General features: G+C 45.3%; 4 protein-coding genes, 1 non-coding gene and 2 pseudogenes across 17 annotated transcripts in view; 2 read left to right on the top strand and 5 right to left on the bottom strand.

The window, feature by feature from the left end:
* The first annotated feature begins 3,172 nt into the window (after nucleotides 1-3,172).
* CUNH17orf58 (chromosome unknown C17orf58 homolog) lies at nucleotides 3,173-11,287 on the top strand. 5 transcript variants are annotated; one of them, XM_085829463.1, is made up of 7 exons: nucleotides 3,173-3,380; nucleotides 3,858-4,178; nucleotides 6,100-6,247; nucleotides 6,370-6,468; nucleotides 8,624-9,082; nucleotides 9,180-9,371; nucleotides 10,407-11,287. In XM_085829463.1, exons 2-6 carry the CDS (start codon nucleotides 4,121-4,123, stop codon nucleotides 9,346-9,348), a joined length of 933 nt encoding a protein of 310 aa, XP_085685589.1. In that variant the 5' UTR covers nucleotides 3,173-3,380; nucleotides 3,858-4,120; the 3' UTR covers nucleotides 9,349-9,371; nucleotides 10,407-11,287. The 5 variants fall into 5 exon arrangements, with proteins under 5 accessions (XP_085685589.1, XP_085685588.1, XP_085685590.1 ...); XM_085829462.1 differs by having other exon boundaries at nucleotides 9,177-9,371; XM_029483859.2 differs by lacking the exon at nucleotides 3,858-4,178 and having other exon boundaries at nucleotides 3,256-3,380; nucleotides 9,177-9,371.
* Nucleotides 11,288-15,854: 4,567 nt separating this feature from the next.
* Nucleotides 15,855-120,229, bottom strand: Bptf (bromodomain PHD finger transcription factor). 8 transcript variants are annotated; one of them, XM_029483120.2, is made up of 32 exons: nucleotides 119,575-120,229; nucleotides 92,124-92,946; nucleotides 79,433-79,656; nucleotides 75,807-76,016; nucleotides 75,097-75,285; nucleotides 68,003-68,188; nucleotides 63,792-63,979; nucleotides 62,314-62,669; nucleotides 61,836-61,967; nucleotides 59,623-59,752; nucleotides 58,786-58,924; nucleotides 57,172-57,351; nucleotides 53,387-55,691; nucleotides 48,952-49,076; nucleotides 47,807-47,935; nucleotides 46,621-46,771; nucleotides 46,328-46,370; nucleotides 43,224-43,470; nucleotides 42,740-42,901; nucleotides 42,373-42,524; nucleotides 41,378-41,486; nucleotides 39,771-39,988; nucleotides 34,402-34,639; nucleotides 32,980-33,857; nucleotides 31,700-31,782; nucleotides 31,266-31,491; nucleotides 28,149-28,492; nucleotides 25,583-25,756; nucleotides 24,741-24,933; nucleotides 23,795-23,879; nucleotides 21,158-21,344; nucleotides 15,855-16,760 (listed from the first exon to the last, which is right to left on the bottom strand). In XM_029483120.2, exons 1-32 carry the CDS (start codon nucleotides 120,227-120,229, stop codon nucleotides 16,724-16,726), a joined length of 9,498 nt encoding a protein of 3,165 aa, XP_029338980.2. In that variant the 3' UTR covers nucleotides 15,855-16,723. The 8 variants fall into 8 exon arrangements, with proteins under 8 accessions (XP_029338980.2, XP_085685582.1, XP_029338978.2 ...); XM_085829456.1 differs by lacking the exon at nucleotides 42,740-42,901 and having other exon boundaries at nucleotides 15,855-17,511; XM_029483118.2 differs by lacking the exon at nucleotides 42,740-42,901.
* A 27,746-nt stretch (nucleotides 120,230-147,975) lies between these two features.
* LOC147001382 (small nucleolar RNA SNORD27) lies at nucleotides 147,976-148,047 on the bottom strand. The gene has a single exon (XR_015045086.1). It is a non-coding gene; the product is annotated as a small nucleolar RNA SNORD27 (small nucleolar RNA).
* A 7,117-nt stretch (nucleotides 148,048-155,164) lies between these two features.
* Nucleotides 155,165-177,249, bottom strand: Nol11 (nucleolar protein 11). Of its 2 annotated transcripts, none has more exons than XM_085829455.1 (18): nucleotides 177,081-177,249; nucleotides 174,749-174,862; nucleotides 174,575-174,631; nucleotides 172,551-172,699; nucleotides 171,417-171,474; nucleotides 169,413-169,557; nucleotides 168,497-168,685; nucleotides 167,615-167,691; nucleotides 166,511-166,634; nucleotides 166,118-166,203; nucleotides 164,156-164,230; nucleotides 162,830-163,011; nucleotides 160,429-160,554; nucleotides 160,037-160,288; nucleotides 158,327-158,408; nucleotides 157,808-157,900; nucleotides 156,300-156,407; nucleotides 155,165-155,653 (listed from the first exon to the last, which is right to left on the bottom strand). In XM_085829455.1, exons 1-18 carry the CDS (start codon nucleotides 177,219-177,221, stop codon nucleotides 155,537-155,539), a joined length of 2,175 nt encoding a protein of 724 aa, XP_085685581.1. In that variant the 5' UTR covers nucleotides 177,222-177,249; the 3' UTR covers nucleotides 155,165-155,536. The 2 variants fall into 2 exon arrangements, with proteins under 2 accessions (XP_085685581.1, XP_021032283.1); XM_021176624.2 differs by having other exon boundaries at nucleotides 158,327-158,405.
* LOC147001381 (small ribosomal subunit protein eS12 pseudogene) lies at nucleotides 158,543-159,579 on the bottom strand (annotated as a pseudogene).
* On the top strand, nucleotides 177,246-179,638 carry LOC147001380 (actin, cytoplasmic 2 pseudogene; annotated as a pseudogene).
* Nucleotides 179,639-197,530: 17,892 nt separating this feature from the next.
* The window catches only part of Pitpnc1 (phosphatidylinositol transfer protein cytoplasmic 1), a 265,819-nt gene continuing 217,654 nt past the window's right edge, over nucleotides 197,531-245,695 (bottom strand). The window contains exons 6-9 of the mRNA XM_029483564.2: nucleotides 238,260-238,355; nucleotides 219,883-220,038; nucleotides 214,530-214,593; nucleotides 197,531-200,794 (exon numbers count right to left, since the gene is read on the bottom strand). Of these exons, the coding sequence (XP_029339424.1) occupies nucleotides 200,478-200,794; nucleotides 214,530-214,593; nucleotides 219,883-220,038; nucleotides 238,260-238,355 (633 nt within the window). The 3' untranslated portion in view covers nucleotides 197,531-200,477. The remainder of the gene's footprint in view (nucleotides 200,795-214,529; nucleotides 214,594-219,882; nucleotides 220,039-238,259; nucleotides 238,356-245,695) is intronic.

Here is a 245,695-nt window from a genome sequence, read left to right as displayed (position 1 = left end):
GAGCCACCTTGCCAGCCCCATCTTTGTTTTGATATGGGGTCTTCCTTATGAACCGAGTTGACCTTGAATTTGTGTTTTTTTTTGTTTTTTTTTTTTTGGTTTTTTTGAGACAGGGTTTCTCTGTATAGCCCTGGCTGTCCTGGCACTCACTTTGTAGACCAGGCTGGCCTCGAACTCAGAAATCCGCCTGCCTCTGCCTCCCGAGTGCTGGGATTAAAGGCATGCGCCACCATGCCCGGCTGGAATTTGTTTTATTCACATTTATCTTTTTATTTTGGGGGTATACACACACTATGACACCCATGTGTTTGCTAGAGCATTATTTCTACTGTCCTTCCACCATGTGGGGCCTGGTGTTTGAACTCAGGTCTTCAGGCAAGTGCACTAATCAGCAGCCCTGGAAAGGGGCCTGAAGGAAATACAGAATTCGCTCCTTTGTACTTCCTTTCAGTTAATGAACAACAGCCCACTCGCTTGTAGCCTCTACAGGCCAAACTAAGAAACAGCAGGGCAATGTCTGAAAGTCTGAGGACCTTGGCGACACTGTGGTCCTACGAAGACAAGGCTAGAAGAGAACCAGAAAGTGTTAATGACTTACTGAATGGAACCAATGTTACTGTAAAATATTATGGAATTGAAAAGGTTTCTGGGAGACGGCAGCACATGCCTTTAACCCCAGCACTCAGGAGGCAGAGACAGGTGAATCTCAAGTTCAAGGCCAGCCTCATCTACCAGTTCCAGGACAGCCAGGGCTACACAGAGAAACCCTGTCTCCAACAAAAAAACATCAAAAAAAAAAAAAAAAAGAAAGAAAGAAAAGAAAAGGAGAGAGAGAGAGAGAGAGAAAGGAGGAGGAAGAGGAAGAGAAGAACGAGAAGGAAGGGAGGGAGGGAGGAAGGAAAGAAGGAAAAATTATGCTTAGTCAGATGGGTACAGAGAATTTTCTGGAAGGATTGTCAAGACGGCTGCTCAGGTCTTGTTCAAGCTAGTCCTGGTGGGTGATGGTCCAATAGAGATGTCCATAAAGTGGTGCCTTGACAGGTAAGTTTGAAAAGTATGATGCTGGGCAGTGGTGGCACACGCCTGTAATCCCAGCACTTGGGAGGCAGAGGCAGGCGGATTTCTGAGTTCGAGGCCAGCCTGGTCTACAGAGTGAGTTCCAGGACAGCCAGGGCTACAAAGAGAAACCCTGTCTCAAAAAACCAAAAAAAAAAAAAAAAAAAAAAAAAAAGAAGAAGAAAGAAAGAAAGAAAGAAAGAAAGAAAGAAAGAAAGAAAGAGAGAGAGAAAAGAGAAGAGAAAAATATGTAGCTGGGCATGGAGGGGCACCCACTCATATTCCACACCAACAAAGGACCTATCAGGTTCAAGATGTGGGACACAGCTGTCCTGGAGAAGTTTGGCATCCTGCATGATAGCTACCACATTCAAGCCAGTGTGCTTTTACATTTTAGGTAACATTAAGAGTTACTTACACTGGGCAGTAATGGTGCACACCTATAATCCCAACACTTGGAGGAGGAGGCAGTGGCAGGCAGAACTCTGAGTTTGAAGCCATCCTGGTCTACAGAGTGAGTTCCAGGTCAGCTGGAGCTACACAGAGAAACCACCCTGTCTACAACACAACACAAAACAAAACCAAAAAAAAAAACAACAACAAAAAAACCCAACCAAACAGCAACAACAAAAAGAACAGACATGGGCTGGCAAGATGGCTCAGCGGGTAAGAGCACTGACTGCTCTTCTGAGGGTCCTGAGTTCAAATCCCAGCAATCACATGGTGACTCACAACCACCCATGATGAGATCTGACGCCCTTTTCTGGTGCATCTGAAGATAGCTACAGTGTACTAACATATAATAAATAAATAAATAAATAAATCTTTAAAAAATAAATATAAAAGTTGTATTGTGGGAACAAAATGGTCAAATGTGGGGTAGAAACCTTGGATTAACCCAGAGACAGGGTTTCTCTGTATAGCCCTGGCTGTCCTGGAACTCACTTTGTAGACCAGGCTGGCCTCGAACTCAGAAATCCACCCTTCATTCCTTGTCCTCATCCCTGTCTCCTTACTCCCTTCCCAGACTTCTTCAAACATCTCCCAGAGCCCAGTTGGCCTCAGACTCAAGGTATAGCCCAAGCCATGCTGGTATGACAGCCAGCTCTTACCCTCTCCCCCGCCCCCCCCCCCCCCAGCTCTCAGGCCTGAGCTATCTTCTGAGTGTGTGTGTGTGGGAGATCAGGGACACGGTCCATCACTCCATGTTGTGTCAATTGCTGAGGACTGAACCCAGGACTTTGGGTATGCTAGGCAAACACTCTCTCAGCTCTGACAAGCTTATTTTATTCTGTTACCTCTAAGGGCTGAGTAGGAAATCAGTGATTTTAGCAAAAGGGATTTTTTTTTTCAAGAGAGTGGTTCACTCTGTAGACTAGGCTAGCCTCAAACTCACAGATATCCACCTGCCTCTGTCTCCCAGGTGCTGGGACTACAGGTGTATATCACTACACCTGAATAGTAGAGTTGATTTCTGGGTACCAATTACACAGTGAGCTTCCCATTGGAGGAACTTCACTGGGTTTCTACAGTCTAGAGATTTCATTGTGGTTCCATTCGGAAGGTGTGACTAATGAAATCATTGGCCCTGTGACCGAGTTTAATCTCCAGCTCACTCCCCCTTCCCCCCGTGGAGACTCAACCTCATCCAGGAACTTTAGGGGTAGGTGAGGTCCCTCCCAGGGCTGCCTCATGACCGTATGCGCAGGTGTGATCCAGAAAGTTCAGAAACCCACCACGCTCCTATCTGTTGGCAAATTCCAGCCTATAATCCACGTTCGACAAATATTTGCTAAGCAGAAGGTCCACACACATACCAGAAATTGTCAAGGGGAAGGAAAACAGGCCTCGGGGTTCTTCCGGCTAAAGGGACTGCGGAGTATTATCACGCAGGTGAACCCAGGAAGCTTCGAGAAACCAACACTACCCTGCATTCCAAGCACGGGAGTGACTCTGCGCCAGGGTCCATTACGAAACGCCCTGCCATTAGACAATGGGAAGGAAAGCTATTTTCTTTTCTTATGAAACAGAGTCTCATTACACATTCCAACCCTCATTCACATCCCTTGAACTTATTATGTAGCCCTGGCTGGCTGTGAACACCGGCCATTCCTTCCTCAGCCTCCTGAGCTCTGGAGTTACGTGCTTGCCCCACACCCCAGCGTGCCTTATTTATAGACAGGGAATCTGCCCAAGTCAACTTCTCACTGGACACGAAGAAGCTGATATGTAGGGGTTGGCGAGATGGCTCAGCAGTGGAGCACCTGCTACTCTTCCAGAGGAGGAAAGGACAGATTTCAGCACCTACAGGGCACCTCAGAACGGTAACTAGAGTTCTAAGGGGCTCCAATACCTTTTTCTGTACTCTACAGGCACTAGGCATGTGTATGATGCACACACAATCTCGTGCTCTCTATAGTTTGTTCAGTCTGCTTTCTTTTTTCTTTTTTCTTTTTTTTTAAGATTTATTTATTTATTATATGTAAGTACACTGTAGCTGTCTTCAGACACTCCAGAAGAGGGTGTCAGATCTCATTTCAGGTGGTTGTGAGCCACCATGTGGTTGCTGGGATTTGAACTCTGGACCTTCGGAAGAGCAGTCGGGAGCTCTTACCCACTGAGCCATCTCACCAGCCCCAGTCTGCTTTCTTATATAACTGAGGACCAGCTGCCCAGGGGCGGCGCCACCTTCAGTAGGCTGGGCCCTCCATTATCAGTCATTATTCAAGAAACTGAGCCACAGATGCCCACAGGTCAATCTGAAGGAGGCAGTCCCTCTAATTGAAGTTGTTTTATCCCAGGTGACTCTACATCGTGTCAAGTTGACAAAACCTTACCAGCACACTGTCCAAGAGCTGGCCTTGGATTGTGGGAAGGTCTCCTAGTTGGTGCCATGCTGGGAGGTCCTAGGAACCCTGGAGACGGCCTGATACTCTCTTTGCCTCTATATTTCCAGGTGTAGGTTGTGGGCATTCACAACCTTTCTTACATCGTGGGCTTCCAGAAACACCCCTGGCACTGGATTTGGATGCTTTGAACATAGTATCGCAACGGCACATCTAAGATGTGGTTGTCACTGAGAAAGCTTAAGCCTAAATCCACTTGGCGTGGGGGAAAATCATGTGAGAGAATCATCTCAGCTCCCATCTAAAGTCTGGACATCCAGAACATGAAGCTAACCGTGTTTCCTGGGCTACGTCCCAAGTTGGGAACCACTGAATTATGTACAGAGGCTGGTGTGGCTGGAGAGGCTATTTTTTTTTCCCTTTGGTTTTCTTCTTTTCTTTTCTTCTTGGATATTTTCTTTATTTACATTTCAAATGTTATCCCCTTTCCTGGTTTCCCTCCCTCCCGGAACCCCCCATCCCATTTTCCCTCCCCCTGCTTCTATGAGGTGTTCCTCCACCCATCCACCCACCCACTCACTCCCACTTCCCCACCCTCCATTCCCCTACACTGGAGCATCTATCAAACCTTCATAGGACCAAGGATCTCTCCTCTCATTGATGCATGACAGGGCCATTCTCTGCTACATATGCAGCTGGAGCCATGTGTACTTCTGTGTTGATGGCTTAGTCCATGGGAGTTCTGGGGGGTCTGGTTGGTTGATATTGTTGTTTAAAAAATATTCATTTAAGTTTACATGGAAGTGTGTGTGTGTGTGTGTGTGTGTGCCTGAGTGTATGGGAGTGCAGTGCCTATGAGCGGGAGCCTACGATGGTCAGACACATCAGGGCCCCTGGAAATGGAGCAAGGTTGTCTCGTGGCCATCTGGGAATTGAATGTAGTCCTGTAGAAGCAAGCGGTCACTGCTCTTAGCCCACGAGCCAGTTCTCCAGCTCTGGGGTTGTTTTTGTTTTTGAAAAACAGCCCTTGCTTCTTTGGAGACACCAGCTGTGACTATATACTGTGAATACGTTTGAGACAAGGCCTCCTGTGTCCCAGGCTGGCCTGAGATCTCTGTGCGGCTGAGGATGTCCCATCTTCCTCACTCTGCCTCAGCGTGTTGGGGTTATAGGCATGCTCCACCACTCCTCATGTATGAAGTGCAAGCGATCCAATCAGGCACTTCCTGCCTTTAAGGCCGGCATTTTACTGACTGAGCTACATCCCTATTCTTCAGGCAGCTGAAGTTGAGCCAGTTGCCCCATAACTCCTACCTCAGAGAACAAACTGATGGGTTTGTGTACCTAGTCTGCCTCCTAGCCTCTTCAGAAGATGGAGACCTGCCTCTGTCTGCCTGAGTGTTCCCACTCTGTAGTTTCTGAGACCCCCAAGCCTCTACTCAGTCCACCAGCACTCTAGCGTCAGGCCCCTGGATCAGTGCCGCAGAAGCCTGAGGCTTCCTCAGCAACTCTGCACCTCACACCAAGCCATTCGCAGCGCCTTCGTGCATCTGTTTGGGTTTGAAGCTGTGGACCGAGAATTAGTCCCCGAGGCTTCCGACCTGTTCTGGAGAAATGATACCCTAATCTCCCCACCCCCACCCCTTGACAAATGACGGTTTTATTTCATCTGAGTGGAAAAGGGCCTTTCCCTCAGGACCGATCGAGGTGTGATGCTGTGTCAGGAAGCTGAACATAAGCAGCAAAGGAGTTTGCTTTTCTTAGACACAATAAAAACTGCCTGTTCCCAAGCAGTGAGATGCCCCCAGCATTGGAAAGGCGGTTTGGCAATCTTTAGGCATTCAGTATACACTTGGTGAATGTGGCCAACTGAATACTAGTTATCAATGGATGGGTAGAGGGAGAAAAGAGGGGGGCAGAGGAGTGGGCTGTCAAGAAAAAAAAATTTGCTCATCCCCCTCCCCCGACCCCCCGGCCCGTTTCTGGCTCTAGAATATCAAGATTGCATATACAGTCAAACAGCTTTGCCAAACTTGGTTTGTCAGGCAATTGCCTCACACGTCCTGGAATGCGTTTTTTTGTCATCCGGAGTCCCCTCCCCTCCACAAGCCCAAGCTATTCTAAGCGCTAATTTATTTGTTGTTGATTTCATCACTCGCGTTCCTTCAGCCCCCTCAAAACCCTCACTCTCCCCCAGCCTGTCACCTCAGCCCAAGCACACCACCCAGCGGAGCAAGAGCTCAAGGCCGTGCTGTTCTTCTGGCCCACAGAGCCCAGTCCGGACCACACATCCGACCCCCCTCGGAAAGAGGGCGAGATCCCCGCCGCTCCGTTTTGTTTCAATGGTCTGTGCAGCCAGCGATGCTCGTTTCCCCAAAGGCTGCCCCTCATTAGCATGAACAGGGGTGGGGGTGTGGAGGTGGGTGGGGGAGAGGAAGCGAGCCAAAGCCCTCGCTGCATTTTCCAGCCCGGGGAACCCTGTCTACAAAAATGACAGCTCGAGCCCTCTGGCTTCTCTGTTTGATCGTCGGATGGTCCCCCGAAGCCCCGGTGGCGGAGAGAAAAGGTGAGGTCGCTAAAATGCAGCGCCCCAGGGATTGGGAAAGGGGCGAGACGCAGGGCGGGACGAGCCAAGGGTCAGAGCCTGCGGGACAGGCGACTCCGGGTCTGCGTGCGTGCCAGAAAGCAGCGACAAGGGTCTCCCAATATTTCATGTCCCTTGGCAGCCTTTTCAGAAGGAAAGACGGGTTCAGCTGCTGAAATGATCTCGTGCGAGCCAGGCAGTCTGGAGAAAACTTTGCATGTTAAATAGCTGTATCCGGAGGAGGGAAAGTGTCAAAAGGGGTCGCGGCGCGCTGTGGACAGACTCCCAGTCTTGGGATGGTGACACAGGCCAGCAATGGTGCGACAACTCCGGGCATTCTACTCCTCTCTCCCAGCTCTGGTATAGCCTCTGGTATACCTGAACCTTAATAAAGCTCTCTCTCTCTCTCTCTCTCTCTCTCTCTCACACACACACACACTCACACACACACACACACACACACACACACACACACACACACACGTGCACAAATCAGGCAGTCTTGGCCAGGTGGTGTTTTTGTTTTGCTATTGTTAGGATATTTTGCTCATCTTACTGTCTCTGGGAATAATAGCTTCCACACCTAACTGGGCAATTTATTTTAGGTCATTTTGTTGTTGTTGTTCCATACGGAAATTGAACGAGTTCATTGGCATTTAACTCCACATTAGACCATCTTTTCCATGACAACAGATGGTGGTCTAGAGGGGAAGCAGCTGAGGTCAACAGTAGACTGGAGTTGGATAGCCACCAGAACTTTATCTGTCGGTTATGCATGGTGTGCAGGTCTAACATAGGGAGTCAGATCCAATGGCTTTGCAAAAACACAAACTGTGTAACTAACCATTCCTGCTGGGAGAAAGCTGATTTTTCAAGATTATTCATTTGGCAAGACGCATCATTATAAAGGAAGTGCTGTCAAGTGCTGTCAAGGGCACAACAAGCTCTTTAATGCAAACGGAGGGAAAGTAGGCTGTGGGGTTGTGCTTGGCTGGAGGAGCACTGGGAGGTGGTAAGATTGCATCCCTGGACATGCAAAGTTGCCCAGATTTCAAGCTGTGCTCCAACCTGTATACAGAGTTTTAGAAAATCATTAATACATTTTAAAAAGGTGTATTGATATTCGGGAGATTTCCTAATTGGGAGGGTAATGCTTTTATAATTACTCAGGGGCCTCCCAGCCAAGCTTTAAAAACCCCTTCTAAGCTGTTGTTTACTACTAAGTGGTGTCCAAGAAGCCAGATAAAAAATCCACTCACAAATGCTTGATGCTGCCTTGCCGAAATGACAGTGTAAACACGGATGGGAAAACCAAATAGTTCTGTCGTCAGGGGCGCTTAAACAATTAGGAGAAACCTGTAACTCGAGACGTTTCCCTTTCGGGACTTGCTGTTGGTCCTTTCTCAACAAACTCTGTGTGTGTGTGTGTGTGTGTGTGTGTAGGGTATAGGTGTTTAACCAATGCCACCTGAACTGTTTGGCTCTAGAATAAATAGAAGACCGTACTGAAAAGCTATAGTCAAAGTTTCTTTCTTTCTTTTTTTTTTTTTTTTTTTTTTTGGTTTTTTCGAGACAGGGTTTCTCTGTGTAGCCCTGGCTGTCCTGGCACTCACTTTGTAGACCAGGCTGGCCTCGAACTCAGAAATCCGCCTGCCTCTGCCTCCCGAGTGCTGGGATTAAAGGCGTGCGCCACCACGCCCGGCTCTTTCTTTTTTTTTTAAGATTTATTTATTATATGTAAGTACACTGTAGCTGTCTTCAGACACACCAGAAGAGGGTGTCAGATCTCATTTCGGGTGGTTGTGAGCCACCATGTGGTTGCTGAGATTTGAACTCTGGACCTTCGGAAGAGCAGTCGGGTGCTCTTACCCACTGAGCCATCTCACCAGCCCATAGTCAAAGTTTCTTAACAATATAATGTCCTTTGGCCTCTTAGTACTAATGTTGCCTTTACTTGTTTATTCTTAGGATAGTTTGACTCCGTAGTCTAGGCTTCCTCGAACTCGCAGCCAGTCTCCTGCCGAAGCCCGGTGCTACGGGCAGTGGTCCTTTCGTGCAGGGCTCCGGCAGGTGCTCGCTCCGACCCCTCTACTCCCCTCGCGCCTCCCCTGGGCTCACGCCTCGCTTTCTCCCGCAGCCCCGCCGCCGCACCGAAAGCCCGACTCCCGGGAGACGCCAGGGCCACGCGCGCAGCCGCTGTCCGAGTTCGCGCGCCGTCCGCGCGCCGCCTACGCAGGACCGCGCGCTTGGCCCGACCCCCGGCGCCGGAAGATCCCGCCGCCCGCGGACAACCGCGCCGGCTTCCGGGATGCAGTGCGCGCGCCCGCGGCGCTTCCGGGCCCGCGCCTCGCGCAGGCGGAGAACCGCGCGTCCCCGCCCGAGGACTCCCCGCGGCGCGCGCGCTCTCGGGCCGCGCGACCCCCCGGCGCGCGCGCCGCCGGCCCCGCCCACCCGAACCGGCCGCGCGCCGCAGCGCCGCCGTCTGGGACCCCGCAGGCGCTGTCGCGGGAGGACAGGGAGCCAGAGACTCAGTCCTGCGCGCGCGCCTGCAGCGCGGACGCGGACGAGTGGGAGGCCTACTGCGCCAGCGAATTCGGTGAGCGCGCTGCACCCTCCCGGGAACCCGCGCGCCCGTCCCCGTCCTGGAGCTAGTTGTAATGCTTTTTCCTCCAAACCCTGTTTTTCCAAAGCAGCGGTGAATGGAATCGTGCACGACGTGGACGTGTTGGGCGCGGGCATGCGCCTGGTGACTCTTCTGGTGGACCCCGACGGGCTGTACAAGATGAGCCGCCTATACATCACTCCCGACGGCTTTTTCTTCCGCGTGCATATACTAGCCCTGGACTCCTCCAGTTGCCATAAGCCGTGTCCAGAATTTAAACCCGGTATCGAAATCCCGTCCCCCGAAAAAGCCATTCATCGTGTCCTTTATAATGCTACTGGGGACCTGAGTGCTGCAGCTTCTGTTGGTCACCCCAGCACCCAACTCCCTTTTCAAAGACCAGGTGTTGAGCAGGGCCTCACATACGCCAGGCAAGCATGTCATAAGTTACACTCCCAGAATTTGTCTTTTTCAGACAGGCTCTTGATAGAAAGCCTGGCCTCGAAATTCCGGTAATCCTCTTCCTTCAGCCTTAACATATGCTGGGTTACTGGTGGAGCTCAACCCCAGCTCCTTCGTGGGACAGTAGTTTAACCAATAGAGTTTAGATGACAGCAGCACCTTTTCAGCTCCCTCAAGGTGAGAATATTGGTTGGCACAGAACAGGCCAGCGGTGATGGTGCAACTCCAGCATCCAGGAGCAATTTGGAAACATGAAGGGTCAGAAGTTCAAGGTCATCTCCCCCAAGGCTAGCTTTGGCTAAAACAAGACAAATCCCCAAACATTGATATGTTGATACCTAGGTTGACACTTCTTTGTTTCTTTTTTTCTTTTGTTTTGTTTTGTTTTTTTGTTTTTTTGTTTTTTTTGTTTTTTTTTTTTCCGAGACAGGGTTTCTCTGTATATAGCTCTGGCTGTCCTGGAACTCACTTTGTAGACCAGGCTGGCCTCGAACTCAGAAATCCACCTGCCTCTGCCTCCCAAGTGCTGGAATTAAAGGCGTGTGCCACCACCGCCCGGCCCACACTACTTTCAAAATGAATGCCTACGGCCTTCTGTCCAGCACTGAGATGAGAAAGTCCTCTTCCGGGCAGTGGCGGTGTTGGGGTTACCTATTCTCACTTCTTCCTAGAGATGGTCTCGGAAGAATGCTTTGTTCTGAAATGTTGCCAGTCCGTAGGTTACCTGTTCTAATGTTTTCACCTGTTGCCAATAGTTTAAATTGCTACAAGCACAGCAAGGTAACGAAATTCAAGCTCAGATGTCATTGTTTCTTGGCATTTAGATGACACCGTTTCTCTTATGCTTTTTGTTCAGGAAGCAGGTATATTGTGATGGGCCACATCTACCATAAGAGACGGCAGCTCCCCAGTGCGCTGCTCCAGGTCCTAAGAGGGCGCCTGCGTCCAGGAGACGGGCTGATCCAGGGTAGCAGCAACTACGTGAAGAGGTTTAACCGAAAGCGGGAGTGGCAAGTTCGAGGTGCCACCCACACCCAGTGCATTTGAACAGGCCAACTTGGCACTTGGGGTCCGTCTTCACATGGCGGGAGGCTTCTGTGAAACAGGGCTACCTTATGGACTCCGTGTGCGGCTTAGCTCTAAAGCTGTCACTTTATCTACAAAATGCTGGCAGGTGTCCTCCAGGACACTGTGGGAAAGTCCCTCGAGGGCAGTCACGCACACAACCCAGACACCAGACTCTGTGGGTCAACAGATCACACCATTTTTGCTGTTTTTAAGTTATTTTAATTTAATACATCCCCCACCCCCCCAGTGGAGACAGTTCACAAAACAGTTCTCGAATTTAAATATACAACTTTGACTAGTATCTATCATGTGGTGTCAAGCCAGATTTTGTATTTAAAGCATCGAGTTTTAAATTCCACACAAGGGAGTAAGCACCCTAGTCATTTACATATGAAATGTCATATAGATCAAACACCAGCCAAGTGCAAAAACTATTACATTTCAAGGGCTAATTCAAGCAAAACACCATTCAAGGTGTGTTCCTGCTGTACCACACAATACAAGCCCCTGTGTATTGCCATGCCTCCTTGCTCCCAGCAACCTGTTTTGTGCCAAACTGGCATCGATTCCAGGACGTTTTCTGGTGTATCTGATGTCATTTTGATGTTAAGACCTGGTAATACCATGATTGTGTTTGCAAAGCAGTAAATCTTGCTGTGAAATCAGAAAGCACCTGGCTTTGCTTTGTTTATTTTTTTGTTTTGTTTTGTTTTTGCTTCAGGGATCCTAAAGATTTTCAGCGACAGCCCACCGGCCAGCTTAGTGAAACCGTTTTGTTTTGTGTGGAAAATCTTCAATCACTAGTTTAATTATTTTATACCAGAGTCCATAAGGACATACCGATTTTTCTTTCAGAGGAGCAAGCTGTGTTTCTGTTAATCTGAAGTGCTGTGAATAGACACTAAGAACCCAAGACCCTTCAATCCCAGCCCTGGTGAGGTAGAGGCAGGTGGATATATTTGTGAATTCCAGGCCAGTCAGAGCCACAGGGAGAACGGCATGCATGAAGGCTGTCACAGGAGGGACACAGGCTGACTGAGAAGCAAGCAGCAACAGCTTATAACAAAAGGTGTCGCTAGGCATGGTAATGTGCTTGGGAGTGTGTGTGTGTGAAGAGTTAAAGGCTAAACTAAGCTACATGAAAGAGTCTCAAAAAAGAAGCTGGGTGAAGTGGAACACACTTTTAATCCCAGCACCTGAGAGGCAGAGGCAGGTGAATCTCTTGAGTTCCAGGCCAGCCAGGGCTACAGTGTCTCTCTGGGGACAGTGGTAGAAGAGCCATGTGCAGTATGGTAACTGTTGCCTCCTGGGCCTTAGACAGGGACACATTAGTAAATAAAGGTGAGAGGTTCTATTCTGTGGTAAAGCATTACTAAGGGGTTTTGGTTTTGTTTTGTTTGCTATCTTTTGGTCTGAGGAAAAAAGTCACAGGTAGCCTTTGGCTGGTGCTTGCTGTGGAAGACAGATCGACTCCTTAAGTTCGAAGCTCCTGCGACGAACAAAGGGTCTTGCAGTTTCAGTGTAAATCTCACAAATCCCCAGTTTAAGGTCTTTTAGAGAATCTTCCAAAGATGAAGTGTGTCCAAATTCTTTATTTTTTTGGAATGCTAAGCATGCTAGTTTAAGCCTGTGATGCCAGCGCACAGGAGGTAGAGGATGGCCAAAGTCACCCTTCGATACAGAGGTGTGGCCAGCCTCTTCCAGAAAGGGGAGGCGGGGCGTGAGAAGGGGTGAGGGGAGGGGCATGAGTTGTTCTGATCCCTGATGCTTTTGCTGGGACTGGAGTCCAGTTCCCAGCACCCGAGCTAAGTAGCTCTCACCTCCCTGTCCGTCTAGGGCACCTCACAACCTGTTCTGGCTTCCTTAGGAGCAGTTGCCCACACACCTCCCTGCAGACACATCTACATGAAAACACCAGTCCCTCAGGTTCCATATACTTGGAGGTCAGGCCACTTCTTGCAGACGGCCTGGATAAAAATAAAAGCCATCATTCAAGGTTGGATCTGCAAGGCAAGGCTAGTGAGGCTTAGTCAAGGTCTGTTAGCCACAGGCTCGAGACTGGAAAAGGAGACAGAAAAGAACCCTGGTGATTCCAGGCTAGCAAAAAGGTGGGAAGAATCTTTTTTTTTTTTTTTTCCTTCAATATTCACACAGGACCTTGGTTGTAATTTCTAATTTTACAGAAAATTTTAATGAGCCAATCATTGTTGGCTCTAATCCCTTTTCCCCATTGATAGATTCCCCCAGCCCCACCACCTACCACCCCTTTCATGGATCAGCGCTCAAGAAGACTGAAGGGCCCTTTGTGCCTCTGCACATACACAGAGGTCCCTCAACAAGAAAATACTCCGTTGCCTTCAAGAGGAATTCAACAGCATCTGTCCTTTAAATAAAGCTGTGACTTCAAGGAGGGGAAAAGGACATTTTTCTCTTTTGTCTGTAGGACAACTCCCTTCCCCCTTTTTGGTGCTAATACTAGCTTTGAAAAACTGTCTCTAGAATATCCTATGGCATTGTGCAAGGTTCTTCTGAAATCATCTGAATGTCTGTGCAAGACTTCTTGCCTGCCACTTCCAGAGCACCCTCCTGACTTGTGCATGGTCTCTTCTAGTCTGAAAACACAGCACTCTGTTAGTTGAAATTCGGTCGATGGTGGATCAAGGTGCCTTTCTCGGCAGCTCACTGAGTGTGTGTAAAAACTCAAACTGCTCCAGGTGCCAAGGTCTCTCCTCCCAGTGTCCTTTATGCCCCCCACCCCACCCGGCCATTACTTCATTCAGGAGAGAACACTCCAAGTTAAAGACACTGCCTGTAAAACTGCCTCCACCAGGGAGAGTGAATTCTGGGAGCTGGAGAGATGGCTCAGCAGTTAAAATCACTAGCCGCTCTTGCAGAGGACCTGGGTTCAGTTCCCAGCATCCACATGTGGCTTAAGTAAGTATACTAGGGCTGGTGAGATGGCTCAGTGGGTAAGAGCACCCGACTGCTCTTCTGAAGGTCCAGAGTTCAAATCCCAGCAACCACATGGTGGCTCACAACCATCTGTAACGAGATCTGGTGCCCTCTTCTGGAGTGTCTGAAGACAGCTACAGTGTACTTACATATAATCAATAAATCTTAAAAAAAAAAAAAAGTAAGTAAACTAACTCCATTTCCAAAGGATTCAGTGTTCTCTTCTGACTTCCCAAGGGCTTTCAGGCATCCGCATAGTGCACACACACACACGCAGGTAAAACACTCATACCCATAAAAATAAATAAAATTTACAACAACAACAACAACAAACAAGGGCAAGGGATGACATTCTGAGTGTGCAGCCGCCAGCTTGGCTCCTATATCAGAAGCGGGAGAACCGCAAGAACCGCGATCTGACCTGACACAGATGGACGGAGACAGGGAGAGAAGTTTTATTTGCAGCTCTTAAGAGGACAGGTTACAGACAGCAGCACACTGGGAGGGTCCCACACAGCACTCCAGGCCACTCCAAATAGAAAAAGGTCATTTTTACCGTAGAAAACATCTCCAAAAGTTCGAAATTTCTTTGACCTAGCACAGGACAGTAAATACAAGCCCTGAAGAACCTGCACAGGAGAAAAAAGCCTTACCGCCGTTATGAAAATATCTCTTAAGAAATGGTCTTAAACTGTGAATCTGGAGAGGAACACAGGAAATGCTAAAAAATACTTTTAGCCAAAGAAATCTATCAAAGCAATACAACTTCTAGGCACAGAACCTGAGCCCTACTCATATCACAGATGTGCGTCGGACCACTCGGTCTGCCGGACGGAGCAGACAGCCTAACACTTTTATTGAGGAGCAGAAGGAGGTCAAATGAGATCTGTAGAAAAGCAGCTTTTGAAATAAATGTACGTTGAAAGACTAAAACTCCACAGTCTGATAAAACTATAAAATGTCTTTACATGGTGATAGAAACTGCAAAAATCTTTATACCATTAAGTACACAAATAAGAAATTAACATCTTCCTGGTCTCAGAAATCCACAACCCATACCCACCCCCCTTTCTGTACAACTTGGCAATGCCAACAGCTTCAGAAAAATATAGCAAACATTGACCCAACCAGTCATTGTTTCATTAGAAACTGCACAGAATCCAATGTCAAAAACATTACTTTATTTTTTTAGGATGAAATGTCCTATTACGTACAAAAAGGATTATTTAGAATTTTCTACAATTTGTTAAAAACATAGCAATCTATTGCCTACAGGTAGGAAAGCTCTTGCTGCAACAAGCTTAAGTGATTAAGCCCATATATGCTTAGATATATGAATAGATAGTACAGGAATACTGGACGTGGGCAGGTGCAGAATCACTTTGTTTCGTTAGGATGTGGAATTCTTGCATCAGCACAGTGCCTACAACGTGGAACATTTTTTTCTTTTTTCTTTTTTTGTAAACTAAAAGGACAAAATAGCCTGTATTTAACTACTTCCACCTTAATAGTTTAAGCAAAAACTTTGTTACCATATTGAGCAGTTAAGTCTCTTTAGCTGTAAGCATAGGCTAAAGTGACATTTTTCTGTACAGAGGGAGTAGGCTTCCATAGAGCATGTGACCCAGAAGAACCTGTACACCTGAGCCTGTCACAAGGAAGAATTTGCCAACTCGCCACAGTTTCCTTTCAAGAAACTAAGGGCTGGGGAAGGCTTTGCATAGCAGGGCGACACCAAATGCACAGAGGCGGCTTTTAAAAAACAAAAACTAGGTAGATTCTAGAACCCAGCAGGACAAGGCTAACATGTACTAGTGCAAAATGTAGGAAAACCTCTGCCAGGCAGCCTGACCCAGTTCTGGCTGGTTTTCACAACACAGCAAGCAGCTCCAAGGGGAGGGAGGGTGAGTGCACCCGCAGGAGGAAGATGCAGGGCGAGCCTGTCTGCTCTACCCTCTACCCTGCTCTACTGCAACAAACAAAACCCAAGGAACCCGGCCAGCACACACCCTTCATCCCACACAGGAATCTGCCTACAGTTTTGGAAGGTGGGGATGAAGGCAGCTTGTACTGTGTCATATTCCCGTTATTACAGGGATGACCAAGAGATGCAAGGGACCGGCTCCCTGGAGATTTTCTCTGATGTGGTGACAAGGGACTTAGGAAAGGGCCTCTGCTATTCTAGAGAAATCCAGGTCTTCCTGTCATTCCTGGTCTCTCCCCCGCCCCATTCCCCACAAAGGCTTACAGGTAATCATAGCGCACATTCAAAGAGACCTCCATCTGTGGGAGAAAAATGATCTCCATTTATTTCGATTCATATACATCCATAGTTGAATTTTAATACAAAAAGAAAAAAATTAGAATCTGACAATGTTTACAAACAAGATACCTTCAAATAGATTTTGCTCATTTAGCCTGGTGCAGAGTAAATGACAATTGGTACTGGTGTATTCAAGGCAACGAAGTCTGTAGTCCAGGACCACTTAGCCCAACCTTTCTGCAAGCTTCACTTGTGTCTCCCGTGAACAATAAACTCATTGTTGATTCCCAGTTGTGTGTGCACATGTGTACATAGCAGCTCCTTTCATAGAAAGAAAAGACACCTAGAGGTCGCCTTGTACTTCACCTACAGGAATCATGATAGGATACAGGGTGGATACACGGAACCAGGGCTGGATTTGTATAAGAAAAAATAATTAGCTGACAAATGAGGGCAGCAATAAAAAAGCGTCTTTTTTTTTGCAACAATAAATAAATACAGTCAAAAAGTTTTCTGTGAGACTCTAAACAGCTTCTTCACTGAAGAGCAGATGTGGCATTCCCACGGAGTTACACTTGACCCCATAGTATCTTTTTTTTTTTTTTCTTGCTTTTTCTTTTTTTTTTTTTTTTTTCCAATAAACAAAGTTCCTGCTTCTGCCACAATAGTAAAGCCATTTGCTCTGGACAAGACAACGGTGCCGTTGACTTTGCTTTTCCTTTGTCCGTTGGACAAAATTGGCCAAGAATACAACTGGACTGTTGTGACCAATATGAAGGAGGTTACGGTCTTGTCAGGAAAGCCTGACTGAAAACATCTGGCGCTTTAATTTAAATAGTTCAGAGCGCCAGACTTGCTGTGTCTAGCTTAGGTGACAGACACGCTGAGTTCTAAGGAGCTGTAGATTGCAGCTTGTTGTTATGAGACCTACAGAATACAGAAAAAAGGGGACAATTAAGCACCCTTCGTTTGTGAACCATCGATAATTTATGTGGCTGCCAAGGCCAGCCTGGGGGAGCCGCCGTGCGCTCTCCCTCATCCTTGGCAAGCAAATAGAAGAAAGTTAACATTTAAGAAATCTTTAAACTATAGTAGTAAAACTTTTTACTGTACAGTAAACATGGTAGCTCACTGGAAAAAGCCACTGTTTAAAAATATATGTATCTATAAGCGAATATATATTGTTTATTAAGATTCCACCATTTTCAACCAATGGGGCAAGTGAGACGTTTGCAGAAGCATTGCTGGAGGCAAAGGTGTGCGCCTGTCTGTTTACAACGATGCGCGGAGGGGGCTCGACCACAAGACAATAGGAACATTAACATCACATTTTTCTGTGCTGGTCCAGAAAGTCTTCCTCTTCTCACAGCTTTATTCACAGCTTCTGTTAGTGACCACATTACTGTACAGGTAGCAGGGCTAACTCAGCACTTTCTATCACAGTAGTGGGAAGGACAACATCTCAGGCATTCACAATTCTTTAGATATTGTCCAACATGGCTGCCAGAATAAAACTTTTATGTATCTACACATCTGTATTTAACATTAAAAAATTATATTAGCTAGTTCCAACTTTTGGGAGGGGATTTTGAGTTAGGCAAACACGTGGTACACTAAACAGTGACCCCAACATCCAGTTCTGATTCCAGTTAAAAAGTCAGACTAAAGATATCACAATCTGTAAGAAAAGAAAGAACACGGATGGTATAAATGATGAATCAGAACAGAGGCATGAGAATAATGTGCACACAATCTGGAAGATCACAAATTAAAAATGGGAGGTGTGGCCAGGGTAACTGCAGGAACGAAGGAGGGCAAACCAGGCAGTGGTGGCGCACGCCTTTAATTCCAGCACTTGGGAGGCAGAGGCAGGCGGATTTCTGAGTTCAAGGCCAGCCTGGTCTGCAGAGTGAGTTCCAGGACAGCTAGGGCTACACAGAGAAACCCTGTCTTGAAAAACAAACAAACAAAACCCCAAAACAATAACAAAAAGGATCACCTGTGCTACACTAGCCTTAACCAGGAGAGCATGCTACACTTCACACAGAATGCACTGGAGCACAGCTGAGCCAGCTTCTCAATTCACCTCCGGAAACTTGTTGGCAAGAGGTGGTCCCTTACTCCTAGAGGTCAATGTTACCATGTGTGTGAGCTTACTGAAGACCTGGGTTTGATATCACTCACTCTCCTCCACTCACACCCTAGTATGTTGGTAAGCTTTTGTCTCTTCTTCAGATCCTTGTTTTGCTACAAGCTCCAGGACTGCCTTTTCTCCTCTCCCCCCCCCTCCCTCTGGGATTCTGCCTACTAGTTTGGTAGCTCACATGGGACTCAAAGCACCCAGATTTTCCAAGGGTTTCTCTTTGTAGACCTGGCTGTCCTGGAACTCACTACTCGAACTCAGAAAACCGCCTGCCTCTGCCTCCCAAGTGCTGGGATTAAAGGCTTGCGCCACCACTGCCCGGAGGCTTTCCAAGTTTTAAAAATTTGATCAGAGGACTAGCTGTGCAAGCACTCTTGTGAGGGGAGCTGTAGCTCTGTGCTGCCCCCTGGGCCTTTCTCATCAACTGTGTTTGTTTTTGGAGAGGGAAGTCAGCTCACTTGACCACTCCCTACTTCCTCTCTGAGCCCTTTTCTTTCCCAGGAACTTGCAGTTCTGTCTTCAGTACCTCCTCAGGCTGACTTGAGAAGCCCAGGCCCTTTCTCTGCAGCATCTAGGCATTTGTTGAGAAAGGGGATTCTCAGCCTCACTTAGCTTTTTCTTTAAGTTCACAGTGTTATGCTTTTTGGACTCTGACAATTATCTAATAGCCGAACTCTTTTCTTTCCTTAGGCACTGCTATCTTGGGCATACCCTATTGTCTTCTGACCTGGACACTTGCTGCACATACTGGCTTTATAAATGTCCCTTAGTTCTAGCCATTCTAAGTTGCTGGGACCTCCTGTTTTCTGGACCAAAGGCCTTTTTCTTTTCTTCTCTCTCTCTCTGTTTTTTTTCCGAGACAAGTTTTCTCTGTGTAGCCCTGGCTGGCCTCGAACTCGGTAATCCGCCTTCCTTTGCCTCACAATTGCTGGGATTAAAGACACTTGTGACAACACTGCCCAGAGGCTTTCCTTTCCTTTTCTCCCTCCTTGTTTACTTTTTGAGACAAGGTCTCACGCTAGCTGAGATTAAAGATGTGTGCTACCAAGGAAGGAGCTGCCACACCAGGCAGCCAAGGCTTCTCTCTGTTAGAGCAGGCATACCTGTCTGTGAAGGCCCTTTCCTTACATCACTAAAAGTGTCCTGTATTCACTCTGAACTGTCTTAACCACATAAGCTGACAACCATGTTTCCTGAAGAACTGGGATGGAGTCTCCCCTTCCATGCAGACTGGCCATTAGTCTAATCCCTGCTACCCATAGGTGTTCTGTCCACCCTCTGAAAGCCTCTTTCAGCCTTGGCACTCAGGGACTATGGCATGGGATGTGTGTTGCTTGGTTTCCACCAGCCCCCTCGCCTTGTCCTCTCTCCACAAGGATGAGAGCTGCAGAGTGGAGGCTTCCACCCTGCTCAGCATCCTTATGTCAGCACAGAGGGGTCCCAGTGGCTAGACTCAGTGACTGACTGACTGATGGTCCTGCATAGCTCACTTTCTGACACTCATCTTCTCTGATCTTCTTTCTGTACTTTGCTCCAAGGAGCAGGCACGGTAAGGATTTTCATGATGTAAACGTTCATTGCTTACAGTTTTTCTTTCCTAATCTTTCTATCTTAGTCAGGTATTGCTTATTCTCAGTAATCTGTTTACCAGGATGCAGACGCAGTGCACCTGACAAGTTTCTTGGGACAGGATTCAGGGGTGTGTTGTCTGTAAAAGGTTCTCATTCTTTCTGGGCTCTACTTTTCTGCTCCATCCTGGCCCTTTCCTGCAGGCTGTCCTTGGGTATCAGCTAACCCTCAGAAGGATAGGTTACAGACTGGGTGTCCACATGGCAGGCAGGCAGGCACTGTGATGTGTCTGAAGCTAACTTCTCTGCTTGTGAGTTCTAGATACTCTTGAGTTCTTTAGTGTACCGAGTGGCATTATGGGAATGGTTCACTCTCTATCAGGGGAGGCTGGCCTGCCACAGTCAGTAGCAAGGCAAGCAGTCTCGCTAGCTTCGGTGAGGTAGACACCAGCCCCCCTCCAGCACACACAGATATGAGGATCGTAGGTTACTTTTCTCTGTGGTTTTCTTTGGAATTACCGTATGTGAAGTTCTCTGAGGTCTGCACTGGACTGATGAGCTGATCTTTCCCCACTCCTGTGAGAGTCCAGTGTGCTCTTTATTACAACGAGCTCATCTTTTAAACTTTACTATGCATGTTCCTACACTGTGTCTAAAATACAGCTCTTGCTATGACAGAGGAAATACACACACGCTCGCGCTGTCCCTGAGCCTCACCTTGGGCTCACAACCCCGATTCTCATACTCAGGATGGAATCTTGTAGGGATGGATGCCTGAGATGATGCCCAGAGACCCAGGTCCCCAGCACATCCGAGGTCTATACGATCTGAGCGCCTAGAGCTGACCGAGAGGGTGGGAGTAGGGATGTGGGGATGGTGAAGGATGACCCGCAAGGCTACAGAACAGCAGTGATAGAGCTGTTACCACCCAAGAGGCATCAAGCTCTACAGGAAGAAGAACTTCATGGGCTTGAGATGTGGGCTGGAGTTGAGAAACTGAAGGGAATGAAGGTCACAATAAGAAAAACTCATGCAGAGTTGCTCAGTGGTTTATGGCTTAGGACAATGGAGGACGTACGGACTAGCACAGCCTAGAAAAACACCTAGAAAGCCAGTGTTTGATGATTTCTAAGCCCAAGTAACTCCAGGAGAGCATCAACGCCTTCTTGCTGGTCCTCTCCTGGGTGGCTGAGGAGAGCAGGAGCCCCCCCGCCCCCAACCCAAGTCCTGCAGACAGACAGACTCCATGAAGGGCTTCATTTTAACCACACTAACAGACACAGGTCTTTTTTATTACTGTCGGCTCCCATCCTCCAGAGTAAACCACAATGCCATAGTCTTTTGTTTGTTTGTTTTTCGTTGCGACAGGGTCTTGCTATGTAGACCAGTCTGGCCTGAGACTCTCTGTATAGACCAGGCTGGTCTCAAACTCACAAATTTCCTCTGACTGCCATGCCTAGTGTAACCGTAACGTTGTGGTCTTGACTTTGTAGGAACAGTTTCTTTTATCTGAAGGAACAACTTACTATGACCACTCCACTGGCCGCCCTTCAGTAGGGCAGGACAGAGTTTCAAGAGTGACTTAGTTCAGCATACTGAACACCCGTGCTTACCTGCTGGCCTTGAATCCTTTCAGTTTCTGTACAAAGAATGATTCAAGAACTTCTGCACACTGGTAAAAAGGGGTGTCACGGGGATTGTAGTAACGGCAGTTATCAAAAATTTTGGTCATATCTGCCACAAACTCTGTCAGCTTTTCATAATACCGTTTTTGTATTCTTTCTTCCATGGTGGCAAGGTCTTAAAAACACAAAACAAAATATTTTCAAAGCTTTAAGGTCTTTCCCAGTGTGATCAGGGCCTGCAGCTCTTATGAACTCAACATGTGCTATGTTGAATCTTTCTGAATCTGCTTCTCCATGTCTGGAGGCTAGCTTGCCATTCATGAGAAATGTTCTGCTTTGGGTTCTAAGACAGTAATCCTGGCTGCTGCTAAGAAGGCTCTTTCATATTTAATTAACCACACAGAACAATATCCATTTATTCAACTGCTTTAAAGAAAACTATGCCAATTGGTTCTATGCATATGAAAGTATTTTTTTGTTGTTGTTTTGAGAGACAAGGTCTTTTTTTTGGTTTTTTGTTTTTTTGGTTTTTTGAGACAGGGTTTCTCTGTGTAGCCTTGGCTGTCCTGGAACTCACTTTGTAGACCAGGCTGGCCTCGAACTCAGAAATCCGCCTGCCTCTGCCTCCCGAGTGCTGGGATTAAAGGCGTGCGCCACCACGCCCGGCTTAGAGAGACAAGGTCTCTCTAAATAGCTCTGGCTATCCTAAAACTCACTCAGTAAATAAACCAGGCTGGCCTACAACTCCCAGAGATCTGCCTGCCTGTGTTCCAAATGCTGGGATTAAAGGGATGCACCACCTTACCCAGCAGAAATTGTCTTTATCTTTGAAAGTAGACTAAAATAACAAACACAAATCACTATGCACACTGAGGTTAATTACAATTCAGGGCTATGAATACAACCAGCAGCAGCAGCAGCAGCAGCAGCAGCAGCAGCAGCAGCAGCAGCAGCAGCAGCAGCAGCCTTGGCCTTTAGTAACACCCTGCTACCTGCCTCAAAGCGACCCACCAGTTTTGTTTGTTTTCCAGACAGGGTTTCTCTGTATAGCCCTGGCTATCCTAGAATTTACTCTATAGAGCAGACTAGCTTCAAAGTCAGAGATCTGCCTTCTTCTGTCTCCCACCATTTTAAAGTTAGTCCACACCATGGAGACAATTTAATGCATATTTATGAACTTTTAGTAAACATACAACTGTCTGGGAATGGTGGATACCAATATTGCCTGTGCCCAAGAGGCTGAGGCAAGAGAATTATATGAACTGGGCATCCAAGACTACAGAGTGTGACCCTATTTCAAAACAATAGGGAGTGGGGCATGACTAGAATATAATGTTTATAGTTTAAAGCCCAGACATAAATGGGTAACTTTAACTTTTTCCCATGATGTCTTGTAGCTCTGTATGCCCTTGACATGTCCACAGAGGAGGCACATTGTTCCCGTGGTAACAAAGGGAAAGACACAGGAAAGTACCCTAGCTCTTTGAAAAAACTAGGAGCAGTGGCTCACACCTGCCAGGCCTGCACGCTGTGGTCTGAGGAGGAGGACTGCTGGAGTGGGGGATGACGGCCAAGATGGACTACAGAACGAATTCTGTTTGCCAAACACCTCAAGACAAAAATAATTTAAAAAGTTGAAGTTGGCTAGTAAATTAAGAAACATTCAATTTCTTAAATCCCATGTATGTGCACTGAGCAGGAGGCAGTGGTGAGAAAGGAGTCAGCCCTCTGTTACAGATGATGCTAACCACCATGTATCTGGGTGCTGGGAATTGAAGCCTGGTCTGTGGGCAGAGTCTCAGCTGTCCTACCTGTTGGGCAATCTCTCTAGCTCCAGTAAATTCAACTTTTAGACCACACAAAGTCATCCAAATCATTATTCAAAGAGACTAACGCAGTGACTATCCTGGGTCTCAAGTGTACAAGACACTCTACCTCAGGCCTCGGATGGATCTCACAGAACCCTCCTTTCCCTCTTCTCCGTGTTCTCTCCTCTCTAAGAATACTTTGCTGGCAACAGCTATCTGGGACTGCTCCACACGTTTGGAAGTTTTTTTGCTTTGGTTTTGGAACTTCTCCAGCTGGTAGAGTATTCTGAAATATGACCTCATGTAGCTAGCTGCCACTCTTGGTACCTTCAGCTACAGCTGCTCTACCAGTGTTTTCTCTCCTGGAGAAATAAGGGTCTCCACTGCATCAGGCTGGGTTCACTGACTGCACTCACTGTCTGTACAGCTGCACGGTTCTCTACTCATACACAATGTGACGCAGAGGCTCCTGGGCCGACAGCTTGTTCATTTCCAGTGTTTAGCTGTCATAAACACTGTTGAGGACTATACACTTGTCCCATTGAGCTGCTGGCTCAAAGGCATGCATATGTAAATTTACTAGATATTCCCAGCTGGTGGTGCCGTCCTCTGACCTCAGCACGGGGAGGTGCACTCCAGGGTCAAGTCAGCCTGGACTAAGTACCTAGGAAACCCACCTCAAGTGAGCATCCCAACTGACTGACACAGTTACACCGCTGCCTGCACGTCCACGATACTCTCCCTCATCAGCTTCATGGTGAGAGATCATTGCCCAAGCCTTGGGAAACTCGTCTTCCTATTTAGTGCAAGCACTTACCCATTGGCTCTTTAATAACACCGTAATAATCCGGTGCATCATTGGGGTCTACGGGTTCAAGGAAAGGCCACGCCATCTTGTGGGCCTACAACAGAGAGCAAGTGTCACGGCTGTCAGTAGAAACACTAACACACATACACAGACACCAGAAACACACAGTATATGTATGTATGTATGTATGTATGTATGTATTACATATAATATATATGCTGCTATTATTCAGTTGCCTCATTGGATCAACAAACCTTGAAAATTCAAGTGAGCTTTATATTAGAGAAGTGAAATTATCCACACAAGGTGATTTGGGTGATAGTCAGAGATTTTCTTTCTTTTTTCTTTAAAAAAAAATATTTATTTATATTTTATTTTATTTATTTTATGTATATGAGTACACTGTAGCTGTACAGATGGTTGTGAGCCTTCATGTGGTTGTTGGGAATTGAATTTAGGACCTCTGCTCTTTCCGGTTGGCCCCGCTCGCTCCAGAAGAGGGCATCAGATGTGATTACAGATGGGAGACAGCCAAGTGTGCTAACATAACGTCCTATCTTGACACCCATCTCCAATAATCCCAATCTTCCCACTAGTGAGAAAATAACCAGACTTGATCAAACGGCTTTCTCATCTATGCCTACGTGATATACTTTTCTTCAAGAAATAAACTGAAAGGAAAGCAAACGGTGAGCACTCTTCAGTGTCAGGTAAGCAACAGTGGAGGTGGCACCTGTCTGTCAGTGTGTGGCAGTGTCAGATGAGCACTGCGGAAGTGGCACCTTCAGTAAACTTCATGTCACCGGCGTGTGCAGAGGTGCCCTGTGTCCAGCCCCTCTCTCTGAGGGCTGGGAGACAGCCAAGTGTGTTCACTGGAGAAGGGGAAGGTCAAACCTGCGTCCACAGTGAGGCAGCTGAGCTTCACTGTCAGACGCAGCGGTCAGCAGCCTCTCACCTGTAAGGAGCGCAGCACCCTCTTCAAGCCCTCATAATCTTTCTCTGTCAGTGGTGTGAGCACTGTCATGGCGTCCTCTGTCGACTGGCACTGTGGACAGACATACTCATCAATGAGATCTGCCTCACTTTGCAAGATGCCAACACAGCGCCCGTGGTACCAATTCTGACACCGATCACAGCCAATATAAAATCTGCAAGATCCAAAATGGAAATGTGAGGCCAAAGGACTGGCTGCTTCTGCTCAGACTTTGCTTTTACCCATCATGCAACTGAACACAGGCTAACCCTGGGGTGTAAGGTAATTTTAGCATTATTATTGTTTTACTACTTTTGAGAACGACATCCCAATTATTAACCAAGTTGTAAATATATTAAAAAGTATTGTGTGCTAATGGGGAACCAATCTGAAGAAAAGTGTGAAACATTTGATTGACTTTAAAGCTCAAAATAAGGCCCCAAACATCTTTCAACTAGTCCCGTATCAAATGAGTGTTCAGAGTCAGCGAGTTAGCAACAGCCCCAGCTCTTCCCAAAGGGTGCGTCGAGCTGTACAGAACACCACTTCAGACACACAGGCTGTTTTCCTCACATTACTCTGTGACACAGTGAAGAATCAATTCTACTGTTATAACCCCATTTCCCCCAGTGCAACTCAACCATTCACTAGGAAGCAACATACATTTTGAAGGAGAGGGAAAGAGGGAAGAGAGGAGAAACCAGAAAGGCTTTGTAACGTAGGTATAGACACAGCAGAGAGGCCCTGCTTTTCATTTTTAGGTAAGTGACCAATCGAGCAATGCGGCTTCCTGAATTGTCAAACAGACGCTCTTATCAACTCACTGTGACTCATCATAAGGTGTCCTGCAGATACAGTACAATTCCTCACTGCTGCCCTCTTGTGCCCGCTTACAATCATTACAGATGTACACATCCATTTTCTTAGCCTCCTTTTCTGTGATGCCAACACATTCTCCATGATACCAGTTAGTACAAAGATCACAGCCAATATAGAACCTAAAAGCATTCACAATGGAAATGACACTGTAGTGGTCATTTTGAGCTGCATGGTATGTAAATCTGTCTTCTCTACCCTGATTTGCTTTCTTACAGGATAATTTCTGCAATGAGTCAGCTAAACACCCTGAATGCACCAGTCTACCAGTGGCAAACACAGCATCTGACGCTGTACCAAGGGTGGACACATCGTCACTCACATCCATTTCAGCAGACACACTGTTTAGTGAAATATGGGTCTTAAAACATACTGGAATTTGAAAAAAAAAAACAAAACATACGGATGGTAATGGCTTCCTTTTAATGAATGTGTGTGAAACTGTAACAGGCACAGAAACCAAAGCCAAAGAATCAAAGACTTACATCTGTCAAACCTATTCTACAGAAGCCATTTCAATACCAGGGCTATTTCTTAGATAGGTTTGAAAATGTATCTCACAAACTAAAATTGGAGACAAAGCAGAGCGCAAACACCAAGGACAAGTTACAGGACAGGACATGCAGGCCAGCCAGGTGGAGAGGACAATGTCACACGTGCTAGGGAGGAAACTAGGAGAGGTCCATGTATGTAGTCATTCCTGCTTACAGAGCTTGGGGAGGGGAGGGGAGGGGAGGGGAGGGGAGGGGAGGGGAGGGGAGGGGAGGGGAGGGGAGGGGAGGGGAGGGGAGGGGAGGGAGGGAGGGGAGGGGAGGGAGGGAGGGGAGGGGAGGAGCCCAGGCTTTGACACAAGGGTCTGAGGGAAACCAGCAGCTCTCTAAAGCATCTCTATCCCTGCTGGTGGAAGCTGTGCAGGCCTGCGTCACTCACAGGCAGCCAGGCTGGCCTTGCCATCACTGGTACCCTGCCCTCGACCAAGCTGTCTCTGCTATGTTAACCTGAGGAATGCACACCTCATGACTGTGAGGGAGTAACACACAGTGAGGTGCCTCAGCCCCCTCTTCCCAGTGAGCCTTTCTTTTGACCTGGGATGCCCATACTCCCCAACTCAGGTTAGGACCTGGTGAGTTACTGTAAATGTTGCCTCTTGAAGGTGTTATATACGCTGGAAGGAACTTCAGGACCTAAGTTTCCAATTTTTAATAACTTTCATTAGAAGCTAGTGACACAATGCTCAAACCAGGCTGGTCTGGTCCGAGATGTCAGCAAACACTACGACAGGGGGTGAATGAACCTGCTGTGTGGAAATGTCAATGGAAAACCAGAAAAAAACAAGAAGTGCACTAGCCAGAAACCATGGGCAGTTTCAACAGAACGAGCACACGTGTGCGCGCCTCATTTTAAGCAATGCCAAGATCCCAAGAAGGTGGGTCAAGGTTTGTGTCAGCTCAAAGCTGACCTTTCTATGAAGCCCCATCTGTGGTGGGGCTCGGTGTCTCTCTCTGTCTCAGGAACCCTCCTGGGTGTTTTACTTAAAGTGAGGCACACTGATTTGTACAGACTACAGGGCGGGGCTCCTTACATGATGGATATTCACCAATGAGGGACACATGCTGGCACGTGAAGATGGCCACACCCTGCTGAGCTCAACAGGGAGTATATCTCCCAGCAGAGCTTCCAGAGCTTCTGTCTGACATTTGTAAACTGATGGTGACTTAGGACCCATGGAGTGGTCTCCACAGACCCACACGCACAGGCAGTAAGGATTTCTAAGTACACTTAAACTGCTGGGTACTGTAAAATGATACTGTGATTCTTGGCAGCTTACAAACACTGTTGTACACCTGCATGTTCCAGACAGAAGTTAAATACATCATTGAATAATAGAAATGACCAAAAAAAAAAAAAAAAAAACCCAAAACAATAAATAAAGAAGAAAAACAAGAAAGTATATTTATGGAGTAACATCTAAGATCTCTAAAAATCTCATTCATGTCACCAAATACAAGTCATGACTGTCAAAAACAGCTTCCAATTGCCATGCTTATCATGTTCTGACTGTGAAACTCACAAAGTGGATAAAAGGAATACTTATGTTTTCTGCTTTTGATTACAAATATCATGGAAACATAGACAACAATACTAACTTGCAATTTTTTTCTTTCTTTCTTTTTTTTTTTACAGGGACCTGATGATGCCTCCTTGGACCATCCATTTTAGGATAGACTCTGGGATCTGGCCAGGGAGAGCTGGGACAGCAGCCTCTGCAAGATGCAGTGCTGGCAGATTAGGAGCGAGGCTACAAAGAGCTTTTGGAAAGCAAAGAGGCCACAGCAAGCTTGTTTTTGACAGAAAAGGACATGGCAGAAGACAAGCAAGCCCGAGCACCTGTGAAACAGCCCCCTAACTGCACTGATGCCAAGCACCTGGTGAAGCCCAGACTCACACCTGCCCGCCCTCTCCCAGTGCTGCCAACTGCTTGCTCAACTACAAAGCTGGGGGACAGGCACGTACTTGGACTCATCGTAAGGTGTCTTGCAGATGCAATATAGCCTGGTGTCCTTCTTGGCCTCCTTAGAGGTGGTGGAGATCATCTTCTTCTTCTTGGACTTAGAGTCTTTCTCCTCCTCCCGCTTCCTCTTCTGGGAAGCGACAGGCAGTGGGGCTGTGGGGTGGCCTGCAGGTGGCAGACTGTGTGTGGAGGGAGGCGGAGAACGAGGAGGAGCTGGAGGGGCTGCTGGTGCAGGCGCTGGCACAGGGGCTGGCACGGAGGGTGTGGGCACTGAGGCGGCATTGGCCTGTACCGCCTGGGCCATCTCCCTCTCTCGCTTCATTTTCAGGTCTCTTTTCAGCTCTTCCTGTGGTCAATTGAAGACAAACAAATGATCAACAGGGTTACAGGATGGGGCAACTTGGACAGGAGCTGGACATTACCTCCACTTGCCAAATAGTTCTTTTTGTCTGTTTTTTGTTTTCCAAGACAGGGTTTCTCTGTGCAGCCCTGGCTGTCCTTGAACTCAGAGATCTACCTGGTTCTGAACAGCAGTGAACAGAAAAAGAGGTAAATTGTCCTTCTTTATCATGCTTTGTTTAGATTTAGGATAGGAGACCCAGGCAACACAATATGTTATTTTCTAACTGGGTTCGCAGTCCCAGCACGAGAGAGAGAGAGAGAGAGAGAGAGACAGAGAGAGAGAGACAGAGAGAGAGAGACAGAGAGAGAGACAGAGACAGACAGAGACAGACAGGAGGATCAGAAGTCAGAGGTCTTCCTCTGTAACACAGTGAGTTCTAGGCTAGCAGAGCCTACTTGAGATGAGACCCTGTCTGAAAACAACCCCTCCCCAACCCCCAACAAGCAATCCATCCAAAAGACACTATTTTCTTTATACAGCTTTGGCTGTACGTTGAAATCCTGGATTCGTGAGATGGTTCAATGAGTACAAGTCCTTGTGAAAAAGCCTGAGTTCAATGCCCAGAATACAGGCAGCTGTAGCAGCCAATCAGTAACTCCAGCATTCCTACAGAGATGAGAGGCAGAGACTGAACCACCAGGACAGACATGGACAGATCCACACACCACACTTTCTAGAGTAGAGTTAACGATATTTCCCCTTAAAATAACCAAAAGAAGGCAGGTGTAGTGGCACACAACTGTAATCCCAGTACTTGGGAGGCAGGCTAGAGGACCCGTGAGAGTTGAAGGCCAACCTGCTCTACACAGTGCAGTAATTCTCAACCCTTTCCACAGGGATCTATCATCAAGTGTTTACATTACGATTCACAACAGCAGTAAGATTACAGTTATGAAGTAGCAGCAACAATAATACTATGGTTAGATGTTACCACAAAGTGAAGAACTATATATATTTTTTGTTTTTGTTTTTTCGAGACAGGGTTTCTCTGTGTAGCCCTGGCTGTCCTCGAACTCAGAAATCTGCCTGCCTCTGTCTCCCAAGTGCTGGGATTAAAGGCGTGCGCACCACTGCTTGGCATGAAGAACTGTATTAAAGGGTCACAGCATTGGGAAGATTGAGAACCACTGAGTTCCAAGACAATCAGAGGTGAGACTTGTCTCCAAACCAACCCAACCCAGCCAACCAACCAAACCAACCAGTCAAACAATAAACTAAAGAATTGTTGACTCAGTATGAATCTCTTGTGAATTCAAGGCCAGCCTGGTCCACACAGAGAGTTCCAGAACAGCCAGGACTACATAGAGAAACCCTGTCTCAAAAAACCCAAAGGAAACCTGGAGAAAGCTGTGGAGTGAAGTGCACTCACGGTACCCGCCCACCCACCCGCCCGCCCTGTGAGGACAATGTGGCTGACCACCTGTCCCAGTTACTGCCCCTTTACCTCTACCTCGAGGAACTCAACTACAGTAGGCTCCTTCTCCAGAACACACACACCAGCACACAAACACGCTTTCAAACACACCAGCACACAAACACGCTTTCAAACACACCAGCACACAAACACGCTTTCAAAGGCTAATCCACCTTGTCTCACAAAAATGAGAGCACGATGAGCCCCTCAGCTCTACTAACTCGTCAGCCCGAGGCTGCCTTCATACCAACTGTAGAATACAGTTTACGGCAGCTGAAAGGCTCACTGCATAGATGGAATCCTTGCACCTGCAGGACAGGAGTTTTACAGATGCTAAAGGAGAGCCTTCCCTGGCATGGTGGCACCAGCCTACAATCCCAGCATTCAAGGGGCTGAAGGAGGAGACCAAGGAATTCCTAGGCTAAACAGAGATCCTGTTGGAAATAACACAAAGGCAGCTTTATGTAGATGTTTATAAAAAGATAAAGGAAAAAAGGGACAAGCCATTCTAAGAACTGCCCTCCAAGATTTGAAAGGTGGCAGTTGTGTTTTCCGTTTTGCATTTAAAATTTTAACATATTTGAATTTGTTTTTGTTTTTGTTTTTTATTGAGACATGATCTCACTATGCAGACCTAACTGTCCTGAAACTTGCTCTGTAGACCAGGCTGTCCTTCTTCAAACTGGGAGATCCGAGTGCCTTTGCCCTGAAGTGCTGGCCTCGAACTCAAATCCGCCTGCCTCTGCCTCCCAAGTGCTGGGATTAAAGGCGTGGGCCACCACTGCCCAGCTCACATTTTCTGATTCTACTGTGGATGCTTCTCTTACTCAGGCTACTGTGACAAAGATATAATCTCAGTGTTAATACTAATTGCTGGCAAGCTTAATTCTGTTACCAATTTTAATACCGTTTCCCTGGGGATGTCAATAAATGAATCACACGTAAGAATTCTGTCTTCTTTCTTGTAGTTTGTGTTTCTTTCCCCAATGAAGAACCTGGGTGCTGGCCCTGTCTGGTTGTTTTCTGTGGGAAGACCTCCAAGCTTCTGGTTATGTGATAGGTATTTATTTTCTTAAACTGTACAAGATACTCTATGGGATGTTTTCCTACATTCTCACACACAGTCTTCTTCACCCAGCACATAGCTCAGGCTCTGGACTAGACATAGGAAGACAGAAAGACCTGCCATGCACGTCCTTACTCTCCAAGCTACAAGCACAAATGCAAATTCTAAAAAGCAAGCTGGAATTTTAGGATTAAGCTACAATGGAGAAGAGAAAGTGTGCCAGGTTGTGAACCCACCTGCACTTGGATCTGCAGCTCTTTGTCCAGGAGTGCTCTCTTTCTCAGGATCTCAGCTTTGAGCTGCTCCTTGTGTTTGAACAGCAGAGCAGAGAGCTTGCTGGCATTCTGTTTGCTCCGCTTCTGCTCCACACTCTCCTCCCGCTTGCGTTTCTTGGCCGCCTGTTTTTCTTCCTTATCTATCTTATCCAGAATATACTTCATCACCTGGTTACAGACAATCATCCTAGAGGAAAACAAACGAGAAGCTCTGTAACGCCGTCCACTCCACCCGGACAAGCAAGGCACCATCTGTCTACATCCCTAGATGGTGTGCAAACTGAGCTCAAAACTTCAAAGATCAATGGACTATGAGGCACTACTGGCATTGAACTTAGGTAAGACCAAAGCAAAAACAAACTTTGCAGACTCAAGTGTGTCTGGGACTCTCCTACCTTTGATTTTCTTCTCTTTCAGCTGGAGTCATGGTCTTTTTCTGTTTTAAATGTTCTATTACAGCATTATGCTTCATCACCACCTTGAGAACAGAACAAACGCATAAACGCACATTTTATAGTAGACACAGTTAAGTTAGCACACAGCAAGAAGTAACAACACACAGGTTTGAACTGGTGAAAGGTAGCTAACTAATACAACCAGAATAAAAGCTGCCAGGTGGTCCCATGGTCTCACCGTGCACCAAATACTGAATTAGGCCAAGCCTGACACCCAGACACTACTCCAGGATGCTCCTGCTACACAACACATGGAACTCTAGATAACATTGCTAACACTGAAATATAGGGATAGCTTTTCAAATAAACACAAGACACAAAGAAATCAACTAAGTTGTCTGAGATTAAATGGTAAATAACACAACCTCAGATTTCACCCAACTCTCATGCTGTAGGCCTTCACTCACTATGCTAGCACCAAGTATAGACTCTGAAGAGTCCCCTGCCCTATACACAGATGTGGAAGAGAGATGTCCTGGTTATAGCGCAGACAATGAAAGAGCTGGAATCTGAACACGTCAGAGCCTTAAGTTCATAGAAATATTGACTTACGCCTTTCACAATCACATGCACGGCAGACTCTAGTCCTAACAACCCCACACGGCTAGAAAGAGATGAGTTTTAACCCAGACACAGCTCAGGCAGCAAACCGTGCTTCAGTACCCAGTAAGACCTCTTGCCTAGTGCTGACCGGGGCACATGGCCGCGGACAGATTTGTCCTTAGTAAGATACAGGTCACCGGCTTTGTTTTGGCAGAGCTCTGGCTGTCTGAGGTGACATATGGCACCCAGACACCACTCCAGGATGCTCCTGCTACACAACACCACCGTACATGGAACTCTAGATAAACACCTGGATTTAAGACATTTTTACAAAGGTGTGGCAAGTATTGCAAATGACCTGCCTGCTACAATCTGCTTAGTCAATAGGCAAATGAAGGAATGACACTTGCAAATCAAATGACTTCAAGTGAATTGCTACACTGTGATGGTGGCCTCAGCACTCAGTTTCCTCCTAGGGAAACATGGTTTCTAATCAGCACGGATGCTACATGTGCAATAGAGTCCCAAACCAGAACCTGCAAGCAGTGTTGGTTTCACACCAGTGACTCTCGCTCTCTCTCTCATTCAGGAAACCTAATGTAACCGAATCACTAAGTCTACTGCACAGCACAATAATTCACGCTACTGAACATGCTGCTTTGACTTAATAACTTTACCTGTTTCTGAATGATTTCACTTTGGTTAGAAGCTTGGAGGGTGTGTTCACGCTCAATTTCTATCTGCTGCTTCTTCTTTTGCTGCTGATCCCTGAGTTGCTGAACCCTCTGCAACTGCTCCTGCACACTGGCTGCCTGCACTGTGACCACACTCTGAGTCTGGGCAGCACTGTTTTGCTGAACTTGAATGGGCAACTGCAGTTTGATTTGCTGGGGCACACCACTTTGCTGAGCCTGTATCTGAGCCACAACCTGCGACTGGATCTGAGAGAGAACCTGGACTTGCTGGAGCTGAGGCACAGCAATGACTTGGGGCTGTGGCTGCTGTGTTTGTGGCTGAGGACAGGATGGAGATAGAACAGTAACTTGATTTAATGTCTGTCCTGATGAAAGAGTTTGAGTTGAAGACTGTACCTGGGGCTGTGACTGTGGCTGGCCTTGGGAAGGTGCCTGCAGAGATGTGGGGGGCGGAATTGGAATCGGCTGTGAGGCTGTAGTCTGAACCTGGGGTTGCTGTCCAGGAGTCACTTGGGATGGAGTTGATGGACGTATTCGAGTCAGTGGTGGGCTCTGGACACGAACAGGAGACTGTCCTTGTACACTGCTCTGAGGCTGACACTGTGTTGCAACCAGGGGTTTAGATGTCTGTGCTTGGGAGGGCTGTGTTTCAGAAGGGACATGGGACGAGACAGCTGGCTGGGTCTGGACTTCAGGCTGAGCTGGGGGCTGGGGCTGGGGCTGGGGCTGTGCTGCAGGCTGAGCAGGCTGTGGCTGGGCTTCTGCAGGACTCACACTTGATGACTGAGTTGGTGCCAGGGTTGTGGCTGGTTGTACCTGGGTCTGGGGTAATAGTTTACTTTGTTTTTGTTCCCCTGAGCCTGTAAAAAAGAAAGACAAAATGGTTTCCGGATGCGAAAATGGGAGACAATGGTGAAAGAAGACTCTCAAAAGAACTTCCTGAAGCGGGGAATACTGCGTTTCAGTAGAGATGTAAGCCTCGAACTCGGGTGCATTTTGTTTTGGCAACTGCTCAGCTGGGGAGCTGGTACATTCCCTGCATGTCTTCTGTGTGTGTGTGTGAGCTGGGCGCTTGGAAGCCCCTGTCAAGTGTCACTTTTCTGCTAGGGGGCTGACAAAGAGTTCTGGGCCTGCAGCTCTCAAGCACAGGTCTTTCCGAGGAGCCCTCATCCCCAGGGCGCTACTAAGGCTGGAGCAGGAGTGCAGGCACAGGGACTGTGGCATCCATGATTCTGCTCCTCCAGCCTTTTCATTAATTTTGCTTTGTTATGACTAGGAAGTGAGTCTAGAAACAAGGCATAAGCACAGAGACTGACTACACAGCTGTTATGCTGGCTGGAGGCAGAGCACCGTGCCCTGTGCGATCTGCGAACCCAGCAACAAGTGTTGCCTCAGTGCGAATACCTGCTGCTGTAGCATTAGGAGTGGTGCTGCTGCTGTTGCTGCTGCTGCTGCTGGCGGCCGTGGCTGATGTTGATAGTGGGGTAAAGAGGAAACGCTGAACGGTGCCATTCGGCATTGCGGCTTGCATGAGCTGCTGCCCTGGCCCTGGGAGGACAGTCATCCCCTGAGGTATCAATTGCAACTGTCCAGTAGTCTGCCCTTGTCCTTGAATCACTACTGTTAAACCTTGGTTGCCGCCCTGTGGGAAAAGCAGACAATGTGGAATATGCAGTGTTCAAATAAAAAATCTGTAAAGCAATGGAATGAAACCATTCCTTACCTGCAGGAAACCCAGGGGAAACTCACTCCTACTCCCAAGTTTGGGAATATAGGTAGGTTAAGCTATCAGGTTCAGGTCAAAACGCTAATTTCAATCAATCAATTAACTAATTAAATTTTGAGTCTGGGCTGGAGAGATGGCTCAGACTGCTCTTCCAGAGGTCCTGAGTTCAAATCCCAGCAACCACATGGTGGCTCACAGCCATCTGTAATGAGATCTGATGCCCTCTTCTGGTGTGTCTGAAGACAGCTACAGTGTACTTACATATAATAAATAAATAAATCTTAAAAAAAAATAAAAAATAAAAATTTTGTGAGTCTGGCTCTCACTGGTATCGAGGATAGCCTGGAAACCACCATGACTTAAGCCATTACACCTGATTCTTACTTTAAACCACTTTTATTGATGTCATTTTATACTTTTCAAACATCTTTACATGTAGTCTCATCCTAGTCTCACACAGTGAGCCTCAGCAGCTTAGCAGAGTAAATCTCACCATGCACCCTAATCAATCATACTCCCTAATCAACCATAGTCCCTAATCAATAGCTCCCAGTAACTCAAAAGCAGCAAGGCCCATCGAGGTATAGTGGCACACAGTTAAAGATAGCCTGGCCCACACATTAACCCCCTGCCTCAACAAACTAAAGGCTGGGACAGAGTCTCTGCAGCAGAGCCAGTCTGCAATCCTCATGGCCTTAATCTCAATCTTCAGAACCACAGGAAGACCACGAAGGCAATGCTACCACCAACCGTATCTGTTTCTTCAGGGTCCAGAAACAGAATGTGAGAGAACACAAGAGTTGGGGGAACACTAAAGTCTAGGACTTAAGAAAATGGGAACCAAAAGCCCAGGATTCTAACATGTCCAGGTACTTCTGTTTGAAACTTAATGGTCAAGCAGGTGTAACTGCCACAGACACAGGGTCAGGAAGCACAGAATTCTCTCCATGTCAGAAGTCTGCACTTGGCTCCATATGCTCTCTCTTCCTTCCTACACTATTTTTTCCCTAAGGAATACACTTTCTGTGTATGACTAAACTGTACAAATGCCAGGTTTAACAGTTACAAAACGACGCGGTGATGCCCACCCTGTGCCCAAGAATGGGCTATGCTCTCGTTGCATGTCTTTTCCCTAGAGGAAAGGGCTGTCTTTAGGGTTTAAACATTGTATCTCTTTAGAATATTGCTACCTTTAGAATTATTACAATATGCTTTGTTTTGTCACTTTCTGAATCCTATACTCATGTAACCATATTGTATATATTTGTTTTAAAATCCTGACTGTAGGGCTGGAGAGATGGCTTAGTGGTTAAGAGCACTGGCTGATCTTCCAGAGGTCCTGAGTTCAACTCCCAGCAACCACATGGCGGCTCACAACCATCTATAATGGGATCTGATGCCCTCTTCTGGTGTGTCTGAAGACAGCCACAGTGTACTCATATATATAAAATAGAAATTTAAAAAAAGAGTTAAAAAAAAAAATCCTGACTGCAGCATTTTATTTGTGAGCCACTTCCGTAAAGCTGTAGTTAGCTCATTTCCATTCTGTAGTGATTAACCAACCACACAGACATTCAGTTGCTCTAAGTTACTGATTCTTACAAACCTACTGCTGTATCTGTTCCAGTGAACACTGCCGCTCACACCAACAGGAAATACTGCAATCCCTCCAGCACGTAACCTTTCAATCTTAAACATCAAGGTTGGTAGAAGCGGCTTAACCACGGTGCTTACACTGTTGCTAGATGTGCAAGAGCCTGGCCTCCTGGTAATTCTTCCTTTAGATGAATGCGCAGTTTAGACCAATCTCTTAGGTCTTAGTTAGATGGCTATAATATACATTTCTCTCAAGGTCCAATGGGATTTTCTGAGTTTTGAGCAGGTAAATTTCTTCCCTCTTCTTCAAGCTCAGTTGCTCTCTTTGCTCCTGGCTTCTTCCTTTCCATGGATGCGTTTCCACATGTGCTTTGCTGGAAACTGAACGAATGGCCTCACAGTGCTAGGCAAATTCTCCACCACTGAGCTCTATATATTCCCAGGGCTGGAATGATCTTTTGTTGATGTGTACTAATTAAAAAAAAATCTAGTGTGCATGTGTCTGGAGGTTGGGTTACCTAAACATGGAATTCCAGTGAGAACCCCAGGTTCCAGTCCTTGCCTGCCAGCTTGTTCTGAGGTAGGGTTGCTGTTGCTCTCTGCTGCAAACGCAGGATGGCCAGTGCTCTTCCGGAGACTGTCTCTGAACCACTGTGTAGCTTTTGAGGGTTCTGAAAATCCCAACAAGTCATCCCTCTAGGAGCTTTGTGCACTGAGCCTCTTCCCAGTCCCTTACTGATTGTCTGCATGCTTTGGGTGACATCTCTGGCTGGTTATGTTTTCTGGGTGACATCTCTGGCTGGGTATATTGTTTTCTTACTTTGACCATACTCAGTGCAGTGTGTTCCAACTCTGCTTCACTTGATTTCTCTGGGAGATATTCAACTCAGAGGCTGTGTAAGCTGGAAACAAGCTCTAACACTGAACAACAGCCAAGCCCCCTTTTATTTTGAAGTCTCACTAAGTTAAGTCTCACTAAGTTGTCCTAGATGGCTTTGAACTCATTCTGTACTTTAATCAGGTCTAAATTACTGCTATTTATTCTGTTCCAGTCTCTGGAGTGGCTGAAACTTTTCAAGTATGAACCTAGGTGCAGCTGAGACTCCCATCACAAAAAAAAAAAAAAAAGAGAGAGAGAGAGAGAGAGAGAGAGAGAGAGAGAGAGAGAGAGAGAGAGAGAGAGAGAGAGAGAGAGATGAATGAAAGAAAGAAGGAATGAACAAATGAACTGATGGATGGGGATGTATTTCAACTTGCAATAAGTCTGCCTGCCTTGGGTCCAACCCACAGCATCACATAAACTGGGCATGTTGACAAACACCTCTAATTCCTTAAGTACACAGCTCTAAGAGAAGAAAGAAAAGAACATTGAATTTATTACCAGAATGAGGCATAAGGCACAGCTCCAAGTTTATAGTTCCCTATTTATGGCTAAGCAGGCCGGTAAACCTGACTGAAACGCTTGTCTTTCCTCAGCAGTTTGCAAGGATTGCATCAATGTACCACAAGTGCCCACTTACAGAAAGGCAATGGTGACTATTACTGAAGCATATTAGAAGCACTGCAGTAAGTTGCTTTTGTTGTGCTTTGTCCTTCCTGGGAAAGGGCCTGGCACAGCCCAGTCTGGCCTTGAATTTGCTAGGTTTCTATCCTAAGTGCTGGGATTATGGGCCCATGCCAGCACACATAATTTATGCAGTGGTACAGACTCAACCCAGAGCTTTGTGGTGCCCCATAAGCACTCCACCTGTCATGCTGTATCTCTGGTGTTTTCTTGGCTTGGTTTTAGCATGTGTGTATATGGTGTATGTGCTTGCTCATGAGCATGCACGAAGGTCAGAGGTGACACTGGGTGTCTTCCTTTTACCACTTTCTTTTTTTCTTAACATTTGTTATTTCCATGTATGTTTGTCAGTTTGCTTGAGTATACAAGCACCATGTATGTGCAAAAGCATTTGGTAACCAGAAGAGGGTGCTAGATCCCCAACATCTGTGAGTCACCATGTGGAAGCTGGAAAGGAACCCACGTCCTCTGCTGGAGCAGTAAGCACTCCTAACGCCTGAGCCATCTCTCTAGCCAGAGCTAGACAGTGAGCTCTCAAGACCCACCTGATCCCTCCTACATAACTACAGGTATGTACTGCAATAGCTGCTTTAAACTTTTAAAGTGTACACATATATGTATCTTTGCACATGTACAGAGGTGCTCACAGAGTTCAGAAGAAGGTATCAACCCCCGGAAGATGGAGTTATGGAAAGCTACAACTGACATGGGAGCTGGAAACTGACCTTGGGTCCTCTGGAAGTATGCACTCTTTGCTGCTGAGCCATCTTTCAGCCCTCACTGCTGTCTGTTTTGTGGGCGGTGGGGATGAACCCCAGGCTCGCATACTTGTATAGCACTTTGCCCACTTTATCCCAGCACATAAGCAAATTCTCCCCCTTCAACCATATCAGAGCTATTGCTGATCTCTGCATTCTACTTTATGACTCAGCCAGCAAGGCCCACAGGCAGTAGACTTTTGGGAGCTTTGGGTTTTGATAGGAAAAGACAAGTCAACAATATGGAATGATACAAGCGATCAGTTTAATGCACTCAAAATTTGCCTTGGTTTTTCTCCTATGGAAACTGCCCAACTAACAGCACTGTAGTTATTGAATGGCTTAGTATCCCTTTCACTGGTACAACATCCAGCCTGAGGGGTCTAGAGAGCCGGACATGATGCTATCAATAGCAAGTGTGACTCCAGGAGACAGCCATTTCTGCTCTTTGTTTGTATAGTTTTAAAAGATTTTTATTTATATGTGTGAGCATTTGCCTGAATGTAGATCTGTGCTCCAAGCACATGCCCAGTGTGCATGGGAATCAGAACGGGGCGTCAGATCCCTTGAAAGCGGAGGTCCAGGTGGTTACGAGTGCTGGGAACTCACAGGGATCCTCAGCAAAAGCAGCCAGTACTTCATCCTCTGAGCCACCTTCCCAACCCCAATCTACCATTTCTTTTTTTTTTTTTTTGGTTTTTCGAGACAGGGTTTCTCTGTATAGTCCTGGCTGTCCTGGAACTCACTTTGTAGACCAGGCTGGCCTCGAACTCAGAAATCCGCCTGCCTCTGCCTCCCGAGTGCTGGGATTAAAGGCGTGCGCCACCACGCCCGTTTTTTTTTTTTAAGATTTATTTATTAATTATATGTAAGTACACTGTAGCTGTCTTAAGACACTCCAGAAGAGGGCACCAGATCTCATTACGGATGGTTGTGAGCCACCATGTGGTTGCTGGGATTTGAACTCAGGGCCTTCTGAAGAGCAGTCGGGTGCTCTTACCCGCTGAGCCATCTTGCCAGCCCCAATATACCATTTCTTAAAGCAGGTATATTTAAGTTTTACCTAAGATCAAATGTAAACTTCAGCAAAACTCAGGCTACCTCTCAAGATGAAAGCTGAGTTACTTACGTGGCCCTGCGTGAGCTGAGTAAGCTGAGCCATGGTGAGCTTCACCTGCCCTTGCTGAGGACGAGGGCTGTGTGGGGCTGAAGGCTGCAGAGGCCCAGCCGCTGCTCCTGGAGTTAAGCCCTTTTGCACAGGTGCTGAGGAAGCTGTACTTGGAGCAGAGATGGCAGTGGAAACAGGCTGTCCTCGGATGATTTGAGTCACAACTTGTTGGGGTGTGCCTGCACAAACAACAAGATTTCCCCATCATTAAAACACTGCTAGCATGCATAAGACAGCAGATGAATACAGTTCATTTCAATCTTCAAATAGACATTTTGATGTCAATAAACCAAGATAAGTTCAAACATAGGACCACAGCCAGTTTACAGCCAGACCACAGACTTTAACAGAGTTAAAAAAAAAAGACAGGCCAGGCCAAGCAGTGTGGCTCATGCCTATAATCCCACCACTCAGGAGACAATGTCACCAGATCTCTGTAGTTCAAGGCCACCTTGGTCAACATAGTGAGTTCTAGAACAGTTGGGGCTACATAGAGAGACCCTGGTCTTGAAACAAAAAGTGTTCTCTTGGTCATAAAGTAAATTCTTAACTGATTTGTCTTTTGGGCTGCATCTATTTGTGTGTTTTCTTGGGAACAACATTCTTATGAAATGATAAAATAGCTGTCAAAAGATCTGCACTGTTACTCTTACTCTCATCTGTTAACTCCAGATGACCTACGAAACTCACTTGTGAGAGCGTCAGGAGCTCAGGACGTCCTGTGGGCTACAGCTAGGGAATTTACCATTTTAGCACGATGCTACTAACTAGCAGAAGCACAAAGAGACTGGTCCTGGTGGCTGGAGAGACCACTCGGTGCCTAAGAGGACCAGCTGTTCTTGTAGAATACACCGGTTCAATTCCCAGCTCCCCAGTGGGGGCTCCCAACTCTAACTCCAGGGATGCACCTCAGGAGGCACCAGCAATGCACGTGATGCAGAAACATCCATTCAATCAAAGCACTCATACATGTAAAGTAAAATAAACCTAAAAAAAGTCGGGTTCTGGTCAGCTACATGAAAATCACTGAGATAATCCAATACCCACACACATATTCTCTTTGAAATAGCACTAATCTGCACTTTCAAGCCATGTGTCCTTCACTGATGAGCCATCTCTGATTTTGGATTTTCCCTCAATCTTCTAATCTTCAACTGTTTTCATCTCTGGTGCCAGGGTCCAAAGAAAGGGCCTTACACAGGCAAAGCAAAAGATGCACCATCAAATGTCAGTCCCAAGTCAGTCTTTGACTTTTAACATGGTGTGGTCTGAATGAACCAGCTTCCATTACCTGTGACTGACTCAGAGTCTGGTGCTGCCTCTGTAACTCACAGACAAAAGCTTTGCTCTTCTCTCATGTCTGAATGCTTATGGTAATCAGTGGTTGAGTTTACTCACTTTGTAAGTTAACTTCAATTTACCTTGTCTATTTTTCTCAGGGAAGTGAACATCCAGTATCCCACCTCCCCATGCATGTGTTCTCTAATACAGAGGCATGCCACAGTGCCACAGTTTCCTAGCCGTGTCGTCCATGCTGAAGCAGTTTCACTGCATTCGTGAGTGAGTACCTGGCTGCACCACCACTGGTGTTCGAATGATCGCCTTTCCCAGTGCTGGTTGCTGGAGTGGCGTTCTAATCACCGTCATGCCAGGGCGGATCTGAGGCCCTGTGATCACCTGTGCAGGAACAAAGGACAAGGAATTAAAAGCACTTCAGCAGGGAAGTGGCACTCACTTTTAATGCCAGAGCTTGGGAGGCAGAGGCATGCTGTCCTCTGAGTTCAAGGCCAGCCTGGTCTACAGAGGGAGTTCTCTGTAGGCTATACAGAGAAACCTTGTCTCAAAACAAAAACAAAACAAAACAAACAATGACAACAAAAGAATTAAAACTGCTTCAAAATTAGAATTGCAGGGTTTCTCTCCTATAGCCATGGCTATCCTGGAATTCACAAAGATTCACTTGCCTCTGCCTGCCCACTGTTACATTTGAAATTACATTCAGTGTTGGTATAAAGGTGGAATTTTGAAGACAGAAACTTAAAGAGGCTGAGTCCTAGAACCTGGAGACTGTAGTAAGTAAACAAAAATCCAGCATCTTTCATGGTTTAAAAAGCAACACATGCACCTAGCAGCTGACATACAGTGTATTTCACTGTTTCCTTCCTGATCAGAAGGAACACGGGTGAACTAGAAGAACGGCTGAGAGAGAATCACTTGCTGGTGGGAGGAGCTCCAAGAGTGTCAGAGTTACCAAGTGCAGCACATTCCTGTATTGGCTGTCAATCTTCTTTAGGAAATATTGGCAAATAACAATTACAAACAATACCAATATGCAACTAAACAAATACCAAAATTAATACATCATGTACCATCTGGGTTCATTAAAAATATAAAAATTTGTGTGTGTGTGTGTAGATATATCTCCAAATCAGTACTTCATCACAGATTAAATCATAGTAAAGGAAGATGGGCTGAACTGATAGGGGAAGAGGCCACAGGAATTGTCACCCTGACATCAGCATTTCTCAACAGAGAAATCCTGTTGTACACTAAGAATGCTTACCTGTGACGTGGTAGTGGTTCCTGCAGAGGCTGAGGTATTGGGCCTAATTGTGACGGTTGCAGTCCTGGGCTGGAATGAAGTAAAGGTTTGCTGGCTTGGACCTGTAGTCGATGGAATGATTCCCAGGACCTTCTGCTGTACCTGGACCATGCCTTAGAGAGAGATGAAGAAGACATGAATCACCACCCTTCAAAGAAAGGCATTAGGTGCTGCTGCTGTCTGAGGAGGAACTACGTGTGGCGGGTTGCAGAGTGGGCTACACAGAATGTGACACCTGACGACTGAAACCAGTGAGGAGGAGATGGAGGATGGCGACAGCATGATCTGGCGAAGGTGAACTCAAACTCTGTGCGGTTGCTTCCCTTACCTCCTTGTGTTGCCGGCACATTTACAGCGACAATCTTGCTGTTTGCAGGAAGTGGCAATTTGGTAATTACTTTTCCTGCCATAGTGACGGGACTGCCCGTAATTTGGAACGTCTGACCTGTGCTGGCAATGGTGGTAGCAGAGGTGGCAGCTGTGCTGGTGGCTAATGGGGTATAAGACATTTAATAAACTTTAGATTTTAAATAACCAGCAGCGAAATGACTTCTAGGAAGGGCACCGATGCACGAAATGCGGATCATTCTGTATTTAATAAAAACACCCCTGCTCCAAGTGGGCTGGCTATGTGGGTACTGAAGGTGAGGACTGCAGAGAGGAGACGCACAAAGAGCAGCTACGACAATGACTGTCCAGCCTGTCTGCGCAAGCAGTGGCAGAGGCAGAACCGCTCTCTCAGGAAATGAAGGTTAGAAATGCTTTTCCCCACCCAGAACAAAAGCAATGTTCCACTCACTCCCCAGCTCTACCTGAATTGGACTGGCCTTGCTTCACCCATGTGGCAAAAGTTTGATGGAAGTTCTTGTTTTGCTGGAATGTGACTGTGGCAGGAGAGCCGACTTTTGTGGCCAGCACCATCTTTGTTCCAGGGGTGACCGAGCCACTTAAGGGAGCCACCATCACCTTCTGAGCTGGAGAGACAGTGCTGCTTGTGTTGTTTGCTGGGGACGTGGTGGACGCTGCGATGACTGCAGGCTTCTGCTGCTCCAAACGTTTCTGAGAGTCAAGAGAGGAAATGTGAACTCCAGTTCTCCATGGCAAACCCCATTCTGTAGGATTTGCCAGATGTTGAACTTGCAAAAGGAAAACAAATCTGTCGAAATTTACCCCAGCCTCTATTTCCAGTGTCTACATCATAATAAATTGACCATAAATAAGAAATTTAAATGATCAAAATGTTCTATACAATATCCAGTGAGTGAGGAGGGAATGGGCAATCTTACTGGAGACAGGACACCTGTGACTCTGAATCGGAGTGGGAAGAGTGGGCTGGGCCTGGCAGCACTGCTAGCTTAGATTATCCCATCATAAACAGCAGGATAGTAGTTTTTACTGTTACTATTCAGGTCACCAAACTTGTCATCAAGTTAAATGGAAAAGTAAAAATAGTTTTGAGACTCTGTTACTGTTATTTATAGTCAGGGTCTGACTCTGTAGCCCAAGTTGGCCTGGAACAAACGCCATGTGGTCTTGAACCTGGGGCAATCCTTTTGCTTCAGCCTCCTGAGTACTGGGAATACTTCATGTACTATGGAATTACAAGGTACTTTAAATGCTTTATACAGAGGGGAATCCCATCAGCATTCCTGGGGACACCACTCAGGAGGCAGAGTGCTTGCCTGGGTCATTATTCTGCATTACAATGAAAGTAAGTAAAAACACAGTTAAGCTGGGTGTGGTCGACACATGCGTAATCCCAACTCTGGGACCAGCCTAAGCTTAGTGTAGGATCCACTCTAAAAAGCCAGGCCCAGCCTCATGGTGCACGCCTTTAATCCCTACACTGGGAGGCAGAGGGAGGCAGTTCTTTGTAAATTTGAGGGTAGCTCTATGTATAGAGTTCTGGGACATCCAGTACTATACAAAGAGCCACTGCCTCAAACAAAACAAAACAAACCAAAACAGGTATAAAAGACAATTTAACTCGCATGTTTTAAATGAAAGGCTGTTGGGATTTATCCACAGTGGTCTACTAAGCCACAGCCCAAGCTTCCACACAATACGACTAGTGTTTGGGCAGTACACCTCATGTAGCAACAGTTGTCACCAAAATCAGTTATTAGCTGGCTTTGTAAATGCTAAACATGAAGAAACTCGGTTGACAGACAGACTGCGCTAGGGACCACGGACACAGCGTTAGCTCACAATGGAGCTGTGATTAAATCCATTTAAATCCACTCAAAAGTGTGAGGCAGAAGGGTTGCCTTGAATCTGAGGATGCCTGAGATACAGACCAACACTGTGTCTCAAAACCACTAACGGGGCTGGTGAGATGGCTCAGTGGGTAAGAGCATCCGACTGCTCTTCCAAAGGTCTGAAGTTCAAATCCCAGCAACCACATGGTGACTCACAACCATCCGTAACGAGATCTGGCGCCCTCTTCTGGAGTGTCTGAAGACAGCTGCAGTGTACTTACATATAATAAAAATAAATATATATATAAAAAAAAAAAAAGATTCAAAACCACTAACAAGAGCTGGACATGGCGGCTCATGTCTGTAACTGAAGTACATGAGAGACAGAGGCAGGAGGACTACCGTGAGTTTGAGGCCAGCTTGAGCTACCCACTGAGGTACGGGAGAGCCTGAGCTACTGTGACACCCTGCTCCAGCCCAGGGCATCCCCAGGCGTCCCCTCTCCTCCACAATCCCAGGCACTCTGCTTGCACTGCTTTGGCAGACAGCCCATATACTTGAACAGAACTGGAAGGAATGCTTATCAGCACGTATTTCTCAAAAGAGAAGCAGCTTTGTTCTGCATACTTAGAACCATCATCTGATCCATTTAGTTCAAAGGAAAATAGGAGCAAAGAAACAACACATAATTACAAGTATTGCACTAAGAGAAAATGCATTAAAAGCACGAAGAGCTACTTGAAAACAAATTAAAAAGTGGCGAATTAGGTTGTGTTGCAGAGATGACAAAATACACCTATAAAAGGGAGGAAAGAACTACTAGCCAGTTGCTATAGAAACAGATGCCAGTTGCTATAGGAACAAATGCTTATGCTTTTCTGTACATTTCCTAAGCTGAATTCAGCACATAATCCAATGGTGCTATTTCTCCAAATTTCAAGTGAATAGACAGATGCATAGTAAATTGAAAGACACGTCAGAGTTGGAAAAACATGCTTTATAAAACCTTAAAGCCTAAAAAGTGTTTTAAAAATATATGCAGCTGGGGCTGGAGAGATGCTCAGGACAGGGCTGCTCTTAAAGGGACCAGAGCTTGTTCCTAACACCTGCATAGTGGTACAGTCATCGCTAACTCCGGTTTCAGGCATCTGACACCCTCTTCTGGACATCATTGGTACCAGGAGTGCACCATGATACACAGACATATGCAGGAACATAAAATAAAAATAAATGTGTACCTATGTCAACAGTTCTGTTGTGAACCCACGCTAAGTGTTCTCTAGATTTACACTTGCAGGAGAAGCAAGCACAGCCCTCTGATTCTGGGATACAGTACATGGATCACCCGACAGGATGCTGAAAAGCCAGCAAACGACTTGGCGAGGTGCATTGATTCCAATCAACTCAGAGCCTTGGTGAAGCTTACGTCTTCACAGGCTTCCCTGGAGCTCAGCAGGAAAAGACTCTTTTTAGAGATAACTCAGGGAACTGTAACAGCAATCAGGAGGCCTCAATGTCCCTCCACACTATGCTCAGTTTGCAGAACCGCAGGGTCATGGGTCACTGAGACATTTTCAAGAATGAAACATGAGGTACACTTGACTTTAAATATCCCATGTGAATCCATAATCCTGGGCCTTTCGTGTTCCTGAATTTGGTTAAGAAGGTCAACCTGCCGTGCAGTGCCTCCCCTAGAAGCTGCCCTGCTGCCCACTGACCTTGGTCTGCTGCTCCACTGCTTGAGCCTTTTCTTTCTCCACTCTGCAGGGAAAAGGAGCGACTCATCAGAAACTGTTCACAAACGAAATCTGGTTGACTTGGCATCATACAGAGGCATGATCTGTCTCTTTTAAATGAATGTTTAAGATAACTTAAAAATAACGAAACACACTAAATGTAAAAACAAAGCTTACATCAACTACCCCGAGCTGGCATATACAATCAAAGGGTAGAGGAGAACTAGTCAGAACCGACTGCAGAAGCTCCCATGTGACCAGGTGTTAACTGTTACCTCTCAGCAAAAGCCCTGATCTCCCAGAGCTCCAGCTCCTCTTCTGCTACCCAGCTCTCAATGATAACAGGGCCCGTCTGCTTGGGAGTCTCTGGTCTCTTTGGCCGAAGTGCACTTGATCGGAGGCCCTTCCGCTGAGGTGTGGGTGTTTCTTAGTGAAAGAAATCAGAATGTTTTCAGCAATAATGTTCCCGTGGAGTTCTTCTGACATCTAGCTCATGAGGCATGGTGGATGGCAAACGACATCTTTTAACTTGAGATGCGCTCTGTTATACAGCCCAGGAGGCCACCACCAGCCAAACTTTTCCCTTTAAAGTGCCAGATATTGGCAAATCCTTGAGACCACACAGGCCAGATGGTCTACACTGCAAATCTGGACCAAAGTGCCTGCCTCAGGAGAGAGGCAGCTGACTGACTGCTCTCCCAGAGGACTAAGGGACAATTCCCAGCACCCACATGGCAGTTCACAACTGTCTATTACTTCATTTTCAGAGGATCTGCACAGACATACATGCAGGCAAAACACCAGTGCACATAAAGACAAATCATTTTTAATAAGAATCAGTGAAAAACAATGTCTGTGCTACATGTAGCCATGTTCCAATCAAAGTACTTGTGAAAGGGCTTCCTAGCCCTGGCAAAGGCCGGGTGAGCTGCACACTCCACCTTCCTCTGCCCGGAACCCTGTTCCTTATCCTCTCGCCACATGTGACTAAGCAATTCATCGCTGAGACTCAAATACAATTTAGCAATTTAGCATGGTGGCATTTTTCTAGCTGTGACATTGGATAGAGAAGAGAAGAGTAAATTCCTGGCAGTAACCCTTCTCCAAGGATTGCTTGAGGATGCTCCTTCCTTGGCTCACAAGGAAGCAAGGCCAATAACCATGTAGGTGCTGGGAACTGAACTCAGGTCCTCTGCAAGAACAATAAACACTCATAACTGCTGAGCCGTTTCTCCAGCCCCTAGTCTGTCTGTATTTGAAACAAGTCTCACTCTGTAGGCCAGGCTAGCCTAGGACTCACTCTGTAGGCCAGGCTAGCCTAGGACTCACAGCAATCTCTTGTCTTGGTTCTTCATGTTCCTCAATACAGGAGCAGTCTGTAGTGTCAGGTAGGTGGCCAAACCTCAATTAACAGAACACACGGCCTACAGGCCAGCAATCATGCATTTTCTTCTATGTTACCTTTTGGTGCTTCTGGAACTCCAATGGGGCAAATGATCTTCCTGATACAATACTCAGAACGAATGCCATAAGGGCCCACATCACGCCTCTTAATTATCTCTGTGGTTGTGATTTCAGTTTCAGATGTTTCTGTGGGAATATGAGTTACACACTGTTACTAACCACCTGAACTATGAGGAGGCTTGGGAGATGGCGCCTGTGGCACTTCTTTAAGGCTGTGAGTCTAAACTTTCCTTTCCGATCCCCTGGGTTATCAGTGACAATCGCTGCTAGATTACAACAGCTGAACTTCTTGGCTTCTCCAGTGGCCGCTCCCAGGTGGTCTTAATGTTTGTTTTTAGGTTAGGGCTCTCAACTGTGCTTAGGCAGGCCAGCCTTTTCCTTTTTGATGCCCAAGGTGGCCTAGAACTCAACATGTAAGCCCAGGCTGGCATCAAGTTTGTGGCAATCCTTCTGCCTCAGCATAAGTAGCAGGAAGAAGAACAACGATACAGCATCCAAGGTAACTTCCAGAGGCAGCACTCAGTCAGAGCAAGGCCAGGGCTATAGGATGCCCCCGGGAACTGGCTGAGCACGCTGGATACTGAGTGCCACTGGAACTTGAGTTGGGGTATGTGTGCTGACTTACTTATAATCTAAACCTTGCCCCTTAACCTTAATTTGATGGCATCCAGAAAACTTAAGCAAGAATAAACTTCTATAAAATAAGACAAGTAGTTAATAAATTCAGTGAACAGCACATGACTTTATTTTATTGCATGTCTAGGGGACAAACTCAGAGCCTTTCACAAGCTAGGCAAGTGCTACAGCCACAGACCCAACCCATTTCAAGTTTCTCCCATTTTTTTTTGTTTTTTGGTTTTTTTTTTGAGACAGTTATTCTAGCTGGCCTTGAGCTCAAGCAGGTCATTAATTAGATCCTCTTGCTTTGGCCTCCAAAGTAGATGGCATTATAAACCTGTGCTGCCAGGTCTGGCTACCTTTTCGGCTACTCAGCCTCATATAATCTAAGTTGGCCTTGAACTTACAGGTTACACAGCACTAGGACCTAACACAAGTCCTCATGCATGAGATATGTATGAACTTCAGCAACTAAGCTACATCCTTAGCCCACAGCTTTTACACTTAAAATGCAATTCCCTTACCTGTCCGTGTAGACCCTCCTCCTGGAGGAGCCTTGGCTGCCATGTCATCCCATCTCAAACTGGCCCACAGCAACCGTAACATCAGGCTCACTCCAGCCAAGGACTTTACCGTCTGCAGTCTATACCTGAAAGAACAACCCAGATCAACTACAAACACACACACACACACACACACACACTCTTTCACACTTTCTTCTCTTCCTCTCTATGAAACTGAAGGACATTTTTCTGGCACTGACTACAACCTTAGTGCTTGTCAGATGGTTTGTAAGACTCTGGCATTACACAGTCTTTAAAGTAACACATTTGGGCTCCCAGGATAATGTGCACTTAACAATTTTAAATCAGTGAGACTCATTTCCAATGCCACAGAAATAATATCCAAAGTATTTTATCTTAAGACCAATATGACAACAACTTACAAAGGTCTTTATATTAGTCTATAATGTATCTGCATGAAAAATACAGAGAAAAACAAAATCAGTAACTGTGTTACTAAATTTGATAGAGGAGCCTTGAAAAAAATCACGATGAAGTAATTTTTGCTAAAACAAAACAAAAATCTGAAAATGTTTATATTTTCTCAAAGAGTAAAACAAACTAAATCACTCTGAAAGACCTTTTCCAACTGAACAGAATTCTGAAGTTCAAGCTGCCCTTTCCAAACATGAACCACACTGCTCATGAGCACCACAAACACTACGAATGTACCAGTGCTGGGGAAGGTTAGAAGAAATCCATTACCAGAACTGTGCGGTCCGGCATCCACTCCTCAGATGAGAAGGGAACCGGGACTCGTGCTCCTCCTTAAGCAGACTGCAAAGTTGCTGAACATACTTTTCTTTCTTAAACTAACACTAAAAATGCATCTGAAATTAATTTACTCAATTTCAATGAATATTTTATCCTCAAAGGGAATTCACTATATATAACATCTCTTTACAGTGGCCAGCAGCTGTCACTTCCTATCAACACCTTCATGATTAGATTTCCCTTTGGACATTTTCACAGTACATGAAGTGAACATTCTGCCTAAATGCAGTACAGAGGAAGCTTATATAACGAAAACCATTTCCTCCTCTATCAGGCAGACAGTAACTCCGGTGACAATTCTGTATGGGGAAGGCAATGCTTTCTCTGTTACTAACATGTGAGAGAATGAACAAGGGGAAAAGGTAAAGCTTTAGTCAAATGGTTGCTGTACCCCTGCCAATTCCTAGCTGGACCTGGAAAATGTTTGCTTCACCTGACTACCCCATGCATCCTTGACCCTGGCCAGACCCTGGCCTTTCAAGTAGTGACAAGATGCTGACTAGTGTAGGGAAAACCCAGAGGGAGAAAGTGTCTGTCACTTGTAGGCCACACCACACAGGGAGTCTTGTGGAAGCTTGGGCTGGCAGGAGGAGAATAAGCATTTCTTTTCTTTTCTCTTCTCTTTTCTTTTTTCCCCAAGATAGGGTTTCTTTGTATAACCCTGACTGTTCTAGATTTGTAGACCAGGCTGGCCTCAAACTCACACAGATCTGCCTGCCTCTGCCTCCCCAGTGCTGAGACTAAAGGCATGTACCACCCCCCTCCAAAAGAGCAAGCACCTCTTCTTCTCTTTTCCTCCTCTACTTGTTCTCTAGGGTCAAACAACAGCTTCAAATCCTTTCTGCCTGCCTTGCCTCACACATAAGACCCCCTTACCCATACTGTACTGAGGACAGATCCCAGAGTCCTAACAGTGATCAATATCCCCGAAAGCAATCCTATTTTAAAATGCAGGTAATTTCAGTGGATAAACACATCTCACTGATTATTAGCCTGCTGACTCATTTACCACTCACTCATACAGACAACAATGGAGTGCATCAGTGTGTCCAGGCTGTGAAGGAAGCTGGGATACATACAAAGTGTGTGTTAGAATCTACCTGCTAAGAGCTGTGAGAAAGGCAATTACTTAGGTCTGCCATAGTCTCAAAGCACGGACACACACACATACACACACACACACACACACACACACACACGAGAGGAAACTCAGTGTGCAAAAGCACACACTTCTGTCATGCCACATTCTGTGCTATTATGGTCAGAGGGAAGGAGGTAGGTACAAATGGCGAAGCATGGAGAAGAAAGCAGAAGTCAGAATGAGCCATGCCAGCGGGAAGGCTTAAAGAAAAGCTGCCACACCAAGCAATGGTGACGCACGCCTTTAATCCCAGCACTTAGGAGGCAGAGGCAGGCGGATTTCTGAGTTTGAGACCAGCCTGGTCTACAGAGTGAGTTCCAGGACAGCCAGGGGGGCTACACAGAGAAACCCTGTCTAAGAAACAAAACAAAACCCAAACAAACAAAAAAAGAAAGCAAAGCAGGGAAGCTTCCCGCTCTCTTAGGGCTCCTCAGTGACGCCCACTTTCCTCCCTTCCGTGCTACAGTTATCAGCAGGTCCCTTCATCACTCAGGATAATACCAACATAGATGGGCACGTTAGTAGGACCCTCTGGCAGCTTTATGGACAACAACTGCCAGTTCAGAATGGCAAAGACAGGGAGTCATGCCAGGAAAACAAGTATAAGGAAATGTATGTACAGAGGTCAGCACATGTTTACAAGTGTCAATTTTCCTTTAACATTACATCCAAAAATATGCATCATTCATGCAGCTGTAGTCTAACTGCTTATGAGGCTGAGGTGGGAGGGCAGGAGTTTGACACCAGCCTGGGCTGCAGAGCTAGACCCATAAGAACTACTCCTGGACAGATAAATAAATAAATAAGAAGTACACGGGAGACTCAAGGGTTAGCACAAAAATGCACTTTACATGACTTGCTTCTCTAAGTGCCCTACAATCAAGAATAACATACATTTTTACCCATGATTCTATTGATCAGAAGTAATAGATACTTATTTCAACTTCAACAGACTAAGAATGACCAGGAAAGTATTTCTTTCCATTAAAAAATGAGAGACTGACCAAACATTGATGCATGTCAGCACATATCAGACCATTGTAAGGCAAGGCGCCTGCAGTGCCACCATGCACACAGGGCTCTGGTGCCCAGGCGCCGAGAACAGTGCCTCCCAGCCAAACTACCTCTAGCTTCAGACCACAAGCAGCAGAAAGGCCAGGCCCCTGCCTGCTGAGGGATCTTAGTTCAGCCACTTGTATGTATACAGTAACTTTTCCAGTGGGAAAGAAGTTACCTGCAGGACTGTCAAGGACGCACTTTGGGACCGCTCTCAATGAAGAAAGCAGAAAAGTGCAGAGCAATCCTACAATTCCATGAACTGCAATGAAGCGTTCCTTGATTCCCTGCAGGATTCTGCAAATCCTTCATTGCAGGCCCTGCAGAGAAAGTGGACTTTTCAGCTGTCTCTAGTGCATGTGCATGGAATGATGACATCTTACTTCAAACCAACGATGCGGCATAAAACGTGCTCATACAAACAAAGCGTGACCTCTGTACTGAATGAACGCCTGTAGGAAACACTTGCGTTTACACTGTGTTCTGTGGTCTTTTCTGACCCTAGCTAGCTGACTGTAATATAAAGGACACGAGGAAGGATGATGTCTACTCAAGCTGGAAAAACTGAGACACTGAAATGAAGTCGAGAGAGAGGGGGGGTGGGGACGCGATGCTCAATCATTTGCTGGAACAATCAATGTAAAACCAACTGCAGCCAACAACGCCCCATCACAGGCCTTCGACTCTTACTCCTCCCAGTCAACCAGGGTGAAACACAGAGCAGAGGCATGAAAGGGACAGAACGCGGACACGCATGTGAGACACAATCAGCACGTGAAGTGCTGGGCTGGGGTCAGGAACACTCGGCCTCTCCGGTCACGGGCAAGCTACTCCATCCATAGAGAACTTCTGAGCCCCCTTCCTAGTAACCAATGAACACAGGCTAACAACTATCAATGTTCTAAACTTATCATTCGCTCCCCAAACACAGAGGGCCCAGAGCATTCTAAATAAAATTAATTCTAAATAAGACATTCCTAGGGAAATTATAGTCTATCTTTCTGTCATAAATAACCAAGAACTCTAATACATGCAAATAAATGTCACTAGGAAGGTGTGACGTGAAGGGCTTTCTGACTTTACAGGCGTGTGTGTTTTTAGGACTCCCATGGTTACCGTGGTGCCAAGCAAACAGCATGCAATAACTGCACAGTTACAACACAAGATCGGCAAGTTCCTCTGGTCTCATGCAAGTTAAAGTAAACACGCATGTTAAAAGAATCCCTTATATTTTTGATAAGTCTGTGGCTGCTGGGTAAATTTGAATCCCACCCGCTGGTCAAGCTAGCAGCTTTCTCTATCTCATGCTCGTCACTGACCCTGGCCGTTACAGATATGCCTCCCTATCTCCTGGCATTTCATTTTACTTAAACAGAAAACACTCTTTACCACCACCCTGTCCCCATAGCATTCTAAAGCACATACCTCCATGTGATACCAAAGGTCGGTCTAGGAGAAGGGTATGGCCATATATCCAAGGCAGGTTTCGCGTTATAATTAAAGTAAGGGACCTCCCGGATCCCTCCTTTCCTGGCCAGCTTTTTCAAGTCATCATTAGGTAACACGAATATGCTCTTTTTGCTGCTCTTGGTAACGAACTTCCTATAGGACGGCAGGGCAGTGCCTGAGCGGGTCTTCTTGGGTCGTGAGAACTTCATCAGCTTCACCCTGTCTCTCGTGGAGTACTCTTTGCTCACGGTCATAGATGTCACCAGTGTGCTTCCTGCAGTGGTCAGGGAGTCCGTCACTGTCGTGGTGACCACGGTTTTACTCTGCTCCTTTACAGAGACGGTACCCACGCCGCTGTCTGGGGAGGGTGTGGAGAGCTTTGTCACAGTGGTAGTGGTAGTTGTGACTGTGGATCTGGCACAATTTTCTGTGGAAGAAACCACAGTTTGCCTGTCTCCTTTTGCCACCTTAATGACAGTTTTTGATTCTGTGGCAACAGTAGATGTCATTGTGGTGACTTCTGTGATGACCGTCTTTCTTTGGGATTCTCCATTGACATTCTCGTCTTTGCTGGAAGGTAGTCCATTGTCACCCATGAAGCCCTTGCTGAGGTTAGAGTCCTCTCCAGTCCTAACAGGAGATGGGATAACTCTCTTAACCTCTGGACTTTCAGTTTCCATATCTTCTACCTGATTAAGTGAGTTCCGATCTGGACAAGGGGCTGGGGGTATGACTACCTGGGTACTGGCAGCCTCTTTGGTGGATGGTAGGGCATGGAGGCCATCTTGGTGATTACCTTTGGCATCTGAAGAACTCAGTGAGTTTGAGTTGGTTTCTGAAGTGTTCTGTTCACTCAACTCTTCCATAATGATGTCACCGTTGATGAACGGCTTCGCAGCAGATTCCTTCCCAGGCAGTGACTTGGTATTCCCAGGGATGGCTTTATTGATATTATTGGCCTTTGGTTCTACAGCACTACGCACAATGTTACCATCAGAGCCGCCCTTCGTGCCCGGCCCCTTCAGGTGCCCCTTAGCTTTACTGTCTTTGCCATTTATTTGAAACTTATTTGCTTTCTGTCCTTTCTTTTCAGACTCTCGAGGGTCACTGTTCTTTCTGTCAGTGCTGTGTCTCAGGCTGACTTGGTCAGTACATCTGTTAACTGCTCTCTCCTCTGGCTTTTGATGCTGGCCCAGTTTCTTACCGTTTGCTTCAGTTACCTTACCCTGTAGTTTGTCTTCACAATTTTCAGTGGACTTAGAAACTAACTGACATTTTGTTGGCTCCACACTTTCTCCACCTTGGTCTGGAGTTATGAACCGTTTAGAGGTGGCTTCATTGCTGTTCTGAACAACCATATCTTCTTCAGCACTGTCCCGAATACACATAGTATCAGAGCTATTTTCCAAAGTGCTACTATGTTCAGAGTCACCACCTAGTCTCCCATCGAAGTCCATTGCTTTTGAGAAGGCCCGGGCATCTCTGTCACGGGGACTTTTAGGAACTGATGCAGGTAAAGTACTCTTGGAAGAAGACACGACGGTGCTGCTATCATCCTGTGAGAGCAGCTTCTTGCTCTTACAGATCAAAATGCCAACATCGTCTGCACTGGTTGGTTTAGAGTCATCAGAGGAAGAGTCAGTCACTTTTGTTTTAGTCTGACTTAGTTCCAGTCCCTTACTGGCAGGTTCAGAGATCCTGGTATCTAGGTCGCTTTCAACAGAGTTCTGCCTCTGACAGTTTGGCCCTGGACTCTGAATGGAGACATCCTCTAATACTTGATCTTTTGGATCAGGTTTGTGCATGCTGAGACTAGGAGGACTGACGCCAAGAACCAAGGGATCACTTTGTGAGCTCCCCAGCCCCAAGTCCACAGTGCTAGCCTGACTTGAACTGGGGCTTTGTTCCTGTCTAAGCGAGTCACCCTGATGCCCTTCACTTGCTTTTGTGGAGACTGGAGACTCAGAGGAGCTTTTCAGAGCACCCGTGGGGGGCTTGCCCGCCCCCTTCACCCCACTCTCCAGCTTTAACTTCTCAAGACGCTGTTTCTCTTCCAGTGTAAATTGTCGAATCCTCCGTTCCAGAAGCCCGTCCAGCTTAGAGGATTTCGTTTTCTTTTTGTAACTAGTCCTTAGATGGAAGCCCTCACTAACATTGACTACATCTACCTCTGTGCTTTCCAGACTGCTCACATGTGACTCTGTTTTTATGGTATCATCGATCTCCATTGGTTCTTCCTTGAAGGATTTGTCATTATCAGAATCTAAAAGTTCTTTTACATCTGTGAATTAAAGACATTGAAAAAAATGTAATTTTCACTCTGAAATGAGAAATACATGAAGACTATTTTATTTCCAAACACACCTACTTTTTGTTATCTTCATAACGTATATCATGGACACTGCTAAACTTTAAATGGGGCTAAAAAATAGATACATTTCAAATACTAGAAGACTCTGAGATTTGGGACCTAAGAGATGGGCTGTTATCGTGAGAGCTGACAGCTGATGACAGGCTATTGAGTACATTCTGCCTGTTATCAACCATGCTAACCTTGAGGTGTGACACCCACGCTGGGGAAGCAAAGGCAGGCATAGCCTGGGTCTGACATCCTGGGCTGCACAACAAACCAAGCTCAACAAACCAACCGGGAACTGTCTCTATCTTATTATGTGGAACCAGACGTCTCAATTGAACCCAGAGCTCACTAATATAGCTAGCTAGTCTAGCTAGCAAAGCTCTGGCTTCAAGTGCTGGAATTATAGGCAGGCCACCAAATCCCACCAGAACGTACATGCATTCTAGGAATACAAACTCTGAGTCTTCATATTTAAACACCAATCACATCATGCAGAGTGCTATCTCTCTAGTTTGCTTATGTGTTTAAAAAAAAGGACAACTTAAACCATTTTTTCAATTAATTAACTAACTAATTAATTAATTATGTGTAAGTGCACAGTAGCTGTCTTCAGACACTCCAGAAGAGGGTGTCAGATGTTGTTACAGATGGTTGTGAGCCACCATGTGGTTTCTGGGATTTGAACTCAGGACCTTTGGAAGAGCAGTGGGCACTCTTAACTGCTGAGCCATTTCACCAGCCCAACTTAAACCATTTTTATTTCTATATCTCACTGGCCCTAAAGTTTCTCAAAAGCTTAGATACGGTGTTCTCACAGGATCTAGCAGTTCCATTCCTTGGTGTAGCACTGAGAAGTGAAAATCTGTTTTTCCGGGATTCTGTGCTCAGAGCTGTACAGCGCATGAGGCTCTGAGTTTGATCTCTGGAACCCACAAGACAAGTAAACTGAATGCTTTTATAATATGCAGAAACCAAGCTGGCTATGGAGGCACTGCTATCCCAGGATTGAACAGGCACAAGCAGTAGATCACTGTATGCTCCAGGCCAGGATGGTCTACACAGTGAGTTGCAGGCCATTCAGAGTTACACACACACAAACCCAATCCTAGAAACTCAGTGTTAAATGTACAGAACAGCTAAAAAGCAGAAAAGCTGAACTATCCATTGGTCAAGGACTGAACAGATGAATCGTGCTGGATAAAGGAGGACAACAGACTGCCTATGCTCACTCAACTGAAAGGTCTAAAACAGACAAGTCCACAGAGAACAGACCAACGGGGTGGGATCAGAAAGCAACATCCTTTGGCATGATGAAGTGCTCTGCATGAGAGAGAGGTTGTGGTGTTTGCCAGTGGGAATCTGACCTGGTACTCACCATCCCCTGTCTCCTGCTCCTGCTTACCTTGGTCCTTCTTCTCAGGTTCCTTAGACAGCTCCATTGCCCCTGCGGCGGCTCCAGCTGTGGCGTCTGCATCTCTGGTCTCACCTTGTTCAGAATCACATTCTGTCTTCATTTTTTTTGGACTTCGTGGACTTTTTCTTTTCTCTGACTCATCCTTATTTTCATCTGTATTATTTTTGGCTAAAAAAGAATCACATGTATGGCCACAGATATTCTTTTTTTTAATATATATTTTTTATTACGTATTTTCCTTAATTACATTTCCAATGCTATCCCAAAAGTCCCCCATACCCTCCCCCCCACTCCCCTACCCATCCATTCCCACTTTATGGCCCTGGTGTTCCCCTGTACTGGGGCATATAAAGTTTGCGTGTCCAATGGGCCTCTCTTTCCAGTGATGGCCGACTAGGCCATCTTTTGATACATATGCAGCTAGAGACACGAGCTCCGGGATAACTGGTTAGTTCATATTGTTGTTCCACCTATAGGGTTGCAGATCCCTTTAGCTCCTTGGGTATTTTCTCTAGCTCCTCCATTGGGGGTCCTGTGATCCATCCAATAGACAGATATTCTTAATATTAGAATTTTTAAAAGATTTTTTAATTATGTGTCTTTGTGTCTGTATACGTATCTAGAGTGTGCAGGTAGGTGCCCTGAGAGGTAAGAAAGGACAAAGTCCCTATAAGTAACTAAACTATGGTCTCTGCAAGCCACTCTTAACCTCTGAGCCACCCCTACTAGTATTTTGAAAATAATATTGTAATCACAGAGTTGAATATTTTTAAAAATTATTTTCTCTCATCTTTCGTTAACTAAAATTCAAATCTATCAAAGCCTTTTAAATATAGGTAATTGACAAACTCCTTAGAGTTTATGGGGCTGGAGAACTGGTTAGGCCGGCTAAGAGCACCTGTGGGGTTTGAAGAAGACCTGGGTTCCGTTGCCAGCACTCATAACTAACAGTGGTTTAAAGTCCTTTCTAACTCCAAGGCCAGGAGACTCAATGTCCCTTTTCTGGTCTTTGTGGGCACCAGGAATGAACACATGGTACACATATATACATGAAGGCAAAACGCTCATATACATAAAATATAAATAATCTTAAATTTTAAAAAATGAGAACATCTAACTAGTAAATCAAAAAAGTATTTCCCACACACTATTAAACGTTCCTGAGGACACATTCATTTAAAATACGGTCAGTCTACTGTGAAATCTGAAGACGTGGTCTTATTAAAAATGAATAAATAAATAAATAAATATTCCACAGGATAGTGATGGCACACACCTCTAATGCCAGCACTGGGGAGGCAAGGGCAGGTGGATCTCTGTGAGTTTGAGGCCAGCCTGGGCAACAGAGCAAGTTTAGGACAGTCAGAGCTACACAGAGAAACTGTTTTGTTTTGTTTCTCTGTATAGCCCTGGCTGTCCTCGAACTCAGAAATCCACCTGCCTCTCTGCCTCCCAAGTGCTGGGATTAAAGGCATGCGCCACCACCGCCCGGCGAAACTGTTTTGAAAAAAGAAAAACAAACAAAAATCCTCAAGACTATAAAAATTGGAAACAATAAAGATTTCGTATTAACTGTATATACTAAAATAGCTGATGGCTAACCTCCATCCAAGGGCTTTCTGTAGTTTACATTCGTGTTTCCTGGTAACTTGGGAAGAAATCTGTAAACGTGCGTCTTGCTAATCCAGCTCCAGCCACCGTACCCCGTCACTCGGTACTCCTCGCCTTTCTGTTTCCAAACCTGGCAAAAATGGAAATGTAACAGTTAAGGAAATGCACGGAGTGTGAGAAGCGCCTGTCAAACACAAGCTAAGGATCAGGTACACTGGGCCAGACACAGTGGGGAAGAAGACAGGCACGATATGCCCGACCCTTATGGACCCACATGGTGGGAGCGGGAGCACCAAGTCCTATGAATTATGCTATGACCTGTGTGTGTGTGTTTGTTCTCCTTCCCTTCACATACACATACACTTTCACATAAATAAAATTATAATAAAAGAGGGCTGGAGAGATGGCTCAGTGGTTAAGAGCACTGGCTTCTCTTCCAGAGGTCCTGAGTTCAATTCTCAGCAGCCACAACCATCTGTAAAGGGATCCGATGCCCTCTTCTGGTGTGTCTGAAGACACATACGATGTACTCATATACATAAAATTAATAATTTTTAAAAATTATAACAAAAGATTTGTGCAAATTAAATTTACCAAACAACTATATTTTCAGTAGCAATCTAAAGATTTGTAAAAGAACTTAACACTTCTATTAAATTTAACAATGTTTTTATCTTTATTACTAATTTCAACAAATTGGTCTCAAATTCTGAGAAAACCTTGCTTACATGTGTTCACACTGCCTCATTCATTAAGATCATGACAAAGCAAAGCACATCGGCCACATCAGAACCCCACGTGCACCGCGCCGCCCACAGGGACAGTTACCTGGTGTTTCACTGGAAATGTGTATTTTACCCATGTGGCCTGCTGCATTGTCTCCTCCTCCTCCTGTTTTTTCTCCTTTTTTTTAACTTTCTCCTTTTCTTCCCTTTCAATTGATGTCATCCTATGTAACCTGAGAATACACAGATTTAAAAAAAAGAATCCCATTTAATTTTGGAAAATAAAAAAGATATGAAAACTGAAAATTAGGAAGAAAACCAGAGATTACTTAGTTACAACCCTATGCCCAAGATGCTCAACAGACAGAACAAGCAGATGGATCACTCCCTAAGAGATCAAAGTGCCAACCCTAACCCAACACTCACAGTCCATAAAGGCCTACTATAAACAGAACTGATGCCACACAAGCAACTCAAGACAATGGCTTTTACCCAGAAAATACAGAGACTTGGGACAGCTTTCATGGGGTGCAGAGGAGCCACCAACAACAAAGCCATCCTACTACGCTTCATAGCTTCTTTGAAGGTAAGCATCACACTTCCAAATTGCTAGCCAAACTAGGAGGAAACAATACGGTCCCAAGGAAAGAAGCCACCACAGTCTATCTGCTAGCCGTTCACATCCATTTCCTGCACAGCGCCTGTCTGGGTCCTTTCTCTCACTAGTACTGGACTATTGGTTCTTTCACTTATACAAGGTCTTTGCCAATTGAGGAAAGCTTCCATTGTGGTGCAAATGTTTCCCCTCAGCTTGCCATCTCTCTTTCGAGTTTGATTACAATAATGGTTCTCCACTCAGAATTTTAAAATATGTCTGCCCAATTTCCTTCTCTATGGCACCTAGGTTTTATATCCATTTAAAAGGAATGTATCAGAACAAAAATATAAATTAATTCACCCTTTGCCTTTCTTTCTTCTATTAGCACATGGGTTTGTTCATTCTCTTCCCTGAGCCATGTCCTCTTTGGTAATGACGTGCTGGGTGTGGCACAGCTGGGCTTCCATGGCCCAGTTTAAGCACTCCCCGGGAGCACTGCCAGTTTAAGGACTCCTGGGGAGCACTGTTCTGCTTCCTCAGACCAGGGGGTATTTTGACAACTGCAAACATGTTTTTATATTCGTTGAGACAAGGTTTATATATATGTAGCTCAGGCCAGCCTCAAACTTAATTGTCCGACTCTATTACATAAAGATGAAGTTAAAGGTATGTGTACCTCAATTTAATACCTATTCTTTAAACAATTACTCTTTAATGTGTAGATGGGAGAGACTGCATGAGTTTATGTAGACCTCACATTTATAGGGGCCCATGGAGGCCAGAAAAAGACATCAGACCCTCTGGGACTGAAGTTACAGACAGACAGTTACCACGTGAGTGCTGGAAATGAACTCAGGCCTTCTGAAGAGCAACCAGTGCTCTTAACCATCGAGCCATTTCTCTCAAACACTGTTTATTATTGGTTATTTCCTGAGACATGATCTCATGTATCCTATGATGGCCGGACATCTTGTCTCCATGTCCTAAGTACTGGGACTGAAAGTATGTACCACCATGCCTGGCTTGTTACTTTCTGAGATTCGATCTCACCAAGCTTAGACCCTCAGGCTTGGCAGCTGGAGCCTCTACCCACTAGACCCAAGAACTGTGACAACTACTTTATCCACTTGTCTGTGTGCACATTTGTGTGTGTTTGGAATGTGAATGCCTGTGTGTAGGTGAAGGGTGAGCTCTCAGACACCATCAAGGAACTATTTTTGTGTTGTACATAAGGAGGGTTAATTCAGACATTCACAGCTGATCACATACAGAAAGCAAGTGTCTGTGGACTCCTCAGTCACAAATGGAACATCTGCATCACTTCACTTCCTCTAAGGCTTAGGGCCTATCTCAAAAAAGAGGGCCTTTCACTTGTAATATCGTTTGCAAGATGGCTCAAGGGGCAAAGACACCCGTCAAGAATAAACCATCTACCACAGAGAAACCTTGTCTCGGAAAAAAAAAAAAAAAAAAAGAACAAACCATCTATTCATACCCATGGCACACACAAGTACACATACACACACACACACACACAATTTAAAACAACAAAACCATATTTGGTCTCATCTTCACTACAGTTCTGTACCCTATGAATTATTGTAGACAGGAAGAGACAGTCGTTACCATGAACTCTCGGGTTTTTCCATGATTATGAATTATCTAGCATTTCAGAAGTCTCCACTACCCACCGTTCCCAAGGCTCAGGATTCACTCACCGGGTATGTCCTAAAGACTCCCGCCATATTGGCAGCATCACAACTGGCTTAACTGCACACTCCAGAATTGCAAGAGCCAATGCAAATTCTCTGGGTTTACTACACATCTGAACGGCCTTGATCCAATTAGCCCTGCATTGCAGAAGGAAGAAATCACGTCACTCAGTTGTTCTTAAGGAGATTTTATACAGCACCAGGCATCAGTCTCTCAATTTCTCAACCTACATTCCTAAAGAATGTTGTAGAACATTCTTTAACTCTGGTCTCCACTTGACTCTAGGGATAAAATTCTGATACTTGAAGCTACACAGATGTGAGTGCTGCATTGGTACTTCTGACCCACATACATCTTCAGCTTCCTGCCCACTGAGACTTCACTGAACTCATTGGTATTAACACTTTAAGGGACACACTATAAGGATCAATTTACAGGTAGTTAGCATTTTTAATGCAATAAATTAATGTCAGCGTCCTTTACCTGTGTGAAGCCCAATTGGGGTGAAGGAAGGATGAAGGGATGTTGCTCTCTAGCTGTGTGATGGTGAGTCTCAGGGTTGAGATGGTAAGGACTTTGGACCCATGAACAGACCCGTTCCATTTGAACTCCCCAGCTGGAGTGAGACAGAATTTATGTGCAAGATGCCTCCTTTTATCATGGTCTTCTCTATGCTGGTGCTTATTCAGAGCAAACGAATTGGTCGAGTACTGATTGTGGTAGACTCGATACTTCCCTTCTTGTCCCAGCTTAAAGTAATTGTTGATGCTCCCTTTCATGACCACCTCCTTTTTGGTGCTCAGCCGTGACACCTCTCCTTGGGAGTTAACCACCAGCACCTGAAGAGGAAAATAAGTCATTATTTGTGTCAAAGATGCAAATTTTGGACCGGGCGTGGTGGTGTACGCCTTTAATCCCAGCACTCGAGAGGCAGAGGCAGGTGGATTTCTGAGTTCGAGGCTAGCCTGGGCTACAGAGTGAGTTCCAGGACAGCCAGGGCTACACAGAGAAACCCTGTCTCGAAAAACCAAAAAAAAAAAAAAAAAAAAAAAAAAAAGATGCAAATTTTGTCTGGCCAACTGTCTTTCAATAATTGTAAACATTCCAAACAGGTGACATCTATGACTAAGAGACTGAAGTTTAATTGTTAAATTTAGGGGAGTATGGGGTTGCTAAAAAAGAAAGAAAAAATAAGCTACATTTCAAGTGAGGTTGGAGCTGGGTTGGTGTTCATGCCTGTAGTCCTAACACTCAGAAGGCTGAGGGGAGGACCATGAACTCAGCCTAGTGAGAGCTTCAAAGCCAAGCTGCCTTAGGGTGGGGAACACAAGGACCTGTGGAATAGCTCAGTGGGTGCAGGTACTTGACACAAGTCTGGTGACCAACTCTAATCTCTAGATATCACAAGGTGGAAAGAAGAACCAACTCCAAGAAGTTGTCTGGATTCCCTCACACATCTGGGCACTTGTGTGCACACCACACACTAATAAAAGTTAAGCAAACAAAAACAAGGCGGGTGGCCAGGGCAACACAGTAAAACAGTAGCTTAAAAACAAAACAAAAAACTAACAAAGGAGAAATATATGCAATAAAGCTGACTCTGTAATGTCTTCTGCTCACTGAATTTCTAATAAATGGACTAAATTTGGGTTTATAAGTGTATTTACCATAATACAAGCCTAACTATGTTGCTCTTGGTACTCACTACAAGAAAGAAAATACAATTCAAAACTAGATCTATACATTTCCTATACCTACTTTAAAGACTCAAGGGTGCAGTCCACATGTGTATGTATGCCTGTGGGAACTGACACATGAGTGTGGGTGCCCCTGAAGGCCACAGGCTTCAGGTCTCTTGGAGCTGGCGTTGGGGGGGTGCCCATTGGAAGGGCAATCAGTCTCTCCAATGCACAATTGTAACCATTCACAGTGCACAGAATTTTGTCTTAAATAGAACACACCTCTTTGCCCTCCTTAAACAATTTATTTGCTTCATGGGCTGCAGCTGCCACCTGCTGACTCTTGAGCTGACTGAGTTTGCTCTCTGGGTTCCTCAGTCTGGTAATGATGCGAGTGGACCCAGACGTTCCTTTCCCAGCTCCAGGGGACTCGGAAACTTCTCCATTGGACTTCTCCAGTCTGAAATCACCTGTTATTAAATGAAAAGGCCACGAAGTGATGTGGACAGGAAGGAAGTAACTACGAACATCTCACTTATCCAACACTCATGCTGTCTATATTAAAGTCTGACAAGCAGGCAGACGATGTCCTTCCACAGGCCAAGCAAACGTTATCAGTCCTTGGTTTCCTCCAGAGCAAACACCAAAAGCAAAAGAATCCATGACTTGTTCATTCTTTTACTGAAAACAGTGGTAACTGTTTTGAAACACATCTACTGGAAAAGAGGGGCCCCCAGAAACTTGCAAATAACAAATTACCCACTGAACTTAAGTAGTAATAGTCTTAAATTTTAAACATAAGTGACAACTGAATTTTTCTCTACAGAAGTTGCACAATTATCTATGGATAACTCATTACAACAATTATCCTCTTAACATGAGACTCTCTCAACATCTGCTTTTGATGGAGAAAGACGTCAATGTGCAGAAGCAGTTTCTGCTTGCTATATGCACAGTCACGTCTATATTCACGTCAGACAATGAACACACACCCCAGCTACTCATCATCACGTCAGACAATGAACACACACACCCCAGCTACTCATCACAGTATATTTTCCATTGGCCAGAAAATCGAACAAGACCTGATTTTTTAATTTAAAGCTTAAAAAGAGAAAATAAACAGTATAGCATTGATAAATCTAAGGATGGGAATTTACCACATTATATAGATGGTCGTACTTTAGGCAAGTAAAGACAGATGCAAATGGGAGGTTGTTTACCATTAGTAGGCTCAATGTGTCCCCTCCCCACCCTACCCTCTGGAGAGGTTAGTCTATCCACTTTTACTGTATAATAGGACCATGTGTCATGCCTGTGGAAGCAACTACAGCACCCAGACAGAACTGGACAGAGCAACCCCCATCCCATGAGGCCACTCTCCCAGTGAGGCATCACCCTATTCCATGTTTCCGTTTTTAAATCTGGCTCCTCCTCTTGGCTCCTCTTCCTTTCCCTTTCTCTCGTAGAACTGAATGGAGAGCTCGCAAGCTGGGTAAGTGCTCTGGCTCTGGCTGAGCCCATGTAGGATTCTGCTTTCCCTGTTAGTGAGGGTGTAAGGTAGAGGCTCTAACTTACACCTCGATGACAGAAAAACTGTGGCTTGCAGGCAACAATAACCCACAACACCCTGAAGCAGAAGAGTAAATTCCCAGGAAGAGGCTGATAACCTTGCTTAGCCTCCTGAACCTGACGATGCACAGAAGGCTGTAAACAGTCTTGATTCTCCTGTCAACTCCACTAATAAAATTTATTTATGTTTTAAGCATGGTTAACAGCAATAAGCCCTAAATAATCCCGAGAGTATTTTTTAAATCTTTGTCCACACAACATGCTACTGATTAGATCAAGCTAGAACAGAGGGTGAATATCTTGTCATGCCAGGCCGGACAGCCAGTAATCCTGGGTACGTTATCTTCTCGTGGACTCTGTGTGTGCTGGAGCTGAACTCTTGGGACCACTTATAATATCCCATCCTATAATCAACTTTATGAATGCTGTCTGGCTTTAGGCTGGACTTCCTGAAAACAGAGAAAGAATAGCAAGGGCTTTTTGAACAAAGCCCCTCAGTGTACAGCCACAACTCAATGATGCTTAAGGTTAACCACCTGAATTTGCTAGTTTAAGGGTCAGAGTTGAAGACACACAGAGAGGAGAGGCCCTCACATAACACACACATTACCCAAGGGCCACATTTCTGCCATTAAGAAGCCAATCTCTGTAGTCAGCTTGGTGGCAAAGCAGATACCTGTTCTACTGCAGCCTCTCTGGCAAGCATAGGCAAAGGGCAGAGGCTACTGACCTACCAAACAAAGTCAGGAAGTAGAAGGGTTCATGTCTATGGAGCCTGAGGCCAGTTACTAATGAAGCATTAGGTACTAGCTGGAATTTTTACAAATCTAGGAGAGGTCATACTGACATGGGGAGTAAAGGTGGGTAACTCACTGAATCTGCCAAACTGGTATGTATGGGCAATCGTTCACCCAATAGCAATTCCCAATAGTCCATACTATGTATAGCAGCAGTACTAGTTTGCCAAAACATAATGGCCCTAGAAGAACCGTTCTCACAAGCTTCTCACTTCTCACCCGTTGTTATCATCTCAAGTCTACCAAGGTTGACCGTCCACTATTAGGGCAGTACATTAAAAAACAGCTCAACTCACAACTTCCCTTGGGTTATAAGATAAGCCATATCCTGTCAAACATAATGCATAGCACACAGAGATCTGAGCTTGGGACCTAGATATAATTACAGTTATCAGATGCAATTGTGGACCAAGGGTTTTGGAAGTCCTCAGGTGAGAGTGAGGTCTATGCACCATATTAGACAGAGGTACTGTGAGCTGGATGTTGGGAATAGACAGGAGTGACCATGCTATGGTGAACTATCGAAGGAAGGAAGGAACCGCAGCTACTGCTGGGTCCTACCTTCAAAGCAGCCCTTGCTCTTTGCAAAAGCATTCCTATCCCACCCATTTCAATCAGAGTTTTGCTGGAGCCATCAATAATACCTTGCCTGCCCTGGCCACAGGTGTGGGACAATATGATCCAAGATAAGTCACTCAAATTCCTTCCTCAAAGACTTTTGATACGGTGCAGAAGGAGGGCCTTTGCCTTTGGGCCACAGACCTTAGAAAGACATGAGAACAAATTGCTGGTGCCATCTTACCTGATTTGGGAAAGGCCTGTCTGTATTAGGAGAGAACGCAATTATCACACAATAAGTCAGCTCAAAAGGAGGGGGAGGGAGAGAACAGAAGGTACGGGTTACAGTAGGGGGTGGGGAGAAGACAGAAACAGTTGTTATATCACTAGGTCCACTTACACCACAAGTGTGCTTGGACTTCTCAGTTATAAAAGCTAATTAAATTTCCTCTACATTTACACTATTTTAAGATGGTCTGGTGAATTGCAATAGGAGAAAAAAAAACAAACCAACCTTATATCATATATCAAATTATACTCAAGATAAACTTAAAACAGTAAATACTACAGACTTGTTATGAGAAATTAGTGTAAGTATATGTATATTTATGAGATTATCTTCATAAATAAGACACAATGTAACATACAGAGAAACCCTGCAGAAAAAGATGAATAAATTTAACAACATAGAAATGTAAACATTTCAGACATAGAGAATTGAACACAAGAAAATTATATCTAAGTACTTATGTGAAGCAGATAGTAGTAACGACTATTATACATAAGGCAGTCTATCCTGAATATCCAAATTCCTCCAGGAAACAGTGAGCAGGAACAAGAACCATCAAAACACAGGCTATCGAACAGATAAAAAGAAGCAACCACATTCATAAGCAAGGATATGCACGGCTTCCCATGAAATCCCTTCTTATCAGTGGCAAAAAAGATAAACGGTGTTAAACGTAGGTGTGTGGACAGGGGGCCGGACAAATCTGGAGATTAGCGGGGCTCTCTGCGAAAGGCACCTACCACTGGACCAGACAGTCCCTTCAGTCGCTGGCTCCTACCTTGCTAGAATACTTGCAGAACACAAGGTGTGGGGCTGGTGGGAAGAACCACAATGGTAACAGCCAAATACTATGCAGCAGCTACAAAAATGTGTACCTCTAACCGGAAAAGTCCCTACCATGTGTCACCAAGTGGAAAAACAGAAAACCAAAACAAGATGGAGAACAATACATGCAGAATGATCCCAGTTATATATTCAAAACAAACAAACAAAAAAGCCAAAAACAAAATAAAACAAAACTGTGAACATACACATATGAATGGAGTAGGAAATATAAAATACTGATGGTAGCTATGCTTCAGGAGAGGAAGGGGCTACTTCTCTCCTCTTGTAGGATTTCAGTTATGTGAAACAAAAGCAGTGAGCGCATGTTAATTAAAAAAAAAAAAACAAAAAACAAAACAGTCAACCTACTGAACTTTTGTTTAAAAATTTGAAAATGTTTGAAGAAAAAAGAAAAAAAAAAAATCTCCTTGAATGGATGAGAGCGCTCTTACCTATCTCTTCGTGAACAGAGACAGGTGTATGGGAGTCTCTTTCTCCAATCTCAGGATCATCCGCTGCCTTAGCAGAGTCACTCTGGGAAGAAGTGAGCTCGCTGCTGCTGCAGGTCTCCAGATTAGGCTGGCTGGAGGCAGTGGTGGCACTAGTGTCACTGCTGTCACATGTCTTGTTAGAGTCTTCTAGAAAAATAAAATACCTGATTTTTACACTGAAAATCACATCAACATCTAAATGTCAGAAAAGCATTTCATGGCTGTAGGACTTCATCCTGATGCAGTGTTAAAAAGCAAAGCCGACCATGGCGGGATAGTGAAATACACTTGGTCCATCAACTCACAGGCTCTTTATTAACATCGAGCACAAGGCAGACAATCTTTCAATATTCTAGAGCTGAAGAAAAAGCAACCAACGCAACGACTGCACACGACAGAGTGAGCCCATCCGCTATGGAAGACGTGGGCTTGTTAAGAAAAATGCCCAGAGCTTATGGTCTCACATTTCTAAAGTGTTCAAATCTCTCTACTAGAAACAGATTTGGAGAGGATTCTGCAGCTCTCAGGTCCTCAACCTAAGTGTGGTCACCTTTTCTGGGTGATGTTACAGCATCACCAGCAGTCTACTCCTTACCAGTAACAGAAATTAGTATTGGGAAAAACCAAAAGCGACGGAGTTCAGAAAGTCCCTGCCTGCATTCCTCTTATCTTCCTACCACTAAGTAATGACGAATGCTGCATGGCGAAGAGCGAGCAAATGATGCCCACGGAATGTGATTTAGATCTCGACTGCACCCAGCATGATGGCTACCATCGCATGTAGAATACAGGAGGACACAGGAGTAACTACAAAAGGAATGAAGACTGCCTTTAAAAGCACATGGAACGATGACCACGTAACTCACGCCGAGAGAAATGCAAAGTACACGCAGCTCTGCAGAGAGAGCCCGCTGTGGCTCACACCTGTGACCCCTAGGACAGAAAGACTGTCAAGTATGACACTAACTTAGGTGCAAACAACCAACCAAACACAACAGAAAGGGGCCTTATAGAAATGACAGCAGTGCTATCCACTATTCGTGCTTGCCAATTCCAGGCATATAGTAAACAAAATTAATGCTGTCTTTCAAAATAACTCCCCTACCACCACCATCTTTCAGCCCAATCTTCTTTCATCTGAGCCACATGAAATATTCTGGATCGCTGACTGCACCTAATATCTGTCCACTTTAATATTTGGATTCTTCATTTTTGGGGGACAACACTGTCATTTTTCCTTTTATCAAATTCCCTCAAAGTGCTAGTGCTTGCTGTTGGAACATTATGTTGAGGTAAATTTTAAAAATGGATGTATTTTTTAGATTTTAAATGTTCATATTAAGGCCTGGGAAGATGGCTTGGCTGGTAAAGGCACTGTCTGTCTGTCAAGTCTGACTGTGAGTTCCATCCAAGAACCAAAGGGGAGAAAACAAACTCTCAAGTCCTCTGAAGTTCTCTAAGTTGTCCTCTGACCTCTACTAACATGCCACGGCACACCTTACCTCACAGTGAGTAAATGAATGAATGAATGAATGAATGAATGGCAAGTTAGAATTTTTCTACTACTGATGCTGCAGACATAGAGGTTTAGAACACTCATTGCTCTTCCAGAGGACCCGAGTTCAGTTCCCAGCACCCACATCAGGTGGCTTACAACTGCCTCCAACTCTGGCTTCAGGAGATCTGATGCCTTTTTCTGGTCTACACACACACAAAAACACACACACAAATACACACACACCCTCGAAAAAAACTTTTCTACTAAGAAAAAAAAATAACTAAAAGAAAGGTAATGTAGCTTGGAAATATAATGCACATTTAAAAATGACAATTCAAAAGAAAATATAAAAATTTGAAAGTACTTAGTAAAACTAACTGAAAAAAAATTTAGACGGGCTGAGGGTAGCTCTGTAGTAAGCACTTGCCTAGCATGAGAAGTTACTGTGCTCAATCGCTGGTAACACAAAGCAGGCATACAAAAAAGAGAGAAAGGTGCTTTCATAGTAAATAGTTGCAAATAATTTTAAACATCCAATGAAGGGGAAGAAGAGACTTACATTAGAACAATACAATTTAAAATTCTGACTTGACTGTCTAATGCTGTACCCAACAACGTGTGTGTGTGTGTGTGTGTGTGTGTGTGTGTGTGTGTGTGTGTGTGTGTGAGTGTGTGTGTGTGTGTTTATGCTCATCAAGTACACATGAGACATTTACTAGTGTCAAACTGGTGCTGGGGCTATAACTCAGTGGTAAAGTGCTTGCCTCTTGACCATGGGCCCCGGGTCCTACACCCAGCATCACCCAAAAGTAACCAATTATAAAGGTAACACATCAGCAAAACCAAATTGTAAGCTGCAGCTACAGCAGTGCGAGGAAAACTGAAGCACTGACAGCAAACTTTTTCCAGGAGAAAGCCGGCATGGAAGGTCTTCAGAAGCTGGGCCATGGGGGACAAAAAAGCAAAGGAAATCAAGGGGAAGAAATAGGAAAGGTCCGGAGTCACTAAGCCACAGAAAAGCATGCAGTGGCTGGGTGTGTAGGCCTGAGTACGGTGCTGGAGTCAGTTCTCCCCTTTAATTCTATGTGGCTTCTGCAGACTGAACTCACATGGTCAGCCTTGCCCATCAAGAGCCACTGAGCCATCTCACCAGCCCCAATATGATCTGAGACAAGTTTCTCACGGGCTAGACTGACTGGCCAGTCTTCCCAATACTAAGATGATCCATCATCACACATGACTTTCATTCTGGGGCAAGAACTCAATTGGCTGAGCTATCTTCTCAGCGTAAGACCACTGTTGTTCTTTAAGTTGGAGTATTATTAGTGTGGGGAGGGTGTGTGTGCAAACATGTACTTGCCACAGCAGACATGTGCAGTAGAGCACAGCCCTCGGGAGCTGGCTACCGCTTTCCACCATGGGTTTCTGAACTTGAACTTAGCCTTGAACAGCAAGTGCTTTTACACACTGAGCCATCTCTCCAGACCCTAAGATTATTTTTATAAAGATAAAATAATCTCATTTCTAGAGAGAGATAAGGATATCTGCAAGGAAATTATAAGCTAATCTCACTTATGAAAGTATGTGTGAAGTCCTAACCAAAATATTAAGAAATTTGGTGCAGTGATGTATAAAAAATAAAAATCACAACCAAGCTGCATTTAATCAAGGACTATGAGATTGGAAAGTTTAAAGACAACACAGGAATTCTTGCTGTAGTAAAGACAGCCTTAAGGGAAAAAGACTTATGCTCTCTAACAAAACAATCAGAAACAGAAAGTATACAAAGAATAGGACAGACACTTTATATAAAGGGAAACCAAATGACGCGCACGCACGCGCACACACACACACACACACACGCACATGCACACGCACACACATGTGTGTGTGTGTCTACTCGGTAAAGGCTGTGTATGAAGGAGTCACGTACAATCTTAAAGGAAACCCATGACTAGGTTTATGTCTCTAGAAATACATGTGCATATGTGAAAGACTGAGGAGTAACCACAATAGTACTGTTCATGATGGCCCCACACTGGAAACTAGTTTGAGAAACTGTCATTGGCAGCTGGAGAGATGACACGGCAGACAAGTGTGCTTGTTCTTGCAGAGGACCCAGACCTGGCTCTCCGAGTCCACAGAAGCAGCAAGAAGCCCCAGCGGAGCACCAGAAGCCCCAGCGGAGCACCAGAAGCCCCAGCGGAGCACCAGAAGCCCCAGCGGAGCACCAGAAGCCCCAGCGGAGCACCAGAAGCCCCAGCGGAGCACCAGAAGCCCCAGCGGAGCACCAGAAGGCTTTTGGTGCATTTCCTCTCTATGGAGTCATGACAAATGAAGCTCAACAACGCAATGCAAGAAGAACCAATACAAACGGGTCAGTGGCAAAGAATCCTTCATCATGTGCGCTTTCACATGCCTGCTTTAGCAAAACATCCCTTCACCTGAATCCGCTTCAAGAAAATATTCCTTCACATGTCTGCCCCAGCAAAATGCCATCTAACAAAACTGACTTTCCAAAGAAACCATAGCTCACTTGTCCCTTTTGTAGAGTTCTCAAATTTGATTCCCAGACCTACATGGTGGTCCACAGCCAACACTAACTCCAGGCCCAGGGATCTGCTGTTCTCTTCTGACCTCTTCAGGCACCAGGAATGCTAATGACACATAAACATGCAAGCAAAGCACTAGTACATTCATAGATATGAAAGAAAATAAATCTAAAAATTATAAAAACGAAAGAACAAATAAGGCAAAGTGCCCTGACGGTATCAGAAAACACCAATCTGGGCTGAAGAGATGATGGCTCAGTGGTTAAGAACACCAACTGCTCTTCGAGAGGTCCTGAGTTCGATTCCCAGCAAGCACATGGTGGCTCCCAACCATCTGTAATAGGATCTGATGCCCTCTTCTGGTGTGTCTGAAGACAGCTATCACCATACATACATAAAATAAATAAATCTTAAAAAAAAAAAAAAAAAGACACCAATCCGTCTCTCTGGTGGGCAGGTGGGCCAGCTGGTTCCCTGTGTATTCATTTCCTAGACACCCATCATTAAGTAATTAAGAAAATATAAGCAACCCAGAATTCTCTCCACCCAATCTGACAGTGTTATTGTATCAAAAGGCTTTATTCAGTAAATATTGTTTCTAAACATACTCTGTAAGTCTAAGAAAGAAAACCAAGTGAGAAGTTCCAAACCATGGATGCCATTTTTAATCTGTTGGGGCAATGCTCCCACCCTATATCCCAATGACCAACTCATCCACTAAACAGAGCGGGTGCCAACAGTGAGAACAGTGATTGATTCAGGGCATCACAAAGCACACAGCGCCCTCTCTAGGCACAGAAAAGTAACCGTTACTTGCTGGATAAGTAAGAACACAGAAGCAGAGCTTTGGGAAGCAGCAGAGCATCCATCCTCCCCCAAGGCGAGAACGGTTATTACATCTGTCTGATATCCACCTTGGTGCAGTTAGCAAGGACCGGCTACTTTGGTCAGAGATGTGTATTTAGACTACTGAGTCTAAAATGTATTACAATAACTACTACTTGATAAAAACACACAATGCAGGCTGGCAAGATGGCTTAGGAGGGAAAAGTGCTTGCTGCCAAGCCTGGCAACTGTTCAGTCCCCCAGGAAGAAGAGAACAGACTCCAGCAAGTTGTCCTCAGGTCTCTGCCCACATTTGCTGTTACATGGGCATAAACACACATATGCATGCATGTGTTTACCATACCTACCCATAAAAATAAATAAATGTAAAATATCAGCACACAAAGACTGAACATAAGCATCTAAGTGATCAAATTTGGTTTAAAAACAGGTCAGTTAGGGCATAACTGAAGCCACCAGTACATCTAAGATTTACATTAAGTATTGATCAATCTAAAAGGATGAAAATTATATTTAAAAAGTAACAAGCGGGCTGGTGAGATGGCTCAGTGGGTAAGAGCACCCGACTGCTCTTCCGAAGGTCCAGAGTTCAAATCCCAGCAACCACATGGTGGCTCACAACCATCCGTAACAAGATCTGGCGCCCTCTTCTGGAGTGTCTGAAGACAGCTACAGTGTACTTACATATAATCAATAAATAAATCTTAAAAAAAAAGTAACAAGCATGAAAGTTTTTTTTAACATTACTTCAGCAACAGTACTCCACCTTCAGAACTTTTAGTCCTGAATATGTGAAATGAGAATAAAATTGACCAAAAACCTAGAACTCAGTCAGCTTGAAAGCCAAATTACTGCCCTGTATTTCTTTAGCCCCTTGAGAAAACAGTCCCTGGGAAATACTACCCTCTCACTATCTTCTAAACAATTCTAATTTTAAGAAAGTTAATATTCAGTCAATATTCTACTATAGTCCACATCTCAACAAGACTAATTTCTATTGTCTCCCCAAATACCAACTGCCAAACCTATAGTTTCCTTCCTGTGTTCTGACATAGGGCCTCCCTATGTACCCCTGATGAACTCAGAGCTCACTGTGTGAGGCTAGACTTCCTACAGATGGTCGAGACACCACACCAGCCAACTGCTCTCTGCTTCCAGATTTCCTACCCCTCAGTGAGCACACTGTCCTCAACGTCAACCTTCTGCTGACCACTGGGGTCACGTGGAGCCTATGTGTAACCTAAGCTTTCCCTGCAGGTTTCAGCAATGCTCAACACTGGTTGCCAAAACTCTTCCCTGTTCCAATCACAAACTCAGAGGCCCTCAAAAGCTTGAATGGCCTGAGTTTCAGGGCTGAAGCAGACCTACACTGCACACCTTTTCTACACAACAGCGCTTCCAACACATCGGTCACCTCCCAATATCAGTAACACACAGCAATACCAAACTCAAAGCTTGCAAACGGAAATCTTTTTATATTCACAAAAAGGACCTTTAAGGATTCCCTCCAACTATGACTTTGAGATTGTTGAGGCTCATTTTCTGACTTTTAATCATCTGGATCATGTATGTATGCTTATATATGCTGCGGTGATAAAAGTACCATTGGAGTTTTTGAAAAGCAGAAGGTCGTAATCACATCCTTAGTATGATAACTTACTCCAAGTAAAATTTCAAGGTTAAAAAGGTTAAAATTGGAATTATTGGTTAACATATCAATATACCTTGCAAAACTGTTGGTGATGATGGATTATCTACTAATATTATGATCTGACATGTAGCAAGCACTACATGAGCATGCAAACAGAAAATTAATGTGTTAGTATAATCAGAGCCACAAGGGCCAAGTCACTCAATATGGAGACACACATTACTATGTAAGTAACTCAAATCAAAATCTCCATCAGGATGGTCTGGTGACCAGGAGTACAAATCCATCTAATGAACACGAGCATGAGGACTGAGAGGGAGCTCCAAGCACTAAGTGCAATGCATCTGCCAAACATCAAATGTTAGGTGACAGTTTAGCAACCAGGAATGGCACTGTGAGCAAGCGGCATGAATGAATGCAGACTGTCAGGTTCTAGGTGACATGCAGCTCTGACTGCAAAGGGAAGGGTTCCCCCATTACAGAGGCATTGATATGCTGCCCTCTGTACCTGGTACATCCGGGGGGAGCTCAGATGCCACCTTCTTCTCTGCCATGCTGCTGCTATCATGGGTCTCTGAGAGACAGCCCTCGGGGCTCCTCCCGTCACAGGGACTAGTCTCTTCTGGAGAAGCATTTGTTGTGTTGTCGCCAAGATTTGCTGGCACAGAGTTACCTTTATCCCCAACTTCTGCTGGCTCTACAGCAAAATGCACAACAAAACTTTAAAGATACGCTTTAAGATTGCTTTTGGACAAGTGGCCACATTCAATCAACTACTAAAGTCATCAGTCACCAAACCCTGCCTCTCTGATGGGCATTTTAAAGCAAGGCAGGTTCTGGAAGAGCTTTGTAATGGGCCATCCAAAAATAAAGAGTGTATATTAACAATGTTTTAGAATTAATTTTTTAAAAGAACATATTTTAGCATATACCATATATAATCTGGTAATAAAAACAGTAACTTTTTATCAACAAATTTCATAGGTATGCCAACTTCCAACTTTTTTTTAATATAAATATTACATTATTGCAAATCCATCAATATATAAAACTCATTACATCAGTTGTAATGTTACATGGGAGAGACTCTCTTAAATATCCTTAGGAATCAAAAATAATGTTTGCTGTAAAAATCCCCACTTTCATTTGGCAAGTAAAAATGGAGGTTTCACAAATAGCATTAACAAAATATTTATTTTGAACCAAGTAATTCTTTACCCTCAGGTTTTCCATGCCCGGGCTCTTCCTCCAGGCCTTTGCTGTCAGCGTCCTTGTCTGCGGAAGTGTCCTCCGCCTCCTCCCTGCTCTTCTCAGCATCCTTGGAGCTGTTGTTCTCGCCCTCATGCTTGTCCTTTTCTGGGTCTTCTAAGCTCTGATCACAGTCAATATCTTCCCCTCGTTTGATTCTTAAGGAGTCCAAAATTTCCTCTGTAATAAACAACAATGTAATTGTTCTCTTTGCATAACTAAATATAAAACTACTAACAAATGCCACTAACGAATTTGAATGTTTGCTGGGCTTGGTGGTGCACACCTTTAATCTAAACACCCAGGGTCAGAGGCAGGGAAATCCTTGAGTACAAGGCCAGCATAGTCTACATAGTATGTTCCAGGATAGCCAGGGCTACATAGTGAGGCCCTGTCCCAGGGTGGGGCTGGGGGTGGTTAATATCCAAAATCTTTAAGTCTTTAAGAGAAAACTACACCAGCTAGAAGACCTGAATTCAGTTTCTAGCACTCATGTCATGAGGCTCTCAGGTCTAACTCTGATCTCCAGAGGCACTCATGCACACATAGATAACCATATGCTCGAGCACACTTACACATATACATACATACATGCATACACACACACACAACACATAGATACAGTGATGCAGACCTTTAATTCCAGCGCTCAAAAAGGAGAGGCAAGTAGATAAGCTATGAATTTGAGGCCAGTCTGATCTACAAATTGAGTTCCAGGAAAGCCAGAGCTACATAATGAGACCTAACCCAAAGGGGATGGGGGGGGGGGGGTGGAGACCAAAATAAAACATAGTTCATTTATAATAAACCTAACTTAGTGAGCTTCACTTTTAGAGAATATATCCTAGTTATAAAATCAACTTTCTTTGTAAAGATGAGATGGCAAAGGCAGAGCACAACCATCACACCTACAACCCAGGCTTTATATACAGCAATACACAGCCCCAGTGAAAAGCTTCAAGTGAGACTGGAGATATAGATAGATAGATAGATAGATAGATAGATAGATAGATAGATAGATAGATCTGTCACATGCCCTGACACGAGCAGACACTACAAACTGACACAGACTCAGTCTATACAAGGGTCAAAAACAGAAGTGCAACCCAGTAAAGACCTGAGGTGAATCTGCTCCCTGAGCCTGAGGAAGCTCCCTAGATCTTCGAATCTCTACTTCCCTGGTGTAAAACGAGCAGAGAAGCCCATATGGAGACCTTTCTTTCCTGAAGCTCTGTAACTATTCTGAAAGCCACAGGGCCTAGCTCAGGGCATCCTTTCAACTTGGGCAGAGTGCCACCATAGCAAGGCACCAGCGTAAGAGAAATAGCCATGGACACATGACTACTAACCAGACCCCTTGGGTTATAATAAAATACCATCTTAGAAATGAGTTCTTGTTATGAGGCCCAGGCTGGGCTGAAATTTGTAATCCTCCTGCCTCAGCATCCTGAGTAGCTGGGATATGTTACCACACTCACAAAATTAGTTTGTCTGTTTGGTTGTTTGCTTGAGGTGGAATGTCCTAAGGCTCAGACTGGACTCAAATTCAGTGCCGGCCTTGGAGGGGGCAGGTGTAGTTAGTGGCAAGCACCTTTCATCCTAATACTTGAGAGGCAGAGGCAGGAGGATCTCTGTGAGTTTGAGGACAGCCTGGTCTACAGAGCAAGTTCTAGGAAAGCCAGGACCACACACAGAAACCCTGCCTTAAAAAACAAACAAAACAAAATGTTCATTTTAGTGTGTGTGTGTGTGTGTGTGTTTTTGCCTGCATGTATTTATGTGTCCTACATGTGTGCTTGGTGTCTTTGGAGGCCAGAAGGAACATTAGAACTGGAGCTATGAATAGTTGTAAAGCACCATGTGGGGTCAGAGGAACCTGGGTCCTCTGCAAGAACAACATGTGCTCCAACGGCTGAGCCACTCTCTCCAGCCCCCAGGCCTGAACTCTTCCCACTGTACTCACCAAGTGCTGGGACTGCAGGCATGCTTACCACCTCACCCTCTAATACGATTAACTTGTTGCTTAAGCTGTCCCATCTTTGACCTTTGAGAACTTTTTCAAGGTTCCTTGTCCTTTTCATGTGTCTTATCCATACACCTTACATCCTTACAATCCAACTTTTTGGTTTTCTGAGACAGAGTTTGAGTAGCCCTAGCTGTGAACTCCCTCTGTAGATTAGGGTGGCCTCAAACTCAGAGATCCACCTGCCTCTGCCTCCTAAGGGCTGGGTTTAAAGGTGTGTGTTCTTTTATGATTAGAAAATGTTGGAAGCTATACAATCTGGGTCCCATAACACAGGGAATGTTTGCACATTCCAGATACATGCACGTGAGAAACTGGCTCTGTCCTCCAGAGAATCCAGTGGTTGGTTAAGTAAGGACAGCCATGTAAAGCAGCTTCCTCGTGGGGACGAAGCACAGCCTGCCACTGCAGTGTGAAGTCTACAAAGACAAGAACACAGTGCTCACTCCCCCTGCAGGCTCGATCCCCTTGTGGCTCAGCAGCCCTTGTCTCTGTTCCATCCTTCAGCACACCCAAGCTTCATTTTGGTTGTATTTCTTTTTTTTTTTTTTTTTTTTTTTTTGGTTTTTCGAGACAGGGTTTTTCTGTATAGCCCTGGCTGTCCTGGAACTCACTTTGTAGACCAGGCTGGCCTCGAACTCAGAAATCCGCCTGCCTCTGCCTCCCGAGTGCTGGGATTAAAGGCGTGCGCCACCACGCCCGGCTTGGTTGTATTTCTTAAATTATAGTTATCTTGCCCGTTTTTCCAGAATTAGAAAACTTTGCAAGGAACTGAGTGTGAGCCTCAGTAATAGAGTAGTTGTCTAGCCTGTGATCTAGCCTAGCACTGGTAAGGAAGACAAGCAACACAAAAGGCCTTTCGGGGAGTTGTCTCAAACAAGATATGCTAAAAGCTGAGGACACAGCAAACAACAACTGTGCCCATTTGACTGTGTGTGGGTGGGAGTGATCTAGCTGAAATAAATAAAGTGTTCTAAACAGTTGTCCACAGTGTGGAAGGGATGGAGTGAGGACACAAATGAGCGAGGCAAGGTGAAACACCCCTCACAGTCCCAATTCCCTGATGGCTGACACTGGAGGACCACAATGAGTTCAAGGCCAACCTGGGCTATAGAACAAATTGAACCTAGCCTGAGTTATATAGACCCTGTCATTAAACAAACAAGAGCCAGGAGGTGGTGGCACACGCCTTTAATCCCAGCACTTGGGAGGCAGAGGCAGGCTGATTTCTGAGTTCGAGGCCAGCCTGGTCTACAGAGTGAGTTCCAGAACAGCCAGGGCTACACAGAGAAACCCTGTCTCGAAAAACATACAAACAAACAAAAAACAACAAACAAACAAGAACCACATGACTTGTGGGTGTAGGGGGCACCACCAGTGACCAGGGCAAGAAACGGCCCACTAAGGCACACAGCATCCTGGTTTACTGTGGCGTGGCTAGGATCCCTGCAGGGAAACAATGAGCCAGAGTGGAGTCGAAGCACAGCAGCAAAGCATCAACTTGGACCAATCCCCAGCTTTAGAGCACTTCCACTAAGGACCAGAACATCGGCTCCAGCGGAAATGGCCTCACCGTTGGCTGCCGCTAGGAAGGACTTGTTGCTGCCACGAGCCTTGTTGGTCAGGTCTTCAGTGACATCCATATGCTGCTGCATCTCCTCCCGAATGTCTTCTAGAACTCTGCACAGTTCTGCTTCCCAGTAATCTTTGTCTAGGCAGTCTATTAATTCTGCTAGCTGGACCTTTGTGCTGTAGTACCAGACTTTCTTCTCATTTTCATTTTCTGTGTCTTCTTCTCTGTTGTGAAATCAGGGAAGGAAAATATCAGACACAAGAGCGCTCACCCAACAAACACCCCCCCAAGTTCAACTGTGTAGCATGAAGACTACACGCTGACACCCACTTACTCTTCATCCATCCAAGCCTAACAACCTCTAATAACTTGGATTTCTGAGCCCACAATCCTTAGGCCAAAATAATTTTCAGTATTAATGAATAGAGAGGTTACTTGCAAATAGCTAAACATATAGCAAAAACATGACTCCAAAGTCATGATCAGAGAGTTCCGCAAAGAACAGCCCCGACCTCAAGCAATTCTACAGCAGCAGCCTGGGAAAGATCTGGTCCGAACGGGCTTGGTCCCTTGATACAGAGGGCACGGCCATGACAAGCTCCCTCCAAGCCACTTACACACCTCACTTGTACAGTGAGGATACTGGCCACTGCCATCAGGCCACTGCAAGATGTGAAGATATTAGACAAGAGCATCTATCACCGTGAATAGGAACATCATTAGTGATCAGCACACACATAAAATATTATTATTAAGGCAGTGAAAATTTAGAGGAACTCCAGGAATAAGTTACTCAGTAATTCTGAAAGGATATTAACCATGTATTATCAAAAATTTAGGGAAATTTTTGCACAGTCTTTTTCCTTTTTTGGCATGTGTAACATGTGAGCAGAGGCCAGAGGTCAATGTTAGGTGCACTGTACCTGGTCTGAAGAGACAGGACCTCAGAGCCCAGTGAGCTGTTGCTGCCTACAGTACACGGGCTGCATTATGGCTTGTGGGTGCTAGGAGCTGAACTCAAGAGTCTCTGGCTTGTGCAAAACGTAATCTTCCATACTGAGCCATCTCCCCTGCTCCTACCCACACTTGTTTTTGTTTTTATCTGTCATAAACATAAAACTTTTAAAAACATTTTTTTAAAATCTGCTCTACATGTCACTCTAATAGATCCTTCTAAGTTCTTTTTCTTTTTCTCTCTTTTTCTCTCCTTCCTTCCTTCCCTTCCTTCCTTCCTTCCTTCCTTCCTTCCTTCCTTCCTTCCTTCCTTCCTTCCTTCCTTCCTTCCTTCCTTCCTATGAGTCCTGGTAAAGTTTCATGAAAGAAAACTATCCTTTTACTTTCTTTCTTTAAAAGTGTCGGTTTTACTCTCCCTAGTCTGCTCTGGCTGCCTCTAATACCAGAATGACCTGCGTCAACGGCAGGTGCACACTCGGCAGGATTTTCCGCATGCTTTACCCACTTTGGTATGAGTGCTGTGGAAGTGATGGACACCAGTTTCGGCCAACATGACATAGTGTTCTATTTCAGATTGCTTCCAAGCTGGGCCCTTGTTGGCAAGGATAACCAACTTTGCTTTGCCTGTCTGATCATCCTCAGAGCATGTTTGTCCCAGAGCATAACTTTCCATTTTTCATAACAAGTGCAGAACTGCCGGGTGTGGTGGCACACACCTTTAATCCCAGCACTCAGAAGACAGAGGCGGGCGGATTTCTGAGTTCGAGGCCAGCCTGGTCTACAAAGTGAGTTCCAGGACAGCCAGGGCTATACAGAGAAACCCTGTCTCGAAAAACCAAAAAAAAAAAAAAAAAAAAAAAAAACAAGTGCAGAACTGATCAACTCCAGAGTCCTCTTCATCTTCTTTGCAGCCACCATCTTCCTGTCTTAGTGCAGGACAGAGTCCAACCAAGAGCAGCTGTCAAGATGACCAGGAGCGAGCCTACTGAGTTCTTATGACTGGTGTGACAATGATCTTATTCATCTAACTTCCAAAGGTAAGGAGGTCAGTCTTCTCAGCTCTTAAACACAATGCTGTGTGAAACCAGACAGTTTCAAGTGCTCGGTGAGTTCTAAGTGCCTAAGAGGTATACATAATTCCACTTATCCTGTGACCTGGCTGGCCTTGAATGCCCTGTTTCACTTCCCACGGCCCCTCTTCTGGCCTCCGTGGCACTGCACTCCTGTGCACATACCCATACACAGATACACACACAAACACACACATACACACGAAAGGGAGGAGACAATTCGATGACCTAGACAGGAAAGACACTTGTCCCGAGACATGATGCCTGAGTGTGACGCTCTGAAGCCACATGGTGGGTAACTCTCCCAAGGTGGCTTCTGCACACACACATGCACACGCGCACACATGCACATGCATACACACGCACACACATACACACGCACACACATACACACGCACACACATGCACACATACACATGCACACACATACACATGTACACACATACACATGCACACACATAAACATGTACACACATACACATGCACACACATACACATGCACACACATAAACATGTACACACATACACATGCACACACATACACATGCACACACATACACAGACAAACTCAGAAACAAAATAAATAAATGTACATTTTTAAAGAATTAAAGTGTTGGGGGAGAAAGCACACTTGGTGAGTGTAAGAATTCACTATGTGTTGGCGGAACACCATCCAAGAACTAAACTCCAAGAAAATGAAAGGAGTCTTGTGACCTCATTTTCTTCAAAAGCAGAACTGTCCTTGGAATGTGCTGCTGTGCCCCTTTCCTTGCCGGTGTGGCAGGTACGGGTGAGTTATTATTTGTTTATTTCCTCTATGGAAAAGCATGTTTCTGCCATGTGCACACAGTCCACCATGCAAGGCTTATCCTTGTGACTGGACACTTTACTCATGTGACCCTTAAACCTCGGAGTATAAATTGTCTAATGCTCTGGATAAAGTGGGCTTTATAGTCTGTGTCAATTTTAGACTCCATGCACTCAGGTTCACGCTGCTAGTTAGTGGTAAACAATTATGAAATATGATATTACAATAAAATAAGATAGTACAATAGGGACAAATTCAACTAAATGGACAGTCTGTTGATTTCTTAGGTTTTTTATTATTATTATTTATAGCTGCATCCCTGGAACTTGAGTGACAGGAGCACCTAGAAGGGTGCTCAGAACCAAACCTGGGCCCTCTTTAGCTGTCAGCAAGCTCTAAACCAATGTGCCATCTCTCCAGCTCCCCATTCTTTCAGCTTCCTCAAGCAACGGACAAACTGCTGACCGTGTCCCTAACAGCTACAGGATATGTGGGTCTATACTGGTCTCTGAGGACTTTCTCCTCCACAACCAACCCACTGCTTCAGGCAGAAGTCCATTCTGCTCTCAGTTGCTTTAGTAAGTTTTTACTTAAAATGAAATTACTCAAACCTGTAGTAATTGCACCAATTCACTCTGATTCTGTCTGCTGGCAGGATGTGGGCTATCTGCAACACCTCCTCCGTGCACACCCTCCAATCTGCTCACAGCAGCCATACTTCTCAGTTCTCTTCTCAGGCACAGTCGAATGCTCACACACTCGTACCACCTCTCACCCGAGTGCTCTGCACTCCTCACTTCCTGTTAACACCTTTCTAAAAATGGGGTGGCAGCTACCTCTTATTCTGCTCATCAAAAATACATACTATTCACACTGACAGCTTTTTTTCTGGAAGTAGAATAAACTCATTACAAACACAGTAGCAAAATAATAAGCACCCTGGCTGGGGCTGTCAGAACAAGTCACCGTTCACACTGATGTCCCAGGGCTGCTACAATTCATCTAAGCACATCCTCTGCCCAACTGCAGGAGTGACAGCTTCCTCTCTGCTGTATGCGCATACGCTGACCACTACGACTCTGCTGTGCGAGGAAGCTTTGGTTCTCCAAGGCCTGTGAGTTCTCCAGGCTCACTGGAACTGGCCCAGCTGCCCCAAGAGTGCTCACTGCCAAGTGTCCCTACCACTTCACAGGGTGACAGGTGAAGACTGAGTGGGAAGAAAAAAAGTCTTGCCTAAGTACACCTACGAGAAATATACATTCCGGGTGTATACTTTTACAGTTTGGCTTTTACTAGACTCCATATTAAGGGGGACTGACATTGGAAGCTCAATAATAAGTTTAAAAGTGACTCACAGGAAGTCTGAAGTGTCCACAAATTCACAGAAGAGTAATTAGTCCTGTAATGGGCTGAACACCTGCCTGCCCCCAAATCCAGGTCCACCTAAGCCTTGTTTGGAAGAAGTATTTAACTACAGCTTTTGAAATGAAATCATCCAGACTCCAATGACCTCACAAGAGGAGAGGAGGAGGAGCAGAAAATATTTAACTAGCTCGTCAGCCAGGCCTGTGCAAGAGCTACAGAGGACAAGGCAGTCTCCAAGAGCCTTCCTTCAGGAGGAGCGTGGCCATTCAATAAAGTCCTATCTGTAGTGTTCTGTCAAAGCAGGCCCAGCAGGTGCCCGCATCTCAGTATCAAGAAGTGGGGTGCTGTTGTAAACAACAAAGAGATGGAAGAGGTTAAAGAATAATGTTAGGTAATTGAGGAAAATACGTAATAAAAAAAAAAAAAAAAAGAATAATGTTGGGAACCGGGACTGCCTTGAAGCAAAGGAGATCTGCCGAGGAGAAAGGACTGACTCTTCCAAAGCCTTGCTGACACCCTAAGATCTGACTTCATTCCTGCTAGAGTTGTGTCATGGTGGTCCTCCTCTAACAGAACTAACAACTAAGCAACTACAGGTAACCCGTGCTTGGCTAGCATCCATCCACAGAGCCCTAGGGTCTGTCTTCAGCACCACAGCTGTGGTGATTGTCATTACAGATGGGGCAGATTTCTCAAGCACTTCCGGATGTAAGGGGAGGAGTTCAGGGGCAAAGAGGCTTCTGAGAAGGCAAGGCCTGCAGCACAAATGAACAGACACCTGGAGGACAAGCGAATTTAGGTGGTGAGAAGAAGGGCACTGAATGGGCAAAGTTAAGGACCTGGGCTACAGAGTCAACTCTGATAATAGCAGACTGGAGACAGGAGGAAGTTACTTAGCTTAGAGAAAAGGAAAAAAATCAGTCACTCAATGTATATTGACACAAACCTGTAATCCCAGTACAGGGGGGGGGGGGTCCGCGGCGCAGAGTTGGGTCAGGGTAGGGTCAGGAATTCAAGGTCATCTTCAGCCTTATACAGAGTTCAAGGCCAGTCTCAGGAGAGAAACTGTCTCAGGGTTGGAGAGATGGCTCATTGGTTAAGAGCACTGGCTGCTCTCCAAGACTCAGGTTCAATTCCCAGCACCCACATGGCAGCACACAACTGTCTAAATCCATTTCCAGAGGATCTGGCAAACTCACACTCATGTCAAGCAAGGCAGAATAGCAATGCATATAAAAATAAATAAAGTAAATTAAGACAATGTCTTTTAAAAATGTTAAAAAGACTACTTCAGCTAATAAGGCACAGAATTGGGAGTGTAGGTATTAGAGTTAAGTTCCCTAGAGTCTAGTCTGGACATGGATGGCATCTGCTGGCACAAAACCATAGTGTCACTAACCTATACCATTAACATCTTAGTGCTTACTAAGTAAAGGCAATGACGGAAATCATCTATAAACTGCTAAGACTAGAATTAAAATACGGGTCCCCTGAGATTCAGCATTTTACATTTCTAAGCTTCCAGTGAAAAACGTACCATACCTCTACTTACAATAAGTTGACAGAAGTTGACATCAGTCTGAAACCTTCCCCAGCTTGTATACATACTCTACCACAAGGGACACTTAACCTGAAAGCATTTTAATCTAACTTTTATAAATGATGCAAAGATCTTTTAGATTTACTTCTAATTATTCACATAGACACTTGGTATCATAGCACTATAATGTTTAAAGATTCCTCACTAATGTTATACAAAAAATACTCGGGCTGATGAGATGGCTCAGTGGTTAAGAGCACCGACTGCTCTTCTGAAGGTCCTGAGTTCAAATCCCAGCAACCACATGGTGGCTCACAACCATCTGTAACCAGATCTGATGCCCTCTTCTGGAGTGTCTAAAGACAGCTGAAGATTTAAATAAATCTAAAAAAAAAAACTCAAAACATCAGAGCATTAGAAACTTACTGCTTTGTCAGGTCAGTGGTGCTGGGACCTTAACCACAGCACTTGGAAGGCAGAGTCAGGCTGATCTCTGTGAGCTCCAGGGCAACCTGGTCTACCTAGGAATACCTTGTTTCAAAAATACAAAACAAGAGCTAAAAAGACAACTCAGTGAGTTAAGAGCACTGGCTGCTCTCACAGAGGACCAGGGTTTCATCCCCGGCACCCACACAGAAGGTCACAACCGTCTATAACTCTAGTACCAGGGGATCTAGCCTATTCCGGCATCAGGGACACATTTGATAACATATATACAGGCAAACACCCATACGCATAAGAAAAAATAAATAAATGTATTTTTTCAAATACAAAACAAAATACCAAAAAGAAACCCATACTTGTTTGCGTAATCATTAAGTTCTGTGTACTTTCCTACCCACCAAGAAATGAAATTAGATATTAGAGATGATAAAAACCAACATTTAATGTTATAAAACATTCTTTTCTAAAGTTAAATGAATTAATTTGCTGTTTTACTAAGAGACAATTTATTTAAGTCCACAAGTACTTAAAAGTGTAATGTAAGTCTTTCGGTCACTTGATTTCCATAGTTCATGCACTGTTTACCTTCAAACTCGTCTTCATCTGAATAGATCTGCTTAAGTTATTTACTCATTAAAAGCAACAATGTTAAATTTTAGCTGGTATTTTCTAAAAGTGTCTTTATTTCTTTTTTTTTTTTTTTTTTTTTTTTTTTTTTTTTGGTTTTTCGAGACAGGGTTTCTCTGTGTAGCCCTGGCTGTCCTGGAACTCACTTTGTAGACCAGGCTGGCCTCGAACTCAGAAATCCGCCTGCCTCTGCCTCCCGAGTGCTGGGATTAAAGGCGTGCGCCGCCACGCCCGGCTCTTTATTTCTAAATAAGAGTTCTTGGATATACTCTGTGCACACGGAATGAAAACCATCAGAGAGGCTTTCTCCCCAGTTATATGCATGTTTTGTGTGTGTGTGTGTGTGTGTTTTAAATATGTGTGGATGTTTTGCCTGAATATATGGGTCTTTATACCACATGCATGCAGTACCCAAAGAGGCCAGAAGAGGGCGTCAGACACCTTGGAACTAGAGCGACAGGCAGTTAGTGGGAGGTGGGCGCTGGTCCTCTGAAGAGCAGTCAGTTTGAGCACCTTAACTGCTGAGCCATCCTTCTCTCAGCCCCACAGCATAGGTTTTAAAAGCTAAAACAACTCAAGCTGCAGACTTTCAAAGTGATCGTTTAGAAGCTAGACTGCAGCATAAAGTTAGAAACATTTCTTTTTGAAACTATATTTATTATTATTTTTAACTTTCTGTATGTGTGTGAGAGAGGAAACACGGACACTCGTGTATGTATGTGCCTGTTTTCAGTGTCTGTGAACCCCAAAGGTATCTGCTCCCTGGAGCTGCCAGCCAGCATGGGTACTTTAACTACTATTAGAAACATTCTTTTTTTTTTTGGGGGGGGGGGTCGAGACAGGGTTTCTCTGTATAGCCCTGGCTGTCCTGGAACTCACTTTTAGACCAGGCTGGTCTTGAACTCAGAAATCCACCTGCCTCTTATTAGAAACATTCTTACAAACAACTTAGGTCCCAACTGCAAACAGCTATATATAGGGTTGAGAGCAAGCTATTTAATCCCCCTTAACTTTAATCTCACCATCTATAAATTACCAACAGGTATAAAAACCTGTTGCACTGTTGTAAAGATTAATTAAAGAACTGTATAAACATGCTCAGGACACCCAATGTGAATAGGATCTAAGTAAGGAGATACTATTCACAGGTTTCTAAAACTGAAGACAACCTAGACCTAGAAACCACCTAGACCAGATAACCAAAGATCTCAAGCTGTGTGTACACATGCACCAAACACCTCTGGTCTCCATGCAGAAAGAACAGCTCAAGAAAAGACAGAGGCTAGCTGGGCGTGGTGGCGCACGCCTTTAGTCCCAGCACTTGGGATGCAGAGGCAGGCGGATTTGAGGCCAGCCTGGTCTTCAGAGTGAGTTCCAGGACAGCCAGGGCTACACAGAGAAACCCTGTCTTGAAAAAAAGAAAGAAAGAAAGACAAGACAAGACAAGACAAGACAGAGGCTACGGAAACCAACATCTAAGAAGCCAAGGAAGGGGCTGGCAAGAGGACCCAAGGACCCAAACGGTCAGAGCAAAGAACCAACTCCCAAAAAGATGCTCTCTAACCTCACACAGACACTGCGTGGCACACTGAGTGGTGCACATGCTCCCTGCCCTCCACACAAAGGAGTGAGAAAAAAAAAGCCATGCTAGGCCCCCAACACACACACAGTAGAGGACTTCCTGGTCTATGTTCATTCAGACATGATGCACCTAACCCTCAAGAGACTGGAGGCCCCAGGGAGTTTAAGAGGTCGGGGGGGGGGGGGGGGGCACGCCCGTGGAGATGGGGTGGATAGAGGGGTTGGGAATGGAATATGGAGTATAAAAAATAAATTAAAAATAAAATAATATTAAAAGAAAAAAGCCATGCTACAGAACAACTGGCATGCTGGCTCATAACCCAGAGGTCATGATGATAATAACCCATTATCCGGAGGCTGAGGCAGTAGACTCTCAAGTTCCAGACAGCTTGCCATAGACAGACATAGCTTGTTTCAAAACAAAACAACTAAAACCAACTTTTTAAAAAGGAGTTCTTTTAAAGGCATAAATTCAGGGTAGAGGGAAGATGATTCCAAAAGCTGAGCATGTGGTCACATGATCACTGCCAATGTGAAAAGCAAAAAAAAAAAAAAAAAGGCCAAGCCCGCTGCTGAGAATCCTCACTCGGCTCTCAGCAGGAATTGGGGGGTTGCTGTCTATGAAACGGCACTGCTACAGGTCTGGTCTCTAGAGAATACAGTAGAGCGAAAATTCTCTGGATCAAAAGTCTCCATGCCTGGTGTGAACCATTCGGATCTGAGGCTCTCAGTGACATGAGAAACGCTTCCAGCACACCCAATACACAGTGCACCCTGCCTGCCAGGACCGTGTGCTCTAAGCAGGACACCAGAAAAGGCACATCAGTTCCACCAGCCAGTGGCAGTAGATGGAGCTAAGGAGGGCTACAGACAGCAGGGCTTCCTAACACACAGGCAGGGACTGTCACCCCATAGCTAAGCTGAGCCACTTCTCCAGCCTCACTGAGACGGCCCACCCAACCACCCACCCAAAGCTTACTGCTTCCAGTCAGCAGCTAGCTCCACAGTGTTAGTCAGCGGCTGAAAACTAAGATGCACGGACATCTGAGGTTAAAGACCAAAACAACTAATGGCAGAAGCAGCTTAGAAGAAGTTAAATCATGTACTAACCGAGCAAAGAAACAATTATAAATACACTGAGAAACTTATCGCAGCAGCACACACCTGTGACCCCAGCACTCAGGAGCCTGAGGCCAGCCTAGACCTCGTTTACTTCACCAGCTCAAAAACCAAAGGACACCTGGGTGTGGTGACTCACTGTGGATCACAGCACTTCCAAGCTAAGGAGGGAAGAATCCTGTGAATTTAAAGGCAGCCTGTGCTACAGAGACCCTGGCTCCTGAAAAAAAAAGTTAAAATAATACCCTCAGAAAGGTAAAACATGATTGGTTATTATTTTTCAAAAGAAAAGATTCAAGGTTTTTATTTTTACAAATAATAGCATAAAAGAACTCTTGAAAAATATGAGGCTGCATGGGGGCCCACAAAGACTGAACCACCAACCAGAAAGCATGCATGGGACAGCCCTAGGCTCTACATGTATGTAACTGATGTGCAAGTGGGTCTTCATGTGGGTCTGCTAACAGCAGAAGCAGGCGCTGTCTCCACCTCTGCCTGGCTTGGGACCCCTTCCCCTAGCTGGGCTGCTGCCTTGTCCACCCCCTCAGTAGAAGATGCACTTGGTTCTACTGTAACTTGGCATGACAAGGTGGGTTGATATCCATGGGAGACCTCCTCTTCTCTGCAGAGAAAAGGAAGAGGGTATGGGGGAGGGGAAACACTGGGATTGGGGGAAGGAGGGAGGGGAAGCTTCCATTGGGATGTAAAATAAATTAATTAATTACTTAAAAAATATGAGGCTGGAGAACTGGCTCAGCAGTTAAGAGCATGCACGGATGCACTGGGTTTTGTTCTGATTGGTTTTTCAGATACAGACTCCCTATGTAGCCCTGGCTGAGTCAGAGTCACATAGATCTGCCTGCCACTGCCTCCCCAGTGCTGATTAAAGGGGTGCATCACCACACCTGGCCTTTTTCTTGGGGAGGGGGGTAGACTCTTCTTGCTGAGGTCCTAAGTTCAATTCCCAGCATTCACATAGCAGCTAAGGATCCCAAGTTCTCTTCCGGCCTCCATGGGCACCAGGTACACACAGAGTGCAGACAAGCACTGTAAAGACATAGATATAGATAGATACATAGATAGATACATAGATACATAGATAGTGAGGATAGATAGATAAGGAGGACAGACAGACAGACAGGTAGATAGATAGTGAGGATAGATAGATAGATAGATAGATAACGGGGACAGACAGACAGATAGATAGATAGATAGATAGATAGGGAGGACAGACAGACAGATAGATAAATAGACAGACAGACAGACAGATTAAATAAATGGATGTCAAAGTATGGGGAATGGTCAGACAACTCAATGGATTAAAAGCACTGGCTAGGGCTGGTGAGATGGCTCAGTGGGTAAGAGCACCCGACTGCTCTTCCGAAGGTCCAGAGTTCAAATCCCAGCAACCACATGGTGGCTCACAACCATCCGCAATGAGATCTGGCGCCCTCTTCTGGAGTGTCTGAAGACAGCTACAGTGTACTTACATATAATAAATAAATAAATCTTTAAAAAAAAAAAAAAAGCACTGGCTACTCTTGAAGAGGACCCAGGATTGGTTCCTCACCCTACAAGATGGCTCATGCCTCTGTAACTTCAGGTATAGGAGCACCCACAGTGGCCTCTGCTGGCACTGCAAGCATATGTTGCACAGGCACACATGCAGGCAAAAAGCTAAATACATGGTAGCAGCTAAGAAAAAGTAAATTGTAGGGTTTAGAGATCAATATTAAAAAAAAAAAAAAACAAAAACCTAAGAGAGGCAGAAGCACTCAGATCTCCGATCCAAGACCAGCCTGTTCTACATGGTAAATTCCAGGCCAGCCGACGCACATGAACACACACGCAACTCAAAGGAAAGCAGGAAAATGAAAGGCAAGCCGCTCGGGCAGTGGTGGCGCATGCCTTTAATCCCAGGACTCAGGAGGCAGAGGCAGGCGGATTTCTGAGTGGGAGGCCAGCATGGTCTACAAAGTGAGTTCCAGGACAGCCAGGGTTATACAGAGAAAACCTGTCGAAAGAAAGAAAAGAAAAAAAAAAGAAAAGAAAAGAAAAGAAAAGAAAAGAAAAGAAAAGAAAAGAAAAAGAAAGTCAAAAATCCCCAATAAAGTGAGGGCACATGACAAGTCCAGAGGAGCTCAAGAGAGGCATGCTGGCACACACTCAGTGCCACAGGACCCAACTAGGACCCAACTAGCACAATGAATGCCAAGCAAATACTCAATGGGTAACAACAGATCATGCAAGTGCCTATCGCTGTACACCTACACACTGCTAGAGACACAAGATTTCACAGGCTTCTGGCAAGTGTCGGATCTCAGAGAGCGTCAATGATGGAGCCATACTGCCCTCCACACCACGCTGAAGTTCACGAGTCAGCGTTTTCTCTTGGCCTAATTCTAAGAACTGGAAGAGAGCCTCAAAATGCAAAAGCTCACAATACCAAGTGGTCCATCCCTCTACCAGGGCTCAGAGGACACTCAACTCTCAGCACGGATCTCAACACTAAGCACAGTGCTCCCTGACCCCACCTGCCCCGATACCAGCAGCTTCTTTGCACAACTGTTCACTTTTGTTGTACTGGGACTGAACACAGGGTCTCACACATGCTAGGCAAACACTCTAACACTAAGCTCCAACCACAGCCTCTTCTTTTATCCTGACACAGGGCCTGTCGAATCTACCCAGGCTAGCCTTGAAACTCACTCTGTAGAGCAAAGAACACTTGTGATCCTCCTGCCCCACAGGCCTAATTCCAAATTGGTTCTTGAAACCCCACGACTCAGACTATGATCCTGCGTGTGTCAAGATGTCCTGGGGAACTTTAATCACTAGTGAATGCCCAGCCTCGGGCGGGCAGGTTTGCTCCCGCTGCCCCAGGCTACTGCCTGAGCTACACAGGTGACCAGGAGGCTGAAGTCCTTAACAGTAAGGCTCTCTCTCAGTGGGCTGCAGGAAGGCCCTAGAACCCCCCACCTAAGGCACATGAACTCACCTTACATCACAATTTCTAAAATGCCGTATTAATGCCCACACTCATTCCATCTCAAGTCTTTAACTACAATTTGTTATTAAACCACACATTTAATAATTGCATCAACATGGGTAGCACTCTATCACATCAACCAAGGAAAAAGACTTCCCTAAACATGTACAAAAATTATGGCCAGATGTACTTACATTATGAGTCTTCGGTTTAAAAACCAGTATTTCCTACGGCTTCTGTCATACCCAATAGGTTCATGTCGAACGTAGGGTTTATTCTTTTGGACTTCAGCGACACAGTCAGTCACACCAGGCACCTTGTGTGCCACGCAGACTTCACACTGCCACTCGTCCTCCGGCACCTCTTCAAGAGGCGGCTTCACACACTCTAAATGGTACACAGCCGAGCACGTCTCACAGCAGAGCAGATCCCCAAGTTTGTGACAGACCCTACAATGGTCGTCATACTGGATTACCCCTTCAGACATCAGCTCCTCACGAGCAATATTGGTCGTAAGGAATTGATCGACTAGAAACTGCAGAACTTTGATTTTGTTCTCCACTGGTCCGTAGGGATAGTCCTCTGCCTCCTGGTAAGGAAGGACATGGTGGTACTCCTTGTCACTCTCACAGTAGACCCTCAGAACCTCCGGCCACGTCATCCCGTCAATGAAATACAGGGTGGAGTTCACACTGTCTTTCAAGTCCGCAGGGCCAAAGGTGGTGTTAGATGTGTCCTCTTCACGAAGAACTGCTTTCAGAAGCGCCACGTGCATCTCCGCCATGAGTGTGCACTGCTCTTGGCTCACCAGAGCTGCACAGAAGTCCTCAAAGCAAAAAGGGGACAACCTTAAAACGTTGCCAAAGTTCCGCACCACCTCATAAATGGCAATGACATTCATTATATGCTCATTAGGCACCATTAAATCCTCAGAGGACTTCGGAAATTCAAGGGGTGGGATGTCTTTTTCTTCTAATATTGGAGAACGAGGCCGATGTACTCTTGGTTTTCGCCTACCTGTAAATAAGGATATCATCACAGGTTAATATGGAACCTTGCTCCCACAAACACACCAGTCAGTTTTTCTGCTATAGGCAAGTTAGATTAATACCAAGATCAGAGGTTATAGAGTATCGCTTAGTGGTAGGGCACTTACCTAGTGTACCAAGGTCTTGGACTGAGCCCCAGAATTGTGACATAGCAAAAGTAACATCACCTGGGTGTGAGGGCACAGCTGCCTTTAATCCCAACACTCAGGAGACAGAGGCAGGTAAATCTATGAGCTCCAGGCCAGCCTGGTCTACACAGTGAAATATTGTTTCAATAATAATAATAATAATAGTTGTTGTTGCTGTTCAATGACTTAGTTCTTCAGTTTCTATGACACAGTCCCACTCTGTAGCTCAGGCTAGCTTGGAGCTCTACAGCCCATTTACAGATGGGATAACAAGTATAATAACAAGTATAATGCCTAAAGCCGGGCGTGGTGGCACACACCTTTAATCCCAGCATTTGGGAGGCAGAAGCAGGTGGATTTCTGAGTTCGAGGCCAGCCTGGTCTGCAGAGTGAGTTCCAGGACAGCCAGGGCTACGCAGAAACCCTGTCTGGGGGGGAGGGGGGGAGTGTAATGCGTAATACAGTGATTTAGTTCTGATTTAGTCTACCAAAAAAAATCTAAATTCAAAGTTTTCTCATTCAATTCTTTTATTTATTTACTTATCTAATTATTTGGTTTTTCAAGACAGGATCTGTTTCTCTGCGTAGTACTAGCTGTCCTGAAACTGAAATTAAAGGTGTGTGCCACCACTCCTGGCTTCCCATGCAATTCTAAACCAAAAGGTAAAAAAATAAAAATAAAAAATTAAAGACAGTCAATTACCTCTTAATTCCTGAGAACTAGCAGTAGTAACTGGTCTTTTTCATTGTTGTTAAGAACTTGACAAAATAGCTCTATATGTGGCACTGCACTGGAGTGGGACAGCAGAGCTCTAAAAGGAAAACTCTAAAGTTGTCCTTGGACCTCAAAATGCACACACACAGTGGCATAACCCCCCTCACACACATAATAAATTAAATTGATGCTTAAAAAGAAAGACTTGGTAAAAAAAAAAAAAACAAAAAAAAAAAAACCAAGTTACTCCTCAACTGCTTCTATTACACATAATTTCTGGTATTTGTAGAATGTAAATTTTTAATTTTATAGCCTTAATGGGATCAATTAAATTCATTCTTACAGCTGAGCAGTGGTGGTGCATGCCTTTAATCCCTGCACTTCGTGGGGAGAGGCAGGTGGATTTCTGAGTTCAAGGCCAACCTGGTCCAGGACAGCCAAGGCTACAGAGAAACCCTGTCTCGAAAAATTCAAAAAAATAAAAAAGAAAAAAGAATTCATTCTTACATAACTAAGTTTTATTAGCCATGACACCTTCCCTGGGTTTCTACCTGCAAACCAAAGTGGTACATGGAACTAGAGAAAAACAAGCACCGAAAACTACAAACAGAAAAGACTCTTGGAGCCGGGCGTGGTGGCGCACGCCTTTAATCCCAGCACTCGGGAGGCAGAGGCAGGCGGATTTCTGAGTTCGAGGCCAGCCTGGTCTACAAAGTGAGTTCCAGGACAGCCAAGGCTACACAGAGAAACCCTGTCTCGAAAAAAACCAAAAAAAAAAAAGAAAAGACTCTTGGATGTACACAACATACACCTAACCTCCGGAGAACAAGCTAAGAACATAGCCACTGCTTTCTGTGAAAGAGACTGGTCACTGTTGACCAGACAACACTGTTGCAAAGCAGACATGGCGAGAAAGGTGCTCCCCAACCCCAACACATCTAGCAAGAATGACCACTAGAGGGACCGAAAACCAAGAGGCACTGATGCCACATTACAGCTAAGCATCCGTGTGAACCGGTCAGTCTGCCTCACATCTCCAGCTCAGGTCTTGGGACTCATGGCTTCCTTCCTTGTAGGTTACCAAATCAAAGGAATGGCTTATGGAACAAGTTCCTGTGTTCCTCAGCTGCTTGCCACACATGTCTGTCAGAATGATCCTCAAGGGGACTGGAGAGATAGATGGCTCGGAGGTTAAGAACACTGGCTTCTCTTCCAGAGGACCCAGGTTCAATTTCCAGCACCCATGTGGTGGCTCACAACCATCTGTAATTCCAGTTCCAGGGGATCTGACACCCTCTTTCTGGACTCTGTAGGCACCAGGCGCATACATGGTGCACAGACATGCATGCAAACACTCACATACATAAAATAAACACAATCCCAGAAAATAAGAACAAAGTAGAAGAAATGAAAGTCCTTGAAGTGGGGCTGAGAAGGCTCTTTGCGTGAAGGCATTTGCTGCCAAGACTGGTAACCTACATGCTGGGACTCTCCTACTGTTTCCTCTGGTCTTCATATGGTGTATATGTGTATGTATGTATGTATATATATCTAGCTAGGCAACTCAAGTTTCTTCAAGTCTCTGTAACACTCACTTATCAGCAGGGCAGGGAGGGAGAAGAGGCTCTAAAGAAAGACCGACCTTCGCTCAGACAATTAACTCTTTTCACTTGCAAAATTTTAGGAATGCAGAAATCTGCCACTTAGAATGCAATTCCAAAGTCAAGAAACGGGAAAGCTTCAACTCTCCACCTACCAAGTGTGGATACAGAACTCTGCCAACAAGAGAATGGGTGGGATCTTCCATTCCACAAAACTGTTCCTTTTCCCTTTCAAAATGGAGACTTTTAAGAGCCTATTTTACTCGGAAGAGATTTAAATAAACCCTTCACTGACAGTAAGGGATGCGGCTCCCTCCCCCACGCAGGAAAAAAACTTTTTTTTCCCCAAGACCGACAGGGTTCCTCTGTGTAGCCAGAGCTGTCCTGGAACTCTCTGTAAACCTGGCTAGCCTCGAACTTAAGACATCGCCTGCCGAGAAATGTGCCACCATGCCTGGCTGGGTTCAATTTTTTTTTTTTTAAAGATTTATTTATTTATTATATGTAAGTACACTGTAGCTGTCTTCAGACACTCCAGAAGAGGGCGCCAGATCTTGTTAAGGATGGTTGTGAGCCACCATGTGGTTGCTGGGGTTTGAACTCAGGACCTTCAGAGGAGCAGTCAGTGCTCTTAACTGATGAGCCATCTCTCCAGCCCCAGCTTCTAGATTTCACAGAAACCATTCTAACCCTAAGTGTGTGAAGAAAATGAAGGGAGACTCCCTGTGTGACATCTGAAAGGGAGGTAAGTGTCAGCCCTGGAACAGTCAGAGGGACGTGGATTTCCTGCATGCTGGTGCTCCCCAGTCACAAACTCCAATCCTTTTTCTATTACTTTATGGGTATAACTGTTTTGCCTATAAATACATCTGTGCACCCCATTCATGCCTGCTGCCCCCAGAAGAGGGTGCTAGATGTTGGATGTCCTGGAACTGGAGTTACAGAAGCCAGCACAAGGAAGCTGAGGATTGAAGCCAGATCCTCTGCAAGAACAGCCCTAACTCTTAGCTGCTGCCGAGTTGTCCCTAGTAAAACCAAAGGTTTCCATTGATTGTTAACACATGCAAGCTATTAAGGGTGGAATTTTTTTAAACTGTGCTCTACTTAACAATCATCTTTTAAAATTTAAGACCACAACTGGTTGTGGTGGCACATGCCTTTAATCCCATCAGTCAGGAAGCAAAACCAGGCAGGTTTCTGTGAACTAGAGACATATAGAGTTCTAGGCCAACCAGGGCTACATAGAGAGACCCTGTCTCAAAAAATAAAAGAAAGAGCCGGGCGTGGTGGCGCACGCCTTTAATCCCAGCACTCGGGAGGCAGAGGCAGGCGGATTTCTGAGTTCGAGGCCAGCCTGGTCTACAAAGTGAGTTCCAGGACAGCCAGGGCTATACAGAGAAACCCTGTCTCGAAAAACCAAAAAAAAAATAATAATAATAATAATAATAATAATAATAAAAAATAATAAAATAAAATAAAGAAAGAAAACAAAAATTATAAAACAAGGGCTGGAGAGATGGCTCAGTGGTTAAGAGCAATGACTGCTCTTCCAGGTCCTGAGTTCAATTCCCAGCAACCACATGGTGGCTCACAACCATCCGTAATGCGATGCCCTCTTCTGGGGTGTCTGAAGACAGCTACAGTGTACTCAGATACATAAAATAAACAAATAATTCTAAATAAACAAAATTATAAAACAAATTCACAAGGATGTACAGGGACTCACCACTCCTCAATTTCCCTAATCTAGAGTCAGGCTGTTACACAAGATGTGCCAGGAAGCGCAATCCACCTGCCATTTCCCTGGCTTTTCAGGTCAGGAATATTAGAAAAGACAGCAGCTAGTGTTTTGGGGTTTTTTGTTTGTTTGTTTGTTTTATTGTTGTTGTTTTGTGTGCCCCTGTGTAGCTCTGGCTGTCCTGGAACTCACTCTGCAGACCAGGCTGGCCTCTGGCTCAGAGATCCACCTCGCGAGTGCTGGGATTGAGGTTTGCACCCATTCTCAGGTCTGGCCTGTGCTGGGCACTTGAGTTAAAAAGTTAAAAGATCACGTTCCAGCTTTATGCCCACTGGACAGATAGTTACTATAATCACTACCTTCCTTTCAAAGATGCTCATACAGGCGCAACGCTTTGTGAGTTTTCAGCTAGTACCAAAACTATGCTAACACTTAACCCCATGCTATTTAAGGTCTTTACTACTTAGGGTCAAATCCAACCACCTGAGTTGATCTGTCAATAAACAGAAAAATAATACATGCATTCTGTGAAAGCTAGAAAGGATTAAGACGTATGAGGTGTGAACTAAAATGTCACCAAGAGCTGTCATGTCAAGTCACTAACAGCCACATGTGGCTAGTGGCCACATACAATCATACAATCACAAGAAGGTCTGTTATGCAGTTCTGATCTAGAAATGCATCTAGAGACCACTATACAGTAATTGGAGTTCAACTACAACCTACTGCATGCTCAAAATGAGGCTAAAATACTTCTATACATTTTTTTTTTTTTTTTTTTTTTTTTGGTTTTTCGAGACAGGGTTTCTCTGTATAGCCCTGGCTGTCCTGGAACTCACTTTGTAGACTAGGATGGCCTCGAACTCAGAAATCCGCCTGCCTCTGCCTCCCGAGTGCTGGGATTAAAGGCACTGCCCGGCTCACTTCTATACATCTTTAAGAACAACAACAAAAACAGGGTCTATGCTATGTAAGCACAACAGCTAGTCCTCACTCTGTATACGTCTTCAAAACAGTTGTAAAATACTCAATGCATTTCCAATAATAATAATAAATTCTGAAGCTGGGCAGTGGTAGCACACATCTTTAATCCCAACTTGACAGGCAGAGGCAGGCGGATCTCTGACTTCGGTTCGAGGCCAGCCTGGTCTAGAGAAAGAATGCGTTCCAGGACAGCCAGGGCTACACAGAGAAACCCCGTCTCGAAAAGAAAACAAAAACAAACAAAATCTGTCAAACCTGAAATGAAGACATGTAATCATCAGACCTTAAACCCCTCCCACCTGCCCCTAATAAAACATACGCCCAAATGCTGGTGTGCACGTGTGTGTGTGTGTGTGTGTGTGTGTGTACCTACAGTAGCCTACAGTACCAGTTCTCTCAGGCAGAAGCAAGAGGATCCTCTGTTTAAAGCTAGCATGAGCTACAAAGTGACAGGGCCTAAGGACCTAAACCCAGGGGCAGAGCACCTACACGGCAAACACAAGGGCCTTTGGCTTAATCCCCAGCATATGCACACATTTGCACACATGCGTGGACGTCCATATTGGCACTTGCACACAAGCTTGGGAGCATGCATACACACATACACACACACACACACACACACACACAAACACACACATATGGACACTGGAAGACAATTTGTAGGTGTTTGTCTTTCTACTGTGTAGATTCCAGGGATCTAACTCATGTCACTGGGCTTGGCAGCAAGTGCCTTTACCCGCTGAACCATGTCTCAGATTCCCTTAAAACTGCTTTTGTAAAAGACAACTAAATATGAATAGCAAAAATTCCATTATGTATCAATAAAGATAAGGAGTGCTGCCTGTCTTCATGTACATTCAAGGACCCTGTACACATGTAACCCTATGATCCTTGCTCCTGTCTCCACTGTTAGGCCGCCCAAGACAGGGCAGACTCACAACTCAAACTATTCAGGCCATTAAGGACAAGATGCCAAAAAGGAAAAAGGCTGTCTCCTGAGGCTACCAGGGTTCACCTGGAAATGCTGAATAAACATTCAAATGCATATCTGAAATTACACCAAGTATTCTTTTGAAATGTGTTATTTGGGGATGGCAAGATGACACAATGGGTGAAGGTATTTGCCACCAAGACTGATGACCACACTCAAGATGCCCAACTAGAACCCAAAGGGTAGAAGAGGCTGACTCTGACATGCTGCACTCTAATCTCACATTTGAAATACATGGAATACTCACACACACACACCTCACACCCACACACAAATTAATGTTTAAAAACTCTAAAAACAAAACCAAATTTTTAAGATGTCATTAAATAACTCTTTGAAAGTTGAACATGGTCATGTTAGATTGTTTCTTCAAAAAAATCTGTATGTGGTGTGCATGTACCAGAGGGAGGAGAAGAAAAGACATCCCACACCAATTAGTATGTGTTTCTGAAGTTCTTTTTAGGTTCCATAATGGAAGACACTATCGACAGACCTGGCAGGAGACGATGTGGACTAGACGTGCAAGCCCTGAGCAGTAGCTGTGCTTGCAGTAGCTACACTTGCAGTAGCTGCACTCCCAGGCACACAGACGCTGCATCTGCTGCAGAGTACCACGGTGTGCACCACTTGGCTAGGCTGTCTCTCAAGCCTGTGAATCACAGGACACAGCCATGGCCAGGGAGAAGCCCAACAGGAACTTTCCTAGCAGATTTAAGGAGCAACTTCATCACTATGTCATAAAAGAACCCCACCAAGAAAACAAGGAATGAACTGGTTGCTACACTACTTGAGAGATCCTGAGAGGTTTTACATGTAGGATGCCCTGGGATACCTAGTAGTTCACAATTTAGTTTACATTTAACTTTTACAACACAGGACATCTGAGCTATCAAGTTAACTTTTCAACAAAGTGTGTGTGTGTATAATATCAAGACTAATAAAGTTTGTGCCAGATTTTCTAACACTGTTAACTGGCTGCCTCTTCCCTAACCACCCAGAACCATTAGCAATTTGTAAGTATCCTAAAGATGACCCCAAAATCTCACTGCACACGATCATCTCAATAAACAATGCTCTGCAAACAGCCTCAATAAAGGGAGCCATAGCCAGACTACCAAGGCCACAAGGTAGAGGCCAGAGACAGAGGTGTTAAGTAAACTGTCACCAACCCCACAGAGCAAGACCTCCTGCAGTAGCCGGGCAGTGGTGACACACGCCTTTAATCCCAGCACTTGGGAGGCAGAGACAGGCAGATTTCTGAGTTTGAGGCCAGCCTGGTCTACAAAGTGAGTTCCAGGACAGCCAGAACTACACAGAGAAACCCTGTCTTGAGGAAAAAAAAAAAAAAAAAGACCTCCTGCAGCCAATACCAGCAATGACCCAAATCAAATGGCTCTTGATCACCTGCAAAGTACCTCCTACCACTGAGGACGACAGGACAGGAGGTTCCAATTTTAAGTCATTTTAATGAATTCACATTTAAAATGAATTCACATTTAAACAGCTACCACATTGAGTAGCTTAGAACTAGAGAGTGAAAGGAATCCACTGCGAACTAGAGGCTGGAGTCAGGTACTAAAAGAGATCCTCCCTGCCTACAGGTGGTAGAGAGAGGCAGTGTTGGGAATTGAACTCAGTGCTTTGTACATCCCAGTTCTACCAAGTGGTGAGGGGAGGGGAGGGGAGAGAAGAGGAGTGGAGGGGAAGGGTGGGAATAGAAAAGATTATTGGGGGTGGGTAGAGATATGCCTCCTGGCACTGGTTAAGAGGACCTCAGTTCAATTTCCAAACATCAACAGGGTGGCTCACATTCACCTATGTAACTCCAGGGTCTGACAGCCTCCACCAGGAATGCACAGACATACAAGTAGGCAAAACGCGCATATACAAAAAGTTAAAAAAAAGCAAACCCTTGGGTTGGAAAGATGGCTTAGTGGTTAAGAGCACTGACTGCTCTTCCCAAGGTCCCGAGTTCAAATCCCAGCAACCAAATGGTGGCTCAAAACCATCCATAATGAGATCTGATACCCTCTTCTGGAGTGTCTGAAGACAGCTACAGTATACTTACATATAATAAATAAATAATCTTAAAAAAAACAAAAAACAAAACCACCAAACCCACCACTGTATCTAGCTGCAGGGTCTAAGGAGAGAGTAGAGAAAACAGCACTTGCTAATTAAGCCTGAGGACTCAAGTTCAATCCCCAGGGTACATGGTACAAGAGAACACCAACTCCTGCAAGTTACCCTGTCACCTCTACACACACACACACACACACACACACACACACACACACACGCACACACACACACATGCGCACAAATGTGATTTTAAACATGTAAACTGGCAGAGTAGTGGTGCACACCTTCAATCCCAGCACCCAGGAGACAGAACCAGGTGGATCCTTGGGTTCTACAGCCTAGTCTACATATGGGAGACAACCAAGGCTACACAGAGAAACCCTACCTTGAAAACCCTAAATAGGGGCTGGCGAGATGGCTTAGCCGGTAAGAGCACTGACTGCTCTTCCAAAGGTCCTGAGTTCAAGTCCCAGCAACCACATGGTGGCTCACAACCATCTGTAATGAGATCTGACGCCCTCTTCTGGTGTGTCTGAAGACAGCAACAGTGTACTTACATATAATAAATAAATAAATAAATCTTTAAAAAAAAAAAAAAAAAGAAGAGAAAACCCTAAATAAAGCCAGGCGTTGTGGTGCACGCCTTTAGTCCCAGCACTCAGGAGGCAGAGGCAGGTCAATTTCTGAGTTCGAGGCCAGCCTGGTCTACAAAGTGAGTTCCAGGACAGCCAGGGCTATACAGAGAAACCCTGTCTCGAAAAACCAAAAAAAAAAAAAATAATAATAATAATAATAATAATAATAAATAATAAAATAAAATAAAGAAAGAAAACAAAAATTATAAAACAAGGGCTGGAGAGATGGCTCAGTGGTTAAGAGCAATGACTGCTCTTCCAGGTCCTGAGTTCAATTCCCAGCAACCACATGGTGGCTCACAACCATCCGTAATGCGATGCCCTCTTCTGGGGTGTCTGAAGACAGCTACAGTGTACTCAGATACATAAAATAAACAAATAATTCTAAATAAACAAAATTATAAAACAAATTCACAAGGATGTACAGGGACTCACCACTCCTCAATTTCCCTAATCTAGAGTCAGGCTGTTACACAAGATGTGCCAGGAAGCGCAATCCACCTGCCATTTCCCTGGCTTTTCAGGTCAGGAATATTAGAAAAGACAGCAGCTAGTGTTTTGGGGTTTTTTGTTTGTTTGTTTGTTTTATTGTTGTTGTTTTGTGTGCCCCTGTGTAGCTCTGGCTGTCCTGGAACTCACTCTGCAGACCAGGCTGGCCTCTGGCTCAGAGATCCACCTCGCGAGTGCTGGGATTGAGGTTTGCACCCATTCTCAGGTCTGGCCTGTGCTGGGCACTTGAGTTAAAAAGTTAAAAGATCACGTTCCAGCTTTATGCCCACTGGACAGATAGTTACTATAATCACTACCTTCCTTTCAAAGATGCTCATACAGGCGCAACGCTTTGTGAGTTTTCAGCTAGTACCAAAACTATGCTAACACTTAACCCCATGCTATTTAAGGTCTTTACTACTTAGGGTCAAATCCAACCACCTGAGTTGATCTGTCAATAAACAGAAAAATAATACATGCATTCTGTGAAAGCTAGAAAGGATTAAGACGTATGAGGTGTGAACTAAAATGTCACCAAGAGCTGTCATGTCAAGTCACTAACAGCCACATGTGGCTAGTGGCCACATACAATCATACAATCACAAGAAGGTCTGTTATGCAGTTCTGATCTAGAAATGCATCTAGAGACCACTATACAGTAATTGGAGTTCAACTACAACCTACTGCATGCTCAAAATGAGGCTAAAATACTTCTATACATTTTTTTTTTTTTTTTTTTTTTTTTTTGGTTTTTCGAGACAGGGTTTCTCTGTATAGCCCTGGCTGTCCTGGAACTCACTTTGTAGACTAGGATGGCCTCGAACTCAGAAATCCGCCTGCCTCTGCCTCCCGAGTGCTGGGATTAAAGGCACTGCCCGGCTCACTTCTATACATCTTTAAGAACAACAACAAAAACAGGGTCTATGCTATGTAAGCACAACAGCTAGTCCTCACTCTGTATACGTCTTCAAAACAGTTGTAAAATACTCAATGCATTTCCAATAATAATAATAAATTCTGAAGCTGGGCAGTGGTAGCACACATCTTTAATCCCAACTTGACAGGCAGAGGCAGGCGGATCTCTGACTTCGGTTCGAGGCCAGCCTGGTCTAGAGAAAGAATGCGTTCCAGGACAGCCAGGGCTACACAGAGAAACCCCGTCTCGAAAAGAAAACAAAAACAAACAAAATCTGTCAAACCTGAAATGAAGACATGTAATCATCAGACCTTAAACCCCTCCCACCTGCCCCTAATAAAACATACGCCCAAATGCTGGTGTGCACGTGTGTGTGTGTGTGTGTGTGTGTGTGTACCTACAGTAGCCTACAGTACCAGTTCTCTCAGGCAGAAGCAAGAGGATCCTCTGTTTAAAGCTAGCATGAGCTACAAAGTGACAGGGCCTAAGGACCTAAACCCAGGGGCAGAGCACCTACACGGCAAACACAAGGGCCTTTGGCTTAATCCCCAGCATATGCACACATTTGCACACATGCGTGGACGTCCATATTGGCACTTGCACACAAGCTTGGGAGCATGCATACACACATACACACACACACACACACACACACACAAACACACACATATGGACACTGGAAGACAATTTGTAGGTGTTTGTCTTTCTACTGTGTAGATTCCAGGGATCTAACTCATGTCACTGGGCTTGGCAGCAAGTGCCTTTACCCGCTGAACCATGTCTCAGATTCCCTTAAAACTGCTTTTGTAAAAGACAACTAAATATGAATAGCAAAAATTCCATTATGTATCAATAAAGATAAGGAGTGCTGCCTGTCTTCATGTACATTCAAGGACCCTGTACACATGTAACCCTATGATCCTTGCTCCTGTCTCCACTGTTAGGCCGCCCAAGACAGGGCAGACTCACAACTCAAACTATTCAGGCCATTAAGGACAAGATGCCAAAAAGGAAAAAGGCTGTCTCCTGAGGCTACCAGGGTTCACCTGGAAATGCTGAATAAACATTCAAATGCATATCTGAAATTACACCAAGTATTCTTTTGAAATGTGTTATTTGGGGATGGCAAGATGACACAATGGGTGAAGGTATTTGCCACCAAGACTGATGACCACACTCAAGATGCCCAACTAGAACCCAAAGGGTAGAAGAGGCTGACTCTGACATGCTGCACTCTAATCTCACATTTGAAATACATGGAATACTCACACACACACACCTCACACCCACACACAAATTAATGTTTAAAAACTCTAAAAACAAAACCAAATTTTTAAGATGTCATTAAATAACTCTTTGAAAGTTGAACATGGTCATGTTAGATTGTTTCTTCAAAAAAATCTGTATGTGGTGTGCATGTACCAGAGGGAGGAGAAGAAAAGACATCCCACACCAATTAGTATGTGTTTCTGAAGTTCTTTTTAGGTTCCATAATGGAAGACACTATCGACAGACCTGGCAGGAGACGATGTGGACTAGACGTGCAAGCCCTGAGCAGTAGCTGTGCTTGCAGTAGCTACACTTGCAGTAGCTGCACTCCCAGGCACACAGACGCTGCATCTGCTGCAGAGTACCACGGTGTGCACCACTTGGCTAGGCTGTCTCTCAAGCCTGTGAATCACAGGACACAGCCATGGCCAGGGAGAAGCCCAACAGGAACTTTCCTAGCAGATTTAAGGAGCAACTTCATCACTATGTCATAAAAGAACCCCACCAAGAAAACAAGGAATGAACTGGTTGCTACACTACTTGAGAGATCCTGAGAGGTTTTACATGTAGGATGCCCTGGGATACCTAGTAGTTCACAATTTAGTTTACATTTAACTTTTACAACACAGGACATCTGAGCTATCAAGTTAACTTTTCAACAAAGTGTGTGTGTGTATAATATCAAGACTAATAAAGTTTGTGCCAGATTTTCTAACACTGTTAACTGGCTGCCTCTTCCCTAACCACCCAGAACCATTAGCAATTTGTAAGTATCCTAAAGATGACCCCAAAATCTCACTGCACACGATCATCTCAATAAACAATGCTCTGCAAACAGCCTCAATAAAGGGAGCCATAGCCAGACTACCAAGGCCACAAGGTAGAGGCCAGAGACAGAGGTGTTAAGTAAACTGTCACCAACCCCACAGAGCAAGACCTCCTGCAGTAGCCGGGCAGTGGTGACACACGCCTTTAATCCCAGCACTTGGGAGGCAGAGACAGGCAGATTTCTGAGTTTGAGGCCAGCCTGGTCTACAAAGTGAGTTCCAGGACAGCCAGAACTACACAGAGAAACCCTGTCTTGAGGAAAAAAAAAAAAAAAAAGACCTCCTGCAGCCAATACCAGCAATGACCCAAATCAAATGGCTCTTGATCACCTGCAAAGTACCTCCTACCACTGAGGACGACAGGACAGGAGGTTCCAATTTTAAGTCATTTTAATGAATTCACATTTAAAATGAATTCACATTTAAACAGCTACCACATTGAGTAGCTTAGAACTAGAGAGTGAAAGGAATCCACTGCGAACTAGAGGCTGGAGTCAGGTACTAAAAGAGATCCTCCCTGCCTACAGGTGGTAGAGAGAGGCAGTGTTGGGAATTGAACTCAGTGCTTTGTACATCCCAGTTCTACCAAGTGGTGAGGGGAGGGGAGGGGAGAGAAGAGGAGTGGAGGGGAAGGGTGGGAATAGAAAAGATTATTGGGGGTGGGTAGAGATATGCCTCCTGGCACTGGTTAAGAGGACCTCAGTTCAATTTCCAAACATCAACAGGGTGGCTCACATTCACCTATGTAACTCCAGGGTCTGACAGCCTCCACCAGGAATGCACAGACATACAAGTAGGCAAAACGCGCATATACAAAAAGTTAAAAAAAAGCAAACCCTTGGGTTGGAGAGATGGCTTAGTGGTTAAGAGCACTGACTGCTCTTCCCAAGGTCCCGAGTTCAAATCCCAGCAACCAAATGGTGGCTCAAAACCATCCATAATGAGATCTGATACCCTCTTCTGGAGTGTCTGAAGACAGCTACAGTATACTTACATATAATAAATAAATAATCTTAAAAAAAACAAAAAACAAAACCACCAAACCCACCACTGTATCTAGCTGCAGGGTCTAAGGAGAGAGTAGAGAAAACAGCACTTGCTAATTAAGCCTGAGGACTCAAGTTCAATCCCCAGGGTACATGGTACAAGAGAACACCAACTCCTGCAAGTTACCCTGTCACCTCTACACACACACACACACACACACACACACACGCACGCACACACACACACGCGCGCACAAATGTGATTTTAAACATGTAAACTGGCAGAGTAGTGGTGCACACCTTCAATCCCAGCACCCAGGAGACAGAACCAGGTGGATCCTTGGGTTCTACAGCCTAGTCTACATATGGGAGACAACCAAGGCTACACAGAGAAACCCTACCTTGAAAACCCTAAATAGGGGCTGGCGAGATGGCTTAGCCGGTAAGAGCACTGACTGCTCTTCCAAAGGTCCTGAGTTCAAGTCCCAGCAACCACATGGTGGCTCACAACCATCTGTAATGAGATCTGACGCCCTCTTCTGGTGTGTCTGAAGACAGCTTCAGTGTACTTACATATAATAAATAAATAAATAAATCTTTAAAAAAAAAAAAAAAAAAGAAGAGAAAACCCTAAATAAAGCCAGGCGTTGTGGTGCACGCCTTTAGTCCCAGCACTCAGGAGGCAGAGGCAGGTCAATTTCTGAGTTCGAGGCCAGCCTGGTCTACAAAGTGAGTTCCAGGACAGCCAGGGCTATACAGAGAAACCCTGTCTTGAAAAAAACAAAAACAAAAAGTCTAAAACAAATAAATAAACAAACAAGCAAGCAAGCTGACTCTGCAAAGGGCTAAGGATGTATCTCAGTAGAGTGCTTGCCTCTACACAGACCTAGGGTCACCCTAAAAGGAGCAGAAAAAAAGAAAAGAAAAAGTTGACTGCCAAGCAGAGTAGCTGGCACCTGTCCTCAACACACAGGACACTAAGACAGAGAAAGAGATCATGAGTGGAAGAGCATCCTGAGCTATGACAAGGACCCTGTTGGTAAAACAAAAACCCACAACTCAATATGCAGGAGAACGAGAAACACCACAGCAACAGGTGAAAAAAAAAAAAATCACACTGGCACACATATGTAGACACCATAATCACACTGGCACACGTATGTAGACACCACAATCACACTGGCACATGTATGTAGACACCATAATCACACTGGCACACATATGTAGACATCATAATGAAACCCACTGCTTTATACATCCACTTCCAAGAAGAAGTGAAAACTTTCTGTTGTTTTCTTGGAACAGGGTCTTCTCACTTTGTAACCCTGACTGTCCTGGAACTCAGTACATAGCTCAAGCTAGCTTCAAACTCACAGAGCTCCACCTACCTACACCTCTAGGTATATACACACAAACGAAATATGCCAGACAAATACACATCACATAAATTCCACAGTGAATTATTTACAACCAAATGGAAATAACTCAAATGCCTATGGACTCATGAACTATAAACAAGCAAAGTGTTTGAGAAACTCATAGAAAACCCAATGTCATTCAAATGCTACACATGGTATAAAAAATGAATTTCTAAAACATCGTGATAAAGCTGGGTGCTGGTGGCACATGCCTTTAATCCTTGCATTAGAGAGGCATGGGCAGGCTGAGGTCTGTGAGCTCAAGGGCAGCCAGGTCTACAGATCAAGGGCCAGAATAACCAGGGCCATAGAGACCCTGTCCTGAAAAACAAATGCAAAAATGAAAAAGGATGTATAATACAGGATCGCAGCTTTTGCTTTATGACACTGTTTCACTAGGTAGTCTACGCTAGCTTTGAACTCACCCTCCTCCTGCTTTAAGTCTCCCAAGTGCTGGATATATGCTTCTCTGTTCAAAGCTAACCTGGAGTACATCATGAATGAATCTTGCCTGGGGGTAGGGGGTGGACAGGGTTAGGGCTGGTGGTCAGAGAAAGAACATGTACCCAGCATTAGTAAAAAAGAAAACCTAAGCCAGGCAGTGGTGGCGCACGCCTTTGATCCCAGCACTTGGGAAGCAGAGGCAGGTGGATTTCTGAGTTCAAGGCCAGCCTGGCCTACAGAGTGAGTTCCAGAAACCCTGTCTCATAAAAACCAAAAGAAAAAAAAGAAAAGAAAACCTAAACTAGTTCATAAATATTGGTTAAAATCATTCATCAGGTTAGTCCAGGTCCATTAGATGATAGCTCTTACTATTACAGAGCACCGTTAAGGGAATCAGAAATATTGAAATGCTGCAGCAAAACCAAGTAACATTAGACATAAGCCAGCAAAGATAACAAGACAGCCTGCAGCCAAGCCTGATGCTCTAAGGACTTGATTCAATTCCTGAACTTACATGGTGGAAGGACAGATAAACAAGTTGTCTTCTGACCCTAATACAAACCCCTGTGGAACATTTGCCACCTGCAAAATAAGTTCATGTAAAACAACCCAATTAACTTACTAGTGGATTCTCTTCCCTTCCTTTTTTTTTTTTTTTTTTTTTTTAAGATTTATTTATTATATGTAAGTACACTGTAGCTGTCTTCAGACACTCCAGAAGAGGTCGCCAGATCTCGTTGCGGATGGTTGTGAGCCACCATGTGGTTGCTGGGATTTGAACTCTGGACCTTCGGAAGAGCAGTCGGGTGCTCTTACCCACTGAGCCATCTCACCAGCCCTCTTCCCTTCCTTTTAATATCTCTGGGTCCACCTCCCAAGTAATGGGATTTTTGTTTGTTTTTTGAGACAGGGTCTCACTATGTAGGCTGGCTGTTCTGGAACTCACTCTGTAGACCCGACTGGTGCCGAATTATAAAGATCGGCCTGCCTCTGCCTCCTGAGTTAAAGGCATGTGCCACCAGGCCTGGCTTCTAATTACTAAGATTAAAGGCCATCACTCCTTGTTTCCTTTTTCTTTCTGTACCCAGGCTAGCCTTGAACTCATGATCTTCCTGCCTTCAAGTGTAGTGTAGAGAGTGGCAGGAACCCTGAGTGAATGTGTATGGTGACATGGGTTTTGCCTAGGAAGGACTCCAAGGCCAACAGACTCACAGGAATTGGCAAAGCCATTACCCATATGAACCAGACTCAAGAGGAATAGCAAAGCTCTCCTCAGGAACTCAAATATGAGTGTTTATAAAGATCGGTCAGTGCGTACAAAGAATAGCAAATACATTCCCTCCACAGCCTGCGACTGCTGACACTTCCTATGGGGGCTAGTAACCCCTCTCCCGTGCTACACCTCATGAGCAAGCTGAAGGTCCTTTCAGGTCGCCTCAGCTACAAAACTCCAACCAATCCCGGCTTCATTGTGCCATGCCTGAGTGTATCTTTTCCTCATTCCTTTCTGGCCCCTGGCCTGGGTCCCAAGAACTAAGGCACACGGGACATGGTGGCTCTAGGATTATGGGCATGTGTGCCCCTGGGTGCTAGGCACCATTCTTCCCACTTGATTTCAGGTCCACACTGGGTGTGGTAGCGCATACTTATAATCCTAGCAGTAGGAAGGCTGAGGCGGGCAAATTGCTGTGAGTTCCCGGCCAGAACTGGGTTATAAAAGGGACTCTGTCTCAAAATAATAATAATGGGGGCTGGGAGGTAGCTTGGGAGCTAAGGGTTCCTGTTGCTACAGAGGACCCATGTTCAGTTCTCAGTGCCCACACGGAGGCTCATAATCATCCAAACTGCCAGTTCCAGAGGCTCTAATGCCTTCTTCTGACCTAGTTAGGCACCAGGCATGTAACTGATACACATATATACATGCAGGCAAAACACTCAAACACCTAAGGAAATCTTTTTTAAAAAAAAAAATTTCACGGCTGGAGAAATGGCTCAGTGCTTAAGAGCACTGACTGCGGCCGGGCGTGGTGGCGCACGCCTTTAACCCCAGCACTTGGGAAGCAGAGGCAGGCGGATTTCTGAGTTCTAGGCCAGCCTGGTCTACAGAGTGAGTTCCAGGACAGCCAGGGCTATACAGAGAAACCCTGTCTCGAAAAACCAGAAAAAAAAAAAAAAAAAAAAAAGAGCACTGACTGCTCTTCCAGAGGTCCTGAGTTCAATTCCCAACAATCACATGGTGGCTCACAGCCATCTGTATTGGGATCCGTCGTCCTCTTCTGGTGTGTCTGAAGACAACTATAGTATACTCATATACTTAAAATAAATCAGAATAATAATAATAAGTTACAGAAACCAAACAGCAAAACAAAACTACCAAATAGCTAGGAGTAGTGATCCTAGTATTTAATCCATTAGAATGGGGTCACTGTAAAACTATGAAGCTGCCGGGCAGTGGTGGCACACGCCTTTAATCCCAGCCTGGTCTACAGAGTGAGTTCCAGGACAACCAGGGCTACACAGAGAAACTCTGTCTGGAAAAAAGAAAAAAAACAAAACAAAACAAAAAGAAACTATGAAGCTGACAGAGCTGAAGATGTCTCAACAATTAAGAGGATGCAGGTTCAATTCTCAGTATCAACATGGTGTCTCAGATCTATAAGACTGGCTTCATGGGACCTGACACCCTCTTTCGGCTTTTGAGGGCACCCGACACTCATGACAAGCAGACAAACATGTGGACCAAACACCTACATGCATACAATATTTTTTTAATTATGAAGCTGAGATTTTAACTACTCTACACAGATGAAGAAAATGACCAAGATGAGCAAGAAGAATCTAAACAACAAATCCCAGCAAGGATTAAGAGTCTAAGCAGGGAGCCGGGCGTGGTGGCGCACGCCTTTAATCCCAGCACTCGGGAGGCAGAGGCAGGCGGATTTCTGAGTTCGAGGCCAGCCTGGTCTACAAAGTGAGTTCCAGGACAGCCAGGGCTACACAGAGAAACCCTGTCTCGAAAAAACCAAAAAAAAAAAAAGAGTCTAAGCAGGGGCTGGTGAGATGGCTCAGTGGTAAGAGCACCCGACTGCTCTTCCGAAGGTCCAGAGTTCAAATCCCAGCAACCACATGGTGGCTCACAACCATCTGTAATGAGATCTGACTCCCTCTTCTGGTGTGTCTGAAGACAGCTACAGTGTACTTACATATAATAAATAAATAAATCTTTAAAAAAAAAAAAGTCTAAGCAGAGCAGAGCAAGTTGTTCCTGGTCTCTCACCAGACCACGGCTATCCAGGTTCTACCGCCTGTCAATCTGTGATACCCCCTGCCAGTTACAGTCACAGGAAAAAAGGGTCTCAAGAGTGAGAAAGGACAGCCTAACAAAAGGGACCAGAGCTCCTGAGGTCAACCTCCTAGGTTCTGCTGCACTTGCCCCATTTCCAAATGTGCCTGTGGCAGGGACCAGACAAGCCTGCTTGCCCTCACAAACATAGGACATGCCTCACCGGTACTCACAGATCATGTTGCCTGACCATTCAATTCTCAAGTTTAACCTCCACAGGTGCTGGTGGTCAAACCAGGTCTCCCCCCATCTCTGATATTCAGCCTTCCTTCTCACAGGTGTTGATGGTGCGTTCTTTCTCTACACTTGTGGTCAAGGCCAGGAAACTCCAGGACTGAGCTGCCAGACAGCACGACAAAATTCATCCAGATCCCACCAGCAGCTATTCCTCCTAGCCTTCCCGCTGAATCCTGGAGAACAGGAGTCTATTATCACTGAGACCATATCCCACTATTCCCAGATCTTCTGATTGATTCCTGGAACCAGACTGAAGCATGGAACACAGATCTGTGAGAGACACAGAAAAGGCTTCAGGCCACCTTTCAGGTGCACCTCTCTCTCAGTACAGGGGAGGCTTACAGCACATCTCTGTGACCTCATGTGTGGCAGGAAGCCAAGCTTCCACACGGAGCACTGCAGATGAGAATGAGAATACCACACCTCAACTCTGTTACCTATCAGGAATAATGCCCGGGGCTACCCCACTGCCCAATCATTAACTCAGCAGGCAAGGGAAGAAAGCAAGTGTGTGGCCAGCCTGCCTCCCCAGGGAGCTGCCCAGCACAGGGCATTGCCGCAGCTTCACAGTTGACTTCCGATTCTCTTCAGCTCTTGCTAAACACCACTGGCCTCTGCCCACACTTGACTATCAGTGCTGAGATCATGCTGCTCCTGCCCCGCCTCCCTCCTTACAAGCCGGGCCAGGAAGCTTCTGCCCACACCAACCAGCCCCCAAAGAGTGTGGATGCTGCCTTCCATATCCCGTAGGTCTCCACTTGGTACCTCCCTTGAAGTAATACGGAATTGTGTGTATACTGAAAAGACACACTCTGGTGTCTCTGAAGGAGGAAATACCACCAGTGCAGTGGGATGCTGCTCTCGACTTCTGGGGAACCTACAGTTCATTCAGAGTATCTCTGCCACCAGTCTCTGCTGTCATAATCCTTAGAGGACACAAATCATTAAGGCTCCCAGGATACCAGGATTTTGTTTTGAAGTTGTAAAAGATGCCAAATTTCAAAATCATAACTAAATATTCCCAGAAGTCTCATGCAAGGGCCATTCTGTCTCAAACATAGCATAAATCTTTTTCATTTTTATCAGAAATGCTAAGTTTCACAGTGCTGTCAGAACGTGCACCTTCCGAGCAGCACAGGGTGGTACATCCCTGTAATCCCAGCACCGAGTAGGCTGAAAAAGATCAACACAAGTTCAAGGCCAACCTGGTCACACAATGAGTTCATTCTAGGCCAGCCAAGGATACGCAGTGAGATCCTTTTTGAAAAGGAAGGGGGGCCGGGCGTGGTGGCGCACGCCTTTAATCCCAGCACTCGGGAGGCAGAGGTAGGCGGATTTCTGAGTTCGAGGCCAGCCTGGTCTACAAAGTGAGTGCCAGGACAGCCAGGGCTACACAGAGAAACCCTGTCTCGAAAAACCAAAAAAAAAAAAAAAAAAAAAAAAAAAGAAAAGGAAGGGGAAAAAAAAAAATCTGATTTTTGTTTGTTTGGCTTGGTAGTATACACTACTTGGTAAGATAAGACAGAAAGACTGTCAAATTCAAGGCAACTTAACAAGATCCTACCTTAAAAAAAATAAAGAGACCGGGCATATAGAATACAGAACCCTAGGTTCAAACCCCAGTACGCAAAGTAGGTGAAGGGGGTAGAGAGATAGAACAGACTTTTCAATACAATTCTTCTCAATATACCAGCAAATAATGCCTACCAAATAAACTAACTGTATGAGGGTTTTCTTAATATATGTATTTTCAGGTTTATTTATTGTATATGAATGAGTGTTTTAGCTGTGTGCATGTAATGCACACCTGTGGGAGCCTGGAGGCTTAGGAGTTGAGAAGAGGGCATTGGATTCCTGGCACTGGAGTTGTGAACCACCATGTGAGCACTGGGAATGGGACCTGGGACTTCTGCAGGAGGAACAAGTGCACTAAAGCACTGGGCCAGACCTCAAGCCTTTATCAATCAATCAATCAATCAATCAATAAAATTACTCAACAAAATGCATCTAACTCAGCACAATGAGACAGTTTCAGGTTTGCATTGATTGATAACCAGCATCAATCAGTAGTGGTTGCCCTGTGGGAAAAAGGTTTTTTTTTTTCTCCACAAAAAGAAATCAGCAGTGTTGTTGGCATGCACCTTAATCCCAGTACTTGAGAAGCTGAGGCAGGAGGATGGCAGTGAGATCAGGCCAGCCTAGAATAAGTTGCTGTCACAAAAGGGGAAAAATTCCTCAATAAAATAAACGTTTAAAGCCACAAGTGGTGGAGCCCACCTTTACTCCCTGTACTTGGGAGGCAGAAGCTGAGGCAGGGGGTATCTCTGAGTTTAAAGCCAGCCTGTCCTACAGAACAAATTCCAGGACAGCCAGGGCTACACAGAGAAATCCTGACTGGAGAACACAGACAGACAGACAGACAGACACACACACACACACACACACACAAATAAGTAAATAATGAGCTTTTTAAAGTCTGTGACTTTAATAATATCTGTGTGCTAGTTAGTTTTATGTCTGTGACTTTAATAATATTTGTGTGAGGGCTGGTGAGATGGCTCAGTGGGTAAGAGCACCCGACTGCTCTTCCGAAGGTCCGGAGTTCAAATCCCAGCAACCACATGGTGGCTCACAACCATCCGTAATGAGATCTGACGTCCTCTTCTGGAGTGTCTGAAGACAGCTACAGTGTACTTACATATAATAAAAATAAATAAATCTTTAAAAATAAATAAATAAATAATAATATTTGTGTGCTAGTTAGTTTTATGTCTGTGACTTTAATAATATTTGTGTGCTAGTTAGTTTTATGTCTGCGACTTTAATACTATCTTTTTGCTAGTTTTGTTGCTTTGACACAAGCTGGAGTCATCTGAGAGGATGACTGAGGGAGCTTCAATTGAGAAAAGGCCTCACAGAAAACCCAGCTGTAAGCCAACAAAGCAGTAGAACGTTTTCTTAATTAGTGATCTGGGGGCAGGGGGTAACCCACTGTGAGTGGTGCCATCCCTGGCCTGGGGGCCTGGGTGCTGTAAGAAAGCAAGTCGAGAAAGCTATGGGAGAGCAAGCCTCCTCATCCTTGGCCTCTGCATCAGCTCCTGCCTCCAGGTTCCAGTCAGGTTTGTGTTCCTCCTGCCTTGGCTTCCCTCAATGAACTGTGACTTAGGATCTGTGAGCCACACACTAAGTTACTTTTGGTCTTGCTGTTTCATCAAAGCAACAGTAACACTAAGCCAGTCTGCAGCAAACAGCTACATTATCTCAGAGTACTCAAAAAAGACCTCAGTGATACTTGTGATATTAGAAACTTTTTTTTTTTTTTTTTTTTTGGTTTTTCGAGGCAGGGTTTCTCTGTGTAGCCCTGGCTGTCCTGGAACTCACTCTGTAGACCAGGCTGGCCTCAAACTCAGAAATCCACCTTCCTCTGCCTCCTGAGTGCTGGGATTAAAGACATCATGCACCACCATGCCCGGCTAGAAACCTATTTTTTAACCTATTTTTTAAGAATCTTATTTAATAGTATCTACTTGTATACTAAATAGTTAGTTAAGATACTCCGGTCCAACAGTAACTCAAGCTGTGTATGTCACTATGTAGCTAAAGATGACTGTGAACTTCTGTTCCTCCTGTCTCCACATCCACAGTGCTGGGATTAGAAGCCTGCCCTACCAAACCCACCTTATGTGCTGAAATCGAAGCCAGGGCTTCATGCATGCTAAGCAACCACTGTACCAGGTGAACTCTTATACTAGGGATTTAATTTGCCAGTAATACTCAAGCCAATGTTCTAAATTACAAAAACTTGTAATCAAATTAGTCTACATTACCTAAAGGACATTCCTCTTTAGCCTTGATTGTACAGCATACAGCCCTATCTCCCAACTCTCCTTCTTGGGACCCGCCTTTCTTTTCTTTCCTCTTGAGACAGAGTCTCTCTATGTGGTCGTGGCTGTACTGGAGCTTGTTATAAAGACCAGACTACAGATCATATTCAAACTCATAATAAGATCCTCCTGCCTCTGCCTCCAGAGTTCTAGGACTAAAGGTGTGGAGCACCATACCGAGCCGGGCCTGCTGGAAAGTGTATCTATTTTTTTCTTTGGGTTTTTTGAGACAAGGTTTCTCTGTGTAGCCCTGACTGTTCTGGAGCAGCTTAAGTGTATCTTAATCTACACTTTACAAATATACACATTGGCTGGGCAGTGGTGGCGCAAGTCTTTAATCCCAGCACTTGAGAGGCAGGCAGATTTCTGAGTTCAAGGCCAGCCTGGTCTACAAAGTGAGTTCCTGTACAGCCAGGACTACACAGAGAAACCCTGTCTCGAAAAACCAAGAAAAAAACAAAAATAAACAACAACAAAAAAAATACACATTGACCTAAAGTCTCCTTCCAGAAGGACCAACTATAAAACTAATGGTACAATAGTTTCAGCAAATCACTCCCAGAATGGATACTCACTAAAAACATGTGGACAGACTTTAAAATCAAAAACACAAAATGTAACATCCTTTTACCATCATCTGAAGAAATAATTTGTTTCAAAAGACCAAACTCTCAAGTTAATAAAGCCAATAAAGAAAGGAAAAGGCCTGGCAGCCCACATGAAAGAACAGTTTAAACCAGGAGGCTTGCTGCCCTTCCAGAGGGCCTGAGTGTGTGTGATCCCTTTACCACGTCGCATGGCTCTCAGACCATCTGAAACGACAGCTCACTCTGCTACCTGCAGACACCTATACCAGGTGCATACACTCTCACTCACATAGACATACTCATAATTTAAAAAAAAATAACAGGCCGGGCGTGGTGGCGCACGCCTTTAATCCCAGCACTCGGGAGGCAGAGGCAGGCGGATTTCTGAGTTCGAAGCCAGCCTGGTCTACAAAGTGAGTTCCAGGACAGCCAGGGCTACACAGAGAAACCCTGTCTCAAAAAAAAAAACAAAAAAAAACAAAAAAAAAAAAAAACAGTGAAAATACATCTTTTTAAAAGTTATTTTTTAAAAAGTGTAACATGTCTGCTGTTAGGAAGAGTTGAAGTGTTATCCAAATCTAGTTACACCAACTTGAGTTTCTTAAAAACAGAACATTTGGGGGCTGGTGAGATGGCTCAGTGGGTAAGAGCACCCGACTGCTCTTCCAAAGGTCTGGAGTTCAAATCCCAGCAACCACATGGTGGCTCACAACCATCCGTAAGGAGATCTGACGCCCTCTTCTGGAGTGTCTGAAGACAGCTACAGTGTACTTACATATAATAAATAAATAAATCTTTAAAAAAAAAAAAACAGAACATTTAAGTTATGGCACCTACTAGAGAATTATCAAATTTCCCACCTACTAACAGCAAGTTATCCAATCAGTCTTTTTATGCATTATCTACAGTGTGAATGTCTGTTAGGAGCTACAGAATGTTTAAGAGCAAAAGTTACTCCTAAAGTAATTACTTCCCATAATCACAGGACAAGCGTACACAGAGGTAGCCTGTGTCATTCAAGAATAATGGCTGGGCTGGAGAGATGGCTCAGCGGTTAAAAGCACTGACTGCTCTTCTGAAGGTCTGAGTTCATATCCCCACAACTACATGGTGGCTCACAACCATCTGTAATGAGATCTGACACCCCCTTCTGGTGTGTCTGAAGACAGCTACAGTGAGTGTACTTACATATAATAATAAATAAAACTTTGGGCTGGAGCGAGCAGAGAGCAGAGGTCCTGAGTTCAATTCCCAGCAACCACATGATAGCTCACAACCATCTGTACAGCTACAGTGTACTCATATACATAAAATAAATAAATCTTTAAAAAAGAAAAAGAAAGGGCTGGCGAGACAGCTCAGTGGTTAAGAGCGCCGACCGACTGCTCTTCCAAAGGTCCCCAGTTCAAATCCCAGCAACCACATGGCGGCTCACAACCATCCGTAACGAAATCTGACGCCCTCTTCTGGAGTGTCTGAAGACAGCTACAGTGTACTTACATACAATGTAAATAAATAAATTAAAAAAAAAAATAGAATCCCTAACCACAAATTGCAATTTAATTCAGCATTTTCATGGTCTTCAGTTCATCAGAACTGTTGGCCAGGTCTTCAAGGAGTTAAAAGTTAGCTGAATTACCCTGCCAAAATGCCTCAGTCCTAACTCAAAAACTAACTTCCTCCACTACTGCCATCTTCAGCTCAATTTTGAGCTCTTGATGCAGATGCCCAACACGTAATTTCTTAAAGTAAAACCTAGTACTATAAAAGACACACTAAACTAAGTTGGCAAGAAATTAAACTTGCTAAAAGATAGCCTCCCTCCAGGCCCCATAAAATAGGCAACCTTCTTCAAGACAGACAAAGGAAACTAGCTTTTTTCACTTGGTGTTAACCAATCTAATCTGGTTTAATTCTCATACTTGCAGCAGTTAGGATCTTAAGCAGTTATAAATGAAAACACTTAAATTTAACCACTCCTAGTACCCTCATCTTCTCTGAAAACAGTACGACAGGCTCTCATAGGAAAGACCCTCATATGTCCTCACTTACTTTGTAAATGTCCTTACAATTAGATCTTAATTTTTATCAATCCAGGTGAATAGAAACTTAAGAAAAAGCCTGAAAGAAGTCTGTTGCTACAAGTTAAGATCCCCCCCCCCCATAACTATTCATTTAATACAAAGGAGCAATTGCACATGTGCCTTTTACTTGACCCACATCTCAGGACCCACCTCAAGAAATTACTCGAGAAAACATCTGAGAATTCACCACTACTGATGAAGCCCACCGCTGATTCAGGAAGGGTTTTTCCCTCAGAAACAGAATAACAAGAAAAAGTCCTGTCGGGTCCAATCTGACACTTCTATACTGTGACTTCAAAAAGTTCATCTCTGGCAATTTGCGCCTAGATGATCAACCACACATCTTCGGCAACAGGTGCCACGAAACTGCCATCTCCAACGCAAAGTCAAAATCAAACTGGTTAGGACACACGGCCCCGTGGTGTTATACTTTTATTTGGAACTTAACCAGAGTACTTTTAAATCGGAAGGATTGCCAAACTTGGTTTGGTCTAGTTTTCTGCTTTGCTCTTTAATCAGCATTTACCAGCAACTGTTGCACGCGACCACGAGTACTCATTCGAAGAACACAAACAAGCGCTCAGGACCCCAGGAAGCTCCCAGCTCACCGAACAACAACCCTTTCTCCAAAACAGTTACCAAACTAGCTAACTAGGGGGTAGGAAAGGGAGACCGTCTAGGTGTGGCGCCACCATCGAAATTCTCTTTTAAGGAACAGATAATTTTTCTTTCAAATCTAAAACAAAACGTATTAGACATGCAACGGTTTGCAAAGCAGGAGGTTTCTTTCATCGCAAAATAAATAAATAAAATACTCCCACCAAAACAAGGGAAGAAAGACGAACTCAATGGGTACTTGTGTGCCAAAGTTTCAATCCTGCCTGGTGGAGCCACCGCACTTGGCACAAATTTTGAAGAGGATAAAGAGGGAGGGGGAGAAGAAGAGAGAACGAGTCAGTGGCCTGCAAACTGCAACAATGCAATCTCCATTTTGAACAATGCGCCTCTTTCCTCTTGCAAATCTAGTTTTGTTTTTGTCTTTTTTTTTCTTTTCTTTTTTTCTTTTTTCTTTTTTTTTTTTTTTTGTCACTAGACGCGCTGTGGCCTCCGCGTGGGGGACAGGCCGGGAGGGGGGGGGGTAGAGCTAGGAAGCAGGATGCACTGCACTGGAGAGGGAGCAAGCCAGGGGGAGGGAGGAGGTGGGGAAGGAGTCTCCCGGCGGCCTGGGTGGTTACCTGGAGTGCTGCTGTATGTACTATGGCTCCTGAAGCTGCTTTCCGTGCAGTAACTAGCGTCGTCGTCGTCGTCTTCCATCTCCTCCGGATAATCGGAGTCATCGTCGTCTTCTTCCATGTCATCTTCCTCCTCGTCCTCGGAATCCTGGGTCTCCTCGGCGTCGCCATCCTCCTCCTCCTCCTCGTCCTCCTCCGAGACCATGTCCTCCTCCTCGTCGTCGTCGTCACTCTCGTGGTCATCGTACACCACTTTGTTGACGGCGCGGCGGGCCGGGGTGGTCCGGGCCAGGTGGCCGCCCCCGCCCCCCGTCCTGCCGCCCCCGCCTCCTCGGCCCCCCCGGCCCGGGCCGCTGGCGCTGCTGCCGGAGGCTGGCGGTGGCGGTGGCGGCTGTTTCCTGCGGCCGCCCCCCCTGGGCGAGCTCAGCCGGGTCTTGGGCGCCACCTCAGCCTGGGCGGCGGCCCACCTGCCCCGACTGCTGCCGCGGTGCCGCGAGCGCAGCCCCCCTATGGGTCCGGAGGCGGGCGGCGGCGGCGGCGGCGGCGGTGGCGGCGGCGGTGGTGGCGGCGGCGGCGGCGGCGGCGGCGGGGCCGGGGCGCAGCGCTCCGCAGCAGGAGCCGCGGGCTGCTTGGGCGGCCTGCCCCGCCGGCCCCTCATGTCGGAGCCGCGGCTGGGGGGGGGGGGGGGGAGCGGAAGGGGTGGGGGAGGGGCGCGGGGGGCGCCGGGGCCGAGGGGGAGGGGAGGGCGCCGGGGCCCGGGCGGGAGGGGCGCGGCCCGGCAGCGGCGGGGTGGAGGGAGAAGGCTCAGTCCGAATTGCCGGGGCCCCGCTCCGGATCGCCTGCAGCCGCCATCTTGTTTCTTCCCTCTCGCTCGGTGACTGGGGGAACCGACAGCGGCCGCAGGCCCGGAGCGCGGTCACGTGAGCTGCGCCGCCCGACGAGCCTGGGACAGAGCGAGGCGGCGCGGCGGCCGCTAGGGGGAGCGCGGGAGCGGCGCGGCGGGGGCGGGGAGGCCCCGGAGCGCCCCTGCGCGGCTGCACGGCGGCGGCGCAGGAGCGGGATGGGTGGCGTGGGGTGTCCCCCCACCCAGGCTGGGGTCTCCTCCTGGAAGACCACCTCCCCCTCAGCTGAGGTCTTAGGGAGACCTCAATGCGCGTCTCCCAAACCGGGGCCGGAAAACAGGGAGTTTTCTTCCCAAGTCACCGGTCCTTTGGGGGAAATAATGCAAAAAAAGGGGAGAGGGGGGGTCTCGCGGAGAGGCACGACTTACAGACTGGGGGCAGTCACTACGCAAAGCCACCCACGCAGGGACAGGAGCTGGAGCTAAGTCAGTCCCAATAGAGAGCTCCCAAAGGCTTGGATCTAGAGGGGCCCGAAGTTGTTCCAGGAATGCACGCGGGGAGCCACACCCCCAACGTGGTTTCACTGACTTTCTCCGAGTTCCCACCCTCAGAGCCCGGGGTTAAATTCCAGAGCGTGGTTCCTAGCGGCCTCCAGGCACCTTTCTCTCTTCCCAGCTACGAACTTCCACACCTGAGCCAGAACTTACCATAGGAAGGATGGCGTCCTGTCTAGAATTGGCTTCACAAAGTTATGTGTTTGTGTTACCTGGAAATAATGTCTACCTGACAAATTACCAGTCTTGGTTTGGCCTATAGGGTGCTAGTCACGAAAGTGAAATCTCAGCCACGTGCACCAAATGTCGCCAAATTGAGCTGGCTCAACACAGGGTCCTCGGGGTGGGCTCTGGAAAGAAAAGAAAGGTTTTAGGAACCTATATGAGTGCTTATTAATAGATGTGAGAACAGAAAAAGTAATTTGAAGAAAAAGTTAATAGGATTCAGCCCACTAACTAACTGGCTTATTACAATACAGTTCGGTGAATAGAAATGAAGTGAAAATTAAAAAGCAAGTACTAATTGCCAACTAATTTATTATGTATTCACTTTGGTTGATCTCTGAGAGTGGTAAACTTACCCACTGGGACCTCATAAGACACCAAAGGAAAGTAAGTCACAGGAGTTCTTGGGTAAACAAAGGCTGCAGCTATAGGAATGCAGGCCCAAATAGGCAGATCTTCTGATATTCCTTGGTGATAGTGGGTGTTTTATTTTGTTTTATTAGAGCAAGGTCTAATAATTTATTAGGGTAAGGCCTTGGATGGCCTGGAAATCACTATGTAGACCAGGCTGCCTTCCAGCTCCTAGTAGAGATCCACCAGCCTCTGCCTGCTGAGTGCTGGGAGCAAAGGTGTGTGCCACCACACCCTGCAGTGGTGGGTTTTGCCAGACTCGCTATGAACTCCAGGCTGCTGTCAAACTTGTGAACCTCCTGCTTCAGCCTCACAAACTCTGGAATTACAGACAGATCCCTCCATGCAGGTTTCAAATCTATATTTTTCAAGAGAATTATGAAGGTTTTATCTGAAACGTGTTTGTATGTTTGTTTTTAGATAGAGTGGCCTAGCCTGGCATCAAACTCTGGGCTGTAGGGTGACACATGTGCCATTATGCCTCTATCTATCTATCTATCTATCTATCTATCTATCTATCTATCTATCGATCCTCTGTGTGTGTGTGTGTGTACAGAGTAAAGTTATTTAACAGACAGGCGGGCTGGTGAGATGGCAAAGTGGGTAAAAGCACCCGACTGCTCCTCCAAAGGTCCAGAGTTCAAATCCCAGCAACCACATGGTGGCTCACAACCATCCGCAACGAGACCTGGCGCCCTCTTCTGGAGTGTCTGAAGACAGCTACAGTGTACTTACATATAATAAATAAATCTTTAAAAAAAAAAAAAAAAACAGACAGGCAAACAGGATGCCTCATGGGTAAAGATCCTCGCCACCACACCTTTTGGCCTCTGTTCAATCCCTGCAACCACAGGAAGACAACCTGGTGGTATAACTGCAAGCCTTTAATCCCAGCACTCAGGAGGCAAAGGGCAACCCAGAGATCCTGTCTCACAAATAAAATAAAGAGGGCTGGAGAGATGGCTCAGAGGTTAAGAGCACTGACTGTTGTTCTTCTGAAGGTCCTGAGTTCAAATCCCCACAACCACATGGTGGCTCACAACCACCTGTAATGAGATCTGATGCCCTCTTCTGGTGTGGTCAAAGACAGCTACAGTGTACTTATGTGTAATAATAAATAAATCTTTTAAAAAATAAATAAAGGGGCTGGTGAGATGGCTCAGTGGGTAAGAGCACCCGACTGCTCTTCCAAAGGTCCAGAGTTAAAATCCCAGCAACCACATGGTGGCTCACAACCATCCATAACAAGATCTGGCTCCCTCTTCTGGAGTGTCTGAAGACAGCTACAGTGTACCTACATATAATAAATAAATAAATAAATAAATAAATAAATCTTTATAAATAAATAAATAAAATAAAGAGAGAGGAGAGATCCAGCTCCCCAAAATTTCTCTCCGAAGTCTACAAACCCACACACAAACACAAATAAATAAATGCCAAAGATTTTTTTAAAGATAACAGGTATATCTTTAAATGTTAACTTGTTTTGAGATAGGGTATTATGCTGGCCTCAAATTGGCTATGTAGCTGAAGCTGTCTTTGAACTCCTGACCCTTCTCTCTCTACTTCACAGGCATATGACACCAGGTATAGCTCTTTGGTTTGGTTTGGTTTGGTTTGGTTTGGTTTGGTTTGGTTTGGTTTGGTTTGAAGCAGTGTCACTGTGCAATACAAGCTGTCCTGAAACTGCTATTCTTCCTACCTTAACCTCTTCAATGATGGACATAGATGGGTGCCAGTGTTGGGTTTTGATGTTTGTTTGTTTTCTTGCTTCTTTTTTTTTTCCCCTTCCCCTCCCCACTCTACTTGCTTCTTTAATCATGGCCACACAGTACTATACAGTCTGGTGCAAATTCCTGGCCTCAAATGGTCCTCTGACCTCAGCATCTTGAGCTTTAAGGCTAGTGGCCTGTACTACAGAGTAAGACAGAGATGGAAAAGCTCCAATCCTGCAGATTGATCCAAACATATGATATGTTTTCTGGTTACAGCCGAGCTTTGTAACCTGTGATATATATATATAGAGAGAGAGACAGACAGAGACAGACAGAGAGACAGAGAGACAGAGATGTTTTTAGAATTACATAGACGTTTTAGTTGTCAGTCTTGACAAAGTAACTATGGGTCATTTAATCAGGAAAGGAATTCTTTTCTTTTTTTTTTAAGATTTTATTTATTTCATGTATGTGAGTACACTGTAGCTGTCTTCAGACACACCACAAGACAGCACTGGGATCCCATTACAGATGGTTGTGAGCCACCATGTGGTTGCTAGGAATTGAACTCAGGACCTCTAGAAGAGCAGTCGGTGCTCTTAACCTCTGAACCATCTCTCCAGCCCGGGAAAGGAATTCTTTGTTTGTTTGTTTCTCTGTGTAGCCCTGGCTGTCCTGGAACTCACTCTGTAGACCAGGCTGGCCTTGAACTCAGGAAAGAAATTCTTAAGAAGGATACAGAGAAAGCCTGGCGCGGTGGTGCATGCCTTTAATCCCAGCATTGGAGAGGCAGAGGCAGGCAGATTTCTGAGTTCGAGGCCAGCCTGGTCTACAAAGTGAGTTCCAGGACAGCCAGAGCTACACAGAGAAACCCTGTCTCGAAAAACAAAAAAAAAAAGAAGGATACAGAGAATTTTAGAATTGTGGGTTCCGAATCTAAAAAGAATCCAACCTCTGAAGCCATTACCTTCCATCTATCTAAGGATCCTAATGTTCCAGAGAAAAGGCAGGGGGGCCACCAGTCTAAATCCGAGTGAGTCCCAGCACAAAGAAAGAAAGCTAAGCACTCGGTGGCCAGTGCCATAGATGATAAAGTTAGTGGATCTCTCATGCCAGGTCACTATAAGGTCAGGTTCTTAGGCAGTTGCTACAATGTATAACGAATGCACTGTTACTGCAGTGAGTGGCTCAGAGCTGGGTAAATTCCCAGGGAGTAAAAGCACTTGCTACTCTTATAGAAGACCAGAGTTCAGTTCCCATCACCCACAGCAGGTGGCTCACAACCACCTAAGCCCTAGCTCCAGGGGATTCAATGCCCTTTTCTAGCTTGTTCTCAAATGCATATACCACACACATAGATGTGAGGGGGAAAAAAATCTTTTTTTTTTTAAGTTGCTAGACATGGTATCCCATGCCTTTAATACCAGCACTTTGGAGGCAGAGGCAGACAAAGCTCTGTGACTTCAATGATACACAGTGAGTTTTAGGCCAGCCAGGGCTACACACTGGGACCTGGTAAGACAAAAATCTAGGGCTGGAAAGACCACTCAGCAGCTGAGAGCTCTTACTGCAGCAGGCAGTGGTAGCAAGTCCCAGCAGTCAGGAGGCAGAAGTGGGTACCTCTGAGTTCAAGGCTAGCCTGGTCTACAGAGTGAGTTCTGAGGCAGCCAGGACTACACAGAAAACCACTGCCTGTAACTCTGCCTCCAGGGGTTCCATCACCTTCTTCTGGCCTCCACAGGCCACACACAGACACATTAAAAAATAAAGTTAAAAATTTAAAGACGCATACCTTTTTTTTTTAATTTATTTATTTATTATTATGTGTAAGTACACCATAGCTGTCCTCAGATGCACCAGAAGAGGGCATCAGACCACATTACGGGTGGTTATGAGCCACCATGTGGTTGCTGGGATTTGAACTCTGGACCTTCGGAAGAGCAGTCGAGTGCTCTTACCCACTGGCCATCTCTCCAGTCCGACGCATACCTTTTTTTTTTTTTTTTTTTTTAAATAAATGTGTTTTGCCTGCAGGTATGTTTGCACACCAAATGCATGTGCAGGCAGTGCCCAGGGAAGGCAGGATAAGGATGTTGGATCCCTTGGGATTGGAGTACCAGACATTTCTTTTTTTTCTTTTTTAAAGATTTATTTATTTATTACATGTAAGTACACTGTAGCTGTCTTCAGACACTCCAGAAGAGGGTGCCAGATCTCGTTACGGATGGTTGTGAGCCACCATGTGGTTGCTGGGATTAGAACTCTGGACCTTTGGAAGAGCAGTCGGGTGCTCTTACCCACTGAGCCATCTCACCAGCCCCAGACATTTCTTTTTTTTTTTTTTTTTTTTTTTAATTTATTTATTATATGTAAGTACACTGTAGCTGTCTTCAGACACTCCAGAAGAGGGCATCAGATCTCATTACGGGTGGTTGTGAGCCACCATGTGGTTGCTGGGATTTGAACTCTGGACCTTCGGAAGAGCAGTCGGGTGCTCTTACCCACTGAGCCATCTCACCAGCCCCAGACATTTCTTAAAAAAAAAAAAAAAAAAGACTTATTTATTTTATGTATATGAGTACACTGTAGTTGTCTTCAGACACACCAGACGAGGGTGTCAGATCACATTGCAGATGGTTGTGAGCCACCATGTGGTTGCTGGGTTTTGAACTCAGGACCTTCGGAAGAGCAGTCAGTGCTCTTAACCACTGAGCCATCTCTCCAGCCCCACCAGACATTTCTTAACTACCATGTGGGTGCTGAGAATCGAACCCAGGTCCTGTGGAGGAGCAAGTAGTACTCTAAAAGTGTTAAGGCATCTCTCCAACTCCTGCACACCTTTCAACCCAACACCTAGGAGACTAAGACCCTATCACAAAGAAAGAGAAAGTTAGAAGAAAGAAGTTACCATAATGTTGAACTAGAGAGGTGTTCACTTGGTCTATACCTGGGAGGGGAAAACCTCTTCACAAACTGTATCATAATGATTGACAACAGGTGAGTCCTTTTATAAACAACCCCAGGACCTGACTGTTACTTTGTGTTACTTTGTTCCTGGCCTCAGATCCACAGGTCAGTCTTGGGTCCCTCTTCCTTCCTGAAGAACAATTTTGTATCCAAGTCACCACGCAGCCAAGGTTGACCTTGAATACCTGATCTTGCTGTCTCCACCTGCTGAGAGCTGAGATTACAGTTGTGAGTCACCACACCCAGTTTATGTTGCTGGGCTTCCTGCATATTGTATCAGTATTCTACTAGTCAAACGCCATCTTGGGCCCATGGGTATGAGTTACCTGGTTGGTTGGTTGGTTGGTTGGTTGGTTGGTGGGTTTTTCAAGACAGGATTTCTCTGTGTAGCCTTGGCTGTCCTGGAACTCACTCCATAGACCCATAGATTCACTCATTAAAGCTTCTTCCTCAGCCCAGCTTGGTGGCGCACGCCTTTGATCCCAGCACTCTGGAGGCAGAGGCAGGCGGATTTCTGAGTTTGAGGCCAGCCTGGTCTACAAAGTGAGTTCTTCCTCTTCTGCACTGAAACCTTATTTAATGTTTTTTCTTGGGGAGTGTGTATGTGTGTATGTGCCTCACGCGTGTGAGTTTTGTCATTGTGTATGTCAGAATGGTATTGGATTAATTAATTTATTTATTAACTTTATATCCCAACACCAGCACCCCACCCACCACCAGGAGCCAGTATTCTTAAATACTGCATCATCCCTTCAGTCCCTTGATAAGTTGTTTGTTTGGTTTGGTTTGTGTTTTTTGGAGTTTTTTTTTTTTTTTGGGGGGGGTGCCTCTGCCTCCCAAGTGCTAGGATTAAACATGTGTGCCACCACGCCCGGCTTCTTTCTTAAGCTCTTAAATTCATGGCCACCTGGCTTGTGAATTTCCAGAGTCTTTCTTGTGGCAACTGGAACCAGAAGAACACTACTTATTTATGTACTGGGAAATGTTCTTCCTGCCTGTCTGTTAAGATCTTGGAGAGAGGGCTCCTCAGGTAAGAGTGCTTCCTGATCTTCCAGATGAATCTTATGAGTCGGTTCCAAAAGCCAATATTGGGCAGCTCACTGTGCTTTTTTTTTATTTATTTATTTATTTATTTATTTATTTTTGGTTTTTCAAGACAGGGTTTCTCTGTATGTATAGCCCTGGCTGTCCTGGAAGTCACTTTGTAGACCAGGCTGGCCTTGAACTCAGAAATCCGCCTGTCTCTGCCTCCCAAGTGCTGGGATCAGAGGTGTGTGCCACCATGCCCGGCTTCACTACTGCTTTTAAGTGTAGCTCCTGGAGAGATCTGATGCCCTCTTCTGGCCTCTGCAGGCACATACACACACACAGACACACACAGACACACACACACACACACAGCTTATATTCCCATGAATACATATACACATAAACTTTTGAAAAATCTCCTTCTCCTCCGTAGTCACCTGCTCATGGGGAATTCTCTGTGACACTGTGGCTATGTGTTGAGCGGTGACATGGAAGCAAAACAGCTTGGAGTTGCACCTTTCTGTGCTTCTCGGGGACATGTTCAGGCTTGTTTTTTCATACACGGGCTCTTGGAGAAGGGAGTAGTCACTTCATGGCTAAGTGAAATACATACTTGGTTTGGGATAAATGGCACAGTCGCAGGAATACCAGACTTTCAAGCTGTTAGGATCCAGAAAAAGAGCAGTCTGCAAGCAAAGCGAGCAAAGCTTCCTCCCCTAAATGCATCCAGACATTCCTTTTTGAGACCTGCAGCAGGCTCTGTACTACCTCTCAACACATAGCTGTGTGTGTGGAATGTGGGGTATACTAAGTAGTGAGTGGGGTCCAGTCCTCAGAGTTCCTTGTTCTGTGCTGTGTTCCTGCTGACTACTGTGGTTCCACATTAGGAGGCCTAAGATCACTCTGAAGATGGAACCAATCAGCATATAGAGATGGGATTTAAAAAAAAAAAAAAAAAAGGCCAGGCAGTGGTGGCATACACCTTTAATCCCAGCACTTGGCAGGCAGAGGCAGGTGGATTTGTTTTGGTTTTCCAAGACAGGGTTTCTCTGTGTAGCCCTGCCTCTGCCTCCCCAGTGCTGGGATTAAAGGCATGCACAACCATGCCCGGCTGCAGGTAGATTTCTGAGTTCGAGGTCAGCCTGGTCTACAAAGTGAGTTCCTGGACAGCCAAGGCTAACAGGGCTACACAGAAAAAACCCTGTATCAAAAAAAAAAAAAAAAAGGAACAAGTTCTAGGACCGCTAGGGGTACACAAATAAAACCCATGTGGGGTAAGGGTGGGGAAAGATGTTGAGAGCAGCCAGATGACTCGATGCAGAGGCAGAGGTAGACATCTCTGTTCTAAAGAGGGAGTGCCAGAAAAACCAGGGCTACACAGAGAAAACCAGTCCCCCCAAAAAAACAAAAACCATGGGTTGGGGAGATGACTCGGCAGTTAAGAGCACTGACTGCTCTTCCAGTGGTCCTGAGTTCAATTCCCAGCAACCACATGGTGGTTCATGACCTTCTGTAATGAGATCTGCTGCCCTCTTCTGGACATGCAGCTGTATATGCAGATAGAACAGTCATATCTTAGATAAATAGATCTTTTAAAAAATTTAGCCCGGCAGTGGTGGCACACACCTTTAATCCAGGTGTTCAAGGCCAGCCTAGTCTACAGACTGAGTTCCAGGACAGTCAGGGCTACACAGAGAAACCCTGTCTCAAAAAACCAAAATAGGGCTGGTGAGATGGCTCAGTGGGTAAGAGCACCCGACTGCTCTTCCAAAGGTCCGAAGTTCAAATCCCAGCAACCACATGGTGGCTCACAACCACCCGTAATGAGATCTGATGCCCTCTTCTGTTACGTCTGAAGACAGACAGCTACAGTGTACTTACATATAATAAATAAATCTTTAAAAAAAAAAAAAAAAAAAAACCAGCCGGGGGTGGTGGCGCACGCCTTTAATCCCAGCACTGGGGAGGCAGAGGCAGGCGGATTTCTGAGTTCGAGGCCAGCCTGGTCTACAAAGTGAGTTCCAGGACAGCCAGGGCTATACAGAGAAACCCTGTCTCGAAAAACCAAAAATAAATAAATAAATAAATAAATAAATAATAATAACAAAAGAGAAAAGCTGTAATCTCTAATGCTTTATTTCTCAGTACTGCTAATATAAAGTCAGGCAGAGCTCTGTGACATCCAAGTCACATAATGAAACTGTGACTTTCAAAAAAAATTGATAAATATAAAATGTTGACCAGGTAGACTAATTGAACCACTATTCATTATTTATTTATTTACTTTTTTTTTTTTTTTTTGGTTTTTTTTTTTCAAGACAGAGTTTCTCTGTAGCCCTGGCTGTCTTGGAACTCACTCTGTAGACCAGGGTGGCCTCGAACTCAGAAATCATCCTGCCTCTGCTTCCCAAGTGCTGGAATTAAAGGCATGCGCCACCACTGTCCGGCTTGGGTTTTTTTTTTTTTTTGGTTTTTTTTTTTTTTGGTTTTTTTCGAGACAGGGTTTCTCTGTATAGCCCTGGCTGTCCTGGAACTCACTCTGTAGACCAGGCTGGCCTTGAACTCAGAAATCCGCCTCCCTCTGCCTCCCAAGTGCTGGAATTAAAGGTGTGCACCACCACAACCCGGCTGTTGTTATTTTAAATTGTGTTTACATATGGTATGTTCCTGTGATCCCCATAGGAGCCCAGAGGCATCAGACCCTCCTGGGTCTGAAGAGACAGTTGTCAGCCACCCAACTAGGGTGCTAGGGGTCAAACTCAGTCCCTCTGCCAGAGCAGCAGGTACTCTTGTTAACCACTGAGGCATTTCAGTGCTGAGTTGGACCATTATAGTCGAAAATATTGGGGGGGGGGGAAGGGACGGGGGAGGGGGAGTGGGGGGGGAGACACCTCAAGTGGAACCACCTGCATTTCAGAACCAGAACGAAGAGGAAGTGGGTTGGAGGACTGGCTCAGTGGTAGAGTGCTTGCCCAGGATCAAAACAAAAGCAGAGACAAAGAAGAGGAAGAAGGCTGGGGATGCAGCTCAGTTGGTAATCAGCCTGCCCAGCATGCTGTGGATTCAGTCCCAGCACCACCTGACGCAGGCCTGGTGCAGAGGCACACACCTGTAATCCCAGCACCCAGGAGATGGAGGCAGAAGGATCTGGAAGTTCAAAGCCACTTTCAGTTATACAGCAAGTTTGACACTCGTCTGGATTACAGGAGACTCTATCTTGAGAAGACAAAAACAAAATTTACCAATCCCAAATCCTTCATTGGTGTTCTGGGCCACTGACCTGGGCTCCCTTTGTGCACTCCTTTCCCTCTGCCTGTCATGGCCTCCACTGGGACCTCCATCCTGCTTCTAGATCTCTGGGTCCCCTTGTCCACTCTCAGGACTGCTTCAGTCACCACATAACATGCTCACGGATCCTGAACCAACATCGCTCATGGCTCCTCCTGATTTGTTTACTTACTTTTCTGTCAAAGGGATTAAAAAAGGTTCCCTGATTCAAACCACCATACCCAGCCCCTTCTGTTCTCTGAGCTGCCCGCCAGTGCCTGTCTACGTGAGGGATATAGTTTGGCTTCATCTGAGAACATTTTAGCCTCTACAGATTGTACAGTATCAGGCAGGGCATGACTTGTGACACAGTGGCTTTCTCATCCCTGTTTTGCTAAGGACTTTCTCAGTTGGATGCCAGGTCCTGAGTTAGTCCCTGGTGAACCAAGTGGATGGATCACCTCCCAGGGAGGCTGTACAAGAGTAAAGGGGGCTGGTGAGATGGCTCAGTGGGTAAGAGCACCCGACTGCTCTTCCGAAGGTCCAGAGTTCAAATCCCAGCAACCACATGGTGGCTCACAACCATCCGCAGCGAGATTTGGCGCCCTCTTCTGGAGTGTCTGAAGACAGCTACAGTGTACTTACATATAATAAATAAATAAATCTTTAAAAAAAAAAAAAAGAGTAAAGGTTTAAGAGTGACCCTGAGGGGCTGGAGAGATGGCTCAGAACTGACTGTTCTTCCAAAGATCCTGAGTTCAAATCCTACAACCACATGGTGGCTCACAACCATCCGTAAAGAGACCTGACGCCCTCTTCTGGTGTGTCTGAAGACAGCTACAGTGTACTTAGATATAATAATAAATAAGGGCTGGTGAGATGGCTAAGTGGGTAAGAGCACCCGACTGCTCTTCCAAAGGTCAGGAGTTCAAATCCCAGCAACCACATGGTGGCTCACAACCATCTGTAACGAGATCTGACTCCCTCTTCTGGAGTGTCTGAAGACAGCTACAGTGTACTTACATATAATCAATAAATAAATCTTAAAAATAAATAAATAAATAAATAAATCTGTAGGTTAGGTCCACTGGAGTGAGCAGAGGTCCTGAATTCAAAATCCCAGCAACCACATGATGGCTCACAATCATCTGTGTACTCATATACATTAAATAAATAAATAAATCTTCAAAAACAAACAAAAAAACCCAAGAGTGACCTTGAACATCAAGTGCAGGTGTGTGTGTGTGTGTGTGTGTGTGTGTGTGTGTGCCAGCTTTTTACTTGTATGCTAAGAATCAAACTGAGGTCCTATCTCTGTGCTAACTTTGTCCACCGAGCTACCTACCCAATCACAAACACAGACATTTGACAAATATTTGGAAGCTCTCAAGGCCTTTGCAGAAGGCTGTGTGAACAGGTGGGGGCAGTGAAGCAGTGAGATTTGGGTACAAGGTTAACGTGGCCTCATCTAAACCCCGGGCTGGAGAGGCCCAGGGTCTCTTGTGGCTTATTTACATAGCCAAGATGACAGCAAATACCTAATTTTGTCTAATACTTTGTGTATGTGCCTCTACCAAACACCTTTATAATCTAAGAGCTACCTAGAATTGCTTCAAGATTTTTGTCAGACATGGTGACCTTATGTGTGGAGTCAGAACTCTAGACGCTGAGCAGAAAAGTCACTGCAAGATTAAGGCTGTCCTGGGCTAGTTTTCTGTTGATTTGACATAAATTGGAATCATCAGAGAGGAGGGAACATGAGCTGAGAAAATGCCTCAGCAGCCAGGCAGTGGTGACGCACGCCTTTAATCCCAGCACTCGGGAGGCAGAGGCAGGCGGATTTCTGAGTTCGAGGCCAGCCTGGTCTACAAAGTGAGTTCCAGGACAGCCAGGGCTACACAGAGAAACCCTGTCTCGAAAAACCAAAAAAAAAAAAAAAAAAGAATACTTGGTGCTCTTCCAAAGGACTATGATTTGGGTTCACTGTCATTTATAACTCGTAGTTCTCAGGATTCTGACACCCTCTTCTTGCCTCCAAAGAGGGAGGTAGATCTCTGTGAGTTCCAGGTTAAGCCTGGTCTACAGATAAAGTTCCAGGACAACAAGGTTACACAAAAAAACCCTGTCTTGAAAAACCAAAAAAACCTGGGTGTGGTGGCACACATCTTTAATCTCAGCACTTGGGAGACAGAGGCAGGTAGATTTCTGAGTTTGAGGCCAGTCTGATCTACAGAGTGAGTTCCAGGACAGCCAGGGCTACACAGAGAAACCCTGTCTCGGAAAAAAGAAAAAAAGAAAAACCAAATAAATAAAAATAAATAAATAAATAACAACAATCAACAAGTCATGAAAGAGGAGGTGGAGCAAAAATGGTAGTGGCAGGGCTGGAGAGATGGCTCAGCTGGTTAAGAGTACTGACTGTTCTTCCAAAGGTCCTGAGTTCAAATCCCACCAACCACATGGTGGCTCCTTAATGAGATCTGATGTCTCCTTCTGAAGTGTATGAAGACAGAGACAGTGTACTCACATACATGAAATAAATAATAAAACTTAAAAAAAAAAATTATGCGGCCAGGTGTGGTGGCACACGCCTTTAATCCCAGCACTTGGGAGGCAGAGGCAGGTGGATTTCTGAGTTTGAGGCCAGCCTGGTCTACAAAGTGAGTGCCAGGACAGACCAAAAAAAAAAAAAAAAATTATGCTAGTGGCTAGCACCAGACACAAAAGGCTTCTTACATGGGATTCCATAGAGATATTCAGTTCATATGTAAGATCCAGAACTTGTGGCAACAGAAGACAGACAACTGATCATTGAAAGACAGGAGGGAGGCTGGAGAGATGGCTCAGCACTGTAAACCAGACTGACCTCAAACTCAGAGATCCACCTCTCTTGCCTCCAAGTGTTGAGATTCAAGGTATGCATATGCCACAACCAGCAACAGGCTAAAACAAACTCTCTTTTTTTTTAATGATTTTTGGGTTATTTTTTGTTTGTTTGTTTGTTTTGTTTTTCTAGACAGGGTTTCTCTGTATAGCCCTGGCTGCCCTGGAACTCACTTTGTAGACCAGGCTGGCCTCGAACTCAGAAATCCACCTGCCTCTACCTCCCAAGTGCTGGGATTAAAGGTGTGAGCCACCACACTCAGCTGTTTTTGGTTTTTTTGAGACAGGGTTTCTTTGTGTAGTCCTGACTGACCTGGAACTCACTTTGTAGACCAGGCTGGCCTAGAACTCAGAAATCTGCCTGCCTCTGCCTCCCAAGTACTGGGATTAAAGGCGTTCATCACCACTGCCTGGCTCCAGGAGAAAGTTTTAAGGAGTGTGTGTGTTTGTGTGTGTGTGTGTGCGCACGCGTGCGCTTGCATGTGTATATGCATGTATATTTATGTATGTGTCTCTGTGTATATATGTATTGCATATGATAGTATATGTGCATATCTATGAGTATATATGTGTAGAGGTCGGAGGAGGTTCCTGACCTTCCTCAATCTCTCTAACATATTTATTTATTTATTTATTTATTTACTGACTTACTTACACTTAAAAACAGGGTCAGCTGGGCATGGTGGCACATACATGGGTATGGTGGCACATGCATTTAATATCAGGAGTCTAGACACAAGGCAGGTTGATCTCTGTGAGTCTAAATAGTGAGTCCCAGGACACCCAGGCTCATATATCCTGTCTCAAACAAACAAACAAACATCACATCGTGAGACTTTGTCAAACTATGTGAGCCCTCGTTGGCCTGGAACTATGAAAGCAGACCAGGCTCGCCTCAAACTTCCAGGCAAGGCTCCCTTTGCCTCCCAAGTGCTAGGATTAAAGACGTGGCCTAGAGAGATGGCTCAGTGGTTAAGAACGCCAACTACTCTTCTGAAGGTCATGAGTTCAAATCCCAGCAACCACGTGTCGGCTCACAACCATCCATAATGAGGTCTGATGCCCTCTTGTGGTGTGTCTGAAGACAGCTACAGTGTACTTACATGTAATAAGTAAATAAATCTTTAAAGATGTATATCACCACACCTAACTCCCTCTTATTTTCTTTTTTTTTTAGATTTATTTATTTATTATATGTAAGTACACTGTAGCTGTCTTCAAACACTCCAGAAGAGGGCGCCAGATCTTGTTACGGATGGTTGTGAGCCACCATGTGGTTGCTGGGATTTGAACTCTGGACCTTCGGAAGAGCAGTCGGGTGCTCTTACCCACTGAGCCATCTCACCAGCCCCCCCTCTTATTTTCAGAGATTGCAGAGAGCCATTTGGGGTGCTGACATTGGTCAAGGACAAGGAAATGGTCTTCTGGCAGGAATCTGACACTGGCCGTGACAAGGAAGTAAGCTTCCGCAAGAATCTAGCCTTAGGCGATAATGGGGAAGTAGGGTAAGGCAGGAATTTTAATCTTAGGGTGGAACAAAAGAAGTAGGCCTCAGGAAAGATTTTGGGCTTGGACAAGGAAGTGGGCTCAAGTATTTTGGTCATTATGACAAGCCCTTTAAACAACTGACCGGGCTTTGCTTACTGTCCTGCTAGTTCCGTATTGTACTGCTCGCCCTTAATACTTGCCTGTAATTAAAATGGTATAAAAAGCGGACTGGGAAAGTTAAATTTGCCTTCAGTCTCAGAACTGACTGGGGTCACGCTGCAATGTTGTCTGAATGTCTTTTTTCTTTGTAATCCTCACTCCTGTGCTGGAGAACCTGTTAACTGACTCAGCCGGCTTGGTCAAGAGATGAAGTCTCTTCTGAACCTGGACCTTGGTCTTCTGACAAGACTGGCTGCCTAGGTGGCTCAGGGTCCTCCCGTCACTGACTCCAGCAGTCTGTGCTCAGGTTTTTATGTTGGTGCTGGGAATCGAACCCAGGTCCTCATACTTTGGTGGCGGTGGCAGACACTTCACTCCAGCTCTGTGACTTTTTTTTTTTTTTTTTTTTTTTGTTATTTCGAGGCAGGGTTTCTCTGTATAGCCCTGGCTGTCCTGGAACTCACTTTGTAGACCAGACTGGCCTCTAACTCAGAAATCTGCCTGCCTCTGCCTCCCGAGTGCTGGGATTAAAGGCTTGTGCCACCAAGTCTGGCTACTTTTTTTTTTTTTTTTAACTTTTTATTTTCTTTGAGACAAGAAGATCTCAGATATTCAAGCCGGCTTCAAGCTTGCCATGTTGCCTGCGTGTGCTTTGAACCTCTGATCTTCCTGCCTGTTTGTTTCCTGGGTGCAGTCAGGACAGGTATATGCAGCCATGGCCAACATGGTTCCTTCTGACTCAGTTTCCATCACACAGCTGCTCTTTTGGCCTTCCCTGCTTCCTGGGCACAACTGGCCAATAGCATACGAAGTCAGCCTTCCATCTTCCTAATGGGTCATTCACAAGGAGCAATAGGGGAACAGACTGTCTTTATTTCCTGCTTAACAAAAGCCACCTCCAATCATTTTGGTTGTTTCATTATCACCTGACTCATCCAAATGTCACTTTCTCAGCCAGGAAGCTGTAAAGCTAATATCTCAGGAAGCCGGGTTTTATTAAGCAGTTATTGGCATTACTAATGTGAATACTTTTTCTTTCTTTCTTTCTTTCTTTTTTTTTTTTTTTTTTGAGACAGGGTTTCTCTATGTAGCCCTGGCTGTCATGGAACTGACTCTGTAGGCCAGGCTGATCTCAAACTCAGAAATCTGCTTGTACCCACCCCCTTTTTTTAAATGTGAATACTTTTAGGTGACCAGGTAATCGTAAAATGAATGCTTTGTTTTAGGGGAGGGAAGGTGAGGAAGGAAACGGGCCATGCATGTGCCAGCTGCTGGGGACACAGGATTCTCTTCCTTTTCTTTTTTTTTTTTTTTTAAAGATTTATTTATTATATGTAAGTACACTGTAGCTGTCTTCAGACACTCCAGAAGAGGGCTCCAGGTCTCGTTATGGATGCTTGTGAGCCACCATGTGGTTGCTGGGATTTGAACTCTGGACCTTTGGAGGAGCAGTTGGGTGCTCTTACCCACTGAGCCATCTCACCAGCCACCAGCCCTCTCTTCCTTTTCTTTCTTTTTTTTTTTTTTTTTTTTTTTTTTTTTTTTTTTTTTTTTTTTTTGGTTTTTCAAGACAGGGTTTCTCTGTATAGCCCTGGCTGTCCTGGAACTCACTTTGTAGACCAGGCTGGCCTCGAACTCAGAAATCCGCCTGCCTCTGCCTCCCTAGTGCTGGGATTAAAGGTGTGCGCCACCACGCCTGGCCTCTCTTCCTTTTCTAAAACAAATAGGAAGCTGGGGGACCAGGAGGAACAGAGACTTCCTTTGCTCTGAATGCTCTGTCTGTGAGCTGAGACTGCAAGCAAGGAATCTCATTTGCCCTGCTGTGTGTATTCCACAACAGTCTACATCCAGCACACACATAACTGACACATAACACACCAAGCACACACTACACATAGAAACAGATACACACAAACCACACACCATACACATACTATGGCAGGCACACACTCCATACAGATATGCAGACATACACACAAACCACACATCACATACATACCACACCAGGTACATACTACACACAGATATATGGATATATACACACACCACACCAGGTGCATACCACACACAGATTCACAGATATACACGCAAACCACACGTCAGGCACATACTCTTCTACACTCACTACATACACACTGCATACAGAGAAGTCATATTCCCTGACCCTCCCACAGGTGTCCCACATACATACACACTATAACATACACCATGCTTGTACTACACAAACACACCACACCACACATGTATCATACCTCATACATATATCAACAAACATGCGCCGGGCGGTGGTGGTGCACGCCTTTAATCTCAGCTCTTGGGAGGCAGAGGCAGGTGAATTTCTGAGTTCGAGGCCAGCCTGGTCTACAGAGTGAGTTCCAGGACAGCCAGGACTATACAGAGAAACCCTGTCTCGAAAAAAAAAAAAACCAAAAAAAACCAAACATGCAACACACACCATACCACACACCTACCAGTACATACCCTATGTACTCAAAAAGACACACACACACATACACACCCTTCCATAGTTACACCATTTTCTTTTTTTTTTTTAAAGATTTATTTATTTATTATATGTAAGTACACTGTAGCTGTCTTCAAACTCTCCAGAAGAGGGCATCAGATTTCATTACAGATGGTTGTGAGCCACCATGTGGTTGCTGGGATTTGAACTAGGTACCTTCGAAAGAGCAGTCGGCGCTCTTAACCACTGAGCCATCTTGCCAGCCCCTGATACACCATTTTCATACCACATATTCTACATACCAGAAACATTATACATTCCTGCATAGACATACTCTACCACACACTTGCACACATCACACACACAGACTACCTACATGCAACACTCCTACCCTGTCTCCCTCCCCTCCCCTCACATACATACCACACACAGCACATATGTCATGTGTATATATCATAACATCACATACTCACACCTTATCACCCTCCTACATACATACATGCCGATGCCAGTACACACAAAGTAAATTCCCCTACAGACCAGGCATGGCCAGACTGGACCTAATGTAAAAGACACATATACCACTCAGCACACATATCACACTAGAGGAATATCCCCCAACACATACCACACCAGGCATATACCACACACAATAAATAAGATTGCCAAAGTTTAGAAACTATCTTGGAATCCCAGAGGTGAAGATCGATGGCAAGGCTGGCCTCCAGACCTGCCTCAGCCTGCTTGTCCAGATAGAATCTCTTGATGAGAGCAGAAGGCAGGAATGAACGGACGGAATTCCTCAGATATCCTGCAGCCCTTCCCCATAGCTGACCCCTCTGCTAAGGAAGGCTCTGCATGCTGGGAGGTTGCTATAGATACAGAGTAACAGCAACATGACTGCATGACTGGCTGTCCCTGCTCCTCCATCTGGCCTGCCTGCAGCCCTTCTACTGACAGTGCTAACTACATCTCTAGCCTGGAACCACTCAGGGGACATTTGGATCAGAAAGGGTGTGTCTTTTTTTTTTTTTTTTTTTTTTTGGTTTTTCGAGACAGGGTTTCTCTTTATAGCTCTGGCTGTCCTGGAGCTCACTTTGTAGACCAGGCTGGCCTCGAACTCAGAAATCCGCCTGCCTCTGCCTCCCGAGTGCTGGGATTAAAGGCGTGCGCCACCACGCCCGGCTAGGGTGTGTCTTTGTTGTTGTTGTTGTTGTTGTTTTTTAAGATTTCTTAAAAAAAGGTGGTGGAGCCGGGCGTGGTGGCGAGATCTGGCGCCCTCTTCTGGAGTGTCTGAAGACAGCTACAGTGTACTTATATATAATAAATAAATAAAAAACAAACAAACAAACAAACAAACAAAAAAACTACAAATACTCCATAATACACGCCACACAGGAAGCACAGCCCACAAATCCATACGCCACGGCCGTGTGCACGTAAGCCCCCGTATACACCCAACTTCTAGCACCGTCAACATGTGTACACCCCACACCTCAAGTGCGTCCTGCATTTTTCAGCCACCAGTAGTTTGGCAGAGTGGATGTCCTGAGTGCACACCCCGGGCCCTGAGGCTCTGTCTGCGTGTGGGAGGAGTGCAGCCCCAATTTTCCCAGATCCCACTGCCCAGCAGAGACCACAATGGACAGAGCTGCAGGAAGGGCTGGGGAGGGAGGAGAAGGGAGGCTGGAGTTACCTGATGGAACAAGACCACCTCGAGAGGTTGAGGGGGACCGGGAATCACAGTAGGTTACCTGGGGGAGCCCGTCCATGACTGGTTGACCTGTGTAGTGCTGTTAGATCTTCGAAGATTGTTGATAGCTCGGGGGCCTCCAGGTCCAGTGGCCTCCTTCAGAAGGGAAAAAAGAGCCTGCTTAGCAGAGAAGGCCTCAGACACCAGGCTAGGCCTTAGAGAAATCACTGGGAGAGTGTTCTGGGTTCCAAACAAGCTGGGAGGCTCTTGGTGGCACATGAACAGTGGGTGTGGGGGGCAGGGCCCAGCCTCTGAGAACCTAGGTGTACTGCGCAAAGTGGAGAGCCCTTCACCCCTGCAGTTGGGGAGGGCCCAGCGAGGAACTGTTCGCTCTGTCACTGTGGTCATCAACAGCTGGCCTAGTGTTCTCAGGTGGTGGATGCGATGCATCACAGGGAACAGGAGATGAAGCGGGCACAGCAGAGCACGGGCTGCCTGCAGGCCAGAAGCAGCAGCTGTGAACCTTAGCAGCAAGCTTGTCTCTCCCTTCTTTGGCCCTCTGCACTTTAAACAGCGGCACATCTGATTATCTACTCTTTTTGTTTGTTTGTTTTTCGAGACAGGGTTTCTCTGTGTAGCCTTGGCTGTCCTGGAACTCACTCTGTAGACCAGGCTGGCCTCGAACTCAGAAATCTGCCTGCCTCTGCCTCCCGAAAATCTTTTTTTTTTTTTTAAGATTTATTTATTATTATACGTAAGTACACTGTAGCTTCATTTGCACCACCCATAATGAGATTTGATGCCCCCTTCTGGAGATTTACTGCCTCTGGAGTGCTGGGATTAAAAGCATCTGACACCACCAGACCTTGTTGGTCTCACACTAGCAATGGATTTAAGGATGGTTTTGGACCCGAGGTTTTCAGGCTTCACCTGTCAGTGCTTGCCTTTGTTTGTTTGTTTGTTTGTTTGTTTCTTTTTTTTTTTTTTTTTTGGTTTTCGAGACAGGGTTTCTCTGTATAGCCCTGGCTGTCCTGGAACTCACTTTGTAGACCAGGCTGGCCTCGAACTCAGAAATCCGCCTGCCTCTGCCTCCCAAGGGCTGGGATTAAAGGCGTGAGCCACCACACCTGGCGGAATGTAGTATTTAAACCTGTGTTGTTTTGAATGTGAGGCAATGGGAGTTTAAAATAAAATTTAAGCTGACTTTTGAGTACTTCGAGGGGCTAACAGTGCTGTTAGGCTTGAGCAATGTCACACTTTCTTCCAGGTGCTGAAAGAAGTTCAGTCCCCACTTCTAAACTGTCATATCCCCCTTCCACTGGGGGACAGGCCTCATTCTTTCTCAGTCTTTTCCAGTTCAACAGCAGGATCGCCACCTTCAGGCCAATCATTAGAAGTGCAATTTCTGAAGCAGCTTGTCCAAAAAATTCAAGGTCTGTCTGTGCTCCTTGGGCTGGGAAACACCCTCTCTCCCATTCATTCTATAACCAAGGGCATCTTTGGGGATTAAAAAATCTGGGAAGGCTGGGGCTGGAGAGATGGCTCAGCAGTTAAAAGCACTGACTGCTCTTCCAGAGGTTCTGAGTTCAATTCCCAGCAACCACATGGTGGCTCACAACCATCTGTAATGGGATCTAATGCCCTCTACTGGTGCGTCTGAAGACAACTAGAGAGCATTCATATAAATAAAATAAATCTTTTAAAATAACTAAATCTTTTTTAAAAATCTGAGAAGTCTGGATGTGGTAGCACAGGCTTGCTCTACAGTGGTGGTGGTGGTGGTGGTGGTGGGGAGAAAGTGGTAGACACACGAGGTTTATGAACTGGACTAACCAGACTGGACTAACATAGCAAGGTCCTTCTCTAAGTAAGCAAATAAACAATAAATATTTTTAAAGAATCAGGGTGCTCCATCCCCCATTTTTTCCCATGGTGTTCACTCCAAGTGATCTTAAGAGACAGGTGAGTTCCTTTTGTAATCCCTATTGTGTGTTTTATTTCAGGAATAAACCACTTTTTTCTTTTTTAATTTTTTGAGATGGTGTCTTGCTATTTGCTACCCAGACTGATCTCAAAATTCTGGAGCTCAGCCTCAGGTGCGGGGATTGCTGGTATGCTGAGTATGTATATATATACATACATATATATATGTATATCTATCTATCTATCTATCTATCTATATCTACATATCTATATATATATATAGAGAGAGGAGAGTGAGTCTGGTGAACCAGAATGGCCTTGGTGAAATTACTTTATACCTAAAGATGACCTCAAACTTCTTTTTTTAATAAAAAAAAGATTTATTTATTTATTTATTACATAAAGTACACTGTCACTCATTGTATTCAGATGCACCAGTAGAGGGCAACGGATCCCATTACAGATGGTTGTGAGCCACCATGTGGTTGCTGAGAATTGAACTCAGGACCTCTGGAAGAGCAGTCAGTGATCTAACCACTGAGCCATCTCTCCAGCCTTCACCTCACTTCTAATCTTTCTGCCTTCACCTTCCAAGTGTGACTGCAGGAGTACACCACCACATCCTGTCCTTGAAGAACTGGGCTCCGTGCATGCTAAGTCAGGTTCTTTTTTTTTTTTTTTTTTTTTTGGTTTTTTGAGACAGGGTTTCTCTGTGTAGCCCTGGCTGTCCTGGAACTCACTCTGTAGACCAGGCTGGCCTCGAACTCAGAAATCCGCCTGCCTCTGCCTCCCTAGTGCTGGGATTAAAGGCGTGTGCCACCACGCCTGGCTAAGTCAGGTTCTTTACCAACCGGGCTACATCCTCAGTCCCTGGCTACAGTTCTTTATTTTAACTTTTCCTTGGTCTCCCCCAAATCAGCCTAATCTTACATCCTCTAAGGCAGATCTGCTGGTCTCTGGAGAAGCCCCATCCAAGTGACTTCTACACACCCAGAGGCCAAGAACTCAATGGCGCCTCACTCCAGTGACTTAGTGGTAAAGACAGGGTGGCCATAGATGGATGTTGTCTTCACAGAGAGAGCATGCTCTGGCAGCCACCGTAGTACTTGGGACTCAGCTTACCTCCTCACAGCCTTCACCTTTAATAGTTTCTAACTTTTAGTAGCTGGGTGTGGTGGGGTTTTATGGGTAGCAAGACCAGAGGCAGCAAGCAGCACTAGGAGGTCTGCACCCAATATGGATGATGGCTCTCCCTGGGCTATGTAGATAAAGTCACTTCCCAAAGTCCTTTCCCATCTATACACTCTAGCCCCTCCCAGAGACCTTGTGTAGTTAGGGCAGAATTGCATACAATTGTCTGGGAGGAGTGGCTTCCTTTTAAGTAGGAAGGATAAAAGCCACAGCCCAGCAGCGCAGAGGTGACCTTTTGCCAGCTCAGTTGATCACCTGGAGACCTCACCTGTCTGGCTCCCAGGCTATGCTCTGTTGTGTGGCCTTAAGGCATGCAAGTTACAAAATGCACATGCTGTGCTTAGATCCAAGGCGGCTGTGAAGGCCTGAGATGCCGCACTGGTGGGAGCACTGGCCCCCAATACCTCCCGCTCCCCAAGTGATTTCTTAGTTCTCTGGAGGGGCCGGAGAGAGACCTGAGGGGTCAGGAGGGCCTGTTGCTCTTACAGAGGACCTGAGCTCAATTTCTGCCCATAGCTAGGACCTATATGGGCTAGCCTGTAACTCCTTTTTTTTTTTTTTTTTTTTTTTTCCCGAGACAGGGTTTCTCAAAGGCAGGCACCAGAGACAGCCACTGCTCTGGCTGTTCGAAGTCCCACATGAAGACCAAGCTACACAACTCCTGTTACACATGTGCCGAGATCCTACAGACTGTGGGGTCAGCGAAGGGCAAGAATAAGACCACGACCATAACTTTTGAGCCAGATTTGAAGCAAGCTTTATTAAATACTGACCAGGATGATGGACACTGGTCAGCTTCTTACTCAAGATTCCCAGAACACAGTGTCAAATTACATTAGCCAAGGCGCTTATAAAGGCAAAGCCTAGGCTAAGTACTTCTCACCTTCATCCAGGCAAGGGCAAACATACATCCTGATGTGCTTCGTGCCTATGCACCTCTCACCTACTTGAGCTCAGTCACATCCTGGGCAGTTGGGGCAGCTTAACTTGTTTACAGAAGTGAAAACAAAAGGCTTGTTATCCTCAAAGGGCTAGTGTGGCTTACAGGGTAGAGGCATTCTAGGTCTCTCTCTCTTTTTTTTTTCTCATTTCTCTGTGTAGCCCTGGCTGTCCTGGTAGACCAGGCTAGCCTGGGCAGCCTCTGCCTCTCAAGTGCTGGGATTAAAGGCGTGCATCACCACCACCCAGTTCATTATAGGTCTCTCTCTCTCTCTCTCTCTCTCTCTCTCTCTCTCTCTCTCTTTTTAAATTTTTTCTAAATGGCTCCCAAGAGCTTTAGCCATTTATTTATTTATTTATTTATTTATTTTTAAAGATTTATTTATTTATTATATGTAAGTACACTGTAGCTGTCTTCAGACACTCCAGAAGAGGGAGCCAGATCTTGTTATGGATGGTTGTGAGCCACCATGTGGTTGCTGGGTTTTGAACTCCGGACCTTTGGAAGAGCAGTCGGGTGCTCTTACCTGCTGAGCCATCTCACCAGCCCTTAGAATGTTTCTTGATCAAGAGTAAAGTTTTGCCTTGTCTAAACACTTTATTTGGAGTAGTGGTCTCTTTCTTTTTTCTTTCTTTCGTTCTTTCTTTCTTTCTGTCTGTCTGTCTGTCTTTTCTTTTTCTTTTCTTCTTTCTTTCTTTTTTTTTTTTTTGTTGAGACAGGGTTTCTCTGTGTAGCTCTGTGTTTGGATATAGCAGACACAAGAAAGGATACTTGATGACCCCATAGACAGTGGGAGACGAGCTCTGAGCTTTGGTGTGGTTTGCTCTGCCTCGCTGTTCTTCTCTAAGGACACGCATGTGTTGGTTTGCCTTACATGCGCAGCATTGTGATAACGATGCCATTGAGAGAAACTTGCCCAAGAACTGCTCGTGAGCCTCCTGCGGCAGCTTGCCACTTCTGCTGCCTTGCCTCTGGCTGGTTGGCCAGCCTGGCAGTTTCTTCAGGATTGAACTACAGCTGCCTGGTGCCTGCTTGCTGAGAGAACTGGACTGTAGCTGCTGGTTCATGCCTGGTGTCTGCCTGCCTAGAGCACTGGTCTGTAGCTGCAGAGTCATGTTTAGTGCTTGCTACGGGACTGAGCTGCTGCCAAGGAAGACTGAGCTCGCCCTCAAAGAACCATTGCTGAACAGGTCCCACTTCCCCCATAGCCTAATAACTCTGCTCTTCCACTGCCTCTACTGAGTGGTGGGCTAGAGGAGAGGGGTGAATCCTTATTAAAGGTAGGTTGCAAAAAATTTATGCCTACATACATTTGCCTCATCCGGTTACAGCATGCCTGGGCTCACAGGCTTCCCTTTGAAATCTCAGTCCTCTGCACTCCACCTGTGCGCTTGGACACACACATGCTAACATGCATTTTAAGATAAAGTAATTAAAGTGATTTTAAGACTACCTGTTGCTCTCAAGAGGAAAAGAATCCCAATTAGGAAGCTCAGCTCAGTGTGTAAAGAGACTTGGTGGGGCTGGTCAGATGGCTCAGTGGGTAAGAGCACCCGACTGCTCTTCCAAAGGTCTGAAGTTCAAATCCCAGCAACCACATGGTGGCTCACAACCACCTGTAATGTGGTCTGGTGCAGCTGAGGACAGCTATGGTGTACTTACATATAATAAATAAATAAATCTTAAAAAAAAAAAAAAAGAGACACTTGGTGTACAAGTCTGGAAACCATGTAAGAGTTTGGCTCTGACCCCCACACCCTCACAAATACATGCACATGCACACATACACAACAGTAAAAGAACTTTAAAAAAGGGATACCAATTAGCAGGTGCCAGTCATTCATATTGTCTGCCTCCTTTGTGACATTATACACTAACTCATTTACAAGAGGGTAGAATTAATAAATAGCATTACGGGCTGGAGAGATGGCTCAGCCCTTGAGAGCACTGACTGTTCTTCCAGAGGTCCTGAGTTCAATTCCCAGCAACCACATGGTAGTTCACAACCATCTATAGTGAGATCTGGTGCCCTCTTCTGGCCCACAGGAATGCATGCAAGCAGAATTCTGTATACGTAATAAATAATCTTAAAAAAAAATAGCATTACATTGTGTTACTGAGGTGCCCTGGTGGGTGTGCTAAGCCAGTGTTTTCATTTCATAAATGCTGTAGTTACTCACAGGGTTCAGGGCTCCTGCAAGGGAATGTAGGGGGAACATCCCAGCATGGTGGGGTGCTCTGTGTGGTCACAGACATGAATATGAACGTACAGCTGTGGGCACAGGTTTGAAGAAATGCGGTTTTCTTCCTTTTTTGTGTGTCTGAAGGATGTGTGCACTGTGCGTGTGTGCCATAGTGCTTGAGTAGAGGTCAGATGACTTTGGGTGTTTTCCCACCTCTGCTGTTTGAAGCGGCTTCTCTATGTTGTTGGTTGATGCTTATGGGAGATGAGCCGCTGTGAGCTGGCTTCCAATGGTTCTCCTGATTCTGCCTCTCTTCCCCAGAGAACAACACTGGGATGTGTATATGTGCTACCACACCCAGCTTTATGTGGGTCCTGAGGACTTGAACTCAGATCCTCACAATTGCGTGGCAAGTACCTTGTCCTCTGTACCATTACATTACTCTAGCCACAAATAGGAAGGTTAAAAGACACTTCTTGCTATGCCTGTGTAGGCAAAGTGGTTAACAGAGACGATCCCCCATTCAAGACTGCTTTATCTCTACACCAACTGCTTTATCTCACAGCATCCACTGCAGACACAGTGAGCTAAGGACTGTCCTCCTGAGGATTAGCCTGCAGGATAAAAGGCAGAGATGCCTTCCCTTCCCTTCCCTCTTCCTGACCCTCTCAAACCATCCTGGGTTTGTCAGTACACACCCTATGCTGAGAGAGGGAGGGGGAGCGGAGAAAGGGAGGGAGAGGGAGGGGGAGAGGGAGGGGGAGAGGGGAGGGGCAGAGGGGAGGGGGAGAGGGGAGGGGGAGAGGGAGGGGGAAAGGGAGAGGGGAGGGGCAGAGGGGAGGGGGAGAGGGGAGGGGGAGAGGGAGGGGGAGAGGGAGGGGGAGAGGGAGGGGGAGGTAGGGAGGTAGGGAGGTGTGGACACTGTCAGGAGACACCAGGGATGCCTGGCCCAGGCTTGGTGCCAGGTTGGATTCTTTTTCTGACTCTTGTGGCCTTAGCATACATTCCTTTCCCAAACTGGAAACTCCACAACAGAAGCATCTGTGAGTCACTGGGGAGGCTGCAGGGGGAGCGGGAAGGTCGAGCATTTCTGGATTTCTGGGCATTGAGGTAATTTGGATGCTGAGCAGACACAATCAGCTCCCAGTCCCCTGTTGGACTATCTTGGGGCATCTTGGAAGTGCATTAATGGTTTGGCCACATAATCAGCAAATATAGAAGCACAGTTTATTCCCAAAGCCAGACTCTGGGATGAGCCCGGATGAGTTCCTGTTCTTTAACCTCTTGGGCAGGTCGAAAGAGCTTGGGGGAAAGATGGGAAAGGCACAGTGAAGGCAAGACACATACAAAATGTTAGTGTGAAGAGCCCTGTCTTAGCTCAGCCATCCTGGGACTTCAGGCCAGTCACGGGGCCTCTCTAGATCTGGATTACCTCAGCTACAAGGTGGAAATAATGGTAACACCTGCCATTTCTCTGAGCAAAGGAGAGCTAATACTAGTATCTGGAAGATAGCTTAATGGTCTAAACTGCACCCAGAGCCTTGAAACTGGGAGGCAAGCGCCCCCTATTGAGTCACACCCCAGTCTGGTGTTAGCAGGTGTTCTACTGCCATTGTTGATTTGTGTCAGATGAGGTCTAAACAGGAGGATAGCTGAGGCATAGCATGAGGTGGCCAGCCTCTTGGGATGGGATTACAGATACACTTCACTAGTTTTAATTTAAAATAACTGCATCTGTGTGTGCCTGTATGAGATTTAAGCACATGTGTCAGTGTGGGTTCATATGTGTTTCTAAGTGCATATGTGTGCAGAGAATCATCTTATTTGCTATTTCTTTCTTTACTTTTATTTTTTATTTTTGTTTTTTTGAGACAGGGTTTCTCTGTATAGCCCTGGCTGTCCTGGAACTCTGTAGACCAGGCTGGCCTCGAACTCAGAAATCCGCCTGCCTCTGCCTCCCAAGTGCTGGGATTAAAAGTGTGCGCCACCACCGCCCGGGTTTACTTTTGCTATTTCTACAGGTGCTCTGCCTTTTTTTTTTTTTTTTTTTTTTTTTTTTTTCTGCCTGGCCGCTGAGCTTCAGGGATCCACTTTTCTCTGCCTCCTAGCATGGGGAATATTGTATGTGGCACCCACGGGCTTCTCTGGATTGAGTTCCGGCGACTGATGTTGATTTTGTGGTTAGTACTTTACCAAAGGTGAATCAGCAGCTCTCCCACCCTCTGGCTTCTGCCTTTTTTTTTTTTTTAAATATCTTTTTTTTTTTTTTTTTGGTTTTTCGAGACAGGGTTTCCCTGTGTAGCCCTGGCTGTCCTGGAACTCACTTTGTAGACCAGGCTGGCCTCGAACTCAGAAGTCCGCCTGCCTCTGCTTCCCGAGTATTGGGATCAAAGGCGTGCGCCACCACACCCGGCGATATTTCTTTTTTTTTTATATTATATTATATTATATTATATTTTATTTTTTTTTCACTTTTCAGTAGTAAGATGACATCACTGCAACTCAGGCATATGCTTGCCATTTACATTGTTCATCATTAAGTGGCCATCTAAATATGCTCCCTAAGAAAGCACCAGCCATCAATACCTACCTGACTACAAGCAAAATGTGCTATTTGTAAACTTGAACAGGCCTGGCTCCAAAGTGTAAAGGGCTTTGAGATGAACCATATTCTGAAAAGAGAGTGTACTCCCATCCTTTTGTATGTAAGGTAGCACCTCAAACCCCGAGCAAGGAAAAATGATATATTTTATTTTATTTGGTTTTTCGAGACAGGGTTTCTCTGTATTGCTCTGGCTGTCCTGAAACTCACTTTGTAGACCAGGCTAGCCCCGAACTCAGAAATCCGCCTGCCTCTGCTTCCGGAGTACTGGGATCAAAGGCGTGCGCCACCACACCCGGTGATATTTCTTTTTTATTTTTTTTATATTTTATTTTATTTTATTTGGTTTTTCGAGACAGGGTTTCTCTGTATTGCTCTGGCTGTCCTGAAACTCACTTTGTAGACCAGGCTGGCCTCGAACTCAGAAATCCGCCTGCCTCTGCCTCCCGAGTGCTGGGATTAAAGGCGTGCGCCACCACGCCCAGCTCCGACTTCTGTCTTAACAGGTTCATTCCAGCCAGAGCACTGAGACTAGACTGCTGTGAGCAGCTCCGGAGGCTTTGTGGTAAACTAGTTGTAAGAGAATTGTGCCTTGGGCCATAATTCTAGTGTTTCTGGGGCAGAGCTGTGGCCAGGACTCGCTGTTCTTTCAGAGGAGCAGAGTCTGGTTCCTAGCACCTATGTTAAGTGGGTCTCACCTGTCTTTAGTTCCAGCGCCAGGGGATTTGCTGCCCTCTACTGGCGTCTGTGAGTACCTGCATGCACACATACAAAATCTTAAAAAATAAAAGAAAAAAAGGATGGGGATGATGGCTTGGGAGATGGCACGGTTGTTAAAAGCTAGGCTCACAACAGCCACCACAAAGCCCCAGACCCCTGTGGGTCAGAAGACAATGTTTGATCCTATAGTACTGAAGTTATGGACAGTTATAGCCACTATGTAGGAGCTGGGAACCAAACCCAGGTCCTCTGCAAATGCAAGAAGTGCTCTTAACCACTGAGCATCTCTCCAGCTCCGACTGCACTCTTTTTTTTTTTTTTTGGTTTTTCGAGACAGGGTTTCTCTTTATAGCTCTGGCTGTCCTGGAGCTCACTTTGTAGACCAGGCTGGCCTCGAACTCAGAAATCCGCCTGCCTCTGCCTCCCGAGTGCTGGGATTAAAGGCGTGCGCCACCACGCCCGGCCGGACTGCACTCTTAAACTTACAGCGGCTGTAACTAGCTTTTTTTTTTTTTTTTTTTTTTTTTTTTTTTAAGATTTATTTATTTATTATTATATGTAAGTACACTGTAGCTGTCCTCAGACACTCCAGAAGAGGGCTCCAGATCTCGTTACGGATGGTTGTCAGCCACCATGTGGTTGCTGGGATTTGAACTCTGGACCTTCGGAAGAGCAGTCGGGTGCTCTTACCCACTGAGCCATCTCACCAGCCCCACTGTAACTAGCTTTGAAGGAGGGCTGGTGAGATGGCTTAGTGGTTAAGAGCGCTGACTGCTCTTCCAAAGGTCCTGAGAGAGAGTGAGTGAGAGAGAGAGAGAGAGAGAGAGAGAGAGAGAGAGAGAGAGAGAGACAACTAAGAGAACTAATGAGCAGAGGGACTAGTTAGTTAAGGACCTTAGAAGTGGATCAGCAGGAATGACGGAGAATAAGTAACTATGATGTACGGACAAACAGGGAAGTGCCATAATGAATCCCATTATTATGTGTGATTGACAGATGCTAATAAACACCCATACACAAAAGAATCGGCTCAGTGGAGCTGGTCACGGTGGTGCACACCTTTGATCCCACAATTCAGAATGCAGAGGCAGGCAGATCTGAAGCCAGAGTGAGTTCCAGGACAACCAGGGCTACACAGAAAAACCGTGTCTTGAAAAACAAAACAAAACCAGCTTACAAGTGAAAGGGTTTATTTGAAAGTCAGGACAGGGGCTGGTGAGATGGCTCAGCAGGTAAGAGCACCCGACTGCTCTTCTGAAGGTCCAGAGTTCAAATCCCAGCAACCACATGGTGGCTCACAACCATCCGTAACGAGATCTGACTCCCTCTTCTGGAGTGTCTGAAGACAGCTACAGTGTAATTACATATAATAAATAATAAATAAATCTTTCAAAAAAAAAAAAAAAAAGAAAGTCAGGACAGAACTAAAGGCAGCAACCTGGGTGCAGGAACTGAAGCAGAGACCTGGGAGGAATGATGCTTATTGGCTTGCTTCCCATGGCTTGTTCCCCTAGCTCAGTGGGTCTCAATTTTCCTAATGTTGAGACCCTTTAATATAGTTCTTCACATTGTGGCAAACCCAACCATAAAATTATTTTGTTGCTGCTTCATAAATGTAATTTTGCTACTGTTATGAATCAAGATGTAGGGGACTAGCTCAGAGGTTAAGAGCACTGACTGTTCTTTCAGAGGTCCTGAGTTCAATTCCCAGTAACCACATGGTGGCTCACAACCATCTGATGCCCTCTTCTGGTGTGTCTGAAGACAATGAACGTGTACTCACATATATAAAATAAATCTTAAAAAGAAAAAAAGTCCGGGCGTGGTGGTACACGCCTTTAATCCCAGCACTCGGGAGGCAGAGGCAGGTGGATTTCTGAGTTCGAGGCCAGCCCGGTCTACAAAGTGAGTTCCAGGACAGCCAGGGCTACACAGAGAAATTCTGTCTCCAAAAACCAAAAAAAAAAAAAAAAAAAAAAAAAAAAAAGGCAACGAATCAAGATGTAAATATTTTTGGAGCTAGAGGCTTGCCAAAGTGATTTCAACCCACAGGTTGAGAACTAGAGGTCATTATGACACCATGTGTCTCTGGTATAATCCTTTGCCCCGAGTCACATGAGGCTGGACTCAGCTATCTTCAGCATGTTTCCCCTGACATTTGGACTTTCTAGTCCTCTGCTCTCTATGCCTAACTTAAAAATGTCTATGAGCCGGGCGTGGTGGCGCACGCCTTTAATCCCAGCACTCGGGAGGCAGAGGCAGGGGAATTTCTGAGTTCGAGGCCAGCCTGGTCTACAAAGTGAGTGCCAGGACAGCCAGGGCTATACAGAGAAACCCTGTCTCGAAAAACCAAAAAAAAAAAAAAAAATGTCTATGGCTGGGCAGTGGGGGTACATGCCTTTAACCCCAGCACTTTGAAGCAGAGGCAGCACAGAACAGGTGAATCTCTGAGGCCAGCCTGGTCTACAGTGCAAGTTCCAGGATGGTCAGGGCTATACAGAGAAACCCTGTCTTCAAAAACAAACAGAAAGGCATGTCTATGTAGCTATAATTTCTTAATCTTTGAAAAATATAAATGTATTTGGCTTACAGTTCAGTGTGCTAAACTTTGAGCTAAATGTTAATATCTGCAGTATAAAGGTGAGATTCATAATACTTCAAAGATGGAAAAAGGAGACGTGAGTTATCACAGAGTAACCAAGTCCAATCTGGGTCTCAGCACAGGACTTAGAATCTCTGGGGACTGGCCTGTGTGAGATCATCTTAATCAAGTTAATTGATGCTGGAAGACCTTACTTGTGGGTGGGATCATGCCCTGAGCAGCAACACTCATCTGTTTCCTGACTGTGGATGCCATGTGACCATCCCCGTCACACTCCTGCTGACCAGGCCTTGCTTTGTGAGCTAAAATGACACCCTTCCGTAAACAGGCTTGTCTTACCTCTCTGAGAGGTCTTAATGTAGTCTTGAACTCCTAAGCCTCCTGTCTCCACCTCCCAAGTGCTGGGGCTACAAAAGAGCACTATCATGCCAGTCAGCTCTTTGGAGTATTTCGAATACTCCTGGAAGAATAAACCTTACCCACTTGGGGCCTGGCTCCAAGTCTTCTGTTTTTTTGTTTTGAGGCAGGGTTTCTCTGTGTAGTCCTAGCTGTCCTGGAACTCACTCTGTAGACCAGGTTGGCCTCAAACTCAGAAATTTGCCTGTCTCTGCTTCCCAAGTGCTGGAACTAAAGGTGTGCGCCACCACTGCCTGGCTCTTCTGTATTTCTAACAGTATTTTTAGAATTATCACTCTAAATCCACTGACTGACGCCTTCTGACTGTCAGCACAGGCTTGAGATGGACCGAGGAAAAGCAGAGCAACACGTATTTCTATTTATTTGATTTTTGTGGTGTTGGGGTGTATGTACACTTGGGGTTTCATGCAAACAGTGTACCACCGAGCCACATCCCCAGCCCTAAGACTTCTTCTTAAGGCTGACAGGCAAGCCAGGCATGGTGGGGGACATTTGTAATCCCAGCACCTTGGACATAGAGGCAGGAGGATTTCAAGTTTGAGGTCAGTCTAGGCTATCTGGAGGCACCAATTAATTAGTAAGTGAAACCCTGGCAGTGTCAAGCCCGAGCCCAGCATCCTTTGGGAAGTGTGCTGGTTCAGTCAGGCTGCGCTCCTGAGTTCCCCTTCAGCTGTGCCCAAGTACCAATGTCACTAAGAACACTGGCTTCAGAGACAGCCATGGCAATGCCAACTTTGCATGTGCTCTCTTCTGAACTGGCAGGGTCTCTCTTTCACCAGACGTGGGTGGGCTCAGTTAGTACTCAGCAGAATAAGGCAGCTCCAACCCCACATCAATTGGAATTCTAGTTTCTCCTTTTACTTTGAGAACAAGTAAACCAGGTTGGCCCAGGATGACCTAGCCCTCCTGCCTCTACCTTTGAAATGGTAGGATTAGTATGTGCCACCATGCCTGGCTTCTGTGACTCTTGACAAGTTAATATTCATGACAGAAGCCATGCTCAAGTACAACTAAACCACAAGTTATAAAAATATATGAATCTATAAACCATTTGCATGGAATTGCATTTGCTTATCTTTATTTTCTGGCTTACATGATTTACAGACTGGGCTGGAGAAAGCTTGGTGATGAAGATCAAGAAGTGCTCTCAGTGGGGGGGGGGGCTATGGGGGACTTTTGGGATAGCATTGGAAATGTAATTGAGGAAAATACTTAATTAAAAAAAAAAAAAGTGCTCTCAGAGGCCCCAGGGTTGGCTCCCAGCACTCCTGTCAGGTGCTTCACAACCAATTGCACATGGAGTAAGGACAACTTGTGTATGGCATAGAAGCAGAGATAGGGGGCTCTCTGTGGGCTTTTTGAGATGGGATGTCTCCGTGTAGCCCTGGCTGTCCTTGAACTCAGAAATCCACCTGCCTCCCAAGTGCTGGGATTAAAGGTGTGTGTTACCACTGCTCGGCAGCCAGCCTAGTCTTATTTTGAGTTCCTGGACAGCCATGGTTACAGTGAACAAACAAACCCAAAACATTTGTTTATTGTCAATCAGCCTATAAAGATTTTCTGATTTTCAGCAGGGCAGTGGTGGCACACACCTTTGATCCCAGCACTTGGGAGGCAGAGGCAGGTGGATTTCTGAGTTCGAGGCCAGCCTGGTCTACAAAGTGAGTTCCAGGACAGCCAGGGCTATACAGAGAAACCCTGTCTTGAAAAAAACCAAAGAAAATTTTTGATTTTCTTTTTTTTGTTGTTTTTTTGAGACAGGGTTTTACTTTGTAGACCAGGCTGGCCTTGAATTTAGAAATCTGCCTGACTCTGCCTCCCAAGTCCTGAGATTAAAGGCCACCAAGCCTGGCCTAAATGCTGGGATCAAAGGTGTGTGCCACCATCGCTCGGGTTCTTTTCTTTAAAAAAAAAAAAAAAAGATTTATTTATGTATATGGGTATTTTGCCTCCATGTACATTTGCACACCAGAAGAAGGCATCAGATCCCATTACAGATGGTTTGTGATCCACCAAGTGGATGCTGGGAATTGAACTCAGGACCTCTGGAAGTGCTCTTAAACACTGAAACATCTCTGCAGTCCCTATAAAGACTTTCTAATACATTTGTTTACTTATTTTGGGGGGGGGAGGGTTTGAGACAAGGCCTCACTATGTAGCTCTTGCTGCACTGGGACTCACTAAGCAGATGAGGTTGGTCTTGAACACAGAGAGATTAGTCTGCTATTATTCCTGAGTGCTGGGATTGAAGGTGTGGGTAGTCTTTGTGGAGGGCAGAGAACAACTCTTGGGAAACTAACTGTCCCTCTCCTTCCCACTTCACATGGACTGCAGGGATCAACTCTCTCAAGTCTTATAAGTCTTATATAAGGCTTATAAAGCTTATAGAGCTTGCACATATTTATCCACTGAACTCACTCACTCAAGAAAACTTTTCTTTTTTCTTTTTTGGTTTTTCTTTTTTTTTTTTTTTTTTTTTTTTTTTTTTTTTTTAGTTTTTTTCGAGACATGGTTTCTCTGTATAGCCCTGGCTGTCCTGGAACTCACTTTGTAGACCAGGCTGGCCTCGAACTCAGAAATCCGCCTGCCTCTGCCTCCCGAGTGCTGGGATTAAAGGCGTGCGCCACCACGCCCGGCCTTTTTTGGTTTTTCGAGACAGGGTTTCTCTGTATAGCTCTGGCTGTCCTGGAACTCAACTGTGTAGACCAGGCTGGCCTCGAACTCAGAAATCCGCCTGCCTCTGCCTCCCGAGTGCTGGGATTAAAGGTGTGCGCCACCAAGGCCGGCCCAACTTTTCTTTTTTAAAAGAGAGACATTTTCATTATTTGGTAATAAGATTTTATAATTTAAACCAATCTTTACCATATCCTTGTCACAGTTCATCTGAGACATCACACTGGAACAGGGAATTTCTCAACTCCCGAGAAAGGAGGAGAGATGGCAGAAGATGCAAGATGAAGAAATGGCAGTAGGCACAATGCAGTATGCTGGCTTGGTGCCCTGATTGCTCCATGATACAGATGACTGGGAACAGCTTCCAACTGATATACATTTTCTTTAGATCCACTCGTCAGAGATGGCTTGCAGCTTCTTCATTTTTTTTTTAAAGATTTATTTCATATATGTGAGTACACTGTCACTATCTCCAGACACACCAGAAGAGGACATCGGATAACATTACAGATGGTTGTGAGCCACCACGTGGTTGCCAGGAATTGAACTCAGGACCTCTGAAAGAGCAGTCAGTGCTCTTAATTGCTGACCCATCTCTCCAGCCCCTGGTTTTGCTTCTTTGATTGAAAGAAAAACTATTCAAAATGCATTGTAAAAAATTAGACTTTTATCAGTACACAAATAAGTTTACTTAAAATCAGCTCAATTTCATGTTTAAAAAAACTTTCACAACATCCTTCCAGTGATGTCTGCAACCTAGAAGTGATTTCTGTGGAACCCGTAGCACACTGAGGAATGATGGTCTGTGACGGTCCAGGGACTCACATTTCTCTCTGGACACTGAGTGAGATGGATACTAACAAATCTTTCTTCCCTGGATGAACAGGAAGATTCATATTAAAAAAATATATATCCATCAAGCCACACCTTTACTCCCAGCACTTTGGGAGGTGGATCTCTGTGAGTTTGCAGCCAGCCTGGTCTATATATCCAGTTCCAGAACAGCCAGCAAGACTGTCAGAAGAGTTCCAGCACTTCGATGGAGTACAGTCCTCTACTGCTCTTCTCCTGATTTAATCTCTGCAGCTCCCGGAAGCTGACTGCGATCTTGTTGAGCTCGGAATAGATGGAGATCTGAAGAAGACAAGGACCCAGAGTAACTGTGCTAGAACTCTAATACATCACACCTTCCAATCACTACTAGTGGTTTTTCCAAAAACATTTTTGTTTTCTGGTACTGGAATGAATCACGGGTCTTAAGTATGTATTGTTGCCTCTACCATGAGCTGACTGCCACCTCTTCATAGGCAAATTTTTCTTTTCAAGAATTGTTTGTTTTATTTATATGAGTACACTGTCACACACAGAAGAGGGCATCAGATCCCCTGTGGTGGTGCTCTTATTCGCTGAACCATCTCTCCAGCCCCTTTATAGGCAAATTTTAAGGAAATGTATTATGGATTTTACTCATGCCCAGTTAGGGTACAAGATCTCATTATAGGTGTTTATGAGTCACTGTGTGGTTGCTGGTAATTGAACTCAGGACCTCTGGAAGTACAGCTAGTACTCAGGACCCATCCACAGTTTCCAATTATTATTATTATTTTTCCTTTTTGAGACAAAGTACTGCTAGAAACAGGCCACTATCCCTTAGACCTGCAGGATGGGAACTCTCTCAAGCTGTGCCCCAACCTATAGAATCATGCTCTGGCATACACCCACCCACATGTACATAGACCTCACTCAAAATAAAACCTGACAATATTAAAGAACCACAAACCTGAGACTTCACAAAATTGTAAAGATTAAGTAAAAGATTTTTTGCTTCTGGTATCATTAATAGGACAGTAAAATTAGCATCTAGAAGTAGGCATATCCAATCCATAATCTGGAAGTAAATACAGAAAGATTAATTAATTATTATTATTATTATTATTATTTTTGGTTTTTCAAGACAGGGTTTCTCTGAAAGCCGCCTGCCTCTGCCTCCTGAGTGCTGGGATTAAAGGCGTGTGCCATCACGCCAGGTGAAAGATTAATAATTTATTAATTCAACAAATTGTTTTGTTTTGTTTGAGACAGGGTTTCACTGTGCAGATAGACTGACTAGAGATCTGCTTGCCTCTAGCTCTGAAAAGAGCTGTGAGTAAAGGTGTGTGCCACCCTTCAGCTTAGAGATGGAATAATTTCTAAGAAACATAAATGTTTTCTTCTTGCTTTTATACTCTGTAAGGATAACATTAGTGAGTGATCTAATCCAGCACTCAGCACTAGCTGGCTAATGTTATCCTTACAGAAAGCTTGTCTGTGGCTCCCATCTGTGATTGAGCACTGCGAGATGACTGGTGTGACCTCTAGGCTGGCTGGGCCACAGTGAGACAGTCTCACCAAAGGAAGAGAAGACAAAATACTATTTTTTAAAAATAATTATTTTGCCGGGCAGTGGTGGTGCACGCCTTTAATCACAGCACTTTGGAGGCAGAGGCAGGCGGATTTCTGAGTTCGAGGCCAGCCTGGTCTACAAAGTGAGTTCCAGGACAGCCAGGGCTACACAGAGAAACCCTGTCTCGAAAAACCAAAAACCAAACCAAACCAAACCAAACCAAAAAATTATCTTTAATGACAAGAAAAAACCCATTTACCTTCTACCCTGACAGACATATCATGAGTGCTGTGTATCACAGACATAGTATCATAGATACTACCGGCTAAAGTGAAGATAATGCAAATAAAATATATATTTACACAAGTATGCTATATAGTTTTTGGAGGCAAGGAGAACTCATTATGTAGATCAAACTAGTCTTGAACTCACGGAGATCCACCCGCTCCTGACTTTTCAGAATTAGGATCAATTCTGAAAATTGATCCACCATACCTGATCCCAAAGTTTACTTTTTGAAACTTTTTTGATATAGAAACTTCCAATTACAAAGATTACTTTGGGATTCTGTAATCTGGAATTATGACTCCAGATATCCATCTACTGCTGAGAGAAGCCCTCTCCAATCCACCAGGGCGAATGAGGGAAAAGATGGTGTCTTTTTGGACGACAGGGAGAAATCAGTTACAGATATCCAGGGCTGACACTGCTTGCAAGGTTTCTGTACAAAGGCAAAAGATGTCGCCGGGCGTGGTGGCACATGCCTTTAATCCCAGCACTCGGGAGGCAGAGGCAGGCGGATTTCTGAGTTCAAGGTCAGCCTGGTCTACAGAGTGAGTTCCAGGACAGCCAAGGCTACACAGAGAAACCCTGCCTCGAAAAACCAAAAAAAAAAGATGTCTGACCTGGCTCACGGTTGGAGGGTTTACTCCAGGGAGAGTCATGGTAGCATTGCCAGTACACTTCAAATAGAGGAAATACAAATACTGGAGAAACAGCTGTGAGGGAAAGAGGGGCACAATTATCCACTGTGGCAAAACAATATTCCCTATAAATAAACCCAGTAGATAATAGACAATAAATTTACAAAGCTATTCAACTAAATTATCCATCAAGCAAACCTGACAAGAAGCCCCGTTTCACTCAAGTTGGGGCAGATCAAGTACACGCAGGTGACAAACCATTTGTCCCTTTCTCGGTGTCTTTCCAATGATAACTTGTCTGGTTTCCAAGCATGGCAGAAAGAGCACATCAAGGTTGATCACCCACAAACCACCCTCATCTCCTCAGCACATTTAACCCGTGCGGACCTGTCTTATGCCCAGGACAGCATCCTGCAGTGTCCAGGATGGCCTATCAGACGCTCAGATCTAAGCAGCCCAACCTAACCCAGATAAAATGCACAAGATGTGCAGGGCACTTACTGTGACATGCTTCGCAGGGATGTCCTTCAAGTGCGGCAGGAGGAAGGGCTCACTGTATGCGGAATGAAGGACTGCATTTCTACTTGGGACTTAAGGAAAATCTTCAGTAGAGGGAAGGCTGCTCTGGTGGAGACAGTTCCTTTTCATGGTTTGGGAGAGGTCAATACCCTGCTGCTGTCAGGGCTCAGGGATGCTGTGCATTCTTAAACAATACTTTCACAGAATCAATGGAGCTTGTACATTACAGCTTGTGTGCCCCCCACTTTTTGAGCCAAAATTTAATTCTTTCTTGCATTTGAAATAACTAAATGACATCCTTGGCCTGAGATTCTTTGCCACAGTCCTTAACCAGTGTGCAACTGCAGCCACCACCGTCCCTGGCTTCTCCTCTCGATGGATCTTACGGAGGCCTACCCATTCCCCTAGTTTCTTGTTCTCATCAACCTTTATCAGGTTGATTTGGTGCTCAGCACAAAGTGCCTCCACCAGCTTGACATACACAGTTGGATGCAAGCACAGAGAGATGGGCTTGGTGCTTGTCTAAGGCTTTGGCAGCTTTGTGTATGCTATGTACTAGGCCATCGTAGATGAGGGCGGTCTTCACCATGGTGGTGGATTACGGGGGACGCCAAATCTTGAACGCACCAGAGCTTCTGCTTCCGCACAAGCACAAGCTGGCAGCTTCGGGGAAAGTTGTGTGGCTCCTTTGTTCTTTTCTTTCCCTCTCTTTTATGGATACTCTAGACTAGGCTGGCCCTGAATATTCATTTGTTAATTCTTTTTTTTTTTTTTTTGGTCTTTTCGAGACAGGGTTTTTCTGTGTAGCCCTGGTTGTCCTGGAACTCACTTTGTAGACCAGGCTAGCCTCAAATTCAGAAATTCACCTGCCTCTGCCTCCCAAGTGCTGGGATTAAAGGTGTGTGCCACCACGCCCGGCACTCATTCGGCAATTCTTTTGCTTCAGTTTCCCAAGTATTGTAATAACAGGTATAAGGTCTAGTATAGATTCTTCTTCTTCTTTTTTTTTTTTTTAAAGAATTATTTATTTACTTTAGGAATATGAGTACACTGTGGCTGTCTTCAGACACACCAGAAGAGGGCATCTGAGTCCTTTACACATGGTTGTGAGCCACCACGTGGTTTCTGGGAATTGAACTCAGGACTTCTGGAAGAGCAGTCAGTGCTCTTAACCACTGAGCCATCTCTCCAGCCCTAGTATAGATTCTTAACTAAGAAAATTGGCCAAGCTAGACATGGTGGCACCTACCTGTTATCATCTTCACACTCAGCAAGTAGAAACAGGAACATGCCAAGGCTGTCCTTGGCTACTTGAGCCACAGGACACATGTCAGAACAAAATTAAGCCAGAAGAATCAACAAAAGACTCCTCAAAGAAAACAGATAAAAATGGCAAGGGAAAGCAGCTCTGAGGTAGTATGTTTGCCAAGTATGCATATGATCACGGGTGTAATTCACCCCAACACACACACACACACACACACACACACACACACACACACACACACGAGAGAGAGAGAGAGAGAGAGAGAGAGAGAGAGAGCGCACAGAAGCAAACAGATTTAATAAATTGAAGGCAGCATTAACTATAATGCATTTCTTATAAATACTGAAAAACACACAGGAAAAACAATTTAACAATGCCTTAGTTTCTGATGGACACAGTGCAGTGGAAATGATTTGGAAGGATACAGCAAAGCTGCTCGCTTTGGTGGCACAGGACATGAGGTCACAGGGAAGGAGTCGGGCTCGTGTGCTGTGTCTACAGGCTTTTTATTTAGCTGCTGACTATCTTCACTGCAGTTCCCATCTTCAGGCCCAAAGCCATTCTGAACAATTTCAATTTGCTCTTCCATCTCCTTTTTCTCACCTTGTGTGGAATCACCATAATCAAAAACTGACTCCATGTTGATATTACTGTCTCGAAGACAATCATCACCAACGCTACGATGTTAATTGAAAGCACAAGTTAATTCTTCTCACAATTTGAAACTTCTGTATTCATTTTCTAATCCAAGCATCCAACACCTTAGAAGTCACACTTAAATGATGTCAAGGGACTGAAGGCACAGGATCTAACTTACCTCAAGAAAAGTTTTAAGCAAGCACAAGTGGTGGACTCAGGAATGTCGGGGAACTGCTGCAGACACAGCTGTAACATCTGCACATCTGTGTGCTCTAGGGCAATCTCCATCAAGTCAGGACATAAGCTGAGACCAGAAATAATACAATTACTACAATTTTTTTTTTTTTTTTTTTTTTGGTTTTTCGAGACAGGGTTTCTCTGTGTAGCCCTGGCTGTCCTGGCACTCACTTTGTAGACCAGGCTGGCCTCGAACTCAGAAATCCACCTGCCTCTGCCTCCCGAGTGCTGGGATTAAAGGCGTGCGCCACCACGCCCGGCTCCAATTACTACAATTTTATATTTAAAAAATCATTAGTAAATTACAACAAAAAAGTTTATTTTATGACTGTTTTGCCTGTATGTATGTTTGTGTACCACACATGTGCCTAGTGTCTCTGAAAGTCAGAAGAGAGCCTGGAATCCTTGGTACCTGTGAGCTACCAATCAGGTCCTGGGAAAATAAACCCAGGTCCTTTGCAAGACAAGCAAGTTATTTCCAGCCCCAGTGTTTTGTGCTTTTGTTTAAAGAAGAACCACTATGTAGTCCAGGCTGACCTCAAACTCAATCTCTCTGCTCTGACCTACTAAGTGCGGGGCTTACAGGCACACAACTCAACATTGTCTTAATGTTTTTCTTTCAGGTTCAAAAAGCAGTTAAATGCTGAAAGCAAAGTTCGGGAGGCCATTCAGGTGGGAGAGATCTGAACAGTGGACCAAGGATGCTTAGGGACTGGGCTATGGGCCGCTTGTGTGGTATCGAATCAAGAATCTGGCTTTCCTCTGCCCATACCCTGAGAACATACATGAAGTTGAACTGAGCAATAACAAATCAGTTTGTTTCATAGAGGAAATTTCAAGAGGTCATTTAGTTTGATACTGAGAGACCACCTGTAACTATTAAAGAGATCAACACCCTTAACTAGAAACCTTTTAAGCTGCAATGGACAACAGGAAAGCGGTCCCAAGAGCAGAACGTCATCCCTTATCTAGTGAATATTCAGATTCACTTAAAGAAGTCTACACAGAAGGAGATTCCCTGCTCCTCAAATCCAACTGCCCAGCAAAATGTTTCCCTAGGGCCTGCACAAATGAGCTGATATGGCGGTGGTCTGAGCCATTCCTTGAACTCAGCAGCATTAGCATTGCAGTAATAGTCTGAGGGCAAAAATGTGGAAACTGAGGCAGGCAATGTACGGTGGGATTGAAGTCTCTATAAAGAGGACTCACAAGCCCACTGTGTGAAGCTGTGAAGGTACAGAGAGGTCTATGTGGTGAAGCCCATGTCATCACAGCAACAGGAAAGGGACTGAGACTACTATCATGTCCAGGCAGCAATCTCTGGTGAGCGGTGTGTGTGGTGTTAATTTGTACTTGATCACTTATGAGTGGATGTTCATGTAAGTGTGTGCCCGAGTCTGTGGGTGTTCATGTAAGTGTGTGCCCGAGTCTGTGGAGGGTCCAGAGAGATACTGAGTGACTTCCTCCACTGCTCTTCACCTTATAAGAGGTAGGGTCTCAAAGAATCACCCTCACTGTTGAAAGTAAATGTACTCTTAGGTGGGTTATTAGTGTCCAATAAGCATGTGATTATATTAAGGTGGTGGTAGTACTGGGAAGATAATCTTGATTCCACTGGGAATCTTAGGTTTTCATAAATTTATTGGGAAAATAGTTTTTCCCGTACTGCTGATGTTTCTTTTTGGTAAACAGTATCTTTCTAAAAGAAAAAGCATGAAGGAGAATTGAGGTGTGGATACATTCCCCAGATGACCAGCATTGTATTCGTGAATACTGTGTATCTGGAATGAGCAGTGTGCAGGCTGTTAATTTTTCAATCTGAAGTAAAATACTTTCAAGAAAAAAAAAAGAAAAAAGAGGCAGGGTCTTCCACTGAACCTAGAGATTGAAATTTTGGCTAGTCCTATTTTTATCTCTCACACACCAAGATTGCAGGTGGGCTGCCATACCCCATCATAATTTTATAGGGGCGCAGGGATGCCAAACTCCAGTCCTCATACTTCACTTGCTGAGGCACCTCCCAAGAACCATTTTTACATTAAAACCAAATAAAATAAAACAAAAAACCTGGGCTGGTGAGATGGCTCAGCAGGTTAGAGCACCCGACTGCTCTTCCAAAGGTCCTTAGTTCAAATCCCAGCAACCACATGGTGGCTCACAACCATCTGTAACAAGATCTGACTCCCTCTTTTGGTGTGTCTGAAGACAGAGCTACAGTGTACTTACATATAATAAATAAATAAATCTTTAAAAAAAACAAAACAAAAACAAAAAACAAAAAACCTACAAGTAAAAAAAAAAAAAAAAAGGCTAAGTCTGAAGCAGGAGACGCGCACACCCACCTGTAGGAGAGCACGCGGGTTAGGATGAGCTGCGTCAGACAGTTCCGGGGGTAAAAGGATGGCTCGGCTTTACATCTTCCCACAAGTCCTGCTACTATGTCTCCAATTATAGTATGAAAGGCAGGTGTCGACTTAGCCAAAAACTTACGGAGCTCTACTTCAATGTGCTTTTCTGAATCTTTCTGAAAGGGCAGAATTAAACAATTTAGCTTGAGACATTAAGAAATATCACTCTGAACTTAAAAAAAAAAAAAAAGAAAAGAAAACATGAATATTCATGTAACCCACTCAAGCAAGTTGACAAATTGTACAACACACACTACAGAGGAGGAGAAAGCTAAGGGTTTATAAACTCAGCTACTCAGACTACATTACAAACACCGTGTGGACTCTCACATACAGGAGGAGCACAGCAGCACATCACTAATTTTATCACATAATAGAGTCAAATAAGGCAAGTTTGGTGACCACTCTGACAAAGTTAAAACACAAATAAACAAGCTGGGCATGGTGGCACACGCCTTTAATCCCAGCACTCGGGAGGCAGAGGCAGGTGGATTTCTGAGTTCGAGGCCAGCCTGGTCTACATAGTGAGTTCCAGGACAGCCAGGGCTACACAGAGAAACCCTGTCTCGAACCCCCCCCCCCAAAAAAAAAAACAAAAACCACAAATAAACGTTCACCATAGCTAACAATGACATTAGAACATGAAGGACGGCCCTGGAGAGATAACCCAGCTGTTAGAGCACTTGTTCGTGCATATGATCTGGGTTCAGTGCCTAAAATCTACACTGTAGCTTACTTAACTTCCCAGGCACTCTGGTGGTGTGCACTCATATACTTAATGAATATACACATTGAGTTCTTTCAGCCCACCTCTGTATGGGTCCCAGGGATCAAACTTGGTCACCAGGGCTGCAGGACAAGTGCCTTTACCAAATGAACCATCTCACCAGCCCCATTTCTAGCTTTCTTTTTAAAAAATTCTCCTTTATTAGCGAGGCAGTGGTAGCATATGCCTTTAATCCCAGCACTCAGAAGGCAGAGGCAGGCAGATCTCTTGAATTCGAGGTCAGCCTGGTCTACACAGCAAGTTCCAGGACAGTCAAGGCTACCCAGAGAAATCCTGTCTTGGAAACCTAAAACCAAAAACCAAACCAAACCAAACCAAACAACAACAAATCCAAACAAGCTGGGCCAGGCAGTAGTGGCTCACTCACGCCTTTAATCCCTGCACTTGGGATGCAGAGGCAGTCGAATTTGAGAAACCCTGTCTCAAAAATACAACCACCAAACAAACAAACAAAACCAAACAAACAGAATTACCTTTATTATTGATAAAAGTTGTTTGAATCCTGGAACTTCTGGCTGTAAATTTGTTTCAACTTTTTTTCTCCTAAGCTGTAAGTAAATAAATTGGTTAGGTTTTCTAAAAATGCAAAAAACCTATCAAAATATCAACACTATGAAACAGATTAGAATACTAGGTATGATCATATACTTAGAAAATACATATTCAGGATATATTATTAAAAAAATTACATTTATTTTCCCTTGGGACTCAGAGTCTCTCTATACAGTTCTGGGTGTCCTGAAACTCATTATGAAGACGAGGCTTGACTCAAACTTAAGAGAGCTTCCTGCCTCTACCTTCCACGGGCTGGGATGTGTCACCATGTCCAGCTATTTTTATTTTGTGCAAGAGTATTTTGCTTTCATGTATGCATGTGTAGCATGTTCAGTGCCGGCCACAATGGAGGCCAGAAGAGGGGGTTGGATCCCTGAACTCGGCTGCTACGTGGATGCTAGGAACAACACCTGGTCTTTTATAAGAGCAGCCAGTACTCTGAAACACTCAGTCACCTCTCTAGCCCCAGTATTTTTTTTTCTTTCTTTTTTAAAAAGATTTATTTATTATATATAGTGTTCTGCCTGAAGGCCAGAAGAGGGCACCAGATCTCATTATAGATGGTTGTGTGCCACCTTGTTGTTGCTGGAAACTGAACTTGGGACTTCTGGGAGAGCAGACAACCTCTCAAGATTTTCTTTATGTATAGGTCAATGTGTGTTTCCGTGGGTGTATGTGTATGTGTATGTGAATGCAGGTACCTGAGAAGGCTACAAGAGGACACTGGGTCCCCGTAACTGGAGTTATAGGCAGCTGTGAGCTGTCTGAATCAGTACTGAACCTATATTTAGGCCCTCTGCAAGAGCAGCAAGAACTCTTAACTGCTGAGCCAGTTCTCCAGCTTCAATACAATATTTTTTAAAAACAAGATTTATTTATAAATAAAGTGCTTTTATTATAAATCTAAAATTAAGCACATTGATTTTTGTTTGTAACTTAGGCTGGACTGGAACTCACTAGGACCAGACTGCCCTCAAACCCGCAATCCTCCTCACTCAGCCTAAGTGCTGGAATTAGAGGCCTGAATCACATCCAGCTTTTGGTTCTAGTGGTTTTGTTTTTTTAAACTGGACACCTCTACACTCAGGAAGATGTTACTGCTAAGTGCACACTGGCATATTTTCTACTAGGGACTTAGCTGATATCACACACATCCTTTAATACTAAAATATACTGGGGCTGGAGAGAGCCCCACTGAGGACATCTGTTGTACTTGCAGAGAACCCCAGTTTGGTATCCAGTACCGACATGGCAGTCCACATCTACCTACAACTCCAGTTCAGGGCATCTGACTCTCCTCCCCTTGCCTGGTGGAGCACATATATACTTGGGCACATGAAGATAAAATAAATAACTATTTCTTTTTTTTTTTTTTTAAAGATTTATTTATTATATGTAAGTACACTGTAGCTGTCTTCAGACACTCCAGAAGAGGGCGCCAGATCTCATTACAGATGCTTGTGAGCCACCATGTGGTTGCTGGGATTTGAACTCTGGACCTTCGGAAGAGCAGTCGGGTACTCTTATCCACTGAGCCATCTCACCAGCCCATAAATAACTATTTCAAAAAATATTAACAGCTAGAGTTGCCAAGTATCAGTTTGGGTAAAGGCTGTAGGGTTACAATGCTGAAGCCCTGTTATTAAAAATCAAGATGTAGCCGACAGCGGTGGTGCACACCTTTAATCCCAGCACTTGGGAGGCAGAGGCAGGTGGATTTCTGAGTTCCAGGACAGCCAGGGCTACACAGAGAAACCCTGTCTCGAAAAAACAAAAACAAACAAAAGAAACACACAGGAACATTTACAATAATGCAGCCTTTCCTTGTTTTTTTTTTTTTACATTCTCACTAACATTTCTCATTCAACTCCTGAACTTACAGTTCTTGACTGCTCTGCACCGGAGGACCCAAGTTCATATCCTGAACATGTTTCCCAGTTTACAAAGTGGGGCACAGAATGAGGGCCTAAGGAAATACAAAACATAAAATTACTGGATTATTTTGATCTAATATCATCAAAGCAATGAACAGCAAAGGAAAACAATTTATGCACAATTTAAGAGAGGTCTAAGCCAAGAGGTGGAGGTGCACGCCTTCTGTTCCAACACCTGGGAGGCAGAGGCAGGCAGACCTGAGTTAGAAGCCAGCTTGGTCTGCAGAGTGAAGTTCCAGGAGAGTAAGGACTATACAGAGAAACTAGGTCTAGAAAAACCCAAAGAAAAAAGGAACCAGGAGCCAATAAAATGATCTAAGAAAGTAAAGAGGGTCCTACCTGACTCTTCTGTGTGCTTGAGCTTTCCAAGAGCGCCTGCTAGAGACGATGCTTCACACTTGTATGGAATCACAGTTAGACTTTTTCCATGTAGCATGAATAGTACTTCCCCATGATACCAGAGCTGAAAGAAAGTAAGCATCCATTTTTCTTTTTTTTTTTTAAACTGTTAGCTTCTTTTTTTTTTTTTAAGATTTATTTATTTATTATATGTAAGTACACTGTAGCTGTCTTCAGACACTCCAGAAGAGGGCGCCAGATCTCATTGCGGATGGTTGTGAGCCACCATGTGGTTGCTGAGCATCCATTTTTCTAAGGTCCGACTGTTGCACATACACTCACAAGCCCCTGCCCTTACCTTCCATTACTGTCCACTCACTGATGCCCAGTCTCATCTTCCCATGACCCTGCTCCATACTCATCTTTCAGACAAATTTAAGTCTAGATCCAGCAATGAAAGAAAATCCTAAACTGGGCGTGGTGGTGCATGCCTTTAATCCCAGCACTCGGGAGGTAGAGGCAGGCAGATTTCTGAGTTTGAGGCCAGCCTGGTCTACAGAGTGAGTTCCAAGACAGCCAGGGCTATACAGAGAAACCCTGTCTCAAAAATACCAAAAAAAAAAAAAAAAAAAAAAAAAAAAAAAAAGAAAGAAAGAAAGAAAAAAAAGAAAATCCTGATTTTTAAACTTTTCATATACTTTTCCTACAAATGTGATTCTTCTTTATGACCCAAGTTCCATTATATATATATTCTACATTGTCTTCATCCCTTCAGTCATTGATGGACACATAGGTTCATTCTTTTTTAAAACAAAAACCCAATCAAATGTAAGCTCTTAGGTAACAAAATCAACTGTAATTCTAGTTTTCCTCAGAGGAAAGAAACTTAATAGAGCTAACTAACTAAAACAAATAACTAAGATACGATGGCACATGTCTATAATTCCGGTACTGGGGAGGTTGAGGCAGGAGAATTGCAAATTTGAGGCTATGCTAGGCTACACAGCAACATCTTTCCTCAAGCAAAGACCCAAACTCAAACCCCAACAAAACAGAGAAACCAAAACCAAACTCAACAACAAACAAGAAAAAAGTCAGACTTACCTGCCCACTGGTTCCTTGTGGCAGCTCTTTTGACGTCTGTAATGTTTGAAACTTTATGTTCCATATGGAGAGGCACTCTATAATATAATTTACAGAAGTTCAGAAACAGACCTAAACAGAGACACATGCTATTCTGGCATGAAGGAAGGAGGCAGAGGGAAACACACAAGTTTGCTTGATGTATACAAAAGAGTGGCTGCCCCAAGAATTCAAACAGATGAGGCACAAGGCAGGTAGAGAGTGGGAAAGCCACATAAAGGTCAAGATAGCAGATCTGAGTCTGTAATTAAAACAACATTCAAGAAGGAAGTCTAGGACCAGATGACCTCACCACTGAATCCCAGCAATCATAAAATCAGCAGCAAACCATTTTAGAATATAGAAGAAGCCCTAACCCTCTTGTGGGCCCATATTACCCTGAGGCCAAAGCCAGCACACACAGGCATACACATGTATGTATACACACAGACACACACATACATGTACACACACAAACACACAGAAGCATGCACTAACAGTACAAATAAATAACACTTAGCAAAGTTGCAGGGTAAGAATAACACAGAAAACTAACTGTGTTTCTATAGCTTAGAAAGAGAAGCTCTGAGAAGGAAACATATAAGTGTTTAAAGGAGAGAAACAACTGACAGTACAGTAAAACTAGGAAGTAGACACTAAGGAAGACATACACAGATGGAGTTCATGAACTGGGAGATGGCACTGGGCATGGTGGTACACACTGCGATTCTAGTGCCTGGGAAGCTGGGGTAGGATGATCTTGAGATCAAGGCCAACCTAAGTTACATAGTAAGATTCTGTTGAGAACAGAGAGGCTAGAAACTAGAGGCTAAAAGCTAAATTTGATTAAGCATTTGCAATTACCCTTAGAAGCTGAAAGTGGAGGTCCCAGGACAGCTATGTGGTCTTGATCCAGGATGGTGAGGGCAACACCATTTCGAACACCGCCAGACACAACTGACTTGAGCATCAATGCTCTAACTAACCTCTGATTTTGTTCTGTGTCACTTGAATATATTGGTATCAAGGTTTCATATATACACCCATCAGAGCCTGTTGGGAGCAAGTAGTTGACATTCAGTAATGGGAAAAGAGCAGTCTGTGTCTGTCGGAGTTAAACATGTTAGAGGGTTTCTAAAAAATGTATTCGGAGGTTTCTAAGACTACAAGTCCATAAATAACCCAATTAGAATACTGGACAACTATATCACTCCTTTCTTTCCCTCAATAAATATATTAAATTTCTTTTTATAAATGGGGTCAGTAACATGGTTTGCAAGGTAAAGGCACTTGCCCCCCAACCTAGAAACCTGTGATCACTGGAGCCCCTATGATGGAGGGAGAGAACTACAAGTTGTTCTCTGGTCTGAAAATGAGAACCAAGGCACATGCACATAAGAACACACAGTAAGTAATGCCAAATAAATGTGTGAGTGTTGCGGAAACACACCGGAGGTGTAACTCATTGGTAAAACTGCTCGTCTTCTATGCACAAGGCCTTCAGTTTAATCCCTAGCCCCACATAAAACCAGGCATGGCTGCACACACCTCTGTAATCTCGGCACCTGTAAGGCAGAGGCAGGAGCGTCAGAAGGACCATCCGTAGCTATATGTGACTTTCCTTGTTTATAGGCACTGCATTATTTGCTGTTGTTTATGGTAAGCCTGAAAGTCCTTTGAAATGGCTATGGGAGAAAGCTGCAGAAAGCTTAAGACTCTGCCTCATGGAAGACCTTCTGACTGCCTCCATTTACCACCTGTGGTATTAAAGAAGACTTACTCAGCGACACCAGGGAGATGAATTTCCCATCCACACGTGCAGTAAAATTTGGTTTAACAGATTTTTCTTCTTGTCCAAGAAAGAGTGTGTATTTGCTTAAGTTGTGTGATTTGCATAATCGTACATAAGCATAGTAATTCCCATGCTGCAAGAAAAAAAATTTATTTTACAAACACCCCCACTTCAAATAACTATTAAAACTAGAAGTCAGGCGGGATGTGGTGGCCCACGCCTTTAATCCCAGCACTCGGGAGGCAGAGGCAGGCGGATTTCTGAGTTCAAGGCCAGCCTGGTCTACAGAGTGAGTTTCAGGACAGCCAGGGCTACACAGAGAAACCCTGTCTCGAAAAACCAAAAAAAAAGAAAGAAAGAAAACTAGAAGTTAGGGCTGGAAAGATGGCTCAGCAGTTAAGAACACTGACTGCTCTTCTAGAGATCCTGAGTTTAATTCCCAGCAACCACAGGGTGGTTCACAACCATCTATAATGGGATCTGATGTCTTCTGGTGTGTCTGAAGACAGCTACAGTGCACTCATATACATAACAAACAAATAAACAAAATCCTAGAAGTTATTGCTCCATTCTAATTATTTCAATAAATACTTAAAAACTGCTGGGTGTGATGGCACATACCTGCAATCCCAGTACTTTGGAGGCAAAGAGAAGAAAAATGTAGCAAATTCCCAGCAAGCCTGGTCTACATGTGAGTTCCAGCCACCAGGACTGCAGAAGTGCTGTGCTTGGTAAGCAGTTGTGCCACTGAGCTACATTCCACCCCTTGTCTTATAAGACAGTATCTCAGTACATAGCCCAAGCTGACCTCAAAGTCTCCATCCTGCTGCCCCATCTTCCCAAGTGTTGGAATTATGGGCATGCTATAAATATAGGCATGTCTTCAGTTAAATTTAAGATGTGATAAAAATGTTGCTTTAGTTTCTTTCTTGGTAAAACATAATATGCTGTGCAACCCTGGGCAGCAGAACCTGGGAGCCATGCAGCAGCAGTCTGAGGAGCTTGTGGAGACACAGCAAAGATGAGAAGTAGATTCTCATCACCAAGTTGGACTTGAAGTCAAGGACATGAAGATCAAGCCCCTGGAGGATCTGCCTGTTCTCCCTGCCATGCAGGTTTCCGAGTTGCTGACTTCCTGGAGCATCCTTAAAGGATGAGGTTCTAAAGGTCACAGCACTACAGGAGCAGACAGGGCTGGCCAGCAGGCCTGCTTCAAGGCTTAGGTTAGACTTGGTATGAAGTGGTCTAAGGAGGTGGTTACTGACATCTGAGGGTCCACTGCCGTGGCTGTGCTTTCTATTTTCCCTGTGTGTGGAAGGGCTAGTGGGAATCAAGACCTGCAAGCCTCACACTGTCCCATGTAAGATGACAGGCTGGTGTGGCTCTGGGCTGATATGCCTTATCCCTGCCCCCAGAGGCAATGGTATTTCTTTGCTTCTCTGTCCAAATACCCTGGGCAATTCTGCTTTTGGTTTTTTCGAGACAGGGTTTCTCTGTGTAGCCCTGACTGTCCTGGAACTCACTTTGTAGACCAGGCTGGCCTTGAACTCAGAAATCCGCCTGCCTCTGCCTCCCGAGTGCTGGGATTAAAGGTGTGCACCACCACTGCCTGGTCCTGGGCAATTTTGGAAAGGCCATCTTTGATACCATCTCCAAGACTGACAGCCACCTCTGGTAAGAGACTCTGTTTACTAAGTCCCCTACCAGGAAACCACTGCCCTTCTTGTGAAGATCCACACTGGAGTCTCCATTTGGGGGACATAGGCTCCAGCTCTTGCTACCAAATGGGGGTTTTATACCTAAAACTAGTGAATTAAGTCTTCTAAAGAAAAAAAAAGCTTAATTTAGGCATAGAAACAGTTATAACTAGCATTTTAGTGTTCATAAACGAAACAAGCTAAGAGAAATAGCAAAATTACATTTTAGCTTTGAAAATAACACAGGTAACTTAAAAAAAAGTCACAGAGACCAGAAATTAAAGATGTCACTTACATTTTCAGTAATAAAAATTAAAACCGGTTGCTTAAATAACATGAAAACCTCTGACCACCTTTAAAGAAAGAAAGAAAAATTAGAAAACACGAAATCAGTTGAGAAATGTTATTGATTAATTCTATTTAGGTAATTATTCTGGTGTTTTGGAGCCAGAACAAGAGAGGCCTGACTTCAGTAATGGCAGTGCAGGCAGCACAGGTTGTAAAACTCCCCAGACACTGATGGAAACTGCGAGGTGGGGTGAGAGGAGCCTGCAGTCCTTCAAAAATTTACATTGAGTTCTCTATCCCCCTTTCGTCGCCACTTTGGGGACCAGTGTTCTTAGGACAACGTTAGAAACATATCTGGCTTCTATAAGCAGCAGACAATGAGGCATAGGGCAGCACTGCCGGTGTGGCATAGTGGTGACGAGAACCCAAAGGTCACCCACTCCATGACAGCTGTTCACACCTGAGACGTGCACAGTCAGTCCAAGATTGGGGGCTCACTCAGCACACGGCTCGGCTACCAGGCCACCAGTGAATGGTGATGTCACCACCAGGTGAATGAGCAATTTACCCAGCATTCCTTCATAGCCCAGGAAAGCCAGAGGCGCTAGAGCACCACCACCACCTCTTACTACAAAGACATGTTTTTCTCCAGGGGAAGGAAAGGGCTGCAGCTTGGCTGGTAAGCATGACAGAACCAAAGAGTTTGTCTTTCCAGTATCACCCATTTCCTTCACAAAGAGCTGACAATCCAGGTCCCTGACCTCTGACCAGGGCTGTGGACATTTCCTCATCATTTATTATCATTCCACAGGCTCACAGGTTCTTGAGAATTTTGCTCAGTGTCTCATAAATGGTGTTGTAGTTGTTAACATTTTAATGCCAGCCTAGAACTTATTATGCAAATCAGGCTGGCCTCAAATTCAAAGATCTAACTGCCTCTGTTTGTCTAGTAATAAGCAATAAGTGGAATTTAATTAGGGTATTTTTTTCCTTTGGATTCCAGGGATTAACTCTAGGCTTCAAACATGATAGATAGGGTTATACCACTGAACTACACCACAGTTCTTTATGTAGCACAGTAAAGAATGAATGCAGAGCACATTGTCTACTGGGAAATTCACATGCACGCACTGGCACTCACGTGATCACTTCCTCGTCAGGTATGACAGCTTCGATGTTCTGCTGGGGCTCTACAAGCAAGGCCTCTAGCCCACGAGCAGCGCCTCCTCGGAACAGCACCAAGGGTTCTGTTCTTTGTACTGAGTGGATTCTATGGACTTCAGCTGACAGCTGGAAAAAAGTTCCAAAAAGAATAAACATATAATACAATACAGACATTTTTAGGTATCTAGCTTAGCTGTGTAGCCTTGGATTCATTACTGTGCCTTAGCTTCCTAAGTGGCTGACATCACCAGCAGGTGCCATCAGACCCAGCCTAAAAGACTTATTAAAAGACTCATTTAGCCAGGCGTGGTGGCGCATGCCTTTAATCCCAGCACTCGGAAGGCAGAGGCAGGCGGATTTCTGAGTTTGAGGCCAGCCTGGTCTACAAAGTGAGTGCCAGGACAGCCAGGGGTACACAGAGAAACCCTGTCTCGAAAAAAAAAAAAAAAAAAAAGACTCATTTATGTTTGGGTGCACAACACCTTTAGTTCCTGGAGGATCTGCCTGTTCTCCCAGCCACCCAAAAGCCTGAGCTATTGACTTCCTGAACGCAGGCAGATCTATGTGAGTTCAAGGCTAGCCTGGTCTACATTATCAAGTTCAAGGACAGCCAGGGCTACATAGTGAAATTCTGTCTGAGAGAGAAAGAGAGAGGAAATAGCTTGCCTCCAACCTGGGTCTGTCTGTCTGATGCTATACTATAGGGCCTTGTACAGGCTGGGCCAGCATTCTCATTCCAACACTGAGCTAATCCCCATACCCACATGCAGTGCTCAGACAGCTACAACTACCACACAAAATAAAACAAGCAACAAGAACAAAACCAAAGATAAACCATCAGGAGCTGGTAAGATAATAGGTAAGGCTCTTGCTGCTAACAAAGGGTGAGAGAAATAGCTAACCTCTCCAGGTTTTTAGGAGAAAGCACAGTTTGAAGTTTCATGAGTCTAGGCAACAATTATATTGGATTTGAATTAGTCTCATTTGGGGTTCTAAAATGTATCAATTATATAAAATTTATTTTTTATTATGTTCACTTGTTTTACTTGCATGTGTGTCTGTGTGAGGGTGTCGGAAGCCCTGGAATTGGAGTTACAGACAGGTGTGAACTGTCATGTGGGAGCTGGGAATTGAACCAGGGTCCTCTGGAAGAGCAGCCAGTGCTCTTAATCACTAAGCCACCCCTCCAGCCCCAAATGCTATTAATTAGAGTCAGACATTTAGAACTAGAAATTAGTTCACTGAGACAGGGCTTACCTGGTAGCCCTGGCTGGCCTGAAATTTCCTATGTAGACCAGGCTAACTTTAAACTCACAGAGATCTGCCTGTCTCTGTCTCCTGGGTACTGGGATTAACAGTGTGCACCAGGGGCTGGAGAAACAAAGTGTCACAGAAAATAAACATTCAAGCTCCAAACACATTTGTATATTTCGAGAAAGTTATGTATATGTGTGTACATCATGTGCACGCAAGCCTGAGAAGGCAGTCTGGAATTGGAGTTCTAAGTGGGTGTGTGCTGGGAACTGAATCTCTACAAGAGCAGCAAATGCTCTTAACTAAAGAGCCATCTTCCAGCCGGGCGGTGGTGGCGCACGCCTTTAATCCCAGCAATCGGGAGGCGGAGGCAGGCGGATTTCTGAGGTCGAGGACAGCCTGGTCTACAGAGTGAGTTCTAGGACAGCCAGGGCTACACAGAGAAACCCTGTCTCAAAAAACAAAACAAAACAAAACAAAACAAACAAACAAACAAACAAAAAAGCCATCTTCTAGCCCCACTCAGAACTGTTTAAATCAGTCTTTATGGGATAAAATAACCTGTGTTTTCTAACCTATTAGCACATGAGTTGAGACAGTTATCAAGATCTGTGAGGAAAGAGCTGGAGGGAAAACTGGCTGCAACCATGAGCTTCTTTCCCAGAGGCAATACGATATATAAAAATATGAAGTTGAGTTATTTCATGTCACCAGTAATTAAAAGTGTCAGAAAACCCAAAGACTTACTGTAGCTTTGAAAACTTTATCCAGGTTTATGTCATCATTATTCCATATCCTCAAAACCTTAAATCAAAAAAGCACATGGTTTAAATAGTACTGCACTGCTTATTTACACGGAAAGATCAATCAACACATGTAATACAGCTTATGTTACACATGTTAACATGTTTTCAATGTTACCTTATGGTCATGTACCATAATATACTCTCCAGTCTGAAAGTTGCACACAGCAGGGCATGTTATACTCTGACCTTGCTTCACTGACCAGCTGCCCAAGGGTTTCTGGTCAGAAACCTGGCAAAAGAATACAAAATTTAAGAATTTAGCTTCGGATGTTGGAGAAAATTAGATTTAATAAACAAAAAAAGCAGCCCTTGAATGACAGTACTGAATATGATTTCTAACGTTGTGACGTACCCAAATTAAAATATTGAAGGCTGACAGACAGAGAGTGGTAGCTGCTGAGGGGCTGGGAGGAATTATTAGTCTTTTTGTGTTGGACACGGTCTTTCTGTGTAGTCTAGGCTGACCTCCAATCCAGATTCTCTTACCTCAAGTTCTAGAGTGGATAGATATTATTTATTTTTCATTACATGTATGTATTTATTTGTGTGCACACACACTTATAAACCCAGAGGCTAGAGGCCAGTTTTCAGGAGTCAGTTCCTTTCCTTCTAGCACATGTACCTGGGGAATTGAATCCAGGTCATTAGACTTGGTGACAAGTACCTTTACCCACTGGGCCATGTCACCAGCCCTCAGAGCTTGTACAGATTAAGTGTCTTGGAGGTGGATTGTGGTGATGTCTACATTAACAATGTACCATTTCACTATTTGCACACTTAGCAGTTATGATGATCAAGTGCCATCTTTAAAAAAAAATTTTTAAAAATTCTAACTAGGTGTGATGGCTCACACTTGTATCCTTAGCACTGGGAGGCTGAGGTAGGACAGGGAATTCTGCATGCCTTTGATCCCAGCACTTGGAAGGTGGAGCCAGAGGCCAGCCTGGTCTATATAGTGAGTTCCAGGACAGGTAGAGATACACACAGAGAAACTGCTTCAAACAACAACAACAACAACAAACAAACAAAAACCCAAAGCCAGACCTGTCTCAAAAACAAAACAAAAGCCGGGCGTGGTGGCGCACGCCTTTAATCCCAGCACTTGGGAGGCAGAGGCAGGCGGATTTCTGAGTTCGAGGCCAGCCTGGTCTACAGAGTGAGTTCCAGGACAGCCAGGACTACACAGAGATACCCTGTCTCGAAAAACCAAAAATAAATAAATAAATAAATAAAAATCCTCCAAAACTCTTAACAATATGAAAATTAATACAAGACACTCTGTATGAACAATGATACAATTAAAAATGAATTGATTACTTGTGGAACAGAGGTAGAGAAAATCAGATTGGTGCAAGTCCACCTAACTGCCATCAACTATTGTATTCCTATGCAGAAACTGCCAAATTAGTAGACAGCCCCAAGTTTGAAGGGAAGTCTAAACCAACAGTATAGGGGATTGTTGGCAACCTGTCCCCAAAACAATAAAAAATAAAACACTTGGGTAACTTTTTTTTTTCCTGAATAACTTAGTTTTTTGGTTGTTCTTGTTGTTTTTAAGTACACTGGTGTTTTGTTTGCTTGTATGTCTGTGTGAGGGTGTTAGATCCCATTGTTACAGTTGTGAGCTGCAGTGTGGGTGCTGGGAATTGAACCCCAGTCCTCCGGAAGAGCAGCCAATGCTCTCTCCAGCCCTTTCAGACCGATAACTTTTTTAATGACACAAGAAACTGTTCAGGGGCATTGGTGGTGGTGGCACACGCCTTTAATTCCAATGCATTTCTATGAGTAGTTCGGTCTACAGAGTCAGGACAGCCAGGGCTACACAGAGAAACCCTGTCTCGAAAACCCAAAATACTAACCAAAATGACGACGACAACAACAAACTGTTCAAAACTCCAGACTAAAAAACGTGTTTGTAGATGATTGCTATAACAAGGCTCTAAGTATGCTTGTTGAGCCGGGAATCTGGCTGCAAAGCGGGTGGGACTGCGACTTTCACAGTGTGATGCAGAACTGTCCAATCTTTCTAGGACACCAAGAAATCCCTGCCTCTTCCCACCATCCGACTCACCCCGCCCCCGGGACCCCAAGGAGCGGAGGATGTACTGGAGAACACACATTTTCAACCTGTCAGTGTCATGCAAGCTGCAGGGTGACAGACGTGGTCCCCTTGGCCAGGCTCTGTCCCCGGGGAAAGGGGAGGCACAGGTCCCCAGCTCATCCCATGTGCACCCAGACACCGCCGCACGTTACTCGGAAATACGCCAGTCCTCACTACTGACAAACAACTTCTGAACCTCATGCGGCGTCCCACCGACTCTGTCGCATCCCGGGCCTCTGTCACGCCGGCTCCCGGCTTTCCTCCCAAAGCTGTGAGAAACTCAAGCCTCCCGCCCCCGGCTTCGGACAGAGGCAAGACACCTGCCGGCCAGCCCCACCGTCCTCACCTTGTAAAGGACGACGGTCCTGCCGCTGTCCGTCACTAGGAACTGGTCGGCTTTGTCAGTCTGCTCTACACCTAGGAATCCCTCAGGCCCGGCGCCTAAGACTCCAGTAGACAACGTGAACTCTTCTTCCAGGGCTGCCATTTTGGGCTGGCCTACAGCCCGGGCATGCTTCCCGGCAGCCTTTGTGCTTCCTCTCGCGAGAGCGACAGACGCCAAGGAGGAAAATCAGCTCGAGCAGAACTGCGACCCCTGGCGGGCGAGAGAGGAGGAGGAGGTGAACACCGCCCGGTGGGTGGAGTCTAGACACGTGCCAACGCTCAAGTCCCTCAAGGCCACGCCTCCCGGCTAGTAGAGACAGAAATCGCTGAGTAGGCTCCCCTGCCCTCTTGGAAGGTGAAAGATGATATAAAAAAAGCATATTTTAAAAATATGCTAAGTGAACTCTAGGAAGTCCTACCACAATATGCTCGAAGGGAAAAATATTAACCTGCAGATGGCAGTTAAGGTTCTGTTTCAAACTGCCCAATCTCGCTTACCCTAACCCTCCAGAGACGTCTAGTTCTGTGGGCATTTATTTTAACTATCGTTTTGGTGCTGGTAAATCTTTTCCAGATTATCAGAATGTACAACTCTTTTGATTAAAAAACAACAAAACAAAACCTGAATTCTAGGCGTGGCGGCACATGCCTTTGATCCTAGCACTCTGAAAACTGAGGTGGGGGAATCTCAGTAAATTTGAGATCAATTTGGTCTACATAGAATTCTAGGCCAGCCTTAGCTACACAGAAAGACTGTCTTTTTTTTTTTTTTTTTTTTTTTTTAGGTTTTATTTATTACTATACATAAGTACACTGTAGTTGTCTTCAGGTGCACCAGAAGAGAGTGTCAGGTCTCATTATGAATGGTTGTGAGCCACCATGTGGTTGCTGGGATTCGAACTCAGGACCTTTGGAAGAGCAATCAGTGCTCTTACCCGCTGAGCCATCTCGCCAGCCCCAAGACTGACTGTCTTTAAAGGTTTTTTTGGTTTGTTTGGTTGGTTTTTTGTTTTATCTTTTTTTTTTTTTTTGAGACGGGGTTTCTCTGTATAGCCCTGGCTGTCCTGGAACTCACTCTGTAGACCAGGCTGGCCTCAAACTCAGAAATCCGCCTGCCTCTGCCTCCCAAGTGCTGGGATTAAAGGCATGCACCACCACGCCCGGCTTGTTTTATCTTATTTATATGAGTCTACTACAGCTGTCTTCAGACACACACTAGAAGAGAGTGAATCAGATCCCATTACAGATGGTTGTGAGCCACCATGTGGATGCTGGGAATTGAACTCAGCCAGTGCTCTTAACCTCTGAGCCATCTCTCCAGCCCTAAGACTGTCTTTAAGAACAAACAAAAAAAGAAACTTAGCAGGACATGCCCAGCCCTTGGCAGGCTGAGGCAGACTGATCAACAGGTTGGCAGCCAGCCTTGGCTCCTGGGAGATGCATTCACAGAATGAAATCAACAGTGCTCTGTGCTCACGTTAGCCATGCTTCCATTAACCTCAGTATAGGGGAAGAATCACACAAGTTTCATTTCTGAAGATCCCCCACTCTCTGACAGACAGCTAAGGCCGGACAGTTTGCCGCTTGTATAATTTGGAGATGGGGTTTGTGAATTGTGCAGGTTTCTGCTTACTTAGACTTGAAAATTTTGTTTACTTCCTGAGTCTCCTATATCTTGCACCTCCTTCTTCCCTCCTAGGAAGCATTCAGAGACACTACTGCAGTTTGAGCAAACTGTTGCACAATGTATGCATATGTCTATATACATATATATATACATATACACATTGTTTCTGTTTTGTTTTGTTTGAAGTGGGGTATTCTGTACTCTAGGCTGGCCTGGAACTTACCTGGTAATATGTATCACCAGGCCCTTGCTTATTTGTATCTGTATCCACCACCAGCACTATCTTGTGTCTGGACCTGGTTGGTCAGGACCTGATAGACTACCTCATGAAGATCCTGACTGAGCCAGGCTACAGCTTTACTACCACAGCTGAGACAGAAGTTGTAGGTGACATTAAGGAATGTCTGCCCTGTTGCCCTGGATTTTGAGCAAGAAATGACTACTGTTGCATCCTCCCCTTCCTTGGAGAAGAGCTATGAGTTGCCTGATGGGCAGGTGATCACTGTTAACAATGAGTGATTATGGTGTCCAGACCGGACTCTTTCAACCTTCCTTCCTGGACATGGAGTCCTGTGGCATCCATAAGACTACCTACCTTCAACTCCCTCATGACATGTGGTGGTACCACCCTGTATTCAGGCAATGCTGACAGGATGCAGAAGGAGATTACAGCCCTAGCACCCAGCACAACAAAAATTAAGATCATTACCATCCCTTAGCGCAAGTCCTCAGTCTGGACTGATGGCTCCATCCTGGCCTCACTGTCCACCCTCCAGCAGATGTGGATCAGCAAGTATGAGAAGTCCGTCCGTGTCCCCTCCCTGCCCCCATCATCCACCGCAAATTCTTCTAGATGGATGGAGCAGGTGTCAGGCATCTGCTGCATGAGCTGAAGTATTGACGTGCCCAGGCAAATGTACACACCTCATGCTAGCCTCATGAAACTGGAAGAAGCCTTTGAAAAGAAATTTGTCCTTGAAACTTATATCTGATATCAGTACTGAATCATAGAATTTGTTGCTGACTTTTTTGACCTTGTATTTAAGTTCATTGTTCCCTTGATACAGTTGATATACCCTGTGCATATCTTGATTTAGTCCTTAGTCCATGTGGCTCTGTCACTTAGTGGCTGGTAAGAGCATACTGTGGAAAAGAAATCCCCTGCCTTCTGGATCAGTGTGAACACCATGGAGTGATCTATGCAGGTTATTAGCAGACAGCAGACTTCCAGGATTTCCTGAGGCTGGCAAGGGTTCCTGAACCAGTCACTCCCTCCATCTTGCTGGTCCAAGGATAGGAAAGTTGGAGCCAGCCTTAGGCCCCAGTTCCTGGTCTGGTTTTTTCCCTCCTGACTGCCATGGGGTTGTTATTTACCTTGAATTTGACTCCTGTAAATGTATTGATCCTTTTACTGTATGTAAAGTTTTTTTGTGCTCAATACTTTTTAAAAAATTGACAAATTTTGCTTTTCCACTGTTCAGTTAGGCCTAGTAACTGTGTAAAGAAAACTAAAAGTGCTGCAGTAACTGAAAAAATGAAATAAAAACTGCATTTTTTCCCCCTGGGTGGTGGCGGTTGCAGAGCACACCTTTAATCCGGGCACTCTGGGAACAGAGGCAGGCGCATCTCTGTAAATTCGAGGCCAGCTTGGTCTACAAGCAAGTTCCAGGACTGCCAGGGCTACAAAGATGAACATTGTCTAGGAAAAAAAATTTAAAAATGGATTTTATTTTTACTTGGTGTGTGTGTGTATATTTCACCTGCTTGTATGTCTGTGTACGAAGTAAGCGCCTGGTACCCTCAGATGCCACATGAGCATGTCAGACCCCCTGGAACTGGAGTTACAGATATCTGTGAGGCATCATGTGGGTGCTGGGAATGGAAGCAGGGTCCACTGCAAGAGCAGCAAGCACTCTTAACTGCTGAGTCAGATCCCCACCCTGTTAAAGCATACGATATAGGATGTGATATAGGATATGTAGGAACCATTGTGTGGAGGAAGCAGATGCTGCCAGCCGTATTATCTGAGACTTGCAGTGGTTCTTAAATCACATGTAAGGTGTCTGAAGTGTGCTTTTCAGATCTGGGGTCTTAGATGCTGTGGAAGCGAATGTTCAGACTGCAGCAAGGAACGGAATAATAGAACTCCAGCAGCAAGCCTCTCTGAGGGTAGTTTCTCTGAAGCAAGCATTGGAGAGAGAATCTAAGATCGTTCATCATAGTATGGGGTGTGTCTTTTCAAAACCCAGGGCCTGCATCTAGAGATTTCTTTTCTTTTTTCTTTTTGGTCTTTTGAGACAGGGTTTCTCTGTGTATGTAGCCCTTAGCTGTCCTGGGACTCACTCTGTAGACCAGGCTGGCCTCGAACTCAGAAATCTGCCTGCCTCTGCCTCCCTAGTGCTGGGATTAAAGGCGTGCACCACCACGCCCGGCCTAGAGATTTCTTATGGTAAAACATACATAACAGAAAAATATACCATTTTAATCACTTTTTTTTTTTTTTTTTTTTTTTGGTTTTTCAAGACAGGGTTTCTCTGTGTAGCCCTGGCTGTCCTGGCACTCACTTTGTAGACCAGGCTGGCCTCGAACTCAGAAATCTGCCTGCCTTTGCCTCCTGAGTGCTGGGATCAAAGGCGTGCGCCACCATGCCCGGCTGTTTTTGGTCTTTTTAAACATGGTCAGTCCTCGTTCTTCTTCCTCCTTTCTCAGCCCCTGGAATCCTGTCCACAACTTCTTGCCTCTGTGAATTCCACCCCCACACATCTTTCCTGCTGGGTAGAGATGTACTCTTGTCCTTCCTAGAGCGGCCTCTTCCACCGCACTGTATCTTTAGTCCATGTGTAGTGCCAGAGGATAACTGCTGACATTGCCACTAGACTCTGCCCCAGTTACCTGCCTGACTCACTGTAAAAGGGGCTGCTTGCCTCTCCCTACTCCTTTGCTCTTGCTCCCTTCTCTTCTCCTCTTGCCCCTGCTCCTTACCCCTCTCTCTCCATTTCCTTCCATCCCCCCCCCCCATGGCCGGCCTCTACTTCTCTACTCTCCCTCTCCCTCCTCCCCTTCTCCCTCTTCCTCCCCAACCTCTCTCCCTCCTCTCCTCTCCTCTCCTCTCCTCTTCTCTCTCTCTCTCTCCCTCCTCTCCTCTCCTCTCCTCTTCTCTCTCTCTCTCTCTCTCCCTCCCTCCTTCTCTCCCCCTCCCTCTCCCTTTATATCAACTCCCCTCTCCATGCCCTGAATAAACTCTATTCTATACTATACTATCATGTGGCTGGTACCTCAGGAGGAAGGGATGCCTCAGCATGGGCCTGCAGAGGAGGTACCCCTTTTCCCCACACCATACTATGCCTTCACCAATCTTCCACCATTTATCTTGAATTAAAGTGACTTAGTATCCTGTAAGTTATATTTGCTTTAAAAAAAAAAGTTATATTTGCCAAATCTGAAAATCTCAGCAAAGATTCAGCCTCCAGCGCTTTCCCATTATATTTCTCCTCATACATTCTCTGGCCTTCTGATTCAAGCTGCCACCAACAGCTGGCTCCAGTCTTCTTGTTCACCTGCATAGGAATGGTGGGCTGGCAAGGAAAAGCTCTTCCACAGCTGGTAGTCCTGGGCCCTTGAGTGGCCAAGGTATTAGGGCTGGACTAGCCAACCCAGAGGCTTAAGAGAGCCACGAGAGCTGGAAGTCTACTGCTCCTGGCTTTTGAAGCCAGGGACTTGACTTCTGGCTGTAGGTACTTTGGTAAGAGGCTTGTTTATTTAGAGAATGGGTTTCATATCTTTATGTTTAGTTGTGTGCATGTATGTGTCTGTGTGCATGTGAGTATAAGTGCCTGCAGGGGCAGGGTGTGGTAGCGCACACCTTTAATCCCAGCACTCAGGAGGCAGAGGCAGGCGGATTTCTGAGTTCGAGGCCAGCCTGGTCTACAGAGTGAGTTCCAGGACAACCAGGGCTATACAGAGAAAAAAGACAGAGATTACCATTCCTTTTAACTCCAGGTGCTATGAGGGTCCCAGGGGTCAATTAATGTGAACTGTGTGGCACAGGTCCTGATGAAGAGTCAGTGAATGCCAGCCCAGGCTAAAAAGTGGGGTTGGGGGTAGGGCGAAGGCGCATCAGGTAAAGCATTAGGGAGACACAGTACTGAGGACTGCAGTTTAGAGTCTCAGACCTCTAAGTCCGGGGTGTACATGAGGGCAGAGTAGGGGAGCCACTGACATGGTCAGGGGGAAGGTTTTGGTTGTGGACAAGAGAGAAAAACATCGGGAAGAGTCTAGAGCAGAGGGGAAAAACAGGACAGCTATGGCAGGGGGAGGGGCAGGGGGAGGGGCAGGGGGAGGGGCGGAGGGGTGGGCGTGGAAAAATCATGAGGATTCTCAGCAGAGTAAGTAGCTAGAGGGAGAGGAGCCCGGGAACTGGAGCATCCTGGGAGTTTAGGGTGGAGGAGGCGGTGAGCAGGGGTGGGGTGTGCTTTGAGCTGTATAAAGTGTGTGTGTGAGGAGGGACTGGGGAGCCTGGAGGCCAGCCTCTCAGGTGGGGAGGTCCACCGGAGGCCAGGGAATAATTTTTTTTTGGCAGATGGGAACTGTTTAACAAGTTCCTGAGGAAGGCTGGCTTTTTATCTAACCACCAGAAATTCTTCACTAGTCCAGCTTGAGTTGAGCCTAGACTGAATTTTGGACCAAGCCAATGGGCTTGCCCTTTTATGGTGGTAATAGGGTACCCTATGGATCTGACAAGGTAGACATGGTGGCTCACCTATAATCACAAGCCAGGGGAAGGTTCCTAAATCCCCAGAGCAAGCTGAGAGGCTCTGCCAGAGCCTGACAAATACAGAGGCAGATCCTCATAGCCAACTATTGGACTGAGCACACACACACACACTCTTACTTTAACTATATATTAATTTAATATATATGTATATAATATACACATATAGGTGTATATATAAGTACATATATGTATATAATACATAATACATATATATGTGAATATATGTGCACACACACACACATATATATACATATATATATGTATATATATATGTGTTAAAGACAGGTCCTTTTGTCTGTGAGGTGACTGAAGCTTGTCAGATGTGATCTTGGAAGCTACTGAAAAAAAACCTTGCTTTTCTAACAAACTGAAGCTATCTTCATCTTTATTTTCCCTGAGGGATCCTCTGTGGCTTCAGTGTTTCCTCTGGGAAGACATTCTGCTGGGCTGTCCCCTCGGGAGGCAGAGGAATTCCACCTCCTAAACCTTCTTTCCTACTTTGAAGTGTCTTCTTTTTTATTTTTATTTTTTTGAGGCAAGGAGGAAGAGAATCTTACTCAAACCACTTAAAACAATTGATTTGGCCAGGTGGTGGTGGTGCACGCCTTTACTCCCAGCACTTGGGAGGCAGAGGCAGGTGGATTTCTGAGTTCGAGGCCAGCCTGGTCTACAGAGTGAGTTCCAGGACAGCCAGGGCTACACAGAGAAACCCTGTCTCGAAAAACAAACAAACAAACAACAACAACAAAATTGATTTGGAGATATGAGAAGGGCCTACTGGATAAAGGCACTTGCCATCAAGACTGACAAGCTGAGTCCCACATGGTGGACCGCCATATATGTGCTGTGGTGTGTCGGTGTGCACACACACAATAAAATGCATTAACAGTTAATTTTCAGGTATTTATCATGCCTCTGGGACATTTGGTTTAACTTTTTTTTTTTTTCCAGGCTGGGCTGGAACTCACTAAGTAGATATGGCGGACCTGGAACTCACAGAGAACACCTGTCTCTGCCTCTCTTGGCGTTGGGAGTAAAGACAGGAGCCCCCAAGCTCGGCTGCTGGGCTTGATTTTATGCAGAGAAGGCCCACTGAAGAGTTTCTGCTGAGACTTCAGCCTTGCTTCACAGATTGTTAACCCAGCGTTAAACCTCGTATTAATCATCTCTTTCTACAAAGCCCTTCCTCGAGTGCAGAGGGGATCTTATCTTCCCATGTGAATTAGATTTAGCACATCAGAAAAAAGAGAAGCTTGACATTTTTATATTCACACAGCAGCAGGTCAAGTAGCTCAGGGACTCTGAATACAGAGCTATTGACCCACAGATAATCAGAAATTAGTTAGATTTTATTTTATTTTATTTTATTTTAATGATCTAAGCACCTCATTTAATTCTCTTTATAGTATAAAAGACAATTCTTTTCCCAGGTGGTATACATGAAAATGAACCTGATTTTGTGGGTCTTATCCCATGCACATTAGGCTCTTACTTCTTTTTTTTTTTTTTTTTTTTTTTTTTTTTTTTTTTTTTTTTAAAAGATTTATTTATTTATTATATGTAAATACACTGCAGCTGTCCTCAGACACTCCAGAAGTGGGCGCCAGAACTCGTTACAGATGGTTGTGTAGGCTCTTACTTCTTTTCTTTCTTTCTTTCTTTTTTTTTTTTTTTTTTTTCTTTTTGGTTTTTCGAGACAGGGTTTCTCTGTGTAGCCCTGGCTATCCTGGAACTCACTCTGTAGACCAGGCTGGCCTCGAACTCAGAAATCCGCCTGCCTCTGCCTCCCAAATGCTGGGATTAAAGGCATGCGCCACCACTGCCCAGCACTTCTTTTTCACTTCTTTTTTTTTTTTTTTTAAAGATTTATTTATTTATTATATGTAAGTACACTGTAGCTGTCTTCAGACACCCTAGAAGGGGGCATTAGATCTCATTACAGATGTTTTTGTTTTTGTTTTTTTTTAAAGATTTATTTATTTATGACATGTAAGTACACTGTAGCTGTCTTCAGACACACCAGAAGAGGGAGTCAGATCTTGTTACAGATGGTTGTGAGCCACCATGTGGTTGCTGGGATTTGAACTAAGGACCTTTGGAAGAACAGTCAGGTGCTTTTACCTGCTGAGCCATCTCATCAGCCCCCCCCCTTTTTTTTTTAAGATTTATTTATTGTTATATCTAAATACACTGTAGCTGTCTTCAGATATTCCAGAAGAGGGCGTCAGATCTCGTTACAGATGGTTGTGAGCCACCATGTGGTTGCTGGGATTTGAACTCACGATCTTCAGAAGAGCAGTCAGCGCTCTTAACCACTGAGCCATCTCTCCAGCTCCTTCTTTTCACTTCTTATTCTTTAAAAATATGTAGGTATGTACTTGAGATTTTATTTATTGTTTTGTTGTTCAAGACAGGGTTTCTTTGTGTAGCCCTGGCTGTCCTGGAACTGGCTCTGTAGACCAACTTGGCCTCAAACTCATAGATCTGCCTGCCTCTGTCTCCTGAGAGCTGGGATTAAAGACCTGCATGACCACTGCCTGGCATATATGTATTATGTTATATGTATAGGTGTTTGCCTGCATGTATGGCTCTGTACCAAATGCATGCAGTGCCCATAGAGGCCAGAAGAGGACCTCTGATTCTCCTGGAAGCAGAGTTAAAGATAGTTGTGAGTCACAGTGTGGGTACTGGGAATTGAATCTGGGTCCTCCAAAAGAGCAGCAAGTGCCCTTACCTGCTGAGCCATCTCTCCAGCCTACATTCTTTATTCTTAAAATATCACCTTCTTGCTAGCGACATTAGTAAGGTTTATTGTTTTGGGGGTTTTTGTCTTTGTTTTTTGATCTTAGCAAATGACTTGGGCTGAGTATGTAGCTCATTTGGTAGAGAGCTGGCTTAGCATACCGGAAGCTTTGGGTTCATATTCAGCACTATGCAAAGCAAACCAGGCATGTTGATGCATGCCTATATGCCAGTGACTAGGAGGTAGAGACAGGAGGACCTTCAATTCAAGGTCATCCTTGGGAACTAGTAAGTTGGAGGTCAGCCTGGGCTACCTTAAGACCCTGTTTCAACAAAACCAACCCCAACCTTCCATTCATTTCACTACTTTGGAATCTGTTTTAAAACCTTGCCATTATCAACCCCCAAAACTTGTTTTCTTTGTTTTGGGGGTTTGAGGTTGTTTGTTCCTTTTTTTTTTTTTTAAGATTTATTTATTTATTATATGTAAGTACACTGTAGCTGTCTTCAGACACTCCAGAAGAGGGAGTCAGATCTCGTTACAAGATGGTTGTGAGCCACCATGTGGTTGCTGGGATTTGAACTCTGGACCTTTGGAAGAGCAGTCGGGTGCTCTTACCCACTGAGCCATATCACCAGCCCTGTTTGTTCCTTTTTTATGATTTTATTTATTTATTATATGTAACTACACTGTAGCTGTCTTCAGATCTCATTAAGGATGGTTTTTCAGCTATTGAATGGATCTCAGGGCCCCCAATGGAGGAGCTAGAGAAAGTACCCAAGGAACTAAAGGGAACTGCAACCCTATAGGTGGAACAACAATATGAACTAACCAGTACCCCAGAGCTCTTGTCTCTAGCTGCATACGTATCAAAAGATGGCCTAATAGGCCATCACTTGAAAGAGAGGCCCATTGGACTTGCAAACTTTATATGCCCCAGTACAGGGGAACGCCAGGGCCAGAAAGGGGGAGCGGGTGGGTAGGGGAGTGGGGGTGAGTGGGTATGGGGGACTTTTGGGATAGCATTGGAAATGTAAATGAGAAAAATACCTAATAAAAAAATGGAAAAAAAAAAAGGTTGGTTTTAAGCCACCATGTGGTTGCTGGGATTTGAACTCAGGACCTCTAGAAGAGCAGTCAGTGCTCTTAACTTCTGAGCCATCTCACCAGCCTCTGTTGGTTTGGTTTTTTAACACTTGGTTTCTCTATATAACAGCCTGGCTGTCCTGGAACTCACAGAGATCTAACTGCTTCTGCTTCCTGAGTGCAGGGATTAAAGACATGACCCTTAACTCTTGGCTGGTAGTTTGATTTCTGAGATTTTTTTTTTTTTTTTTTTTTTTTTTTTTTTGGTTTTTCGAGACAGGGTTTCTCTGTGTAGTCCTGGCTGTCCTGGAACTCACTCTGTAGACCAGGCTGGCCTCGAACTCAGAAATCCGCCTGCCTCTGCCTCCCAAGTGCTGGGATTAAAGGCGTGCGCCACCACGCCCGGCGAGATTTTTTTTTTGTTGTTGTTATTGTTTTGTTTTTTGAGACAGGGTCTCTGTATAGTCTTGGCTGTCCTGGAACTTACTCTGTAGACCAGACTGACCTTGAACTCACAGAGATCCTCCTGCCTCTGTCTCCTAAGTGGTAGGACTAAAGGCAGGTGCTACCACTGACCGACTCTGAAAATGTTTTAAGATGTCCTTGATAGCCGGGCGTGGTGGCACATGCCTTTAATCCCAGCACTCGGGAGGCAGAGGCAGGCGGATTTCTGAGTTCGAGGCCAACCTGGTCTACAGAGTGAGTTCCAGGACAGCCAGGGCTACACGGAGAAACCCTGTCTCAAAAAACCTAAAAAAAAAAACAAAGATGTCCTTGAAGCTGGGCGTGGTGGCGCACGCCTTTAATCCCAGCATTTGGGAGGCAGAGGCAGGAGGATTTCTGAGTTCGAGGCCAGCCTGGTCTACAAAGTGAGTTCCAGGACAGCCAAAGCTACACAGAGAAACCCTGTCTCAAAAAACCAAAAAAAAAAGATGTACTTGAATTATTTTTTAATTATGTGTGTATGTGTATATATACATATGTGTGTGTGTGTGTGTACATATGTGAAAGGGGTGTGCAAATGGGAGTATGTGCATGTGTGTGTGGGTATGTGCATGTGAGCTCAGGTGCCTTAGAGGTTAGGAGAGGGTGTTTTGGGTCTTCAACAAGAGCCATCTGTGTTCTTAACTGCTGAGCCATCTCTTCAGCCCCAATTTCTGAGAATTTATCTATCTAAGACAAATAAATGAATAGAAGACATAAACCAGGGCTGGTGGCCCAGCATATGATACCAGCTCCTTAGGAGGCTGAGGCAGGAAGAATGGCAAGCTCAGGGCCTTCTTGTGTTCAGAGTGAGATCAAGGCTAGCCTCAGCACCTTAATGAGATATTATCTCAAAATTAAAAAAAAAAAAAAAGAGGACTGGATATATATATGCCTTAGTGTTGACTGGCATGTGGGCATCATAGGTTCAACCCCCAGGACTGAACAACAACACAAAGGATATAAACTGTTAAAATAGGTTTGTAACAACACTTTACATAAAGACAAAAATCCACAAAAAAAAACCCACCAAAAACCCATGCTAAACCATAATAAGTATTGTAGAAAATCATAGATTTTCAACTGTAGGGAATATATTATTTAGCCTTAAAAAATGATAAGCATGGGGCTGGAGAGATGGCTCAGTGGTTAAGAGCACTGACTGCTCTTCCAGAGGTCCTGAGTTCAATTCCCAGAAACCACATGGTGGCTCACAACCATCTGTAATGGGATCAAATGCACTCTCTTGTTATATGCCTGCCAGTGGCCTACAAGAACTGGGTACACCTGGGAGACCGTGCTTATAAGGGGGAAGGCCCACCTCTCCTCCCCACTCTGCCAGTCCATTCTTGGTGTCTGGAGCCAGCCTGCAGGTGACTTGCAGGATAGGATGTCCTCCAGAATATCTCAGGGGCCTCTCAGCAGGTAGCAGTGTCATGGAGGAGAGCAGTGGCAGGTGACAGAACAATAGAGCCATCTAGGCTTCACACTAGGTAATCTTCTTAGTGGCAGCAAGGTCAAAGTCTGGATCACCCTGCTTCAAGGCTGAGGGAAGCTACATTCTTTTAGTGTGTGTCTGAAGACAGCTGCAATATACTCATATAAATATAAAATAAATCTTTTTTAAAAATGATAAGCATGAACTAGGCTAGGTGGCACACCCCTTTAATCCCAGCACTTGGGAGGCAGAGGCAGGCAGATTTCTGAGTTCAAGGCCAGCCTGGTCTACAGAGTGAGTTCCGGGACAGCCAGGACTGCACAGAGAAACCCTGTCTCGAAAAACAAAACAAAAACAACAACAAAAAAATTGGGACTGGAGAGGTGGCTCAGCAGTTAAGAACGATTGATACCATTGCACAGGACTTGAGTGGCCAGTGCTGACTGTGTAACTTACAGTCACCTGCAGCTTCATCTCCTCCTTTGGCACCCAAATGCATACATGTGCATGCACGCACGTGCATGGGCACGTGTGTGAATGTGCATAATCTCGAACATACACTAAAAAAAAATTAAATCCTAAAATATCTAACAATGGTGATTTTTCATCTCCTCAAGATTATATTATAATTATTAATTATCTCAGAATGCAAAGGAATAGAATAACTTCAACATGACAGTGGGAAAATTCAAATAAAAAGAAATCTTGCCAAGTTTCCAAGGACCGTTCAGAGAAAAGGCAAAGAACACGTCTGGCCCCCACGAGTGACTTTATCTGCGTTCTGTGCCCTGGAGCTGTGAGCTATCTTTGGAAGCTCTCAGAACAGGACTGCTTGTGTGCCGCACAACTTGACTCTCAAGGGTCGCCTGTGTGTAGTCAGCCGCCAGCATCTCACGGAAACCATCCCCAGGGAGTGTGAAATTTATTTTGGGATAAGATTTTAAAGTCACCCAGAGTTGTCTGCCCTCAAACCCCCTCCAGAGACAGTGGCTAAAACTGTCTTCGTGAAGTTTAAGGAGGTACAGTCTTTGTCTTCGTGAGGCTACCATAGTGGACGCCATTCTCTGAGTGTGGCAGTGCTGTCCAAAGGCAACAAGAAGGACAAAGATACAGGCGAAGTTGGCCAACAAAAAGGACAAGTTAAAGGGAGAAAATCTGAGGATCAGGCCAAGAGCAGCAATCCACAGGCAAAACTGAGAGCAAGCTCTATCATCCAGAGCTGTTAGGAGACGCTCTGGTTAGGAGGGGGTGTGGGGGGAGAAAAGGGGAGACAGGGGGAGGGGGCTGGGGTGTGTGTGTTCCAGAAGTTATAACTCCTGTCATGCTTTCTGAGAGAAGACTGGAGGCCTGCAGAAGTGACTCCCATTGTCGTATCCTTACCTAGCAAGCACCAAGCCGGGTGCTAGATTCCCAGCACTGCATAGAACTAAGCATGGTGGTGACTGACTATAGTCCTGGCACTGGGGAGGTGGAGGCAGGAGGATCTGGAGTTCAGGGTTATCCTTTGCTGTAGACAGTCTGAGGATTTAACTTCCTGGCAAGAGTGGTCGGTCCTTCAGGGGCTGGCTCCGTAACAAAGATGCTTATCACACTGGCTTCAAAGTCTAACGCTCAAGTGGGTTACACCAGGAACACTGAAGGGTGGAGATACCCCAGCTGCAGGGAAGATGTGCAAACAGATTAGTGGCCACCGACTGGACATTTGAAGGCAAAGGACTTTAGCTGGGTAAGAGGCGGAGTAAAGAAAAATTACAAGTCTTTTGCATCTGCCTAAGTTGTACATGATTGGTATTTAAATCATGCTCAGGCTTCCAGGCTCAGTGGAAGTCCCTTTTGCTGCTGAACCCTCCTCTGGCTCCAGGACTGGTTTGTACTGTTAAACAAAATTATCCCTTAAATCCCAAGTGCTTATAATTCAACCCTTAGTTCAGGCTATTCAGTGCAACTCTGGAAGTTACCGATATTTTATTTTTAGCCTTCAAACTGACCATGTAACCAAGACTGATTTTTTAAAAAAAATTTATGTGTAATAGTTGCTTTGTCTGCATTTCTGTCTGTGAATTACGTGCATGCAGTACCCTTGGAGGTGAGAATTGGGCATTAGATCCTTCATGACTGGAGTTACAGACGGTTGTTAGCGTTCATGTATGTACTGAGAATCAGACCAGGTCCTCTGTAAGAGCAACAAGGGCTTGAGCCAAGGGCTTTCAACCCCAAACTGAGCCACCTCTCCATCCCCCACAGTTAGTCTTCTAATCTGTGGTGGTTTGAATGAAAATGGTCCCGTAGGTTCATAAGGAGCGGCACTATTTGAAAGGATAAGGATTAGGAGGTACAGACTTGTTGGAGGAGGTACGTCACTGGGGGTGGGGTTTGAGGTTTCAGAAGCCCAAGGTAATCTGTAACCAGGTAGGGTTCTCTCCCTCCCTCTCTCTCTCTCTCTCTCTCTCTCTCTCTCTCTCTCTCTCTCTCTCTCTCTCCCTGCTGACTGCCCAACCATATAGACCTCTCAGCTACTCCTCCAACACTGTCTGCCTGCGTGTCTCCATGGTCCCAGTCACAATGACAATGGACTAAACTTCTGAAGCTGTAACCCAGCCCCAGTTAAATGTTTTCCTTTATGAGAGTTGCCCTGTAGCTGGGCATGGTGGCGCACGCCTTTAATCCTAGCACTTGGGAGGCAGAGGCAGGTGGATTTCTGAGTTCGAGGCCAGCCTGGTCTACAAAGTGAGTTCCAGGACAGCCAGGGCTATTATACAGAGAAACCCTGTCTCGAAAAACCATTAAAAAAAAGAAAGAAAGAAAGAAAATTTGCTTGATTTCTCTTTCTAAGTATCAAGGTGGCTAGGGTCATAAAATGTTGATTTGTGGGATAATCAAAAGGGAACCCCAGGTAATGATTGAACTGATATGTAAATAAAAGACCAGGCTTTGGTCTGCAAGGGTTATTTACACAGCGGCCTAGAAAGCCAGAAGGGGCAGAACACAGAGCTCCCAGCTTATACCCATGATTGACTTCGAGTCCTTCTTTCCCCTCTCCTAACACCCCTTCCTCTGGAACTCCTCTTCAAGTCCAGGCTGGTCACTGGCAGCTTCCCTCAGTGATGAACTATGATATGTTATCTGAAAGAAACCCTCTCCTCCCTAAGTTGTTTTTGGTCAGTATGCTGGATAGTTTTATATCAACTTGATACAAGCTGGAGTCATTTGAGAAGTGGGAACCTCAATTAAGAAAATGCCTCCATTAGATCTGGCTGTAAGTCTTTTTTTTTCCCCGAGACAGGGTTTCTCTGTGTAGCCCTGGCTGTCCTGGCACTCACTTTGTAGACCAGGCTGGCCTCGAACTCAGAAATCTGCCTGCCTCTGCCTCCTGAGTGCTGGGATTAAAGGCATATGCCACCACGCCTGGCTTCTCCCGTGACTCACAACCATCTGTAATGGGATCTGATGCCCTCTTCTGGTGTGTCTGAAGACAGCAACAGTGTACTTACATATAAAAAATAAATGTCTTTTTTTTTTTTTTTAAAGCAGGTTGAGCAAGCCATGTGGAGCAAGTCTGTAAGTAGCACCCCTCCGTGGCCTCTGCATCAGCTCCTGGTTCCAGTTTCCTGCCATGACTCTCTTCAATGACGAACAGTGCCGTGGAAGTGTAAGCCAAATAAACCCTTTCTCCACATCTTGCTTTCTGGCCATGGTGTTTCACTGTAGCAGCAGAATCGTTAAGATCTTGTTTACCATAGCAACAGACAACAAACTAGAGCGCCAACTCTCCCAGGAGGAAAAAAGTAGCTAAATCTTTGAGTCTGAATGAAATAGTCTATTAAGTCACACACGATGGGAGAGAGAGAATTCAAGTGTAGACAAGTTAGGCACAAAGAGTCAATCTGTAACCTTAAAAAAAGAGCTTGCTGGACCCACCACATACCCCAGTGCAGATGAATACTCCGGTTGTCCTAGCAAAGCTATCAAAGCCTCTGGCTGACTGGCAATTTCATGAATGGCTATTTCAGACCTAGAATGTATCCTGAATTTGAGACCAGGGTACAACTGGAAATCATAGGTAGATACAGCACAAGGAATGTAATGACTGTAATGGTGGTTGAGGAGATCTTAGAGAAATCTGTGGGTGTTCAGAAGGCTAAGGTTAGGCCTCAGTGGGAAGGTGCTTTTGATGGAAAGCTGCTTAGGAACTCCAAGGAGTCACAAAAACCTATGCATTGAGGATTAGGTATGTAAATATTTAACAACCCCATAACGTTCAGCCCCAGGAGGCAGCCTCTGCCCAAGAATTTGGACTGAAAGCCAGCCAGCAGCCGTGTGTGGGAAGTTTGTGTGTTTTGAATACAAAATTAAAAGGCTGGATGGGGTGTAATGGTGAGGTTGGAGCTACAAAAGGGAACATGTTTTAGTTAATTGAATTGATATTACACAACTCATAGGACTTCGGTATAAAAAGCACTGTGCCAAGCCGGGCGTGGTGGCGCACGCCTTTAATCCCAGCACTCGGGAGGCAGAGGCAGGCGGATTTCTGAGTTCGAGGCCAGCCTGGTCTACAAAGTGAGCTCCAGGACAGCCAGAGCTATAAAGAGAAACCCTGTCTCGAAAAACCAAAAAAAAAAAAAAAGCACTGTGCTAGTTTCCTTCAGAGGTCAGACTGTGACTTTATTTTCTTTTTTTCAAATTGTATCTCTTTCTCTTTCTCTGTATCTATGTATCTATCTATGTATCTATCTATCTATGGTGTGTGTGTGTGTGTGTGTGTGGGCGCACACACACCATGGGACCTGTGTTGAGGTCAGAGGACAACTTTTGAGAGTTGGTCTTCTTCTTCTTCCATGTAAGTCCTAGGATCGATCAAACTTCAGTCATTAGACAAGGCAGCAAATACTCAGACCCACATAGTCAGCCTGCCAGCCCAAGCATTAACTAGAAGATAGACTAAGGGTTGTTCTGATAGTTTGTATATATATATGCTCAGCCCAGGGAGTGGTACTATTAGAAGGTGTGGTCCTGTTGGAGTAGGTGTGTCACTGTGGGTGTGGGTTTATCCTAGCTACCTGGAAGGAGTATTCTGCTAGCAGCCTTCAGATGAAGATGTAGAACTCTTAACTCTGCTTGCACCATGCCTACCTGGATGCTGCCATGTTCCCAAGTTGATGATAATGTACTGACCTCTGAACCTGTAAACCATCTCCAATTAAATGTTGTTATTATAAGACTTGCTGCTGGGTGGCAGAGGCAGGCGGATTTCTGAGTTCGAGACCAGCCTGGTCTACAAAGTGAGTTCCAGGACAGCCAGGGCCATACAGAGAAACCCTGTCTCCACCCCCCTCTCCCCCAAAAAAAAGACTTGCCTTGGTCATGGTGTCTGTTTACAGCAGTAAACCTCTAAGACAGTTGGGTTTCTGTGTAAGCTCCACTGAGATTACTGAGCCAGGGACCCTGAAGCATTTCTCTTCCCATACTCTGCAAACCCAGGGGAGCCTCAACAGAGGCTAACTGGGATAGAGAAATTATGACAGGACAATTTGAAGACATGGGCCAGCTGTGGGGCTGGAGGGATGCCTCAGTAGTTGTCGTTAAGAGCACTTGTTCAAACATGAACACCCAAGTTTGGATCCTAGCACCCATGCCTGTAACTCCAGTTCTGAGGGATCAGACACACATAAATAAAACAAATCCTTTGAATCACATGACCCAACTAGGGCTGGGGTTGTAGTTCAGTTGGTAGAGTCCTAACCTTGAATGCACTAAACCTTGAGTTGGATCTTTCTACACTGCATAAACTGGGTGTGCGGGTACACACTTGAATCCCAGAACTTGGAAAGTTGATGCACCAAGATTGTAATTCCAAGGTCATCCTCAGCCACATTGCAAGTACAAGGAGATAAGCACATGAGACTTTGTCCCTTTTTTTTTTTTTTTGGTTTTTCGAGACAAGGTTTCTCTGTGTAGCCCTGGCTGTCCTGGAACTCACTCTGTAGACCAGGCTGGCCTCGAACTCAGAAATCTGCCTGCCTCTGCCTCCCAAGTGCTGGGATTAAAGGCGTGCACCACCACGTGCCCAGCTCACACACGACTCTTAACCTGGCTTGGAGTGAATCTGGTTGGCGCTCCCAAGGATTCCTGTCGGCTATGTAATCTCAAACTCCAGGGACATTTACGTAGTGGCTAGGTGGGAAAGGCAGTCTATGCATTCAGTCTTTGGGGTTATAGGTTTTTCTTTCTTTTTCTTTTTTTTTTAAAGATTCATTTATTTATTATATGTAAGTATACTGTAGTACTTCAGACACTCCAGAAGAGGGCATCAGATTTTGTTACGGGTGGTTGTGAGCCACCATGTGGTTGCTGGGATTTGAACTCGGGACCTTTGGTAGAGCAGTTGGTGCTCTTAACCACTGAGCCATCTCACCAGCCCATAGGTTTTCTTTTGGATATTTTTAGACTAAGGTCACTGGGAATTTCCTACAAAGGGATGTAAGATACCATATGGTCATTGGTAGGAGAGGCATTCTTGCACATCAGGTCATCCAGCTGGGTACAGCAACTGGGGCTTCTGTCTTCGTTCCCACTGATGTTAACAGTGGCCAGCGTTCCCTTGAGACTGGCTGAGACAGAGGATGCTACACTCGGAAGAAGATTGCTTCATACTTTATTTACAACAGAATGTAAGAAAAAGTAAGTTATTAACAATAATAAATAATGGGGGGTTGGCATCGACGACAGAACAGCCATAAAAGGACACAGAGGGCTGTGTGTGTGAGGGTCACTTTCGCTTGCGTTGCTTGCAACACTGTGTGTTCAAACACCTGGTCCTTCAGCGGTGGCAGTGGTATTTTGACTAAGTTAGCCGATCAAGGTCTCAGCTCGAAAATGTAAACACTGAAATGACACTGGCAAGGACGTAGAAAAGAACCTCTTCTCTTCTCAGGGACACTGGGAAACCAGACGGGAGACTTGAAATTCTGCAGATACAGTTTGAAAAGCAAGAAGGTGGGGAGGCTTAGTCTAAGTATTTGTTAAAATGGGGTTACAGTGAAGGGGCATGGACTGTGAGGTTCTCCACGAAGTCACACCCTCTTACATTGTGAAGTCCTGTGGATCTTGAGCAGTAAGATATCAGACTCAGACAGATCGCTTTGAAGGTGGAATACAGAAGAACCCAAGGTGTCTTGCGTCTGCTCATGGTGTCAACGCAGTGTGACACTTTGGTCTCACCAAGAATAAAGAGCTTAATATACTTTATTCATGTCAACTTATAGCCAAGGCCAGGATTTATATTTTTATTTTATTTTTTACAGCTATGGCTTAGATGGCAGAATGTCATCTAGCCTACTAGTCATGTGACCAGCAAAGTTTGGAAACTATTTAGAGAGTCACTCTCCATTGAATTATTTGCTTATAGATCAAAAGTATAATCAATGAACTATATGCTGGCCCTTTTCAAAAGCCAAGTTCCCATCAATCTAAGCCAGCTGGTGTCCTGTTACCCTGTTGTCTCAGAGCACTGAAGAGAGTTCTTATCAAAATGCCTCTTAGTTTAAAGTTTGTTATGAGCCGTGAAAGAAAAACCACATGACTAGTTTTAGCATGGGGGTTGTGTATTTTACTTTTATATTTTTATTTATTTATTTGTATGTGTGTGTGTGTATGTGTCTGTGTGTGGATATTCATTATATCCACAATTGAGCTAACTTATTTCCACACCATATACCTGTAAATAAGTTAAAACAGTCCCCACATAGATGTGAAGCCATGGTAACAGGGTCCACCAACAAACTGACAACAAAAAATGTCACAGTTTCTTTTTCCTTTGCTTTCTCTTACTACAGCGTAAAAGGAAACCCTCCTTGGGGGCGGTTTCAGACAAACTTTATATAATAAAAACACCACAAAACCTTGACCCAGGAAAGCGCAGAGAGAGAGAGATGCTGCTGCCATGTCACACCAAGATCGCAGGGATATTTCCTATTCGGAAGCCACCTGGAGTCAAGACACGTGTGGCCATTTTAGCGGCATCTGCCTCCATCAGAGATGAAGAGGGGTAAACATATGTGTTATTCTATGGGCAACTATTTCGGTTTGACCACCAGAGACTTAGGACTGGTGGTGTGTGACTTGCTATACTGCCTTTTATACATGTATATATATGTACAGGTATGATACAGTTTTGGTGCACAAAGCTGAAGGATTTCACATGGCAGACATAGGCACTGAGTTAAGGATTCTATTTCCCCCTCAAACATGCTTAGCAATTCAAGTTTCTGCTTTTTTTTTTTTTTTTTTTTGTCTTCCTAAATTTCCGTCATGCACCCATTTTGTTTCCATCCTCACAAGAATTACTCATGTTCTATATACACGTTCCTCAAATGCTTGGATCCCGCAATAGCAGATTCACATAAGGACAAAGCGAAACGACACTCGGAAATCAAGGTTCAGAAAATATCGAAGTCATTTATGCTTTGTGATGACTGGATTAAATATTCAAAGCAGCTAATGAAATATATCCAGAATCCCACCCCTTCCCTACTTGTAACACACGCAAACCACATGTAGACAGAAAAACTGAACACGTACGCGTTGGTTAAGAATCACATTATCCTAGGTTAGCGCTGCAGTTGGTGTCAAAAGTCCCGGGCTGACTACAAAGGAGAGAGAACTCACAGGAAGGGAATGAGAATGTAGCCTTTTGAAAGTGAACCAGCCTGGTCTACAGAGTGAGTTCCAGGACAGCCAAGGCTACACAGAGAAACCCTGCCTCGAAAAAACCAAAAAAAAAAAAAAAAAAAAAAAAAAAAAAAAGAAAGTGAACCAGATTGTTGACCTTGACAATGGAAGCCGGTATAGAAAGGAAGAGTGGCGTGGTGCTGCTGGAAAAACTAGGTGCCAGATGGGCTAGCCACCTGTGCAAAATCAACTTGTACTACACGAAAACCCGAGGAGCCCACCCCAGCCCGCATCAGCTTGCAAATGGTAAGCAGATACATACGCGAATTCTGCGTCCTCTGAAAGTGGAATTTTGCTTTTGAAAGCCAGACATTCTCACTGAGTACAGCTGCATGGGGGAGGGAACCACTGAGGAGTTCAAAGGGTTTGAGAAAAGATTACGGTTTTCCCACAAGCAAGATTCATGCTTCCATACCATGCAAAGAAGGGTACCCTACTATGGTACTGTCACCTTAAGGAAAAGCTGCGCTGTTACGGTAATCTATTTGTAATTGCTTTCCTTTGAGTACCGGGGCGCAATGTCCATCTATAGACAAGAAATGATCTAGACACTCTAAACACTTTGGTGCTAGGCTTGAGGGGCCAGCATCTGTGCCACGGGAGAGGGCGTGAACCCCAGAGATGTTGCAGAATGTGGAGACTGAAGAGAGGGTGCAGGCAGGGTCCAATGGCTGGGAGGTGTCAGGGAAGGAGAATATACTCCCTGGTCTGTTTTGCCTCCTTTGGGATCTGGATTGGGGGCCGTTTCCTTTCCTGAGGTTGAAGGTCACGAGTCAGGAAGGGATAGCCAGGACATGGGCTCTGGAGCTCCCCAGCTATCTGTGGTTCGGCATGGCTATGTCTGCTTCCTTTCCTTGTGGGTTTAAAGGCAGTGAGGTGTAAGGGTGACAGATTTCTCTTTCTGCCACTTTGATGACCTCCTGACCTCACCAGCTGTCGGCATACATGTCCCCCTCTTCATTCAGCAATGAGAGCAAGACAAAAGGGACATTTATGATCACACCTCTGTACAAATAGGAGCCTGCGATTCCACTCCTCGCCTCCTCCCGCCTGCCTGTATTTACTGGATTCCTGGGACACAGGCAGTAGCTGGATTATTCCCTTTTTTGCAGGGTTATGGACTGACCCCAGGGCCTCCTGAATGTTAGGCAAGAACTCTACAATCGAGTTACACCCTGGCCCCCCAATATTTAGATTATAAGGAAGGCGTAAGAGAATGGTAGTGTTTCTTAAAGCCTGGTGATGGGCAAACCATTTCCAGGAATATTTGGGTGTTCCTAAGAGTAAACCAGGAGGGGGGGATTCTCTTCTGTGTGGTTCAGACAGTAGTTAGTTTAACCCAGGTCACTTAGTCTCTCCTGAATTTCCTCAAGTGGGAGACTGTCAATGAATTCTACTTAGCTTGTTGAAATTTCTGAGAATCGTTATGGATGAAGCTCACAAGTCAAACTTTGTAGGTCCCTGAAGAGAAGATGTCTGTCTCACCTGGGGCTCTCTGTTTCCGGAATATTCCACATTATATTAGTTGTGGTCATAAGTCATCCAGGCAAGATTTGAGAAGCCACCAGGGCACAAAAGGGGAAGCGAAGAGACGCAAACAGATGGGTGCTTTATTAAATTTTGTGAAAAGGTATAAAGACATTACCATTAATTGCACTTGGAGCCTCAAGAAGTTGATTATTAAAATTTTCAAAAATTTAAGAAGTTAATCAGGCTCCAAATCCTGAGTCAGACTAAATCAAAATAGGAATATTGATAACAACTGGAATTCAAGTATTGGTAGTCAGCAGTCCCAAAAGAGAACAATTAGGCATGTGACACCTGAGAGTATTTTTTTTTTTCTTTTTTTTTTGTTGTTGAGAATTTCAGGTTTGATGGGAGGAAACTGATGTCATTATTTTACCACACCTTACCAAAAAAAAAAAAAAAAAAGTTTTCTCATCCATTCACCCTTTTACCATTGAGGTCCACATCAGACTCACCAAAGCCCCCCAAACAAGGCTTCCTCCCTGGTCCACATCTAAAGCTAGAGAAGATTCTGTGGGTTTTGTTTGATTGTTCTTGAGACAGTGTCTCAAATAACTCAGGCTGGCCTCAAACTCTGTATGTAGCTGAGGTTGACCCTGAACTTCTGATCCTCCTGCCTCGTTACCACGGCTGGGATGGAACCCAGGGTTCCACAGCAGCTGCAGCAGCTCTACCCACTGAGCAGTGTCCTCAGCCCCTCCTGTTTTGTTTCGTTTCGGTTTTTTGTTTTTTGTTTCCTAAATCATACTTTTCACATTCACTATGATGCTGTGTGGCACACGTAGGGGTTCTTGCTATCTGTGAGATTATTTAACCACATGCATTGTCTGAGATCCAAGAACACATCTGAGTGAAGGAGGCAGTCTTTTCCTTGTCCAGAGAATTCTTTAAAAAAAAAAAAAAAAAAAGAGCCACAAATAAAAACAAAGGACCCAAAGGGATGTTTAGACCGAGTTACTCTGATTTGGGCCGACATGGCTTTTCCGAAGCATAGACGCCAGGTAAATTCAGGGTGGCTTTTTTCTCCGGATCTGGAAGTGTGAGCGTCTCTGGAGCAGATTTTTTCCGGGGCCGGTCTTTGGGAATGGACAGAAATTCTGGCGCATCTGTGGAGAGAGGGGTGGATGGGGCGCTGGAGGGGGCGCTGCGCACCGAGGAAGGCAGTAGGGCGATGCTGGAGATAGAAATGGCCGGTGGGAAAACGCCAATCTTCTTGTTGGTGGCTTCCTGAGTGGCTCGTTCGAACTCTCGCACTTCATCCATTGTCATGTCTTCAAAGGGAAAAGCGGAGAAAAGAATAGTTACTGTTCAGACGGGCAAATGGGTTTATTGCTAAATCTGGGGACACTAACCATGAAGCTGATGCCTACCCATCACAAACCTGACATGTCTTTGCAATTTTAGACCCTCATTTTTTTTTCTCCCCTGCCCCCACATCTGTGTTACTAAGTCACATCCCGGAAAAGAACATTTCTTTGTTTTGGATATTAACCCAAGAGTTTTCAAAGGACTCTTCTTCAGTAAGTATTAAGGAATTACTGAAATACACTTTATTTATCTATTTGCTGTGTGTGGTGTGGGTGGCTGAGTCGCGGGGGAGAGAGGATTGGGTTCATTGGGCTGAATTCAGGTTGCCAGGCTCGGCAGCAGTGGCTTCCTTTACTCGGTGAGCCATCTCATTAGCCTAGTTAGTATGCAATAAAAATATTTGTGTGTGTGTGTATGCATGCATGCATAGGTGTGTCATGTATGTGGTGTCTGTATGAATGTATGTGCATGCATGTGTGTTGTGTGTATCTACTTTGGCTTACTCAGGCTCATTCATTTCTCCTGGCCCTCTGCCATGATCTCAGTGGTTCAGGTCTCTTTGCAGTGTTGAATCTGCAATCAACACTGACAACCTGACAACCTATGTTAATCATTAGGTGTTCTTTGTGGGGCTGGAGATCAAATCCAGGGCGCCGAGTATGCCAGGCAGGGGCTCCCCCACTAAGCCACACCACTGAGTTTCATAACATCTGAACAAAGAAAACAACAAACACTTTTTGTGTATGTGGGGGTGTTCTGTGAGGCCCCAAGGTCCGGTAACTTTGTAGACCAGGCTCTGGGACTGCAAAACCCAGATCTACCTGTCTCTGACTCCCAAGTGTAGGGATTAAAGGCATGCACTATCAAATGCCAGACTCAAAAAAACAAAAACAAAAAACCCCACTTCCCATTAAATTGAATCTGTGACCATTTCCCTATGAAATTAAAAAAAAAATTTCCTGAAAGTAAAGAGTTTTTACAAAGGAGATAAAAAAATTACAATTGTGCTGACATAATGTAAAATCTATATGGTTTTAAGAAAACTCACACCTATTAACTTACCACTTTTAAGTGAATGAATGAGACTCAGTTCTTTAAAGCAGCATTTGCTTGGAATTCGACGTAGAATTTTAGTGAACTAGGATATATCTTTAATAAATGGATAGCAATTTAAAAAAGCGACTTGGTTAACAAGTTGCTGAAATGTTGTGATATTGTATGCTTCCAGCAGGGGGCAGAAAGGACACAGCACAGAATTTAGATTAAAAGAAAAAACCAAAAATCTCCCCAAAAACCAAAACAAAAACCCCTCCGAGTCTCCTCTTCTCTTTGAAACCTCTCAATTGCCAAACGGAACTGTTTCTTTCTTTAGTGTGCTAATGGAAGTTAATTTTGCTTACTTATCCATGTTCAGGGTGCTAATTTAAATTTCATTTTAGCACCCGTGAAGGTGCTAAAATTATTTTTCTTTTTCTTTGATAGGCTCTTGGGTAGATCAGGCTGGCCTCTAACTCAGTATGTAGGTGAGGATAACTTTGGATTTCTGATCTTCCTGCCTCTACTTCCCCGGTGCCGGGATTGTGACAGCAGCCACTGTTTATATGGTGTTAGGGATCGAGCCCAGGGTTCTGCATAGTTCAGCACTCTGCCAACCGTGCTACATCCCTAGCCCCACTATGTGGCTTTATTACTATTTATACATTTAAAAAATATTTTTAATTCTTAGGATGCGTGTCTTTGTACATGTGGAGCCAATTCGCTCTTTCCACAGTTACCTGGGCCCTGGTAATCAAACTCAGGTTTCTAAGCTTGTATGATGAGGGTCTTTCCCTGCTAGGCCATCTTGCTGGCCTATCCACACACTACTTACTTGTGGTACACACAGCCTCTCAGCTTTAACCATCTTTTTTCATTGTGGAAAAAAAAGTACAATTGCAAAAAACAAACAAACAAACAAACAAACAACAACAACAACACAACACATGATCTATGATCTCATGATATCCCAAAGAAAGAGGGCACTATTATAAGATAACCATTATACTTCAATCATGGCGACAATGGGTTTCTTACAGCCAGAAAAAAGGTGGGGGTGCGTTCTGAGTTATCATCTTTCTCTACAGTTTAACGCTAATGATGAGTTAAAACGGAAAGAACACATGCAAAGGCTTTAAGCTGTAAGCTCCGCCCCCGCCTCCCCCCCCCCCCCCCCCCGCCCCCATGCCCCATATTATAGCTCAGGCTGGCCTCCAACTCAAGGCAATTCTCCTGCCTCAGCTCTCAGCCACCAAGTCTGCCTTAGATCCTGAAAACAGTGGTGCTCAGTGCCCTTCAGGCATCCCTTGTCCCTCCTTCCCTCCCCGGTAGCTTTCTTCGGTCTGTGTTTGTAGGGAGCGGACTTCAGAGCAGTTGATGGCACTGTGTTTGACATTCCTAGGAGAAAAGGTAATCCAGAGCAAGGAATGTTCTGGAACAGTTTCCTTAAAAGAACATTCCTATCTTTAGAACAGGAAAAAAGGAGAGTTGGGAGGTATCCGATCAAAATCGGGGCAAACCTTCAGCAACTCTTGCTTCAACTGGTTTCCTGCAAACCCCAATCACGGCATGCACAACAGGGGGAAGGCGGAGCCAGCCCGCTTTCAGGCGGTCACATGCATCCAGTGGCCAATGGCATGCACTAGCCTGGCAAGGTACAGTCCAAATCATGCTGTGTGTGTTTGTGTGTGTGTGTGATTAAACATTTCCAAAACATTACCAGAAGGTCTTCCAATTCTAGAGCCTTTGTCACAACAGTTACCTCTCAAAGTTCTGTAATTATGCTCTCGTTTCTCTTTTAAAAAATGGATTTATCATTTATTTATGTATATGTGTGTGTGTATTCACACGTGCACGCATGCAATCAATGCCTACTTAGGACAGTAGAGGGCACTGGATACCCCGGACCAGGAAGTGGTGAGCCACTAGATATGGGCGCTAGGAACTGAACTTGGGTACCTACAAGAGCAGGTGCTCTGAACTGCTGAGCTGACTCTAGACCCTACATTCTCACTTCTTAAAAAACCAAAACAAAACAGAACAAAAAACAAAAGTAGCAGCCATGTAAAAACTGCATTCTTGAGTTTTCCAGTATCTCATCATAAATATTATTACCCTAGGGCCTGGGCATGGCAAACACAAGAACTCATCCTGTTCCGAGAAAGATCACATGTAAGAGATCTGGCTGAGACCTATGTGACGACCTGGTGATGAGTCCTTTGTTATCCCTAGGGCCTCTTTGTTAGCATGACTGACCAAGAGATAACTATGTATTTAAATATGGGTTTCCATTTCTGGTATATACCATATAGTCAGCTTTCAGTAACCCAAGGCTGTCAAATAACCCTGGGCTTTCTAAGGCCTTTGCTAAGTAAGTCTCAGGCTAGACCTACTATGTAGCACCCCTAAAACTCAGTTCACCACCCCTCCACCACTACGAATGTGTATGTGCACAGACTGTAGCTTACTCTGGAGATTAGCCTAAGTCAAAAGGAACTGACTGAGTAAAGCAGCCCAAAAGAGTTCCAGAAAAGCCTTTCAGAGACCATGACAGCTGAAGAGCAAAGCCCTCCAAGGAGTACAAGTGCCAACTACACCTTGAAAAGTCCCGCATTTGATCCACTTCACCTCTGACACCCACTGTGGCTCCTATGCTACTTCGTGATTAGTGCAGGCCATCTGACAGGTACCCCCAAATGTTTCCACTCTCTGTGTTTTACGACTGGGTTAGCCATGAAGCGAAGCCACTGAAGAGTGGAAAGATCTGGAAGACCCAGGTGACTGACACAGCCCACTCAAAGACTTGGGAGGGGGGCACCTTTACCCACAGTCTCTGGGAGAGGTTCTGTTTTCACAGAAGGCTGGGGACCCCGCATTTTCACGGGCTAACAGATGGGTTTCCATGACTGTTTCCCACAGGGTGGGCAACGCGCTTTGAACAGTCTACATACACTGGTCTGTGCATGGCTCTCTATGTCATCCACAGTGGAGGAGTGCTGATTGCACACTTTTATGTTGGTTTGTTCATGCATGTTTTTCTCGTATTCCCGAACATCATCCATTGTCATATCTGAAAAAAGTCAAGACGTGGGCAACTTCCGTTATTAAATACAAACTTTAACGGGGGACACTTTAGGGAAAGAAGGTCGCTCAGCAAAGTTTTTTGTTTTTTTTTGGTTTTTTGAAATTAAAAAGCAGGTGACTGACTAACTTTATGGAGTAAAAATCATAAAGTTAGATAAACCAGCCAAAGAAGGGAGTGAGGGCAAAGAAGAGTGGAGGTCAAACGCGTAGGGGTGATTCCTGGAAAGTGGGCGAGAGTGTTAGCGAGTGGGCTGTGCGTAGCCTGGGATCTCCTAAAGCTTTGTTAGAAGATCTCTCTCAGGAACAGAGGGGCCGGGTGGTTTGGGTTTAAGACTTACCTTCAGGTCAAACTTTCCAGAGAGATACTAGGGCATCTTTAAGTTAGTGGGTTTGACAACACCAAGCACACTTTCATTGCTATGGTAGGAGACAGGCTGTGGAGGGCAGACCCAGCGCATTCACTGCGGGTGTGTGAAAATCGGTACAATTGCATGGAATACAAAAGGCCAGAAAGTGCGGGTCTTTGAGTGTAGTCTGACAGCTTTGAGATGGCTGACACTCTTCCACCCACATTGATCTATAAATACGACGGTGCACAACACCACGTTTGGCTAGAATCTACAAGTTTTCAGTGTTTCAGGATAACGAGCTCTCAGTCCTTAATGGTTTTCGGCAGGAGATGGTTTTGTGGCAGTGTCTGGTTGTGACAGCAGTGGTGGAAAGGTGTTCTGTTGGCATCTCTCTAGGGATGCTGAGGGAGGGATGCTGTAAAAACATCCTATAGGCTGGGATCTCCAATTCTCAACAAACAAAGATTTCATTCCAAGTGCCAACAGGGACCAGGTTGAGAAGTCCTGCCTCATTCTTTCGATATTGGCACCTGGGAGGCTGAGGCAGGAGGATTATGGCTTCAAGGCTAGCCTGGGCCTTGTCTCAAAAACAAAACAAACAAACAAACACACAAACAAAAAGAAAACCAAGGAATCTCCTCTTTTTGCAAGTGAGATGTGTAAAATTGATATTTTACTGGTCTCACCTTAAAACATTGCCCCTGTCTTCCTCCCCACCCCCAACCCTCTTGTTCTTCTGCTGGATTTGATCAGCTTTTCTCCTAGTCTAGCAAAGCTTCATCAAGTCATGGCAGAATTTCACTTCATGCCCTCACCAACCAATAAAGCATGAAGAAGAAAAAAGCATCCACGTCACCCCTGATTGGCTTAGGGGGGGTTCTGCCTCGTGCGTTCCCAGCTGGAGTTGTTCCTTAAGCATTTTCTGGATCGTGTGCCCTGATTTTTTTTTTTTAAATCGCAATCGAGTGTCATGTGAGGTTCTCTTTGCTTCCAAAGGGCAGACCTGCCAGAGCTCATGATTTAAATCAGTATGGTCAGGGGCTGAGGTGGAGTGTGGCTCAAAATCTAGGCCTGGGCTATTTTATTGAACTCAAGATGCTCCTGTCAGCCCTGGAGTCATCCATCAGAAATGCTGTCCACAAGCAATGTAAGTATGGAGAAGGCTAAGCTGCAGGCCAGGCAAGCAAGGACACGCTCTTCTTTTAGAAAGCAGGTTATTGACAAGCAATAAAAGAATGCTGCTTTAGGGTGAAGACAGAAGGGACTTAGTCAACAATAACACATTCTGCAAGACCAAACCCCGCAACTTCAACGACTGATTATCAGTATTTCTTAACCATGAACACACCTGGAAACGAATATGAAGCAGTCACGCTTAAGTACGAGTTCAAAACTGAAAAATGTGTTTCTTTGTGCACCTGTCATTAACCAATTAATTAATTGGGAAAACAAAACCCAGAGAAGGCAAAGAGTCCACTGCCTTACTGCCTTACTGGGATGAATCTTCACAGAAGGGAAGGACTTACCATGGGCAGACTCTGGACTTTCAGAGCCGTGTCAGTTTTGTGGGCGTAAGAAAGGGTTCGGTGGCAAAGATGATTGGTGCCTTGCTCATAGTGAGATTTGAAAACAAGTCAAGGGACTGGTGGGGCCATGTGATTGACAACAGAACCAAAAGCATAAGACAAAACCAAACGAGGTAGAAGATCATGTAATACTGGTAGGGAGGGTCCTTATGAGAGCATCTATTTCTGCTCTCCCTCGCCACGCACTCTCTCTGAGAGGGAGTGTTTCATGTAGCCCAGGTACCAAATCTCCCTGTGTATCCTAGGAGGACTTCTATCTCCACCTCTCAGTGCTGGATGCTGCTGCAGCTACAAGCTAGGTAAGCTACCAGCTAAGAAAAAGCTCCCTAAATCTTGAAATACCTCCACATACCATAAATGCATACAAACAGGAGGTAAACTTGTCAGACTGCCTTAGTAACTTATGGAAACGCTAATTAGGTGGGAAAGATCCACTTTGGAATATCTGGTTAAATGCATTGTCTTTGTGATGGTATTACCTCACTCAAAATCCGTATGAACATCAAGGCTCAATTGCATATCCTCAGAGCACACTTCGGAAGACAATTCATCCTCTTACTGATTGATTTTTCAAAGATCAGAGTAATTTCTGGCAACTTGGGTTCAGAGCTCTTGCCAGAAACAAAGGCTTTCTGAGGTTATCACCCAAACAATTTTTTTAAACATTTATTTGTGTGTGTGTGTGTGTGTGTGTGTGTGTGTGTACATATACACACTTGCACCCATGCATCATAGCACACATGTGTGGTCAAAGGACAACTTGTGGGAGTCTGGTCTCCCTTCTACCATGTGAGCCCTGGGTACCGAATTCAGGCTGTCTGGCTTGGAGGCCTTTACCACTGAGCCATCTTGCTGGCTTTCAGACAAATTCTAAATGCAAGACAGTCTTAGGTGATGACTTCTAATCAATCTTGAAGGGCCATAATTTCTCTCTCTCTCTCTCTCTCTCTCTCTCTCTCTCTCTCTCTCTCTCTCTCTGTGTGTGTAAAGTGTAGGTGTGCATATGTTTATATATGTATGCAGCTGTATGCAGGGGTCAAGGTCTGGTGTCTTTTACTATCTCTCTGTATTTTTTTTTTTTTGGTTTTTCGAGACAGGGTTTCTCTGTATAGCCCTGGCTGTCCTGGAACTCACTTTGTAGCCCAGGCTGGCCTCGAACTCAGAAATCCGCCTGCCTCTGCCTCCCAAGTGCTGGGATTAAAGGCATGCGCTACCACACCCGGCTTATCTCTCTGTATTTTATTATTACTATTGTTGTAGTTTTTGTGTCTGTGAGTGTCTTGCCTGCATGTATGACTGTGTACCACTTGCAGGCAGTGCTCCTGGAGATCAGAGATAGCGTGGGATCCTCTGGTGCTGGGACTGGAGATGGCTGTGAGCTGTCTTGTGGATGCTGAGGATAGAACCTGGGCCCTCTGGAAGAGCAGTCAGTGCTCTTAACTGCTGACTCCAGCCCCTCTGCCTTATTTTTTGAGACAGAGTTTCTCAGTGAACCTGGAGCTCACTGATTGGCTGGCAGGATTCTCCTGTCTTTGCCTCCCCAGTGCTGGGATTAGGTGAAGCCCTCATCTGCACAAAGTGACTCCGTTGAGGTGGAGTTCCCTCTGTTCCTGGTTTAACATTGGTAAAGATGTTCTTGTCCCAGGGGATTTGTCAGTTGAGGCTATTTCTTTGTTTCCTCAACCATCAGCTAAAGACTCACAAGATACGGTAAAATAGTTTTCAATTAAATGGGCCTTCTATCCCTTCAATGTTTATCATCTTTCTTGCTGTTGATTTTAGATAGGGTCTCTTGTAGCCCAGGCTGGCCTTGGACTCCTGGTCTTCCTGTCTCTGCCTCCCAAATACTGGAATTATAGGTGTGTACCACAGTGCTCAGTATCATCATTGCTGTTCTACACATTTTTGAGACAGGGTCTCATTTGGCACAAGGCAGCCCTGAACTTGGTAGATAGCTGAGGGTGACCTGAAACTCCATCCTCCTGACTCCATCTTCTGACCTCTGGGTACTGTTTATGCAACATTCCAGACTGAACCAGGGTTTTATGTATGCTAGGCAGGAACTACACCAACTAAGTCACAGCCCCAGGCCCATTTTAGTAATTTTTTTTTTTTTTTTGAGACAAGGCATCTCTATGAAGCTCTTGCTGTCCTAAAACTTGATCTATAGGCTAGGCTGCCTTGTAACTAACAGAGATCCACCTGCCTCTCTCTCTTGTGTCTTCATTATTTGGCGTGTGGTACTACATCTGGCTTCGTTTTAGTATTCATTTTATTTATTTGAAGTTTTTATTTATATGGATGTTTGTGTGTCTGCATGCATGTATGTGCATGTTTGTGTGTGTGCCCGTGAAGACCAGAAATGGTCTTTAGATCCCAGCAGTTACTGGTGTTTATGAGCTGTCTGACATGGGTGCTGGGAGCTAAACTCCAGTTCTCTGCAAGAACAGCGAACACTCTTAATTGCTGAACTAGTTCTCTAGTCCCTGAATAAAATGTTTTAAAACTACTATTTATTTATTCCATCATTCAAATAATGCCAGGATCACGTTACAGACAAAGAATTCAAGGTGAGCTAGCTCACCAGGAAAACTGCTCTCCACCAGTCTGGTGACCAGAATTCAAATCCCAAGACCCACGTGGTAAAAAGAGAGAAGGAACTTTTGAGAGTCGTCCTCTGACCCCCACACATGCTTCATATCACATACGAATCCAAATAGCACTGAATTATAGAAGGAAAGGGTTTAATTCCTTATAACTTTTTTGACCAGTCTTAGGACATCTTGGGATAGTTGTGGGTAAGAGACTGATGGATTCTTACACACACACACACACACACACACACACACACACGAGAGAGAGAGAGAGAGAGAGAGAGAGAGAGAGAGAGATTGATTCTTAACTGCATTTGTAGTGGCTCCGGCTTACTTGATCTGGCTAATCTCTCCCCTTCTACCCTCCTAGGCTATAACAGACAATTGTTCTATCATTCTGAGGCAAAACTGAAGTTGAAACAAGTTTTGGGCCTTGGAAGACACCTGATGATGAATTGGACTGGGCACCTGTCTCCAGCAAACTGGTGGCCGTCTTTCCAGAAGATTCAGTTTTAAAGTCTCTTTGTTGCTATCGTTTGTTTGTTTGTTTTGAGACAGGGTTACATTATGTATCCTAGGCTATCCTAGAACTCACTATGTAGCCCAGGCTGGCCAGGGATTCATGATCCTCCTCCTGTCTTAGCCTCCTGAGTACAGGGATTGTAGACATGCATCCTTAGGCCTAGTAGGAACGTAAAACAACTCATTAGACCCATGATAACCTAACTCATACTTTTACATAAAGCTAAGGCCCTTCCACTTTCTTTGTGTTGGAATCAGCCAATCCTCAATGCTGGGAACACAGCATTTTCCATACAACCCAGACGACTGAGATCTAGAATGGCAATTGAGAGCTGTGATTTTGTTTTTCTTTTTTTGAAATTTAATTTAATATTATGAGCATGGGTGCTTTGCCTGCATGTATGTGCCTGTGCACTGCATGAGAGCGTTGTGCCTGCAGAGGTAAGAAGCCAGCATCCGATTCCTTGGAATTGGAGTTATGGGTGGCTGCGAACCACCATATGAATGCTAAGAAATGAACTCCAGTCCTCTGTAAGAGTAACAAGCGCTTTTATCCTTTGAGCCATCTCTCCAGCCTTTGTTCTGAGACAGGGTCTTGCTATGTAGTCTCTCCCTATGTAGTACAAGCTGGTCTCAGACTTGTGGCGATTTTTTCTGCCTCTGCCTCCTAAGCACTGGGGTCATAGATTGGTATCACTATACCCACCATTTTTAGGGGGGTGTGGGAATGTATGCTCAGTGGGTTCAGCCCAGTTGGAGTGTGGGTTCACAGGCTCCTTTGAAAAGGAAAGCGATGTGACGTTATGAGTTCCCTTCCTAGAAAGATGAACATGCACACACAGGCTCAGGGTCTGCTTCCAGGAAACCTGGGGCCCCTGGAAGATGCTGGTGTGGCGGACTCACATAGCTGTGGCTCATTTCTTCACCTGAGTTTGCTTCTTGCCTTGTCAAGCCTTCCCTAGGGATCCTGGCTGACTTCTAAGCGACTTCATAAGGCCGTTTCATCTACCAGCCAGAACTCAACCTCCCACATACTTTTTTTGGGGAAGGAGTCAGGTTTTCAAAGACGTTTGTGAGGCCCCCCCTCAGTCACAGGGTCCCTGTGGCAATCTTCAATGTGCCTCTCTGAGAATACTGTCAGATTTGAGAAGCCAATCCGAGCTTTTTTTTTTAATGAAGCTGGGCTGGCTATTTTTATCTGTCTCCCCTCTCACCCCATCTCCTGAAATGTGTCGTGGCTCGGCTGATTAGTGTTCTAGTCATGCAGAGAGGCTCAAGGCTCACGGGTAAAGACCAATCAGGGCCTTGGAAAGCAAACTCAACTCCTCCAACATGGCCACGGCGATACTTTAGAGAAGAACATGAGCAGAATAAAATCTGCTTAGGGAGATGGTTTTGTGACTTCCAAGAATGCTGGAACTCAGTGGAGATGCAGAAATAAATCCTTGGGTGAGAAAAGATCATCATCCTGAACAATGTCTTTTCTTCACTCCTAATTAAGCACTGGAGATGGGGAGTCTAATTTGAAGGGAGGGGGGGCAGCCAGGAGTGTCCTGAATGATGCCTAAGGACAGGCATGGTGCACTACCCAAACATGCTGCTCAGGAGGTGAACGGCACCCAAACCCAGCCCCAACAATATAGCACCTGCTGAGTCTGCCCAGAAGGGGGCCCTTTTCTAACACATCTGCTTAAAGGAGGACGATGGCTACTCCCTTCCTTACTTCTTCTTTTAATTCTTATAAGGTGCCAGAGCTTAGCAGCTGGCCCTGAAGACATCGAAGATCCTTCTAGTCTAATCTATTTGGAATGAATTATTTAAGCTGTCCTTGTAAACGAATCTGCTTTATATCCCAGGCTGTGAGCCAACAGTTCAGAATCAACCTGGAGGGCTTCTGGAACCACAGTGGGCTAGGGGTTGGAGACTGTGTATCTCTAACCAATACCCAGGAGATTCGGAGACTGCAGGTCTAGGGACCTTGCTTTGAGAACCAGAACTGTAGACTGTGGCTCCAGAGGAGGCTGCTTTACTTGGGACCCTGTCCATGTTTATTAACAGGGGCCTCACTGAGCCTGTACGTGATCAAAGGGAAAAAGGCAACTCAAGGTACCCGAGCCGAAGGGTTATCCTTGTTTGGACTTTGCCTGGGTTATAACACACCCATCTATCTGAAAGACCCATAGTTCCCCGAATGACCTTGAATCAGTAAGTGGCTGAGGAGACACTGGGTGGCAGGGCCTGTTTCTATTCATTTAATTTCCTGCGAGCCTGCGACAGGTAATGAAGGAGCCACTGTGTTCCAGGCCAGCAGCTCAGCTGGGCTGCTGAGGTCTGCAAGAGGTTATACCAAATGGATGGTGTCGTTCTCAGATCCTTGCTGCCTGAAAGGGCTGCTTGTTTTGGTTGCGACTGTCAATGTGGACGGACACAGGGGGTGGAGACCACTCTGGGGTCAACAGCCAGCCCTGATGGTCTACATTCACCAAAGCCTAAGCCTTCCAACCACAACTCAGTCACAAAGAAGATCTTGTGACCAAGAGACTCTTTGAGTTGCTAACTGCCTTCCTTCTCATCCTAAGTAAATAGGTAGGAATTCTTAAAGACCTTTCGGCTGGAGAGCCTGTGTTTCATCTAATATATTATTCTAGCTTCAGGCTCTTGTAATAATCTGAGAATTCTAAAGGAGCCTTGCACATGCCAGGCAAGTCTCTCCCACTCTCTTAATTAAATGGCCTAAAGTCATCACTTCCTTGCCACGGGCTTAGCTGAGACTGAAAAGAATCAGGGTCTAGTCTCCATATTCCCCTTACTGGATACACAGTCCCACTTTGTTTTTTCCTCCTATAATGGTTGTCAACCTCTTTTTCTCATTAAGAAAAATTTTTATTGTATGTGTGTGCATGATATGTGTATCCCATGATACACTTGGGTGGATGTTAGCTGACAGCTTTGTGGAGTCAATTCTCCCCTTTTACCTTTAACATGGGCTCTGGGGAACAAACTCAGGTCACCAGGGTTGGCAGCTGATGATGCCTTTACCCACTGAGCCATCTTGCTGGCCCCAAACCCTCTTTTTGGAAGGGCAGGCTTGGAATGTTTTACCTCTATAAGCAGAGTGAAGACCTCCTTTTAAAATTTCTGAAAAGCCCTCAGTCACATGCTGGTGCTAGAGAAACCTAGCTGAGAACTTTGCCTCCTGCCCATCAAGGTGGCAGATTTTGGGACTCTCTGGGTGCCTGTCCTTTGTGTAATCAATGCAGGCCTATTGCTCTTTGACTAGCCTTGTGATAGTTCCTAGAAGATGGTAACAAGGGAACCATGAGCTCTGAGAAGTAAAGTGGAGAAGACAGGACAGATATTAATTCGAGGATACTCCCCAGTGACCTATCTCATAAAAGCCAGGTCGTGGCGAGTCTTCCTGACAGCAGAGTATATGAAAATGTCCTGTGGTTGTGGAACCTAACAATCCAAGTGGGGATGGGCACCTGGGCAAACCAGGAAGAAGCGCTTACTCTTCAGCAGGTGCAGAGCTGGGAAAATGGAAACATGAGACTAAATGAACCCTGTAGCCCGGCAGACCAAGCCTTTTAAACCTGTGGCCTGAGTTACCAGCACTGCCTTCACCCATTCTGTTCAATGTAGCCTTTCACTTTAAGATAGGATAGTGGAGGGCATCAGCTGCTGCTCTGGAAACGGAGGGCATGGGTGGAATAAGGGTGGGAAAAAAAAAAGACCAAAATACAATGTAGGGTACATCTAGGACAAATAACGTGACTTAGGACGACAGACACACACAGATGGCTCTATCCTAAGTCACTGGTTGGGCGTGCTCACTTCTATTTATAGCCAAGGACACAGGCCACCTAATGACTGATTCAGGGGAGGCAAGGGACTCATGTCCACACAGCTGCGGTGCTGAGCACCCAGGGAGGATGGTCTATTCATCATGGTACCAAGCAAACCTTGTTCTTATTTACTGACAAGGTGCAGAACTTGTTTAAAATCTTTTGAATGACATTTAAAAAAAAAAAAAAAAACCTCAAAGATTCCAAAAAGCCAGAGCAGTATTTTCCTTTAGAGTTGTCCAGTCACATATGCCTCCCTCCATCTGTCCTTGACATCTTAGAGAACTTGTATGTCTCCGATGAGGGTCTGTTTCAAGTGTTTCCTGCATCAAGGGACTGTTACTAAATAAGATGCTTCTATCAGATAATGTTGAAGTTTGGGATAATTTAGGATGGGTCTGAAATCCACCCTGCAGAGAACAATGGAGCCCCGAGTGTCGGTAAGACAAGCATCAAGCACGCCGAGGTCCTACTTGGTCAATAGTTCTGTGGTTATTTCAGACCGAGCTCCTATAATTACATCTTTATTAGGTTCACCAGACAGAGCTATTTCCAATACAGGAAGTGGTGGCCTACGCTTTGTTGTTGTCCTTCTAGGTTACACTTGAAGCTGGGTGGACTGAAAGCCAAGTCAAGGTGTTACGAAACCATTCTCCAAGTTATTTTGGGCCATCGGACTTACCGTACCACTCATCAACCCACGCAAAGGCCTGTCTGTGTCCAATCAGCAAGATGTCTCGGACCACCTGAAGAGTGAGAAAAGGAGGTTGAAATAATACCAGGTGCGACCAAGAGCATTTGGGGGTTGAGGGGCTAGGGGCATGGCTCAGTGGGTAAAGTGTTGCCTGTTTAAGCATGAGGGACTGAATTTGGATTTTTAGCACCCATGTAAAAATTAGATGTGTTAATGTATACATGTCCTATAACCACAGTGCTGGGGGGAGTGGAAATGGAGGTTCACCAGAGCTTTCTGGCCTATCAGTTAACCCCCAAGTTTAGTGAGAGAGTTTATCTCAAAACATAAGCTGGGAGCCGGGCGTGGTGGCGTACGCTTTTAATCCCAGCACTCGGGAGGCAGAGGCAGGCGGATTTCTGAGTTTGAGGCCAGCCTGATCTACAAAGTAAGTTCCAGGACAGCCAGGGCTACACAGAGAAACCCTGTCTCAAAAAAAACCCAAAACCAAAAACAAAAAAAAACAACCCCCCGCCCCATAAGCTGGGGTCATGGAGCCAGGTCAAAGGGCAAAGGTGACTCCTGGAAGCCTGCCTGAGTTCACTATCTGGGTCACAGTTGGTAGACAAGGTGGAGGGAGAGAACAGATCCTGAAAGTTGTCCTCTGACCTTCCCATGTGTCAACTGTCCTCCTCTTCCCCTAAATAAGTAAACAAAGGTAAAGATGTAGTAAAATAATTTAGGAGAAAATTAAAAAATCTGAAGAGAGACAGAGAGAGAGACAAGGATGTTGGCCTCTGGTCTCCATAAGAGCATGACCTGGCAAGTGCATCCCCTCTTCCATACATCATCATCATCATCATAAAATAAAATAATATTTCTTATTTCATCTCTTTCTTTTTTTTACATTAAAAATTTTTAGGCCCTGCTGCTCCAGCAGCAAGCTCTTTACCTGCTGAGCCATCTTCCCAGCCGATAAATATTCCTTATTACATTTCTTGGAAACTCACAGCCAGCCTCCAACATTCCTTCCTTTCTTCTTGCCAAACAAAATCCAGTGATTGTCAAAAAACCTCTCATGGAAGGGCTGAAGTGGGTTTCCATAAGCAAAGGGTTTTAATTGGGTGGGTTTTCAGAAACAAGGGAAGCGTTTCTAATGAAGTGTTTATTCCTCCTGCCTCTGGGTATTCGTCGAGGCCCTTTTATGATTTGGAAGTGGAGACATGTAATGAATCTAAGAAAGACCATGCAGCCATACACACTCTGGTGCTGACGGTGTCAAATTCGTGGAAATCAAAAGAACAGCAGCCGTAAATCCGCCCTGTCACATTAAGCACAACACAGCTGTGGCTCGCAACAAGGCCTCAATAATGCGTTAATGGCTGGCTTTTGAATACCCCCCCCCCCATCACTGTGAATAGATTCTTAAAAAACAAAGGTGTTTAGAGAAAGCTCCTCCACCACCCTCTACTTTCAACCCCTGTAAACACTTCCTCATTAGCAGAACAGGTGTGTTGGGGGGGCGGGGTTATAACACTTCCTTTAGTTTGGAATTAGGCACGGAAGTGTGATAATACATAAGCCAAAGAATCCTCACAGGTACTTTCAAGAAATAGGTTGAGCCAAAGTCATCGTCAAGGAATTAAATGAAATGAGCTCTGGGCAATTAAAACCTGTTTTGGGAGAGGAAATGAGATCCACGACCACTCGACCACTCGGTGACTCTTTAGTTAGAGGAGATAATTTAGGAGGGAAAGAAGCAGACAGGTGTGGGGGCACACACCTGAAATTCCAGCATTTGAGCACTCGAGGCAAACCTTGGCTACACAGTGAGTTTGAGGCTAGCCTGGGCTGTAGGAGACCCTGCTTCAAAAGAATAAAAACAGGAGCTGGGGAGCTGGCGCATCTGTTAAGAGCACTTGTTGAAAAAAAAAAAAAATCATTGTTAAAGCCCGGCATGGTGCACGCCTTTAATCCCAGCACTCAGGAGGCAGAGGCAGGCGGATTTCTGAGTTCGAGGCCAGCCTGGTCTACAGAGTGAGTTCCAGCAGGACAGCCAAGGCTACACAGAGAAACCCTGTCTGGAAAAACCAAAAAAAAAAAAAAAAAAAAAAAGAGCACTTGTTGCTCTTGCTTAGGACCTGGGTTTGAGTCCCAGCACCCATATGACAGCTCACAATGACTTGAATATCTCCAGTTCCAGGAGATCCAATTCCCTCTTCTGATCGATGTGGACACCAGACATGCTTGTGTCCACACATGAGGGCAAAACACACACACACACACACACACACACACACACACACACACACACATATATATATATAAGAACAAAAGCAAAGGAGGGAGAATGAGAGAGGGAAGGAGAGGGAAAGAGAGATGAGGGAATGTAAATCTGAAAGTGAGGGAGGGCAAGGAGACACGGAGCTTGGGCGCTAACATAGTTACTCTGTGGTTTGTCTTCCTGCTCCGTAACCAAGGTCACGACCCAGAAGGAAAACATGAGGTTTCTGTGCTGAGGAGTTACAATTGTCAACTGGCAGTCCACAATTGCCTGGGAAGGGAGCCTTAATAAGGAATTACCCAGATCAGATCAGGTTGACCTACCAGTATGTCTGGGAAGCAATTTTCTTTTTCTTTTCTTGAGATATGCTCTCATGATTTAGCCCTGGCTGGCCTGCAATGTGCCATGTAAACAAGGCTGGTCTCCAATTCACAGAGATCTACCTGTCTTTGCCTTCCAGGTGTTGGAATTAAAGGTGTTTACCACCATGCCCAGAGTGGAGGATTTTTATTAACTGCTTTAGTTGCTGTGGGGAAGACCTGCCCATTGTGGGCGGCACCATTCCTTAGGTTTAAGTTCTGAACTGTGTAACAGTAGAAAAAGTGAGCTGAGCAGTAGTCACTCATGCATTTATTTCTCTCAGCGCTTGACTGTGGCTGAGATGAGATTAGCTGCTTTAAGCTGTGACATTCCCATAATGATGGACTGCAGCCTGGAATAGTAAGCTAAAATAAATCTTTTTGTCCCCAGGTTTCCTTTTGTCAGGATGTTTTTAATCACAGCAACAGAAAGAGAACTAGGGCTGTGTCTGAACTTGACTCCTGTGGTGGTTTGAATGCACTTGGCCCATGGGAAGTGGCACTATTAGGAATTGTGGCTTCATTGGAGGAAGTGTGTCATGGTAGAGTCTCTTCCTGGCTACCTTTGGATCAAGATTTAGGTAACGCTCTCAGCTCTATGTCTGCCTGAACACTGCCATACTTTCTGCCATGATGAAAATGAACTGAACCTCTGAGACTGTAAGCCAGCCCCAATTAAGTGTCCTTCATAAGAGTTGCCTTGGTCATGGTGTCTCTTCACAGCAATAAAACCCTAACTAAGACAACTCCGCTGCTCCTCACTCATTCACTCTCCTGGCTGGTGGGTGGGATGTATACAGAGCCCAGCAGAGAACTACATGGTATTCATGTAAAAACAAAACAATCCTTTGGCTCCATTGCAGAGCCTACTCTTCCCACTAGCCTGGGTACAGGAATGGGTCATCAATTCCAGTCCTAACTTCAAGAATGAAACTTTCTACCCAGATGCAAGAGGCACAGCTACTAAATCCCAGTTACTGGGAAGCCTGAGGCAGGAGGAGCTTAAGGCCAGCCTCAGTAGTATAGAAGGATCTCCATCTTGAAGCATCAAAACAATCCTTCACCTTGCTATTGCCAAATGGCTGTGGTCTGCAGACAAGTCCAGCTGAGAAAACCTCAGAGCCCGGGGAGGGAAAACAGTGGCGCTGCTGTGGAATTCGGGAAAGGGATTCTTTGTCAGATTTTAGTAGAAAAAAAAAATCAGAGAGCCAACTTTTCTCAAATATAGAGAAAAGGAACTTGGAGGTTTTTGTTCCCCACCATACCCTGCTGAGACAGGGTTTCTCTGTGTAGCTCTGGCTGGCCTTGAACTCAGAGATACACCTGTTGCTGTCTCCTGAGTGCTGGGATTAAAGGCATGTACCACCACCACCTGGCTCTTTGTTTTGTTTTAAATACAGGGTCCTATCTATCTATCTATCTATCTATCTATCTATCTATCTATCTTTGTAGCCCCTGATGGTCTTGAACTTACTATGCAAGTGAGGATAAATTTGAACTTCTGTTTTCTCTGCTTCAACCTCCAGAGTGCTGGGATTAGAGGTGTGCACCACCAAAACTGGTTTCTGGAGTACTGAGGATATAACACATGGCTGTATGAGTGCTAGCCATGCAATCTGTCAACAGAGCCACATTCCAGCCCCTGTGACATTGGGAATTATTTATGTGTTTGTTTAAAATTTTATTTTGTTTTGACTTTATTAATTTGGTCTTATTTGAGACAGAGTTTTTCTGTTAGCCCCGGCTCTCCTGGAACTCAGTCTGTAGACCAGGCTGGCCTTGAACTCAGAGAACCTCCTGCCTTTGCCTCTCAAGTGCTGGGATTAAAAGCGTGCATCACCACTGCCCAGCTGTCTAAAATTTTATAACATTTATTTATTGCTGTGTGAGTGCATACTCATGCAAGCCTCAACACTTGGCTGGAGATCAGAGGATAAATAACTTGTGTGTGTCAGTTCATTCCTTTAGCATGTGCATGGAACTCAGTTGTCAGGCTTGACAGCAAGTGCTCTCACTGGCCCAATTATTTATCCTTATGTAAATGAGAGCAGTTACACAGGGCTCTGCTTGGCACCTCCTGTTTCATTATTTTAGAGTCATATGGAAGAGTCCTATTTAAGACCTGGAGAAAACTCGTGTCATCAAATTGGTTCCTGCCCCCAAAGTTAATCTGTTTTCCAAAGCAAGGGCCTGGTTAAAGTCTGCGCTCTGGGCTTGGTCATCATCCTTTAGCGAGGGGTCAGTGAAGGGAGAAGCGTTGAGGTGTGCCGCCTCGTGGGCCCACTTGGAGCTCTTGTTCTGCCTCTGGGGGCCTCTTCTGCTTACGGTGCCTATGTGTGCAAGTTCTTCCGAGGGGGAATTATCCCTGGGAGCTGTACCCAGGGATAAGCCTCTGGGCTCTTGCCCAGTGTCCCTGTCTGAAGGTAGATTAACCTAACTGGCAAAGTAGGACATAACATTCTGTGGATCCAACTTCCCAAATATACTCATCTGATAGATTCAGAATGAGAAGTGATCTGTAAAACTGCTACACAGAGTAAGTAGTGGGAGAAAATTACACCCTTGTAGAAAATGCATTTTCACCTAAGAAGTATGTTCTAGATATAAGTACTTGGTACCAGTTCAGCACTGGGGCATTGGGCAAACCTTCTATCTCCTACCAGGCAATGATGGCAATAGGGAACTTGTCTACATCCCAGGGACCAGGTCAACAACCCACCTTGTGCACAAATTGTTCCACTCGGGTCTGAAGGCCCCACACCTCGAACTTGACGGTGACCAGCTTGTAGGAGCACATGATGGGCTGATGGTTGTCTCGCCAGCCTTCTCTTAGCTGCCCTCGGCCTGTCTTCTCAGACTTGAAGTGTTTAGGATCCTAGAAAAGATACACCAAACAAGCTGGTATATTAAAACTTCATAGTCGTGGGTGGGGCAGCACAGGCCTGTAACCCCAGGCAGAGGCAGGGTGGTCAGGAGTTCAAGACCACCTCAGTTACATATTGAGTCTGAGGCTAGCCTGGGCTACTTGAAACGTTGTTTTGTTTTTTTAAAGATTTATTTATTTATTTATTTATTATATGTGAGTTCACTGTAGCTGTCTTCAGACACAGCAGAAGAGGGAGTCAGTTCTCATTTCGGGTGGTTATGAGCCACCATGTGGTTGCTGGGATTTGAACTCAGGACCTTTGGAAGAGCAGTTGGCGCTCTTAACCACTGAGCCATCTCTCCAGCCCTGTTTTGTTTTTAAGGAAAAAAAAAAAGGCTATCTATATGAAATGTCCAGAATGGGCCAAATCCACTTAGACAGAAAGTAGGCCATGGCTACTAGGGACTAGGAACAGGGAGGACCATGGGGCTGAAGAGATGGCTCAGAGGTTAAGAGCACTGACTGCTCTTCCAAGCAATTCCCAGCAACCACATGATAGCTTACAACCATTTGTGATCGGATTCAACACCTTCTTCTGGTGTGTCTGAAGATACAGCTACAGTGAGCTCATATACAAATAAATCTTAAAGGGGGGGGGGCACTGTTTCCTGGGAAGAGCTGGAGAGGCCTGGGAAATGTCTCAGCAGGTAAATACCCTTGCCATGCAAGCTTGAGTGCCCAACTTCCATTCCTGGAATCCACATAAAAAGCCCCATCGATGGGAGGCTTGAGAGATGGCTCAGCTGTCAAGAGCACTGATTGCTCTTCCAGAGGATGTGGGTTCGATTCCCAGCCCCCACATGGCAGCTCACAACTGTCTGTAACTCCAGTTCCTGGGTACTGACACCCTCATACAGACGTGCATGCAGGCAAACTAATACACATAAGAACATTTAAAATGACATTAAAAAAGGCCAGATGTGGTGGTAAACATCTGTAATCCCAGCATACTTATGGGGAGATGAGACCAGTAACCTCTGCAACTGAGGTTGCTGTACAAATGGAGAAACAGAAGACCAAGCCGGTAGGAGGGACAATGGCCTCCTGAAAGCTGTCTACTGACTCTATGTTCACACACGTATGCACACGCACGCACACACATGCAGACTTAAAGAAATAAAGCTAATAGACTGGTCTAGCGATGGTATCCATGGTGGAAGACATCTTTCCGCACAATCTGAAACTGTATCCCTGCACGGCCGCTCAGATTTAGCTCGGAATAAATGACCTCTTATTCCGGTTTCACACTGACAAGGCAGGGCCTTTGTCCTTCCTCTGTTGCTTCTCTTTTAAGAGTCTGTCTGTGGCACTTGTCAGCTGAAGATACAACTACATACAGCACCATGCTGGGAAGTGGCTCAGATGGTTGAGCGCTTGCCAGCATGCATGAAGTATTCTGCGGGAGCAAGCAAGAGCTCTAACCACTGAACAATCCTGCCAGGACATCAGTAACCTTCCCCAAAGCTTCATTCTCCCTAGATAGCCCTTCTTTCTTTTTTTTTTTATTTTTTTTTTAAGATTTATTTATTTATTATATGTAAGTACTGTAGCTGTCTTCAGACACTCCAGAAGAGGGAGTCAGATCTTGTTATGGATGGTTGTGAGCCACCATGTGGTTGCTGGGATTTGAACTAAGGACCTTTGGAAGAGCAGTCGGGTGCTCTTACCCACTGAGCCATCTCACCAGCCCTAGATAGCCCTTCTTTTTCTGCCCATCTCTCCTATTTTTTTTTTTTTTCTTCAGGAGCCTGTCATGTGTAGCCCAGGTGTTCTGGTCACCCCCACAACATTGTGAACCTTCTGGAGCACGGAGGGTTCTCCTAGCTAAAGCTCCAGCACACCACGGGCATCCACAAACTCAGTTCTTTACACCTGTATGGCAAAGTCTTTATGCCATCCCTCCAGTCTCAAGGTATGATTCTCGATGGCTCCACAAAAAAAATTTTAAATGATAGTAGGCTATTATGAATCAGAGTTTGGGGAGAGGTTGGATGTGAATGAGAAGTCTACTGTATTACCACAGCCAGAAGGCAAAGTCTGTAAAAGTAGGAGCTCGTGTGTTAAGGTCAGAGGAAAATCCAGGACTCAGTTCTTTCCTTCCCCGACATGGATTCTGGAGCTCAAACTCAGCTCCTCAGACTGGGCAGCCCAGAATAGAACGTCCTAAGTGGACAGTGAAACTCTGGCTTTATGTCCTCAATTTACTAGACAAAGACACTGAGACTTGTGGGAAAAAAAAAATCAGGTATTTCACCTGAAGATCACAGCAGCCCAGTGCTCTTTCTGCCACATTTACTTTCAAAATTAGCCGGGCGTGGTGGCGCACGCCTTTAATCCCAGCACTTGGGAGGCAGAGGCAGGCGGATTTCTGAGTTCGAGGCCAGCCTGGTCTACAAAGTGAGTTCCAGGACAGCCAGAGCTACACAGAGAAACCCTGTCTCGAAAAACCACAAAAAAAAAAAAAAAAAAAAAAATCAAAATTAAATAGCCAATTTTTTTTTAAACATAACTCAGTCCTGAAGAATCGATTAACAGTTGGGCTTTGTATGGGAACAGGATGTTCCTCACCCAAGACTGGGGTCATATCTATAGCTGATAATTTTGTCTAGTAAATCTCTAATGTGGCCTATAATTAGAGATTCCCGTTCTAAGTGCTGGAGAGAGGTACAGAAGGAAGGCTTCCACCAAGACACCTTTGATCCAAACTCTGAATCAGATGTGAATGGACAGTAGTGAGCCAAGAAAAGGTGCTTGTGTGTGTACACATGTGTCTATGTGCATGTGTGTATGTGTGCATGCATGTGCGTGTGTACCCATATAAGCCAGCAGGTATAACTTGACTTAGCTTAGACACACACCATACGTGCAGGTGAAGGTCAGAGGACTTTGTGGTTCTCTTCTTCACCATGTAAATGGGTCAAATGTAGGTCACCAGCTTGGCAGCAGATGCCTTTACCCACTAAGCCATCTTATCAGGCTGGTTATTAGGGCTTATTTGTTTGTTAGCTTCTTTCTGTCCCCCCACCCCAAGACAGAATTTTTCTGGGTGTCCTGGAACTGCTTCCATAGACCTGGCTGGCTTCAAACTCACCGAAATCTGCCTGCCTCTGTCTTCCAAGTGCTAGGATCAAAGGCAAGAGCCACCACTATCTAAGCTAGGTTATTGGCTTTTTTTTTTTTTAAAAAGCATTTATTTATTTTATGTATATAAGTACATTGGCTCACATGTGGGAATTGAACTCAGGACCTCTGGAAGAGCAGTCAGTGCTCTTAACCACTGAGCAATCTCTTCAGCCCAGTTATTAGCTTTTCATAAAAGGACATAATGTTTTGTGTTAGTGTGACCAAGAAGCTGTTGTCTTTATTTATTTATTTATTTATTTATTTATTTATCGACGGACAGGGTTTTATTCTGTGGTCCAGGCTGACATGGGAACTGTGGCAATCCTCCTCCCTCAGCTTCCTGACTGCTGGAGTCCAATACACTGAAAATTTTGTGCAGTGGCTGGTGATTCCCCAAAGGGTATGCGAAGGGTTGCCCCTGGAAACTATAAGTATGATGTGATTGGAAACCAAGGTCTTTGCAGATGTAATTAAGCTAAGGATCTTTAGATGAGATCATCCCGGATTAAATGGATGGGCCCTAGGTCCAATGACAAGTGTCCTTGGAAGAGACAGATGGGAGGACATAAAGAGAGTCACTTGAGGACAGAGGCAAAGATTGGAGTTGCTCAGTTACAACCCATGACCTCCTGTAGGAACTAGAAGCCAGAACACCCTCTGGAGAAACAGTTTTCAACCTGTGGGTCACAGCCTCTTTGGGGGCTAGGGGTTGAATGACCTTTGCACAGGAGTTATCTAAAACCATCAGAAAATATTTATATTACAATCCATAACAGTAGCAAAATTACAGTTATGAAGTAGCAACAACAATCCTGTTATGGTTGGGATCACCACAACATAAGGGACTGTACTGAAGGGTCATAGCATTAGGAAGGTTGAGAACTACTGCTCTAGAGCCTCATCCTGAGCTCAAGATCATGACAGAGACTTCTAGGGAAGAAGTGTAGGTGGAGCAAGGTCAAGGTCCCAGAGCTTGGCTTTAACTGGACTTGGGTACTCAGAATCTTAACATCTAGGTTTAGCCACTGCTATTAGATATAAACAGATAAGGAACCTGAAACTCAGACATGATCAGCAATATATCCAATACTGTCCCCTCATCCCTGAGTCCAGGTGTTTAACTCACCACTAATACCGCCCCACCCCGTTCACTGATGAGATTTGACTACAGGAAGAAGTAGGCAAGAGACTCTGGCGAGTTCCTGGGTCTTTTCTGCTGTAATGACACCATCTAGGAACCAGGGTCAGGACCCTACAGCAGTTTCTGTGTAGCCATTTCCTCTAAATTGAAACATTCCCTCTTTGAGCAGGAGAGAAGGCTGAGCAACTTGCACAACCCCGGAAACTCAAGGAACTTACAAGGTTCAGAGAATTCAGAAAGTTACAAGGTTCTGTAACCAGAAACAATTGTTGCAGAGTAGAGCCTTTTCTGCCGGTGAAGCTGATAGCCATCACCCATGCTGGGATGGGCGGCTTTTGGTGATGCAAGCTGCTTTTGAGTGATCTTCTAAGTAACTCCTCATTCATAGTCCATAAGTAACCCCACCCAACCAAGAGATTTGGGTGGATCCCTTTCCTCAGTCTGTCACCGGTGCTCTACCTGGGGTGAAGAGACGTTTGTTCTAGTCTAGCCAGGCTAAGTTGGCTTACAGCCTTAATTTTCCAGCCTCCATAATTAAGAAAGAAATGATTACTGTTTCAAAGCTACTCCATCTACAGTCTCCTGTCACAGTAGTCTGAGTGGAGAAAGATACAACCCTTTCCACAGGAGGACAGGACATTTCATCTGAAATCCTGGCATAGTCACTTAAAGGAGATCCACAAGGTGGGGTGGTGTTCATAACTGTCTTGTGGTGTCACCACAAGGCTCTGAGTGTAAACTGCTGCTCTCAGCATGGAACACCGAAAGTGCCCAATGCTTGCCTTCATCACAGAGTCACACAGACATAAAGCCCATGAGACATGCTATCATGTGGTTTTCTTAGCTCACAACAAGCACTGAAGAAGAAACACAGGCGGCTGCTGGCCCACCTGGCTACCCTGTAGTCAACCTTGTAGGAAAACAAGCTCAAATACAAACATGACTACACAACAGAATGGAAGTTTCCTTTGGGAAGTTATAGACTGGCTGAGCACTCCTGTTTTTAGGAAGTTGGTACCTGACTGGGTCTGTACTTCAAGAGAAGGTTGTATTGTTTTGTTTTAGACAGGGTTTCACTATCCAGCCTTGGCTGTCTCAACGTAGACCAGGCTATTCCGGAACTCACAGAGATCTGCTTGTCTTTACCTCCTGAGTGTTGGGATAGGTTATACCACCATGCCTAGCCTCCAGAGAGGGGCTGACAGTTGTTACTGGAACACAAATTATTATTGGTGAGACACATGGTCAAGGTCACGTGGTAGTGTTCAGTGCCCACACACAATGTGTCACTACCTGTTCTATGGGCTGTTTGGTGAGTGGGCTTTACCTGAGGACATCACTCAGGAGCCACCCAGAGATGTCTCTTCCCTGGCATCCACTGATCAGGGACTCCCTGACACAGGATGGGTTCATGTTGAACCCAAAAGGTGACTTACAGGTATGTCTGGGTGTGATGAAAGTCACCCCTAGCTATCTGCTCTTTGTCCTTCCTGGAACCTGTCAAGTTGGGGCGGGTGGAGCTCTTCTCCTAGATGGGGCACTTGGGTATTTTGTGTTCTGTTACTGAGGGCTTAGATGGCAGAGATTTGCTGTCTTAGTGTGGAAGCAGACATCCGAAATGATCAAGGTGTCATGCCTGCCGCCTTTGTCTTCCTCAGCATCTAGGGGTTTTGCTGGCCCTCTTTGACATTCCTGGGCTTAGAAAGCACACCTTGGGAGTAATCACAGGCAATATTCCCCTGTGTGTCTATACCATCTCCCTTCTGTGCAGTTCTGTCTTCGTGTCCTCACATAAAGAACACCAGTCATATGGGCTCAAGGCCGACCCTAGTGACTCTAACCAACCCACCCATTACAGTTCTCTAGCTTCAGTTCACATACATAAATGCTACAAGCAAGATTTTGATGGCTTACTTATGTATTCATTGAGAAAGGGTATCTATTTATACAGTCCTGGCTGTCCTGGAACTTACAAAGTAAGACCAGGGTGTCCTGAATTCACAAAGATCTACTTGCCTCGGCCTCCCGAGTGCATTATCACGCTGGCTTTAGATCTTCTCAGATGGGCACCATTAAACCCATACCAAGGGTCATAGAAGAATGTAATAGTTTCTGTTGTTATGTGGCACAATATCTGTTAGAAGTTGGTTACAAGAGGGAAGTCTTCTTTTAGCTCTCAGTTCAGAGGGTCTCCATTCATCATGATGGGAGCAGCATGAGGGTGGGAGGCTCCTCCTAGATGCGCCAAACACAAGGCAGAGAAAGACCCAGGCCAGACCCAGAAGTGGATATAACTCCACCCACTAGTGATCTACTTTAATAGGTGAAGCCTCCACATCCGAAAGGCTCCACAACCTTCCGCAGAACACGGCCACCAGCTGAGCCTGTGGGCAACATCTCGCATTCAAACCGGATGAGAGAGATTAGTCAGATATCCAGATTTCTGATGTCTCTTCTACCGTTTAGTCACTTGGTCACGGAGCTTCCCAAACACCACTCTACCTACGAGTGGATCCACTGGGTGACTGGGAAACTCCGCTAGCAGAGCTCTTGCCTGGAGATATGCACTCAGCTCCTCTAGCCCAAGAGCTGGCTGCCTAGAGATGGGCGAGGCTGTGTTCTTCTGGCCAGGGGCTTCTCCATTCCTCCAGTGGTGAAGTCTCTGGCTCTGGACTCTGCTGGTGTTCTCCAGACCAGGCAGAGGGTAAATTGAACACTTGCAGCTAAAGCCCATCTATCTAGAGAGGGCTGAGCTGGTGCCAAGGCCATTTCCCTAGAACTTGGCTCGCCACTCCTTTCCCTTGGCACATCTGTAGAAGGTTTTCCCTCTACTAGGTCAGCAATACCTGGAGGCATTGGTATCTCACACCAGGACAAGCCTACAGAGGCAATGCCGAGGAATTAGGCATTCAGGAGCCCATGGGAAACTGTTCCTGTGTGACTTTATTAAACTCACATCTGGAAAGTGCAAAGAGAAGCCCACAGGAGATCTTAGCCCAGCTACAGGGGAACTTGCATCTGGGAAGTAATACTATATTAGCCACATTAGCTGAGATATGACATTTCCATGATTAATTACACCTCCAGTCAGAATCACAAAGGACAATAGCCAACAGGGGCTTGCCCTGCTAATTGAAATGATAAGTTTTTGATAAACGGTTAAATATAAAAAGGCTAAATGGGAACCCCAGCCGGGAATTGCTATATTATATAATGATAATACTTAGCCCCAAAGTAGAGAGGAAGTAAATGAAATACAAATTCCATGCTAGATTTTCTTTTTCTCCAAGGTCACTCCAAGGTGATGGCTAATAGTGATTAGCTTGACAGGCTCTAGATCACCTTGGAGGTAAACCTCTGGGCGTGTGCATAAGGAATTTTCTAGGATAGGTTAATTGAGGTGGGAAGATCTCTTCTAACTGCTGGATTGCATAAAAAGGAGAAAGCAAGGTGAACACCAGCATCCACCTTCCCCTTCCCAGCCGTGAATGCCCACGTGACCAGCGGCTCGCTTCATATGCCTACCGCCGTGCCAGGATGGACGGAACGAACCTTCAGACTCTAAGCCAAAATAAGTCCCTCCCTTCTGTGAGCTGCCTTTGTTACACGGTTTGTCACAGCAATGAGAGAATAACCAGCACAGCTTCCAGTTCTGTTACAGTTGGCTTTTTCAGGCAGGGTCTGGCTGTGGAGCCCAAACTAATGTGGGACCTGTGATCCTCCTGCCTCAGCCTCTAGAATGCTGGGATCATTTTCCACCCATGAATGGCTATTTCACTGGGAAGAAATTTAGCCCAAAATTTAGTACAGGGTTTCTTGAACTTAAAAATCCTACAAGAGGTACATAAAAACACTTTTAGAGACTATTGTCCTAGAGGAGGGCATGCTAAGTGATCCTAGTCATGTCAGATGTTCAAGTCAGGGGGCTCTACAGAGACAGAATATACATCAGTGGGTTCCCAGGGATGAGGTAGAGGTGGGGACATATCCGTCAATATATTTTTAAATTACATTTTATCTATATTTATCTATGCATTTATCCATCCATCCACTGATCTATCGATCTATCGATCTGTCTCGGATGTGTGTGTGTGTACATGTGCCATGGTGCAAATGTGGAATTCAGAGGACAATTTGCAGGAATTGACTCTATTCTTCCATCTGTGTGGGCTCCAGGGATCAAACTCAGAACATTAGGCTTAATAGCAAGCACCTTGACCTATAGAGCCATCTCCCTGGCTAAATGTATGATTCAAACTGTCTCCTCTAAATGGGTGAATCCTCGGGTCTGAGATCCGTAGTTCACAAAAATCATACTCGGGAGTTTTCAGAGCACGCATACTTGAGTGCTAAGTGAAGACTTGACTTAAAAGGTCAGCCATGATAAGTCAGTTTACAAAAAAGAGAAGAACAGGCCTAAGTGGAAGTCATGGCTGGAAGGGTCAATTCTTGCTTTGTTAGCAGTTAGCACCCAAAGTGCTATTTTTAAGGCCTTTGCTCTCGGCACCAGAATGCACCGCAAACACAGCGATTTATGCCATCCCCCTGCAAAGCGACTCGGCTAGAACAAGTTGGCTCTTAAGTTTTGTCTGGCACGTAGAGAGCTAGAGAACAAAAGTTCCCGTGGTGGGGGTGTCTTGGCATGTGCTCTACACCTGTCCCAGTTAAAATCTAGGGCTAGAAACATTCAAAACTCACCATGCTGAGAAGAAAAGAAAGAGTGTGAGAATGGGGACTTGGGATAAACACTACGAAAGAACTGAACACTCTACAAAGACCACTCACTACTGATGCTTTCCATGGGCCAGGGGAAAGACCAGGGAAAAATAAAACTAAACAGGCCCCTTTTAGTGGTTGGGGGTCAGGTGGGGCTCAGAAGAGAGCCAAGGATGGAAGAAAGGGATACCAGCATATGGGCTGTGTGACAAAGATTGACTCCAGAGCCGGTGCCAAGCACGTCATACACAATTTCACTTAATCCGTGAGATGTCACTGTCATGAAAAAAAAAAAAAGAAAAAGGATTGGGCCTTTGTCTGTGGTTCCTGGGATGGTGCTCCTGTAGTTGTTGGAATTTCCCAAGCCAGAACTGTCTTTCCCATCTATTCATCAGGAATCCCTTCCAACATGCCCTCATCTGAGTTAATGAGGTGGACTGAGTTAGAGCTCTCGTACAAAAGGGGGACTGGTTATCAGAACAACAGAGTGACAGAATACCCCGGCCACTGGTCTCTAGAAAACAGGGGAGTGCTGGAGAGCCAGATCTGTAAAAACTTTTAAACAGTAAGACTGGTGTGGCGGTTAAGAGAGAGTCCAAAGTTGTTTTTGTTGGGTGCTTTGTGACGACAACAACAAGACAAGTGGCAGAGATATTCCCCTTTAGGAGGAGAATAGGCAAATTTTGGGGCTTCTATCGCTATCCTCCTCCCAGATGAAGTATAAAATGCTTTAAGAACTTGAATATAGTAAGCAGAGAGATCCTAAGCCTTGAATTGTGTCCTTGCCCACCGACCATGTTTAAAGCAGCATGAACCCCTCACCAGATGCCAGCAATAGACTCTTGGCCATCCTGGTCTCTAGAACTGTGCTGTGTGTAACTAAACTTCTACTGTTAATGAATTAACTGCTCTGTGGTCTTCTGAGATAGCATAAGAAAATGAACTAAAGGTAGGCACCATCCTGGGACCTGAAGGAACAGATTGCCAAAACTTGGCATAACGTTGAATTTGCGATCTAAGGCTTCTTCGAGATGCTGAATCAGACACGCGGCATTTGGAATGAGGTTGAACCAGAAGAGAAGAAAGAACATATTTTTTGGTAACTCTTTGCAGCACAAATGGCTTTAGTTTCTGAAGCATCTTGATGAGGTTGCAGAGGGTTTTGAGACTCTAGGAACTGGGGCTGTCATCAGAATCACACGTCTGCCTCGCTCCTGGATGCATGCTGAAAAACACCATGCACACAAACAAACTTCCCGAGTGCCACTCATGGCAGCCATGGGCCAGAGGCACATGCTTGCCTCAAACCCATCTCCAATGCTGCGATGGTTAGTTTTCTTTATTTTTCAGAGATTTAGTTTTTGATATTTTTCCTTGTGTATATGCTAGGAATGGAGTGTGGGTCTCTGGAGGACCAGCAGGATTTTAACTGATGAGCTATCTCTCCAGCCTCATTAGTTTTTATGGTCAACCCGACATAGCCTAGAATTGGTTGGGAAGAGAGTCTCAATTGACGAACTATCCAGATCAGGCTGGCCTGGGAGCATACCTGTGGAGGACTGTCTTGACAATCCAGTCAATTGTGGGCAGTGTCATCCCCTAGACTGCAGGTGCAGAATCGTATGAGAAAGGAAAAGGCAGGCACATCTGCACGCATTCATTGCTCTCTGCTCTCGACAGCAGATCCTATGACAACTGCTTCAAGTTCCCACCACGGCAACTTCTCAGCTACAAACCCCTTTCTCCTCTAAATTGCTTTTAGTCAGGATACTTTTATCACAGGAACAGAAACAAAGCCAGGATAAGCATTGTACTGGCTAGTTTTGTGTCAACTTGACACAGCTGGAGTTATCACAGAGAAAGGAGCTTCAGTTGAGGAAATGCCTCCATGAGATCCAACTGTAAGGCATTTTCTCAATTAGTGATCAAGGGGGAAAGGCCCCTTGTGGGTGGGACCATCTCTGGACTGGTAGTCTTGGGTTCTATAAGAGAGCAGGCTGAACAAGCCAGAGGAGGAAAGCCAATAAAGAATATCCCTCCATGGTCTCTGCATCAGCTCCTGCTTTCTGACCTGCTTGAGTTCCAGTCCTGACTTCCTTTGGTGATGAACAGCAGCATGGAAGTGTAAGCCGAATAAACCCTTTCCTCCCCAACTTGCTTCTTGGTCATGATGTTTGTGCAGGAATAGAAACCCTGACTAAGAAAAGCATTTACTGTATGCCAAGGACCAAGGTCATTGTCTTGCCTTGATAGCATCTCATTTCATTTCTCCATCCATGCCCCCAAAGGGAAGGGAAGACGGACACCGGATAATGATGTGTAATAGCCAAGGCGTGGTCTTCTCTGTCCTCACAGAGCCAGGCCCCTCGTCACATGAGAACAGAGGATGCAAACTTAGGCACAAATGATAGTCTTTAGACTGTCTTTAGCACAGATCCCTCTACAACAAGCTGAACTCTTTCTTGGACTTTGGCCTATGTGTATGTTTGTGTGCAAGCACTTGCATGTATAGGCCAGAAATCAATATCAGGAGTCTTATTCAATTGTCCTTTATTTTTAAGACAGAGACTCTTATAGAACTAACAGACAGGCTGCGGTGCTCGCCAGTGAGTCCTAGGATTCTTTTCTCTACCTCTGGATTTTTGGGGTTATAGGCACATTGCATCAGTCTGGCTTCATCTTAAAAAGCAAGGTGGAGGAGGGTAGATGGGGTGGCTCAGTGGATAAAGGTGCTCGCTGCCAAGCCTGAAGACCCGAGTTCAATCCTGGAGACACGTATGGTGAAAAGAGAGCACTGATTTCCACAAGTTATCCTCTGATCTCTAAGTATAAGGACACATACATTAAATAAATAAGTGTAGTGGAGAATGATCGAAGATACCTGACACTGGAAACATATAGATGCACACAGAGAGGAAGACCTGACTCTTCAGAAACATGGGAACAAACAGAAGAGAAAGAATGGACACACCTTTAAGACCATGAACAGGACAATGAATGAACATCATGCTAAACGGAGTTTGGCTGCTCATGGCTGCAATCCTGACACTGAGCACTTGAGACAGGAGGAGGGTTCAAAGTTTAAGTAGCTAGCCTTAGCTAGCCACTTAAACTTCACTCTGCTTTAGGAGAAACAGAAAGAGGAAGCTAGAGAGATTGCTGATTGGCTAAGAGCAGCTGCTGCTCTTGCAGAGGACCCGCGATTGGTTTCTAGCACCCTGGTCAGGTGGCTCACAACCTCGTGTAATTCCAGGAGATTGGACGCCCGCTGCTGGCTCCCATGAGCACCTGCACACACACAATACTCCTTTACGACGTCCAACCCCGTTCTCCCACAGGTGAATAAAATCTTTAAAAAGAAAGAAAAGACAGCACATTATAGAGCCACTTCACATCTGCTAGATGTGTGAGGGGCTCAGGAAGATGGTGTGCGAGATAAAGTGTATTGTGAAGGGCAAGTACTGCACACACTGAGTCTACAATAATGCCATGTCTACACTCTGCTCAGGGACAAACACCACAAACACGACTTCAACAACAGCCTGGTTTGGGATGAGGGATGTTAGTTTTGTGATAATCACGGGATGGTAGTTCTTCCTTATGAACACAGATCTCAGGGAACCCAGGCTGGTTTCGAACTTGCTATGTAGCAGAGGCTCTCCTATGTTGGTCCCTGGGGAAATGACATCTGTATGGTTGTTCCAGCTGTGAAGAACCAGGGATGGGAATCTGTGCTGAGACATGTTCTCAGGGTTGTCTAAGACTGACTGTTCAGGCTACGTCCAGACTACCAAAACTAGTCTGCCTTCATGGCTCCCTCCCTCCAACCTCCTTATGCCAAAAGATGACTACCAAGACCAGCCTGCTTGCCTGCCTCTTTCCCTTCCCACTACCTTCCGACATACCCATGTCTACAGGTGACCATCAAGAACTGGCTTTCTTCTGTCCTTCTCTCCCTCCCTCCATTCCTCTCTCTTCTCTCTTTTTTTCTATGCTAGGGATGGAGCCAGGGTCTCTGCACATGCCAGACATGACAAACACCATGTTACAGAGACAGACGCAGCCCCATCTTAGACTCTAACAGCATTAGTGTTACCCAGCCCCTGGTGAGGGTAGGGCTCAGGTCCAGCAATGCAGCAGCTGTTGGGGACCCTTCCCTTCAGTATCCCTCCCTTGATGGCTCCCTACCCCTGGGTTCCAAGATTCTCACAGAGGACCCCTATGGCCATGGGCACTTCTCTCTTTCCCCAAATTGAGCAAATTGTGACCCCTCTTATTACCCTGGAGGCTCTGGGAAGACAATTCCCAAACAGCTTCATTCTCTCAGAAACAGATGGTGATGTCGGGGAGAGGCAACCACCACCACCCACGGCCACCACCACCACTCACCACAACACCACAATAACAAATTTAATTTAACTACTCATCTCAGCATGAGGTAGCTGTGTCCAACAAGGACCTTTGGAGGTAACTGAGAATCTAAAGTACTCTTAACCACGAAGATGCAGATCCAGATGAAAGTATTTTAATTTGAGAGAGCTGAGAGGTTTGGAAGGGTGCAGCTAAGGACGGTAGTATTTACTCATCTGGTGTCTCTATCTCCTTTCTGGGGGCCTGTCCTTAACAAACAGCATTTAATCTCTCACCCTTGACAGTTATTGGAAAAGTTAGATGTCTCTCTCAGTTCTCTGCTCTCTCCCTTAAGAGTGGAGTCAACAGACGTTTTAGATTGCTACGAATGATGAACCAGCTGCCAAGGATGCTCTGGGCCAGGAAGACTATAAACCAGGGACCTGGAGACCAAGCTTTCAGAGTCACCTTAGTCCAAGGAGAAAGTCCTAAATCAAATTCCATCTAAAGATCCTCTCTGCTCCAGCACATTTTCCACTGTACACCAGGGGCACACAATGCTAGGACAGCCAGGAGAGCCTCATGGGGCTATTCTGTGTGTGTGTGTGTGTGTGCACACGTGCACACCCTACCTCATTCATTTTACTTGGGAACTGATTTTGGGTGTTCTAGGAGAATAGTAAAGGCTCTTAATGGCTGAGCCCTGTAAGACCCTTCTTTATTGCTATTCAATTTCAAAATCTAAACTTACTCCCTAAAATGACTAAGTTCTGTCATCAGACGAATGCTTTTACATTCCCTAAGAAGACAGGGAGAGAAATTTCCTTCATATGAAACAAGAAGCCAAGATCAAAAGGTAGCAGAGAGTTGGGTGTTGCTCGGCAGTCAAGGACACAGAGGAACTAGGGTTGAGGTCCCAGAATCCATGTGGCAGCTCACAACCATCTGTAACTCCTGTTCTAGAAGACCCAGTGTCCCCTTCCAGCCCCCTTAGGCACTGCACACATGTGGTCTGTACTTAAACACAGGCAAGACATGCATACACATAAAATAAATCTACAAACAAAACCACAAAACCCCAAAAAGCAAACAAAAACAAAGCCATCACACTACCACTAAAGCCACAGCCCCTCTTTTCTCTCCTTTCTCTCTCTCTCTCTCTCCCCCTTCTCCTCTCTCCCTCTCGCTCTCCCTCCCTCCCTTCTTTTCCGAGACAGGGTTTCTCTATGTAGACCAGGATAGGCTCGAACTCACAGAGATCTGTCTGCCTCTGCCTCCTGAGTGCTGGGATTAGAGGGTGAGCCACCGTGTCCAGCACACCCTTCACTTTCTTGACTAGGGAATCTTATTCATTCCTTTTCTCCCCTGCCCTTTAGTACTGGAAGCACATCTGAAATGTAAAAGACGCACCCTCCCTCCTACATCTGGCTAGCTTGTGTCTCTGGCCAGGTGCAGTTGGAGCCAATGAACGTACTGTTTTCTCTGGGCACAGTCATCGTGGAAGGCAAGCCTAGCAAGGGACACACTAAATGGCCAGGCAAGAGAGCCATTTGCATCATCTAAGATCTCTGCCCTTGTCTTTGAGGCTGCCCAGGGTGGGCCAGTTCTGTAGGATGGGAGTGAAGTTTGGTTTTTATTCCCCTGGAACTGCCACCTCGGCAGCTTTACAGATGGGTCTCTTGGCCTGTGCCCTCTGCACAGTCCCCTTCTTCCTCCACTGGGAACTTCACCTTGAAATCTTGGCAGAGCATCAGAGAGTCAGGATGGAAATCTTGGCAGAAGCAAGAAGCCGTGTATCAGCCTCGTGGCGAGGGCAGACTGTGTAGAGCTCATTCTCACCCTCTCTGCTGTTTCGCTGGCACTGATGGACCTGGGCATGTGACTTGGCACCAAGAGCTTTCTGACTTCCATAGGCAGCCAGGTCTCTGTGTCTGTGCTGCTTGGTAGAGGTGCTCTCTCTGACCTCCCAATTGTGTGTGTGTGTACCCACGTATACCCGGGGGCCCGTCGTCCACACTTGTGTCCTCTTTGACCGTTCTTCACCTTACTGGTCATGTCTCCTGGCGTGCTAGGGCGTTACTTCCCCAAGCTTGGGGAGGAAGCATTTTACCCATGAAGCCATCTCGCTGCTCCCGTTAAAAAGACCCCACAACAGCCCTGCTTTTCAGACCCTCTAGTTGACATAAGAACGAAACTTGAGGGGCTGGAAGGTTAGTTCAGTGGTTATGGGCATTTGTGCTCAGCACTCTGTATGCAGGTGCAGCTCTAAGAGATCTGATGCTGTTTTCTGGCCTCCTAAGGCATCTGTGCATGTGCACACACACACAGACACAAACACATGAATAAAAAATAAAAAGTAATAAAAGAAGGATGAACTGGGTCTAAGAGGTGTTGGGAGCTGCTGCTCAGGCTGTGATTTGGGTAGGAAAAGGAACCCTGCAGGATGAGAATTAACCAGGCCCTTAGGCAGGGCCATCAGCTGGTCCTGGGTCCCTAAAGTGTCCCTCAGATCTCAAATCGTTGTGGCAGTAGGTCTGTCAGCAGCCAGCCAGGGGAACATTCCTAGCTCTGGTCACCTTAATGGGAGGCTCAGAGGCTTCCAGGGGTAAGTGGGAAAAAGAGACAGAAAGCTTTGGTCCCCTCCTCTGGCCAGGGTGACAGTGTGTGGGAGAGTAGACTGGTGGACAGGCATACCTCGGAAAAACATGGTCTGGATTTATCAGCATTGAAAAAAGAATACACCCTGTGACAGGCTCCCCAACTCCCCCACAGCTACAGATTCCCCACCCCCCACCTCACCCCCTGCTACCAGCTTCTGCCCAAGGTGTCCTGGCTTAAGATGCTGGAAGGATCAACCACAGAGCTGCAAGAGTAACCCAGAAGTCTCACACTACGGGGAAAAAAATATCTCTAATTCACAACTGGTAGTTTAATGGCGACAGGTCCATTCTCTTCAATGGCACTTGCTACAAAATTATGACCACTGGAAGGAAATACAAAGCTCTCGGCCTCCCTCACTCCTTCAACAACCATTGAGAGAGCATCCTCGCGGAGCCACTGTGAAAATGGCTGGTGAGATCGGAGAATGGAGAAGCCGTGAGCTTCCGTCTCTGCACGGCTTGTGTGAAGGAAGAGCTACCATACACCGCCTGCAGGATTTAATGCAATTAGCAGATCTTCAGCCTTTAGTGAAGCAGGAGGGCATCTGCTAAAACCAAGTAAGGCTTTCCCAGACAAACAAATCCCCAAATAGGCAGGTAAAGATCTAAACCACAGGACAGTCCAGTTTGTAACCAACTAGAATTCATGTTGAAATTAAAAAAAAAAAAAAAAAAAAGAGAGCTGGGCGTGGTGGTGCACGCCTTTAATCCCAGCACTTGGGAGGCAGAAGCAGGCGAATTTCTAAGTTTGAGGCCAGCCTAGTCTACAGAGTGAGTTCCAGGACAGCCAGGGCTACCCAGAGAAACCCTGTCTCGAAAAAAAACAAATAAATTAATTTAAAAAAATTTCTTTATGCACTTATTTATTTACTTGTGTGTGTGTGTGTGTGTGTATGTGGAGTGTGCACAGTGTGGGTGTGGAGATTAGAGGACAACTTGTGGAAGTCTATATTCTTTTCAGCATGTGGGGTCTTAGGGCTTGAACTCAGGGCCTCAAGGTTTGGCTGCAAGTACCTTTAACCGTACAACCATCTCAGTGGCCCGGAGTTTACTTTTAATGGGTTTGTGCATGACATTAGCTCTAATGAGTATGAAAGAAGAGCTTCAAGGTCCACGCGTTAGAGCTCAAGGACAAATCTGGGCCCCAATAAACATACTATGATTGGCTGCGTGTAGCTGAACAACAAAAATAGCCCTGCATTTGTTGTCATTCCAGGGCTGGGACACTGTTCACAAGCGGGCCACTCAAGCTCCATCAGCAGCCATTAATAAGCTACTAACAGGATATAAATAATGGCTGACATCGACAGTGGCAGAAAGGGTAAGCAGCGAGTCAGAGGGCGGACTGGCAGGGGACAAGCCAGAGGGGAAGCCGGTCTCCTTCATCCATTCCCATGCAAGAAGAGAAGCCCTCGGGAAGGTGCCTGCTATTTTAGAAGGATGGTTTCTGGGCCAACACGAACCATCAAAGTTTGGAGGCTTGACTGAGGATTTTCTTTATGTTAAACACCAAAGACAGAAATCTTCATCCTCACACAGACAGGCTGCTGCATTCTGAGAGGCCAATGCGATGAATGCTTAGCCCCAGGAACCCTGACGTCACACGGGGGGGGGGGGGGGATGACGACTGAGTTGAGAGGATAAGGAAGACCAAAAGCAAACAAAGGGCGGCTCGCTCGGGGACTCCACTTTGAACTTGGATTAACAAATCCAGAGATGGAGAGAAGGTTCCGTGGTTAGGATCACTGGCTGATTCTCCTCAATTCCCAGCACCCCTATTGCAGCTCACAATCATCCATAACAGCTCCAGGGGATCTGGCGCCCTCTTTTGGTCTTTGCAGGAACTGCATGCATTTTGTGTACAGAAAACACCCGCACGCTTTTCGAGACAGGGTTTCTCTGTGTAGCCCTGGCTGTCTTGGAACTCACTCTGCAGACCAGGCTGGCCTTGAACTCAGAAATCTGCCTGCCTCTGCCTCCCAAGGGCTTGGATTAAAGGCATGCACCACCACTGTCCGACCAAAGAATCAATCTTAAAGAACTAGTGTGATGTTGATTCTAAACCAAACGAACATAAAAGTCACATGGAAGTGTCCTAGGAAAAAAGTGCTTCATCAACCACAGTGGAATAAATGAATGAACAAATGAACGAACGAGTTGCTTCTATTATGGCTACTTACCTCAGACTCTTTGTAGTAGCGTTCTGGAATTTCATCACAGGCGATATCGATGAAGCACACTTCTCTCTCCAGGTCTTTGGCTTCACTGTCAAAAATCTGAAAGGACAGAGCAACACATCCAAGATTAGCAGATGGAATCTTGCTGAGCGCCGGTGGTTAGGACATCCGTGCCTAGGGCAACAGGCACCTGACGGGGCACCTTCCCGTGGCCCCACACCCACTGGCTTTGCCTGCCACAGCATGTTCGAGAATCATGACAGGTTCTTAGACCTCACTTAGGTCGTGTGGCATCAGAGGCAGGTGTAGGATCTGTCATCGCACGCTGAGGGGGAGATGAAGAAGTGGGCTGTTTTTAGAAGCTCAAGAAAGAGGAAACAAATCTTTTCCAAAAAGCTCTTCCAAAAATTTGAAAACTGCTGAGTTTTGGCAGCTCGTCCCGGCAGAGCCGAGACAAAAAGCAGAGATAGAGCCCAAGATTAGAGGAGAAAGGTACGAGGACCTTTTTGTTAAATAAATAAAAAAAATGTTATTGCATTTATTTATTTACTTATTGCATTTATTTGTGTGTGTGTGTGTGGTGTGTGTGTAGTGTGTATGTGTGTGGTGTGTGTGTGGTGTGTGTGTGGTGTGTGTGTGGTGTGTGTGTAGTGTGTATGTGTGTGGTGTGTGTGGTGTGTGTGTGGTGTGTGTGGTGTGTGTGTGTGGTGTGTGGTGTGTGTGGTGTGTGTGTGGTGTGTATGTGTGTGGTGTGTGTGTGGTGTGTGTGTAGTGTGTATGTGTGGTGTGTGTGTGTGTGTGTGTGGTGTGTGTGGTGTGTGTGTGTGTATATGTGTGTGTGTGGTGTGTGTATGTGTGTGTGTGTGGTGTGTGTGTGGTGTGTATGTGTGTGTGTATGTGTGTGTGGTGTGTGGTGTGTGTGTGGTGTGTATGTGTGTGTGTGTGTGGTGTGTATGTGTGTGGTGTGTGTGTGTGTGGTGTGTGTGGTGTGTATGTGTGTGTATATGTGTGTGTGTGGTGTGTGTATGTGTGTGTGTGTGGTGTGTGTGTGGTGTGTATGTGTGTGTGTGGTGTGTGTATGTGTGGTGTGTGTGGTGTGTATGGTGTGTATGTGGTGTGTGTGTGGTGTGTATGTGTGTGTATGTGTGGTGTGTATGTGTGTGTGTGTGTGTGGTGTGTATGTGTGTGTGTATGTGTGTGTGTGGTGTGTATGAATGCCACAGTGTCTATGTGGAGGTCGGAGGACAAGCTGCTTGAGTCACTCTTTCCACCATGTGGGTCCTGGGGAATGGAACTCAGGTTGCCAGGCTTGCCAACAGATGCCTTTACCTGCTGGGCCATCTCACCAGGCCCTCATTAACTTTTATATGTATTTAATTCACAATTCACTCTCATTCCAGGAAACAGAGACAAGCAAAGAAAATAAGCCACAAGCCCTTTCCTTTGCCGAGGATTAAATATTTTCTTCTCATAATTTTTCTTTTTGAGACAAGGTCTTTCAACATAGCTCTGCCTGTCCCAGAAGTCACAGAGATTCACCTGCCTCTGCCTCCTGAGTGCTAGTACTAAAGGGCTACACTACCACCATCCAGGTGTTTTTCCTTCTTGGAACAGGATTTCATTGTTGCCCAAGCTACTGAATACAACCTTGAGCCTCTGATCCTTCTGCCTCCACCACCCCGGTACCGAGATTGCAGACTTATCGGCCCACCTGGTCTTCTGAGATACTTAGGACTGAGCCCAGGGGCTCATGTATTAACATAAACACTCTACCACTGGAGCCCCATCCCAACTCACACATGTATTTTTCATGATCACTTAAGAGTGTGATTTCATTGGTGTGTGATCAGGGTGCAGCATGGTTGGTTCTTTAGTTCTAGAACACCTACTAATCACTATACACACCCCATATTTTGGTCTGAAGGGATGAGGCTGCTTCCGAGGATGCTAAGCAGATTAGGTTTGGAGAGCCACACTATCCTTGGAAGAAATCTCTGTACCCCGTCTCATTCCATTACCAGGGATCCCGTCAGGCTCTTCCACAAATGATGGGGCATTTTGAAAAAAAAGAAAAAAAACAAGATGGCAGATGCCTACCAACACTGTCTTGACGCTCGGTTGCTGACTATTAACACAGCCTTCTGAGGGGCAGTGCCCAAGGGCTCTTCACCTGAGGCGGGTGAGCATTTTAAGCTTAGTGGTCATCCCGGAAACTCTCTGCCAAATCTGTTTGCTCTACCGCCTGTCTTCTCCTTCTTCCTCTATTTTGATGTGTATGCGCAAGCACCATACATGACGCGAGCCAGCCAGGGTTTCTCTTTCACTCACCACCTATTTTTGAATCAGGGTGTCTCACTGAATCTGGAGCTCAGCGGACCTTAAGCTAGGCAGGCTGGCCAGTAAGCTGCTGGGACCCTCCTGCACCTCCCAGCACTTCATGCCATCACACAGAGCTTCTTACGTTGGTCCTGGGGATCAATGAGCCACCTCCTCTGCCCCCCCCCCAACTGCCTACTCTCCTAATATGTTCTAAATTCTAAAATCAGAGGCCTTATGGACAAATGTCTGCAGACTGGTCAGGGAAGATGAACCTCCAGCCTGCCCTGAGAGGTCTGTGGTACAATCCTCAAAAGCCTAGAAAGCTTGGCTTTCAGATGGACCCAAGTTCCTCCCATGGCCGGTTTCAGTCCAGTGCTTCTGGGCACTCCTACTGCCTGGGATAGACAGGTGGATTGCCTGGAAATGAAACAGACGGTGGGCGAGCCTGTGGAGAAGTTAGTAGCGAAACGAGGGATTGTGGGAGGAGTAAGGGATTGTGGGAGGAGTAAGGGATTGTGGGAGGAGTAAGAGTTGGCTTCTCAAATCTCTCAAGAGCAAGCCAAGAGGAGAAGGAAGACCAAACAGAATGCCTGAGGGGATGGGGCTTTCTAGACAGTAAGTTACAAAAGAACCGGTGTGGTTTGACATTCTCTGGTGCAATCTATGAGATGTAAAGGAAAGGAAGCAGGCAGGTGCTAAGAGGGCCACTGGCAAGCTGTGTGGCTTTAAGGAATGTAATTTGTGTGTGTGTGTGTGTGTGTGTGTGTGTGTGTGTGTGATTAATCAGGTGTCTTCTGTCATTATCAACTTTCCTATTGTCTGTCTTTTTAAAGATGAATTAATTTAGCATGTATGTGTGGGTATAGGCTGTGGAGGATGTCAGGTGTCCTTGGTCACTCTCTGGCTCACTCACTGATCCTGGAGGGAGGCTGGTGGCCTACAAGCTCCGGTGATCCTCCTGTCTCGACGCCCCCCACACAGCTGGAGTTACAGGAGCGAATGACTATGCTTCGTTAATTACTTGGATGCTGGGATTTGAACTCAGTCCCTCCCTAGTTTGAATAGCAGGTGCTTTTACTGGCTGAGGCCCCTCCCTAAGATCCCCAACTTTATCTTTTGAGACAGGGTCTCTCACTGAACCTGGTTCTTATCCATTTGGCTATTGGCTGGCCGGTGGGTTCCAGGGACCCTCTTTTCTCTGCCATGTCACCCAAATACTGGGATTACAAATGTATGCCATTACAACTGGTTTCTATGGGGTGCTGGGGATGTGAAGGCGCGTCTTCTTGCTTGTGTGACAAGTACTTTGTTGACTCAACCATTTATTTCCCCAACTGTAATTAAAACATGAAAAAAAAAATCACTCACGGTGCGTTACTACTTCTTGACTCTAAGGCTAGGACCCTGTGAGCATTTCCTCTCTCCAGCAAGTAGTACTCAAGCCCTGTCAATAGGGGGCGATAGAGAGATGTTACTGGGGAAAGGGTTGGTTTCTTTCAGGCTTGGATCCTGGAGGGTGTGTGTACAGTCTGTGGGAAAGGATGTTGTTCTGCCTTGCTGCGTGCCTGGAGGGCCGTTACTCAATGACCTTGCAGTCCTGGCAGCCGGCCCAGGAACCACTTCGCTCTGGCCCTCCATGTGCATTTTAGCTTCGCTCTGGTGGTAGTGTGCGCCAACTCCCTTGGCACACCTGGCCTCTAACCTCACCTTGCCTGTGTCCCAGAAGACTTCCTGTTGTTCAGTAACTGGCACCTAGCTGTGGTTTAGGGAGCCTAAGGAACTCCTTTGCCATCCTGGGGGGTGATAGCCACACCTTCTCCAGAGATGTCAGCATCTGACACCTCAGCCATGGAGAACGGGTCCTTTAAACATTCCTCCTTCCTTGGGCACTCTCAGCTCTACAGTAACCTTTATGCTCTTGCCCTATCTTGGTAGCTGCCTCTATCAGACATTAGTAACTCCTGATATTAAGTTCCTCCTGTTCAAATAACTGTGATCTCTGCCTTCTGCTCGGGCCCTAGCTGATACTCACTGCATGCAGGTGCTGGGTCTGGCTTGGAGAAATACAGGGATGGTGAGGGCTGCATTCCTGCCCTGGAAAAATTACCAAGGCTGTTCCCAAAATAAAAGGCAGAATAAAGAACGCACTATAGAAGAAGGAAATGAACACACTGTAAACCTAGGGGGAGGAGGCATGAATAAAACTTCTATTATACATTCCCAATTTTCAGAAGAGGAAAATTGAGGTGCAAAACCGTAAGGTCATAGAGTCAGTCAGCAACAAAATTGAGAGTGCAGGGCACGGCTCCCAGATCTCCCATTAGGCTCCCCATAATGGAAGACTCATTTTTCACTGTCCTCTGAGAAAACCAGTGCTAGCCCAAAGTACTTCTTGTTTCCTTCTAGGAAGATGACCCTGGAGTCTGACTACTCATAAGATGTATGTTCTGGCCACCCTGGAGTGTTCACTAATGCCTGGCTCAGTAGCTCAGGTGTTCTATCAGGAGCTAACTTTGTACAATCTCTAGTCTCTTTTAATAACAAGATGCTTAGTTTGTCCCAAAGCCCCCGAAATACCAAGTGTGCGGAAGTCCGCATGACTTTGGCTCTGCAGTCAATACTTCTGGGTAGGATTCTAGCGCCTGAACTCAGGAACTCAAGTGAGGGCAACATTTTCGGGTGTGAGACATTAGAGAGCCAACGTTTCCAAGGAACAGTGTGCTATGCTCTCACGTTTAAGGTTTTATGAGAAGCCTCTGTGTAGTCAGTAAGTCTAAAGGGTGAGTCAGAGAACAGATAAGAAAGATATCCCTCGCTGACCTCTGACCTCCATGTGCATGAACACCTGCACGCATGTCTGCTAAACACATCAACATGTATGCACATACACACACACACAACCACTTTAGGAAATGCATGCTTGAGAATTTTGTCTTACAGTAAGACACTTAAATGAAGCTGAAAAGATTTATATACAAAGATTCCCAACACTGTAACGGCAAGGGAGGAAAGTTAGAAATGGGGGGAGCAGGTTTGTGTACGTCCCTGTGGAAGAACAGCCAAGGGAGTGAGGCTGGATCTGTGTGGTCAGCTCCTTTCTGTCACACAGTCCTGACTGGAGCGTGCTCTGGCTTACTTTCTGTGGCTTGTGTCCATAAACAGAATGTGTGCTGTTCCCAGCAGTCTGTCTTTCTCCTGGAAAAGGACTGTCTTCCCAGAGTTTTGTATTCTCTTGTTTCGTTTCCAATTTTTATGATTTTTTTTTTTTTTTTTTTTTTGGCGTGGGGTTTGCAGCCTAATGGAAGCAGTGCAGAAATCCAGATGCATGGATTCCATTCTTGGTATTAGCAACTTCTATGGTTTAAGGTCCAAACTCAGAGGCTGTGTGTGTGTGTGTGTGTGTGTGTGTGTAGGGTGTACCTTAATGTTAGCATGCATGAGAAACAGTGAGTTTAATCTCCACTCCCCAAAGGAGAAACTTTCCTAAGCACAGATGAGAGGTCTTTGTACTGTCATGCAATCTCTCTTTAAACATAAAAGTATTCTAAAAAATAAATTGTATTATTATGTTTAAAATTGAGGTGTAGGTAGAAAAAAAGGGGGTCAGCTATTCTTTGATACCAAACCTCAAAGAAGATACTTCGGCTCCTCACATAAACGGCACACAGCATCTACCTAAACCTACATCTTTCCACGAAATAAATCATTCCCACCTGCTTTTTGTTTGTTTGTAATTTCCTGTCGTATGTTGAGGCTATGAGTGGAGGCAGTACAGAGATGGCGGATGGGTAGGGATTTTGGGAAAGACCTACCAGACATTTCACTTTATGCTTCAGATACAATTGAAAGGACGCAGAGGCCCAGCCAAGCCACTGTTCTCTTCTACTAGATTTTCAGCATCTGGGATGTGATTAATTAAGACATACCGAGAAAGGGCAGTGAGGAGGGACGCTAAAGCATAATGCTGCTGCTTTACTGCTGCCTCTCCGCTCCTGTCCTCGCCTTAATCCTGTCACCGGGATAAAATATCCTGATGATAAGCAACTTTGGGGAGAGAGGGGTTTATTTTAGCTCATAATTCCAATTTACAGTCCATCTCTGCAATTTATAACCCGCTACTGCGGAGAAGTCAGGGTGTCAGGAGCCCGAGGCAGCTCCTCACATCACATGCGCGGGCAGGGACAGAGGGAACGCATGCGCGCTTCATGCTCAGCTAGCCTTCCCTATTCTGCATGCTCCAGGGCCCCACACCGGGACATGGCGCTGCCCACTTTCAGCCTGGGACTTTCCGTATGAGTTAAGACCGTCACGATAAATCACCACCGACCCACTCACAGGTCAATCTGGTCTAGACAATCCTTCGGTGGGTTGATAAATGTTTATTATACCCCTACTATGTGTGTTCCACACTGGGCCTCTCAGAGGTGGAAAATAAGGTTTTAGGGGTCTTGGCATTTTGTGAAGACTAGATTTAAAACAAGACTCAGTCAAACAACACACTAGAGGATCACATGATCCATACGCTATCAAATTGCAGCTATCCTTAAATGCCAAGCCTCAAAGATACTTTAGCTCCTCATAAAGGACACAGCATCTTCATAAATCTATGTCTTTCCACAAAAATGCATCACTCCTACATTCTTTTTGTTTGTTTTGTATTCGCTTTTTCAAGACAAGGTTTCTCCCTGTAGCCCTGGAACTCACAATGTTGAACGGGCTGGCCTTGAACTCAAAGAGGTCTGCCTGCCTCTGCCTCCCGAATGCTAGGATTAAAAGTGTGTACCACCACCACCCAGAAATACCTAATACAATTTACTGCCTCCCCTCCTGGGTATCCCCCCAACCCTGACACATCAAGTTTCTTGGGGCTAGGCACATCCTCTCTCACTGAGGCCAGAGAAGGCAACCCAGCTAGAAGAACATATCCCACAGACAGGCAACAGCTTTTGGGATAGCTCTGCTCCCATTGTTCGGGACCAACATGAAGGCCAAACTGTACTTCTATTCCCTATGTGGGGAGGCCTATGTCCAGCCTGTGTATGCTTCTTGGTTTAGTGGTTCAGACTCTAAGAGCCCCAAGGGTCCAGGTTAGTTGACACTGTTGGTCTTCCTGTGGAGTT

The sequence above is a fragment of the Mus caroli genome, unplaced genomic scaffold, assembly GCF_978045245.1.
Source record: "Mus caroli unplaced genomic scaffold, Mus_caroli_1 scaffold_13, whole genome shotgun sequence".
NCBI classification, from domain to species: Eukaryota; Metazoa; Chordata; class Mammalia; order Rodentia; family Muridae; genus Mus; species Mus caroli.
This window is presented reverse-complemented; position numbering and strand designations above follow the sequence as displayed.

Coding starts and splice junctions, on each gene's coding strand:
- CUNH17orf58 (XM_085829464.1), top strand. CDS start 6,393: ATGACAGCTCGAGCCCTCTGGCTTCTCTGTTTGATCGTCGGATGGTCC. Junction 6,469..8,623: donor CCCGGTGGCGGAGAGAAAAG/GTGAGGTCGCTA, acceptor TTTCTCCCGCAG/CCCCGCCGCCGCACCGAAAG. Junction 9,083..9,176: donor CTACTGCGCCAGCGAATTCG/GTGAGCGCGCTG, acceptor GTTTTTCCAAAG/CAGCGGTGAATGGAATCGTG.
- Bptf (XM_029483120.2), bottom strand. CDS start 120,229: ATGAGGGGCCGGCGGGGCAGGCCGCCCAAGCAGCCCGCGGCTCCTGCT. Junction 41,487..42,372: donor GAACCACTACCACGTCACAG/GTAAGCATTCTT, acceptor GTTCCTGCACAG/GTGATCACAGGGCCTCAGAT. Junction 28,493..31,265: donor AGCTGCAGATCCAAGTGCAG/GTGGGTTCACAA, acceptor AATTGACCACAG/GAAGAGCTGAAAAGAGACCT.
- Nol11 (XM_085829455.1), bottom strand. CDS start 177,221: ATGGCAGCCCTGGAAGAAGAGTTCACGTTGTCTACTGGAGTCTTAGGC. Junction 160,555..162,829: donor ACCCGCGTGCTCTCCTACAG/GTGGGTGTGCGC, acceptor TTCTGGTCTCAG/CTTATGTCCTGACTTGATGG. Junction 158,409..160,036: donor CCAAAGCGAGCAGCTTTGCT/GTATCCTTCCAA, acceptor TTAAGTCCCAAG/TAGAAATGCAGTCCTTCATT.